The sequence below is a fragment of the Prionailurus bengalensis genome, chromosome B2 (genome assembly GCF_016509475.1).
Source record: "Prionailurus bengalensis isolate Pbe53 chromosome B2, Fcat_Pben_1.1_paternal_pri, whole genome shotgun sequence".
Taxonomy (NCBI): Eukaryota; Metazoa; Chordata; class Mammalia; order Carnivora; family Felidae; genus Prionailurus; species Prionailurus bengalensis.
The window spans coordinates 78,213,382-78,501,739 of record NC_057349.1 but is presented as its reverse complement, the minus strand read 5'-3'; the positions used below and the strand labels follow the sequence as shown (position 1 = coordinate 78,501,739).

Below are 288,358 nucleotides of genomic sequence, written 5' to 3'. Positions count from 1 at the left end.
GCCAGACTTTACTGAAGGTTCAGGAAGGTTTGACAAGATGGAGAGAGTGATAAAGGTTTACTTCACTGCAATATAAACAACTTACAATATTTAATATCCCTTTCTTAAACTCTTAGCTTTTGGACAACTTGAACTGTAGCCTCCTGCCATTTTGCTGGGCTTTTTTTTTTTTTTCTTAATATAGCATATTCCTTAAACACACTCTACAACTCTACTCCAAAACAAAAAAATATTTCCATTTTATAATGACAAGCTATTCAGATTTATCTAAACTTCTAATTTAGGGGCAGAGTGCCCAGGTAAAAATCCTAGGGCAGTAAACTCACAACCTCGGCTTTCTCATTTGTACAATGAGAATATCGACAGAACCCCCTTCATAGGCAAAGTGCTTAGCTAATCATCTGCCATATTTAATAAACATGAACTACCTTCATCCTTACTGAGAAATATTTCATCTGGGCTGTATGGAGCATGGAGAATCTGTCTGGACTTCTGGTGAGTACCTTTTTCTAGAGACTAGAACACTTCTATGAAGAAAAAGTGAAGTTTGGGGATTAAGAGTACACAGTCTGATGCTGGAATGCCCACCCTCTGTGATGTACTCAGGGCCTTGTCACACATGGGGCTCCCAAGAAGCAGACACTGAGATGGGGTTTAGGGTACAAGATGATTATTAGGAATCAACATCTGTGGAAGGAAGGGGAAGAAAACCTGATTCCTTCCTACAGTTGGGCAGGAACAACCATCTATTCTGGTTTGCCTGGCATGGAGGTTTCTTGGGACACAGAACTTTTGGTGCCAAAACCGGGACAGTCCTGGGAAAAAAAAAACTGGGATGTTTCGTCCACCTAGCTAAGGCAGAAGTTGAAATGTGATACAAGTTTCTGCCTACATCAAAGCTTCTGCCAGCCAGGCAGGGAGCTCTGTTGTGACTGTTACCCATCAGGATTGTCCATGTTGGGCCAAGATTACTGAGCCTTTATAGCTTGTCTCTCTGCCCCCCAGTGCAGGCTGCCCTGTGAATGACCTTGGGACAAAGAGCTGTGGCAGACCCTGAAGGCACTGAGAAGTGGAGGGAGCTGTGCAGACAGTCCTTTGAAAGACAGTGCCTCTCCATGTCTACCACAGGCACCATTTTGTGCCTCAGTTTCCTTCATCTGCAAAATGGGCATGACAATGGTGAATATGTGGTAGCATTGTTGTGAGAAGTGAATGAGTTAACATGTGTAAAGTGATTAGAACAGTGCCTAGCATTCAGTAAGCTCCTAAGTATTAGCTATTTAAGCTGATCAAGTGTCTTCCTAGGGTTTACTATCAGATCCTAAACGCCTTGATCTTTGGGTCTCCTTTGTCAAACCACCATACTAGTGTTCTTCATTACCTCAGTCTGGTTGTAACACACATGACCAGTCTACAGATTTCTTCATTTACTCTGTTTGGATTTGGGGGCATCAGGGTGGCTTAGTAGGTTGAATGTCCGACTCTTGATTTCGGCTCAGGTCGTGATCTCACGGCTTGTAGGATCGAGCCCTGCATAAGGCTCTGTGCTGACATTCACGGAGCTTGCTTGGGATTCTGGCTCTTCCTCTCTCTCTGCCCCCCCCCCCCCCCCCCCCCCAGAGAGAGCTCGCTGTCTCTCTCTGTCTCTCTCTCTCTCAAAATAAATAAAAATTTAAAAACTTTAATCTTTTTGGATTTGGCTATCTATTGGTTTCTTGATTACAGCCAGGAAACTGGGCCTGAGGGTCTTCCATTTCTCTTCTTATTCCCCAGTTCGGGGTTGAGTTAAGAAATCTCAACTCCTTATGCTATCCTATTTCTATTATTGGATAATGGAGAGGATTAAATGAGGAGAAAAGTGACAGAAAAGTAAAGACAGAAGGAAGAATTTTTAAGTTAAAAGTGGCTTTCACAAAAAGAGAATTTAAGCATGAGAATCTGGAAGCGAGGGAAAAAGTATAAATGGCAGAGTGACTAAAGACCATTTTTAGCCTGGGTAACTTTTGTGATCATGAGGCTGATGAAATAAATGATCCTCATCCTGACTTCCCTCTCCTCCCAAATAAGCCATGTTGTGTAATTCCATTGGGCAGCCACTGGCTTTCTGTTTCCTCCATTCTGAAGAAGCTAAAGCTACTAAAGTCATGTGGATCACTCTATGAGTAAGAGCAGGAAACAGCACTAGGTTAAAATTTGGAGTGTGACATTCTCAGTTTGAAAAGACTTCCTTCCCCCAAGAGCCGGACACAAATTACTTTTTATAGTAGCCTTTGGCTTTTCATTTGCCCAGGAAGGAGGTATGAGGTAGTAAGTTTCCACACCCTCTTTTACCTGGATGATGCCCCTCTGTGTCATCTAAACAAACGCTTCTCACAACAAGAAGGTAGGTTATTTTCTCCCTCATCTCATCCCCTGAGCAAAACAAACCAAGCAAAAGAGCAATCTTAGAGCCCATTTAAAATAAAAAACAAGAACTCTTTTGACTTATTCTTCAACTGAATTCCAAGCATTATTTGTGTAGGTTCAGTTGCCTGAACTGTTGGCATGAGAGGTGCAATTTTATCCTCAAAGCAGGGTGTTTCTCGGGCACTGAGCCAGTGCAGTTGGCTCCTCACTTCCTTCTCTGCTACATTTCTTCAGGGCCTTCTGCACGTCAGAAGCCTATTATACGATGATTCAAGAGGAGATACAGGAAGTATTGTTCCTAGTCTGACATTAGCTACTCACCTCTTTTTGGCCAAAACTGGCTTACTTCGCCAAGGAACCCACAGAGTCTCCTTCATTTGAGTTCCTTTCCCATTGTGTAATTATCACAATGTAAAGTAGAAAGAAACTCACAGTAGGAAGGATTTCCCTGACCCCTGCAAGGAAAAGTGACTGGGACTCACACTCCTGGTGAGGAGCTTGGGCTGTCATGCACTGGGGGTGGCCTGATTTCTAATACTTTTTTCTGCAGGTGACCCGGCCAAGGACACATACCTTCACATCTCCCGAGTGAAAGTGTTCACTGCAACCTTCCTCACTTGCCTGGTCCTTCTCAGGAACCACAGCACACATTTCCTCTTCCAAAATTGTGTGATTTGAGGCACCTGGCCCAGACTAGGGATGCCCACTCTGCATCTCTTTCCAGGAATCACACAGATGACCTTGATCTTGGGGCCCAGCCAACTGCACAAAGCATTCCCAGGGAACCTAAAGGTCACATTCCTTTGTGTGATAAAGTGAGGCTGAGCCGGACATGCCTGCTTTTACATCTCCACAGAGGCTCAGGGTTCTGATCCAAATGCTACTGGGGTGAGGGGGAATGGCCCTGGAAATCTGCACTCAGAATCATAGTCAAGGATCATCTGTGTGCAGAAAGGCTGCCAGAAACCAAAGAGAGGAGAAAGGGAAGCTGTAGGTTCAGCCCTCCCCTTTACATCACGCGCCTTGGAGATCCTTTTACCAACTGGAAGGGTGCCTGGCTGAGGCTTCTTACTCGACAATGCGTGAGATGAAATTTCTGGGCTGGTATTTGAGCAAATGACTCACTCACCTTTTTGTCATCAGAAAGATGCAAGAAAGTTAATCTCTCCGTAATTTTTTTTTTTACTTTAGTTTTATACTTTACTGAGAAAAATGAAAAAGAAAGCACAATATCTGGGACAATACCTTCATGTGAACCAGTCCCAAATTTTATCTTATGAACATAGACCAAAATCATATCTCAGAACTACTTGACCTTCACAATTAATACATTTTAAGGTTTCAGGTTGATCGTACATATGTTGTGACATTTAAAATTTTTTTTAATGTTTACTTATTTTTGAGAGAGAGAGAGAGAGAGACTGAGTCAGAGCATGAGTGGGGGAGGGACAGAGAGAGAGGGAGACACAAAATCCAAGACAGGCTCCAGGCTCCAGGTTCCAAGCTGTCAGCACAGAGCCCAAAGCAGGGCTCGAACTCACGAGCCATGAGATCATGACCTGAGCCGAAGTCAAACACAACTGACTGAGCCACCCAGCCAACCCGACATGACACTTTTTATATCCTACAAAAATAAATGGATACATTCAGTATCTTTTCCCCTCATTATCTCTTTGTTTTTTTACTCTACATTTTCAATATAACCACTGCTAAAATGATTTAAGAATCTATTCCATATACATAAAAACATGCTTAGTTCATGTGTGGTTAGATACTTTAAACTAGTATTTGTATATATCCCTGTGAATGTTTTGAAGAATTTATTGTCAGAAAATGTAGGAGAGGGTAGATACTACATTACAGTGGTGGAATCAGGCACTGAAGGAAAAAAAACCCTTCTCCCTGAAAGTCAGACTATCCCCAAACACATCTTGAGTCACATTTCTCCTCTACTTCTCCTGCTGTACCTTCTTATGTAGCTTGCCTTTCTTCCTGCCACATCCACAAAATATGTCTCCTTTCCCCTCTAGGATTCAACTAGACATATGAGGAATAAACTGAGATCCTGAGACACTTTCTCCATAGTCAGATCTCCCCAGAGTTCATCTTTAGCTTAAAATCAACTAGAGGATGTATACCTTCCTTGGAAGCCTTTAAAATCCTAAAAAAAAAAAAAAAAAAAAAAAAAATCCTTTGGAAGGCCTTTAAATGCTTTTGAGCCACTTTGGCCCAGATTGTTGTGAAATCTGTCCCTCAAATGTGGCTGGCTGCCCCTCCTCACGCTCACCAGTCCTCCCTTCTTTGCCCTCTGATCCATTTGGAAAACATTGTTGGAGTTCACTATACAGGAGTACACTGTGTTTCCCAAAGGAGTCATAACACAGATCAAAAAAGCAATGGAAGTCTTGTACCTATAGAATTCTGAGACATTTTTCGTAACATTTTCTAGGGGAGAGATTTTGAATGCTTTTTGCAGGACTCTATTTGTGAGCATAATATTGCTTTATAATCTTTTATGAACCATAAGCTCGAATTGTTCAAATAGCTATAGGTGGACAAATGCCAAATAGCAAAGCTGGGGTGGAAAGTAGTGGTAAGAAGGGACTTTTACTGCTCCATTTACTCACAGAAAAACCCCACCCAATAATTGCTGCAAAGCAAGACTGTAATACATTGAATCCTCTGTTGATCTCTAAAATCTTGAGCCTCTGAGTTAGGGTGAGTAAAATATCCTGATTGAAGTCATTAAAATAAGCACTGATACAAGTGCCCAGGGAAAACTGGCAGTGGTACTGCTGAGAAATCCCCTAATTGTTCCATTTTCCTGAGACTCATCGCTTGTGCTGACATTCTGAATCTACTTGCCAAAGAAGTTGCCTGCATTCTGTTAATTGACAAATACCCGAGGGTGTAGGGGAAGAAGACATCTGTAAGAAAGTATCCTGGCAAAGGCAGGCTCTGTCAGCATAAATTTCACAGGATAAATGGACTGTTTCAGGTCATATTTCTCTACTTGTTGAAAAATAGCATTATAACAACAACTGTGAAATGCTGAAAAATAAAAATAATGCCTCAAAAGCCTGCCAGTTTGGTCCTAAAGTGTTCTCACTCTGAGGACACAGAATAAGGCTTGAATGATGAACTGTAATGTTACAGCCAGTGATGTTTATTTGCAGATGTCCATTTGCATGAGCTGATTTGCATGGGCGAGTAGGGAGGAGAGCCTGTGTGTTGGAGAAAAAAATAAGGAAATGGAAAAGACAAATAGTACCCTATTTGGTCTCTCGGCTCAGTCCCAGGTACTCACATCTAAGCTTCAGAGAGAAGGGCTGTATGCAGTCACTAAAGGAAGTATTATTTTTTAATATAATTTATTGTCAAATTGGCTTCCATACAACACCCAGTCCCTCCTCAATGCCCATCACCCACTTTCCCCTCTCCCCCAACCTCCATCAACCTTCAGTTTGTTCTCTGTATTTAAGAGTCTCTTATGGTTTGCCTCCCTCCCTCTCTGTTCGTAACAATTTTTTTCCCCTTCCCTCCCCCCACAGTCTTCTGTTAGGTTTCTCAAGATCCACGTAAGAGTGAAAACATATGAGATCTGTCTTTCTCTGACTGGAGTGTATTATGCTAAGTGAAATAAGTCAATCAGAGAAGGAAGTATTTTTATAAGGGACACCTGTACAAGTGGACATAGGGGCTGTGGCACTTTTGGTCGAGAGGTGACACAGAATGAAAACATTAGAGGCAGCACACATTTGACATGGTATCAATCTTGCCATGCTTGGCCCTGACATAGGTACTGAGCCAACACCAGTAAATGGCTTCTTAGCCCATAGCCAAAAACACAAGAGGCAGTGGAGAAGAACATGAGACAACTGTTGGTGAGCACATGAGAGACAATCCTGGGGATTCTGGAAGCGATTTTGGGTGAGGCCAGGAAAACTACATTCTGCAAGTGGAATCAAGAGCCAGTAAGGTTTAAGATTTGTCGATTTATGTGACCCTATTTATATCTAGTGCCTGGTGAAGCGTGATGAATACGAAAAACAAATCACTTCTGAGTCCTTCAGCCTAATATAAAATCATGAAAATCGGTATATTAGTCAAGATTTTTAGCTGCAGATGACAGAATTCACTCTCACTAATTTAAAAATAAAAAAGAATATATCAAAGGATGTTAAATAGCGTGTAGACTTTTGGAAGGGTCAGAGAATAATGCTCTGACGCTACTTAGCAAGAAGTTATATCCAAATTACACTGCTGGATGGTGCAACCCGGACTTGTCACCGGCCCAGGCATGGTGGCTGCACTGGAACGCCCTGAAGGGGGCGCCAACACTAGGGCTGCTGCCGTTTCTGCCTCTGATGCCTTCCACAACCCTCACCGGAAAACCAATTTTGTGTGATACCTTCTTTTTCAGGGTTTTCTTTTCTGCATTGCAGTCTTGCATGCCTGCATCTGACTGCACAAACTAGGTCACATGCTTATACCCTGGTTGTAGAAAAGGCTGGTATAGTGAGTTCTAATTTTACCTTGAGAAGGCTGGATTCATAATGTATAAGTTCCCTTGATATGGGAAAGGCTTTTAAGAAATGGCACATGGCCACAAACAGAGCAAAAGTCTACTGGAGTAGGCTTGAGATAGGCAACCAAACCCTTGTAAAGCAGCAAGAAGCCAATGTTCTCTCCTTCTGCTTGTCAAGGAGTTTTGTCATGACTGGTTCAGAAAACAGCCACAGAAGAACTTTTCTATAACTAAAGAAAGTCTTTCAGGCAGTGGTTGGTCTAGAAATTTCTTTTTTCCTACCAAATGCTAGAAGAGATATAATGTCTTTCCCTTTCATCTTAGCTTTGGAAGGTATTCTCAGAAACTGTGCAGAAGTTATTAGCACACTGGAGGAAAGTCACAACTCCACCTTGTCCTAGATTTGAGAAATGGTAGATAGGAAAAAACTAATGAAAGCATCTAAATACAGATGTTGAAATCTGTGTGGTGCAAAGCAAAAAGTTTCCACACAAGACTTTAAGTAATTGTGGACAGCAAGACTGGGAATTCTCCACAATCATAGGTCATGTCAGTTGGGAGGGCTATGGACATGAACAAAAGTAGATCAGCACTGGGCACAGAATCAGACCAATATAAGAAAAAATTCAGAACCTGAACCAGGTCAGCAACTTTTTCTCTAGCCAAAATCATCTAAGACAGAAGTGCCCAGTGGACTTTATCCTACACATCAAGATCTCTGGATTAGTTGTGGATGACTCAATTACTTTGTTGAGGATTATCAAGAAAAGTGTTCTTATGTGAACCTATTTTCACATGGTTGATGCTTACAACTTTCATTCTGCTTTTTCCTTTATTCGTTGAGTCATCAATATCTTTCTATATTTTTTAAAACTGGTAGTTATCCTTTTAAAAAAAATTTTTTTAATGTTTATTTACTTTTGAGAGAGAAAGAGACAGAGTGTGAGTAGGGGAGGGGCAGAGAGAGAGGGAGACACAGAATTTGAAGCCGGCTCCAGGCTCTGAGCTGTCAGCACAGAGCCCGACATGGAGCTCGAACTCACGGACCGCAAGATCATGACCTGAGCCGAAGTCAGATACTCAACTGACTAAGCCACCCAGGCACACCTTAAGATATCTGGATAGTATTACATCAGCTAATGAACCCTAATTTACTCAATCATTTCTCCATCGTTTTATACTTATATTAGTCCCAACAATTTTCGAAAGATGAGTAGAATTTCTCAAAAGGCTCTTTTCACTATTCAAAAGAGATTAGCATGGGAATAGTACCTGAACTACTTTTTAGGGATTTGATCTCCCAGGTGGGGGTCAATGTTGGGCCAAGGAGATTCCACAGGTACACCTAAAGGAGCAGAGATTTTATAAGAAGACAGGCCCAACCAACCCTTGAAAACTCTAAATGTAAAGACTCTAGAATTCCTGACATACATACCCCAATAAGATCTCTATTTCTGGATAGAACTGTCTGGATATTTCTGGATAGAATATCTCTAGCATATTTTGGTTGAAGACCCAAAGTGGGGCTAGCTCCCATCTGAGGTTCTGGGAACTACTTACCTTGGTCTCCAGGGTTGGACAGCTAGTGAGGAAAATTCAGAAAACCACTCAACTTGCTATGGGTTTTCAGATAAGACTTCAATTCCAATAATCTTCATAAAAAAACAGAACAGTCTTTCCACCCAAAAATATATATTGGCTATAAATTGTGGAGTGTCTTAGACAAGAAGAATTTAGATGCAAATAACAGAATTCTTCTTAGCTCCAATAAAAAGAGGGTTGTTTGAAAGGGAGAATTTTTATGGGGTTACAACAAGCCAGTGAAGGAGATAAAGCCAGATATTATGGGACCAAGAAAGGGATTATGCAGACTTTTTCCCCTCTCTCTCTCTGTCTTTTTTCTACCTTTGAGGTACATGTCTCTTAATTTTTCTCTGGGCACCTGCTCCATCTTCCTGCTCCTCTGTCTGAAGACCTGCTTTTTCTGCTGACTCATGGTTTCTCAGCTTACCCTTGCATGTTAGCATGAGGCTGTGGCCTGCTGTGGCAGGCAAGGGAGGCAAGACCTTGCAGTTTGGCTCAGCACAGCTAAATGACTCAGCCTCTTTGTCCCTATTCCAAATTCTTGGGAGAGTATCCGATCAGCCTAGCTTAGGTCAGATGTCTATCCTTGGGTCAGTCACGGAGACTGGTAGAGCAGAGTCACATGGTATGTAGTGCTATCCCTCCCAGGGTTATGAGTGGGGCAGAGTCTCCAAGGTGGAATGTGGGTAGGGAGAAGGGAATGTTTGGCATCTCTGAGACAGACTGCAGTCTGAGAGAGGTAAGCTGAGTTGTAATAAAAAGAGCATCAGATTTGGAGTTAAAAAAAAAAAATCTCTGCAACTTCTTAGTCATGAAAGTAGACAACGCTCCCAAACTCTCAGAGACTCATTTCCTTATATGTAACCTGAGGGAGCTGAAAAAGATGACCTTCCAGCTTTTGCTATCTATGGTTATTATTTTCATCTTCAGAATCTCATAATATAAGGAATGACCCATTCTAATATCAATGATTTGGCAGGTTTTATGTGAACAATCATTCAAAAAGCTGTCTTTGCAATAAGTCCAGGGGTGTATTATCCCCAACTTTACCATTACTGTAAACATTTTTGGAAGGCCATTATATGCACTAGCAGTGTTGAAGTCCCTAGGTAGGCAATTCAGCAAATGCTTCTTGCTTAGAGTAGAATTCTAAAAGAAGAGGAGAAACAGACCTTGTTCTAAAAGTTTGCCTGTTAAGGTGTTAGAGGCTTGAAAAGTAATATGGTGAAATTCACTCAACTCTAATGTTGTCTAAAATGCACTGTTGGTGAACTGCCTGCTGCAAATAAAGACAAAAGACCATGTTAATTGAAATTGCTTTCTATCTACACCAGATTGATACAGCTATCCCACAATATGTGAAATTGAGGCTTTCTTATAAAGTTGCCTACACAGTAAGATTGATTTTTCCCCCATTGAAATCCATGGTAGTAGTGAAAAAAATTACAACTGGCTCTTTTAATATTTGGCACATTCCTAACAAGATAGGGAGGATCCAAACAGAAACACGTAAATAATAATAATAATAATCCCAGTGAGAATTTCAATTTCCCAACCTATTAAAAATCCACAAGCACACACTCAAACCCACAATTGGCAACAGGGAAATGTGTCTCTGGAATTGATCGAGGCCACCTCCACTTTTCCCAGTCTGGCCTCACTTTTCCTATATCCAACCCCTCACTTGGCGGGACACCTCAGCTCTCATCATTTAACTGCTTTCTCTCTTTGTATGTAAATATGTAAATACATTACCTCTAGATTTGAGCTGAAGAATTCAACTCAACTAAGTTCATTAATTCCTCTCTAGCAGAAGGGGGGTAAGTTCCTTTGGGCTGTGGGTAAGCTGAATTCTTCCTGTAGGATAGCCCTAATGCCTCTGTGGTACTGAGAGAAGCAGACTTTTCTCCTGTCCATGCTAGAAAGCTCTCTCCCAATAATCCCAAACCCTGGGTGAGGGCAGCAAAGCTGCTATGCCTGTTCGTCACGGGGAAAATGGAATTTGTTGTTTTTCTTTCATTTTAAAATGCCAAATTATCTTTTATACATAAACTCTGTACTCTCTTTTCCTCCTCAAAATGCAATGTCTTCTTTTTTTCATCTGATTATAAAAGTAATCCAGGCTTGTTCTTAAAAAGTTCAACACTATAGAAATGGAAGTGAGAACTTCCCATTTTCTATTTATTCCCAGAGTTGGCCCCCATTATTAGTTTTACATCTATCCCAACAGATGTATGTGTATGTGTGTGTGTATATAATATACACACATACTCAGGCAAATACATATAGATGTGTATATGTACATACTCCAAATATAGTATGTAAAGTATATATCATATATTGTATGTGTTTAACAAAAATGGGATCATATTATTTACTCTTTTCTGTGGTTTGCATTTTTACCTTTTTACTCTAAATATCTTGCTGTGTACATCTTACCTATGAATCTACCTCATGCTTTATAATGGCCTCCCAGTATTCCCTTGAACCATAATCTCTACCCTTCACTGAAGGGCATTTACGATGTTATAAGTTTTCCTTAAATATTAAAAATACTGCCATAAGCATCCATATACATACGCATATATGCCTGTACTTATTCTAATTATTTCCTTAGGATAAATTCCTAACACTAAAATTGCAGGCTTAATGTTTAAGCACATTTAAAATATTACAACATAATGTCCAGTAGCACACCATAAAATTCCTATCACTTCATACCCTTAACAAGTTTCCTGTAGTTACCTTTATTTTTCATTGTTGTCAATCCTGGTGGTCCAAAAAGATAAAAACGAGCACCTCACATTCTTGTGCTAATCTGCATTTCTCTGAATACTAGAGAAGCTAAGTATCTTTTCAGGTATTCCTTGGCCATTTGGTTTTCTTCTATTAACTGTTTGAACCTGTGTGTCTATACCACTGTCATTTCCTTCCTCTCCCACCCCATATATATACACTTTTGGTTGACATTAGCATGGCCAGGTATGTGACAGGAGATGTCTAACAAATTTCCTCTCCCAGGAATTTGGATTTGAGAATAGGGCACATCTAGTGTGTTGTATGTAAACCAGAATAGGATGCCAAGGAGGGCGAGGCCCACAATTTTGGGTTTTGTGCATATATAGAAGAGAAAGTAGATTTGCAGTGAGAAAAGAAAGAAGTAGGCATAGCTTGGAAGCAGAGATGAGAGTCTTTGTCCTTGAGAACTACCTGTCTTCCAGACCTGTAAGAAAACTCCATCTCCTTGAGTTCGTTTGAATGGGTTTCTGTTAAGACAAGCAATATCATCAATTCTCCACCATGGGAATATTGCAGGGGAAGAAATGATTTTCAGAAAGTAGTCTGATCTTAATTTTCCCCTTTCATGTTTTCTAAGAAGCCCAAAAGAGCCCTAAGAAATCTGATTCCCAAGTTTGAAGGGAAGGAAGCTGAAGCAGAAATGCTGCAATGGGCCAAATGCATCTTCACTCTAGTGATCTTTGGATTCGTTCTTCCAGGATTCCCTATCCAACTAGACACCCGGACCCCTGATGCCACTTAGCTCCCTCTGAGCCCTCTCTTGGCACTGAACACCTTACCATAGCAATGGCTCTGCTTATTGAGCACTTACTAGCTGCCATGTTATATTATATCTGCATATGTTATATCATTTAACTGATAAAGTAGGTACATTTCTACTCAGTTTTACAAAAGAGGAAACTATGGCTTAGAGGGTTTTAGTAAGTTGCTCAAAAACAGCTCAGCTAGAAAGTGGTGGAGCTGGATTCCAGGTTCTGCTGTCTGACCCTGCTAAACCTGTCTGACTCTGCTCCCTGGTTGGTGTCTAGAGACCAGAACTAAGGCAGCATTGATCTCTAGGGCATAATTGTGATCTCCAAGTTCATGGCTCCAGGCTCTATCTGACTGCCACCTTCAGATGCTTGTCTTTCTCAGAACAAGAGGTACATATGTCACAGCTGCTGGCAACCCTTTTCATCACATATAGAGAAGCCTTGCTGTTCATTTCCAACATGCTGGGACCCTTTGCTGAACTAGTGAGCTCTGAGGACTGTGCAGGCAACATCCTGAAGATGGGCTGGGGTCACCAAATGTGCCTGCACTCACTTCTTTACCCCAAGCTAGCCCCTCTTACACAGGTTCTCCATCCCTCCCAAACCCCCATGGTCTACCTCCTCTATAATAATGGAAGCCAACACTTATAAAGAGTTTGTCATTCATTTACTCCTTATATCAGTCCTTAGAGTTAAATAGTAATGCCCACATTCTACAGATGAGGAAATGGAGACACAGACAGGTTAAGTGACATCTTCAGGGTCACACAGCCAGCGAACAGCCTCCAGCATTCCAAGACAGGTATCAAAAACTCCTTTGCATAGTTGGCATATGCTGAAAGCTAGGACTCTCTCCTCAGAAAAATGCACAAACTCATGATTCTGTATAGTTTTTTGAGGAATCCTCCTACTATAGGTCAAGTGCTTTTTATTACAGGACTCAGATACCTCAGATGTCCTCAGGGGCAGGCAGGGAATGTTGATGCGTGAAGAGACTGAATGGGAGAGAGGACAGTGGGCCCTGGATAGCACATGGACTCCCCCCAAAGCATTCTAATGAAAACAAACAAAGCAAATCCCCTGTTCTGGACCAAAAACACTCACCTGTGGGCTGAACTCAAGGATAGTACAATCAGTTCACAAATTCTGCTAGAATGCAACACAGTCCTTTGTTTGCTTATTGGCCAGCAGGTACGCAGGGTGCTCCTAATATTGGAGGAAAAGTGTGTTGAACTGCTTTTCTAGCTCAGGGCAGATGAGCAGCTTCAACCAGACCTTCCAAATTTCGGGATCTAGAGCTGTTACCTCTTCAGCCCCACCACCCTTCCAGGGATCCAGGGCCCCAGCCCCCTTCTCTTGGGCTTCTGATGGGCCAGGGATGTTTTTAGAGTGAAGTTGTCCAGGTTGGATGAATCTGATGGTGTCACTGCTACAAAGCACCATGAGCATGGAAAGGGGAAGCGGGCTCTCAGAAACACCAGATTTAGTCAGTGGGCAGTTCTCAGCTCCCACATGGCTGCTGGACAAGGGAAGATGCTCCACTGTGGCTAAACAGTGCCTAGACTCTGTCTTTCTGCCTCTTCAGCCTGGTCCTCTCTTTTCTGTTCTCCTTTTTTTTTTTTTCCAACATATATATATATATATATATATATATATATGTTGAAAAAATATATAATTGAAAATATATATAATATATATATTTATTTTTTAATATATGTATTTATTTATTTATTTTTAGGCAATCTCTACACTCAAAGTGGGGCTCAAACTTACAACCCCAAGATCAAGAGTTGCATGTTCCACCAACTGAGCCAGTCAGGTGCCCCACTTTTCTGTTCTCCTAATCTTTCTTCTGTCTTTGTCCTTCCCCACACCAACCGTCAAAAGGTGAGACATATTTTTCTAGTCCTGGGAAAGCTGCCCTCTCTCAATACTGCTAGTGTTTTTTTCTCAGTGACACTTGCTATATTTTGATATTACTGCTTTCAAGCACCTAGCATAACTTCCTTAATGGGTTTAGGCTTTTCTGAAAGATGAAAGCTAGACACTATTTCTGCTTTCCACTTGGTAATGTCCCTCCCTTGAAGCAATGAATCACGGAGATTACCTGTTTAAATAGAGGGGGAAAGCTGTGGAGGGAGGAGGACAGGGCACAAGGAAAGGAAGGGAAGAAATATTGGGAGAAAAGTTTCCATTAATATTAAAAAATATTATTCCACATATTTTTAGTCTGAAGACACCTTTATACTCTTGACAAACCCAAAAAACTGTTTGTGTGGGTTATATTTATTGATATTTAATGCACTAGAAATTAAGATGGATAGAGGTGCCTGGGTGGCTCAGTTAAGCATCTGACTTCAGCTCAGGTCATGATCTCACAGTTAATGAGTTCAAGCCCCATGTCAGGCTCTGTGTGTGCTAACAGCTCAGAGCCTGGAGCCTGCTTTGGATTCTGTATCTCCCTCTCTCTACCCTTCCCCTGCTCATGCTCTCCTCTCTCTCTCTCTCTCTCTCTCTCTCTCTCTCTCTCTCAAGTAAATAAATAAATAAAACATTAAACAAATATTTTAAAAAAGAAATTAAGATGGATAAATATGTAAAATACTTATTCATTTAAAAATAACAATAAGCCCATTACATGTTAACACAAATCACATGTTTGTTTAAAATAACTATAATTTCCAAAACAAGCGAAAACAAACAAAAAAGATTCAATGAGAAGAATGGCATTGTTTACATTTTAGTAAATCTTTTTGATTTTTGACTTAATAGAAGGCAGCTAGGTCCTCATATCTGTTTCTGCATTCAGTGTTTTGTGCTATCACATGTCACGAGGCCTCTGGAAAACTTCCCTGTTCACTCGTGAGCAAATGATAGTGAAAGAGACAAACATCTCAGTGTTGTGATGAAAACACCTAGGGGAGGACCACACTTTGAGAACTGCCTTCCTAGATCCTGAAATACAATCAAAGAGTGCTGGAGGGCCAGTCCTGGGAGGAGCCGTGCATTAACGTCACTGAGGGAGACCAGATGTATAATGGGTAAGGACACTCACTTTGGAGGCAAGCACTTCTAAGATTGGATCCCAGCTCCTCAGCTGCCTAGAGAGTGGCCTTGGGAATGTTACTGAACTTTTCTAAACCTTAAATCTCCTATCATAAATAGAGAACAACAGTGCTTACCTTTTCCCAGCTTGTTGAACGATATTGAAATGTTTTCCAAACTTCATTGGTCACAGCTCTTGCCAGCTCCATGTAAGACCTACACTATTATCTTTAAATTTTTTTCCATAGCCCACTTTTCAAACATAAATACCTTTTTAAAAAAAGATTTTTTTAAAAGTAATCTCTACACCCATCGTAGGGCTCAAATTCAAGATTAGCACGCTCCACCGACTGACTGAGTCAGCCAGGCACCCCCAAACATAAATACATTTTTAAATTGTATATCCTTATTATAAATAAGATGCAATTGAAGGTGCAATGAAAATAAAAAAGACCTTGTTGGCAGAGACAGTGTTAAGCCTAAGGCCTGCTTTCCTTTTGTAACAAAAGGAAATTAAATCCATGTTAGGAAGTCATTAGAGACCTGCACAAAAGAGACTCTAGCAGCGTGATTAGGTGCAGAGACTTAAGAAGAAATTGCTTTCTCATTATGTGACGCAATTTGACTTCTGTCTGGCCCATGCATCTAAGTCATCTCCCCTACTACCTGAAATCATTTCCTGTAACAACTCACACTTAGGAGACTGAGCTCATGCATGTAAAGCACTCAGTTCAATGCCTGCCACATGGGAAGGATTCTGCACTGTAGCTTTTGTTATCCTTTCTAATTCTTCTTTTTCTTTTCCCACATCTCAAATGACCCACGTAAGCCCATAGCAATTTGGTTGAGAACTATGATTACAATGCCTGTCTTATGTTCCCCAGATAAGAGCACGGACTCAAACTGAGTCCTGCCACTGTAGAGCTGTGTGACCTTGAGCCAGTGACTCAACCTCTCTGTGCCTTAGTTTTCTCATCAGTAATATGGTGCTACAATGGCACCTTAATTCATAAGGTAAGAGCACATGAGTTAATGCATGTAAAGTACACAGAACATGCCTGGCAGACAGTCAACACCACATACATATTAGCTAAGAGTGTTAGTTCTTTTTTCACCAGCTGAGTCTGAGACTAGTAGTCATTTACAGGCCACTATAAAGAAGTTTTTCTCAAAGTATCAGGGTTAATGACTAGGTTTTTCTCTCACAGTGCATGTGGACAGATATTTTGTAAACAGAACAAAAATGTATTACTAGAAAAAAAGAATTAAAAAGTAAATATAAAATAGAAGACCACATTTTTTAGATTCAATAGACTTAATAAAGACGATCAGAGGGAAAAAAAACAGGAAAAAAATGTGTAATGTGTACATTGTTCACTGAAGGCCTGAATACAGGCAATTAATAGTTGTATTTCAGTACTTTGTCATTCCACATTTGTGACAAAAAGGTATTTAAAAATAGCAATTCTACATATTAAATGCTGATTTGCATACTTGAAACACACATTTTGTTTATTAGTAGACTATTTCATGTTGTAAGTGAGCTTACTTTTTGCTTGTTAATTTCTGTAACTTAGGTTGGGTAGGTAATAGTGCTATGAAGAGGGGATTATGTATCCCTAAACAGTTTCCATGTTTGTTCTAATAACATTCATAGTAGAAAAACCAGTCTCATAGAGGCAGGTGGGTGAGAGAGGGAAAAGAGGATTTAAAGCAATTTCTGCAAGCTCCAGATACTCATTTTTCACTTCTATCAAAAATGAAGCACGGGATGTTGTAGATTCAACATTTATGCTCAATCTGTCATCAATGCTCAATTATCATCAGTAGTCAGCTCCAAAACTGATCCTTTGAAGTTAAATGATCTTTGATAAATAACTGAACAAGATAAACTCTGGATTTTATACATTTTGCGGTTATAATTGACAAATTAATCTTAAAATATCACATGTGGTTCCATCGGGGATGGCTAGCACGAACCTTGTGTCACATGTAACTCACCTGTTCAGTTCAACACCCGACTGTACCCTGGGTCTTGGTTTATTCAGGCTGCTATAACAAAATACCATATGCTGGGTGGCTTAAAAACAACAAATAGTTATTTCTCATAGCTCCAGAGGCTGGGAAGTTCAAGAGGGCTCACTTGTGTTTCACAGAGAGTGCCTTCTCTCGGTCTCCTCACATGGTGGAAGGGGCAAGGGTGCTCTCTGGGGTCTCTTTCATAAGAGCACTAATCTCATGCATGAGGGCTCCTCCCTCGTGACCTAATCACCTCCCAAAGGTCCCACCTCTAAACACCATCACATTGGGGATACACAAAACTCATTATATATGAATTTGGAGGGATGCGAACATTCAATCTGTAGCACCCTATCAACAGACTGGTCCTCTGGAGGTGCCCTTGCATGTTGTGACAATGTCAAATTGCCAGAAAAGTTTCTAAGCCCTCATTGTTGATTTCTGTGCTTAGCAGGTTGTGGCTTGGAGCAAACCCACAGACCACACTTTGAGTAGCGCAATGGTGGAATGAGGCCTGCATAACTTTAGGAGAAATACTGTGAGGTGACAGATAATGCTTCAGGTTTTTACCAAGACCATTTCCACTTTTGAAGAAAATAGCTGTCTCTTGTTCATACACCTTACATCTGAGATACTGAAGAAATTCTTGAGAACACTCAGGCAGTGAAAGTAATGTTACAAAGTGAACAGCAGAAAGAAAACTGGGGTAAAATTAATCCTTTCCTCTCAAACTGCAAATCGCAGCCTTCTGTTCTTACAGACTTAGGTAGTAATTGTTAACACACACCTAGGAGCTCCATGAGGGCTGGGACCATGGAGTTCTCATCCGTAACTGGAGTATTTACCCCAGAGAGGGGTGGATAGCAATCAATCAATTTGTTAAGTGAGCGGATCCTAAGAAGTTTAGCCATGTTAGAACTCTGTTGGAATTCTTTGAGGGATAATCACTAGGGAAAGAAGGAACAGTTTGGCAGTATAGGAGATGTATGTACCCTTCTGTTTCTTCTTCCCACTTTCCCAACACAACACTTGGATGTGTTGTCTCCATTGAAAGCCATTCTAAATGCCACTCTTTCACAGAGCAGAAGGAAATTTGGATACAGGAATTCTCACTGACCCAGGTGGGCATTTTCAGATTGCCTAGACCCCTTTCATTTGTTCGACTTTCTCTCGCAGACGCCATGTCTTAGTTATCTTGCTATTGCTGTGACCTCACAGAGGGCCTGGCACACACCTGAGGACCATGACATGCTATTATTAGCACATCTGCCAGGGAGAGGCTAATAAGAGCAGAGTGTCTCAAATTAAATGTACATATGAATCACCGGGGGATCCTGTTAAAATGCAAATTTTGATTCGGTAGCCCCAGGTGTGCCTCCACATGCTCCCAGCTTTGCTCCCAGGTGATGCCAGTGCCTGTGGTCCGTGGGCCACATTTTGAGTAGCAAGCAACCAAAAGGAATAAAAGGAACTTGAAGGTCTATACTTAAGCTGCTTGTTAGCAAATAAAAGATGTAGTTAATATGATGTAGGAATGATTTCTTTTTAGTGATCTGCAGCCAGTGGTTTTGGAGACATGATGAAAGACCCTTTTCAGAAAGGAAAATAAGTCATGTGGGCCACATGTGATTCCATAATACTCCCTGGGAACTCACAATTGCCTTAGAATAGGAAGGTAATACCACAACAATCATCTTTTAAAGCTTGGTACTCAAGTATCAAGTTCCATGGGGAAACGAAACACAGCGAAGTAGTCATAGGACATGTTCTTTTACATCTTCTGGAACATATGCTGACACTGTCCTAAAAAAACTTCTTACTGACCACTTGTTACTTATCTCCATTGTGATGCTTTACGACATTTAAATTAATCCATCTCTTTCTCTCCAGTTTTCTTCACTACCCAAGTCACAATGTGGAGTATAAGAACACACCTTTGGGATCTTACAAACTTGGGTAACAGTCCCAACCTTGACCCATTTAGGACTATGTGACCTCAGGCATGAGCCACAGGTTCAACAGTAAAATTGAGATTAACACTACTCCCTTAGGTTTTCAGTAGGATAAACTAAGAAATCACCCGGGCCATGGTGGCATCCCTACAAATAATATTTCTATTCTCCCCAAATGTTGCCAGCCTAGGCTCTAACTCACCCATGTAAATGGGATTAAAGTGAGGCACACCCTATAACACAACTACACTGATTTGGAACCTAGATCTTGTCTGAGTTCCTTCCTAGCAGGGGGGTACAGAAGGGAGAAGGGAGGTTGGCCCAGAAACTGGACCCGAGCTCTTATGATTGGCCTATGGGCAAGAAGGTACTGGAAACTCTTCTACTACTTCAGGCTGGAGATTTTAGAGTTTGCTTTAGCATGATAATGGTAGCCATCACTTTTAAGGGTTTGCTATGTGTTAGATAAACTGGGGATGTGCTGGCTTTTAGTTTTCAGATTGGTGGCAACTAAGATGACTTATTTTTTCCAGAAAATTGTATTTTATTTTTCAAATAATTGTGATAAATGGTATTTTTGTAAAGGAATCTTCAGTCATATAAGCTAGAAAGTAAGCTTCTTTGAGGGCAAAAATGATGTCCTTTTCATCTTGTTCCCACAGATACGCTCCATGTCCCGCTGCTCAGAGGCAAACCCTGTCAAGATTGCAGACTGTCTCCTTTAAGATGGGGATAATTTCTTTGACTAAAATCAGACCACAACGGGTAATTGTGGGACACAAGGTGTAGATGAAATCTAGCAGTTTCTTGGATACCCAGTGAAGCTCTAGCTTTAATATAGGACCACAGGGCTTCAAGTGACCAATAATTGGTCCCAGGTTGATGCGTGTTACCAGTGGGTGGGCCTAGAAAAGCTGCTCCGAGGGGGAGTGTTGGGCCTATTTCTTCATTTCCTTTACACCAGACAACAGTGGGCTTGCAGAGGAAGCCACCAAAGTTGGTGAAGTGTAAACACTATACCATTCTCTAGAAAAGCCTCATTAGGGAAGGTTTGCGGCGGCGTCACGGAAGCCCAGGACAGCAGGTACAAGAGGGAACGGGAGTCAGACCTGGACAGCGACACCAACTCTGAGTCAGGTTTAGACTCAGGCAGGGCCACAGAACTGACAACGGCTAGGGACAAACTTCAGGGGCTTGAGGTGCCTCATCAATGGGAAGGCGGTGTGTTAAGCTTTCACTGTTCATCCAATGTTTATTAAAGGTTTATTTTATGCCTGGAACTCTGTAGTGAAGAACATGCATGGCTCAAAGTGTTTCACATAGATTAACTTTGCAGACAACTCAGAAGTTTGATTTTCTTAATCTTAAATACTATCAATGGAACATTTTCCAGTGTTCTATTAGTTACACAGTTTTTGAACGGCATACTCAACAGTTTGTGCTTTACTGATGACTTGAGGTCACCATCTTATTTAGGGCTGTCAGATAAAATACAGCACACAGTAAAATGTGTTTATCAGGTAAAAACAGGTAATATTTGGGGCGTACTTGTACTAACAAGTCATTCCTTGTTTATCTTAAATTCAAATTTAACTGGGCGTCTTATATTTTTATATGTTAAATCTGGCAACCCTCCCGTAATTATATGGTGCTCTAGTAATACAGTGATGCCTCAGGTGCAGCTGGACCAATTGTCTTGACACTTCAGTGGCTCAAGGCTTTTGTGCTTTCTTAATTTTGTAGTTATTTCTTATAGTCCCTTTCTTTGCTATACAATGATTGGCTTGCTTGTTGTAGTCGCTATGTAGCATCTTCAATTTCCTTTTCCCTCTTCTACTTGATTCTTCTAATTGGTTTGGGCTGGGAAATAAGATCCCAAACATGATTGACTTTTCTATAAAGTAAGAGTAAATGGTTCCTGAGGAAGGATAGAGGTAATTGACTGTACCTACTTGAGAAAAGCCTGCAAATTTTAAAATAATGACTTCATAAAAACTTATTTTGATTGCCCAAAGACTATGCTGTGGTTTCTTTGAAAGTCCCTCAGGATGAGTGAATCATGGCTTATTTCCTGGACTGCGTTGTTCTTCATAGAGCACTATACAATTAGAAATGAGTCTCTGATGGAGAAGAGGTTAAAGCTAACATAAGAGAATTTGCAGTTGCGTTTTAACCACAGGATTTTGGATGTTGATCCTGAAAATCTCTAGGAAGAGTGAAACAGATATTTATTTGGCTTGAGTATTTTACAGTTAATCATGCCTTGGAGCTGGGGACTAGTCTAGGTGACCTCTTGAAATCACTCACAGATATATGGTTTTGATTAATCTATGACTATCCAATCAACTCAAAATAATGACCACATCCAAAACAATGAAACCAAAGTAAAATTAGCCATATCATATCTACAATGGAAAATATGTTTTCTAATATGTATTCCAAATACGGTTCTTAGAAGAGGTTCTGGCCAGCCTGCAAAACCTTATGTGGGAGGAATTACAATGTCTATTCTTTACTACTGCGCTCATTTACACAATGATTAAACTTTTTTTTTTTTTTTTTTTTTTTTTTTTTTTTTTTTTTTGCTGTAGGCACTGCCCGTTCTGAATATAGATTCGAAGTGACTCCTAAATTAGAATTGCTATTCCTAAAGCTGAGCGTATGATTACTCAAACTCAGCATGTAAAGTCAGCAAACACCTCTCCACACCTTACATATTTGCATTTATCTTTAACAACAGAAAAATTGTTTGAAAATGATTTATGGTATAAAAAGGATCTTCAGGCTCAGGATGATGATATTTTATGTCATCCAGCTATGTCTACTTTTACTGGCTTTAGTCAAAGAATGACTCATCAGAATCAGATCCTGGAGAATATTTTGGGAGGTGCTAGAAAAGTCTAATACCAAGCAGAGACCAGCATCTTGGTAAAACACTTTTTCTTCAGAGGCTTCTGAGATTGTACAAATGTGGAAATACTTTCTAGATTGTCACAAAGCTATCCTAAAAATTTCAAGCCTTTGAAATTTGTTATAGGCCTTTTAGTCACAACAAGAGCAATTTTGGTCCTGTAGGTCACTGGAGCCATTAGCTGTACTATATATTTAGATTCATGTGACCTGATTCAATTTATTAACGTTTTAAATATAGTTTTCTTTTCCTCTTGATCAACAAAATACATATGCACTTCTAAACTATGTTAAGACTTATGGGCTTTCATGTATTGTTTTTCTTTTTAATTTTAGCCTTAAAAAGTTTTTTTCTTCAACAGCTTTTTTTTCTTCCCTGAAGGGGTTGCTATTTTAGTGAATATCTATCTTAAAAGACAAGGATAATGTGGGCTATTGGGAGGACAGGGTGATTAAAAAATGTTTATTTAAGTAACATTCAGTAATGGTGCACCTGGGTGGCTCACTGGGTTAAGGGTCCGACTTCAGCTCAGGTCATGATCTTCTGACCTGAGTTCGAGCCCCACGTTGGGTTCTGTGCTGACAGGTTGCAGCCTGGAGCTTGCTTTGGATTCTGTTGTCTCTCTCTCCACCCCTCTCTGCTCATGCTCCGTTTCTCTCCCTCTCTCTCAAAAAGAAGCAAACATTAAAAAAAAAATAGAAGCATTCAATAAGTAGCTGTTGAAGTGTGCAAGTTACTATGCTATTGGCAAGGAACTAATACAGTGGCAGGAGAAGCAGGTTCATGAACAGAGAGTTATATTGTAATGTGGTAAGAGTAATGATGAAGAGCTGCAGATGGGTATCTGTCTCTTTGTGAAGCTACAAAACTAATTCAGCCTTTAAATGTTGGGGGGGAGACTTACTATAGGAGTTAATGCCTTGGTTGAGTCTTAAAGAATAAGTAGTCAGGCAAAAAGTATGGAGCAGAGAGCCTGAGCAAAGACACAGAAGTGAGTAGGAAAGACTTCCCCTTGTTCCTCTTAGTTTCTGAACAGGCTCCTCAGTCATTGGTATTAGGGGAGGCTGCCCCAGCCTTTCACGGTTTAGTAATAACAGAGAGCCCTTTGCAGATATGCTGTGCAGTGTTGATTTCATGGGCAGCTATTAGTACTAAAATGTCAAGTTTACCAGATATCCCATATTACCTTTCCATAAAACTCTTTCCTTATTTTCCAGGCAGTGTGTGATAATGCAAATGATAACCACAACCCCCCTCTATTATAGCTCTCTTAGGGCTGTCATAACAAAGTACCACAGACTGGATGGCTTAAACAGCAGAAATGTATTATCTCAGTTCAGGAGGCTAGAATTGAGGTCAAGGTATCTGTGGTGTTGGTTCCTTCTCTGGACTGTGAGAAAGAATCTGTTACATGTCTTTCTCCTAGCTTCTGGTGATTTCCTGGCCATCTTTGGCTTTCCTTGGTTTGCAGATGCATCTTCAGGTTCACATCATGTTGCCTGTTTCCAAATTTCCCCTTTTTATTAGGGTACCTGTTATATTGCATTAAGGGCAAGCCCTACTCCAGTGTGGCCTCATCTTAATTAGTTATATCTGAAATGACCCTCTTTCCAAATAAGGACACATTGGAAGATACCTGGGGTTAAGACTTCAACATATGAATTTTGAAGAGATGTGATTTAACTCCTAACAGTCCCTTTTCAATGTAAGGTCTATAATTTAAGGTAAAATCTTAATTTCAGAAAATATTTACCAGGAATATAAATGCTTTTGCTATTTTCTTCCCATGGCTTAATCTATCCTTTTTCTACTTATTTACATAAAATATGTGTTCTGTTAATTTCATCATATCATAGGTTTTATGTTTCATGGCATTTAGAATTTAGCAAAAATTTACCTATACATTTTCAGTGTCAGAGTTAAGCTGTTGTTTCATTAAATGTGACCTTTTTCAAAAGATATTTCCCAAGCAGTGTATCTTAAAATTAGTGCAGCTTAGTTGTTGACACAATGTGATCAGGACGGCTAATCTTTAAGGTGTTGAACAATTCAATAAAACAAGAATATATTAAACTAATGTCAAAATGCTGTAAGTAATAATAGACAAATGGTACAAAATATCTTTTAGTTACTAAATGACAGTAATAAATAAGCATTGGAAGCCAGTATTTGATAGCCATGATCATTTGATAATATGGCATTTACATAAATAACTTGTTTCCTTTTGGACTGGTGATAGCTTCCCTAGGCAAAAGACTGGTGACAGTTTTTTACATTATGAATGCCCTATTTGATTCTTATTTTAGGTACCTGAATAACAGTACAACTTTTACAAAAAGTTGTTTTCTTTGCTTATGAAATGGGTTCATTATCTACTTCCTAGACATTTCATTAGGTTTTTTGATTTCTTACAGTTCACAAGTTCTAGTACAATATTCAACAGATAATACAGTTTCTGGTATCGCTTGCTTTTTATCCAAAGCGAAACAATTTGGTCTTTCAAATCTATTTATTTACAGGTAAAGCTGGTTTTGCAGAATTTAATAAATGGATATATGCAGCTACCTGGGAAGGCAAAGCATCCAGTTCAATCAAGGATCCTGTAATCTGATACTATTACTGTTGTTGTCCCTTGCTGTCCTAAATAGATTCCATAATATTATTTCCTAGCCTCTCATTATGACAGGTTTTGGTTTTGGCACTCTTACTACAGAAATTAATCTGTCTGGAAGCTGGGTTGGCTAAGTTTTCTATTTCCCGTTTGTTAAATCATTGTAGGGATGGTATCAGAACAACTATGTCCTGAACTGTAAAGATCTTTTAAGCCTGTTCCGCACCAGTTGGCTTTCCTCTCTCCTAGTCTCTCACAGTCTTTTCTTTTTTTCCTCTTTTGCTTAGTTCCTTTTACACTCAGGCTGCGTAGGGGATTTAAATTCCAACCCGGAACTCGGAATGGCGCGCCTTGACTGACGGGAGTCGTAGTTTTCGTGACTCCTCCGTAATCGCTTTTCACGCCTATTCCCTTCCACAGTGAAAAACTACAACTCCTAGAACGCACCTGCGGGGGTGTCCACCCCCTATGCGCACGCGCCCTGAGGCCGCAGAATTTGAATCGGCGGCGTTGTTATTGACGCCATATTGGGGCCGGCGGCGGGTGGAATAGTCGTACAGTGGAGGGGGAAGCGGCTGGACGTGTTTGCTGGAGCTCCTGCCGCTGCCGCCACCTCCTAATCCCTCCACATCGACTGCCGCTCTCAAGCTTCTGACTTAACTCGGGCGTATTTGTAGTCGCGTTCCAGCCTCATACCTCACCGGGCTGTTATCGACTGCTGAAGGGAGCCGGTCTCAGCGCAGGAGCGCCTCGGGCGCGGCGCAAAGCTCGAACGGACGGCGGGGGCGGCCAGAGCCTCTCCCGGGGGAGCTGCGCCTGAGGAGGCGGAAGAGCCCCCCTGACGCGGCTGTCGTGAGCGGCCGCCACCGCCCCTCCCGCTCTCGCCCGGGCCGGCCGGGCCACTGCCCCTGCCGCGGAGGCAGCGGCGGTCGCGGCTCTTATCTCCTCACCGGCGCTCCGGCACTCGTCTTTCTGCTCTTGAGCTCGTCGGCTAGGCTCTCCTCGAGTCCCGCTCTCCCCCCACTTCCCTCGCCCTCCCCTCCCGTCACCCTTCCCCGACCCCACCCGAGCCCGGCCCTCGGCTGCCCCGGCCATGGCGTGTGGAGCCACTCTGAAAAGGACTCTGGATTTCGACCCGCTGCTGAGCCCGGCGTCCCCGAAGCGGAGGCGATGTGCGCCATTGTCGGCGCCCACCTCGGCTGCTGCCTCTCCGTCGTCGGCAGCCGCGACCGCTGCCGCCTCCTTTTCGGCTGCCGCCGCCTCGCCGCAGAAGTATCTCCGAATGGAGCCGTCCCCCTTTGGCGACGTCTCTTCCCGTCTCACCACAGGTGGGACTCGGCTCCGCGGCCGCCGGGGTGGGCGAGAGAACTGGGGTCCCGGGACGCGGAACGCGGCCCCAGGGGTGGGGGTGCCGGACTGGTGCTCGTTCTTAGCAAAGTAGTAGACACCTTTCTTTTAGTTAGGTCCTCCAGCCTCGGCGACACAATAGAAATGGCCTGATGTCAAGGGGGTGGGGGAGTCGGGAGGTGGGGAGGCAAGGCCGTTCCTTGCCGGGTATTGTGGGGAAGAGGAAGATCTTTTCTTTGGGCTGAATGACTGGAATTGAGTGTTTCCGTAGTCTGGAGAGCCCCAGCGGAAATGATCAGAGAGGGCGATATTATTCATAAATTTAGGCGAGAGAGGGTCACATTTCACCCGAATCTCGATGTCTGTCTCCCTGAATCGATTGGTTGCAGCTATTAACTGTGGGACTGGGTGGTTTGAGGCGAGGAGGCAGCCCCTCCTCCAGTTCAGACATGGCTGATTTTAGTACCGAGGGGATGGGGGGTGGGGATGGATGTCACTGGGGCGAGATCTAGGCCTGTCATTAATCACCCACAAGAACGCCACTTTGGCTGAGTCAAGACCTGTTTCCCTAGCAGGGTCAACAACAAAGAAAATGCTCTTCCCGAGTACTGTAATATGATCGTACTATACGTCTAGATCCTGAGAAACTTGAACTTTTAATGAAAAGCGAATTGTATTGAAAATTGAGGCTGAGGAGTTGCTTCTAGTTGGAGGTGCTTTATTTCTGCTCAGCAAAGGATGGTGGGGGAGAACAGCCTAGGCCTTGAGAATAATAAAATCAACCCAAGATTTCAAGGGACTTGAGTGTTTTTGCTTTTCATCTTGAAACATTTCCTGAAAGTGACTATGGGGAAATGCCTTTTGGCTGCTTTATACTGCATGCGTATACTCAGTTTTTTTTCTGTACTTTAAAAATCCTTGTGTGCCCCTGGCACAGTCCTAGGATAGGCTTTTGTGGACTGGTGGTGTAATCTGTTTTCTTTGTGTGTATAGCATGCAAAGGTTTCATATTTGAGCTTTTGCTAATAATATCTGCACACAAAGCCTTTTCATAGTTTTAAGTGTTTTGTTCTTGGCTTTTAAAAAACTTGTAGGCAGTATATATACCTCTGTATTTGGTAACTTCCATTTTGAATTGTTTTGGTCAAGTCAGGTTTTTCAATATCCTTCCTCAAATGCCTAGGCTGCCATTTTTGCTATTAAATATTTGATCTAACTTAAGGATATACTATTTTAGAGTTGCAGTGAGTTTTCAGAGGCATTCTCGGATAATTTTATTTAGCAGCTATACCTAAATAGTCTTGTATGTAAAGGCATTCATTGATTAGTGTTAGGTTTTGCATTAAAAAAGAAACCATCAGTGTTAAGAATGAGCTTCTGGTGATTAACATTATTTTTAGAGTTTGTCTTTTTAATCAAATGGTATCATTGAAAATTGAAATGATACCTAGGAATCTGTACTTAACAAATAAGGCCACTTAAAAATAGCCCTGGCTAACCAGCCATAAATTTCAGTGGAGCTGGTGAATTAATACAGTGTTAGGTTTGGGAGTTAAACTGTATCTCAGTCCTGCAATAGTTCTGAGCATATGTGGTAAACTGGCCAGAACTGTATTTATTTGTCTTCACTTTAAAGGGAACTTACTCAGAAAGAATTGTGATCCTTTACAAATCTGTCATTTCATTGCATTGGTTAATGCAGTTGGTTCCACATTATCTCAAATTTCAATTGAATGGACTATAATAGTAAAATTACTGGATTTAGTGAAATTGTTTAAGCCCAATGATTCAAATACATATTTTCCAAAATATGCCTGTATTCTGTTCTTCCAGGTGTTTTTGACATCTGATCAAACAGATGGCAGTTTGATCACGTCCTGAACTCTTAAAAATCACACCCTAATTGATAACTTTGAGTCTGCTAAAAGTTGATTTAGCCTTTTCAACTTAAAAAAAGGTTGATTTCAGAAAAGCAGTTGAAATTGGTAAAGTGTTATATTGCTAAAATCTACTTTTTTTTACTGTAATTTTGGATGACATTCTGCATGTAACTTAATTTGGCTTTGTTTTTAGATGGCCACCTTTTGCGGGCTCCTGTATGGTTTTTGTAATGTTGTCATAATGGGAGCTGCAGTGTTGTGCAGGTATCAAAGAGTTTTTCAGTTTTCATGTCCCCAAACTTGCAAATAATTTTCCCAAGCACTTAAGTTTTAGATTCTTGTTTTAGCATTGGTGATTCTCAAACTTTACAAGAGTGAATATCTGTATATCCTTAGCTGAAATAAGTAGCTAGGGTTGGAAATGGAAAGTGACTTACCAAGTTGAGAGTGATTGGAACTCTGCGGAAACTTTATTTTCCTTTCATTTCTGTGAGTTCAAATATAATTTAAACAACTTGGAACTAGAGTATTGAAGTGAATTTTTTTAGAGCGTGCATATAATTCAGCGTTTTATCATCATTCTTTTCTGGATACTTATATAGTGTGTTTTGATGTGTAGTTGAAATCATGTTGTGGCTTTACTAGTAGTTTCAGGAACTTGAACATCTTGTTTTAAACCCTGGTTTATTTTAGTCACCCCAGGAAGGTGATTCCAAAGTTTGACTTGATGACTATTATTTAAATCTTTATTTTTCAAACTGTTGCAGCTTAATGCCAGGAAAAAGGAAAGGGCTGGCAAAAAAAAAAAAAAAAAGTTTTACTGGAACACAGCCATGCTTTTTTTTTCTTCTTAAAGTATGGTCCATTGCAGGCTACAACGGCAGAGCTAGTATTTGTGAAAGAGATTGTATTTTCCCAAAGCTCAAGTATTTACTGCCTGATCCTTTACAGAAGAAGTGTGTCCACTCCCTGCTCTGTTAGCAGTGGAGTTTATAATGCTCAGGATGTGAAAAAGGGAAAAGTTAATGATAGGGAAGGGGGCTGGGGGGATCGACTGGGAAAATGAAGACCTCTACTAGTTGTATCAGTACTCTCACCCTGATAAATTAGTTGAAAACAGATTTCAGAGTGTTCTGCATCTTCATTAGTTTTTGAAATATTTTAATATTATCTCTTAGTCAAAGATTGTCACAACATTCCCAAGAACAAAATTATTTTAATAAAACTGAAATATCCTGTACCATTACAAGTGACTATCAGTCAAATCAAACACATTGTGTTTCATAATTGTGTACTGAAATGAATGGTTTGGTGAAGAGATCCTTCTATGGATGTCAACTATTTGGGAATTTGCTAGACACTTTTATTATACACATTGTTTAGGTCTTGTTACCATTGCTCTAGTCTTAGGAATTGAGTTGGATGAAGAGTTAAATTCCTTTGTAAGAATTCATTGTATTTGCTGGAAACTTGCCATTAAAAATGGAAATTGCAGCTTGTGAATGGGGAAGGGTTTACAGGAACTTAGATTGTTCAGTAGACATTGATGCATGCCTACAAACGGAGACACCAGCTGGTTTAAATGAAGTATAAACGGTTCTAGGCAAACAAATGAGATGTCTGTTGCAGGAGGCAGCATTTCACTTCAGATGTCATTTGTATTGAGCCAGAAGTGTTTTTAATATTTTGTGGTTATTTAGACAGCTGTTAAGTTGCTTCTAGTTTCTCAGTGGATTTGGCAAATAGATGGTTTTTAATGGTCTTTGTACTTCAAATTTTAAATTTTACTTAGGACTGTGTATGCAGCTGCCGTTATTTCATATTTCTATGGATTATGCATTTAAGAATCTTGTTAAGTTTTTGGCCTTTAAAAGCAAGAGCATAGCAGTATTCATTACTGAGCTTTTTTTTCTTTAAATAGAAAAATAAAGCCTAACTTGAACACAGAAACAATAAGGTAAACATGGCTAGGTTGAAGAGAGGTTAGCCCTTCTTTAGGTATAGATGCTACCAGTACCATGATTGGCACAGACACATAATCCGAGAGGTAAAGGAGAATAATAAATTTCTTCAGTTTTTGAATGGCTTTATAGGGAAAAAAAGACACTGTGTATGTACTCAGGTAGATCTTTTCCTGAGTGTTTGATGGACCCAGGTGAGAGAGAGAAAGAGAAAGATAGAGCGTGTGCTGGGGAGGGGCAGACAGAAAGGGAGAGATCATTCCAAGCAGGCTCCATGCTGTCTTGGTGCTGGAACTTCATGAACCATGAGATCATGCCTGAGCCGAAATCAAGAGTCAGGCGCTTAACCGACTGAACTACCCAGGCGCCCCGAAAGTTACTTCTGTTTTGAAAGGTTGTAAATTAAGAGATTAAGTGGAAGTGCCCTGCTTTGCATATTTTTTCTATTTGAAAATAAACTTGATTCTCTTTCCACTTAAAAGAGGAATGCAGAATTATAACATGGATTAGGTTTGGAGCACCTCTTGGATAGGTGCTCATGAAACTAGATAATGGTGTTGGGGTGTTGGTCTTTTAAGTACCTATAACTAATTAACAAGCAAGTTGTGGTCCCTGCAGTCTTTGCATTAACTCTGTGCGAGTACTGTTGACTCACACATCATTCTCTAAGCACATGTGAAACCACAGTGAATTACTTACCTTTTGAAAAGACTAAAAAGTGTGAAGGGTGGAATACTTGTTTGCTTAAATGAACCAGTCTGGCCTCTGCAGATGGTGAAGAGGTCTTGAACAAATGAATTTATTAGTTCAAGAGGGTCATCTTTAATTTTATTGCTGAGTGTTGGGATTCTAGAATTCCGCTTACCAATGTTTCTCAGCTTTCTGAACACATCTGGGAAATGTGATCTATCAGCAGCAGTCTTGTAGCAAAGACTGTTAACAGTAATTGCCCCCCCTGGATTTTGAGAGGATACAGTGGGTTATAGTTTGAAAGTAATCCCAAAGGTATTATCTGCCATACCTTCCTTCTTAATGTCTTACCACAAAGTTTTAAGATATTTATCAGATTTATTTGTTGAGTTAATCCAGCCTTGGCATTTCCCAAGGTTCTTAGAGATGCTAAGTTAAAAAAAAAAAAAAAAGTAATTTCAGTTCTACCCTTCATTCTGTACCAGTTTTTCTTTTTACACTGTTTTATAACAATATAGCCACAATTGTTAAAACATGTTTTGAAAAAAGATTGTGACTCAAACAAATGAGTAGTAATAAGTATAGCAATTAGTTTAAGACTGAACAATACTTTTATTGAGGCATTTGAAGTATACTTCTCAGTATTCCCTCATTTTTCTGGACAATGATGATAAACATAGGATTTTATCATTTTCAGAGATCTCATTTGAAGAAACACATTTTTAGAGTTTGTACATTTTTAGGAGAAAATACTTTGTAATACGAAATTTCTGGTCTTTTATTTCTAAAGGAATTAAGTGATTTACATTATAACAAGTTTCTCACCTGATGAAGCTTTATTGAATAGGGAGGGAATCCTTGCAGGTAAATTAAAACTGTATGTCACATTGTCAGTTTTGGTATTTATTTTGGGCCTTTCGATTAAAATTTTGCAGTATGCCAGACTGTGTAATCTTCCTTGTGATGGTAGACTTTTTTTGGGTGGTGGTAGTGGTTTTTAACCTTCCAGCATTAGAAAAACAGCTCATAATCTGCTTATAGTTTGTCTTGGGGGTTATAACTTGCTTTCGTCCTCCCTTTAAAAGTTATAAGTCATTAGTTTTTGTTACAGATGTCATAGGTAGATCATCCTGAAATGGACTAGTGCTTTGCAACATTTTGATTGTAGTAAAATTGTCATCTTCCCATTAATACATTTTTGGGGGGTTGACTTAATTTTTAGTTTCTAGGTTCGATTCATGTATCTGGTTTTTCTCAACATTGTTAAAATCTAAATATTCACTCCAGAAGTCACTTGTTCAAGCTTTTATGTACCTCATTTGAGTTCCAGGTACTGTGCTGGTTAGGCAAAGATAAAGAGTCTCTCAAGGGAATAGAGCTACCACTGTGGGTACTTTATTAGCTAGCTAAACTTGAATAAAAACACTGTAATCTTTATACTTTCAGTATTACCATATTTTTTAAACTATTTTTTATTTTTTATTTTCGAGAGTGTGCACTTGTGAGTGCGGGGGTGGGAGGGGAGAATCCCAAGCAGGCTTTACGCTGTTCAGGCTCTACACTGTTAGCGCAGAGCCCAACATGGGGCTTGAACCGCAAATCATGAGATCATGACCTGAGCTGAAATCAAGAGTTGGATGATTAATCGACTGAGTCACCCAGGCACCCCATGTTTTATTTCTTCACACACACACACACACACACACACACACACACATATATTTACATAAATGTATATTGTTGAATTGATCTAGCAATTAAAGAATAGAATGTAGAGTGGAATTTGAAAGATTAGAGAAAGCCAGTTTTTTCATGCATTATTGTCCTTGAACTTTGCCTTTTAATTGTTATGGAGCATTGCCTTGTTCTGTTACCAAAATGTAATTCTCTGGAAGAAAAACTTCTTAGTTTTAGGTTGCTGTGACAGAACAGAGGAACTTGATGCTCACAAACAACCATCCATGGCTTAAAGTGAAATGGTACATTATCAGAGGCTGGCACTGTAATCAGTCCTTGTATGTATGACAGTGCTGACCTACCAATTTAGAATAATTCCTCCCTTATAAAACATCAGTAAAACATTCTGGTTAGATATAGAGGACTGTCCTCTATAGATTAGAGATGTAGAAGTATCCCTTATATAAATATCTAAATGTAATATGGAAGATTTATATGTATTTATATATATTTATTTATATACATTATTTATGTGTATATATTATATATATATATAATTTGTTATAACCAGTTTCAGAGCTCTGGGTAGATGAGAATTATACACTGTTTGGTTACTATCTTCCTAACAACAGAGTTTCAGGTTTCAGGGCATGATACATAGTAGTAATTCCTCTATTCTGACATCCTATTTTTTAAAAAAAAAATTAGCTTTCCTTCTTGTGATTTATTGTAACTTTAGTTACTTGTGGAATACGGGCTAGGTATTGTAGTAATACAGTACTGGGAAGGGCAGTAGATGTTGACCTTAAGCCCTGAGGTCAGGCTTGGCCCTGACTTGTTCCAGCTGTGTGACCTTTCAGAAGACATTGAAGCAAAGCCACATTTTCTTCATCTATAAAATAATGCACACGATTATAGTAATATCTGACTTCCTAGGGTGGGTTGTGAGGATTAGGAGCATTTCCTGTCCCTAAGTGCTGGAGATAGTTACAGTGGAGCAACCTCAAATGGGACTTTATTCACTGTCCAGCAGTCCTGCCATTTCGGTGAATGACCTTGCCTTCAACTTCACAGATAAAATAGAAGCCATCTAATGGCAGTTTCTTCATTTTTCCCAGTACCAACACTACCAGTAGTTGTGCTGTCTTGTTTTCCTTTGAGTATTACCAACGAAGTTTAAATGAGATAATTAAGGCACTTTACACAATGAGGGAAGGATCCACTTCTCCAAAGGAACCTTATCTTCAGGATTATTTTTCTCTTTCAACTGGACCTTTGCTTTGGCTTTAAATATTGTCAAGACTCCCATTATAAAGCAATAAATAAAACATCCTCATTTTCCTCCAGCAGTCATCCAGATTTCTTACTTCAAAACCAAATTCAGAGAGCTTTCAAATAAGTCTGTTTGCTTCTATTTCTTCACTTCTTAGGTGTGTGTACCTCAAATAGTTCTTGCCAAGTCAACAGTGATTTCCATGGCATATAATCAGTCCTCATCTTATTTGACTCTTCTTAGGGCATTTATACTGCTCTGCCACTCCTTTTTGAAACATTTTTTTCCCTTCTGTGATAACACTTCCCTTCTGGCTGTTCTTTTTGTCTTCATCCAGCTATTAAACTTAGGACTTCTTAGTTCTAGGTTCAGCTGCAGTCCTCTCTAATAGCTCCCTAAGCAGTCAGTCACATGCATAGTCCTGACTTGACTTTTCACTTACAGATGAAGCTCTAATTTAGATCTTTAGTTTAGATCATTCCTCTCAGTTCTGGTGTTGGTGAATTTGGACCTTTTATCATTAGATATTCCCCAAGAAGTCAGGATTTTTGTTGAAGTCTGTTGATTTTTAAATATTCACAGCTACTATACAAAATATAAATGGGATAAACAAAAGATGTCTGTGGACTTCCAGTCACTGTCTTCTGGTATGAAAGGTAGTCTTAATTGCTTTTTAAAACAGTGTGTAATAGAAAAGTAAATGCATTTGTTCACCTTCAGTCCCATAACATGAATTTCATATTTTAAGAATGGTGTTAGGAAAAATGAATCAGTATATGTAAACATTATGTAATGAGTCTAAGTTTAATTTGATTTACAGTCAAGTTTAAATTGGTTTACAGAATATTTTCCTGCCAGGGAAGTGCATGTCTAATACTGAATTGCAGAAGCCATGGAGGTTAGGGTGGCAAAATGAATTTAGATCACCTTAAATATTTTTGTAATTGAAGTAAGTCTGCTGTTACTGCTTTCCTTCTCCTCTCCATTTTCCAGAATGTCCAGTAATAAATAAACTAACCACTTTATTTCTTAACTGCCATAGTAGGGGAGTTATTATTTCAAGCAGGGGATAGAAACATAAATGCCCATAGTTCCAGGCAAGTAATATAAATGAGTGAAGTAAAACTTCATGGGAATTTGTGAATTCCAGCCTTGCTACTGATCTGTAGAATCACCTGGAAACACAAGAGATGTGCAGAATCTCAGGCTCCATCCCTCAGGGTCTACATTTTAACAAACTCCCCAGGTGGTAGGTGTGTCCATTAAAGTTTAGAAGCACTTGAGAATTTCTGCCCCAAAAGGTAGCAACCACTCTTAAGGTGAATTTTGCCACATAGTTTAGTTTTCCACTTAACAGTAGCCAGAAATCTGACTTTTAATTAAAGTAATGAACTTTAAATATTGGGCATAAATTCACACTTTTTAAAAAGAAACTATTCAGGGGCGCCTAGGTGGCTCAGTCGATTGAGCATCCAACTCTTGATTTCAGCTCAGGTTGTTGATCACAGGGTGGTGGAATCCAGCTAAGCCCTGTCAGGTTCCGCCCTGAGCATAGAGCCTGCATAGGATTCTCCCTGTCTCTCTCCCTCCCTCTGACCCTTTCCCTGCTCTCATGTGTGCTCCTTCTCTCTGAACATTTTTAAATTTAAAAATTTTTTAAAATAATAAACTATCTAGGCCAGGCATGTTTTGGGCTCAGTTTAGCTTGTGAATCATCAGTTTGCAATCTGTGGTTTCTAGGTAAGCTATTGCTTGGTGTGTGTGTGTGTGTGTGTGTGTGTGTGTGTGTGTGTGTGTGTGTGTGTGGTGGGTGTTTTAATAAATTGTTGTAGGAGATGGATTTGTTCTTCAGCTTGATCGTGGTGCCCTAGAGTCCTCCTCAAGGAGTCCACTCTAGATCTTACCTTGTTTTCATGTCTGTAGTTAACTGAAATAGAGGCTGACCTTTTTGCCATGGCATTAAATGTTTTTGTAGCATGTGTTTTGGATTTTGGATGGTTCAGCTTCCCCTTTCTCTTTCCTATTTACTGCTTTTTTTTGGTTTTCCTAGATTATAAACTGTTTGGGAAGATACTTGTAAAGAGCTAACCAACGACAACATAGTTATATCCTTTAGAGTCTAGTGTAATATAAGAGAAGTATGAAACTTATTGGATATCAGGGAGGAACCACCTGCTGATTGAGCGTTGTTGGACTCCTTGCATTAATGACTCCCATTGTGCAGTTAATTTGTAAAATTTATACTTAGATCTGAAGGGTTTTAACAAGTTGAGTCACTTCAAATAAGTAATCATTGGCTATTACAGTACCAGTGAAATAACATAATTTGATTTGTAGTGATTATGCCTTTTCTTCCTCTTGTAGGATATAAATGAATGTCTCTTGTACAGTAAAATATTATATATATTATAAACTTAGAATCTTAGCCAGTTGCTTTTAAAGTACTGTAGATAATACCCTAATGTTTGTATAATTGTGTGCAGCTATATTATGCTTATTAGGATTCATGTTAATCGAAATAGAAGTTAAAACTCCAGATATAATTTAACAATCTTGTGTTAAAATTTGGTTCCATGTCCCTTTGACGTAGTAATTTTAAAGTGAATTAAAAATGGCATCAACTCATTCTTTTCAGTTAGATAGCTCTTGTCTGAGTAAGAACATTGTGCTTAGAACATAAGAACTGTTTTAGTTTCTGGGCAAATATCCTGGGAAAGTAATTTATTTATTAAAATGGACCTCCATTACAACTCTTAATTGTGTATGTTTTAATTTATAAAGGAGATGGCAATGTCTAGTATGTAGTTGAGTGCTCTAGATTTGGTTTGTTATTTTATTTGGAAACAGTTCCTTATTTTTAGGTCTTATCAGCTACTGCAGGTTTTCTGTACTTAATTTGTGTTCCTGCCTAAAACTAACAAGCTTTCAAGATTTGTTTTATTTTTTTTTTATTTTTATTTTTATAATTTTTTTTTTATTAACATTTATTTATTTTTGAGACAGAGACAGAGCATGAACGGGGGAGGGGCAGAGAGAGAGGGAGACACAGAATCAGAAGCAGGCTCCAGGCTCTGAGCCATCAGCCCAGAGCCCAACGCAGGGCTCAAACTCACGGACCGCGAGATCGTGACCTGAGCTGAAGTCGGACACTTAACCGACTGAGCCACCCAGGCGCCCCAAGATTTGTTTTATTTTTAATCCCATTATTTATCTGTCTAGATGAAATTTCACTTTATTTTTTCAAAGATACTCCAAAGAGAAACTGGCATGGAAGGTGGTACAAAAAATGTCTTATACACCTAAACCTAAAACTTAATGAGACCTGTTAATGTTTGATTTAGTAATTACGTCAGTAGGAAAATGGCAAGTCTATGCGGGTCTGGAGCAAAAGTTTCACATGTCACAGATCTTTAGACATCTTATGGACTATACTCTAGAAAGACATTTGTAGTTGCTTCTAATTCTATATTCCTCCCTTTGCTCTCAGTTCCATCTTGTTGCTGTTTCTCTTATCCTTGTTAACTTATTTTTTAATCCCTACAACCACTTTCTTCTGTTTATATTGTTGACTGTATTGTGTCCAGGCTTTCTTAAGTAATCAGTGGCAACTAAGAGTAATAAAACAGTTTGGGAGCAGGCTTAATGTTGCCACAAGCCAGGCTTTTTCTTTTTAACATTTATCCAGTTGTTCTCTGTTTTCTTTTTTTTTAATATTCCTTTGGAATATTAATCATTGATAATCTCCCACCTGTTAAGGAGGAGAATTTTACTGGCAATTTTAATGTCATTTACTAGATATGGGAATGAAAATGCCATTAATCACAGAATTTGCTAATACTTTGACTTTCACTTATACATAGTGCAGTGGAAGCCTTAGTTTTTTGTGGTAAAAGAGTAATGTAGTTTTTAGGATTTTTGAAAAGGGATATAACCATTTTGTGGTGTAGTTTGTTATGAAGATAAGTGTATTTTGCTCTAGGTGATTTGCTGCAAATTCAGTCGATGCTTCCATAAGCCAGATATGAAGCCTGCATTAAAACTGGAATGTTCAGGGGCGCCTGGGTGGCGCAGTCGGTTAAGCGTCCGACTTCAGCCATGTCACAATCTCGTGGTCCGTGAGTTCGAGCCCCGCGTCAGGCTCTGGGCTGATGGCTTGGAGCCTGGAGCCTGTTTCCGATTCTGTGTCTCCCTCTCTCTCTGCCCCTCCCCCGTTCATGCTCTGTCTCTCTCTGTCCCAAAAATAAATAAAAAACGTTGAAAAAAAAATTTTTTTTAATAAAAATAAAAAAAAAACTGGAATGTTCAACTGATAATGTTAGAAGTTTCATTTCACTTTTTCTTATGTACCATAAATTGTGTTGGCAACATGATGTTAGATGTTACATGAACTTGGGATAAAATGGCACTTGCCAGTTTGATTAGAGATGGCTAGATTTAAGTAGTTTAAGTAGACCTAGGAACTTTATTGATGTGTGGAAGACCTTTATCCAACTGGTGTGGAAGCAACTTCAGTTGGCCAGGTACCTAGGTTGAGCTTAGAATGTGTTGTGGAAATTGAATCTGGGTAAATTTCTTGAGTTAACAGCTTTAAAACTGTATGCCTATCCGAACTGAGGTAAATGAGTTTGAGGCTTACAGTTAGCTGAGATCTTGGTCAAGTTAAATTGGCCATAACATTTAACACTGCCATAACATTGTTGATTACATGTTACCAGTATTAGAGCATCTATGAGCACAGTGAGGCTTAGATGACACAGTTGCATCATATTCGACATAAAAGCACTGTAGGCTTTTTTTCTTCAGTTCTTTAACTGCCAGTATCAAGTGTTGGCAAAGATGTTGGCAAAGGAACACCCTCATACATTGCTGGTGGGAGTGTAAGATGGTATTGTGGAAAATGGTTTGGCAGCTTCTTACAAAGTAAAGCCATGCACTTATCATATAATCAGGCCATCCTGTTCCTCTTCTAGGTTATTTATCCATGAGAAATGAAAGTTTTTACACCTGTAGCCTTGTACTTGAATATTTATAATAGCCTTAGTCATAATAGCCCCAAATTGGAAGCAATCTAAATATCCATTAAAAGGAGACTGGATAAGGTGTGTGTGTACAGATACACACCATGGAGTACTAATTAATAAAAAGGGCTTAATTATTTATGAATCTCAAAAGCATTTTGCTGAGAGAAGTCAGACACAAAAATCTACACTTTCTATGATTCCATTTATATGAAATTTTCAAAACGGCAAAAAAATTTCAAATAGTGAAAGTAGATGAATATTGTGGTAATGAAGGTGAAGGTGGTGAACAGTAGCATGAGAGAACTTTTTGGAGTGATAAAGTTCTTCATTATGATTGTAGTGGTTCCAAGACCTGTTTGTTTCATTTGCATATGTTAGAAGTCATCAAAGTGTACATTTAAATTGGTGAATTCATTTTGTAAATTATACCTTAAAATTCTTTAGCTTGTTCTGCTTCTTAAGTATTAGATGGTATGGAGGTTTACAAAGCTAAATTTTAAGAAGTTTTACTGTATCTTAATCCCAGGCTAGATCTATATAGCCTATGATTTGAGATTATCAAATGAACAAATTTGAGTTTGTTACTATTATTTTGATACATCTTAGTTGTGCTCTGATTTTGTGAAGAAGCAAAAGGAAGACTATGATCTTGAGAACAGTTGTGGTAATCAAAAAATAAGTCACACAAAAGATGTTGTGGACAAGTTACTCTTGTAACTTGTACATTTGAAATCTTTGGTTGTGAATAAACTTTAGGATGCTTTAAATGGCACTTTTTATCAGAATGGTGGTAGCTTTGATCAGAAAGTGATAAATGAGGGAGGCTTGATGTCCATCAGAGACCAAAACATCATTACTTTGAACACTTTTTAGAATATTGCTACTAAAGAGTTCTGTTATTAAAAAAAAAAAATAATAAAGCTATCTGTTTGTCCTGGTTGATATAGGAAGTTGCAGTAGTTTTGTTGGACCCCTCTATGAATCTTAGGAAACCCATTTCTATCAAGGTGCTTATTAACTGTTTAGTAGATAGCCATTTTATTTCACACTGGTAAATTCATTTTTAAATTACAGACTATTTCAAATAAATGGAAAAGGGCTGAAAATGACCATGTTTAATATAGACAAATGTTAAGATTCTGAAAAATGTTACAGATAAAGTACCCCTTAATACAGCCGTCCTAAAGTTAAATCATTCCAATGTGTGATTCTATACTTAAGCTGCACATTCATGTATACGTAACAGATTTGTTTACACCACAAAATTTACATAAATGGAATCTTCTTCACTGGATATGTCTTTCTGCAGCTTTTTTTTCCCCGTTAAAATAATGAAAGTGGCAGAATCTAAAATGTTTAAGGAGAAAAAATAAAATAAGCGACTGATTAATGTCCGCTCAGGGTCTTCTCTCTCAAAAGCCCTAAAAGTTCTTACTAGAGAAACAACATAACGCCAGGAAAGAGGAGAATTAAATACATACCTGAGAAAACTACCAGTATTAATTTTTTTTAAAAAGATTGCTCTCATGTAAATCTTTAGCCTTCAATCAACTTTTCAGTTCATTTTTAAATTAACACATCATTGTAGACTTGATTGCTAAAGTTACATTCTGATATATTTATAAATCATTTTAATGCCTAATTGCCATCTTTTGTTTAATTTTGTTTTGGATTGGGATTAACAAATTTAGGGTGTGGCTTTTCACATGGGTAATCTATCTAGGAGCTATGATGATTGTGAGAAAGTGTTTTGAGGGAAATGGAAACCTCAGGGAAATATTTTCTAGAGAGGCTATTTTGAATTAGAAATCTTTATAAAATGAACCATACTGGCATAAAGGATAAGCTTGATAGGATTTTACCCCTGTTTGGATGGTTGTGGTTGAAGATAATGGTACACTGGTATGGTGGTTTACTATTGAGTACCTGTTCTGTACCAATCACATTACATGGGCTTTTACCCCCAACACTTTTTGCTGTTAATATTATAATATTCTTAGGTTCTGTTGAGCTTAATATTAATGGCCATGACCATTTATGATTTTTTTTTTTTTTTTTTTTTTTTTTAGTTTTCTCCTTCATTCTATCATTTTGTCAATTCTCACTGGGGTGTGTTTGTATATACATAGTGCTCCCCACTTCTAATTATTTATGGTCTTGGAAAAGCCTGCTTAATATTAATAGTTCTATTGTGATGAATAAGGTGGCCTTTGAATTTGGGATTTTTAAGAGTCTGAGTAAACTAAAGTGAACTAAAAGTTCATAAGATGCCCTTATCTTTACATTGAATGAAAAACTTTTAAGTTATTTTTTGATAATTGGTGCTCAGAAGAAATCGTATTGTAGAATAGCTAAATTCCAGGTGGTGTGTATGTGCTGTTTCTGAATAAGTTGCCCCTATTAATGCTTAAATGAATTCCTCCAGAACATCAGTCTTCTGGATATTACTTGAAGAGAATATTTTCAGTAGATTGGTTGTACCAAGTAATTGTTGAAAACCCAAGCGTTGTTTGTTTTTTGTTTTTTTTTTAACTTCATGGTTTTTATCTGGTCATTTTTCTTCTCTAGAACAAATTCTGTACAACATAAAACAAGAGTATAAACGCATGCAGAAGAGAAGACATTTAGAAACTAGTTTTCAACAGACAGATCCATGTTGTACTTCAGAGGCACAACCACATGCATTTCTCCTCAGTGGACCAGCTTCACCAGGTAATAATAAACTTAAAGTGAAAGGAAATGTTATTTAGTATGGTGACTCAAGCTTGTCTTTTCTCGCCTTTGATTTAAAAAAAGAAATTTATACAAGTAATGTGTGATCTCTTAAAACATGGTACAAAGTAAGTACTTGCTCCCTGGATTCCCACTACCCAGAGACAACCACCTTGATATAATATCCCCTAAGTGGACTTTCCCGTAAGTGATGTGATTTGTAGCCTTTGTAAAGAAAAAATAAATAAATAACATACCATGTATCTCTGTTAAGTATAGATGTACCTTGGCCACAGTTTAATACTCCGCCATTTTATGGATTTCCCATAATTTAACCATTAATGAAGATAATTAGACTGAATTTGGTATTATAGTACTTAAAAAATTTCCATGTATATATACCCTATCAGGGTAGATTCCCAAAGGTGGAAAGTGGCTCTTAATGTTTAGTAAAGTTCTCAGCAAAATAGTTTTTCTTGTGATGGTAGTTGCCTTCCTTCTCTTCCCTACCAGCAGGGATAAGAAAACCTGGCAGAATAAAAGAAAACATTCAGGGGCTCAGTAGGTAGTGCATTCAACCCCTGACCTCAGGGTTGTAAGTTCAAGCCCCATGGGCTTGGGGGATAGTTTCCTTTAAAAAAAAAAAAAAAATCAAAGTATATAAAATAGTCAAATAAAAATAGATTAGGAAACAAAATTGTTCAAAACTAAGTTCCACAGTGCTCCTGCCAGTTGGGTGTGGAGTGCCAGTGTGTGAGTGAAATGTTGTAAGGGGAGGTTAAGGGTAGAGACTAGACTTAAATCAGCAGGAACCAAGTTCATCATCATTCATTTAGTCAATTTACCTAGAAGATCAATTAAGTGGCAGCCTCAACTAAAAACTAGGAATTTGAAAGTAAAGATAGCCCATCATGGTTACAGATTAAAGCTGGCATACTTTAATCTTGTGATAGACACAGCTCTAACAATCACAGCTCTAACGCGGATAATTAGTTAACTGGTCCCAACCATGCAGTTTACAGAAAAGCAAGTGAAACGAGGAATTGGGAGTACTAGAGACAGACATACAGAGCAGGACAAACAACTGATAGGAAATCTGTGTATTTGAGGGTGTATAAAATACTTGCAGCACTTTAATGCCTAGATGGGTAGTAGTCAAAGCCTGTGTTTTAAATAGAAGTATTTTCCAGGAATCAGTGAAGTTCCGATAAGAATTAAACATCTTTTCATATACCAAATAATTTAAGATTTGAGTGCTGTTTTCAATACTTGCAGCAGTCTCTTCACGATGGCTCTAAATCATGTGCTTTTGTTCATGTTATACATAGGGACTTCATCTGCAACGTCCTCACCATTAAAAAAAGAACAGCCCTTATTCACTCTACGGCAGGTTGGGATGATCTGTGAACGTTTGTTGAAAGAACGTGAAGAGAAAGTTCGAGAAGAGTATGAAGAAATATTGAACACAAAACTTGCAGGTATGCAATGAGCTTACTTTAGATCTCCCAGAAACTCAACTGTAAGAAATGTATTATTTCCCATGTATCCTTCACGTCAATTAACTTACCCTGTGTAGCCACTGGTTACAGTATTTTCTAAGAACCAGAGAATTTCAGTTCAGGAAAGGAAGTGAACCTTCTTGTAGCTCATGGCCTTCCTTAGTGACCTCAAGAAATAGTATTAAGTTAGCCATGTAGATCAGCAGTAGTATCAATGGGAACTAGATTTTTTTGGTTTTCCTGTGCTGAAAACTTGATTTCGGCTGTTTACCTGACTTTGGTTTTGGATTTTTAGACTACATCTTTCATGATAACTTTTCCACTATTGTGTATGGTAACTTAATCAGGATTTCCCTGATTTTTTTAAGCCACAGATTTTACTAGGTGTTGATAGTATAAGCTTTTTTATTTTGAAGTTGTTAAATCAAGGTGCTAATACAGGCAAGAAAATTTGCTTAGTTATGTGACATCTTTTTCTGTGACATCTGATTAGGTTACAGGTAGATGCTTTGGGATATATTTTGTTAAGCTTCTGTTTTCCTGTTTCCCCTCATTGCAGTAAACTGCCATTCAAAGATCACTTACTAAACTTTCAGAGCAGAGCAAGATCTTTTTATTTCAAGCCCTTAATTTTTAATAGGTTAAGAAATAAGCTTCCCAGCCTATACATAAAAGTCACTTAATTTGGACTGAAATGTAGGTTTCCTGACCAAACTCTGTATTCTTTCCATTTGATAACATTATTATTATTACTGAAGTCATGTGTCTGATTCAAAGGGCCAACTTAGAATTGTTTCACTATACATACTGGATTTTTCAGTTTATCTGGCTCTAATAGTACATCTTGCAAGTCGTGTAATTCATATGTATCTTTATTTATAGAACAATATGATGCATTTGTGAAGTTTACGCATGATCAAATAATGCGACGATATGGAGAACAGCCTGCTAGTTGTAAGTATTTCATCTTTGAACTAAAAACAAGATAATTTCTTAAGACATTTATTACAATTATCTACATTCTCAAGAAGAGAATTTAACAAAATCATGGAGCAAAAAAGGCTGGAGGAAATAGGCAAAACTTTATTAAGGCTTACTTTTTGGTTATTTAAATACGTAGAACGATGTTGGGGATGAAGATCTGGAATGTCTTTGAATTTTGACCTGGACTTTGCACTAATTTTCCTTTTCCTCCCCTTTTAGATGTTTCATGAATCACGTTTTCTGCATTTGTGGGCTGCCTTGTTCCTTGTTGAGTTGTTGCAAGAGGTCCTAATTATGACATGCAGCAATGCCAATACCCCCCTGTGAATACAGGTTATTTCAAGCTTTCGTCAGTGGCAACCACTCTTAGGCAGCAACTGGTTTCGGATATTTCCCTGATGTCAGTACCATCTGGATGTGGACCTTTGCTACCTGTATTAATGCCAGTGGCCTCATTTGCTGTATCATTACAATTTGGCTTCTTATATTAATATGTTTGAAAAGGATTAAAGCTGGTATTCTAAGAACATGCCCTTCACTGGTTGTGTAAATAAAACTGTAGAATGACACTTCAGATGAAGTTAGTGTGATTTTAATTGTGCACTACAACCAAGCTGTAACCAGTTATTAATAATCTAGAATGTAATCCCAGGACATTATTATTGAAGGAGGGAGGGCATTTCTGTATTCCAGGACTTCTTGGGGTTTCAGAATGGATTTTTCTTTTCTTAAGTTTTCTTTCTTCTTTTTTTTTTTTTTTTAATTTGGTAGTTTTTATTTATTCTATCAATTGTTTTATCAAATGTTTATTGCTGCATTTTTTTCCCCAGTGTGTCGTCGTTTTACTGCCCTTGTAGTACTGGAATTTAGTTGGAAGAATAAAACATTTACTTCTAACCTGCTTTAATGTACAGATGGGTAGTACTTGAATAAAGCCAGTGTTTTAAATGTAAGCATTTTTCAGGAATCAATGAAATTAATTTTCCAATAAGATTTAAAAATCTTTTCATATACCAAATCTCAGATTTGAGTGCTATTTTCAAAAACTGAGTTCTGATTCCAAGTTGCTTATAACTGACTGCATGCTAGAATGTTATATAATCAGTTTTAACAGCTGTAGAATTTTTACCTCCAAGATAAGAGTAGAATCCAAGTTTTTTTTTTTTAAAGGATGATAGATGAAAACATGATTCATCACATTTAACTCCCTTTCCAAACATAGCTTTGCTGTAATGAAGTGAGCAAAAAATGCTCAGTGATTTCTTTTGTTGAATTCTTTTAGCATATTTCCACTAATTAAACCAATCATAAATGTACTGGGGCATATATATTTATAATTGACCTAATTAGTCAAAGAGAAGTTTGGTTTTTTTTTTTTTCCCCTTTTTAATTTTGGTGATTATAACTCGTCAATTTTTTGTTTAAACAAGTCCAGGGCTTAAGGGCTTTCACAAGATCCTCAGATAATTCATATGCCCGTTAAATGGTTGAGAAGCATTGGTATAGCACAGGGTGGCCATAAATTATCCACCTAATTTATGGCCACCTAGTTTTAATAGCTACCTAGTTTTAATGACCTAATGAGATTGTCAAACTCAGCACTACTGACAATTTGGGCCAGATCACTCTGTTGTGGGAGTCATACATGTCACAGGATGTTTAGGCCATCTCTGGCCTCTGCCACTAGATGCCAGTAGCACACCCCCAACCCCCAACCTGAAACAACCAAAAATGTACTTCCAGATATATTGCCACATGTTGGGGACTAGGGAAAGAAACAGTCCCCAGCTGAGAACCACTGGTAGGTATGTGGGCGTTTCTAGGAGAATGTAGACAGTAAGTTGGAATACGGAGGGGGAGTGGGAGTAGAGTGGATTTTATCCCTTCTTAACCCCAGTAAAGGCAAAAGGATAAACACTCTTAACAAAGTAAGCATGTGTGAGTTTTCACAGAATTAAATTTATAAAAGCTGGTTTAACTTGGAAGGCAAGATCTACTAAAAGGAAAATCAGTACTGGCAGTCTGAATGGAGCCACAAGTAATAACAGTTTTAATTCTACATTTAAGTTGGATCAAGAATAAAATTTCTTCCACAGCCAAATTTCTGCTTATTACCTTACCAAAAAGTTCTAGCTTATGGGCTACTTACTGATTTTAAGTAATGTGTGAGGTAATGCCAGAAAATAAAAAATGTAAGCAACTTCTTGGATTTACTTATAATTAGATGGATCCAGTAGTTGATTACTCTAGTCCAAATACCAACCATACTTGATCTTAATAAGAAAGATCGTAATAGCTACCTAGGGATTCTGAATTCCCAGAGATCCCTGAAATTGCTTTTTAACAGATAGTTACAGAATTATATGTGCTAACAGCCATTCTTTTATTAAAAGGCAGTACTGGTATGTGCTGTACTTAGGTTGCTATATACAGTAATTGGTGTTAATAAGCAAATCTTCTAAAGCACCTAATAGCTTGTCCCTTGCCTGTTGCTAGACAAGGCTTTCCAATGCTCTGCTCCTGTGCTTGCCTTAGGTAAGGAGCATTAGATCCAAATACCTGTCTCACCGAAAGATGAGTCTTCTCTATTACTGCATCCATTTTCTACTAGATCATTCCCAAAAGCACACAAAATGTGCTATTAAAAAAATTGAGGGCGCCTGGGTGGCTCACTTAAGCCTCAACTCTTGGTTTCAGCTCAGATCATGATCTCATGGTTTGTGAGTTCAAACCCCACATCGGGGTCTGAGCTGACAGCTCGGAGCCTGTTTGGAATTCTTTCTCTCTCTCTTTCTGCCCCTCCCCTGCTCACGCTGGCACCAGCTCTCTCACTCTCAAAAATAAACATTAAAAGAAAAATCTTGATCCTGTGATCCTTCTTCCAGCTATTACCCTTTTTTCTGCTACCACCTTTACAGCAAAAGTCAAGAGTTTTCTAGTTTTACTCCCTTTTCACCAACTTCTATTAGGAAAATTTCATAGAAAGTGACCAACTTACTGTGAAAAATTACCTTGTCATAGTTCTTTCATATGTGTGTTTTTAACTTTCAAAGAACACATACATGATTTATCTCCTAAGAATAAGATGGTTCTTCTATACAGAACTTTAATCCCATTGTTCTACTTAAAATACTTCCCTAATTTAACACGCGGGCCATAGATTTTCCCATTAGTTCCCCAAAGATCGTTTGCAGCTTTTTTTTCTCCCTAAAGCAGGATTAAATCAAGATTGTGACTTTCTGGAACAACTAGACCTGTTGTCTTCTTGACTGTTTCTTCATAGTGTCATTTAATTTAACCTTTTGTATCACTTTGAACTGTAAACTGGACGCTAGGTCTAAAGTAATTAAAGTTTATTTAGGGAGGGGGAGGGGGAGAGGGGGCAGAGAGAGAGAGGGAACGGAATCCCAAGCAGACTCCACACTGGCTGCATGGATCCTGACGCAGAGCTTGAACCCATGAACTGTGAGATCATGACCTGAGTGAAACCATGAACTGGAAGCTTAACCAATTGAGCCACTCTGGCGTCCCTAAAGTTTTTATTTAATACAAGATGCTGCTATAGTGTTCATGTTACATCACACAATGTATGGCTGGCTTTCCCAGGACTAGTGGTAAGTTTGGACATTTTGTTAGGTCATTTGATACAGGATGCCTGTCAGACTTTTCTCCACTACTCTATTTAAACTACCAGTGATTTCCACAGTGCTAAATCTAATCAACATTTGACCTTGAAAAGTGTTTCAGTTGGTTCTACATAACTTTTTTCTTGTTACCTGCTGGCTCAGTCTTCATTTTTCTAAATGTTAAAACATACATATGCCCCAGGATTTAACCTTGGGCTCCTTGCCACCTCTGTTCATACTCAGTTTGGTGACCACATCTAATCCTAAAGACATAAGATTGTATTAACCTCTTGCATTCCTAGGTAGCCCAGACAGTTAAGCATCTCTTAGTTTTGGCTCAGGTCATGATCTCACAGTTCGTGAGTCTGAGCCCCACATCACAAGTGCAGAGCTTGCTTGGGATTCTCTCTCCCTCTCTCTCTGCCCTTCCTCTGCTCACACTCTCTCCCTCTCCCTCAAAATAAACTTTAAAGAAACTTATTTGCCTTGATAGAAGTAGGAAATTATGTTAAAAAATATTATATTCTTAGTCTATGGAGGCATTTCCACTTGGATGTTTAATAGAGGTCTCAAAACTTATGTCTAAAACCAAACTCCTTTTCCTCCAAATCATCATTCCCAGTCAGTTAATGGCATCTGTATTCTAGTTTCTCAGCCAAAAAACAGTCCATCTAGTAGTCTTGGTTCCGTCTCCAGGCTCACCATCTCTTCCTTAGTCAGTGATTGCCCAATTGTGGTCTTGTGGTTTTTGTTTTGCTTCATCTGTGTCTCCTTACCACCTCTCCCAGTCTCCTATAGCAGTCACAGTGATCATTTAAAGATCTAAATCTTTTACTTAGATGGCTTCCTACCCTAAGTAAAAGTCAAAGACTTTTACAGTGGTCTACAGGGCCCTAAATTACATGCATTCTACCCCACCTTCCTTAATTCTGGTCTCTTGCCTCCTCACCCTGCCTATCCCACATTGGCTGCCTCCTGATCCTCCCATGTAGTTTGTATACTCCTGCTGTTCTCTGCCAACAGTGCACGTCTATAAAACTTCAGGGGTAAATCTTTTACCAACTTGTTCAAAAACTCCTCTCAGACCTGCTGTGACTACTATTTAAAATTGCAGCTTGATATCCTGGTTTTGTGGTTTCCTTTTTTTTTCTGTAACACATAACTATATAATTATCTGTTCTTCTGTTAGAGGGCAGTGAGGGCAAAGATCTTTGTTCAGTGAAGTATCACAGTGCCTGGAACAGTGCCTAGAGTATGGTATGTACTCAGTAAACAGTTTTTTAATGAATTTCAAACTACTATAGGGTTTGCAGAGTAGTATTTCATTGAACAAAGATGTAAGGAATCAGAATATTCCATTTTGGTATTTTGGTTTTACTATATTAAGAAATGGACGCAGAACTGAGGTGACAATGCTCCAGAAATCCCACTAATGAGCTTCATGAGCTTTAATTTCATAGCTTTTTTGGATATTCACTATAAAAACAACAGTTTCCGTCTTGCTACTCTGACCTATTCTTTAAAGTAGGTAATAAGAAAAGTGGTTTAGTGCATGATACACATTCAGGTAGCATGAATTCAACTAAATGCCCAACAAAAGAAAAACGAAAGCAGGGCTACGACTTCTCAGGGTACCTCAGAGGTAAGCCTGTCTGTATGAGGCCAGTTCCTCTGTACCTTACAGTATAATAAGCAATTTGCTCTGAGTGTCCTTGAAATTCATAATTTCTAAACATAATTTTCTCTGGTGCTCACTGGCACCATTTGAAAGCTGGAGGAAATCACATTGTAGATATTGATGGTGTCTTCATATTAACAAGACATGGGATATTGGAAAACTTTTCCCATTGTCAACTGCCTCGCTTAAATAGGCAATAGGTGGAAAATCCTCAAAATTATCCATACATTCCCCTTCCTTAGATTTTACCAACTGTTACCAAAAATGAAACACATGGTGAAGGCACATTTGACTGGAGGGGAATGAAAAAAAAATACTGAGCTAGTTGCTGTGAAGGTAAGTCATGGAGACTTCACAGAATAGGAATTTATTCTTTGCTCTAATCATATGCATTTGACAGAGGCTCTGCCTTTATGGATTCCAAAGTGTCAAATGCCTCTGTGTCCAGTTTCTTCCTTATGGTGGTGCTGTTTGTGTCTGCATATCACAAATTCCTTAATTTCCACGTTGATAGCTCTTTGTGCACATATGTACATGTGTTTACCACTCCATGAGAAATCCTGGCATCTTTAAGATGATAAGACATTTACCTCAGAGTAATGCTACTCTGATAATTGTCTTTCTAACAGTTCTACAGGGCTAAATGTTTTCTTCTGGCATGCATTTGATTTTATTTCTGGTACCTTGGGATTTCCCTTTGTTTTAAAGCCTGGCAACATTTTGACAATTTGTTTTTGAGATCTAGTGCATCTAACATTTTTGTTTTTGGAGCAGAAAGAGGGGGAAGGGAGCAGTTACCCAATAATGTCATTTCAGCCCATCATATTGAGAGGACAAAGATACTCTATACTATATGACATGTCTTTACACACTCCAGGATTGAGGTTTAAGCTATCCATTAAATTTCTTTATATTAGGGACACCTGGGTGGCTCAGTCAGTTAAGTGTCCGACTCCTGATTTTAGCTCAGGTCATGGTCTCCTGCTTCAGGAGATGGAGCCCCACATCAGCCTTGCTGACAGCACGCAGCCTGCTTAGGATTCTCCCTCTCTGTGCCCCTCTCCCCGCTTGTGTGCAAGTGTGTGCTCTCTCTCAAATAACATTAAAAAAAAGTCTTTATGTTAAAATTTAATTACTTCTACATTAAAGTTGACTTCAGCACACACAAAAAAGGCCTATAATTACATAGTTCGTACTAAGGTTTGTGAAACAAGCGAGTTTCTACTGAATTTGATTTTTTCCCCCTTGTGGTCGTTATCTTCATGGTAATTTTGGTAAGTGAATACTCTTAAAGATATGTCCCAGAACTCTCATGGGAGTAGAACATTAAATAATGAACTCGGGGTAGCTTTGTTTCACTGTCTTGAGTTCTTGTTATGGAAGAGATCCGGATGTCATTCTATTTGGACTTTACTTTTCCTCAGTTGGATATCCTAAGATTGAGATGTGATTTGTAAAGATCTTACAGGCTCTACAACTCCATGATGGGTCATTCTAAAGTAGAATATTTACTGTATTTAAGCATAAAGCCAAAGAGCTTGGGATTTAAAATTTTTTTCAGACTAAAGGAAATGGGACAGCAGAGGCAGTTTTAGAACCTCTAGTCACTAGGAGAAATAAACCTGTAGAATATTCATTTTACTTACTACACAATTTACTAAAGGGAGGAATGCCAGTTCAAGAAACTGAGGGAGCAGTAATGAGTACTATTAAACAAACTGCAAAGAATTTATACTCCTGGATAAAGGAATTTATTACATTTATAAACTATGTGTGCTCAAGAACATTTATAATTTAGAAATGACTGAAAACTGCAGTGATAATGTGCGAGAGGTTTTAGTTAAAATGTAAGCATATTATTTGTTGGATTCTAAAGTACTCCAAAGGTATTTTGATATGTTCCTGTTTGTGGTGAGCAGTCTATTTGTGGTGAAGCATCACACAAGGATTATACATTTCTCGCCAACAGTCTCATGGTGGTTTATAAATATGACTGGTGTCCTTTTTGCTTTCTAGCAGCCTCCCCATGTTAGCCTTGCCACATGGTCAGTCTTCTGTTTGGTAGGTTTTATAAATCCTAAAAGTTCTAGTTCGGAAACAGCTCTAATAAATCGAGCACTGGAGGCTGCGGCTAAGGAAATTTGCCATATTTTTTGACAAAAAGGTTAAAATCTCAATGTTAAAACATCAGTTGTTAAACTGAAGTAAAGTTCAAATATCTATTCCTAAATTAAACCGTAACCCTTACTGGAAAACATCAAATGTAATTAGAATCCACTGTCGACAAGACATGAATGGTAAAGTGCTTAAAGCTTACCTAATTCTAATTTTTCTTAGTCTGAAAATTGCTTCCCCTTCAACTTCTAATAGTACATCATCGATCACCTTAGAAAAACATAATTACAATGACAGTTATGGGACATTTTTGCTAAATTCGGGAGTATGACCTTGATACAAGTTTGGGATTTGGTCTCATTTTAAACTTGGAATAAGTGTTTAGAAACAAGTTATTCTGGGATGGTATGGTTAATATTAACAAGAAATAATGTTGTCTGGGGCACATCTTTATAAATCTCTAAAATAAGTCTGGAGAAACTATAGGCTTATACACCATGTAAACCTGGACATTGTAGAACTGGTTTTTTAAAAAAGGATACTGGATAATTTCATTCCTTTCTTCTGAGGTTATAGAATTTGCATCCATTTTTTCAGCAGCTGTCACAACTGTTGCAAAAGCCTTTTGAGAGACAAGACAGAAGAAAATAAAAATCTCTATCACTGCCAAGTATCTTTTATTGCATTTGATGACTGTATGAAGCCAGGTCAAGTACTGCTGCTGATAGCTGGCACATTTTTAAAATATTGCACCAAATTTCAGGTTCTTAAAACTAATCTTCTTAGAAGGTGCCAATCATGCATATTTTTAAATGGTGACATCTGTTAAATAGGGCCTCTGACAGAGTTAACTTTGTAATGTTCTTCTGAGGATGGAAAGAAGTTATTTATCTTAGTAACAACAGTCGTCGGTTGCCTTGCCAAGCATTCCTTGTACTTCCTGATTGCTACATCTGTTGTATAGCTATTCCAATATTTTTTTTGTTTTATGTGATAAGGGAAACACTAGTTAATAATACACTTCTGTGGAATAACAGAACCAACCTAAACTGTTTAGCTCCTGCTTACTGTTAACTGTAGGGGTAGGTCACATACTTATTTTGACCTGGCACACTCACAAAATTCACTCGGTTGAGGTGTGGAATCAGAGTGCACGGGACTTGGAGTGGGACCGTTGAATGACCTGCTTATCTGGAGGAGATTTTGCAATATGAGGGGATTTATGCTTTCCAAACAAAAGAACAGGGCATTAAAAAAATGAAAGATGAGTTCCAAAGTACCAGAAGTATTAAAACCCCAGGAGAATGGTCACGGATGGCGAGGCAAATATACAGCTTGCTCTTTTCCCCCTGACCTACCTCTGACCAGTCCACAAGGTTGATTAGCCTGCTACACTCGAGGTGCAGTTTATATGCTATGCAGATGTCCGGGGCGACATTTGGAATGCAGCCTTCTTCACTTTTCAGTGCTTCATTCTAAAAACAACAGTAAACTAAGATGTCTGCCTTTTAGAAATGATTAGGAACACAAGCAGCCATTAATGAACCCTCAAACTAAATTCAGTAAGCCAGTATATGGAGTCTTTGGTTTCCTTTATTTAGTGAGCTGCATTTACTAACAGTTACTTAGCTCTTGTTTTGGATTAGGTCTTCATCATCATCCCCTTACCTCCTAGTCACTGGAAGAATAATCAGGATCAGAAAACAAGTGTATTTTTCATTTTAATCCAATTATTAATTTTTCAATTTTAATCATACATTATTATTTTCAGAGACCCTAATGCATTTCTATTTTCCATAAAAAGTTTATGGACTTTCTTGGGATTTTCAATAAAATGCCACTTCTAACACTTGTAATTATAGCAATAATTATTCTCTATTAATACCAACATACCACTACCAGAGTTGTAAGTTACTTCTCAAAAAGCTGTCAAACACTGCAGATCCTAACTAACTCCTACAAAACCCATCTTTTTTAACTTGTTTGAAATCTATAGTTCTTACTGAGACAATCTCTCACACATACATACACATGGAGGTTGTAATATATCCTCCCCAAAGACTCTTAAAATCATACCAGATCTCTACTGTGACCTACCACTGAAGAGAAATTTTAATTTGTGTTTTATATAGTAAAAATATTTTGTGCTTTAAATATGAAATATTCAAGCTCCCCACTACCACCATCATTGAAAACCACTGATTTCTATCTTCCTACTCAGTATTCTCTTGTAATGCTTAGCATGCTAGCTTGAGTGCCATTTTGGAATAGAAAACCAGTAAAGTGGAACATTCTTCATAGATTTTTATGGAATCATTTCTTAAATATCTTTTGGGCCAAGATTTCTAGGTGTTTAGCTGAGTTCAAAACAAATGAATGTATTAGCAAATTGCCAACAGATTATTTCATGTATACATAAACTTACTGAAATGTTTAAAATGATGGCTTCATCTGAAGTTTTTAAAACTCTGAACTGTACTGAACTCTGTTTAAAAAACAGCTTTTTTTTTTTTTTAAAGTTTCTTTTGTGAGAGAGCATGTGTTCGAGCAGGGGAGCAGCAGAGAGAGAGAGAGAATCCCAAGCAGGCTCCGTGCTGTCAGTGCAGAGCCCAACGCAGGGCTTGATCCCACAAACTGTGACATCATGATCTCAGCAGATGTCAAGAGTCAGATGCTCAACCAACTGTGCCATCCAGGTGCCCCAAGAAAAGCTTCTTGGAGCTAGCAAATATGTCTGGGTTTTAGGAGTTTCATCCCTGCCAGATTATTGGCCATCCTCTATACTCAGCTCTTGAGATACTCTCTCGGAGTAGATCTTTGATTGAAAATCCCAAACTATTTATTTCTTATATCAGAAACAATCTGGATCTTTTAAATACTGTTTGATCCATGATCTGATGTTATGTCTGTAGGAAACATTTATTTTCACAAGAGTAGTAGCATTATACTCTGGTGTCTTCGTGCCTGTGATCGGGCATTTTACCACATGAAGGGGAAGATAATTACACACAATCGAAAGTTGGCAGCATTATTCACTGGCTTAGAAAATGCCCTCTAAAGTCTAAAGAATTTTTTTACACCTAAAAGAGGTATAATCCTGCGCTACCAACTCCCCATTTATTAGGACTGCAAATTTACAATATTTTTGTGGTAAATGAAGCCTGGGGTCTGAATCAAACTTTCAGAGTAACAAACAGGCTTTTTACCTTGAGATAATAATAAGGATTGTTGAGTGCAGTGTGGAGGGCGATTCTGGGAGCAGCGTTCAGGTGCGCACGCAGGGTGTGGGCGGCACTGAAGTACATCACCTCATGCAGAGGCTGTGTCTCTGGAGGCAGAAGGTATTCTCTGAAACAGCCAAAGGGAGGTAGGTATCTGCTTTTAGATAAGCACAGGTTTATTTTCAGTGTAACATTTTGTCAGTCCTCTGGAAGACTGAGCAACTTACTTAAAAAGCAAAATCAAGAACCAAAAACAAATGAAACAAAAGCCAAATATAATAGTACAGGTTCACTCAGAATTGTACCTTTTTCATACAATATTTTTTAAAACTTTCAGACTCTAATAGAGTTTAAGAAACTGTATTTCAGTTCTGATTTAAACCTTTAGGAACAAATGTACCTAAGTTACATTTCTGCTCAAAAGCTTTATGATACCTTACAGTATTAAAGAATACTTTCTTGAAGTAATTGTTGAGAAAACCAAGATAGCTACACTCCTTACCACAGCAGACCTATAACTCCTGGCAGGGTTTATAACACGGGCCTCAGACCTGGATTTAAGAAGTTAGGAAATTCTTTTGGGAACATGGGAAATTTTTTGAAGTTTCATAGAAATGATACGTGGGAGGTTTTTATATGTTAGAATTAAATTTTACTTTCGAAGACTGAAAAGGCTAAATTTTAGCTTCAGAATATTAGAAAACAAGCCAACTGTTCATCACTAAAATTTTAATTAGAAAAACCACTGAAACTTGTGTTTTTTCTCTTATTTATGAGCTAGATGACAAACCAATTTTAATGAAATTTGAACTTAGGAAATAAAGCATTAAAAAGTTCACTTTCAATGTCTAATGAGCCTATCAGCTTGCCCTGACAGTGACATCACTCTTGAGTGGCCTGGAGGGTAGCAAATTGGAAGGGAGAAACCTTGGCAAACACAACGCAAGGGTAAGAGTAGTAAGTTACTAACTTGTTTAAAGTAGTTCATTCACATGCCTTCATAAAGATTCAGGGGACTTAGTCCTGTCCTGGGCTTTAAATATTTTAGCCACATGACAGATTTGTGTCAGTTCACCAAGTGCAGGTAGAAAAAGCAGCTGCCTCAGCCTCGCCACCAGAGAAATTACCCTCTTCTTCCCCGTGTCCTGGCTGTCTCCCCTCTTGGGACAAAATCCCTCTACACCTGCTCCACCTGTGTGGTCAGTAGCTTTAAGGAGAAGAGGACATGGAGGTATTAACCATGCACATCACCTCTCCTCATCTTAAGAAAGCTCCTGGCCCCCTGCTCATTCCACTTGTAGATGCTGCTCCTTCCCCAGAGTTCATCAGAAGAAAACCCACTGGCAAAGTCTAGGATTTTGAATTGGCGCTAAGGATCAGCATTCTGTACCTTAAGTACTGCTAACCTCTTACTCAAGGTTAAATTAGCTGTAGCCTCTGGCACAGGTTTTGTGACATCAACTGCCTCCCTAGCTGGCTGGCTACCCAGTTTGTAATCAGCTCTTCCTGCACCAACCTCAGGCTGTCTCTCCCCAATCATTATAATGACTGTCATTAAAAGACCCTGTTGGAAGTCCCTGCTATGAAGTAAGGACTGGAAATCAAACAAGGCAACCAGACAGAGTCAGTTTCAGAAAAAAACTATTATCTCACATTTTTCATTTTTACTCCTCTCCCTTTTTAACATCTTTATATTTATTTAATGTTTAGAAATTCAGGTAATTCCCAAGGCAAAAGGCCTATGTGGATACCCTCAAAGAACCTCCATCAGAGGCAAAATAAAATATATGCCTGTATTTTGTTTACACTGGGCTGCTACATTAGTTGAACAACAACAGTGACAAAACATCATCACACATTAGGATTTCTGTCCAACTGCAAATGTGGAGATTAGCATAGAAGCATACTTCTGCAGCTTATTTGCTGGGAGAAGCAGAGGTCACAAACAAAAGAGGTGGTTTTGTGGGAACTGATAGGACCACTTAGTGTCAACAAGGGCTACAAAGTTGAAGTTTGTATTCTGGTGAAAACAGTAACTTAGAAAGTAGTACTTATAATTCTCAGTAGTTTCATCAAGAGCTGCTCAAGGTAAACGGAGAACCCTGTCTCTCAAAGTCTATTGCTTATATTTATCTTTAACAAACATCTTTTCTCCAGGACTCCAAACTCTGTTCAAACATCTGTGATGTGGTCTCCTTGGAGACTGTATGGAGAAATGGAGAGGGACTTTTGATGGATGTCAGTAGACTAGGACTGTGTGACTATCCAGAAGTCCTAGCTTCACTCTGGGCTTTAGGTGCCACATGACTCCTCAGGTCCCTTTTAGTTCTAACATGCTACAATCCTAATCTCTTCCTGCCTGGGATAGTCAATTTTGATAAAGACAGTAAATCCTAGTATGGATAATTTTGTGATTTCACAACACAGCACAATTCAATCATGCTCAACTTTATTTCGGTAACCGCTCAGAAAGGTAAAAAGTCAGACATAATTAGGTCAAAGATCACAAAAGAGGAATAGCTGTTTGATTTCAAAGCCTACAATTTGGGATTTGTAGGAACTCAGAAAGGAACCTGGCACTTAGCCTACAATTATGTTAAAATACACTACATTTTTTAGCAATAACAATGGCCACAGGTTGGTAAAGGAAAGGAGCCAGAAACCTGGGGCAAAAACTACAGAACAGGAAAGCCCAGTAGCGCAAGGTTAACAGGAGGGCAAGGTTAACTAAAGTTCTAAAAGGTCAATTCCGGCCAGCAGGTCAATTCGATGTTGCATTGCATCACTTTTACATGACACATTTCTTACTTTAACCTACCTTTTGTCACACTTGGTTGATCATTTGGACCTCTTGCATGACATTAGCAATTTCTCCCTAATGATTAGCAACAATGGCTCCCACACTGTCCTGGAAAATGGAACTTTTCACTTTGAAGAAGGACAGGTCATTTATCAGAAAACTACTCTGCCTTCAGTAACTGAGCTGTTCTTTTTGGCACTTGATTATATTCAGTGCCTAGCCTGCTGTTTGAACTGCCATTAAAATACAGAATAAGCAATGATAAATAACAGCTTTTTCCTATTTTTTAACCATTAAATAATTTTAGTTTTCACACTTCTCCCCCCCCCCCCCCCCCCCCCCCCCTTATAGCATGTCCCAATTGCCTGAAAGGCGGCTTAGGTGGGAAATCCTACACAGCTACATAAAATTGGCTTTTGGGAAATCTATGAATCAGAATGATCTGGGTTTCCCAAAAAGAAATAATCTTAAAATATAGGCTAATGGACTTCTAAATTACATTTCTCAACATGAATCTAGTGCTGATAATAAGTTGCACTGGTATTCTTTAGAATTAGAAGCGCCTTACTCTGGATAAAAGAGGGCATTATGGCTAGCTGGCTGTGTCTTCTGGGCTTGGCCTAGACCCATCATACTCCCAGCACAGGCAGAGCAAGGATACAGTGCAATGCAAACATTCTGTTGTTAGGGTAAAAAACACTCAGCTTTCTATTTTCACACCCCACTCCTCCAACCCCAGCCTAATGAACTAGATAGATCAAATTTAAATCTGTGTTCTTGAACTGGCAGTAAAGGAATGAACTAGTCCTTTGATGAGACATCTTAATAAGGATGAATCAAAATTACAATTCTAAGCTAGATGAAGGGGCCTGAAAAGCATAAAGCCTAATCTAGGAGAAAGTGCCCTGGATTGGCTATGGACAGCTATCACCCCAGTGTTATTGGGAAAATAGCCTGATTTTTAGCTCTTAAGAGCAACAGACTCACCTCACCAGACTGTCAATGAAGTTGACAACTTTTTCTCTGAGTGCTTCAAACCTGGTCTGCTTCTTACTGGTTCTTCTTAATTCCTTCATTTCCAATAAGGACTATGGATGAAAGAACATATTTTTTCTGGTGATTCTACAACAGAAAACTCAGAGGGGAGCTCTAGGTCCACAGACAGAATGTGCACAGAAAGAGCAAGATCAATGCGGGTTGCATTTATTTTTTATTTTTAAGGTCTGCAAAGAATCTCTCCTCCTAAGTGTTTTGCTTCAAATATATATCAAGTTTATTTCAGGGAAAAAGAAAAAGAGCAGTTCACTTCATTGCTATTATACGGTAGAGTGCTCACAATCCACAACCCATTGGTTCGTTTAAGAAAAGGATTTATATGGGGTGAGCCTGGGTGGCTCAGTCGGTTAAGCAGCCGACTTTGGCTCCGGTCATTATCCCATGGTTTATGGGTTCGAGCTCCACATCAGGCTCTGCGCTGACAGCTCAGAGCCTGGAGCCTGCTTCAGATTCTGTGCCTCCCTCTCTCTCTGCACCCTTCCCTAGCTTGTGCATGTGCGCTCAGTCTCTCCCTCCCCCACCTAAATAAATAAATAAATAAATAAATAGATTTTAAAAAAATTTTCTTAAAAAAGAAAAGGACTTAGGGGCGCCTGGGTGGCGCAGTCGGTTAAGCATCCGACTTCAGCCAGGTCACGATCTTGCGGTCCGTGAGTTCGAGCCCCGCGTCAGGCTCTGGGCTGATGGCTCGGAGCCTGGAGCCTGTTTCCGATTCTGTGTCTCCCTCTCTCTCTGCCCCTCCCCCGTTCATGCTCTGTCTCTCTCTGTCCCAAAAATAAATAAACGTTGAAAAAAAAAAAAATAAAATAAAGAAAAAAAAAAGAAAAAAAAAAAAAGAAAAGGACTTATAAGTAGAAGGAAAAAAATCCTTACACTTTGGCCATGAGAATAAATTCAATGTGTTCTGCCTTGCTTTGATTGAAAGTTTACATTTATCATAACTTGGTATCATGATACAAAGAATGTTCTTTACTTTGACAACCAAGATCCTAAAGTTAGAATTAACTGACAAAGATTATGTTGGGTGTACTGTGGCTCAGTTCCTGCTCTCTACTGAATATGCATTAAAAAGTCAAGTCCCTAAAATTAATGGGTTAGGTTCTTATGGATTTCTGTTTGATCAAACAAAAAGTCAAATGCATCAGATAAATAATCAGATACCTTTTTGCAACAAATATTCCCATTTTTTCCTTACTGCTGGTTAATTCCTATTCTAAGCCTGAAGGAACAGTTTCCACCTATGTTGGCTAGTAAATTCCAGACTTTGTAAATAGAGAATGAGGATGGCAGTGGATCAGATAAACAGGATGTTCAATTTATAAGTGTGTTACAAAATCTGCTTTGTTCCTGATTGTGGATGAAAAATAAAAACAAAACACAGGCAGAGCTAATCTAGAGCACACACTAAAAAAAGGAGTGTTGCAAGATGCAGTTGGAAGGAAAATTTACCTTCTGAAGATGATAAAGGTCTGTCTTCTGAAGCCCCTTTGACTGTAGCCCTGAAGTATCTTCTTCTTCTTTGGCTTCTGCTTTTTAATATAAAACCAATATACAGCAACTAGGGTAAATCCATTCCAGTCAAAAGAACAAATATTTCTAGAACTCCACGGGAAATAAAGTGCACCAAAGGGAACAGAAAACTGTAGCTGGTGAAAGGTATAGTTGTGCTTCTGGAGAGCATGAGGCTCTAAAACAACCCTCTTCCTAGTGTAAGGCAGGTTTTAGGAATTTCACATTCACATGGCTTATTTGGACTAAATCTAAGACAAGAGGATGTGGCTGCAGAATCTGCACTGTTCTAAAAGAATAAATTTCTTCTTAGCTATGGATAATTCTTCATTCAAGAAAAATATAATTTGGGGCGCCTGGGTGGCACAGTCAGTTAAGCGTCCGACTTCAGCCAGGTCACAATCTCGCGGTCCGTGAGTTCGAGCCCCGCGTCGGGCTCTGGGCTGATGGCTCGGAGCCTGGAGCCTGTTTCCGATTCTGGGTCTCCCTCTCTCTCTCTGTCCCTCCCCCGTTCATGCTCTGTCTCTCTCTGTCCCAAAAAAATAAATTTAAAAACGTTGAAAAAAAAAATTAAAAAAAAAAAAAGAAAAATATAATTTAAGGTTAAATATCTAATAAATTCTTTGTGCCATTTCATTAGCACGTAGCAGAGCCTTGAAAACCTGATCTGACACTGTGACCCTACAAATGTAATTTTAAACCCAGACTATAAAACATAGTTAAGGAACCAGAGATAGCATATAGTCAAATATCTCTACTTGTCTAATGTGTGTGTGTGTTGGCGGGGGGGGGGGTGTTAATTTTACTTTATTATTAACAGAGTATCACTTCTGAGAATAGACAATACAGATATTTCTTTACAGTGGTTTTACTTCAACTTGTAAAATTCTTTATCTTCAGAATGTTAATCATCTTTATCTCCAAACTTCCCATTTCAAAAAGCTGCATTCCTTTATTATTTAGTATATCACAATTTATTTCACCAGCTTATGTTAATTGTTATAATATCAAGTTTTATTTTACAAAATAAAAACTGAGTCCAATTTTTTAAAAGATTGAAATTTACCTACTTATATATATTAAGTCTTTTACCTTATTTATGTCCTTAAGGGTGTCCCCTCACTGTCCCAATAACCACAGTTAAGGGGCATTTAAATTATGAATGAATGAACAAAAGCAATGAGCTGGCTTATGAGAGGGGAGCTGGAGCCCGGGTGCTAGCACTAGCTAGCTGTGGGATCTGGAGGAAGTACATTCTCTTCCTGGGCTTTAGTCTGTTTGTAACTGAACTCAATGATTTCTACACTAATCTCCAGTCCTTTAAAATATGATTTGAAAAATGGTTCAGCTCATGCTACAGTGCAAAAGAGCAATGCCTACACACAGCCTGAAGCGAACCCTCTTAGTACTGTACTTCCTCGTGCTGGCTGCTCATGTCACTCCAGCCAAGGAAACTTTCTCTTCATCTTCCACTGACCTAGCATGGCAGCTGTGGACAGATATGGAGGGATCTCAGCAAAAGCAGTTTCCATACCACGCTGCCTCATTCCCTCAACCTCCCAAAGTAAAATTTCCCTAAGTCGGGGAAAATAAAGGGTCCATACTCTTTTTGTTTGTTTTACCAAAAGAATACCATACTTTAGTGCTAGAACGAGAGCAAGAGAAGAGCCCATGAAAAGTTAACGATCAGTATCAATCCATGGTGCCCCTGGAAAACACAGAGAAGTCCTGCTGCATCATAACATGGCTACTTATACACAATCAGGCATCGCAGCATTCAGCAAATATAAATGACCGTGTGGCGGTCAGGCAAAATCAAGGAAATTACAACACTTCAACATGGGAATGCCAGGCTGCCTCAGTTCATTTAGGACTGAAAGATTATAGCTTTTATAAATCAGATTAAAGCAAACCTCATGCATATTTTGGTAATCAGCATACCAATGAGCCTCATTTTTGTGAAAGTGGTTCACAGCTATTAATTCTTCAGGCTTACAAATGATTTATGCAGTGTTTTTGAAATCTAAAAGAACTTGATGAAATGCTTAAGAAAAAACATCTAAAAGGAGTCCTTAATTATAATGCCCTGCTACTCTCTCCAATCTTTTTGATTTCTTTTTTTTTTTTAAGGTAAATGTAAGTCCTCTAAGCTGTCCATCTGGAAAGAATTTTTTTCCTGACCATTTGATGATCTTCATTGTTCAAACCAAATCTGGAAGAGAACCACTTGTCTTATTTGTGATTGTCAGGATATGATATTCTGAGGGTTGGTATGCTGACTGCCCATGAACTACTTTATCTCTTTATCTATCAAACATCAGAAAATGGGGTTTTCCATGTTATTTAGTTAAATTTCATAGCCAGTACAATTGGCAAGATGCTATATTCTCACCATCAAGACTCTGAAACTGGGCCAGAAACTCCTCTATCCTCTTTGCTGTGCTCCCAAGCTGCTTTTCAGAAGAGGACTTAAAAACCTTGAAACATTTCTGAAGTATGGTCATCAGTTCATCCTTTGCCAACATCCTAGAATATAATCAGTGACAGGAGACATACTGTAATGGGAAAATTAATATACTTAACACTCTGTATATTAAATGTTTCTGGTCAGAAAAAGATGGTATAAATTCTTCACTAGTAGCTACCAAATTTGGGGGGAGAGATTTTCCTCAATGTATGTGACATTTCAGAAGTATTTAGAAAAGTTCTCATAATAAAGCTCAACTCACAAATGTACAAAGCTCCAGGCTCACAGCCTGATTGCAGCACTTACTAGGTTTGTAGTACACAGCAAGTTACCAAACCACTCTGACCCTGGGTTTCCTGGTCTATAAAATGGAAATAAGAATTCACATATTTCACAGGTTAGATGGAGGCTTAAAAATTAAATGAGGAGATGCATCTGAAGACTCTAGCCCAATGCTTACCACACAGTAGGTAGGCATTTAAGGTTAGTGTCCCTTTGCTTCAGATCTGAGACAGAAATGTCTGCTGAAGATACAACACTTAAACTAAATGAAAGCTTATTTGAAAGGACCAAAAACTACCATAATCATTTCTCTAATTATTACCATCTTAGCTATATTTTAACATATTCTATGGGCTTTATAAACATCAGCCATTAAATCCACTAAATTGTTTTAAAAGGTAAGCAATTCTGTGTGTTTTATATAGCACAGGTGGAATGGTTGTATAATGCATTCAAGGCCACAGAAGAAATCTGTTAGAAATAGAGAGAACACAGATCTTCTAAAAATTAGGATCCCATTCTCAGAACCCTTACTTATAGGATCTCTCTATTAAGATCATATTCAGTAACAGAATGAAATGGAATTAGGTCAATATTAGTAATTATTAAGTGCCATGACACAAGTATAAAAATTATTTTCAGCAAATGGACCTAAAAACTGAAGACTACTATGATTAAAAGTTCTTGTATTAATCATGAAGGACTCAGACAAATCCAAAATTTAGGCTATTCTGCAAGATAACTACCTTATGTTTGACATTTTTCATAATAAAAATGTGAATGAAAGGCAGCTAGAGGTCAAAGAAAATTAAACCAACACATTTAATTCTCAATTACATTTGACATTACTTAAAATGTCTGACTTTCTATTGCCCAGATGAAGTTAAACTTAAAAGAGTTAAACTCAAAGTCAGATACATTTGAACAATCTGTTATACCTGACAAACGTTAGCCCTATTCAAATAGCCACGACCAGCATCTCCAGGGTCCGAGGAAACACTGACAATGGCTTGCTCGCGGGGCAGAAGCTGGTAACTCACATCAGCAGCACCCTGAGAAAAAGCGTACCAGGCTGCAGGCAGCCCTTCTGGGCATCTATCTGCAGCTTACAAAACTGAGTATTGAGAGAGACAAAGCCCCGCCTATTATTGGCTTTCAGGATATAAGGGGAAAAAATGTCATTATGTCATATAATTTTGAAATCAAACTTTATTAGTCATAACTTTTAACATGACATTTGTTGGAGGGGATAGATCCTTCACTTCAGATGTAAACGTCCAGGAATTCAGAGAGTTATCACTCTTTTTCTTATTAGCCAAAGGTAATGTTCTTGTTTCCAGAAGAGCAAAAGATCTTACACTTTCCCAAGTACTCTCCAGTTTAATATAAAACAAGTCTTGAAGTAGAGCTAATAATGTGACCAACCCTATAAAATCATTAAATTTTTTCAATTAAATTATATATACACAGAATCAACATATGCCTGCTATCATCACTATTATTTAATATCATTCTACAGTCCAGTCGCTACAACAAATTAAGAAAAAAGAAGTGGTGCAAAAAAAAAAAAAAAAGGAAAGAAAAAAGAAGTGGTGCAAACATTACAAAGGAAGATGAAATTTATTATTTGCATATGATGTGACTATAAGATTGGAAAATCTAAAAGAACTGCATAAGTATTAAAGAGTATGAAGGATGTGTGGATGTAAGACATGTATACACATACACCTGTGTTGACACCTTACATGTACATGTAATCCAACTTATATTAAACTATGTAATGGAAAAAAAGAACATATTCAAAATGGCAACAAAAACTATAGGAAACAAAGCAATATACTTTATAGCAAATATGTAAGACATATCAAAAAAGAAAACCCTGAATAAGTGAATAGACATTTTAAAGTTTTAGAGATACAAATTCATTCCAAATAAGTCTATACTTTTAACACTTTTTGAAACAAAAGTCCAGTGAGTATTTGTTTAAACCCCAATAAAATTATCCTAAAATTTATATGGAAAAATAACTGTTCCTTAAAAAGAGGAATAATGTGTATATACTTGACTGTGTACAGTGGGGCTATTAATATATTAAAAAGTATAAGCTACAGTGATTAAAATCAGATGGCACTTTATAGGAATGGACAGGTCAATAATGAGAATAAGTCTACAAAGAGATCAAGGAATATATAGGAGTTTGGTACATAATACAAGGTAGTACTTCTAATTACTGGGGAAGAGATGGAAATAGTTTGAGAATAATAGATCATTACCTCAATATTATTTCAGACAGAATAAAGATGTGAGTATGGCATGGGGATAGGAGAAAGAACTAGTCCATCAATTATAAAATACTAGAAGAAAATAATGATATTTAAGCCTAATAATATCCAGCATCAGCATGAGTGTGGGAAAACAAATACTGATACACTGTTGGCACAAGTGTATGTTGGACAAAGTGTTTATATTTTAGACCCCAAAAGTCTATTAAATGTGTATTTATTTTTGTGAAAATTACACAAATGTACTAGAACATTTACCCTTGGTGATTACTGTAACAGTGAAGAATTAGAAACAACCCAAATACTTATCAAACAAGGGACTGATTAAATAAAATGTTACATTTTCAAAACGAGATATTATGTAGCTGTGATAAACAATGACATAGTACTAGTGATGACAGTTAACATATATGCACATGTGTATTTGGCAGAATTTGATCTCTACTACACTATATGATGTAGTAATTATTATTGCCACATTAAGAGATGAGGAACAGAGACACAGAAAACTTAAGTAACCTGTCTAGAGTCTGGTAACTGGCAATTGCCAATTTGGTAATTTGACTGGATTAGAACCAAGTCTGGCTTGGCATCCATACTATTACCAACCATGCTGCACCACATTTCAAGACCCAGTGTCCACGGTAGGATATTAGGTACAAAACAAATAACTACCACAACAAAAATGAACCAAATTTCAAAACCAAAAAATGCAAGTTGTAGAACATCCTATCCAGTATGATTTAATACCTGTTGGTGCCTAGAAAAAAATCTAGAAGTACAAACTGTTAGCAGTAGATGACTGGCTTTCAAAGTTATAGAACACGAATGGTAATATCAAAAAGCAATGTTATGTTTTCACTTAGGTTATTATTAGAGTGACTCCACTTTGGACAAACCAAACCTAATTGAACAAAACTGAAAACTAAAAAATGAAAATTTTAGTTTATCCCTCAAAGTTTTTTATAATAACACCCAAATAGAAAATTAAGGATTCAGTCTAGCCACTAGACCAGCATGTTTCAAACTGAGTTTTCAAAATGGGTTTCAACCAATTAGTGAGTCATGAAAACATTCATTCATTCAGTGAACACTTAGGGAATGCCTACTACATACCAGCCACTGTTCTGGGCTTTTGGGATACATCTCAGTGAAACAAAAACCCCTGTATTCATGAAACTTGTATTCTAATGGGTGGGGGGTGAGGAAGTAGGGCACAGACAACAAACGCTATGTCTCATATTACTATGTGCATACTAAAACTTGACATTATTATAGAAAAATATTAAGGCGGAAGTTTGGGGAGGAGCAGATAGGTTTGAATTTCAAAATGATTATTAGGCCTCACTGAGAAGAAGATATTTGATCAACCACGTGAAGGAGGTAAGAGAGTATTTGTAAGAACTTTTCCTGGCAGAGAGAATAATGCATGCAAAGGGCCTACACTGAGTGTAGGTCTGGCATGTTCAAGAAGAACAAGAGGTCAAGATGGCTGGAGTGGAAAGAGAAATCAAGTAGTAGGAAATGAAATAAGAGATAGGCAATGCAGGGCTAGATCACAGAGGGTTGCTATATAGACTGTGGCTTTTATTCTGAGTGAAAAGGGGAGTTCATGGAATTGTTTAGAGCAAAGGAATGAAATTGTATGATATATTTTAAAAGGACTGTGCTGACTGCTGTTTTGAGAAAAACCCATAGGGGGAGCATGTATGGAAGCAAGGGAAACCAGTTTTACAATTTTCCATATGAGAGACGATAGTGACTTGGACAGGTGTTACCAGTGAGGGAAGGTGGCAAAAAGAGGTTTGATTCTTGATATATTTTGAAGCCAGAACCCAAGTTTTTGGATTTCAACAATGGGAAGGATAAAAAGACTGACTACACGAAGATTCTAAGGTTAAAGGGAAGATCAGACATTCAGTTTTAAACATGTTAACTTTGAAATGTATACTGGATATCTAAGTGGAGATGTTAATTAGGTACATGGAATAACAGTCAGGCAGTCAAAAAAAAAAAAGTGGGCTTTTGACTAAACCCTGGCACATTGTAATGTTAGGGTGTCAAGGAGAAGAGAAACCACCAAAGAAGACAGAAGGAGCATGCACTAAAGTAGGAGGAAACCCGAGAGTCGGGATCCTGAATGTCATTAAGGAAAGAGTGCTGTACTGTGCTGATGCTGATAACAGATTAACACAAATGAAGACGTAGGACTGACCATTAGGTTTAGGAACAGGGAAGTCACCAATGACCTTCTTCAAAGTAGTTTTAATAGAGAGCAAAAACCAAATCAGGTAAGACAGAATGAAAGGAGAGGAACTAGAGACAGTGAGACAGTGCTTTTGAACTCAGGGAGATCCCATTTAGCATTCAGCTTTAAAAGAAATGGCATAAAACTGAAAAGAAAATATCAGAATTATAAAGTATGAAAGCCACCACACGAGATTAAAGAGAAAGGAAAAAACACATAAGATAGGTCACATTAATGCCAAAAAAGAGCTAATTATCTTTAACCAACTTAAGGCTTATGATACTTAATGTGTTAAAAGCTTTATAGGTTGTTATAAAAGAAATGTTTCCTTAACTAAGACAGAAAGAGAATCATTTGGCAATCATTAAAAACAACCATCCTGCAGGGCAATGTAGTGTTCTGCTTCATCATGCAGAAAGCCAGTAATTCCTGGCTAAGTACTGATTATATAAAGGTCTGATTGAGAACAGGCTATAAGGAGAAACTGGTCAATCCATGGCTAATGCAAAAATCCTCTAAATAATGAGTTCTCAAGTTTTAAACAGACATTATCATAAATTAGCTTTTAAAAATACTCAAAAATTCAAACCTGCATATATGTCAATGAAAACTAGAAGAAAATAAAAAAGCTTACAAAAAACTATATTCACAGAGATTATCTACTTCAAAGACAACACAACAAAGCAATCATATATGATAACAAGTGAAACAGAAACCAAAAATATCCATAATTCTTCCCATACCTTGATATTTTATGTTAGATGCCACTTCCTTTGTGAAACTGCTCGATCTGCTCAATGGAGGTTAGCACTCTAGACCTCCTCACCTGTCATACATCACAGACTTATTCCCCTGTATTGTAATTGCCTACCTGTCCACCTTCATCTCTCAGCCAAAATTCAGTGTAGATAAGAACTAGGGTTATCTTTGTAATCAGATCGGTGGCTCCACATATCAAGCATCAAAAAAAAAAAAAAAAAAAAAAACCCAACATTTTTTGAAAGGATGAACAAGGCAATGGCCCTGCACTGACAGTTTCATGACCTCAGGTCTTAGTAAACAGTAGTGTCTTTATTTACAAATTGGTTCATGTAGGGGAGCACTTGGAAGTTACAGTGCCTTTTGTGGAACACCATGCTCTTTTCTGTGTCAAAATGGGTAAATTAAATTATATCATATAGTTAGAAACAACTTGAGTAAACTAAAATATATATATATTTTAAAGATGTATTATATACTTCAACATTTTTATATATCATCTATATTTTATAAATTTATACTTCTTTTTCAAAAGAAAAACAGTTGTCAAACTAAGATTAGCTATTTCTGAATGTTTAACAGTTTTAACATTTCTTAGCTACCAGCTCGTTTTCTAACAAAAAATAGCAGGCACTAAAAGTTTGGTGAAGAAAAAATGAAATACAAATTCAGATCTTTTCTGTCCACTGAGATGAAAAAACAAACAAACAAACACTATTCACTATTAGCAGTAGAATATCTTGTTCCAGTTTTGGAACCAATCTGAGATTGACTGCCTCAAGCCATCCAGCTTCTCCACCAATAAAGCCTTTTCTTTTCTTTCAATGGCTTCATTTTTTTCCTCAAAATTTTGTACCTTCTTCTTACTTCCCTTTATTTTCTAGAACAGTGTTTCTCAAAGTGTGGTCCCTTGGCCCATCTGTCCAAATGCGGTGGAGTGTTTATTAAATGCAGATTCCTTCTGTCCATCACACCCCAGTTCTAAAGGATTCAGAATCATTGGGGAGAGGGCAAAAGTATACATGTTTAATACACCTCAGCTGATTGTTATGTACACTAAAGCCTGAAAATCATTACTTTAAAAACAGCAACTATCAACATCTTTTGCTATTGAATGAGCTTCAACAATTCAGCTCTTTGATTTCACCACAAGTGTACAGATGACTATGGAGGACCTGGCATGATGCAGATTCAGGACTGGCAATCCTTGTTCTAAGAAAGAAACTACATTTTAACTGTACAGTCTCATATACCTTCTGCACAGACAAATCTAGATCATCAAAAGCTAAATTATGCTATTTAGGAAGCATCACATGGACTGTGGAGCTGTGCTATTTTTCATTAACTAGATCTTTAAATCTCATCTAAAGTTGATCTGCAAATTCAGGAAACAATGTATTATTTAGATTCCAAATCTCTAGTCTCTTTCAACTAACCTAAAGTGATCAAATGTTAATATTATTACTTGGGTCATGTTTTTTTTTAACTCAGTGAAAGCTGAGCTGACCTATTAATATATTACTGTTTAACTCAAAAGCCTTACTCAGAAATTAGAATAATTTCTTTCAGCCTAAATTCCTTTAGCTATCAATCAACTTCAATTTATAAATCTGTTTGTCCAGCAAACTCATAAGGTTATACTTCGGATAAGCAGACCAGACACTGTGGTTCTTTCATTTACATGTCTATACTCTGCGCCAAGATGCCTAGTGTCAGGATGGGAAGGGGGTTTTGAGGCCACAGAAGCTTGTTTGGCTGGTTTGTTTTAACATTTGAGGTGTGCTCTGAACATGGACTGCTGGCCACAAACCCACAGAAATTACCTTTTATACTACCTCCCAAATAATTGGAATAGGGCTGAAAAACAGACTTAACTTTGAAGATTCAAATTTAAATTCCAGCTGTGTCAACTGCATAAAAGTCACTCAGTGTTTCCAGCTTTGGTTTCCTTATTTGGAAGAAAATGAGATAATCCTAGATAAGTAATTCTCAATTGATGGGGCAAGGGGCAGAATAAATTCCCCTAAGAAGACAGACACATTTCTCATTACTCTCAATCCAAGAATCATTGCATAGCACTCCATGGCTACTGATGTGAAATCACAGTACTTTACAGGTCTAGCTGATCCATCATGTTCCTGTAAGTTAAAATTCTAAGGGTATTTTATCAATACCCTTAAAACCTTACTATTGAAGCAAGGTTTTTTGAATTTCAAAAGTCTGAAAAATGCTTGGTCAAGTGTTTGACTTCTAGATGGCTGTTTAGAAATTCTAATAGAAAGGTAAATTTTTCCTCTTAAGGTCTTTCAGAGCTGACCACAAGAAGCCCAGTGTACTCACGTAGCTCACTGCTGGGTTAGCACCATTTTTACTACTTCTGGTTCCCAAATGGTGTCTTAAGTTAAATATATCATTATATAATAATACATGCTTGGTAAAAAATTAACCACCTCATATCCTGCATAGGGATGTGGTCTTCATGCTCCAAGAGTTGACTGAAAGAAGAAAGGCTATGGAAGACATGCAGAACCACTGCACTCATGTCAAATTATGGCCTTTTATAAAGGCATAACTGCATGCTCCCCACGTGTACATCAATGTCTGCTGCGTACATTTTAAAAATAACTGTGACATACAATTCTGTAAGTCTTTTTCCACTCATGAATATATGATATTTTCAACATTACAAATACCACGTAAATACACTTTAAAACTGAGATAATTAGCAAATGACATATTAGTTTCATGTGTACATGATTTGGTATGTGTATATACTGTGAAATGATCACTGTAAGAAGTCTAGTTAACATACACCACTGCACATAATTATAAATTTTCTTTCTTGTGATGAGAACTTTTAAGATTTACTCTATCAGGAAACTTTCAAATATGCAATACTACATATCACCATACTATAAATTACATCCCCAGGGCTTCTTTATTTTATAACTGGAATTTGTACTCTTTGACCACCTTCAGTCATTTTGCCCACCCCCCCACCACTGGCAACTACCAATCTGTTCTCGGTATCTGAGTTCAGTGTTATAGAGGGACTTCCTAATTCTTATGGCTGAATAATATTCCACTGTGTGTGTATATGTGCATTTTTCTTTATCCATTCTTTGATTGATGGGCACTTGGCTTGTTTCCATGTCTTGTCTATTGTGAATAGCTGCAATAAACATGGGAACACTGGTATCCTGAGTTGGCATTTTCATTTCCTTCAGATAAACACCCAGAAATTGAATTGCTAGGTCAAATGGTAGTTCTATTTTTAATTTTTTGAAGAATCTCTACAGTGTTTTCCATAACGACTGCACCAATTTATATCTCCACCAATAGGGCACAAGTATTCCTCACCACCACTTGTTATTTCTTGACTTTTTGATAAGAGCCTCCTAACAGGTGTGAGGACATATCTCATTAAGGTTTTGATTTGCATTTCTCTGATGACTAGTCATGTTAAGCATCTTTTCATGCACTTATTGGCCATCTGTATGTCTTCTTTGGGAAAATGTCTGTTTAGCTCCTCTGCCCATTTTTTAATCAATTGTTTGTTTTTTCTATTGAGTTGTAGGAGTTCTTTATATATTTTGGATATTAAACCCTTATCAGATGTATGATTTCCTAATATTTTCTCCCATTTAATAGGTTGCCTTTTCATTTTATTGATGGTTTCTCCTTTACTGTTTAGAAGCTTTTTGGCTTGATGTAGTCCCACCTGTTTATTTTTGCTTTTGGTATCAAAGCCAAAATATCATTGCCAAGACCAATGTCAAGGAGGTTCACTTATGTTTTCTTCTACTTTTGTGGTTTCAAGTCTATTTTCAAATCTTTAATCCATTTTGAGTTGATTTTTGTGACTGGTGTTAAGAAAGTGGTCCAGTTTTCCCAGCACCATTTATTAAAGAGACTGTCCTTTCTCTGTTATCTGTTCTTGCCTCCTCTGTCATAAATTGTCTATATATGTAAGAATTTATGTCTGGGCTCTCTATTCTGTTTCATTCATCTATGTGTCTTTTTTTATGTCAACACCATACTGTTTTGATTACTGATTTTAGCTTTGTAATATAGCTTGAAATCAAGAAGAACGATGCCTCCCACCTGTGTTCTTTCTCAAGATTATTTTAGCTATTCTTTTGTGGTTCCATACAAATATCAGGAATTAAATACTTTTCAATGATCACAAAATATTTCATCAAGTTGATTTATGATTATTTAAGCATGTCAGTTTCCATATAAAAGGGATTTTTCAAGAGAAATACTGCCTTTAAGGAACTTAACAAAAAAAGTCAAACTGGAAATGTTTCTAGACTATGTTTCTACAGTACCTCAGTTTTTTTTCCCAAGTGACATTCAGTGATCATTTTAATCTTATTTTCTCTCATGATGTGAATTGTTTGAAGACAGGTGATGGGAATATCTGGTTTCCTAAATTCAGATGATTCCTACTTAGAATGCCTAAACTGACAAGTGTCCTTGACTTCTTTTCCACATCTAATCTGCACAAAAGGAAAAGAAATCCATTCTGGACATTCCCAGATTCTTGGTAGTGCCCAGACTCTAACCTGTCTTTGCTGTACCTGACATATTTTATCCTTAATGCTTTTTATATTCCTATGTGTCTGACCTCAGTTTAGCAAAATGACTGAAACTTCACTTTCTATTTATTGCTTCTGCTTTACTCATATCCCCAAGCCCATACTTTAGATCTTAGCAAGAATAGTGGAAGGTACAACAGCTGTAAAATCAGATCTGGATTAGAATTCTGGTTCCATCAACAGCTAAGAGATTTCAGGCAAATTCTAATTCCTATATATGCTTCAGTATTCTGAGTTGTAAAGTGTGGATAATAGTATCTGCCACAAAGGTGTACTTGTGTATTAGACAGGAAAGTTTACTGAAAGTGCCTACCTAACACAGTGCCTGACACACTGCAAGCTTTTATAAACAGGGTTACGACTGTCACCATTACTATTATTGCTCATGTTTCCTTAACCTAGTTTGGAATTGGCATTCTTGACCCTTGACTTGTACCTCAAGATTACCGATGCCAAAAAGATGTAGAAAGAAAAAAGCAAGCCCCTCTCTGACAAAGGAATCTATGAATTTAAGACTATTCAACTGGAAAAGGAAGACAATCACTAATCACAAAAATTAAAGAGGAAACTCAGCAAGAATCAACTAGGTGTTGAGGCAGGAATGTTGACTTGAATAGAAAGCAAATGAAGTCTCTGTTGACATATAGAAGTACACAGAAATCTCTTACTGGCATTTAAAAAACTGAAATAAAACAGAGCTTTTCAGTGGCAATCTAGTTTCCATGGGGAGTTATTTTTCCAGATAGCATAAAATTAGTTTCCTATCTTAAGCTGCACCTGCTAGATCACTGACATTTGTATTATTAAGTCTCTGGACCTAAAGTGCTTTCAATGTGAATTTTCCTCCTACTGTGCCCATCTGTTCTTTTCTTGTGGGCCCAGAGGAAGCCAAGACTTAATAAATATTCAATTCTCAGACTTCTTTATGATATTTTCATATAAGCATTTATATTCACTGAGGAAAATTATAAGTGTGCGTGCAGAAACTTAACTCACACTTGATTTTCCTTTCCTCATTTTCCAAGTGGTCATTATTTTTATGGAAGACTAAAAAATCAACGTATGTATGAGTGAAGCCAAGAAAAACAAATGATTATAACTTTAAAAGGTAAATCTGTCAGGGTGGTTAAGTGATCTCTGATATGTGACAACACCAAGATGTCTTATTTATATAATATTAGATAAATTTATGATCTCCCGTGCTAATGAGAGCAAGGCCAGCTCAGATGGGGATAAGGCATCAAGGCCACTGCCTCCTCATCGCTGGTCCTCAAGTTCAGCAGTGACCTCTTTCACAGGACACATTTCACCAAGTGATGCTGCAACTCCACCCATCCTGGTTGGGGCCATGGTGAGATCACTTTCCATGATTACTTTCCCTGCCATGCCATCAAGCTGGCAAGATTAAAATTATCCATACCTAAGCCCTCTTCAGGTAGTGTCAATATTTGACTAAATGCTCATTTTACTTTAAAAAGCACAAGTTCGGGGGGCGCCTGGGTGGCGCAGTCGGTTAAGCGTCCGACTTCAGCCAGGTCACGATCTCGCGGTCCGTGAGTTCGAGCCCCGCGTCAGGCTCTGGGCTGATGGCTCGGAGCCTGGAGCCTGTTTCCGATTCTGTGTCTCCCTCTCTCTCTGCCCATCCCCCGTTCATGCTCTGTCTCTCTCTGTCCCAAAAATAAATAAACGTTGAAAAAAAAAAAAATTTTAAAAAGCACAAGTTCGGGACACCTGGGTAGTTCTGTCAGTTGAAGTACTGACTCTTGATTTCAGCTCAGTCATGATCCCAGGGTTGTGGGATCGAAACCCGTGTCAGGCTTCAGGCTGAGCATTGAGCCTATTCGAGATTCTCTCTCTCCCTCTGCCCCTCTCCCCCACTCACAATCTCTCTCTAGGAAAAAAAAAAAAAAATCAAGTTCAAAAACAAGGTAAAACCAGCAAAGAAATGGATGGTTGCTACATTAAAACCACCACAAACCACAAACAAGTTCAAGGTATTTACAAATATTAGACACAGCATGGCTACTTAAAAACCCCTTGGCAGGCAACATTCTGGAGGAAAGGGTTATTTATTGACAGGCTTACATCAGACAAAACAGAAAAAAAAACAAAACTACCTCAGCAGCTGCAAAGCTGATGCATACTCCTCTGAATCCCATATGTTCTTTTCTAAACAAGTGCAGTACAGCTCTCTGATCTGTAAGTAAAAAGCACACTTGTAAGGAACCAAAAGTGATGTACTAAGTTACACACTGCTCATTTGACAAAATCATAAATGGTCAAGACAAAAAAATAAATATTATTAAAAACAATCATTTTCTTTAGAGGACAACAGACTGGGCACACATCACATAGGTCAGACTATATAAGAATACCATTTACAGGGGCGCCTGGTGGCGCAGTCGGTTAAGCGTCCGACTTCAGCCAGGTCACGATCTCGCGGTCCGGGAGTTCGAGCCCCGCGTCAGGCTCTGGGCTGATGGCTCAGAGCCTGGAGCCTGTTTCCGATTCTGTGTCTCCCTCTCTCTCTGCCCCTCCCCCGTTCATGCTCTGTCTCTCTCTGTCCCAAAAATAAATAAACGTTGAAAAAAAAAAATTTTTTTTTTAAATAAAAAAAAAAAGAATACCATTTACATAAAAGCAACATGAGACTACATTGGGACTGGCTGATAATACTGATCACACTGCAATAAGAAAATAATAAAATAAAAGCAATATGTGATTATTAAAAAGAAAGCTTAATGGCAGAAATCCTTTCATAAACAAATCATTCCTATGTATTTAGATTTGTTCTCTAAACCTTTATTTATTTACTTATTAGAGAGAGAGAGAGAACATGAACATGGGGGAGAGGAGCGGCGGAGGGGAGAGAATTCCAAGCAGGCTCTACACTCAGCCTGGACCCCAACACCCCAACACGGGGCTCGATCCCACAACTCTGGGATCATGACCTGAGCCGAAATCAAGAGTGGGACGCTTAACCCACTGACCCACGCGGTACCACTGTTCTCTAACCGGTACCCCGGTTCCCCTTTGAGGCAGGATGCAAATATTTAGGAATACAGAATTATTCCACTAACATCCACTCCCTAGCTGGTTCACAGGTTTAGAGTATAACACAAAGGCCAGTGGGGCATAATTTTGCAAGGGCAGAAATGCTGTTTCCCTTTTAGTTCTTGGTGGAATGCAAGGTTAACCATTAAGCATTCTCAAACAGATTCTTTTTGCTATTTTGATAAAGTGGGGGGATCAACTCTCTCAGTATATATGACAAAGAAGTGTGAAAGAAAAAGGTTAAAATGCCTTAGGACAAATACACTGGGGGGCGGGGGAGGAGGGGGGAAGCAACACCACTGGGATTCATGTGGTTGTTTCTAGCCGTGGCCATCAGAACAAAATATACTGCTTCAATTACCAGTAATGTGTACAGCTGGAATGGATTTAGATTGTGCACTCAGTGCCTGATTTGGATCCATTTCAAATTCTGATGCCTGAATGCTGCTGAAATCAAAGCAAGAAACTACTGATATTCCTACTGCAGACATTCCAAATGAAGAAGTTCTGGTTACCTGTCGACCCAATGGGTACTTGGGAAGAGAAGAGGTGAACTGATGAAGACATCTCAAAACCAGGAAGTAATTTGTATGGTAAACATGTAAGTTTTCTAGTAATGATTGTATTTCCTCCTAAAAATCACAGAATACATTACAAATATGTAAGTCAGTAATTAAAAGAATAATAAAATCTACCTATATATATATAAAATTCCTGGAAAACTGATGAGAAAAGATGCAGAATTACAAATTAATTTCCTTAATTTTGAGAATTAGTAACGCACACAAAATCTAGGATAAAGGCTGGGTATTTCTGATTTAGTATCAGGTCTGGTGATATTTTACACACACCAAAATTAGTCCTGTAGTTTCCTTCTATCTATAGCACTGCCATTATAACTTGGCTCCCCACAAGTGTGCAAAAAAGCACCCTGCTGGATGCCTGCTTGTGTCAGAGACCCAGTATGTGCCACAGCGAGGTAGGCCTACCACCCTCTACCTTGCTGGCATCAGAAGGGTGAGAAGATCACTACCGAGCCCAATACCAACATCATTAACAGTTGCTGAGGTTACACTTAAGGCCTATGCTTCTCTTAAAGTACAATTAGAACTGTGTTTCAAAGAAAGACTATAGAAGAAACACCACGGGTGATTCTGATAAATGCCTGCTTTTTGTTGAGAATTTCTAACACTGGTTTTATTCACTTTACTAATTAAAAAAAAAATGAAAAGAGAAATCTAAAGCCATCAAGCTTTAGAATTTAGACTCCAACAAGTATACTATGGGAGATAGTGTCTTAAGAAACTTGTGGGATGACTAATCCCACAAATCAGTTTCAAAAGGGCTTTTTTGCGGGGGGGAATGGGAGGGGTATTATGTTTTCTAGAACCTTCTGAAACAGTTTAGAAATGATTTTAACACACTACATTCTATCAACATCCAAGTATTTTTCAGACCTCAAATACTTTTATAACTGCTTCATCCTGTAACATTCTCTTAAAAGGATTATGATCTGTGGCATGGTCTTCACATTTTTTTCTTCTCTGTAAGTCAAAAAAGGACTTTAACTGCCGGGCTGGGGTTTTTTTCCACCAGTAATATCTTGCAGATACCCATTATTTTTAGCAGTCAAGCCTGCAGAAAATAACACCTCAGATACGAATAAATTCAAGCAAACCTAACCTATAAAAAGCAACAAATCTGATATATTTTCCTAAACTCTAATGCACTTAGAAATCAATTCCTTCATCAGCAATCTACAGATTATTACCTGAAAGCACAGGGCAAATGAAAAAGCTTTCAGAATCAAAATGTTTTTCCTCCCAGTATTTGAGTTAGTTGGTAATTTCAAAAATCTAGGTCTCCTATCCTAACAAAGGGTACTTTAACCACCACTGGGAGAGTACATTCAGCTCTAATTTTACTATATGCTGTAACATGGAGAGTGCATAAAGCCACTAATTATTTGCCTTAATGTATGCCTGAAGAGCTTTTAAACAAAGAAAAGTATTCTGGAGGGAAAGGAATCTATTACTGATTAATAACCATACTTCATGCTTCTTGCACTACCTATTCCTTTTGCTTAGTGGAGTACATGCTTTTGTGCATGTACAAATAATGGGTGATGCAGAACTGAATTTACTCAGAGGGGGAGGAAACTGAAATACTTTACACCTTGTGGGCAATGTTGCACACTCGAGGGACTATGCCTTGGGTAGGGGTGGAAGGAGGATTATGCACATGCTCTTCTCCCAGATGATCTCAGTCCCTTCCTACCTCTGTGTGATTACATCCCTGTTCCCAGTGGAATTCTAGCATTTAAAACATGTTTTGTTTTGTTCACATAACACAGCATACTATTTCATCCAATGCCCAACTGAGGAAATGGAGTTCTGGTTCCAACACTGGAAGTAAAACTAGCTATGCTGGACTTCATGAGAAATCTGCTATACCCTTCTAAGGGATTTTCAAGAGTTAAGTTATTTTGACCATCCCACACTTTTGCCTTATGTATTGACTCTGGAACTACTCTCTACATAAGATTCCATTGTTATTTACATCTGTGTTCTCATCAGCTGCAGCAGAAAACATCCAAATGATTAACTTTCTACATGATACTATTCTCTAAATCCTTTGTCTTACTGAGATTCGTATCTGCAAATGCTTCTCTCCAGGTCAATTCTTAATGCACTTTATGAACACCTTTTTATAGGTTTTGATGCTGAGAAAATTCTCCACTTAATGCTTACAGCAGCATCACACTATGCACATGTGAAAACAAAGCCTGTTCAAATAGTAATCTTGTTTTCCAGTCGTTAAATTTTTCCTCTGGAATCACAGCCATACACTGATCATGGCTGCCACTGTTTTATTTCATAACTGTGGTTAGGATGATTCTTTTTAACAGAGATACACTTTGCCTAGTAATATTCATTATTTCCCAAAGAGATATGCTTTCTTCTTTTCTTGACACATGAAGACCTCGTGGTCTTTTCTGATCTTTGATATAAAGAGACGCAAACAAAGATATTTCTCTGATATCAAATACAAAAGAGCAGCCTCCTTGCTCCTCTTCAAACATCAAGACAGGCTCCAACCTCAGGTCCTTTCCACTTGCTGTCTCGCTGCTGTTTGGAATTCCCTTCTGCCAGATTCCTGCATGGCAAGCTCTGTAACTTCCTTTAGTCTTTATTCAAAATTCACCTTCTCAGTAAGGTCCTTATTTAAAATGTCAATCCAACTCCCCATGCACACCAAACTTCACATTCTGCTTTTTTCCTTCATTGTTTTTCCTTAGCAACACAGATATTTTACCTACTTCTTTTGATAGCATGTAAGCCCCATGAAGGCAGAGGTTTTTGTCAGTTTTGTTCATTCCTATATTCTCAGAACCTAGATTAACACCTGGCACACAGTGGACCCTCACAAACTTTGTTGAATGAGGAAGTACATTAATGAACGGAGGCCAACATGCACTCAGTCTCCCTTCTAAATAAGAGCAACCACTTGTTGTCTTGCTGGATGTGGGCCAGATTTACTAATTTTTCAACAAAAGATGGAAGTCTGAATTTGTAATGTAAAATGTCTCAATTTGTAAATGTTGACTCAGGGTAAAAAAAACAAAGAAACCACTACGGACCTAAAAAGCCACATTTATATTAGGCTGTGGGTGGCCAGTAAATGTATAGTATACCCTTTTAAATCAGCCATCTCCAATCACATCAATCTTGTCTGTCATTCAGTCAAAATCATTCATGTATTCTTGTTTACTTACATGACAAGGCCCCTATTTTTACTGAGCTGGTTACTTTCTTTGGAAAGGAAACCAATACCTATGTAAAATTTAAATATATATAGGTAAAGAAAATATGATCAGACAGAATTATATTTGCCATGATGCTTAGTTTTTGCAATTCTCTTCTACTTTCCATAGTATTTATTACTTTTGTGTCCAGAATGTTATGTATGGGGTGAAGAGTGACACCAGGAAGATTTAAAGTAAGTTATGTAAAAATGGCTGTAAATTTTTATAATATGTTCCTTTCAATCAATTCACTGATAACAAAAGCTGGTGAAACAGACACTAGGTTTTAGGAATAAGAGGTATCTGCTGTCTAAGAACACAGCATTTATTCTTAGTTATCATCTTGCTAGAGCGAAGCATGATTTTTCTCATTATGGAGAAATTTTGACCAACAGTGTTTGATTCTCAGTGTCTCATCACATGACAGCCAGCTCCTGGAGTGCCAAAGCATGGCTTTCTCCCAGCACTAGTGTGGCCTGTGTGCTTCTCCTCTCATCTGCCTCAGCCTTTTGTTCTCTGTGTTCCCACTGGGCACTTCAGACCAGCAGCACTTGATGAAGGGTTTGCACTGAAGCTGCCCGTTCCTGCTGCACTATTGTGCTAAAGCCTCACTTGTTTGATCACATGTAGTAGTTTGTTTCCAGTCATTTTCTTCCTTTCCTCTCTTTTCTTTTAATTATTTCTCCTAATGGATTTCCCCCCTCCTCCTGCCCTGTCTGTCAAAAGAAATAGAAAGAAGAGGTGGAGGCAAAGGTAGGTGAAAGGCAGGTTACCACCAAACTCATGAAGTAATTCTGTGCCTTTTGTTCACGAATCACCATGAAAAGCATACTAAATGGTGAAAAGAAATCTACCACTAACTTGCTCTACGACCTTAGATATTTCACTTCCTCTCTCTTGGCTACATTTCTTCATTTGTAAAATGAGTATATTCAATCAGGTTATCTTTCTAATACTAACAAATTACAATTCTAACAAGTCCAAGACTTACTTCCTACTCTCAACCGATTTAAAATCTTGCTGGGTACAGAGGGAATAGAGACATAAAATATTAACAAGTCAGAATAAAAAACTTCACCTGTCACCCGCAAGAGATTGAATCTAAGTTGAAAGGGGTTGAAACCAAGCCAAATAGCTTTAAGGAAGATTTGAATAAAAATATATAAACAGATTTTCTTATGTGAAGTACATGGAATTAGTCATTTATTAAATATACTAAGTATAATGTAACTTCTTGACAAGACAGATCAACATGAACAGCCATTACCAGTAATAGAGACGGTGTGGTTGGTGTAGTCAGCACAGGATTAAAATGGGCCTAATCTTAGATATGGTGTTGAGACTTGCTTTTCTTACAAGGTATTTTGAAAATAAAGTGTGTACATTTGTGTGTGAATGTTTCCTTTTCTAATTTGAGCAGCAGCATGTAGTGCTCCATGACACCTGGCCAAAGCTACCTAATACCAAGTAGTTTTCTAAGCCTCCTACAAATTATCTTCACTGTTAACTTGCCACAGTATTTGGAAAGCTCATTTCTGATTTCTCAAACACTAATACAGAACCTTAGGCACCTTCTCATCACCCTATACTAATTCTTCAATGAAGCATCACAGAAAATGTATGAGCTATGATGTCAGATCTGGGTATTAATGCCAGATGTACCATTTGCTAATTGTGACACTTTAGATAGGCAAAGTTATTTAATCATTTTGTGACTCTCCTCATCTATACAAAGGGATAAAAACATCTGTCGTATGTGGTGGCTGTGACTCAAAATGAGACAATGCATAAAAACTATCTACTAATTGGGAAAAGCTGTTAATATTCCATTCCTCCGAAACATTTGCTCATGGAAAGAAAAAGAATTTCTCACTATTCAAAAATTCCTTCCAGTATATTAAGGCCTAGTGTTTTTTATTATCAGATAATAATTATGCAAATACGAGGCAACAATCTTTTTCAAAGCTCTCCTTAATATTGGACTTGAAACAAAATTTCAGGGACAAGCAATAATAAAAATCATCTTTGCAATTATGAAGAATTTGAAAGTTCTATATAAGGCACTTTGACAGCTTCTCATGAAATAATGTTTCATGAATTAAAGGGTTAAGTTAAAAAAAACCAGAAACCTTGATTACTAAAGCAATGGTATGAGGCAAAACATGGTAAAAATATAAACAGTAACAGCTCTTGCTATTTCACCTAAAACCCACAGTAATAATTTACCTATCTCCAATTAAACAGATTTGCTAAAATAAAATTTTAATGAGGAATCTAAATAAATTAACTAGTCAGCAAAAAAAAAAAAAAAAAAAAAAAATTACCAATCTGTTTAATGAACAAGTAAATAAAATCACAGCATTTTAGAGCCAAAAGAAACTTTAAAGATTATCTGGATAGGAGCACCTGGGTGGCTCAGTTAGATAAGTGTCTGACTTCAGCTCAGGTCATGATATTGCCATTCACGGGTTCAAGCCCTGTGTCAGGCTCTTTGCTGTCAGCATGGAGCCTGCTTTGGATCCTCTGTCCCCCTCCCTGTATGTCCCTCCCCTGCTCAATCTCTCTCTCAAAAATAAACAACATTAACAAAAAAGAAAAAAGATTATCTGGTTACACTTCTCTACCACAGGATTTGAAAGCTCTTGAGTCATCAGAAGTTTGCATTAATGGGAGCTTGTGCAGGCCTATTCTGCTTAAGCATAGGAAGACTAGATTGTTAACTGTCAGAGTGCACTTTTTGGCCTCTGTACTCTGCTGCACAATACATTCGCAGGACAGACTACTCAGAAATGAAAGAATGCACATAATCTTTAATCTTTTATCAGCTCTATGTCATGCCTTAGCTTGAACTTCCCAGTGAAACTTCTACACATGTATATGGTTTAGTCAGCTGAATTTTTAAATTTGAAAGTATACTTTCAAAAAACCCATGTAGTTTATGAAATACAAAGCTGACATATAGTTTTAAAGCTGTATCTGTGAAACTGAGGGTCCATAATTCTAAAGGAGTTGAAGGTTTTTTTAACATCTTGAGTCCAGTCTGGGGATGATTCATATAAATCCTTCATTTAAGTTAGAATTTAGATTAATTCTAAATTTAAGAGAACATGGCAAGGGAAACAATAAACATTTCCTTCTAGGCAACCAGTCCAGTTCAAGTGGTTCCCAAAAATGGTCTTCAGACCAAAGGCATCAGCATTACCAGGGACCTTGCTAGAAATGCAAATTCTCGGGACCTACATTTGAGCTACAAAAGCAGAAATTCTGGGGATGGAGGCCATTAATCAGTGTTTTAACAAGCCCTCCCCATGATTCTGATACATACTAAAGTTTAAGAACTACTGGGTTTAGTTAATCAGGGTAGGGAGCAAAGTAGATATTCAGGGACGAAAGAATCTAGATATAAAGAGTATAAATTTCTCTCGAGTATACTTTGAGGTCTATGTCTTCAAAATCTGAGTGTGATAAATTCTAACAGTACACATATCTACATAACTACATAATCTATACAACCATGTAATGCAAGAATATTACATTTAGTATGCATAATACAGAATATGTAATATATGAAACTACACATTCACATTGATCTTAATTTTTAATCATAGAGAAAAGTAATAACAATATTCATGATTCACATTTATAAAAGTTTTACTGTATATTTGTTCATAAATCACTCTCATTTGCTGAATGGACTTTGATTATCACTAACCATATGAGGAAATCACACTAGGAATTATTGTCCCATTTTATAAATAAGGAAATTGAAGCTTAAATAGGGTGAGTGATTTTTCTAAGGTATACCTGGCTAACAAGTATCTGGAGTTGAAATGCAAGTTGAAATTTGCTGAGGTCATAATCAGGATCTTCCCCTGTATCACGAAATACCATACTTTTAATTATCATGTGGGGTTTTTTCCAATTTTTAATCATGGTAAAATACATATAAAAATTGATTATGTGTTTAAAAAAACCATAAAAGGAGAAAAAGAATAATAAATGCTTAAATAAATGAATAAAATATACAAAGATACTTTTACTCTAAACTACAAAAATCCACAGACATGTTGATTAATCTTTTTCATAGACCTTGTTTGTTTTTTTTTAGAGAGAGCACATGTGCAAGAAGAGCAAAGGGAGAGGGAGAGAATCTTAAGCAGGCTCCATGCTCAGCACAGAGCCCAATGTGGGGCCTGAACTCACAGCCCACCATGAATCATGACCTGAGTCGAAATCAGGAGTCAGACACTTGACCAACTGAGCCACCCGGGTGCCCCTCACAGACCTCTTTTGGTCTTTGAATTTAGCAGGTGACCTGCACATGACTTTTTTAGGGTAAGCTACAAATCCTTGTGTACTTTCCTATTTCTCACTATGTAAGTCTCAAGAAAATAAGCCTTTAAATAATAAAATATGCAATCCTAAAATGAATACAGCAGATAATAACAAATGGGGCTGATAAGTGCAATAAGAACAAGAACAGATAAATAAATGCTTAGAAAATACATGAAATGTTACTGAGAAGCAGAGATAAATGTCAGACTATTTCTACAACAGATGAGCCTAGAGATTCTCTCCCTTTGTCATTTCAATGGTTAAAAGTACTCTTTAAAAATCTATTCCTGGCTTCTGAAAATATGCTCTAGCAGGAAATGCACTTGGCAACTAGCTGACTCAGCAGAGCTAATCCATCTAATCTTAAAACTCGGTAAACATGCACACATCCCTTTCCACTAGTTCTTAAAGTTCCCTCTACCAAAACAACCTGCATTAGGACGTGAAAACTTCTTATACTGCTCTAAAAAGGTTACAGAGATGATTAAAGTGATTATTAAACCCAGTCTAGAAGTGATTTTATATTATGGCCCAGTGTGGATTCTGCATTAGAAATAATGCCCAACAAAAAGCCACTGTCCACTGTTATACTGTATGTCAATTATATCTCAATTATAAAAAAGCCATTCTCTTTTTAGCATTTATGAATAGAAGGTAAATTAGTATTCAGAGCTATACAGAACACACACCCTCTAGGAACTAACATTCTTTCACTCAAAATTTGAAAACAGTCTGGGCCAGCAAAACCTTTACACTAGTAATAGGGCTACTTCAATCTCATCTTAATTTTATTACAATTTTCTGACAACTTTTTCCTTAAAAAAGGCATAACAAGTATGAAAACAAATGTGACACTATGCATTTCTAGTTGTCCATCATTAAGGGACTTACTATGTAAAATGAAGGTACATTCATCCCAAAAGTACTATACCACACTCAGTATTGATATGAAATGATTTTCAACATTAAGTGCAAAATAAAACAGGTGCAGAACAGCATATATAATATACTCATTTATATTCTATAAAAGAAAGAAGGAAACTCCTAAAATACGTAAAATTCCTTGTATATGTGAAAAATCTTTCTAGGAAAACACATAAGGAACTAGTAACACTAACTGTATCTAGGAAAAGAAAGTAGGTAGTTGGAGGGTAAAGGTGTGAGGGAGTGTTTTCACTGTATATTATCTTCGCCTTTTGAATTATGTACCATGTCTGAGTATCATTTACTCAAGAAAGAACCAAAAAAATCTTCCTTTTGATATTCCCTGTGTTGTATTGTTCACTCAATTTTCTAAGCTCATTACTTCTTCCCTGGCATTGTATCAATATAGAATGATATCTTTTTCAAATCAAATCAATACCCACTTAGCAGTGGGTCCCTAAACTGCATGGCTTCTATGTGCCTTTATTTATGACAGCCTTTAAAAAAAACATTAAAATGACATTGCCTGCAGATTCCAAAATGGAATATGGAAATAAAGTTGAGATCTCAAAAGTATTTTCGAAATACACCATACGATAAACCTGTAGTTAATATTTTGTCTCAATAAAAAAGGTCATCTTTTAGAGAATTAAAGTTTTGTGTCATCTTCAATAGTCATACTCCTATATGATCATCAAGACCCACTAATTCACTGTGAAAAGCATATTAGGACAGACAGGTATGTTTTATAAATTCAATGAATAAATTTTATGTGCACATTGTTTTTCATGAAGAAAAAAAAAGTAAAACTGAAACAAATACATCCACATTCCTACCTTCAAAAATCTCTCATTGGTCAATAGTGCAACTTGCTTTTCTGAAGCTTGCTTTTCCACGTGCCTAAAATTTTCACCATCCCGTACACAAAGAGAGAAAATTAAACATTCTAAAGATATGACTATCACATGGGGGAAAAGAACTACCTAGATTGGTGGCCACATTCTTTTATTTCTTCTCAAAAATAAATTCAAGATAATAGTCATGGTTTAATAGTAATTTCTAACTCCACAAAGCAGCTATACTTCAGAATCTAGGGATCTAATCATAAACAAAAGCCATAAACTCCAGAATCAGAAAATGTTCTTTATAAAAGTAACTCTGGAGAAACTGCAAATTATATCCCTTTGTAAAAATATTTTTCGTTATGGTATGTTTTCAAATCCAACAAAGAAATCTCACGAGTGAAAACAGAAAGGTTTTACTGTGCTCTATATAAAATGGTTATTTTTTTCTTTCCCCACTTCAAAAATAGCTAGATCTGAGATACTTTTTTTTACTCGAAATTCTATTATGTGTTAAATATACACTTCTCTTTTTACCTCCTAAATGATGGAAGACGTCGGATGTTTTCACATTGATTTTCTGATAAAAAATTTATTCTTCTCTTGGCTTCCGAGAGATTACAGCATAGGACACTGAGGGGCTGAGAGTAGAAATGTTCTAATAGAGAAAGCTGAAAGAAATGTGAAGATTATATAATGTCATTCTAATTCCACAGAGTAACTTCATGTCAACAAACCTTTTTGTTGCTTCATAAATAAATCCCTCTGGTATTAGCACTGTAATATAGACCTGGCCAAGATATGTTTAAGATCTAGGTTTCCAGAGCAGTCAAATTAAGTAAACAGTCCCCCCTGCAGATTCTTTTATATAAACTGGTTTCTTATTTATTTTAAAGAGTTTTTGTTTTGTTTTTATTTACTTTTTAATTTATACCCGTTAGTTAGCATACAGTGCTATAATGATTTCAGAAGTAGATTCCAATGATTCATCCTCTATATATAACACCCAGTGCTCATCCCAGCAAGTGTCTTCCTTAATGCCCCTTACCCATTTAGCCCATCCCCCCACCCACAACCCCTCCAGCAACCCTAGTTTGTTCTCTGCATTTAAGAGTCTCTTATGTTTTGGGGTGCCTGGGTGGCTCCGTCAGTTGAGTGTCTGACTTTGGCTCAGGTCATGATCTCACGGTTTGTGAGTTCGAGCCCCGTGTCAGGCTCTGTGCTGACAGCTCAGAGCCTGGAGCCTGCTTCGGATTCTGTGTCCCCCTCTCTCTGCCCCTCCCCCCACTTGTGCTCTGTCTCTGTCTCTCAAAAATAAATAAATAAATGTAAAAAATAAAATTACAAAAAAGAGTCTTTTATGATTTGTCCCCCTCCTTGTTTTTTTTTTTTTTTTTCAACGTTTATTTATTTTTGGGACAGAGAGAGACAGAGCATGAACGGGGGAGGGGCAGAGAGAGAGGGAGACACAGAATCGGAAACAGGCTCCAGGCTCCGAGCCATCAGCCCAGAGCCCGACGCGGGGCTCGAACTCACAGACCGCGAGATCGTGACCTGGCTGAAGTCGGACACTTAACCGACTGAGCCACCCAGGCGCCCCTCCCCCTCGTTTTTACATTATTTTTGCTTCCCTTCCCTTATGTTTATCTGCTTTGTATCTTAAATTCCTCATATGAGTGAAGTCACATATTTATCTTTCTCTGACTTATTTCACTTAGCATAATACCCTCTAGTTCCATCCACATAGTTGCAAATGGCAAGATTTCATTCTTTTTGATTGCCGAGTAATACTCCATTGTGTGTGTGTGTGTGTGTGTGTGTATGTATGTATATATGTATGTGTGTGTATATATATATATATACACATATATATATACATGTGTGTATGTATGTATATGTATATATGTATGTGTGTGTGTGTGTATATGTATATATATATATATATATATATATACATATACACACACACACACATACCACATCTTCTTTATCCATTCAACTGTTGATGGACATTTGGGCTCTTTCCATACTTTGGTTATTACTGATAGCACTGTTATAAACATTGGGGTGCATGTGGCCTTTTGAAACAGCACACTAAGGTTTTTTTTAAACAGCAAAAGTATGGCACTAATATATTTAATGTCACAATAACACTACAAACAATGCATAAATCATTCTGTATCTTTAATATTTTAAGACTCTGATTTTGTGGACAAGCTCAGAAAATTGTAATCTCTGAAGTATGTATTAGAAGAAACTAATATGAATGGATAGATCAACTCTCTGCAGAACCAACTCACAGCAACAGTAAATATGGTGGGGATAGGACTGGGGTGTGACCTCAGAGTTTAATAGATGTCCAAATACTCACAAGAAAATATTCATCTATAAAATCAGTGAAAAAATTTGGTCTGCTGAATAAAAATGTTACAATGGTAGAAACTTTCCCTTCTGATAAAAAAAATAATGAAAAATGAGAAATAGCTAAAGAAAAGATATCTTTTTAAATTCAGTTTTATTTCATGAAGAAAAACATGGTACAATATCTGGTAAATTTAAATGTTAAGAGTGCTGTTGTCCCCATAGTATAAGGGGGAATGATTTTCCAGAACCTACCATAACTTGTAAGATGTATCTTACAAGACTATTCAAATGTTAAAAACTTGACCCTAAGCAACCTTTTTATGGCCAATTTGGTTTTTCCAGACACCTTGATACTAGACAGTTTCCCTAGAGAGTGGACAAAACACAGTCTTGTCACTAGAAAATAGAATTTCCCATCACAAATTAATAAATTAACATGATAGCTTATATATTGGTATTAAGGTATTTGAGCTTGATCCTTACTGGGTAAACTGATAATGAATCTCTGAGCCTATAGAGCTGAAGACCAGATACCCAAGGGTAGAGGAAATCCTCCAAAATAGTTCATTCTGGAGGAAGGATGAGGCTGTAAGAAAAGAGCCAGCCTTACTTAGAAACAAATACCAAACAGAAAGTAACTGTTCATGCCAAGTGCTAAATTATTTTCACACATATTAACAAAATCTTGTTTCTTACTTGCATTTTTCAATTATATTGTGATAGTATTTATTCCAATGTTAACATCACTTTTTAAATATGAGAAAAGTAAAAAACAAACATATAAGGGACTTGCTGGGGAGGAGAGATGGGAGGAAGTCACATGACTTACAGTAGAGTTATAAATAAGAACCCAGTATCACCTACTTTGTCTAAGTATGTTCTCAAAATCTGGGTCAACAAGTTGGTCAACATAGCCAACTAATGAAGGAAAACCTTAAACATATACAGAATGATTATATACCCTACTGCACCCTCTATGGAAAATAGGACTTAACGCATTACTTCCCACTGATGGTTAGGAAAAGTAGACAAATGGGGTCTAACGGCTCTACCACTTAAAAGCTGTGTGACCTTGGCCAAGCTACTTAACCTAACCCTCTGTTTCCTCACCTGCAAAACTGAGGATAATAGTACCCATTAATGAAACAATGTAAATACTTAGTACGAGCTAGCACAAAGGAGGTGCTTAGTAACTTATGAGGAACCGATAAAATCATCTAATCTGATTCCCTATTTTACAGATGAGAAAACTGAGACCCCAAGAGATTACATAATTCTATGAATACCCTTTTCTTTGCTTGCTTTCTCAATGGTATTTGAGAAATGATATTACCTAAAACTCATTCTTCTCTTGACTTCAATGTTACTCTACTTTCTATTGGTTTTCCTTATTGTTTTTAGTCTCCTTTTCTATTACTCTTGTCAGCTTACAATCAGATTCTAATCTTAGTCCTTTCCTCACTCCTCTGGATGATGCCTCATCCTCACTATGTGACTTCAACCACCACCTTTTAATGATAAATCCTAAATATTTCTATTTACTTCCAGATCTTTCTCCTGAGTGCCAAATCTTTATTACCCAACATACCTGAAAAAACCATATACAAAAAGAAACTCACCTTTTTCTAAGTGGCTCTTCACTTTATATTAACACATATACTTAATAAATGGTACCACCTCCAATCCATTTGCCAAGATAGAACTTATGGTTCTCTTATGCATCCTATCATCCACTTAGTCACCAGGGTCTGTCGATTCTATCTCATCCCCAAATCTGATTCCTCCTCTCTAGTTCCACTATCACAACCTTAGTGTAGCCCTTGTTATATCTTGTCTAGATCAGTGCAGTAGTCCTCCAACAGTTCTCTCTCCCTCTACTGTTGTCTTTACCTGGAATGCGCTTCCCATTTTAATCTGGTGAGCCTCTATTCCTTAGGATATACTTTCGTTTTCTTATGGAATCCTCACACGTTTCTTTCATAGCACTGACTATTGAGAACTGTAATTTCCCATTCTGCCTCCTTCACTAAACAAAAGAGCAATCTGAAGGCAGAGATTTCCTTGTCCTCTGTATCTCTAGGGCTCAGCATAATTCTTGGCTTACAGTCAGCTCTTGATAAATACTTTTCAGTAAACAAATGAGTGAAGTAAAATGTATGAGAGAAGCAAATTAGAAATGTATTAGATCTTGGGGTGCCTGGGTGGCTCAGTCGGTTGAGCATCTGACTTTGGCTCAGGTTATGGTCTCATGGTTTGTGAGTTCAAGCCCTGCGTCGGGCTCTGTGCTCAGAACTTAGAGCCTGCTTTGGATTCTGTCTGTCTGTCTGTCTCTCTCTCTTTCTCTGCCCCTTCCCCACTAGTGCTCTGTCTCTCAAAAATAAATAAATGTAAAAAAAAATTAAGAAATGTATTATACCTCAATATCATTTAATTTCGCATATTGCTAAGGTAATTTTGTTGCTTTGAAATATTTTTTTTTAAAGTCAGGTTGGAAAAAAAGACATATGTTAGCCATAAGAGAGCACTACAGTGTTTTACATGGAGAAAAAATACATAACAGAAATAATTTGTAAACTTCAAGTTACTACACAAATGTGAGGTATTATAATATTGCACTTTTGTACTGAAGGTTACTAATATATTGGTTTTAGTAACATGTATTTACAATGGCATGTATTTATAATGACTACACTTTGCTAAGGTATTTTAAGGTAGATGCCAAGAGAAGAAGATAACATTAACTTCCAAATAACTGGAGAATGGGCTCCTTTTGTAGTTTAGAACAGATAGTATGAAGCTGAGTTCATGAATTTTCTTCTGGCAATTCATGAAACCTTAGTAAAACTGCTCTCCCAATATGCAAGAATAAATACAAATGAATACATATACATATATGTGCAAGGGACAACAAACTATGGCCCATAGACTATTTTTACATGGCCCAGGAACTACAAATGTTTTTTATATCTTTAACTGGTTATTTAAAAAGAAGAAAAAGAATAGGCAACAGAGATGTAGCATTCACAGCCAAAAATATTTAATATCTGATCCTTTACAGAAAATTTGCTGATCCCTCATATATAGTATTTTTTAGGAAGAAATCAAGAATCTCACAACAAACAAACAAAAAAAGTCCCTAGGGGCACCTGGGTGGCTCAGTTGGTTAAACCTGGCTCAAGTCATGATCTCATAGTTCCTGAGATTGAGCTCAGTGTCAATGGGCTCTGCCTTGACAGTGTGGAGCCTACTCTGGATTCTCTCTCTCCCTCTCTTTCTCTGTCCCTCCCTGCTCATGCTCTCTCTCCCTCAAAATAAATATATTAAAAAAATAAATAAATAAGAGTCCCTTCCTCCCTACCCCTAAATAGTTAAGAATCATTGGAGTGCAGGGGGTGTGTGGGATGTCTTTATCCATTTTTGACATCTGCATTAATATATTCTCTATGTTTTGCTGCAGGTAACTAAGAAATGGTAGAGCCTAGAATAACATAACTTGAATTTACTTATTTAAAATTTTTTTTTCTTTAACATTTATTTATTATTGAGAGACAGAGAGACACAGAGCGTGAGCAGGGGAGGTGTAAAGAGATGGGGAGACACAGAATCTGAAGCAGGCTCCAGACTCTGAGCTGTCAGCACAGAGCCCGATGCGGGGCTCAAACTCACAAACTGTGAGATCATGAGCTGAGCCGAAGTCGGTTACTTAACTGACTGAACCACCCAGGTGACACTTGAATTTACTTATTTTAGAGTTTGCCATTTAAAATGTCTTATCACACTAAATAGTTTCAAATAATATGCAAATTACTTAGAATCAGCTTATGAACTTTCACACCCATTAGCGTCTTCTTACCTGAAGTCCTTTTATAAAGTTTTGAATTGAGAAATCATGATACAAAAAGATGTTGGTCAAAATCTGTAGCACTTTTTCACTTAGTTTAAAGGGAAACTGAGTTGTAAGAAGTAGCTGAAAGACATAAAAGGGGAATAGGACACACTCCTTATTAGTCTTTACTCTTCATAAATATCAAGTATAAATCATGAGGCAAAGAATGATACTATGACACAGTAACCATGAAAGCTATAAAAGTAGCTAGGTTATTTTTAGGTCAAATATCAACTAAAACTTTAAATTAATTTACGTAAGAATCATAACCAAAAGAAGCTATTCATACTACATCTTCAGAATCAAAGATGTCCACCATCTTCCATTCAATTACTAATTAAAAAAAATACCATCTATTAACTATACAATCCGTCTTCTCCCGCCAGAAGCCACTGAAAAAGCTATAGGCTTTGGTAATTCTTATTATAAGATTTCTTTTTCATCCCTAACTTACACACATTTATGAGGAATAACACATTATGTACTGTTGAACGAAAAACCCCAAATTAACAGATGTTATCTGTTACAAAATAGCTGCATTTGTATTACTCAGCTAATTTTCAATGGCCTAAAGTGAAGATTTTATACCTGAAAATGAAAAGTCACACTAGGCTTTTAAAACTGAAATGTAGTTATAAAAGGCCACGTGCATTTGACCACAATCGAGCAATTTTAAATACAGCAGCTATAAAAATTTTCCTCAAAGTATCCATAAACAAACGGATACCAGCTTCATGGGGAAAAAATGTATAAGTGGTCAGTAAATAAATGGAAGTTTTTCATAATTTACCTTACACAAGCAATATAAAGCACACCTTGAAAGAGTTGAGTCTGGCAACACTTTGTGGAAGGTCAATAATAATTTAGGTAGAAACAGAACTAAAACTAATTGAAACATAGAGCTAAGGTCTGAGGAAATGTCAGTATTTATCTTCTGCCAAGAGCAGCAATGACAGGAAAGGGTCCACTAAAAATATCAAATTATTTTATTTTATTTTTTTTACTGTTTACCTTTAAGAGAGACAGACAGACACCCAGAGCTTGAGCAATGGAGGGGCAGAGAGAGAGGGAGACACAGAATCCAAAGCAGGCTCCAGGTTCTGAGAGGTCAGCACAGAGGCTAGCATGGGGCTCAAACTCATAGAGTGCGATATCATGACCTGAGCCGAAGTAGTATGCTTAACGGACTGAGCCACCCAGACGCCCCTCAAATTACTTTAAATAAAATGTAGGAGTAAAAACATGGTTGCTGTTTTTAGGAAATGACTAAATTTTATTAAAATTTATTAAAAACCTAAAATTTTCCACTGAGTAATGACTGATTGATAGGTAGGTAGGTAGGTAGGTAGATACAGAAAAATAGAATCATTCTTTCTACAAAGCTTTTATTTTATCTGAAGAGGCAATATTGTGCCCTATAAAAATCATTAAATATAAAAAAATGTGAAGAAATATGTTCAATATCATACTCTGAGAGATTCAGAAATTTATCACTAATGTTTACATTTATCATCTATTCTTGGCTGTCTTCTTTTCATCCTATTTCACTGATACAATTTTTTCTTTTTACCTTATCAAGTACCGTAGTCAGGTGCTCCTTGCAGGACAGAGACTGGAAAAGTTCTATGCACAACAGAGATGATACTGCATGAGGAAGCAACCGATGGATGATAATAGGAGACGTGGCAATTCCAAAAATGAGTATTAGTGGAAATTCATGTAGATGTTGACTGGTTTTCAAAGGAAAATACAAAATTGGGATTTTTCTTTTTTTAGCAAATATATTTCAATACATCAAATTTCAAATTAAGACCATCTTTATCTGAATGTCTACTGTATAAGACACTGATGAAGAGTATCATTCTAAATACTAAAATTTTCTAGGTCACTTATTTTCCCATTAAAGTAATACAGATGGTTTTTTCCCAGACATTCTAGCTCTGAAATCAATCTACTAAAAGATCCTCTCATTTTATAAATAAGAATACAGAGGTCCAGAGAGATCAAGTGCCTCTCTCTAAGGTTATACAATCTCAAGTGTTAGAAGAGTTAGATATTCAATTGAACCTCTCATCCAAAGTTTGAGCTCTGTAGTCTTCCTAACAGTTAGACATCCAGTCTATGCTTTAAGAGTTCAGTGACGTGAAGCTCACATTTTTCAAGGTAACTTATTCTATTTATGCACATTTCTAACAAACACTATGCCACCCAGCTATACATAATAGCTAAGAAACAGGAAACTTTCCTTACACATATGTAAGACATATTTTTAATGGACACCATTTACAAATGTTACATACTTTCCTTGCATTAACTCAAACTTATTGGACATGATTTATTCCTAGTATTACTAGTATGAACACAAATGACTCCCACAGAGTAAAACAGCACTATCTTTGAGAGCTACTGTGGGTCTGAACACTTTGTACCATGGCTGATGATTTTGTTTGCTCCCTCCTAATGGCTATTGCTTGTCAGTATTCTAGCTATGCAGTTCTACCTTCATAGGAGTGGAGTGCCCTGGCTCTGTTACTGCTCTAAGTTCTTCCTCACTTTAGATGGCAACAGGAGTCACAAGTCTAAGCTCCAAAAAAGTACAGCTTTTTTGTCAATATTCTTAGTGTGCAACTTTCAAGCATGTTAAGCAGTTCAGTTTTAGCATTAAGAAAATTCTTAGAATCTAGAAATCTTAGTTTCTATGGGGGAAAAAAAGACACTATCAAAATAGTAATTATAAGACAATATATAGCTTTAGGTAAATTTAGCCACACCTATTAAGTTAACATACAGAAAAAGCCAAAATAAATTATATCCTAAAAATGCACCACGGCAAATACATGTCACTGGATTTTAAATAGGGTTAGTTAGTTCAATTCTGAATTTCACAGGAATGCCCTGAAAATCCAATGAGATCATGAAAATAGTTTCTCATTATAAAAATTATATAAGATAATATTATTTAGAAAACATACTTGCTCAGAAGAGCTATATGTAACTCAGAGCTTCTAATGGTGGATAGGTATCAGAAAATAAGACCTGACAAACATCTCAAGCTGGAGTAATTTATCGATTTAATGGGCAAGAGACAGACGACCTTGGTGAGAGAAACTACATTTTATATTGCCTTTTCATACTAATTAAAAGGTGGCTAACTTTAGTCTTTTGATCTCATTCTTGGATCAAAAGGCAAATGAAAATCTGATAGGAGGTCTTTGAACATTTAATTATAAGGAATTTGAAATCATTCTGGTTTCTATCCAGTTGGTATTAAAATGAAGATTAAACTGCCATTCATTTTCTCTGGAAAAGGTTGCTCTTCAAGTTAAAAGTTACATGTTTCCTTAAGAAAAAGAATTTTATGTAAAAGCCAGGTGATATATCATCTACCTGCTGATAATTATGAAGTCCTGGAGTACTTTTGTGGTGAAGCTTTCCAAATCCTTTAAGATAAGCACAACAGGAGGAGACTGCCATTGGCTAGACGAAGTCCTCTTTTTCCTTGGCAGTTTTGGATCTGTCTTCTTTAAAGTCACGTAAAAAGGAGTTAAAAGTAAGCCTTACCATTCAAACAATGCTACAACACTACAATGATATATCTCCCTTTACATTTTACAGTAATGCTTTTTCTTTTATTTCTCCCACATAATAAAGAGAAACTCATTCCAACAGTTATTAGCAGAATCTTTTTGTGTCTGACATGGGAATAATAACCAAGAAAAAGGTTCAGTAAAATCTATAACTCATATGAAATATTTATATTTTTTTGCTATCTGAGAAAATGACAAAAAAGCATGGGGAGAACATTTTCTATAAATTATTTTTTCTGTTAATAGAATGTTATATGTTGCTTTGCTTTAAGGTGAGAACTAGTATTTTTAATTGAAAAGCACAATAAACAACACTACTTGCTGGTCTGCTACTGTTAAATTTCAAGTTGAAAAGCACCTTTAATATCATCTGGTCCAATCCCAATCTTTTAAAGATATCTGACATAAACTGCATGTAGCATCTGATTTCTAGAAAATTTAAAATTGTGGATCAAATTAAGATATCATGATACGCATGAGACCCAACTTAATTCCTATATAAAGCAAAATGAAACTTCACTTGTGGTCGACTTCAGCAAATATGTTTTATCAGAAAATGTTACCACAGTATTTTTTCCCATAGTATCTGGCTACACGGCATCATAAACCAAAGCTGTGGTTTATGGTACAGTTATCCATGAATCACCTAGGTTGTTCATTCTCACCAGAGACTGTGATGGCAGAATGGAACTTCTTTTTAGTTAACTGTTTACTGTTGAATGTACTTTACTTATAGACCATTTATTCCCCAAGAATTGTAAATGTGGAACAAATTAGATTTTTTTAAAAAATGACTATTTCTCATTGGACTAAGTTGACACTGGGAACTGGCAGCATGGTTCAACCACACAAAAGCAAATATTGAGGAACCTAAGAGATAATATATTAAAGTCATAGCCATTGTCACAGAGATAGAATCTGCCACAGAACCAATTCCTGATGCTGTTTTTGTCACTAGATGACATTCTCCCACAAATAAAATGGCCTTGTAAAATGAGAACCTAAATACTTACCAGAAATTAGACTGCATACTGATAAAAGAATACTTTAAAATTCTAATAGCCTTAGGAAAAGTAAGTAGCTACCATTACTTAACAGCCAGGGTGCATAAGCATATTCTTATTAGAACAGTATTACGTTTAATGCAATTCTAAGCCTCTTCAATCAGATGCAAATCCCCCCCCCAAAAATTGTCAGTTTACATGTACCTGTGTGACACTCATATACCAGCTGGAAAGAGAATCCATTGAACAAAATGTCTTTTTCTGGGTGACCTGAATACTTTCCTCTTTGGATTCCTCATCTACACAGCAGTTCATCAACTTTGAGACCAGCTTTTGCAAAAAATGTTTCATATCTGCAGAATATAAAAGGTAAGAAAGCTTATCTCCCTTTAAAACAAATATGAAACAACTGAAACTTCTTAATCAGTATATTACATTTGGGCAGAATGTATTCTTTTACACTTAACATTAATGTAACATTTAACATTTTAACTATTAATGTTCATTAGTATCTTCTCTTTAATATTGAAATTTCATTAATTCAGACTAACACTAAGCCAAAGTTTATGTATACTATCTATACTAAAAATGTTACCTAAGTAAATGTATAAACACAAAAACTATAAATCTTATGAGGACACTATATATTTAAGTTACACTAGACAGCAAAAAATTTTTAAGGCCTCTAAAAACAATCAAAAGTGTTACTTACATAAGTTATTTTACTGATTACAAATCTTCCTTATAGTCATTTTAAAAGATGTCCTAAGGGCTTTGACTTAATCAGTTCCAATCAGTTTATGATTATGAAAGTAATATAAGCACATAGAGCCCTTATGTCAATTCAAATCTCATTCCATTTTACTCTATTAGTGTCCATATCCTTTACGATTTAATGGTTTCATATAGATTAGCTCTGGCAATGGACATTTTTTACCATGCTAATCTTTCAGAGCAGGACAATAAGATGATTGGAGGCTGAAATATGAGCCTACACAGTCTATTCTCTGTTGGAATAAATAAGAGCTCCCCAATCCTTAATTCTAGCTCCCTGTCCCAAACCTTCCAACTTATTAGACTTTTACCAGGTTAGGGAACACATCTCATAAAATATCTAAACTATTACTGGCAGTGAAGCTGATACGGGGGGGGGGGGGGGGGCTGGAATAAAGGAAGCAAAAGGTGGCAATGAGTCCTGCAACAGTCAACATTACCATGATAGGCAATAAACCTCACCCTGCCCAAATGTTGTGCCATGCTCTTCCCACAAATAAAAAGGGATCAACAAAGCTAGGGCGGAGGGGCGGGGGGGTAGAAAGAAGGTCAGAAGAGATCTGTAACATTTCACCAAGGTTATTAGGGCATTAATACTGTACCTGGACAATCTTTAGCTTGCAATGAGACTACATATGGAGTGACATTATTCTGAAGGGCTTCTGTTAGACTTCTGAATGTTAAATCATGATCAGTTACATTCACACCTATGGGATAATACATCAGTATTACACCATCATTTGTACTATAAATAATTTAACAACAAAGCTACTTAACATGTCTAGTGAATTACTGAATAAAAATATTTTTAAAAATATGAGTAACAAGGGGCGCCTGGGTGGCGCAGTCGGTTGAGCGTCCGACTTCAGCCAGGTCACAATCTCGCGGTCCGTGAGTTCGAGCCCCGCGTCAGGCTCTGGGCTGATGGCTGGGAGCCTGGAGCCTGTTTCCGATTCTGTGTCTCCCTCTCTCTGCCCCTCCCCCGTTCATGCTCTGTCTCTCTCTGTCCCAAAAATAAAAAATAAAAACGTTGAAAAAAAAAAAATATGAGTAACAAAAAAAACCCCATGATTAATAACAGAAACCAAGAAAATATCCTGCATAAATGAAGAGATCTCCATTAACAATAGATATCTGGAAGCACACAAAATACTTGTCAGAAAGGGTATTTAGCATAATCTCTCTTTAAAAAACATTACTGAGAATGTGTAGTTAACCCATGAAAACATCTTAGGAGTAATTTTATTACTTTGTCAAATTCATAAAGTACTCTTTAAAATACTCATTCAAAAATAAGGGCTACAGATTCCGGGTTTACTGTGATCCTGACTTAACAAGTGAGGAGAATCCAATCACTAATCCTATTAATGACTGTTGTAGTAAATACAATAGTAAAATACACACTAAGCTGATTTCTGAGGAAAGAGGCTAAAAACAAAACTTCAGGTACTTTAGGTATTTACTAAGCCTCTCATTCTCATTTCCACAAGTCAGAGTTTAGTGCTGTGCATGCAGTTATCAGAGTTGAGTGGAATTTCCCTATCACATTGGAAAAAATTCTACTGACTGACACTTTCCTTTACGTCACAATCTGAGATTTCTAGAAAGTGCTTTGGCACTTAGGCAGGTGGCAACAGCAGCTATCTTGAAACTGCTTGATAATTGCTACTATAAAACTTCAACTGGCTAGAAGAAAAACAAAAGGTTCAGAATCTAGGCCACCAATAAACAAAAAAATTTTTTCTAGGCAAGCCAATAAATAAAAATGTTGGCAGGCTATGTTTTTTTCTTTATTTATGGGAAGACTGGGTGGCTCAGTCAGTTAAGCATCCAACTCTTGGTTTCGACTCAGGTCATGATGTCATGATTCATGATTCAAGCCCCAAGTAGGGCTCTACAGTGACAGCACTGAGCCTTTCTGGGATTCTCTCTCTGACCCTGCTTTGTGCACTTGCATGAGCTCTCTCAGTCTCTCAAAATAAACGAATAAAATTTTTTTAAAGGCTTATTTATTTTGAGAGAGATAGAGAGATCGGGGGAGAGGCAGAAAGAGAGAGAGGGAGAGAGAGAGAATCTCAAGCAGGCTCCATGCTCCCCACAGAGCCTGACGCAGGGCTCAATCTCATGAACCACGAGATCATAACCTGAGCCAAAATCAAGAGTCGAACACTTAACCAACTAAGCCGCACAAGTGCCCTGGCAGGCTACTTTTAAACAGACATATATCTTTTTGAAAATAGAAAATGTGCAACTGTGCCTAAACATTCTTTGACTACATATTTTTTTTACAGTATCAAAATGATATTCCTTGCATTATGGTCTATGATTGTGATACTGTATCTCTGAACAAATTTAGGAGTTTAGCAAAACACCAGTTTATCTTGTCTTTCACTGATTGACTTTATAAGCTATTTAACATTATGTTGCTTACAACAATGGACTGTGTATCGGAAACAAGAAAATCAACAATGTCTTTAACTGAAAAAATGTTCTCAGACTACTGACTTTGAAATACAAGATTTCCATTAGCTTCTTTTCTCCTTTTGGCAGTAGGCAGAGAAGGGATTTAAACAGTGCTCTCTCAACAATCTATCAAGCCATCCCTCTTGATTACATTTTCCCCACTCCACTTCCAATTGTTGTAACCTAGTAGTAGAGAAACAAAGCACCAAACAGTATAATCAGGCCATCACTGGGTCTCAGTTTCTCATCCATGAATGAAAAGGGTTTTGAAATTAAGTGCAGGCTGCACTGAAAAGCTGTTCACAGTATTATAAAAATCATTCCCTGTGTTGTTACTCAGAGTGGTTCTGGGATCAGCAGTATGGGCATCAGCAGGAGGTCTGTTACAAATGTAGAGTTTTAGGCCCTGCCTCAGACCTATTAATGAAAGCCTGCATTTATTAAGATCCCTTGGAGGTTATTTGTAAGTACATTAAATTTTGCTAAGTATTGCCCTGAACATCAGGAATGAGATTTAGATAATGAACAGGATTAAAGGCAGTATTAGGGCACCTGGGTGGCTCAGTCGGTTGAGCATCCAACTCTTGATTTCAGCTCAGGTCAGGATCTCAGTTTGTGGGGTCAAGCCCCGAGCTGGGCTGAGCACAGACAGCTCAGCTTGGAGCCTGCTTGAGATTCTCTCTCTCCCTCTCTCTCTCTCTGCCCCTCCTCCACCCATTCATTCTCTCTCTAATGATTTTTTTTTTAAAAATCAGTATTAAATAATACAACTAAGTTATTATCTCAGTGCCCACTAGTTTAACAAACCTTGAATAAATAACAAATTGCAAGTGCAATGAAGAGTACATTTGAAATCCAAATAAACCCACTTTCTTTCCAAAAGAAATAAGGAAATTTGCTAGTATTCCAAAGAAATTTTCCATTATCCTGCAGCCAGATATTTGGTTAAAATGGGATATTAATGATGGATATTTAAGTACCTAAGAAATTTACAATCTGCAGCTTAAAAGCAATTTATATATAATTCATCCAAGCCCCCTTATAAACTTTATGCAGTATTATGAAATAATCTAAGATTGATAAACTAAGCACAGGGAACTAAAATTAGGGTCACAGATAATTCCACTGAAGATAACGATTTAAAAAAAAGCACACAAATCTAATCTACTAACCCACTGGTGGTTTCTTTATTACCGAATTCAAATCTCATCTATTCTCATAAAATAACTAAGGAAGAGTAACACAAATATATTTCTCCTTCATTTTTCTGACAGAAAGTTGAGGAGGGTACTAGCTAATCCCGGATCAATTTCTTTTAATTTAAAGTTGTATAATCACTATAAGGAACTTTTATTGGTTTTGAAAGTATGTAGAACAGTATAATTAGTTTAATTCTATAAATGAAAGAGACAAAACAGGTTGATCAAGAGAAGTTAGTCTCTACTATTCTCAACAAAACCACTAACTAAAAAAACAAACCTACACCCATACATACCTAGAATAAGAGCAGCAGTTGGAATTTCTCTGAGTTTTATTTGACAGCCCCAGTCTCTTGAATTCTTATGGAATCCAGAATAAGACTGTTGCAGAAATTCAATTAGACTACTGAATAGGTTCTTATTTAATTCTTCTTGTAGTTGCTACAAAGAAAACACAAAACTTTATGAATTATCATCAGTAGTAATGTGATGCATCTTTCCAAGTCTGGGAAAGAAAATCATCATGAATGCCAAAGATTATGTATAAAATTATTAGATGGATGAAATAAAAAATATTTTTTCCTTAAATCTCCATTCATTAGTATTTTGGATTCCCTCATTAAAGAATCAAATTTATTCATTCAACAAACATTTACTAACCACCTTACAAAGGAAAGGTAGTCTTTATCCTAAAACAGTGAAAAAAATTAAGAACACTTACAATTTAAAAACATTGTGTAAAGTGCTATGATAATACAGAATAAAGAGTAGGACCATCCAACTTAAGCTGAGGATGTGAGCCAAAGCATTAAAGCAGGTGATGGGGGAGGCAACTATAGGGAGAAGAAAATCAGAACGAATGGGGAGTAGAGGGAGCAGGGAAGCAAGCAAGTACCAAGTATCCAGGGAACCACACACACAGCTAAGCATCAAGAACATGAGAAGTGGTAGGGAATGAGCCTGGACAAATAAACAAGGGGCTAGACCAATAAAATTACATTTGATGTTAAAAGATTTGGGTTTTATCCCCTGGGGAGAACCACTGAAGGGACATGAAGCAGAGATGTGATTAAATCAAGGTTGAAAGGGTTAATCTGACAGCACTGTGAACAGATGGGAGAAGCTGTACTGGCAGTGAGGCTGGAAAACCCCTGCAGCCTGGCACTGTATCTGCCTGAAGGCAGGACTTTCCTAATTTGGCCAATGGTGCTACAGGGACTAATGACAGACCTGAGGGGTCTGACATCAGAGGCAGAGACATCAGTTAGGAGGATCATCACAATTCAGGTTAAGAAATGAAGGCCTACACTAGAAACCACAAACTCAAATTCCTTCAAGGGTCTTTCAAGGGAATACATGAATGAGCAAAGCCCTAGGTGAAAGCAATAAAGAGTGGTAGGAAGCAGTAATAAACAGAGTGCATAACCCTCCCACTTAAAACAAACAAACAAAAACACTGGGTTGCTCAAATAAAACAAGTCCGTTCAAGATGTTGGCCCTAGAACTACAAATCTGCTAAAGTACAGACATTTTTTAGGGCTAGACTATAAAGAACACAGAAGAAATTGGATATGGGGAATGAGGGAATAAAGTATTTTAAAAATAGCTTGATTCCTTAATTCTATAACTGAATGGATTAATTTAAAGAGTGCCACCATTTAAAAGCTGTGAGCATATGTAGAGCCCCTTGCCTTGGCAGCTATCATTATAAATGTATGTTCCAGGAGTGCCTGGGTGGCTCAGTTGGTTGGGTGACCGACGTCGGCTCGGGTCATGATCTCGCAGTTTGTGAGTTCGAGCCCAGCGTAGGGCTCTGTGCTGACAGCTCAGAGCCTGGAACCTGCTTGGGATTCTGTATCTCCCTCTCTGTCTGCCCCTCCCCTGCTCACATTCTGTGTCTCTCTGTCACTCAATAATAAATAAATGTTAAAAAAAAAAAATTTAAATGTATGTTCCAGTACCTGAAGCCATGCTTAATACTTGGAACAGGAGTTTTTGTAGAATATACAGCTTATGCTAAACTAATATTACCTACGTTTCATCAATACTCTTGAAAATTGGTGGAAAGGAAGATGGGAAGCAACAAATACGAGATTTACGGTAATAGAGAAATATAAGTTATTAAAAAAAGTATTCACCTCAGTTTCAGATTTCATCTGCTGCCATATCAACTGATAAGTTTCGAATCGAAGCTTACTGTCCTCAGACTCATTTTTCCCTTTATTAAAATAGTCCTCTAAAAACACAGAAAGAAATAGGTCAGTTTCTTTTTTATATGATAAAATTTAGAAAATCTGTGTGCAGGGGTACCTAGCATCTGACTCTTGATTTAGGCTCAGGTCATGATCTCATGGTTCGTGGGGTTGAATCCCACATCAGGCTCTGTGTTGAAGGTATGGAGTCTGCTTGAGATTCTCTCTCTCTCCCTCTATCTCTGACCCTCCCCTGCTCTCTCTCTCAAAAATAAACATTTAAAGAAGAAAGTCACACAGTAGGGGATGGGGCTGAATTTTTTAATCTGTATCAAAAATATATGTATTTGGAGATAGGTGACATCCAATATCCTTTATACTTAATTTTATTCATCTCACATTTTTACTATAGTAAGTGTATCTATAAGATTAAAAATATATTTTACTTTTTATTTTACTTTATTTTATTTTATTTAAAATATATTTTACTAAATATATATTCAGATTGTATTTCTATCACCTTTGAATTGCTAACAGTATTTAATGGATTTGGTTTGATTTAATATTTTTTTTACTATTTTCTCTTATTCTACAACCTTGTATGCTTTGCTTCGTATATTTGCCTTGAACTCTCCTTTGTAAAATGACTCTTAATACTATGATTCTTGTTCTTTTATTCAATTGACATAGTTTAGCCCAGCCTTTTATTTAGTCTGTCTGTATTACTTTATATGCTTTTTGAACGTTTTCCTCCAAATGGTTAGCCATTTATCAAAACACCATTTATCAAAATACCAGTGCTTTTCAAACTTTTTAAACTATGATCCACATTAAGGAATACATTTTATCATATGACTGTTGGCCATCTGGATGTCTTCTTTAGAGAAGTGTCTATTCATGTTTTCTGCCCATTTCTTCACTGGGTTATTTGTTTTTAGGGTGTGGAGTTTGGTGAGTTCTTTATAGATTTTGGATACTAGCCCTTTGTCCGATATGTCATTTGCAAATATCTTTTCCCATTCCGTTGGTTGCCTTTTAGTTTTGTTGGTTGTTTCCTTTGCAGTGCAGAAGCTTTTTATCTTCATGAGGTCCCAAGAGTTCATTTTTGCTTTTAATTCCCTTGCCTTTGGAGATGTGGCAAATAAGAAATTGCTGCGGCTGAGGTCAGGGAGGTTTTTTCCTGCTTTCTCCTCTAGGGTTTTGATGGTTTCCTGTCTCACATTCAGGTCCTTTATCCATTTTGAGTTTATTTTTGTGAATGGTGTAAGAAAGTCTAATTTCATTCTTCTACATGTTGCTGTCCAGTTCTCCCAGCACCATTTGTTAAAGAGACTGTCTTTTTTCCATTGGATATTCTTTCCTGCTTTGTCCAAGATTAGTTGGCCATACTTTTGTGGGTCCAATTCTGGAGTTCTCTATTCTATTCCACTGGTCTATGTGTCTGTTTTTGTGCCAATACCATGCTGTCTTGATGATTACAGCTTTGTAGTAGAGGCTAAATGGAATGTTTTTCCATTTCTTTATATCTTCTTCAATTTCCTTCACAATGAAAAGATGCTCAACGTCGCTCCTCATCAGGGAAATACAAATCAAAACCACTCAGATACCACCTCACGCCAGTCAGAGTGGCTAAAATGAACAAATCAGGAGACTATAGATGCTGGCAAGGATGTGGAGAAATGGGAACTCTGTTGCACTGTTGGTGGGAATGCAAACTGGTGCAGCGGCTCTGGAAAACAGTGTGGATATTCCTCAAAAATTAAAAATAGATCTACCCTATGACCCAGCAATAGCACTGCTAGGAATTTACCCAAGGGATACAGGAATGCTAATGCATAGGGGCACTTGTACCCCAATGTTTACAGCAGCACTTTCAACAATAGACAAATTATGGAAAGAGCCTAAATATCCATCAACTGATGAATGGATAAAGAAATCGTGGTTTATATACACAATGGAATACTACGTGGCAATGAGAAAGAATGAAATGTGGCCTTTTGTAGCAACATGGATGGAACTGGAGAGTGTTATGGTAAGTGAAGTAAGTCATACAGAGAAAGACAGATACCATATGTTCTCACTCTTCTGTGGATCCTGAGAAACTTAACAGAAGACCATGGGAGAGGGGAAGGAAAAAAAAAATTTAGAGAGGGAGGGAGCCAAACCATAAGACTCTTAAAAACTGAGAACAATCTGAGGGTTGATGGGGGGTAGGAGGGAGGGGAGGGTGGGTGATGGGTATTGAGGAGGGCACCTGTTGGGATGAGCACTGGGTGTTATATGAAACCAATTTGACAGTAAATTTCATAATAAATAAACAAATTTTATATCATAATCCAACACACATTTAACAGAAATAAAAACAAAAGACCCACAAAACAATTCTTGTCATGTGACAGTGAATGTTTTCTTTTCTATTCTATTTTTTAAAACCATTATGACTCACTAAGTTGATTTCATGACTCGCACTTGGATTTTAACCTTCAGTTTGAAAATGTTCATTTATTAAATAATCTATCCTTTTTCCCACTAACTTGAGATGCCTTTACTATCTAAATACTTACAAATGCACTTGTAACTATATTTTAACTTTTTCTTTTGTTCTACTGAATCCACGTTTATTCCCACAGCTGTACTGAACTGTTTTAATGACTGGAGCTTTGCAGCACGCTCACATATGGAGTATTACTCCATGGAGTATTACTCCAGGTCTTCCTCCTACCACCACCAAACATTATCATTCTTCTTCAAAATATTTTAACCCATTCTTTCAAATAAACTTTGCTATTGCTCAAAAATAACTAAAATGGCATTGTGATTTGATTAAATAAAATCTGGAGATTGATTTGGGAAGAAATGATATGAAGTTGTTAAAAAATTCACATCCAAACGCTACAGATCTCCTCCTTTAAACAAATTATTTTACATTCTTTGTAGTTTTCTACTTTCCTTCATATTTCTTGTTGTTTACTGTTAGTACTTTATTATAACAACTAGAACTTTTATAGTATTCAATAATAATGTGAAAATACATATTTTGTTCCTGACTTTACTGAGATGCCACTAGCATTCTACCATCAAGTTCTGGTAGTTTGGAATAGAGATTCTCTTTTATGTTAAGGAATTTTCCTTCTGTTCATAGCTCACTCAGAGTTCTTAGCAAATATTTTTTGAATTTATCAAAAGTCTTTAGAATATACTGAAGTCATTACATGGTAAAATGAGAGACAAGGTTATAGTATAAAAATGCAAACAAGAAAAGGCAAGGAAATACACTATTACTAAGAGACAAAGCAGAACAACAGGGTAGCTTTAGAACAGAAGTCATTTTACTTTGATAATGAGTAAATCCATATGAAATGTTAAAGTGGCAAATCAAGACAATAATTTTTAATGTGCTGAATAACATGGCATCGAAATACTTACAAAAACAGTTAGAAATTGGGAAACAGCAGCAGCAGGACAATTTAACCTGTTATTTCTCTCAGTCATTTATAGAACAGGAAGGTAAAAAATAAATCAGCATTGAGAAGACCTAAAGAATGTAAACTATTACTGTTGACAGGTTCCCACCTGCTCCTACGCACAATGCTCTACTTCAGTGTGAACTTCCAGTGTCAGTGTCAGTGCCCTCACAGGTTTCAGTCCCTCTCTCTCCCTTTCTCTCTCCTTGCCCTGTCGTTTTCTAGAATACACAGTCATCCACAGAATACAGAGGAGAGGAAGAGTTACCAGTCCTCTCTTAGGTACACATCCAAGTGTCTTCAAGTCAGTGGACAGATGGGGGACAAAATGTAGGGCATCTTCCTACTTCTTCAGGCAATCTGTTTCAAGAATTGAAGCCAGCGAAGGCAAGTGCTAAAATCTAGATATGTTTTCCTCATTCCTGCACCATCTGTCTTATAATCAGGGTCAATTCCTTTAAGATTCTCATATCGAAATACTATCTATTGGTTTCAGATCAGTAGAATGAAAAAAAAAAAAAAAAACTAAGCAAAGTTTAATTATACAATTATATATATTAGGTTTACTAATACTAAAAACTTTAAATCTTAATTATAGCTGAAATTCAACAGAAAAAGTTCTAAGCAAAAATTCACTTCATATGAGAGGCAGTACCAAGCAATGGTTAGACCAGGGGCTCTGGAATCAGACAGCTTAGGTTCAAATCTCAGCTCTGCCATTTATTAGCACTATCACTGAGAAAGTTCTTTCTATGTCTAAGTATCCTCATATATTTTCATGGAGATAATCATAGTACATTTCTCATAGTTTGCTGAGAGAATTGAAAGTAACACATATAGGGCCTAGAAAAATCTAGCATATAATAAAAACTCAATAAATGCTAGCAATTTTGTTAGTTATAATGACATTGCTGATGTTATCAGATGTCATTTTATCTTCTATTTTCTTCATAGATAATGGGAAACGACTTGAATTTTCTCTGAAAATGAACTATTTCGAGTTTAGCAATCTCCAATATTAAGGAAATGTGTTCATTAAGTCAACCACTTACGAATTAAAAAAAATTATAATGTAGCTTTTGTTTGTTCACTATTTCCAAGTCTATCACTGTCACTTTTTATTTTGGGGGTGGAACAAGGAATACAGCAGTTTCATGTTCTTTTGACACTAAGTTTAAGAGGGTATAGAACTTGAGATCACTGTTTATTCTGTTAATGAGAAACTAGGTTCTTATTATAAGTCATACCTACCCTCTGTCCCCGTCAATATGGACGATTATTTTATTATTTGCTCCTTGAGCACAGGTAAGAGTACCTAGCTTGTCTCAAACTAAAGGAGTAACTAACACCCTAAGGTTTGCATCATGTGATGACTTAGAAAAATCCTTTTCAATAAATATAAGTTATTTATTTTCTTAGTCAAACAGTGGTACAGTTGTTTTTTCTTTTTTAATTCAAAACAAGTACACAAATATGCTTAATTACACATAATTTTTCCATCAGAATTAATCTTTACAGTACTGAAGACTGAGTGTAAATAATTAGCCTGTGAGGAGCTTTAAAATATATATATATATCAATACCTAGGTAACATTCCCAGAGATTCTGATTCAATTGGTCTGAGATGGGGTCTGGGCATTAGTATCTTTAAAAAGTTTCCCAAGTTGAAATCTAAGTAAAGTCAATGGATTATACCAATGTTAAGTTTCCTGGTTATGATATTTTACCAGTTACCCAAAATGTTACCACTGGAGATTTACTGGGTAAAGGGCACAAGGAAATTCTCTATACTTTCTTGCAACTGCACAGGAATCTACAATTATATCCAAAAAAACCTTGAAACAATTTTTTTTTTTAAGTTCCCTGGGTGATTCCAACCTGCAGCCACAATTGAAAACCAGTACGATAAACACTTTCTGACATTAATATCATGATTTGTTTGAAAAAGTCAATTCTTCCTAACATGATCACCACACAGATACCTGGAGATAAATTAAGAAAGATAGTATTTTTTTAATCTGAATTTTATTGAGGAATAATTTACAATAATAAAACATGCCCATTTTAACAGTCTAGTATGTCCTAATAAAAGTATACACTCATATAACTGCTCCCTCAATCTAGAAAACATTTCCATCAGTCCAAAAAGTATTTCTGGCTCTTTTGCATTCAATTTCCTCTAACGTACCCCAGGAAATCACTGAGATTTTTAAGACAATCTCTCTTTTTTTTTTTAAATCCATCTGAGTTAGTCTCTTTTATTTTATTTTATAATTATATATAGATAAATAGATAGGTAACTTTTTTTTTTTTTTAAGTAAGCTCTATGCCCAATGTGGGATTTGAACTCACTACTCAGAGATCAAGAGTTGCATGCTCTATTGTCTGAGTCAGCCAGGCTCCCCTAAGACAATCTCTTTTGAAGAATGGGGACATATCCTTTGAAGGAAATTTACTTTCCAATTTGCCTTTGAAGGTCTATTGGAGTCCCTTTTAGATTGAAACCCTGGGAGGTACCTTATCCCTTTGACTATAACTGCTACATCAGGAAGGTAAGTAAAGTCCAACTTAAGACAAGAAAACTACTAAATTCAATTAGGGTTAGGATAGTTCAAAACTTAGGGGAGGAAAACTAGCCAATTCAATATTAAGACATCTTACCTACTGGCACAGAGATCTTTCTCTTCTTGAAGTTTGGCTTAAACACAAAACAACCCTATTAAAAAAAAAAGTAAAAAGGAAAAAAAGTATAAAGTCAAAGCAGCCAAGGAGCAGATAAATCTGATTAACCAAGTATTTTGTGGATAAGCAGAATTTTAAAAAAGTATTTCTTTAAAGTACTAAGAAATCATCTCTCTTCTATCTGAATTAGAACAGGAAAATTCTTGAACAACAAAGGGACTATCCATTTCTTTCTCCTCCTTCCCATGGGATGCTCATCTTTGATTTTGCTCTTAGAAACCTGATCTAAGAGACAAAATAAAAGCTGATGAAATTTAAACCCAAAAAGTTTCCATTTTTATAAAACTTAGAGAACATTAATAGCATACATTAAAATTAAGGTAAAAAACAGTGACGCTGTCTCATTTCAGAAGAAACATTTATTATTTAATTAAACTTCAAGGATCCATAACCTTGACAGGAAATAGATAATTTTGGCTATTGTTTCACCTTATACATCTTTCTTCATCTGATAAAACTCTTATTCATCTGGTCTGGGAAAACTTCCCTAGTTCTCTAGTTAGAATTATTCCTTTCCCTAAGAGCTCAGAATACTTGAATGCCTTTATTTTGCTTTGTTTTAAATCCCTTTCACTGTGTATCATATTTATGGTTCTGTCTCACCAAGGAGTTTATTGAATGCCTTCAGAGCACAGACTGCATTTAACTCCTAATTGTTTCCTCAGTATCTAGGGTAGTGTTAGCATATACATTAGGCAATCAATATATGGAATGAATGCTGGCCAAGTAATTTTCCTTGTAATTTCCTAGTTACATTTAGTATCATGTTATTACTTGACTAGTGATATACAGCCCCCAAGCTACTGGTTCTGCGTTTATTCTACCAATCTTAAAGCCACGCACCATGTAAGAGCTTCTTGAAGACTGCCATTTTTGTGGCGCCTGAGTGGCTTAGTTGGTTGAGCATTCTGCTCCTGATTTTGACTAGGTCATGATCTCATGGTTCCTGGGATCTAGCTTGGAATTCTTTCTCTTCCTGCCCACCCCCCACTCATACTCGCACTCTCTCAAACAAAATAAACTTAAGAAAAAAAAGACTGCCATTTTTATGGAAAATGAAAGACAAGATTAAAAAAATACACCTAGAAAAAATCCTCTCAGGATAGTGCTAAAGAGAGCTGTGCAAATATAAAGTGGCCATTTGGGTTACAGGATCCAAAATAAGAACAGTGCCTTTTTTTATTCTATTAAAAAAAAATTTTTTTTAATGTGTATTTATTTTTGAGAGAAACAGAGTGTGAGCAGGGGAGGTGCACAGAGAGAGGGAGACACAGAATCCAAAGCAGGCTCCAGGCTCTGAGCTGTCAGCACATAGACCGATGTGGGGTTCGATTCGAACTGTGAGATCATGACCTGAGCCTAAGTCGGACCACTTAACCGACTGGGGCACCCAGGTGCTCCAAGAACTGTGCTTAACACTCTTATATCTGCAACTACTGAAATACACATATTTATAAAAATCATGTAGTACCACAACAACCTTGTCATTGCCTCCTTTCTACATCCAACTGCAATTCAATAAAAGAAAAAGAACTATGAAGGAGTGAGATATGACAAGTGCCTGGAATGGATCCTAATGTATGGCAGCGGTAGTAATATGGTTAACGGCTTTGAACTGCTGAACAAGTAAGTGATGGTATTTGAGACACAAGTCATCTAGGAGGAGAGCTAACAGGTAGAAAATGTAACAAGGAAAGAGAAGTTTACATAGGTTTAAAAAAAAAAAAAAGCTAGCAGTTACACGAGCTCCTAAAATAGTCCCTAAGATTCTTATTTATGCAAAGTCCCTTTCATAATCATCTCAATACAAGCATTTCTGTAATAATGCAGTAAATGCTTTCCTGAAAAAGAAAAAAAACCTCGCAATTCTGCAAGATATACAAAAATAAGAGGTTTATGCAATGTAAAGGATTAGGGTGCAAACCATGCAAAACCTATGGAAATATATAACCAGGGCATAACAAAAACAGTACCAATCCTAATAAAAAATACTAGTGTAAGAGAACTTCAAATACCTCCATTTTGACCTCAAACATTCTAATTGATTAAGTGCTTCTTTCCAGCTCATCTCTTAACTCCGGCAAAACATCCTGTGGGCACAACATCCCTTAATGGGAACCAAAACTAACACCTTAAGCAGTAAGGACTGGCCTGAGCCAGCAACACTCCATCCATGATTGATTCCAAGACATCTATCAATCTGATCTTTACTGCCCACCTGTGCGAACCCACTGACCTTTGTCCCACATTTTCCTTATATAAACCTGGAAGCATTTTTAGCACTTTGGACACAGTCTTTGAGACTCTAGTCTGTCTTCTCACTGTTGGCTTCACTGAGATAAATTTCCTTGTTTCACTCCCACTCGTTTCTCTGACTTTGGTTTTGTCAGCAGCGAGTGCCAGAACGTGGTCTGTTTGAGACCCCTAGAGCCAGCTGGTCTTGCACTCCAGCACCCTGACTACACTAGTACAGTTAAAGCTCTACTGGCATTTGCACCAGGCATCACAGTCAATCTTCTGTAAACTTAAACTCTGAAGTTAAGGGCTTAAAGTTCCCCTTTGATATAGTCTCAAAAGGCACTCCTTCTCATAATTCTAGCTTCATTTTAATCAAAATTAAAAATAAGACCCATGGTAAAGCCTTCTAATCTACTGTTTTAACATAGGGAGAAATGTATTTGCAGTGTTTGCACCTACATTCTCGACTTTATCACAGCTTAACTTCAGGGGCTTCTGGGTGAACTCATTACTAAAGGTCTTATTTACTTGGGTATAGAACAGTGCTGTACAACAGGATTTTTAGTAATGAAGGAGAAATATCATGTCTCTGCACTAAAATGGGAGTCACCACCACATGTGGTTACTGAACACTTGAAATGTGGCTAGTGAGACTGAAGAAATGTATTTCTAATTTTATTTAATTTTACTTTATTCTAATTAAAACTGAAATAGCCACTGGCTATTGTGGCTACTGGCTATTACATTAGACAACAGAACTCTAGGGTTTATCTTCTTACCAACCACATTATCATGTCTTCTTGCAATCCCTGACCATTGAGGCAGCCCATTCGAGGTCTATATGATCTCCTCTGACACACATACACACCTACACTACTTTTTTATTCTCATTTTTCATAACGCTACCTCCTGATTATACTGATTTTTCCATTCCTTAAATAGATCACTTTATTTCTATCTTCTGGGCCAAAGAACATGTCATTCTCTTTGCTGTTAAGTCTCCCTGCCCCCAATCCTTTGCCTAACTTCTACTTATTTTTCAGGGCTCAGCTAAAATGTCACTTTCTCCAAAAGGCCTTCTCTGACCCTGGGCAATTTGCTAACTTATCACAATTTGTTATCATCAGTTTATCTGTGTTTAATATTTTTCCTGAGTGAAGGCATTGAGTCTATTTTGTTTACACTCTATCTCGGTACCTAACGGAGTGCTTGGCGCGTAACAAATATTTCTGAGAAAGAAAAAAAGTAAAGAAGACTGGGGCACATCCTCGGGGAATTCGACCTCCACAAACCAAAGCTTACAAAATCCTCCCAGCCACAATACTAAGGCAGATCGGTGTTTTCGCTGCCCAAGCAAAGTTGACCTCAACTGCACTTGGAGCAGGGACGCCTCAGCTCAGCCTGCCACTCCCTCCGCTCCAGCCGGTACATCGAAGTCTACGTAACCTCTGCTATATGCCTTCTTCAAATGGGAATGCAGCGACCGCTGTGTCTAGTGGGCGTCCGCCCCCCCCCCCCGTACCTTGGACACCGAAGAAGTGGCCATGGTCCCACCGGCCCGCGGGATTCCAGCAGCACTCGGGATTTCCCGCGCTCCCTCGCGGCGGCAGGGCAGAGGTTAGTGGCCGGCCACGCGGCTTCTTGATTGGCTGGCAGAATCCTCCAGGGCGGGCTTCCGGCGCGCGTAGGCGGGGCGTGCAGAGAAGGGAGGGGCGAGGATCCGGGCCAGGCAGCTGGGGCGTGCTTCTTGGAGGTGGCCATGGCGTGTGGCTTCCGCAGGTCCATCGCCCGTCAGGTACGGACCCGAATATTGGTAGAAGGAGGGCCCTAGCGGAACCCCCACCCCGCAGCCCCTTCACCGCTGCGGGTCATCCCTCAGAGAGAGGGTGGATTCCACGGATACCCAGTTTCTGCCGTCTTCTCTTTCCTCTCTGGAACTGCTCGAGCTGCGGAGGCCAACCCGGTTCAGGGTCGGCCATGCAGCCCAAATAGGTTTCTCAGGGTGAAAAGTAAACCTTGGAAAGCACAAATTGCTTCCCTCACTCCATTCTACCCCACAGCCTTGTATGCTTTACCCGAGTGGAAAGTCACTGGGCCGTGATTAGACCTTTTAGAAATTAGTGTTGCTTACACTTAGTGAAATGGATAATGCATCTGAATTTTTATTCGAAAGGATCTAATTTAAAAACTGATCATTTGTCTTGCAGCCACTTTGGCCGCTTGTCCTAGCGTTACTTTTGGTAACTCCAAAGATAACGTGAGATGCTGTTTTTGATTCGGAGTCCTATATGTGAACACCTCTGTAATAAGGAATAAAACACTTATTAAATTTCACCAAAAATAATTTTTAAAACTCATCGTCCCGTTTTGGAATTTTGCAGCGCAACTTCCTATTGTCTTGACAAATCCATTTCCTTTTTATTCATGGACGTAATAGTGGACGTATTTTGCCTGATACGTAATTTCCCTTAGTTCATTTTTATAGTATTTCTGGACTTTTGTGGGAAAATTCCTTTGCCTTGCCTTCATACTTGTAAATGTACTGCCCTGTCCAATGCTGGTTTCTCAGACACCACCTATCCTTCTGATAGGACAAATCTGGGTTTATGACTTACTGACTGGGATAAGAAAGAACACCTCAGCAGAGTTTTTGTTAGTGCCTGGGAAGGAAAGCAGCATCAGATTTTTCTTGAGAATTTGAAGTATGGTTTAAGGCTGGTCTTTCAGTGGCAGAGGGTGAGAGGGCGAAGGAGTGGAGGAGATAGATGCTTGATTAGGATTGGACACTGATTTAACAATTTTAAGATTGATAGAAGGAAAGGAGTTCAAGGAGTCTTAGGGCATAAACTATTGGTGCTTTCTCCTGAAGAATTGATCGTTTTTTTTTTTCAAGAAGTTCCTGTAATTAATAACCAAGCTATTTGGGCAAGAGTCTCCTAGAATAGTAAAAAGTTATGCTAATGAAGACAAAGAAATAATAAAGTCATTCTAATGTAGACAGTAGCCTATATTCAGGGTAGGTAGTTTTGGACCTCAGTGGCCAAGTTGTGTTTGGGGGTGGGTGGAGAGGGGGTGGGGCTATAAGATGATTTCCGTTCTCAGTGGTCAAAGTAGTGCCATGACCAGAAACCTTTTGTGTTTAGTTTTGCAAAGGCTGTATTCTTCCTTGTAAAGAAGGTAAGTTGGAGAAGCAGAAATTGATACGTATTGAATGTGTATTTGTGCTAATTACTTTGTGTTCACATTCAAGCCCCATGATGACCCTATGACATAGGGGTATTAACCATATACAGTTGAGCAAACAGATACAGAGAGATTAAAAACCTACCCATAGCCAGTCCACATAGTTAATAAATTGAAGAGTTGGTTTTTGAACAGAGATCTAATTTCAAAATCAGCCCTTTACTATATATACTGTGATAGTTCTTTTATGAAGGCAAGAAGCACAATCTGATCATTAAACAGAATCTCATAGATTCGTATGGCAGCATAAACTAAGCAAATACATATTTCTTCAAATATGGAGTCATTGAAGGATGATCTGAAGGATTAAATAAAAATATGTGCAATACATATCTTTATGAATGAGGGTCCTTTGACAGTTTAGGAATGAAGGAATGTATTACAGGAAATGGCACGTTCATTCAGCAAATTTTGATTAATGAATCTACATTTTTCTAAGCACTATCATCATTCCCAAGGCTGAAAGTGCATAGAATATGATTTCTGCCCTGGCATGGCTCCAGACTAATTTGGTGAAACACATGTATAACAGCTAATTGTAGTCTGTAACCAGTGTATTAAAAGCATGTGTGAAGTGCTAAGGGAATATGGAGAAGACAGCTTCCAAATGTCTGGGAATGCTTTGTGGAAAAGTAATGTTGGGGCTCAGTCCTGAAAGGAGGATGGGTAGGAGTGTACCAAGTCAATAGGGTGAGAACTTGGAGAGTGGTAGGAAATTCCAAGAAGATCATGTGTGTAGACAACAGACACATGGAGAGCATGGTATATTCTTGGAACTACAAGATTTGCATATGACTGAAATTTAGAGTATGCCTCTTACGGCCTCACTTCAGCAAGTCCTTTGGACTCTGCCTTCAAAATAATATCTTGAATCCACCCACTCTTATATCCCTATTGCCCTTCCCTTCCCAAATCAAGCTACTTACAACAACATTCTGATAGGTCTGTTTCCACACTTGCTGTCCCTCAAATCCATCCTCCTTATACCAAGAAAAGTGACTTCTCAAATGTAAATAAAATCACATCACTTACCTAATTAAAACTGTGTTGCTTAAACTCTACCGGAATCATAACATCTTTCTTTCCAACCTCAGTTCATACCACTCTATTCTTCCTTTCTATAGGATTCTATCCACACAGTTTGTTTTTCTAACGAAGCAAGGCCTTTCCATTACCATTACGTAGATTATTCCCTGTGCCTAAAGGAAATGATTTTATTGTGCAAGATCAGAGTTTCACAAAACCATACTTACCTTATAAAGTGTATGCATTCTTTTCTATACTGCATTTTTCAGAAAGTCCTGCTTGGGATTGATTCCCAACCGACAACCTATAGTTTGAAAAGTGTGTCCTCCAGTTGCTCTCTGTCTCAGACCCTTGTTTGCTTCCATCATAACACTTGCAAGAGTTAATAATTACTTCATTAGCTAATTAATTATTCTTAGGGAATTAGTCGTTTTACTTGTTTTGGTGTATGCTTTCTCTATAAGCTTCATGAAGACAGCATGTTTGATTCACTATTTCCCCTAGCACCAACAAAGTGCCTAAAACAGAAGATGTTTAATAAATATTTAAAGAGTAAGTAGCTGTTGGTGATGTAATATAAGGTTTGCAGCTTCACCAAATGAGTTCATAATTTCAAAGCTGTGAGATAACATGGTAAAACTGGAAAGGATTAAAATTGTAGTCCTTCCATTTGTGTGACTGACTTACTCTTGGCAGGTTAATTAACCTATAAAATGATGGTATTCCAAGTTTACAGGATTGTTGCAAAGATTAATGATGATGAAGACAATAATAACTGCCATTTGTGAAATATCTCACATGTACCATGCAGTGTTTTTGCTGAACTTTATGGGGCTGTTGATACCATCTAAGGACATAAATGTTAACGGAAGGTGTATAGTGTCAAGAACTGTGAAGGGTTTGGGATTTTACCCTATTTTACCACAGTTCATTGATGGTGGCAGAAAACATGAGATCCCTTGGTGAAAAAAGGATTTTATTACTCACAGCAATAGTAGTGGTCAGAGTATCAACATTTGCTTGTATCGGTTCCCCAGACACCTCTTCTTCCACAGAGCAATGTGAGGAAGGTCAGATGATACCTGCACAGGTAGTGTGCCGTGTTACATAGGAGAGGAGCCCCGAGACTTTTAGAATGGGCAGTAGGCATGTTCCCCTTTGCTCTGCAGTGGGGCACTCTGTGTTACAGATCTGTTTGCTGTACATGCATCTTTGAAAAGATTTTATGCCATGTTTACAAGACACACAGAAACTTAGAAGTCCTATAGAGATTTTGTCTCCCATCACTTAGGACTGTGGTATTCACACAAAGTGTACAGTACTTGATATTGTGATATTTTAATCTTTTCAATCATCCTATTTGTATCATCTCCATTTTATAGAGGAGGACACTGAAACTCTGGAAGATAAAAGAATAAAGTTACAGAGCAGTGAAATTGTAGAGTTGAACTACAAACCCAGCTTTTTGACTGAAAGCTCTGATTCTTTATATTCTATAAAATAGCCTGTGTAAAATTGTCAGTACTATATCTGTCTCAGAAACATAATGGCAGAGTATAGATTTGTTTCCCTTTCTCTTTTCACTTAGGTTTTGACGTTAAGTTTAGAATAAATCCAGCTGGTTCATTTTAATTTTTTTTTTTTTACTTTTAATTCTGAATGTCAAAATTAAAGAAAAGTTATGATAATAGTGCAAAAAACTCCATATACTCTTTATCCAGATTCACCAGTTATTAACATTTTGCTGAATGACTGAATTGTCTAGATGTGTATTTCTCTCCTAACACGTACTTCTAACGGGCCTGCCAGCGTTCCATTCTGCTTAAAACTACAAGTTATTCAAGAGCTGTGCTAAATTTCTTTCATTATAGATAGTCGGTAATAACTTGCCTTCCCAATCTTTTGGGAAGTTCTCTTCTGTACCCTGAAGTTTCAGTTGTTACCAGGTTTGCTGCCAGTTTGAGTCAGTTAATCCAGACCTGTACCTGAAGAAAGTCTACAAATATGGGCATGCTTGTGCATTGGCTCTTGCTGGCAAATGTACATACCTGGCCTGGTTATATTTGAGAGTCAGAAGTAAGGAATAACCAGGGGTAATTGAAACAGTTTAAGTAATTTAAGATCTGGAAGAGTGATTGATAACATTTTAAGAATTTTGAGACTCGTGGCCTATAGACTATTACATGGATAAAAATGCAGAGCTAATTTTCCTAAATATCAGTTCTGCTACCTGTATGACTGCTAAAGCATAAGGATCTCTTTTTCATTAGCAAAATTGGAGTTTTTATGAAATTATCAGAGATTTCAATCTTGAATCTGGTAAGTTTAATTTCTAATTGAATTTAGAATCTGTCTAGAACCAGAATGATAGGAATTTTTTTTTTTTTTTTTTTTTTTTTTTGGCTTTGTGTTCAGTACTTGGGTACTGGGGGTAGGAATCGTGTGTGTCTGAGGGAAAAGGAATGGTTGAGAACCGCCCACAAGCTCCTTAATTAATGTGCTTTCTCATACTGGATACCCTTGTAGTCAAAGATTATATTAAAATCTCTGATGCTATATTGCCAAATCAAAGACTTAGAATTGTACCTGGTACATTGTTGGCACTCGATACATATTGGCCATTATTATATTACACGTTAGAATCTGATCTTAAGTTCCCAAGCCAGATCTGGCATATGTGGATTTTCACTTTTGTACTCTCTTAAATGTTCCCTGCTTTCAACCTCAGGTTTTCTCCTTATTCATTTGGGTTATTTAGTTTACTTCTCAAGGAATGTGTTTAATATTTTGTGGATTTTATTTCTCTGTTAAAATTTTGAGCTTTATTGTTGTGGTCTTATTATCCTCCTTGAGTAATTTTTAGTATATTTTATTCTGTAGAAGTTTTTTCTTTCATCATCCTGAGGTCTCAAGTAGGTAATTATCAATAGGCCCTTGTTTTACCTACGGTAGTCCTAGGTGAAGCCCAATGCCAGGAAAACACCTTTATCTGAAGGGGAAAGAAGAAAGGAAATGTGTAAGGAAAGCCATAGGCAACATTCTCATGAGAGAAAGCATTAAACCCAAGTTCAGAGACAGTTAAAGAAAATCTTATGATTTCCTGAATAATTGTAGACCTATGGGAATGTAGGTGAATTAAAAACCATGCTCTCTGACATTTGACCACTTGACAGTGCTTCTTAATTTTTCTTTCTTTCTTTTTATTTTTGTGCCCCACCCATTTGAAAGATGTTCCTCATTAAAAACACTAGCCTTGGCACTGATTGGTAATGTGAGGAGAGACTGCTGGTACCTTCCTAAGCAGCAGTTCTCAAGCCTAGTTTATAGACTGGAATCACCTGAGAAGCATTATAAATTACTTAAGCCCAAGGGCACTTGGGTGGCTCAGTAGGTTGAGCATCGACTGCGGCTTAAGTCATGATCTCACAGTTCTTGGGTTTGAGCCCTGCAGCAGGCTCTCTGCTGTCAGTGCCAAGCCTGCTTCACTTCCTCTGTCCTCTCTCTCTCTCTCTCTCTCTCTCTCTCTCTCTCTCTCTCTCTCTCTCTCTCTCTCTCTCTCTCAAATTTAAATTTAAATTTAAATTTAAATATTTTTTTAAAAAAATACTTAAGCCCAGGCCCATTGGTCTGGGGTTAGGTGGGGGACAAAGTTCTAAAAATCATCAGGTGATTCTGATGTTCCTCCAGGCTTGATAACTACCAACTCGGAAAGACCAGGAAACCTAAAGGTATAGTGCGGTGTGGTTGCCACACTTTACTGCATATTAGAATAGACCAGAGAACTTTTTACATCCTGTTCCCCAGGTCATACCAGCATATTTGGCTGTGGGAGCCAGGGATCAGTGTGTTCTAAAGATTTGTGAGTCATTCCAATGTGGACTGTGCAACAAAATGTGGGAACCATAGTTATAATGATTAAGAACATTGACCATGGAAGACATGGGTTTAAATCTACCCTCTCCTTTGACAGGTATGTAAGTTCTCTGCCCCTTCTGTAAAATCTGGAAAATTATTTACTTTATAGTCTTGTCATTAGGATTCAGTGAATTCAGACAGTGTTTAGTATTGTACATAGTGTTTAGATTATGTTTGGTACATTGTATACATTCAATAAATGTTTATCATTATTAAATTCTGTCCTCAGAATTCTGAGGTTAGGGTGTTTTGAATCCCTCCTCACACCACTACAATCCCAGAGCCTTTATAAAGGGGAACTAATTTTGGGGCGTCTGTGTGGCTCAGTCGCTTAAGCGTCCGACTTCGGCTCGGGTCATGATCTCACGGTTCGTGGGTTCGACCCTGCATCGGGCTCTGTGCTGACAGCTCAGAGTCTGTAGCCTGCTTCTTATTCTGTGTGTGTGTGTCTCTCTCTCTCCCTCTCCGTCTCTCTCTGCCCCTCCCTTGCTCACGCTCTGTCTCTCAAAAATAAATAGTCAAAAAAAAATTAAAAAATAAAGGGGAACTAATTTTATCCATTATTCTAGGTGAATGTTTTAGCCCCACATGAAGTTAGATAACCAGAAAGCTACATATCTGAACCATATGGCTTCATTTCTAAAAGGAATCTTTTTAACAGTACTTTTATATAAAGTTGTGATTTGGTAAAGAAAAAAAATCTCATTTTTGCAAAAATAATGTGTGGTCATTGTAAAGAATTAAGCAATACAAAAAGGTGCAAACGATTAAAAGGAAAACCTCCTCCATAAGTAATCAGTATCAACATTGGTTGAACTTTATTTTAGATACATTTCTTGGAGGATATACACACAGAAAAAAAGGAAGACTATATATGCTTTTTTACAAAAATTGGGCTGTATTGTAATGGGCTTTTGAGGGTTTTTTTAAATTTTGTGATAGAAAATGTCCAACTGCAAAATGCATAATAGTATTATGATTCCCTGTAACCAAAATGCTGTTTTTAAGTTGAAAATACTAAACAGTTTTGCTTGTGCTTAAAGAAAAAGAAACCAAAATGTAACTCAAAGAATTATTGCTGTATTTCCTAAGTGAGTCCTCTACTTTATGAAAAGAGATTTTGAAAAACATTACAATTTGGAGTCTCTTTAAAAATTTTTGATGCTTCAAATTTAGACAGTATCAACCCTTGCCATTAAGAAATAAGGACATTAGCACTTTTCTGGTTGGTATAACTTTCCTCTACCTTTCCTAATTTGTTTGGGTAACTTTCTCAAAGTGTGTAGCACTTACTGTCTATTAGCCATATCTGCACAACTTGCTTCCTATTCATTTTACATTGAATTGGATAAGATGCTTCCTTCCAATCCTCTTCCCGAGGTATGGCTTAATTGGCTGGATTTTTTTGTAAGCAGATCTTCCAGAAGGGTTCGTGGTGCCTTTTTTTTTTTTTTTAATTTGTTGTTTTAAAGAAATTTTGACTTCTCAAATAAAATAACCCTAGAAATATATAGAGGAGGTTTATATCATTAGAAAATTAGCATGTTTAGAAATAAGATCAAAAATCTTCATTTTAGAAATAAAGCAATAACATCAGATTTGTTAGTTCTGATTTTGAATTTAATCCAATGTTATTTTAAAACATGAATTTTCATATGTTGGCAATTATACAGATTAAAAAAACAACTGAGCAGGTGAAACAAACATATCGGTTTACAACTTCTCTTGTGGGTGAATCTAGTTGTATATAATATCATTACTAAATTATTTACTTTAACCAAGATCATGGTCTTTGTGGTTAGATAATATGACTACAAAGTACAGTACATTTATTTCATCCCTGGAGTTTTCTTGATTGGGTGCTTTATTTTTGAAATTTTGTAACTTAAGCAGAATGTGTTTTCAGTGTTGAATTTTCCCTATTATGCTTTCCTGACCTAGTAATTTATATTGATCTATAGATCAGTTTTTCTTTTTTTCCCTCTTTTTTTTTAATTTTTTTTTCAACGTTTATTTATTTTTGGAACAGAGAGAGACAGAGCATGAATGGGGGAGGGGCAGAGAGAGAGGGAGACACAGAATCGGAAACAGGCTCCACGCTCTGAGCCATCAGCCCAGAGCCTGACGCGGGGCTCGAACTCACGGACCGCGAGATCGTGACCTGGCTGAAGTCGGACGCTTAACCGACTGCGCCACCCAGGCGCCCAGTTTTTCTTTTTTTAATAAAATATTTCATCATGGAGAAAAATATAGTTGATATGTACCCATCACTCAACTTAAAAAATAAACTATTACAAATACTATTTGTACTTCTGGGTACCTATCCCTGGCCAAAAACTCTTTCCTCACATGTAAGATTTTGTGTTTTATTATATCTGTGCATGTCACTTTCTACCTATGGATGTATCCCTAAATAGTATATTTTTGCAAGTTATTACATTTAATGTAAGTGGTAATTGTGAGAATTACATGAGATGATTCATTTTCAGAAACACCAAATAAAATTGTTCTGTCTAGTTAACAATAGGTTTACAACCTACTGGAAATATGTACCAGCACCCCCCCCCCCCCCCCGCCACACCCAGTGGAGTCCCAAACCCATGGACACTTCACTTCCTGGTTGTTCTTAACCCTCTCCATTTCGTGGGCTTATTTTTCATGGGCTTTGCAATGAGCATGCACCAAAGAACTGGCGTCTCTGCATCACCTCAAGAAATGTACATTTATTCCAATCAGACTCCTTTTTCCCTTACATGGGCATAGGCGACTTCCAGGTAAAGCTGTAACCTCTGTAGTACTCAACCAAAGAGGAACCAGGGTAGAAGATAAATTGTCTGCTGTAACTGCCCCAAGTGTGCCTGTCCATCAGACACTGCTCTTGCAAGAAAATTGATTACAAGCCTCACTTTACTGTGCTCCAAGTCTCCCCATCCCTCCTTTGATTGGGTCAGTGGGCTCATTTCTCACAGTAATCAAACTGTAATCATCCTTCTGCAACTTGGGTTTTTTGTTTCTTAGCCTCAATTTCTTAAAAAAGATATATCTGTAATAATGCATGGAGAGGTCTAGTTCTTCCATTTTACTGCTCGGTGTCATTGTAGTAATATACCACAATTTAGATTTAGCTCCTCATTTCAGGGAAATTTTCCATTTTATTGAGTATTCTGCCTTATCTCCTATCACTTTGGTCACACCTTGCTTGGCTCCAGCTGCCACTTATGTGACTGGTTTCACATCTGCCTCCAATCACTTATTTCTAACAGCACCTCATCTAGTCTAATAGCCTGCTGGTTCAAGCCTATGCCCAGCTCAAGTGTGGCAGAGTTAACACCCTCAAAGACAGCCCTCACGGGAGCCTGGGTGGCTCAGTCAGTTAAGTGTCTGACTTCGGCACAGGTCACAATCTCATGTGGTTTGTGAGTTCGAGTCCCCCACATTGGGTTCTCTGCTGTCAGCACAGAGCCTGCTTCAGATCCTCTGTTTCCCTCTGCCTCTCGCCCACTTGTGCACGCTTGCACTTTGTCTCTCTCCTAAAAATAAATATACATTAAGAAAAAAAAAAAGCAGCCCTCAATCAATGGGGAATGGAAACTCCTGCTTCCTATTTTTGGATAGCCAATTTTGGTAGATACTGTGTGTGCTTTTTGGGAGGTGCTATGGAAATTCAGCCCTTATTGCCTGTAGCAGTGACCTTGACAGCAGTCTTTTAACTTTTTCTCCTTCCTTCTCACTCTTGTCAGTCTGTCACTTATGCCCTCAGGAGTCACCTCCCAAATAAACTACCTGCACATAGTTCTTTTCTCAGGCCTTGCTTTTGTGAGAGTCAAGATATATATCTATGAATATTTCTTATTTTTCATGGGTTTTGTTGATTTCATCTCTATAGTTTCTGATAAGAGAAACCCAAGTTAGGAACCCTGCTACACAAGACTGCTCCATTCTGCTTCAGACTCTTGCATCTTTCCTTAGCTATCAGTTTTTGAAGAGTGTGACTTTGGGTTTTATTTCTCTATTCTTATGTTGCTGGAGTGCTAGAGAACCATTGTACTTATTTTCCTGTCTTTGCTGCTCTTTTGTGTTTTTGGGACACCAATTATCCTAAGGTTGGATTATCTTATACAAATTTTATTTATTGTCCTCTAATTGCTTTCATTTGTGTTTTTTAAAATCTGTATTCTCTATTGGCCTTCTGTGTCTTTCTTTTAATTATGACTGTTCCTTTGTGTTTCTTAATTATATAATAAAAATGATTTTCAATTTGTATTTGATTTTTAGATTCCCTTTTTATCTTTGTCTTAAAAATCCTATGTTCACAAATCTTGAAGACTTTGGATGAATGTTTTTGTATTCACTCGGTTATTTTTTAATTTTTTTTAATTTTTTAATTTTTGAGAGAGGGAGAGCATGGACGGGGAGGGAGACAGAGACAGAGACAGACAATCTGAAGCAGGCTCCAGGCTCCCAAGCTGTCTGCACAGAGCCTGATGCAGGGCTCAGACTCACAAATCATGAGATCAGGATCTGAGCCAAAGTCAGACTTTTAACCGACTGAGTGACCCAGGTGCCCCTAAACAAGAGTTCTTTGACCATCTGGCCTTCTGTCTCCTCCCTCCCCACCTCTTTGAGTTTGCCTGTTTGTTTTACCTACTTTTCATCTTGATCATGCTTGACAGCTCTGCCCACACTTTGTTCCTGCATTGTATGGGTGACTTCATTTTCCATGTGAGATTTTTTTCTTGGCTCACCTTGCTTGTATGATTACAAAAAAATATAAACTCTAGGGATTTCCATTCTGTCTCTCTGGTAGGTAGGTCATGGTGACTTGTATACATTACTCATGAACTCTGACTTGGCATATTAAATTTTTGCTGGCTTGCTCTAATATTTTTTTCATCTTCCTATAAAAGTTCCTCCTCTGATTCTTACTGCCCATACAAAACCATATTAGGATCTGCTCAGGGCACATGGGTGGCTCAGTTGGTTAAGCGTCCGACTCTTGATTTCAGCTCAGGTCATGATCTCACTGTGGCACGGAGCCTGCTTGAGATTCTCCTTTTCTCCCTTTGCCACCCCACCTGCTAACACTTGCATGCTTACACACGTTCTCTCCCTCCCTCCTTCCCTCTCTCTCTCTCTCTCTCTCTCTCTCTCTGTGTGTCTGTCTGTCTGTCTCAAGAAAAAAAGAATCTGCTCCATTTAATTGGGGAATATATTGTTTCCATTGGGAGAAAACTTTAGTGTGCTGCTCTAGAATCTTCACTTCTGAAAAGTACTGGAATTCACTTCTCTGTTTTACTCATTCTCTCCCACAGCTCTGTAGCATCTTCCTCTGGTCATATAAATAATATGTCAAATAAAATAATGAATTTATTTTTTTTCTCTCCAGATTGAGGTATTAATGAGAATTGTTAATTCAAGTTAGGAGCCTTGCCAAACAAGGCTGCTTCATTCCTCTTCAAAATCTGCTGTTTCTTTTCTTGGCTGTCACTTTCGAAGTTTCTAACTTTGGGCAGTGCCTATCCTGTATATTTGTTGCTGGAGAACCAACAATCTACCCTTTTTATTAGCTACCATCCTTTCTTTCTCCTCTCCATTCATCCATCCTTTTCATTTTATTTTGATAATGGGTGGGACGTGGGAGATTATGTAAAGAAGGCTTCCTTCCACTACTTCATCCCAGGGTCTTTCTTTAGGTTTTTTATTATGGGAAAATCTATACAATATAAAATTTACCATTTTAAGTATTTTTAAATGTGCAGTCCAGTGGCATTAAGTACATTCACACCGTTGTGCAACCATAACCATCAACCTTTTCCAGAACTCTTCATTTGTAAAACTGAAACTCTGTGCCCATTGTAAACAGTGATTCCCCATATTTCTCCTTTTCCCTCAATCTCTTTATTTTGGCTTTTTAATTTACATCCTATAATAATGTTTTTGTGCCTCTGTACAACTGCTATTGAAGGTATTTTTCTATTTCGGTATTTATATCTTCATGTGACTATAACTTGGTCTTAGAATTTACTTTTAGGAAAAGTTTGTTGCCAGGTAGTACTGTACTGTGTAGTTAGATTCTTTTTTACTGGAAACAAAGTTTTTTGTGTTTTTCATTTAAATGTAAACATTGTATTACCTAAGTTCACAACTTATTTGTCAGATGAAATCCTTTAAAATTCACCTTTGTAACTAAGTTTTTTGTTTTTTGTTTAGCCAGCAGACTTTAGTTGTACTTAAGATAGAAAATCTAGGGGCACCTGGGTGGCTCAGTTGGTTAAGCATCTGACTTCAGCTCAGGTCATGATCTCACGGTTTGTGGGTTCGAGCCCCACATCAGGTGCTAAGCTGACATCTCAGAGCCTGGAGCCTGCTTCAGATTCTCTGTCTCCCTCTTTCTCTGCTTGTCCCTGCTCGGTCTTTCTCTCAAAAGTAAACAAACATTAAAAAAATAAATAATAAAATACCATTTATTTATTATTTTTAAAAAGTTTAATAATTTTTGTGAGAGAGGAAATGCAGGAAGGGCAGAGAGAGGAGGACAGAGGATCTGAAGCAGACTCTGTGCTGATAATGATGAAGTTTGGGATGATGGTGGGGAGCCTGGAGCTGATGGCCAAGAAAGAATTCTTGAAGATGTCTTTGGTGCAAAAAGGTGATTTTATTAAAGCGTAGGGACAGGACCCATGGGCAGGAAGAGCTGCACTGGGGTTGTGAGGGGTAACTCATTATATACCTTCAGGTCGGGAGGGGGTCAGGGATAGAGTAAGTCTCTAAGGTATTTTGGAAGCAAGGTTTCCGGGACCTTCAGGGAGTAGCGGTTGCTAGGGAAACACCATTTTTTACTGTTTAATAAAACCTCAGTCATGAGACTCTCGAGATGCATATCAGGGGGCCATAAACTGGACTGTGATTGCCAGCATATATCTTGGGGCAGTTGAGATAAAGGAAGCTGACTTAACAGGATTCTGGAGGTTGGGATAATGTTAAGCTAAGGTTCTGTTTTGCCCCTAGCAAAGGGTCATCATCGAGGCAGCTGAGCTCCTAGAGGGAGGTCACTCTGCCAGTTTCAATGACTTCTCAGTGGGTTGTATGCAGTAAGGGAATATAATGTTTCATTTGCCTTAGTTTCCCACATTACCATGGCAAGCACTTAAACCTCTTTCCTTAGTTCTTGGGTAGCCAGGAGTGTCCGAGGAATATCACACATATTCCACCTGGGGGAGGAGGGGTCTGCCAGCCTGTATTTTGCCCTCAGCTTGCCCCATGCTCCTCCATCAATAGCAGTGAGCCCGATGTGGGACTCAAATTCACAAACCGCAAGATCATGACTTGAGCCAAAGTCGGACACTTAACCAACTGAGCTATCCAGGTACACCAATACCATTTATTTTTAAATTTACAAATACAGAATTTATCCTTTTTGGTGAACAGTTTCTTTTGCTACTTTAAACCTCAACCCCTGGCAACCACTGATCTATCCGTTCATCATTCTTACAGTTTTGGATTTTCCAGAATGTCAAGTAAGTAAATCATACACCATCTAGCCTTTTAAGTCTGGTTTTTGTCACTTAGCATAGTGCATTTGAGACTCATTTAAGTTGTCAAGTATCTGAATATTCTTTTTATTGATAAGCAGTATTCCACGGAATATGGTACAAATCTAATAACCATCTTTCTCTGTTCTTTTTGTTTTTGTTTTTGTCTTTAACATTAGCTTTCCAGACTTTTGGATCTTCCACCAGAAAACTTGATCAAGTCAATATCTGCAGTTCCAATTTCCAGAAAAGAGTTAAGTATATTTTTAACAATTTAAAATGTTGCTGACTTTGTCAATATACAAAAAAAAAGTTATTCTTCAATTTATAGAATGGACCTTGAAGTTAACCATGGAATATGATGTAACCTATTATTCCATTGATTTAAATAATAAAATCTGTATTGTACCTACTCTGATGTGGTATATTAAATTAGAAGTCTCATGTTGTTTGATGTTTATGCTGTTAACTACAATTATGTCAAAATATTTAAGAAAAATTAGGAACAAGGTCAAAATTTAATTCTGTGACAGCAAATAAAAGAACTAAGATTGTGGTTAGAATTTCAGGGTTTTGGGACGCCTGGGTGGCTCAGTTGGTTGAGTGTCCAACTTTGGCTCAGGTCATGATTTCACGGTTCGTGGGTTCAAGCCCCGTGTCATGCTCTGGGCTGATGGCTCAGAGCCTGGAGCCTGCTTCAGATTCTGTGTCTCCCTCTCTCTCTGCCCCTCCCTTCTTGTGCTCTGTCTTCCTCTGCTTCTCAAAAATAAAGAAACGTAATAATAAAAATTAAAAAAAAAAGAATTTCAGGGTTTTTGAAGGTATTTTTGAGATTATATACCTAGATGCTTGAATACTGTTGTACTATGTTTACCTGCTAGGTTTTTTGTGGGTTTTGGGTTTTTTTGTTCGTTTCCATTTGAGGACTCTCAGTGATAGAGAACTATTGGTTACATATAACCAACCTGTAGTTGCTTTCTTGGATACAGGAAGGTATCTATCTCTTTGTGAGTTTGGTTCTTCTAAATGATATTTATTTACCATTTGGCTACAAAATCTAGCCAAAATACCCTTTTGGTCAATTAATAATGATAAGAAATTAGCTACATAGTAAGCATTTAAGCCCTAAGCTTTGGAAAGATGTAAAGATAGAATTATCAGTATCATTATGTCCTAATATTTTGTCCACTTAACTTTGTCAAGATTTTAAGATAGGGTAGGATAAATATTATTGTTCTCAGAATAGGACAAAGAGATAAATGGAAGAGGAAGAGAAAGGCTACATGTGGCCTTGTTGAAAGAATCTTCAAAGTGGCCTGCTGCAACTTGCTTTATATTAAGTTCTAAGAACAAAGGCAAGGACTGACAAGGAGATCTCATAATTACACATCAATTAATATAATATTCCAAGCCAGTTACCTATTTCATAAAATCTGTAAATGGCATTTTGCATAATAAAAATATCTGTTTTTATTTTATGTTTCAAAGACCTTTAATAAGATGAGCAATCTTGGCCCATCTTTTGAATACGATTTTCTTTACCTGCCTGAAGCTCCTTTAGGTAGCTCTACTTTAATGATGCTATACTTACTATATCTTTGGTTTATACAAAATCAATATTAGGGGGGATTTCAAAATTTTTTTAGGCTACAAGTCTAAAATTCTGCATATTAAATTTATTTTAAATAAAAAGAATCTCTACTGCTTTGCCATCACAAACTTAAGTAGCCTTTACAGTACTAAAATGCTGTTAAGTGTCAGGAGGCTTAAGTCCTTTTTGTTGTTGTTATCAGTATGGTTTACTTAATACCTTATGAATCAATTTCTTTAGGTCTCCTAATTCTCTCAATTATATATTCAACTGTGGTGGAATTTCTGTTTAATACTGATCGTAATACACAGGATTAATGACTTTGTTACCAGCCAGTAACACTCAAGCCAGTGAATTGCACTCTAATACCATAACAGCAATTCCTCAGAAGTAGTGGAAAGGTAGCTATTTCTTTTTAAAACCTTTTTTTTTAAATTATAAACAATATAAAAGTAGGGGAATAGTTTCTAGAACCCCTCTGTGCCATCACCACCGTCATTGGCACATAGCCAGTTGTGTTTCCTCTGTACCTGTACCCACTTTCCTTCTTCACAATGGATTATTTTGATAGCTACATTAATTTTTCTATCACAAAACCAAAAGAGATAATCTTAAGGAAATTCAGAAAAATACAGAAGAATAAGAAGGAAAAACCCCCAATATGTCAACAAGTTGATGTAGTTTTCATATTTCTCTTTGAATGTGTCTTACAACTTTTATTTTTATTATTTTTTTTAATGTTTATTTTTGAGAGAGAGAGTGTGAACAAGGTGGGAAAGAGAGAGAGGGATACACAGAATATGAAGCAGGCTTCAGGCTCTGGACTGTCAGCGCAGACCCCAATGCAGGGCTCAAGCTCACGAATGGTGAGATCATGACCTGAGTCGAAGTTGGATGCTTAACCGACTGAACCACCTAAGTACCCTGTGTCTTACAACTTTTGAAAAAACATAGCTATAAAACTTCTGTATGTATGATTTTTGAACCCTTTTTCCTTGACATCATTCTTTTTTGGTAAATGTCACTTTCAACAGTGGCTACATAATACTCTAATGCTCCCCTGTTGATGGACATTTAGATTGCTTTCGGTTCTGACTTTTTACATAATTCACATTCAATACGTACCTCTTTAAATAGACGTACCTCTTTAAATAGACAAAGGAAACCTTCCTTGTAGATATATAACTAAAAGCTCCCTAAAAGGAAAACAGGGAAGTAAGTCAATTCTGGTTGATCCACTCACCATACCCCACACATACACACCGCTGAAGCATTTATTTCTCTTTTGGGCCTTCCTTGCTGGCAAATAGCCCTTCATATAATTTCAGAAGTCATGTTTGAAATATTCCTAGTGTGAATTATTGTTAATAGACTAAAATGATGATTTTCTTTGTCCCTCTACCACTGAACAAATGGGAAATATTTGTGTTTCTATTGAGATAATAAAAATATTTTCTCAGTTAATATAAATTTATATATTTATTTACTTACTTATTTAGTCAATAGTTAGTTACCATATACTGCAACAGTAATTTCAGGAGTAGTAGATTCCTTAATGGCCCTTACCCATTTAGCCCCCTTCTGTAACCCCTCCAGCAACCCTTTGTTCTCTATATTTAAGAGTCTCATGTCCCCCTCCCTGTTTTTATATTATTTTTGCTTCCCTTCCCTTATGTTCATGTGTTTTGTATCTTATAGTCCTTATATGAGTGAAGTCATATGATATCTGTCTTTCTCTGACTAATTTCACTTAGCATAATACCCTCATAATACCCTTATATTACTCTACATCCACGTAGTTGCAAATGGCAAGATCTCATTCTTTTTGATCGTCATCCATTGTGTGTGTCATCCATTATATGTATGTATATGCATATATATATATACACACACACACACCACATCTTCTTTATCCATTCATCCATCAGTGGACACATGGACTCTTTCCATACTTTGGCTGTTGTTGATAGTGCTGCTATAAACATTGGGGTTCATGTACCCTTTCAAAACAGCACACCTGTATCCCATGGATAAATGCCTAGTAGTGCAATTGCTGGGTCATAGGGTAGTTCTATTTTTAGTTTTTTGAGGAACCTCCATACTATTTTCCAGAGTGGCTGCACCAGCTTGCATTCCCACCAGCAGTGCAAAAGAGATCCTCTCTCTCCACATCCTTGCCAACATCTGTTGTTCCCTGAGTTGTTAATGTCAGCCATTCTGACAGGTGTAAGGTGATATCTCATTGTGGTTTTGACTTGTATTTCCCTGATGATGAGTGATGTTGAGCATTTTTTTCATGTGTCGGTTGGCCATCTGGATGTCTTCTTTTGAGAAGTGTCTATTCATGTCTTTTGCCCATTATTTGTCTTTGGGGTGAGTTTGATGAGTTCTTTATAGATTTTGGATACCAACCCTTTACCTGATATGTCATTTGCAAATATCTTCTCTCATTCTGTCAGTTGCCTTTTAGTTTTGTTGATTGTTTCCTTCACTGTGCAGAAGTTTTTTATTTTGATGAGGTCCCAATAGTTCATTTTTCCTGTTGTTTTGCTTGCCTCCAGAAACATGGTAAGTAAGAAGTTGGTGTGGCCAAGGTCAAAGAGGTTTTTCCCTGATTTCTCCTTGATGATTTTGATGGCTTCCTGTCTTACATTGAGGTCTTTAATCCATTTTGAGTTTATTTTTGTGTATGGTGTAAGAAAGTGGTCCAGGTTCATTCTTCTGCATGTCACTGTCCAGTTTTCCCAGCACCACTTGCTGAAGAGACTGTCTTTATTTCATTGGATATACTTTCCTGCTTTGTCAAAAATTAGTTGGCCATACCTTTGTGGGTCCATTTTTTCTGTTCCATTGATCTGAGGGTATATTTTTTGTGCCATACTGTCTTAATGATTACAGCTTTGTAATACACTTTGAAGTCTGAAATTGTGATTCCTTCAGCTTTGGTTTTCTTTTTCAAGATTGCTTTGGCTATTTGGGTCTTTTCTGGCTCCATACAAATTTTAGGATTATTTGTTCTAGCTCTGTGAAGAATGCTGGTGTTATTTTGACAAGGATTGCATTGAATATGTAGATTGCTTTGGATAGTATTGACATTTTAACAATATTTGTTCTTCCTATCCAGGAGCATGGAAATGTTTCCATTTTTGTGTGTCTGCTACAATTTCTTTCATAAGCTTTCTGTAGTTTTCAGTGTATACATTTTTCACCTCTTTGGTTAGGTTTATGTCTAGGTATTTTATAATTTTTGGTGCAATTGTAAATGGGATCAATTCCTTGATTTCCCTCTCTGTTGTTTCATTGTGGGTGTATAAGAATGGAACTGATTTCTGTGCATTGATTTTTATATCCTGAGACTGCTGAATTCATGGATCAGTTCTAGCAGTTTTTTGGTGGAACTTTTGGGTTTTCCATATAGAGGATCATGTCATCTGCGAAGACTGAAAGTTTGACGACCTCCTCACCTATTTGGATGCCTCTTATTATTTTATGTTGTCTGATTGCTGAGGCTAAGACTTTCAATACCATGTTGAATAACAGTGGTGAGAGTGGACGTCCTTGTCTTGTTCCTGACCTTAGGGGGAAGTTCTCAGTTTTTCCCCATTGAGGATGACATTAGTGTTGGGTCTTTCATATATGGCTTTTATGATCTCGAGGTATGATTCTTTTATCCCTACTTTCTTAAGGGTTTTTATCAAGAAAGGATATTGTATTTTGTCAAATGCTTTCTCTGCATCTATTGAGAGGATCATGTGGTTCTTGTCCTTTCTTTTATTGATGTGATATCTCACATTGATTGTTTTGTGGATATTGAACCAGCCCTGCATCCCAGGTATAAATCTTACTGGGTCGTGATGAATAATTTTTTTAATGTGTTGTTGGATCCGGTTGGCTAGTATCTTGTTCAGGATTTTTGCATCCATGTTCATCAGGGAAATTGGTCTGTAGTTCTCCTTTTTTTTTTTTTTTTTTTTTTTAATATTTTTTTTCAACGTTTATTTATTTTTGGGACAGAGAGAGACAGAGCATGAATGGGGGAGGGGCAGAGAGAGAGGGAGACACAGAATCAGAAACAGGCTCCAGGCTCTGAGCCATCAGGCCAGAGCCCGACACGGGGCTCGAACTCACGGACCGTGAGATCGTGACCTGGCTGAAGTCGGACGCTTAACCGACTGCGCCACCCAGGCGCCCCTGTAGTTCTCCTTTTTAATGGGGTCTTTGGTTTGGGGATCAAGGTAATGCTGGCCTCATCGAATGAGTTTGGAAGTTTTCCTTCCATTTCTATTTTTTGAAACAGCTTCAAGAGAGTAGGTGTTAACTCTTCTTTAAATGTTTAGTAGAATTCCCGTGGAAAGCCATCTGGCCCAGGACTGTTGTTTTGGGGGAGATTTTTGATTACTATTTCGATTTCCTTACTGGTTATGGGCCTGTTCAAATTTTCTATTTCTTCCTGTTTCAGTTTTGGTACTGTATATGTTTCTAGGAATTTATCCATTTCTTCCAGATTGCCCATTTTATTGGCATATAATTGCTCGTAATATTTTCTTATTGTTTGCGTTTCTGCTATGTTGTGATCTCTACTCTTTTATTCTGATTTTATTTATTTGGGTCCTTTCCTTTTTCTTTTTGATCAAACTGGCTAGGGGTTTATCAATTTTTTTAATTCTTTCAAAGAACCAGCTTCTGGTTTCATTGATCTGTTCTGCTTTTTGGTTTCAATAGCATTGATTTCTGTTCTAATCTTTATTATTTCCTTTCTTCTGCTGGTTTGGGTTTTATTTGCTGTTCTTTTTCCAGCTCCTTAAGGTGTATGGTTAGGTTGTGTATCTGAGGCCTTTCTTCCTTTTTGGGGAAGGCCTGGATTGCTATATACTTCCCTCTCATGACAACCTTTGCTGCGTCCCAGAGGTTTGGGACTGTGGTTATCATTTTCATGGGCTTCCATGTACTTTTTAATTTCCTCTTTAACTTCTTGTTTGCCCCATTCATTCTTTAGTAAGATGGTCTTTACTCTCCAAGTTTTGTTATCTTTCCACATTTTATCTTGTGGTTGATTTCAAGTTTCATAGTGTTGTGGTCTGAAAATATGCACGGTATAACCTCGATCTTTTTGTACTTGTTGAGGGCTGATTTGTGTCCCGGTATGTGGTCTATTCTGGAGAGTGTTCCATGTGAACTGAAGAAGAATGTGTATTCTGCTGCTTTAGGATGAAATGTTCTGAATATATCTGTTAAGTCTATCAGGTCCAGTGTGTCATTCAAAGCTATTGTTTCCTTGTTGATTTTTCTGTTTAGATGAGCTATCCATTGTTGTAAGTGGGATGTTGAAGTCCCTTATTATGATATTGTTATCAATGAGTTTCTTTATGTTTGTGATTAATTTATTTATATATTTGGGTGTTGTCACTTTTGGAGCATAAATATTTGCAATTGTTAGTTCTTGGTGGATAGACCCCTTAATTATGATATAATGCCCTTCATCTCTTGTTACAGTCTTTATTTTAAAATCTAGATTATCTGATATAAGTATGGCTACTTTGGCTTTCTTTTGTTGACGATTAGCATGATAAATGGTTCTCCATCTTCTTACTTTCAATCTGAAGATGTCTTTAGGTCTAAAGTGGGTCTCTTGTAAACAGCATATAAATGGATCTTGTTTTCTTGTCCATTCTGTTACCCTTTGTCTTTTGATTGGAACATTTAGTCCATTCACATTTAGAGTGAGTACTGAAAGATATGAATTTATTGCCATTATGTTGCTTGTAGAGTTGGAGTTTCTGATGGTGGTCTCTGGTCCTTTCTAGTCTTTGTTGCTTTTGGTCTTTTTTTTTCTTCCCCTCGTCTTTTCTCCCCTCAGAGAGTCCCCCTTAAAATTTCATGCAGGGCTGGTTTAATGGTCACAAACTCCTTTGGTTTTTGTTTGTCTGAGAAGCTTTTTATCTCTCCTTATTTTGAATGACAGCCTTGCTGGATAAAGAATTATTGGCTGCATATTTTTCTGATTCCGTACATTGCATACATCCTTCCACTCCTTTCTGGCCTGCCAAGTTTCTGTGGATAGGTCTGCTGCAAACCTGATCTGTCTTCCTTTGTAGGTTAAGGACTTTTTTCCCCTTGCTGCCTTCATGATTTCTTTCCTTGCCTGAGTATTTTGTGAATTTGACTATGATATGCCTTGTTGATGGTCAGTTTTTGTTGAATCTATTGGGAGTCTTCTGTGCTTCCTGGATTTTGATGTCTGTGTCTTTCCCCAGGTTAGGAAAGCTTTCTGGTATGATTTGCTCACATAACCCTTCTACCCCTTTTTCTCTCTCTTCATCTTCCAGGACGCCTATGATTCTGATGTTGTTTCTTTTTAATGAGTCACATGATTTCTCTAATTCTTAAATCGTGCCCTTTTCCCTTAGTCTCCCTCTTTTGTACTGCTTCATTCTTCTCCATAAGTTTGTCCTCTATATCGCTGATTCGCTGCTCTGGTTCATCCATCCTTGCCGCTGTGACATCTATTCAAGATTGTGGCTCAGTTATAACATTTTTTATTTCATCCTGACTAGCTTTTACTTCTTTTATCTCTGCAGAAAGGGATTCTAATCTGTTTTCAACCCCAGCTAGCATTCTTATTATTGGGATTCTAAAGTCTTGTTGAGACACGTTGCTTATATCTGTGTTAATTAAGTCCCTGGCTGTCCTTTCTTCCTTCATTGGGGTGAATTTTAGAGTGAATTCCTTCATTTTGTCATTTTGAAGGAAATAAAGGAATTAGTAAGGTAAAAAAATAATTAAAATTAAAAAATTGGAAACAACACACAGAAGAATCAAATAAATGATGTTAGATCCTAGGTGTGTTTTGGTCTGGTTGTTGAAAGGAGCTTGATATGTTAGAGAAAAAAGGAACAGAAAAGAAAAAAAGGAAAACGTTTGAAAACTTGAAAAAAATGAATACAATGAAACAAAATAAAATGATGGAAGTAAAGTAGAATTTGGAAAATTTACAAGAAAAATAAAAAATATAGTAGAAAAAAATTAAAAATATTTTTAATAAAAATGGAAAATAAAAATAGATATTCTCTTTCTGTATTCAAGAATAAAAAAAGAGGGGTGTCTGGGTGGCTCAGTCGGTTGGGCATCTGACTTCGGCTCAGGTCATGATCTCGTGGTTTATGGGTTCGAGCCCTGCGTCGGGTTCTGTGCTGAGAGCTCGGAGCCTGGAGCCTGCTTCGGATTCTGTGTCTCCCTCTCTCTCTGCCCCTCCCCTGCTCATGCTCTGTCTCTCTCTGTCTCAAAAATAAATAAAACATTTTAAAAAATTTTTAAAAGAAAGAAAAAAATGGAAATGATAGACCAGCAAACAGACTGAAATATGATTGAAATTACATCAGTTTCCCCTAGAAGTCAAACTATGAAGCATTTTATAGTCCATACACTAAGCAAGCAGAGAGTCTTCTAGTGTTCCTTAAGAGCGAGGTTGGCCCAGTTTGGGGGGGGGGGGGGGCTTAGTGTAACGGCTCCATCCTCCACTAGATGGCACAGTTTAGCCTACTGGGGTGGATTTTTGCGGCACATGTAGGTGTGTATGCTCATGTGTGGGAGGAGTGAAAATGGCGTCACCCAGGTACCCAGTCTCTAGTAATGGAATTCTGTTCTCCCCAACCAGCAGTCAGGCACTCCTCCTTTGTCTCCTGCTTCCATCCACTCCCTGCTTTTACACTGTCCGTGACCAAGCCGTCAGGTTGCCAGCCAGCACCTCCCTCCTGAGTTTTGTCTCAGATGCGGCTGTGTTTGCCAGCCCCTCACTTCTGAGGGACTGCAGATTGACCCTTTATGACTCTCTGGAGAAGAGTCTCACTGAGCAGTGGCGTGGTGCCCGCCCACCCCAAGGAGTGTTCATGGGACCATGCTGCTGCTGATGCTCACAGACTGTGGCTGGGTGCCGGTCTGCCCCAGAAGAAGTTCCCATGATTGTGTAGTAGCAGTGTTTCAGGGGTTATGGTAGATCACAGCACACATCTGGTACCAGGCTTCCCACGTAATGTCGTTCCAGCACCAGCAAATGTTGTTCTCCAGGGTCCGCTGGGACCTTTGTTGGATGGCCTCACCCTTTCTCCCAAATATCCTCCCAGCAGGGGAACCGCCTCTTCCCGTGTGTCCTGAAGACCCCTTGCACCTTTCTGCTCCCAGGGATTCGCCCTTCCCACCAGACCACCACCAGGTATCAAGCTGCAGAGTTTCAGACTCTGCACTCCCCCTGTTTATAGAGTTTTAATGGAATTTAAACCCTCTCTTTTCTCCTTTCTCCCTTTTTTTGTTCAGTCCTTTGCATACTCTTTCTTTTTTCTCCAGCTGTTTTCGGGGTGTGGGGGGGTGAGATGCTTTCCCATACTCTCTGCACATCTCCATCCTCTCTCCGCAAGCAAGAACAGCTCCTGGCCCTCCACGGCTTCTCTCCCCTAGTTCACCTCTCCGCACTGCGTACCTGCCAAGTTCTGTGGTTCAGGTTGTGCAGATTATTGTGTTAATCCTCAAATCAGTTTTCTAGGTGTGCAGGATGGTTTAGTGTTGATCTTGGCTGTAATTCAGGGAGGAGAGATGCAAAATAAAATTTCTAGTTTATTCCTCCATCTTGGCCCCTCTAAGATAATAAAATTTTTTAATTAAATTTAATTATTTTATCACTCATGTCTAGATAAAATTATAGATGCTTCTTATTCATAATTTTTTTAAACCTCAGAAGATCACATGACCTCTTTGTGTTTCCTGGATGTTTGAGAGCGATTCTACCTATATAGTCCTATTACACCTCATGTAAAGTATCCTACCTATATGTCAAAATTTTAATCTCTGGTATATTCACATCTGTATAATTTCACTTAATATCGTAATTGTTCTTACTACTTTCTATTTAACCTTTTAAAAAATCTTTGCGTGTTCATGTATTATTCCCATCTTTTTAAACTAATTTCTTCAATTTCCCACATTATTGGTGCAAATATGTGGTAAACTATCAAAGTCCTTTGGTAAGAATAAATACATTCAAACCTTATGTAAATTTCCCCAATTAAAGTTAGTCTTTAAGAAATTGAATTGTCATGTCCTCAGGGCTCAGGACTCAGGACTGTTTAACATTTTTATTTAACATCAGAACTAAGATTAGTATTATTTATTCAGGACTTAATTTCTCAGCACAATGTGAAATAGGTACCATTATCATCACCATTTTACTAGGGTACAAGAGAAGTTAAGCAAAGTGCTTAAGATCACACAGAGACTGATTAATAGATGAACTTGGGTCTGCAGTTATAGCTGAAATGTTTAATGGATGAGTTTGGGTTGGTAAGTATAATCCGTACTAGGTTGCTGGATAATGTATTAAGGCTCAAGAAAACTCTTCTAGTTTTTTTGTTTTTTTTGTTTCCTGGGGTTTTGGGTGAGGGGGAAGAATGAGAATATGAGTTGGGGAGGGACCAAAGGAGAAGAAGAGAGAATCTTAAGCAGGCTCCATGCCCAGCACAGAAATGGCTCAAGAAAATTCTTTTTGTTGTTGTTGTTGTTGATTTTAGGAGAGAATGTGCATGCGGACACATAACTGGGGGAAAAGGCAGAGAGAGAGGAGAGAGAATCCCAAGCAGCCTCCATGCTGTCAGCGCAAACCCAAAGTGGGGCTCAATCCCACAAACCAGGCTTGAGAAAATTCTTAGTGGTTTTTGTTGACCAGTTGTTTAATGTAATGTGAAACAGATACCACACAGGGTTTTTTAGGCATGTCCCTGAGTTTCAAGAATGGTAACAAAGTTCATTTATGCCCCTCTAAAATACATTCTTTTGTCTCGATGACAATGGACTAGACAGTAGTTTTATCCACTTATTCTGCCCATAGAGTTTCATTCTCTAGTTCCTTATTAAATATCAGATGTTCCAGCATGGGTAAATATGTAGATGTTTGTATATCAATTAAAATTTCATTATACTTTGAGCTACCTATCTCAGATTGTAAAACTACGATTAGGTAATAGAAGAGGAATTTTAGAAGATAAAGTTCTAAATAAATATAAGGTGATATTTCTGATTTCTTTGCTTTATATTTTGAAAGCATAATCCTTTCATAAAATTGTATCAATGTGGAGAACCCATAGTGGCTGGTCTTTTTTGTTGTTGTTATATTAGTAATGTTTTTAAGATATAATAGCTTTTTCCTTTTTCAATTTCTGTCTTTAGAGAAGTAGCTGATTTTCAGCTTTCTGTGGATTCTCTATTGGGAAACAACAATGACCATTCAAGACCAGATGTTCAAGTTCAAGCCACGAGACTGGCAGAGAAGGTACTTTAGCACTATTATCTTTTTTTGACATTACAATCTTATTATTTTTTTAAAGAAGAAAAAACTCTGCAAGCTATTTCAGCCATAATAATGATTTAATACGTTTTTTTTTGTTCAAAGCACTTGAAAAATACAATTTAAATTCATTTTAGCTGTATACAGTAAGGTTAAGATGATTTTTCAAATTAGTTAAAAAGCATTCCTCTTGAGCTGACATTGTTCAATTTTTTGATTAACTACTTACAGGAGGAGTGAAGTGTTAATTAAATTTACAGATTGAAGCTGGACAGACTTCTGAATTTAAGAGAACACGCTTGATAAATTAGAGCAGTGGGTTGTAATTTTTAAAATTATTTTCTGAGAAGATGAGCATTAAAATATGAGAAGAAATGATTAGATGTAAATAGAATCATGATTGCAGAGAAGAAGTGGCTAGATGATTTAATAAACGTCTTTCATTTCTAATTTCTCTGATGGGTTTGGTATCTAAAAGAGGAGTTGAAAGGATTGTAGAGAATGACCAAATCTTTTTAGTGTAATACCATCAAAAACAGGGTTTTTTAAATAGAGTTATTACATGTGAGACAGAGGCATCTGGGCACACTGAATGATTGGAACAATGAAAGTCACCATCATAGAAAAAGATGCATAAAGATTGAGTATAATCAAAGAGCTTTGGTAGCTGAGCAAGTATTTAATCAGAAAATCAACCCAGATTTTTATCAGGAAGTACACCAGGAGTAGAATTGTACTAATTACAATACTTAGTCTCTTCCCCCATCAACTGTGAGTTCTTAAAACTAAAGACTAGTGCCTCTTCAGTGATAACAGGTATCTCCTCAAGGTTCATGGGTATTATCAGGTGCTTTTAAATCTAGTAGGTTAAAATCCTAAGGTATATTCAATGAGGACAAAAGGTTTAAATGATTTCTATTTCATGTGTTGATACAAGTGCTTCAGCGTAGGGCCTGACAGAATGGCATGTTCTGTGGCTCTCGTGCAAGGTAGGAGAGAAAAATTTTTAGATTTTTTTTTTTTTTTTGAAGTAATCTCTACACAGGGTAGGGGAGATAAAGAGTTCACTACATGTCAAGGCACATAAGGTGGGCATAGAGTGATGCTGGGAGAATTTGAGGTGAGGGAATGGGAAAGAGGAAGAGATTCTGAATAAAGAATAGTGGTCTAGTCCAGAAACAAAGAAAATGTTGTTTACCCAAATAGAGTGATAAAAGTAAACAGATTGGCTAACGCCCAGGTCCAGATACAATGACTGGGAGATATGATGCACTTGGCTGCCTTTGGACTCCAATTTGATAGTATTAAAACTACAAATCTCAGGGTGCTTGGGTGACTCAGTTGTTGAATATCCAACTCTTGATCTTAGCTCCGGGGGTTGTGAGTTCAAGTCCCTTGTTGGGCTCCACATTGGGCATGAAGCCTACTTAAAAATAAATAAATAAATAAATAAATAAATAAATAAATAAATAAATAAATAAATATTTAAAAATAAAAATTACAAATTTCAATATGTATATTTTATAACATACCTAGTTTACTTGATTTTTATCTTTTCAGCTAAAATGTGATACAGTGGTAAGTGAAATCAGCACTGGTCAAGGGACTGTAAATTTCAAAATAAACAGAGAACTATTAACAAAGGTAAGAATGGGTTCTATTCCAGCTATGCACCTTTAGTCTCTGATTTAGCTATGTGATTTTCCTTCAGTTCTTAAACTTCGTCTCCTCTTGCCTCAAACTTTGCACATTCTGATAACCCTCCCTGGAGTGCCACCCCAAGTTAACTCCTGCTTATCCTTCAGCTCTTGGTATTTCCTGGGTTGGGCCTTTCTGTCTTCTTCATATATGTACTAGCACTGGATAGCTCTCCTTTATAGAAGTTGTCCTAGTTGCTGGTTTATATTCTTTTTATTTGATTAATGCCTCTTGCCCTTTAAACTCTAATTTCCATCAGGGCTTATAGCATCTGTTTTTCTCACTATTGGATCCCCAGTTCCTAGCAAAATGCCTTGCATGCAGTATGTGTGAGATAACTATTGTTGAATGAGTTAATGGACTCTGTATGGAATACACGAAAAGTACTGCTGATTTTGGCTCTCTGGTAGCCTGTAATCTGTTGGACGCGTAAGATTTATATAGAAGAAACCATGAGACAGCTTATTCTTTTAATAAAACAAATACTAAAACAAAAAAGTAGAGGTGACTGGGTGGCTCAGTCAGTTAAGCTCTGACTCTTGACTTAGGTTCAGGTCATGATCTCAAAGTGGGTCGCTGGGCGTGGAGCCTGCTTAGGATTCTCTTTCTCCCTCTGCCCCTCCCCACCTCTAAAAAACAAAACAAAAGAGCAACAAACGAGGTGGATTGATACAATAAGCCTAAGAAGGATCAGAATACTCAGGTTGGCCTGGAGGAGTTGGGGAAATGACATAAAGGAATTGGGTCTCATGTATGCTTATGGAGGATAAGTAATCCTGGATAGGCACGGTATGAGATTTTTTGTGTAGAGTTTCGTCTCAATTTAACTTTAAAGTTTATCATAATGCATGCTTTGGTCTGTTGTTTTAAAAAATATGTACTCTGGTATTGAGTTGGTCAGACTTAGTCAATGCTGCAGTCCTGAATTGAAAATAATTATAAAACCAAAATTTCTAATAGTATAATTTCTCACCAAGGTTATATAGTTTATTGGCATTTGCCCATCAGCCCTGTAATCCTTCTGAAGGAGAGTTAGTGTTTCATGCTTGTTTCTAGATCTTTGAACTTTTTTATTTTATCTTTTTTTCACTCCTACTTCAAGGTAAATTAGTTAACCAAAATCATTCACAAGGACAGGAGAAATTTTGAGCTTGTTAAAATGTGTCTACAATCTGTTGGTCTCTTGATAACATTTGATGTCAATTTAGTAACCATTGAGTCTAATTTACCATTTCTAAATAAGTAACTCTTTCTTCCAGTTGCAGTCTCAATTTTTTAAAATTTATTTTATTTATTTTTTGATAGAGCAAGCGGAGGAGGGGCAGAGAGAGCGAGAGAGAAAGAGAGGGGGACAGAGGATCTGAAGCAGGCTCTGTGCTGACAGCCAAGCCTGATGTGGGACTTGAACTCACGAACCACAAAATCATGACCTGGGCCGAAGTCAGATGCTTAACCAACTGAGCTACCCAGGTGCCCCATCAGTCTCAGTTTTTATGGAAACAGTGCAGTTCGCCAAAATGCCCATCAGACTTCAGACTGCTTCATAGGCAGCAGTTATCTTACCTCTTTTGTTTTCCCTCAGATGGGAAACTGTGCTGTTAGATGGAGTTTGCCTTTGCAACCAGCTTAACTGAAAGAGATATGGTTTATATATCAGGCAAGGCATATATTAATAATTTAACATTTCAAAGGCCATGAATTTTCATACTTTATTATATTATAATGAATAAGCTATTAGTTTTTCTGTGATTTAAGGATGCACGCTAGCTTGCTTATTCCCAAATCCTTCTCAGTTGACAACAGAAGGATAATATCCAGGGCTTTGAGATCCAGCTTTTTCACCTGGAAATCCTCCCAACATTATAGCCTTGAGGATCTGGATCGTAGAGTGATTTTTGTTAAGGAACAAGCAGACTGCTTACAGTTGCCCTGCTTGGTGTTACAGTAACCATACTTCCTAAACTAGTAAGAAAAAGGGGTACTGAATGTGCCTGTGTTACGTTACAGTTTTTTTTTAATGATATTTCTTGTTTGTTCAAAGCCTAATTTCTTCTACATCTGGCTCCATTATTTTCAGGCCTTAAACAATAGTCATTTGCATATGTAATGAATTTTTCAGATCACATCAAGAAAAAAATTCAACCCTTTGGGACCATTATTAATACATTTTTTTGCATATTAATGTTATCAAGATTGACATGTAGCCAATGACCTGTGTCCAAAACTTACTTCTCAAGCAGAGAATTACGAATTTGTCATTGCTTACACATGTACAAGCTTAGCCTTGCATAAAAACGTATCTGTTCATGCAGTACAATTGAATTATTAACACTGGCAGCACCAGGAATGATTAAATGTTAGCTTACGTTTGGATCACTAACAGTGGCAATATAATGTCTTCATATAAATCATCCTCAAAGGGAGGAGACTAAAATGTGAAATTCAAGGCAGTAGGAAGTACCAAATCATGGGGACTAGATGATAAATTTTTCAAAGCTATAAGATGATTTGACCAATACATACGTTGTGAAGAGCTGTCACTTTGGTACCAAGCTTCCACCTGTCAGTAGCTTACATATGACTTTCAAGAGTAATTTATGAAGAGTAATTTAGAATAATAGTTTAGGGGGAGAAAAAAAGAAAATATGAGTTTAACTAAATGGGAAAAAGGCAAACAAAGTCTTGTTTTTTGGGTGTGCCTTAAAAGTACACAATGGAGGGGCGCCTGGGTGGCGCAGTCGGTTAAGCGTCCGACTTCAGCCAGGTCACGATCTCGCGGTCCGTGAGTTCGAGCCCCGCGTCAGGCTCTGGGCTGATGGCTCAGAGACTGGAGCCTGTTTCTGATTCTGTGTCTCCCTCTCTCTCTGCCCCTCCCCCGTTCATGCTCTGTCTCTCTCTGTCCCAAAAATAAATAAACGTTGAAAAAAAAAATTAAAAAAAAAAAAGTACACAATGGATAACATCATTTTTGGTTCACATGTACACATGTATTTTTTATTTGCCAAATTCAACTTTGCATGCTCTACTAAAACTTAAGAAAAAAAGACAGAAAAAAAGATACTAATTAAGTGGCTCTAATTCTGCTTATTATTTTACTAATTGAGCTTATGCCAAAAAGCAGTAGATGCATTCAAATCACGTGTAGTATCAATAGGCTGAACACATGGGAGGAATGATTAAGCACTTTCCAACTATTGACCAAAGAATTAACTAGACAAATAGTAGTAGCTTCCTTAGAAATCATTCTAAGAGCATCTTACATTTTAACATTTGACATTTTAATGTACCCATTGATGAATAGATGGGCCTCTAGTTTATTCATCTATTGGAATATCATGAAACTTTACTAGCTCACTGACATTCTGTAGTTAAAAACTTTGAGTTCCCACTAGTTTAATAAACTTTCTGCTTATTATTTGCGAGGTCCCGAGGGTCCTGCCCTCAAAGAGTTTATGATCTAAAAGAAAAGCATAAAAAAATAGTGTTACGGTGTAATGTGTAGTGGGTATGATAATGTGATGAATAATATAATGGAGGCATGTATAAGTTGCAGTCCAGTGTAAAGAAAGGTACACATAAGTCTGTCTTTCATTAATTTTTTTTGATGTTTATTTTTGAGAGAGACACAGGTGTGTGCAGGGGGAGGGGCAGAGGGAGAGGGAGACGCAGAATCCAAAGCAGGAGCTTTGGAGCTGTCAGTGTAGAACCCAACGTGAGGTTCAAACTCATGAGCCATGAGATCATGACCTGAGCTGAAATTTGACACTTAACCTGACTGATCCACCTAGGTGCCCACATAAGACTGTCTTGAGAGAAGAAGCAATCTTAAATTGGGATAAAGATGAAACTGTATCCGGGACTCCTGGCTGGCTCATTTGGTAGAGGATGCAACTCTTAATCTCAAGGATTTGAGCCCCACACTGGGTGTAAAGATTACTTAAAACAAACAAAAAAACAAGACTGTATCTGGGAGATGCAAGGGCAGGCCTTCCAGGCCGAAGAGATAGTCTGGGCCAGAGTACAGACAGTCGAGAACATGGTATTGTCTGGCACTGTCACTCACTGGAGTGATAGCATATGGTTTGCACATAGGATGGCACGGGGGAGGATAGGAAATTATACAATGTGGAGGGCCTTATATGCCCAGCAGAAGAGTTTCAGCTTTTTCCTATGTCATTATTTTCCATGGTGTGTTATATGTATCACAGGTGGTACATTTGATAATTTTCGGTATTATACTAATAAGAGTTAGTTTATTTTGATATTATATACTTCTTGCAAAAATTATAAAAGCCTAACATTTCTAGGGGCACCTGGGTGGCTCAAATGGTTACGCGTCTGACTCTTGATATCAGCTCAGATCTTGATCTCAGGGTTATGAGGTCAAGCCCCATGTTGAGCTCCATGCTAGGGGTGAAGCCTACTTAATAAAAAAAATTTTTTTTTTAGGAACAATTCTAACTTGTGACTTTTACGGATATTATAACATTCCTTTTAACAAATCAGGTTTCTCAAAATTTTTTAAAAAAGTAAAGGTAATATGCACATAAAGTAAAAGTCAAACCAGAAATTGATAAAATATTTTAAATGTTAGGGAATTATTGCAAGATTTAAATAGAACATACACTTAATTAAATATGTATGTTATATAGGGATGTAGTTGTGTATTACTGTTTTGGTTGTTTTTGTAGTGGTATAGCTGACGGATGATGAAGATATAAACCAGGCCACAGGGGATAACTGTAATGATACTTAGGAGATAGCATGTACAAGGTTTGGTAGTTAATAGATGATTGATTATGAAGGTTGTGGGAAAAGGGTAAACTTTAGGAACTCCTACACCTCTGACTTGGTTAGCTGAGTGAGGGGGTATAGTTCATAGAAGTGGAGAAGGCAGAAGGAGGAGGAGTATATTCCATTTGAAGTGCCTTAGATGTCCATTCTTGGAGTTGGACATACCAGTCTGTGGCACAGGAGAGATTTTATTATTAGGTAAGTAGTGGTTGAAGTCTTAGGACTTTATACCTAGGAGAAGTATAAAGTAGGGAGCTAGAAGCAAGAAAGGAGCACAGGCTGGGGAGCGGAGGGAGCAGTGTAAGGGGAGCCTGCAAAGGAAACTGGGAAGCAAAAGTCAGTAGAAAGTAATGTTACAACCAAGGACAGAGGATGGTTGCGAGGAGAAGAGTAGTCATTAGCTAAGGTGATGTTTGAAAAGTGGTCACCTTGGGGAAGGTGGTGGGTTAGGCCAGATGATCAAAAGGGACTCTAGACTTTTGCCTTATCTTGTTTAATTTTTCAGTTTATAAAAAGTGTGCTCATAAAGGTAATACATTAGAGAATTTAAGCATTCAATTAGGTTTGGCATTTCAAATTTTGATTTTGAGAGCACTTGGAATAAAACAGTTGAGAAGGAAGCTGTAGGTAGCACATTGATCAGATTGTCAGTGGAAGGTTTGGAAGTGGGGCAGGTAAGATAGTCCTTTACTAAAGCTGCTTTTTTGTTTGTGCCAGAGATGTTAATGAACTGAGGGTCATTTGTTAAAGGAGAGTTTAACTTACTGTGATTGCCTTTTGTGGAGTCTGCCATCCATTATACATAGAGGGATGGAAAGTGAAATGAATGGGTAGATGTTAACTTTAGAATAATCTGACTATGAATTCCTCCCCTCACTAGTATTGACCTCCCCCACTTGCAGTTTTGGCAGCCATAGTCTTAGAGTAATTAACATATAATGGGCCCCTAGTGTATGACACACACTATTCTCCTTAATGTCTCTGTATATTCATCCTTACTCTCTGTGTCCTATATTTTGTGAGTGAAAGGAATAATATTTTCTCTCTGTCCTTGTGCAAATACATACTGTTTCTGAACCTTAGTTTTTCATCTACTAAATGGGAAATGTTGCCCATTTTATGGTTTTGTGAGGCTAAGGATAGCATAAAAGCATCTGGACTTAAACCTAGCACTTTGTAGATGCTTCTTAAAAGTATTGTTTTGCTGCCTCCTGCTACTTTCTTTGCCTTTTCCATTAAGTGACCATTTTAACCAACTCTTAATGATAGTAAAATTCTTCACATCATAAACTACATATTTAGCACTCAGAATACAGTTCATGAAGCAAAACCAATGTAAGAGTAAAGAGAAACCTATCATAGAAAATTCAAACCCCTAGACTAAAAAATGAACGCATAAATAAATGCATCACGCCATTAGCAAAAAAGGAAGTGTGAATTTTGTGAACTGTATAATCTTTCTGTGTTCATTTCTAAAAATGGAATATGTTTTGGTTGTTTCTGTGAGATGTCCTTGTTTTTTACTTATGTAGCCAGTAGGCATTTGAATTACAGGTTTGTGTTTTCTACTGTTCATGTGATCGTTAGTATTACAAGAGTAGCAGCAGCATGCAGTAGTTAATACATTAGCTCTGGAGTGAAAAAGGTTTTGCTACATGACTTAATAGCAGTATGACCTTGGGAAGGTTCTCTGTGCTTCTCTTTCCTTATTTATAAAAATAATACTTCTCTCTTAGGGTTGTTGTAAGGATTAAATGAGTTAATGCATAGAAAATGCTTAGAACAGTGTATGCACATAGTATGCATTCAGTAAATATTAGATGCTCCTGGTTTTGCTGTTACTATCTGCTGTGGGACTTTTGGCAGTTACTTAACCTCTCTAAACTTCAGTTTCTTTATCTGTAAGATATCTATATCATTGGTTCATGTAAGAATAAATAGATGTGATGTATAAAAGGGCACAGAGCCCCCATAGATGTTAATTCTTATTATTACCGTTCTGACTGGCATTAGCAACCGGAGGAGGGGCTGACAATGCTGTAAAATGCTCAGTTCCGTAAATTAGAATGAGCAAATAAGCAATGTTTACTTCATTACCAGTAAGCAAAGTAATTAAGTAATTTTTAAAAACTGCAGTTTTTTTCTGTCATTAAATCTCATACCTTTTACTTTTCAGACAGTACTACAACAAGTAATCAAAGATGGCTCAAAATATGGGTTAAACAGTGAGCTATTCTCTGGTCTTCCCCAGAAGAAGATCGTGGTTGAATTCAGGTGCGTGCCAACTCATCTTAAGTGTTGGTTATCACAGTGGCTGGGCAGTTATGTGGTTTACCATTATCATCTTGGGCTTCAGGAAATTACACAAGAAAAATAGAAAACCAGTGAGATTTGTTTTCTTAACAGTACAGTGAATTGATCACTGTACCATGAATAAAAATTTTGGACTCCAATAAAAAGTCTAGTGATTATGGTGGTTTTTTTTTTTTAATTATTTAATAGTTACTTTTTTTTGGAAGAACTGGTTTTTCCATTTTAGTAAACTCTTAAAGGTAATGGTTACTGCCACATTAAGAATTTTAAAGTAATGTGATTACTGGAGAGCAAAGCCTTGTAGCATTTGTAATGTATATTTTTAAAATTATCGGAAAAATAGGTTGAAATTTTAATATGCCTCTAAATAATCCTCTTAATAACTTTCTGATATGCTGTCAGTACAGCCATCTAATATTTTTTTTTTTTATTTTTATTTTTTTCAACGTTTATTTATTTTTGGGACAGAGAGAGACAGAGCATGAATGGGGGAGGGGCAGAGAGAGAGGGAGACACAGAATCGGAAACTGGCTCCAGGCTCCGAGCCATCAGCCCAGAGCCTGACGCGGGGCTCGAACTCACGGACCGCGAGATCGTGACCTGGCTGAAGTCGGACGCTTAACCGACTGCGCCACCCAGGCGCCCCAGCCATCTAATATTTGAACTATTTGTAGGTAGCCAGAACAGAAAAGGGAACACTTTCAGAGTGCAGCTTGACCAGTTGGCAGCTCATGGAAATGATTAGAGATGCTGTGTGTGCCTTCCTAAAAGCTGAAGAGTCTTGATGAACTGTTTTCCTACTTGGAAAATTAGAACTTGCTATACTATAGCCTTTTGTTTTCTTAAGTATATATTTCTGTAGAGGATCTTTAAAAATTATAGAATATTTTAGGTTTCCTGACTATTATAATTTATTATAAAAACTTAGTTATAATTAGCACCTGCATAACCCATGATGAGAGTAGGTTTTATGGATTCCACATTTGTACTGTCTATGCCACTCATTTGTGTTCTTAAAAAAGGCAGATTCTCTAAAATTCAGTAAACGTGTTTATGGTAAGGATTGGTTGCTGAGTAAACTCCTGCTCCTGTGGAGTAGACACATATTATGAATAAATCTTACACTTGCAGTGAACCCCAATCATATTTAAGGTTGAGTTTAAACATTTGTTGCATCTCAGAGAGGAGATGGACTAGATGAGGTCATCTTCACACCAGAGAGGAACTACACTAAGGCCATCCCTCAAAGAAAGTTGCCTTCCATTTCTGTTATCTTTTCTTGTGTAACAGGCTATGCTAAAATTCAATATAGGAGGGCACCTGGGTGGCTCAGTTGTAAAGCGTCCGGACTCTTGATTCCGGCTCAGGTCCTGTCTCACTGTTTATGAGTTCAAGCCCTGCATCAGACTCCATGCTGACAGTGCAGAGCCTGCTTGGGATTCTCTTTCTACCTCTCCCCGCCCCCCCCCCTGTCTCTCTGTGCCACTCCCCCACTTGCTCTCTCTTTCTCTCTCTCAAAATAAATAAACTTAAGCATTTTTAATAAAATTTAAAATAAATAAAGTTTAATGGAGCACAGGCTTGCACTTTCATTTACATTTTGTCTATAGTGGCTGCTTTTATACTGCCATGGCAGTTGAGCAGAATTGAATTGAATAGTTGAGGTAGAGACCAGGTGGCCTGCAGGCCTGAAATATTTACTATCTGATTCTTTAAGGAAACGTGTGTCAATTCCTGATTAGTGTCTTGAAACAACCATTTTAATGTTTATGACACTATAGATCAGGAAATCAGGGATGGCTTAGCTCAGTGGTTCTTTGGCCTGTTATCATATGTAGCTCTAGTCATATAGAGACTATACTGGGGGTCAAAATTCAGGTGGCCCATTTACTTGTTTGGCAGCTTACCTGAAGGATGGCTGGCCAGTCATCTCTCTCTCTCCACAGTGTCTCTTAAGCAGAGTTAACCAGACTCCTTTACAGAGGTTCTCAGGGCTCCAAGATGGTAAAAGCATCTCATCTTGAAACAGGCATAGCCTCATTTCTGTCACATTCTGCTGGTTTCAAAGCAAGTCACAAGATCAGCCCCGAATCAGGGGGAGGGAAAACAAATTAACTACGTTTCTTAATGGCGAGAGTGGCAAGCTTGTGGTTGTCTAATTCTTTTCATTCATGTCTTTAAATTGATGCAGGACTTCACCTCCTCTGGGAGGCGCCTACTTCAGTACCATATTCCTCTTCTACTTCTTGCTGTTACCTAACCAGCAGTAAAGGAAAATCAGTAGAGAAGTGGTATAGTATCTGTTACCATGCATTCATCCTTGAAATAATGCTATTGTAAGTTTCTTGAAACTTGAAAAGTTGCCACCAGCGTTCACTTTTAACACGTTCTTTCTTATTGTCACTTGACCTTCATCATCCCTTCTTCCCAACCAAACTTGAAATACCAACACCTCAGTCTTCCTTATTCATTGATTCTCTTGCTTTTCTCCTGTTTTTGTTTCCCATGTAATAATACTCTTTTGTTTACACTTATAAGAAATGTCTAAAAGTAGCCTGTTCTATTTGAGTTGTATTCTGTAAGCTATTTGTATGGCTTTTTCTTTGTAGGCTTTTTTATTTGCTTATGGATTTGCTCCTCTTGTGCTTTTTCTAAAGGATTTAATAAGGAAGTCTGGAATTTAAATGAGCATTTGAATGCTGATGAAGGCAGAGTCCATGTCCCAGCAGCCATCTTTGCTCTCTGTTATATTCCATCTGGCATTGCTTTGTCCATAGCTGCTCTTTCCCTTAGAAGTTTTCCATATGCTATGATGCTTACCATTGTTGTTTCAAAGTAGAGACAAACAAGTGAGGGACAGGGTCAAAGTTGATAGGAAACATCATTCTTGAATTTCTTCTGAAAATGAGAGAGGTGGGAGAACAGAGCTTTTTAAATATATAGTATCTTAAATAGGGTAACTTTACCCCCCAAAAACAAGAGATAAGTGTTCAAGAAACTTGCCCTCTAAGTTGAGGTGTTGATGGTAATAATTGGTTAAGTAACTTGCTCAGGGCCATAGACTAACTCTGACTCTGAAGCCTGTATACTTTACCTTTACTGCCTTTCTGACATACAGTATTGTCATATATTTTGTCAGATCTAGGAGTATCATGATAAAATGCCAGAGTAGAGGACTGTCCATCATATATGAGCTCTAGCTGAGTAGGTGGTATAAGACTTGAAGCTAACTGCTGTTGCCTCCCTCCTCTCTGCAGAGTCAGCCTTTCCTATTTTGTACAGATCAAACTTTCAGGAACAGTCAGCAGTGGTGTACTTTCCTCTTCTTTCTCAGCTCAGTCTTCCCCATCCCCTGCTATTCCCCAGTGTGAAGTGTTCTCGCAAAACAGATTGAGGACCTCTAGGAAATTGAGAATCTAGGAAATTGAGAGATTGGGTTACCAGTTGTGACTATTAGTAACTGACTCGACAGTCTTGGATAGGACAGTTTATTTTCCTGGTTTCTTATCTGGAAAATAAGAGCAATAATATTTGTCTTTTCTTAAAGATTGAGGAAATTACATACTTTTTTTTTTTACAAGATTCAGTAAGGTATCCAAATTATAAGTCATTCACCAGGGCTACTTTTGTTGCCAAGGGACTCGAACTTGTACTTTCTGTTTCATTGTATTTGTTCTGAGTAGGAAAATGGTACCAAAGAATAGCATATTGATGGTTCAAAAGGGACATTTTGTCAAGGCTGAAAACCTAGGTAGATGCAGTTCTTCCAGTCCTAGAGAAAACAATACAAAAACTCTGCGAAAACTTAAAAAAAAAAGATAATCTAAATAACTAGCTTGATCAAATTCAAAGATTATAAAAGAATATTCGGTGAAAAGGAATATTCTTCCCCATTCCCATTTCTTAGTTCTTGCCTTATGGGCATTCATCAATACTAGTTTCCTGTTTACCTACCTAGAGATAGCCTGTTTTTACACATTGTTCTGCTGCTTACTTTTTTCACTAAATAATGTCTTGTATTCCTTTAATATTTGAAGTATATCCAGGGCTGGTTTATTATTTTTATTGTTTCATACTATTCTGTTGTCATTTTTTAAAATCAGCTTTATTGGAATATAATCATGCACAATATAATATAGTTTAACATTTCAGCATATAATTTGATGAATTTTGGCAAAGGTGTACAGGTCATGTAACTACCACTGCAATTAGGGTGTAGAATATTTTCTTTTTTTTCTCTATTTTATTGACTTTGCTTTTATCTATATTTTATTTTGCTTACTTTGGTCTTCCTTTTCTAGTTTCTTAAAGGAGAAAATTAGATGTCTTATTGGTTTGGAGGCTTTCTTTTGTAATATAAATATTCCATGCCATAGATTTTTCTGCTTTAGCTCACACATTTGCTCAAGGTCACTTTACTTCTCATTCTCTCAGGGATCATAGCCCTTCAATGTCTGGTTTCATAAAACCAGTGTTTCATACATTTTTCTGGTTTTCTAGTTGTTTAAGGCAGAAGGGTAAATCCAATCCTTGTTACTCTGTCTTGGTGGGAAATGGAAGATTCCCTATTTTTTAATTTCTAGAAGGACATTTACTTTATAAGTAATTAAATGAACATTCTTGTTGTTTTCTAATTTTACAACTGCATGCATATTTATGTAGAATCAGTTTTTTAAATTGTAATACTCTTGGTATACGGCTTTGAAGACAGACCAAAATTAAGCCCTCATTTTACCATGTTTAACCAAGTGGGTTCAGGTTATTTTTTTTTTTCAATATTGAAAAACTTGTGCAATTTTCAAACATACACAAAACTCAGCAGTACAGTTAAATCCATATGCTTATCACCCACATTCAAGAGGCATCAGGTTGTTACCACATTTGCTTCATTATCTTTTTTCCTTGTTGTCTCAGTTTCCTCATCTGTATAATAAGCAATGAGAGTACCTTACCTCACAACTTCAATGAATATTAAAGGATTAATACATATAAAGTGCATGAAATTGTGCCTGTCAGGTAGTTAGTGCTCTAGAAGCAATTTGCTATTGTTAAATTATTGATTACAACTTCTCGAGCATACAGAGAAGTGATAAATGTGTTGACTGAGAATTTGGAGTGGTGAACCACATTTCCAATTATTCTGGGAAGTTTTATGCATAAATATTTTTATATTTTTCAATTTTAGGTGTTTTTTTTTTTAATTTTTTTTTTCAACGTTTTATTTATTTTGGGGACAGAGAGAGACAGAGCATGAACGGGGGAGGGGCAGAGAGAGAGGGAGACACAGAATCAGAAACAGGCTCCAGGCTCTGAGCCATCAGCCCAGAGCCCGACGCGGGGCTCGAACTCACGGACCGTGAGATCGTGACCTGGCTGAAGTCGGACGCTCAACCGACTGCGCCACCCAGGCGCCCCTCAATTTTAAGTTTTGATGCAGTAAATGTTGATAGATATTACCAATATAAACAAAATTTCTATGGAGTCAGTAATTTTTAAGAGGATAAAGGATTTGTAACTGGTATACTAAACTTAATTCCCAATAATCTGCTTTGTTTTTATGTCAAAACAATGTCTCTGAATTTCTTCATCTTTTTATCAATCCTTAAATGTATCTGCTTCCTAAGTGTGCCATTTCTATGTATGATACTACCTTGTGAGTCACAGGATCAATTTCAATAATTCTTTCTGAATTCTAATTTATCTTTGCTCTAAATTTCTAATTTTTCACTTAACTTTGAGCTGAATTACCAAAGGCCTTAGTCCCCAATTATGTTAAACTGTAGAAGCATGACCTAGTTCATTTTAGAACTCCTGTTCATAGAACAGAAATATAACTTGTGCAATTATTTTCAGTTCACCTAATGTTGCCAAAAAATTTCACGTTGGACATTTGCGTTCTACCATCATAGGTGAGTGCCGTTCCTTTCACAGAAAATACTAAACATGACTTTGAGGCAATATTTTGATCATGCATGCTAATGGTTTAATGCTTAAGTAACCAGAAGACGAAAAACAAAGTTCAAACTTATATGAGCCCAATGCTAATATATGAAATGGGAAAAATTGGTTTAGAAGTAGAAAAAAAATTTGTTTGAAAACCAAAAGATTGACTCAGAAACTAATTTTAACTGTTAGGTTTGTTGAGGATTTTAAGTTTTTTAAAGTATGTATGCATATGAAGAAGATCTGAAAGATGCAAAAATGAAAATAGTTAATGTGTGGATGATGGTAATCTTGTCAGGTTTTTTGTTCTATATATTTTGTTTTAAAAAAGAAACTGTTATAATACCAATTATATCTCAATTAGAAAAAAGAAACTCAATCTCCATCACTTGAGTGCTAACTGGAGCATTCAAAACTGGAAATTGAAACAAGAGTATTCTAAGAAAGATTGCTATTGTACTTCATAGCTGTAATGCTTCAGTGTATATGCTAAGATCTTCATTTATTTAAAACATGACATGATGCAGTAGCCCAATTTAAAAACTGCAATTAGAATTGAAGAGACTTTGAAGTGTATCTCATCTGATCTGTCTTCTGGTGTGGAAATCTGTCTATTGCATGCCTTAGGGATCATTTAACCTGTCGTTTGAATATTTTTAAGAATCAGAGCAATCGGTACTTTGTAGCATAGATCATTATTAAACTGGAATCACCTCTTGTTGTGGGAGAGATCTCCTGGAGCATTTTAAGAGAGGAAATGATAGGGTTTGATTTTTGAAAGAGTATAAAAAATATACTGTGTAAGAAAAGCTACATGAGTAGGTCAAAATTGTAGGAATGGGCCAGGAAGAGATAATACTTCCTGAGAATTTATTTACCGTGTTATTTACCGTGATATGTGGAAACTCAGATACCAAAAGTAACTTTTCCAAAAATCACCTAGCGAGTAAGTATCATAGCCAGGATTTGAAATTAGTCTAATTCCAGAAGCTTAGGTTTGTGTTATTTAGTTGATTTGTAAGATAATAAGATGCTAATTAAAAATAAGAATACAATCTGAGTAGCAGCGGAAGAAGTTTGCTGTTAGGACTGTATAGACTGGGAAAAGTCTAGAAGTAAGGAAGCTGGAAAAGGAGTAGCTGCAGTAATTTGAGTCAGATATACATATTGGTGAAGGATTATTTGCAGAAAACTAAATCTACTGTAGTAAAAGCAGGCAAGAATTTATTACAGGATATTGAATAGTTTACAAAGTTGTTGGAAGTGGTGAAGAAGCTTTGGGTGAAGTGACATAAATGATTTCCAGAATTATACCGTAGAGCGTGTTCATCAAGGGAGCTTCTGCCTTTTCTGCAGTCACTTCCAGTAGCAGCCATGCTACTGCTGCCACTAGTCCTGCCATATCTCCTAGTATTCATATAAGCAAAACAGGCAGCCCCATACCCTTTCAGTTCCCTTGGAAGTCACATGACAGGACACTGGGCTATTAGTGATGCCACCAAAAAGAAAAAGCCTCCACAGCTGTGCTTGTCAGAAAAAATAGAAGTAGCTCCCCTCTCACTCACCTCATGTTCACCTTCGAAGTCTCATGCAAAGTGTATCTGATTGCCCAAATATAAGTGACTTCTGAAACTCTAACTGCAGAAGTTTCTGAGAAATGTAATTTTTAGGTTTCCAGCCTCTGCAGCATATGAGTGCACACGAGGAGAGTGAAGCAGGTGTTGGATATCAAACCAGTGTCAGCAGTAGAAGAAGATGAAGTTCTTGAACTACCATGTGCTCTTAGGGAGCAGGCATGAGGAGGTGGATTTCAGTGATTGAAAGAAGGTAGAGTGAGCTGTTGAGAAAAAAACACCAGTGTGGTTTAGGCTCTATAGGGATTAGCAAAATTATCTCTTGTTACTTATTGAGATTCTCTTATTTTCTTTGGAATTCAGTTATTCTAACATATGTTCCCAGCTCCCACTAATGTTGCTGAAAATTATGTTCTTATGAAAATTGTGAGGTTCTTTGGAATAACTGCCCCCCAAATAATTCTCTACTCCTGCTCCATAACATAGATGAAAACACAATAGTGAATATTTTACTAAAAAAAATTGAATTGGTAAATTTTATCAAAAAAATTTTTGTTATGCTTTGATAATAGAGAAACACGTGGTTCTTATGCCAAAATGGATAACAAGAATGAGAAACTGTATATTTTATTGATTACTAGGAAATTTTATAGCAAATCTCAAAGAAGCTTTAGGACATCAAGTCACCAGAATAAATTACCTTGGAGATTGGGGCATGCAGTTTGGTAAGTGAGTTTGAAATTTTCTCTTTTATCTCACTGTTAAGTTTAATTTCTTTTAATTATGTCACCTGATCATGCAGAATATAGGCAGAACCCATTGGGTAGAGTAGTGCCTCCTACCTTTTTTTTTTTTCCCCCCTCTAATGGCTCTTTTGCATAAGTCTTGTATTCTATTTATTAGAACAATTCTCACCACACAAATCTGTTTTGGGGGAGGAAACCTCACACATTCAAGGCAATAAATACAGGCTTTTATGGTTTTATTAAGAAAAAGTAGCTTACATGTGTCAAATGTAGGAGTGAATGTACCAGGGAAGAAGTCAGTCTAGCTATATAATCCCTTCCAACTACAGCTCTGCCATTTTTCAAACAAATGGGGTCCAGCCTCCCTGCATTATACATGGAGGGTGATCTGTTGTTCTACCCTGAGCCAGTGGCCTAGAAGAAAAACAAAGTGGGATACTTTGGCTCCTTCTTAAATTGTGCAGTGACAGGGGGTCAAAAAAAAAAAGAGAGGAAGAGAGAAGTGAGAACCAAACAGTTGAATGCCACAAATTATCTCTAATGTTGTGAGTTTACTCAGAACCATTCCTACCTCATAGTATACCTGTAATCAAAGAAGGGCAAGATAAATGAAGTTGCTAAGGTAGTGAAGTTCTGGTAGCATGTGGAATGCAAACTTTTAAAAATCTCTGGCAACTGTTGGGGCGCCTGGGTGGCTCAGTTGGCTGAGTGTCCGACTTTGGCTCAGGTCTTGATCTCACAGCTCCTGAGTTCAAGCCCCGTGTCGGGCTCTGTGCTGACAGCTCAGAGCCTGGAACCTGCTTCAGATTCTGTGTCTCCCTCTCTCTCTGCCCCTTCCCCAGTTGTGCCATGTCTCTGTCTCTCAAAAATAAAAATAAAACATTAAAAAAAAAGTTAAAAATTTCTGGCAACTGTTATGTGTGTTTTAAAATCCGGCCTCCTTTCATGAAGATGGCCCCGAAGGCAAAGAAGGAAGCCCCTGCCCCTCCCAAAGCTGAAGCCAAAGCAAAGGCTTTGAAGGCCAAGAAATCAGTGCTGAAAGGTGTCCACAGTCATTAAAAAAAGAAGATCCGCACGTCACCTACATTCCGACGGCCCAAGACACTGCGTTTCCAAGGACAGCCCAAATATCCTTGAAAGAGAGCCCCCAGGAGAAACAAACTTGGTCACTATGCCATCATCAAGTTCCCCCTGACTACCGAGTCAGCCATGAAGAAAATAGAAGACAACAACACTCTTGTGTTCATTGTGGACGTCAAGGCCAACAAGCACCAGATCAAACAGGCCGTGAAGAAGCTCTATGACATTGATGTGGCCAAGGTCAACACTCTGATCAGACCCGATGGAGAAAAGAAAGCATATGTTCGACTGGCTCCTGACTATGATGCTTTGGATGTTGCCAACAAAATTGGGATCATCTAAACTGAGTCCAGCTGGCTAAATCTAAATATAAATTTTTTCAACAATAGAATAGAATAGAATAGAATGAAATAAAATATAATATAATATAATATAATTAATATAATATAATTAATATAATATAATTAATATAATATAATATAAAATCCGGCCTTAGTATCACCTCTTAAGGCATTCTCTGACACAGGCCCTTGCCTACATCTCGCATCACCAAGTTCCTAGTATCCAGCTCTCCTCAAATAGGCTTGCCTTACTCTTTTCTTACTTGTGTGCTTCTCTCCCCTGCTAGATGACATGTTCCTTGAAGGCATGTATTGTGTCTTAATTATCTTTGTGTCCATAGGACTTGAAACATAAGAAGCACTAAGACTGATGAATGAATTTGTGGAAGTATTTTACAGTACCAATCCAAAAGAAATGCTAGATAATATTTTAAAGCTTCCATAAAGTGTAGTGTGCACTACCAGTTCTAAAGTTTACTGATACTATTCTGTTCTGTCATAGCTAGTGAAATGAAATCAAAGTTTCTAAAAGACAGATTTATCATGACCTTCTCTTTCATTTCAATAAAAATCTCATTTAGTCTCTAAAAACAGTAGAACTTGAACCAATTAATAGTACCATTACTATTCACTGTGGAGGAATCTGAAAACATGCCCTGCATTTTAAAAATCCACCTGCATTTCACAATAGCTGGTAGTCAGAGATTTGGGCCCTAGGCTCAACAATCAGATTTAATAGGTGATATCCACTTTACATTAGTTTAACCGATTTATGCATTTCACAGGCATTAGCAAATAGGTGATTATGGTATTCAGTTTTAGCTACAGGATTTTATTATCGCAATGTTTCTCTAAAGGACTACGATGGTTAATGATCTGTCACCATTTCCATTATAACCATAATGGTTGAAGAGTTTTAATTTTGGGTGTTTCAGCTATCTCCTATTAAAAGTTGGCAAATAGTTTCTAACCACAAAATTAGTTTTTGAAAATAGGTTGAATATTAAATGGGCATTGGCCTTTACTTTTCCTGTTTCCATTTTTTAGAACAGTCTGGGGCATCTTTCCACACCCTGCTCCTAAGACACTGACATTTGCTTTTTGTTAAAAGTGAATAGGGCTGGTACATTTTTAAGTCATCCTTCTAGTTCTTGTCTAAAACTCCAAAATATTTTACATCTTTGAGTTCAGTAGCATCCCACTTTCTGGTGAGCCTCCATAGAAAAATGTATGTCAGCAAGGCCCACTGGCAATAGCTCCTTTAGATCGGAAGCTTAGTAATTGATAAGAGTTATAGAAACAGATTGGTTTTTAAAATAATTCAACCACCTTTTATTGCTCTTGGTCCCAGTCTGCATATATCCTTCTTTTTTTTTTTAAAGACATGGAGGAACTTTATATTTTTTTAATGTTCATTTATTTTTGAGAGAGTGGGCGAGGGGCAGAGAGAGAGAGGAAGACACAGAATGTGAAGCAGGCTTCAGGCTCCGAGCTGTCAGCACAGAGCCCAACACAGGGCTCATACTCACGGACTATGAGATCGTGAGATCATGACGTGAGCCTAAGTCAGATGCTTAACCTACTGAGCCACCCAGGCGCCCTTGCATATATCCTTTTAAACTGAAATTGTGATCATCTTTCTTAAGAATATAAGTACTTACAGTCTATTACCTCAATTATTATTAAAAAAAAAAAATAAGGCTCAAACTAATACTATCCCTGAATGCAGAACTTATCATCAAAGACAAAAAAAAAAAAAATCATTGACAAATAAAAGACAAATATATGGCCAGATAAAAGATATTTGTTGCTTGGTCACCTTGAATGGGAGAGATAACCAGGTATGTTTTGAGTTTTGTCTTTTATTGTTTTCCTCCAGTTATTTTTTTAAGGGTTAATATTATAACACCAAGCCAACTTCTACCTTTGTTTTATTTTAACATCTACAAGTTTAAAAAGAAAGTTTTGAAATCACCTCCCATAAGTTTGTTTTCGCAGAATTTAAGCATCCAGCATGTAGCATCATGATATCCTTCCTCAGGGTAGCTAGTCAATAAATGCTTGTTTTATTAATGTCTGCTACGTTGGTGGTGGGCACTGTTAATACAAAGACAAGTTAGTCCTAGACCCTGCTTTTGATGAGTTCATAGTCCATTGGTGTCTTTGAAGTTAATTTCAGTGATCTATTCAACATATTGAATTTGTGATAAAGTATGTTGAGTTTATGGGGTAGCAGAAGATGATAACATGTGTTTGTAGTGCTCTCAGGACACATAATTACAAGGGCTTGATATTTTGATATAGCTATACCTGTTCCCTGCCATGACTGTTCTCTACTGTTCCATTTTATAATTTTTTTCATTTATGTATTACTGTGCTAGGTCTTCTGGGAACTGGCTTCCAACTGTTTGGCTATGAAGAAAAACTTCAGTCCAATCCTTTACAGCACCTCTTTGAAGTAAGTTGTCAAGAAACAATAGTAGCAAATGCTTCAATTTATTTTTTTCAGAGTACTTTGCAGCTTGGATTAATTTTTAATCCCAGAGGTTTTTAAAAATGTTCATAAAAACAAGGAATTATAGCAATGTGGCTTTTATTTTACTAGGGAGTTCGTTTCATTTTCTTGTCCAAGTGTTTATTTAGGTTTTAGTTGATTTGGGACAGTATTTTTCTAGTATAGAGTCATCTTAGAATAAACACATGGGATAACAGATTCAACGCAAATTTCTTAATTTTTTGTCAGTTGCTTTATAACTGCAGCTTTCTTCATGGCAATAACTATAATTCATTTAGAATCGAAAAACATGAGTATATACTTTTTTAATCTTATTCTAGTGTGGGGGAAGATACCTGTGTTTCTCTGAATTTGTGTGTGCTTTTTTTAAATTTCTGTCTTTTAGCTCCTTTTCCTGGCTTTTGCCCAGCGTGAACTCCTTCCTATTCTGCTTCATATAGTCCCTTGGGTACTTTGATTCACTGTCCTCAGTTTTTCTTAGAGTTCATTAATAAAGCTCTTCCTGCCCAATTAATCTCCAGGAGATGTGTTTCCTTTTCATTGTCCTAATTGTTCTCTTTTCTGTTTCTGGGCCTCACAAGAATAAACACCAATGACAGCAGCCGTGTTGGTGACGTACTGGGGATCAGACTAAAGATGTTATTATACCTGTGCATAAGAAAGAGCATTTACCAAAATAATGCTTTACTTCCCTAGCAAAAGCCACTGAGAATGCTTCATAATTTTCCTTTCTGTTAAATAATTTTTCTCCTGCAGCTTTGTAGTTAAATTTAACAAAAATTACATTGTAATTCTTGAAGAGTTTTAATGGTTTGTAATTTTCTCCTGAGTCCCTGCATGCACTGCACTTTAAATGCCTACATTTTTATTTATAATATTAAACAAAAGATTTTTTTCTGTTTTCCATTGAGTTTTATTGATAGGCAAGAGTTTAAAAATTAATGATTCTTTATGGTCGTCTGTAAATAAAGCATGCCACCTTAGTGCCTAGAATTTTTATTGTATTATTTTTTAAAACTTTGAGTAATGGCAAGTATTTTTTTACCACAGGCTTAGTGAACCTTTCATCAGATCCAGGCCCACAGAGACAACCCATTGCACAGAAAATAAAAATACTTGCTTGAAGACCTTGTGTCTGTCATTGAGAGAACATTTTTAAGGATGTAGAGTACAACTTCATATGAGAGTTACTATTCTCACCTTTCTCCCACCCCACCTCAAACGTTTTATTTAACCCTGAAAATAGTTAAGTCTTTGTCATTCATAGTATTTTAAATATTTTTAGTAAAGTCTGTTCTCAAACCTGATAGAAACTTAAATGTATGTTTCTTTCTATGCAGTTTATCACAAATTTCCAGGCTTTTGAGACTCATAAAAAGTTGGAGATTATACACCTATATTAGAGGTTGTTGATTGATGCATGCACATAAAGAAGGAACAAGGGCAGGAGGTACTTCTGTGAATAACTAAAAACTCAAGGAACAGTGGTGTTACTTTCATTAAGTGTTCTTTTGCCTAAAAGCTTCGTAGGGAAGCAGCATTTATAGACAAAAGAGCAAGTCAAATACACCCACGTTGCTGTTTGTAATAAAAGAAATCCATTAGGGTACTAACTGGCTCTTTCTTCCTTTGCAGGACAGAAAAAAAATGCAGAGCCTAAAGTGGCAGCCTCCAGGTTCTTTTATCTTTGGGCTAATTTTTGCTAGCCCAATTTCATTTTAAAATTATAGCCATCATTGCAGATTATTTTCAACAAAAACTTTGAGCATAAGTGAGGAATTTTTTCCTTTTTTTTTGAGCTTTAGGCAAATATTAATAAATGATTTTATACTGTTCCTAAAAGAAAACCTGGACTTTGGCTGGACCCCCTGGTTTTTTTCCTTGTCAGATATAGTTGTAACCACTTTCAGAAGGACCATGTCTTCTCAATCTTTTATCGCCAGCCCCAAGCACCATGCCTGCAGTTACATTTTGTATGAATTTGATCTTGTAGGGGTTTTTTTTGGTCCCTTTCTTCCATTTAAGTTGGAGAATATCAGACCTATTATATAGTTCCAAGGAAGAGCTATTATAGGATACACTCGTACCATTTCTCAAAATTGACTTCATCATGCAGTTACTGATGCAAAACCCGAGGGCCAGATGCAGGGCTCCAGCACAGGCAGTCTGACTCCCAGGTGCTCATGCACTGCCCTGTGCTCCACTGGCATGACAGAATGCCCTTCTGGCCATTCACTTCCATCGGTTGTAATTACTTACATACCATTTTCCTTTCTTTCATCCTCAAATTGCTGTACCAGGAACACAATTAGTAGTTTAGTTTTCTCAGTTTCAACCTTCCAGCATATCTGTTTTGAATTTGGCTTCAGCCATCCAGTGGCAGTTTGTGGCCTGCCTCCTGCTTAATGGCGTCATGATCAGTATCCCCCAGTTTCAGTTTCTCAGTTTTTGTGTATAGAAATTATAGGATAGTTTTAGCATTTCTTTTCTGTGATGAAAATATTTATCATTTACAATCAGTTCTCTCTTGCGTTCCCATTTTTGTGCTTTGCTTCGTTACTTGTTTTTCTGTGTACCTGTAGTCCTTCTTTTCCCATGATGTCTGGCTGTTGTGTGTGGACATGGGACTTTTGTTGATCATCATTTAAAACCATTTATTAGTTGTTCTGATTTGTCATGAAACGGGGAACTGGTTTTGTAATAGTTCATACCTCCCCCTAAATTAGCTAATGAGTTAAATAACTAATATATTTGCTATTTAGAATTCACATTATTGGTTCAAAGAAAACATTTAAATTAAGTTTTGTGACATGTATAAAAAAGCCTTTCTGCTTCTATCAAAAAGTAATTCATTATGGTAAAAAGTGTTAAATCTAAATCATGAGTGTATGGGTGTCTCATTTACTTTTACCTGTTATAATCTGTTTTTTAATGTTTATTTATTTAGAGAGAGCACAAGCAGGGGAGGGGCAGAAAGAGCAAGAGAGAGAGAGAGAGAGAGAGAGAGAAAGAATCCCAAGCAGCCCCCACGCTGCAGCGCAGAGCCTAATGCGGAGCCTGAACCCACTAACTGTGAGATCGTGACCTAAGCTGAAATCAAGCACCTAAGTCAGGTGCTTAACCAACTCAGCCACCCAGGCGCCCCTACTTTTACCTATTTTAGTGATAGTTTTTAAAAGTAATTTCAGGATTTCTCCTAGTTTAAACTACTTGAATGGACCTTGAGAACATCTAACACTGTTTTAGGAATGTATAACCAGCATTTTTTTTTTTTTTTTTTTTTTTGGCTACAAGTTTTAGAACTTGACTCATTGCATATTGCTTATTAATATCAATTTTTAAATTTTTTTAATGCTTATTTAATGTTGAGAGAGAGAGAGAGAGACAGAGCATGAGCAGGGGAAGGGCAGAGAGAGAGAGGGAGACACAGAATCTGAAGCAGGCTCCAGGCTCCAAGCTGTTGGCACAGAGCCCGACACGGAGCCCAAACCCACGAACTGCGAGATCATGACCTGAGCCGAAGTTGGCCGCCTAACCGACTGAGCCACCCAGGTGCCCCTAATATGAATTTTGATTACCATAGAAATGCCTCTGAAATATGAGCAGCCTCTCCTAAGAGATAAATATTATGACAATAATGTATCAATTAGCCCTGTACCCTAACAGTAGCATTTATAAAGGGAACGTGATATATTAACATATTAAGTTCATAATTGCCCCAAAAGTATTCATTATTTTTCCCTTACCCTTTCTAAAATGCTTTTAGGTAATTACAGTGATGGGCATTTAATAAAAAAAGACCTGGAAAGTTAGAGGATAATGTATTAGTAGGAAATAGTATATTAGAGGTTTGACCCTGAGTTTCCCTATATTAATAACAAAAAAAAGTAGAATATAGGGCAAGAGCAAAGCACCAAATTAACGAATGATACTATTTACTTGCTCTCATTTTTTTTTTTAATGTGGAAGAAGTATCTATTCCTCAAGAGACCATGGGGCTTTTTTTGATTGTTGGGTTTTTTTTCTTGTTTGTTTGTTTTGGCTTTAGAGTCTCCAAAAAAGATTTCTTCAACTTAAAAAAGTAATTCAAGTTAAATCAATTCTAGACATAATGACATATTTGTGCACTTAGAAATGTTTACTTTATAAAGACTTGAATTCAAGAGTTCTTTATTGGTTAGATCACATTACTATTTTCAGAGAAAGTGACTATTATGGTTAATGTGAATTTTACTCATTATAATACTTACATGGAAGAAATAACTCTTAAATTGTAAGCCTAATTAAATCTGAACCCAGTCATATTTTTGAGAGTGGTAAGAGTCATCTCTAGTCATTGTTAAGGGTTTCTCATCTTCCAAATCACAAAGTCCTCCACATTCTTATGTACATCTCAGGATGGGCATGGAGGCCTCTTCTTAGCTTTAATCCACATTGGTCTTGACTGATGTGCCCAGTATCCCAGCCTACATAAATGCCCTGGGGGCACACAGCTCTGCTTGTATGATAAACATAGGAGATCCTAGCTGTGGCCCAGTTCCATAGGTCTAGATATCAGCCTCCCTGTGTGGGGACACCACAAATCATTTCCCTCAGAGGGCCTGTTGCCACCCCAGAGGCTGCCCAGCTTTTGCTATTCCTGGGAGTGTTTCTCCATCCCCATTCCCTCTTCAATCTAGACAATTGTCATTTCTTCTCTCCTGGCAGCTTTTCTGTTTTACCATACTCTTGACCATCTTCCCCAAAGCCACTAGCCTTTCTTCCCAATGCCTACTCTTCTGGGGGTTACTACAGTGCCTCATTTTCCTCTGAGTGTTCTTAGAACAAGGATGGGAATACTAAGCAAGACCAGAGTACATATTAATAGCTCAGTGATTATCCCTCCCACCCCATCAAAATGAGCAAAAAACTTTTTCAGCATGAGAAATGTATATCACCATGTGTCTAATATATATAAGAAGTGAATCTTTATCATCCTTGAATAAAGGTATATCATGGACATTATTATTAACAAAGACCAAAAATAGGCGATTCTAAATACTGAAAGAAGATGAATGGATGAAAAAATGCTATTTATATGCTGCTAATGATATACTAATGAGAAACTTGATAATTACTAAGTTTTTATTTTATTATTAACTGATATATTGATCTTTTAAATTATAATTCTATTGTTTGAGTTTCTTTAATATTACATTTAACATTAGAAATCTATCTCAGGGCACCTGGGTGGCTCAGTAGGTAAGCATCCGACTTTGACTCAGGTCATGATCTCATGGTTTGTGGGTTTGAGCCCCGCGTTGGGCTCTGTGCTGACCGCTCAAAGTCTGGAACCCGCTTCAGATTCTGTGTCTCCTTCTCTTTCTGCCCACCGCCTGCTCATGCTCTGTCTTCTCAAAAATAAATAAACCTTAAAAAAAAAAACAAAAGAAAACAAAAGAAATCTATCTCAACCAGCAGTTCTGTAAGGAATTTCTGATCAAGACATGAAACAACATTAAAAATTACCTTCTTTGTTTAAGTTGTAATCATGAATTCATTACATGTTTTTTCTAAAAAAAATAGAACAAAATGCATTTTAAGATAGAAGACAAATTGTGTAGTTAAAAGGGTCTTTAGTATCTAAGTTATGCTGACCGTTCTTAGTAGTTACTCTCTGTTTTAAGACAGAAATAACCAGGGTTGGGGTTAGAGCCCTGTAAGCAAAGAATTAAACTGTGTCTATGTTGCCAGTGGTATTCTAGAATCAAATTTAAGAGAGTAAGAGAGCATTATGTACTTTATTTCTCGTTCTTATTTCTTTATATTGGGACAGATCATCTTGAGCTGACTGTAATTATCTGAATCAGTTAAATTAGAAATAAAATATCCTATGCTTCTTTGGGAATATTAGCACCTAGAAATAGTGAAAAGGTTAATATTCCTTTAAGGAAGTCTTAAATGTTTAGTTTATTTCCTCATGGAAATATACCTCATTTTCGTATTTTGGTAACTAAAAGAAAAATTATTTCCATTCTCAAGAACATCCTAAGCCACATTCTTATTATCAAATCCAAGTTTAAAACTTCCTTTTTATTCCTTTTGTGTCTACATCTAACCTCAAAAGGAGGCTGTCTTCAAAATGCATACTTTCTAAACATAAAAAGTTTGTGGTGACTAAATTAAAAATTGTCTGTAATTTCAGAAGTACATAGTATTAAGGTTATTCTGTGAAGGAAAATGCATTTCTTTTCTAAAACGGTGATGAATGTTAATAATTACAGTTTTTTCTTGTTCATTTACAGGCAGATTAAGTGCTAATTAAGGCTCTTCTATGGTTCTGTTTGATAGTGTCAGTTGATTTTCAGTAATGTTTGGTTTATAATTACAAATTGCTGAAATGCCAAGATTCTTCAAGTGTTAGGGTTTGGTTTTGTTTATTTTGCTTTAATTATTTCTATTTTAAATTTTAAGAAAGGGAAAAGATTCTGGTAAAGTTTTTTCTAAAAATATTCTTACCAGTAGTTCACATGCATATTAGATTTTTTAAATGTTGTCTATTTGAGTTCAGAGTCCTAGATTTAAAAAAATTTTTTTTTGAAAATAAGAATATTTTGTATATGTTTGATTATAAATTACATGTGAATGTGCATGTAGTGTGTGTATAAGAGAGATATTTTCAATCACAATCGTAGAAATATGTATGCCTCAGTTACTATAGGCTGGACAACAGTTTAATTGTCCATGGATATGTCATTCAAAAGTCAAGAAGTTTGGGGCACCTGGCTGGCTCAGTTGGTTAAGCATCATCCAACTTTGGCTCAGGTCATGATCTCACAGTTCATGGGTTTGAGGCCCATGTCAGGTTCTGTGCTGACAACTCAGAACGTGGAGCCTGCTTTGGATTCTGTCCCCCTCTCTCTCTGCTCTTCCCCAGCTCACACTCTGTTTTTCTCTCTCTCTCTCTCAAAATAAATAAACACTTAAAAAAATGTCAAAAAGTCTGCAGTTTACTATCTCACCGTGACTCTCTCTGTTTTCCTACACCTTACCAAAATTTTCTTTCTCTGTTTCTGACTTATTCTGGACTTATTTCATAGGAGCACATGGAAATTAATATTTTATGGTATGTGTGTTCAATCTCCCCAAGACCACCGCCAGGTTTAATAACACATTAGAAGGACTCACAAGACTCCATGTATAATTGTGCTAACAGCTATGATTTACTATAGCAAAAGGTTGCAAAACAAAATCAAAGGGAAAGGAATATGCAGTGAAGTCTGTTAGAAACCAGGGCTAAGCTTCCAAGAGTCTTTTCCTGGTGGTGTCACACAGGATACACTTAGTTCCTCCTGCAACAAACTGGGGCAACATACATGAAATGTTATCTACCAGGGAAGCTTATTAGATGCTCCATGCCCAAAGTTTCTATTGGAGTTTGATCATGTAGGCACCCTCTGCTTAGCATGTACTAAAATGCCAAACTCCCAGAAGGAAAGCAAGTAGTTAGCATAAACCATATTGTTTTCATAGTTTAAGCACAGTGAGCTACTCTTATCAGTTAGGCTGGTGGGAACATTTCCCAAATCTGAAGTACCCACATGGCCAGCCAAGTTCCCAGATGCCAGCCAAGGGGTAAGCTTGCAAACCGGACATTTTAAGGATAGCACCTCAGGCCTGCTATATTCTTTTCTGTGCAATGTGCGTTAAAAAGGAAAAAGAAATTAGGTAGTTTTAACCTCTCTTTGGAATATTTATTCATTACATTCTGCCTTTCCAGTAGTTAACAGAAGCCATCTATGAAAGATGAGACGTTTTTACCTTGATAGATGTTTAATGCCCTGTCCCTTTTGTTGGTAGATCTAGTGGGTCTAAGCCACATTCCAGTTGTCCCAGTGTGTACTCCAGCAATAAAACCACTTTATCTGCGACTGATATTTTGATGATATTACTGTAACAGATGCCTCCTATTTCTTTGGTAATTTGCCAATTTTTACTACTTTATGCTACTTTAATAGGTTTCTGAAAGAAATACGAGGAGAGTAAATGTATCATCCATGTTTCATCCTGGAAGTGAGTTACAACTTAGAAGTAAAATCTTTATATTCTATATGGGTAACTTCAGTACTACTTGAGGTGCAGAGTTGATATTTTTATTGTCATTTATTAACCTTGCATTTTGGAGACCAGAAAATTATTAAACTGTGATCACAGGATCATAGAAATGGGAGGCCATCCAATAAGCCATCCAATTCCACTCCTGTCATTGGGTGGGGGCAGAAGTAAACCAGCCAAGACAGGTGGTGCAAAAACATTCCAGAAGTGAGTGGTCCACACAGTTCTCAGGAGCCCAGGTTCGAGTGTAAGTAAACTAACTGTCCAGAGGTCTTCCTAGATAAGCTATGTTATGGGTCTTTTGCAGGTTTAGAGAACTATTTTAAAAGTCTTTCTTAAAACAACTGCTGAATCATCCTTTGGTTTTTTCTTAGCCAGATTGAACCATTCTACCTCCTTTGACCTTTTCTCAGAAAAGTTGCGACCATAATAATTTGCCCTTTTATTAAAAAAAAGAGGGAATGCTAGCTTAATCCAACCCAGGCACTCTTTTTTTTTTTTTTTTAATTTTTTTAATGTTTGTTTATTTTTGAGAGAGAGTCAGTATGAGCAGGGAAGGGGCAGGGAGAGAGGGAGACACACAATCTGAAGAAGGCTCCAGGCCCCGAGCTATCAGCACAGAGCCTGAAGTGGGGCTCAAACTCACAAACTTGTTAGATCATGACCTGAGCCAAAGTTGGACGTTCAGCCAACTGAGCCACCCAGGCGCCCCCTAACCCAGGCACTCTTAACCCAAGAGTCTGTGAACTTGGAAGGGAGGGGAAAATTACACATTTTATTTTCCCTAACCTCTATCAAATTTAGTATTCCATTACTACATCACAACCTTAAAAAATGATTGGATAACTTTCAATGTAATTATTTCCTTTATGAGCATATGTGTTTTACTTTATGCATTTAGAAACATTTTGAGAAGGGATTTATAGGGTGCACTAAGGGCCCATGGCAAAAAAAAAAAAAAGAAAAAGATTACACTCTCATGAGGGCAGTTGGCTAACATTTAAATGAAAGTTCTCAGGATTGTGTTTTGTTCCATTGAAGGTAACAGTGACTAATGTACTTCATTTAATATACTGTTATGTTTTTAGGTTTATGTACAAGTTAATAAAGAAGCAGCAGATAATAAAAATGTAGCAAAATCAGCGCATGAGTTCTTTCAGCGATTAGAACTGGGTGACATGCAAGCACTTGAACTGTGGCAGAAATTTCGAGACCTGAGCATAGAAGAATACGTGCGGATTTACAAGGTGCCCACCTACTCTCCTGTGATGGGGTGCTCTTGACTGGGACTACTGAGGAATGAAGTAGCTTCCTCAGCTCATGTTTTAAGACTAGATTTGTCATTCCATTGAAAATTAGGACCCACATATTATTATTTATGCTGAAAGTTGGAGCTTTGAAACAATCCTGTGAAATTCACAAACCAAATATCAGGTGGCACTCTAGTACTCTGTGTCAGTCTGGCTTCTCTTTTCTGTCTTCTGTTCATTCCTTCATTTTATCTTAATCGTTTTTTTCCCCTTTCATTTCTGTAGGCCTGTGTGTGATGCATATAAATTTGTTCATTTAATAAACATTTTAGGGGGTGGGAGAAATACAACAGTGAGTAAAGGAAATAGAAGTATTTCTGTCTGGACTTCACATGCCAGCATGGAGATGGAGAGCAAATTAAAGACAACGGGGATTAAACAAGGACATACACAGTCTGTTAGGTGGTGATGATGCTGTGGAGAACAATGAAGCAGGGGAGGGGAGACGGAGTCTGTGAGTACGTGGAATGAAGAGAGTTTCATTAAACCCATGTGGCTGGAGTAGGGAAGCAGGATGAAGAGCTGCAGGAGAGGAGGTGGAAGAGGTTGTAGGATGGGGCATGAAGTAGGACATTCTCCAGAGCTGCCCAACCTTGCTTCTTGCTGTGATGGAGATGTTCCATGATGTGCTGCCCAGCAGCATAGCCATTAGCCACCGGTGGCTATCCAGCACTTGAAGCATGAGGAGTGTTCCTGAGAAAGTCAAGTTTTTTATTTTATGTAATTTGAATAGCCGTGTGGGCCCAGTAACTACCATATCAGCACAGTACTATTGTGAGGACTTGCCTGGTTTGGGAAGAGGTAGAAAGTTTGGTAGAGCAGAGGAGTGACTTCATCTAATTCTTACTTTCCCAATCTGGGTGACAGACTGTAGAGCATCCTGTTTTGTCTTAGGATAAGATAATAGGACATTTAAGTAACTTCCTTTCTTTTGTTTCTGAATCCTTTTAGCGTCTAGGAGTACACTTTGATGAATATTCAGGAGAATCATTTTATCGTGAAAAATCTCAAGAAGTCTTAAAATTGCTGGACAGTAAAGGACTCCTGCAGAAAACAATGTATGGTCAGGTTACTGTTCTTTAGTAAAGTTATTTCTTTGGGAAAAAATGATATAGTCTCTCAGAACAACAGAATGTGGTGTGCAACCTTCCTGGCATTTTTTTAGTAGTGCTTTTTGCTGTTCAAAGTACTTTTCCACATACGGTCTTCTTGCTGCCATGACAAAATCCTGGTCAGGTTGGAAGAAAAGTTGTTAATCTGCTTTTTACGTGTGAAGAAACTGAAGCACGGAAAGTACAAATGACTGGCCTAATGTCAGACAGGTTGATGTAACTGGAAAAAGGAAATAAAACTTACATCTTACTTAGCCCTGCCTTTTTAAAAAACCACATCCTGTTCAAAATGGATTTAAGGCATATTATGTAAATAGGTATAATACAAGCTTTTGAAAGAGTAAAATGAGGAAATCAGGAAGCGAGGGCAGAAAAAAATAATACAGAATCAGGGATGATAATGGTATATCATCTAACACACTGCCTTACTTACGGTAGATTTCTAATTTAGCTTTGAGCTTCCTGTCAGCCAGACAAACACTACCAGTCATAGGAGCCCAGGCATCTGTAATACAGAAGCAAACCAGTTGCTTAGAAGCACCAGTTGTCATAGTACCAAAGAGCTTCTCTTGTCATCTTTATGAGGAAGACCTGGAGAACATCAGTAACGTGCATAAGGCAGATTTTTGCATCTCCATCTGCAGATTCTAATTTTTGACAAGGCAGGAAAGACAGTAACAAAATTCCATGGTTTATTATTCAAGGGTATTTTCTGGCGTGTTAAAAATTAGCACAATATTAAATGCTATAATTTGAATTAGAAGAATATGATGTTTCACAGTTAAACAGCTGAAATCTCATTTTTCAACTGGATATGCTAAAGACTTTCTAAGTACCTTATCCAGAGCTACAGAGTTTAAAAAGATAGGACAACTAAATATTAATTATAGCATACCCATTCTTAATAAATTCATGGTCCCATTCCTTGTTTTTCTTCATTTGGTTATACTGCTTATTGCTACGTAAGGAATAAAAAATAGCTTCCAGTTTGCCAAAGATAATGTTATAGATATTATACTTTTAAAGGGTCTTACTCTATTTCTTAAGAGTTACCTGTTTGCATTTCTAGAAAAGGAACAGCTATAGTGGATCTTTCTGGAAATGGTGACCCCTCCTCAATTTGTACTGTAATGCGAAGCGATGGGACTTCTCTCTACGCAACCAGGTTTGTATGTAACGGGGGGGGGGGGGGGGGGTCAGCATCAGAATGTATGTGACTTCATGTGCTTTGTTGTAGGATCAGTGCTAAAACAGTCATTTTATCCTCAAAGCTGTTACCAAATCCTAGTTTCTAAATCACTTGTTCTCATCACTTCAAGATGTATTTATTGGGCGTCTATCTATTGCCAGTTATAGTTCCTGGAAAGGTATAACATCATCAGAAAAGTGACTGAAAAAGATTATTTACAGTAAGTTAAACATCATAGGATTTCCACAGCCAATAAATACATTGTTCTACAAACTGAAAACTGAGGTACCTCAACTATAAATATTTTCCTGTTGTACATTGATAGGAAGTATATACTAGAAGGTGGTCATATTGGCTCAGTGGCATCCTCTGTAAAAATTCATCTACCATGCACATGAGTAGCAGTCCTCATGTAAAACAGGGTAAGGGAGAAGTAGGCCATGTTGCCTTTTTTTTTCTTTTCCCCTTCCAACTGTCTGCATGACTAACTCCTGTGGAAAGGAACAGTCTAGTCTCTGTTAATCAGTAAGAACTGGAACTTACATCTTATCAAGCACATTTATATCTGGGACAAAGCCAATAGGAAGGAGAAGATAGGACCATAAAAAAGGCACACAAGCAAACATGGCCATACTGAAACACTTTTGGCAAAAGGCTCTAGTGTCTTCCAGGCTAGAGTTTTATATTGGATCATAAACCCACTTTTATAGTATAATTAAAGTATTGATATTTATTGTTGTTGTTAACTACCGTCATTTGTTCCAAACAGCTTTAAACAACCATCTGATTCTCTTACTCTCCATTAGAAAATTGATCTCTTTACTTTCTATTACTTTTTGGCATTTCCCTTTATCATTTCCATGTAATTATAGTTAGGAGGTGAGAAGAACCTGTGTATCTAAGAGGTACATTTCTTTTTCTAGATTAAAAACAATAATAGAAAAAATATTTTGTGTCCGCCAATAATTGCTGGACAGATTAAATAAAGAAACCTTGAGCAGGGGCGCCTGGGTGGCTCAGTCGGTTAAGCGTCCAACTTCAGCTCAGGTTATGATCTCACGGTTCGAGGGTTTGAGCCCCGAGTCAGGCTCTGTGCTGACAGTTCAGGGCCGGGAGCCTGCTTCAGATTCTATGACTCCCTTTCTCTCTGCCCCTCCCTCATTTGCACTCCGTCTCTCTCTCAAAAATAGATAAAACATTTTTTAAAAAAGTGTCCGCCCAGAATAGAGGTTCCATGTCATTTTAGTGGTCCTGATTTGGTTATTTTTCTTGGGCTGTCATTCATTAGGTCTAGATTTTTCTGTATATTTACCTTAATACCTATATGTTTCTCTTTGAGACGATAATTGTGTTTTTTGCCATTTGCCAAAATGTTTAGTGTTTTACCTTGCTCGAACTTTGTTTCTGCCCTTTCAGTGGGTTCTTATAGAATACATCAATACATGTGGATGTGAATTAGAAGAGTAGTTATAACAGACAGAAGTGCGGGAGAATACTGGCAAGAGCACAGGGTGAGGCTGGGCACCTTCTTTGGGCTGGGTCCCTACTTTGAAATGAGAGGCCTGAACTAAATGATCTGGCATTCTTCCTGCTTTCAAATTCAGGTTTCACAAACTCAGCCTAGAGCTTTTCTTTATATTCTTCTCTTTTATTATTTCATTGGATCAAAAGGCTTCTCTTTGTTTTGTCCTTGTGTCAAACCAAAAATATAGTGGGGGTATATATTTGTGACTTCATCTGGGGGATAATCTTCTATACTCGTGTTTCACAACCTTTGTTTTTTTGTTTTTGTTTTTCCATTATAATCCCTCTCAGGAGCCTTTTTAGCCTGTTTTTCCTGCTTGCCCACCTCAGGAAATGTTTGATATCACAGATCTCCTGTGCATCTGTATGTGTTGTGTGCATATATGTGCTTTATACATAAAAAGAATAAGATTCTGTTGTCCCTCAGGAGCCAGTTTTTGCCTCCATTGTGAATGCATGCTCTATGTTCTATTAGGATTAGGAGATGGGCACTAATGATGTTTTGATGCTTTCCATCATTTCAAAAGATCTAGGACCTTTTAAAATCTTCCCAGTGTCCTATATTGTTAACCACAAATAGCTTTGATTTTCCATTTCAATATTTTCATAATTTTGACTTGAAATTTCACTGTTAATGGTTTGGTTTTCATTATTTCATACTAGATGCAAACCGAGTTTTTTATACTTACAGAAAGGAGAGTTGAGTTTTTGTCAAAGGACTTTCTGGTCTTGTACAGTGTTTTAGAAGGTATTGCTTATCACTGATTCAAAACTTTTGAAAGTCCTTGTAATAGGAGAGTAGCTAAAAGATATCTGTTAAGTTACCACATCACCTGTGTTTTAAATATGTTCTTTAAGAAGGTATACTGCCGAAAAGTGACACTCAGGTGATTGTTCCCAGTACAGGCTTGATGAACAAATCATAAAACATTTACCTACAGACACTTTGCCTGGAGCTGCTTTAGTACTACTGCTTTTCCCAGAGCTTATATTTACTTATTTTGTTGTTGTTTTTTTAATCTTTCCACTGTACTTTTATTATTGTTGCTTTTCCCAAAGCTATTTTTGTTATTATTACTTTATATGAAAGTATGGTACTGGGATTATATAATCATAAGCAGTATACCCTAGACTGTGGAGTAATAGGAGTTCTTAATTAGAAAAACCTCATTACTATTAAATACGTAAAGCAAATTTTTACCCAGATCTGCCTAGTAACTCTTAATTTATGGCCATATTTTTCAGAGATCTTGCAGCTGCTATCGATCGAATGGACAAGTATAATTTTGATACAATGATTTATGTGGTAAGTAATCACAATAAAGAACAAAAGATTATGATCTTTACCTCATGAAAACTGCAAAGAAAGAAGTTAATTGCCATGTTGAAAAACTATGGAAAAATAATCTTGTCAAAATATAGAAGAAATTCAATGTTAGGTTTATTTAAAAAAAAATTTTTATGTTTATTCATTTTTAAGAGACAGAGACAGAGCACAAGCAGGGGTGGGGCAGAGAGAGAGGGGGACACAGAATCTGAAGCAGGCTCCAGGCTCTGAGCTGTCAGCACAGAGCCCGACGTGGGGTTCCAACTCATGAACTGCGAGATCATCGTAAAAAAAAAAAAAAAAAAATACCCAATTCAGGAAAATAGTTATGTGAAATGAGTATGTGCAGGTTACCATAATGTACTTTTTAAAAAATAACTATTTTAGGGGTGCCTGGGTGGCTTGGTCGGTTAAGCGTCCGACTTCGGCTCAGGTCATGATCTCATGGTGCGTGAGTTCGAGCCCCGCGTCGGGCTCTGTGCTGACAGCTCAGAGTCTGGAGCTTGTTTCGGATTCTGTGTCTCCCTTTCTCCCTGCCCCTCCCCTGTTCATGCTCTGTCTCTCTCTGTCTCAAAAATAATTAAAACGTTACAAAAAAAAATTTTTTTTTAATAAATAAAATAAAAATAACTATTTTAATAATTTAAGACAAGTTTTAAAATAGTACAGTTTCCATGGACCCTTCACCCAGCCTTCCCCAAAGAAAATATCTTAATATAACCATGGTATTTTATCTATACCAGGAAACTGACATGGTAAAGACCTTAGTTAAAACATGTACTTGCGTGTGGGCCTAAATATATTGGGGGGAGGGGAGAGATCACATAACCATCACAACATTCAGAATAAAGAACTGTTCCATCATGAAGCAAACTCCATCTTGGGAACCACTTAATAACCCTCCCTTCCCCCTAACCCTAGCCCTTGGCAATCATTGCTCTGTTCTCTATCACTACAGTTTTGTCACTTTGAAAAGGTTATATAAGTGGAATCACAGTAGGTAACCTTTTGAGATTGGCTTTTTTCACTCAGCAATAATGAATGCCCTTGAGATCCACCCAAACTGTTGTGTGCATCCAATAGTTTGTTCCTCTTATTTCTGAGGGTTATTCTGGTCTTTTCTTCCCTTTCCTTCCTCTCCATGTGCAACCTCCCTTTCCCCTAAGAAAAAAAAGTTGCAATTATATACCTTATTAGAACTTAGCTTTGTCCTTCTTGGAGATAAAGGTTATGATAGCTGAAAGAGAAGGAATTTAAATAGAATATTCAAGAGATTAAAGTTCGTATTTCCTCCTGACTCGTGGAGTGCTACAGCTCTTACTATCTTGTAGAACACTCAGCTTAGACGTTCTTCTACTGGCATCCTCTCTGTGTGCTTATTTAAAATACATCAATTGACAATGACTCTGGTCTGTCAAAACTCAAATATTTTGATTTATGTCCAACCTGTTTTTGTAGGTTAACTTATCACTGTTGTTTTAAATACTTTTTTTTCCCCCAAGACAGATAAAGGGCAAAAAAAGCATTTTCAGCAAGTGTTCCAAATGCTGCAGATCATGGGATATGACTGGGCAGAAAGGTAATGTCAACACAGTTCTTAACTGCCTGCTTAGGATCATTAAAGGTTTGTTAGGTCAGCCAAGTCCCAAAATATACCAGGTTGTTGAAAATTGTTATTCAAACTTCATTTCTTTGTTGCAACATATTTGCAAAGCAGATTTGTTTTTTACATTAATTTAATGTCCTTATTTCTAACTTACAAACATTTAATATATGTGTCTTTAGTAGACATCTGTTCTCAGTGGCTTGATGTCCAAAATTCGTAATCCCTCCTTTTATTTCACAAAGGCAACTAGTAATTTAATCACATGCTAGTGATTATCTGTACAATGAAGCTGTGTGTTTAACATCTTTTGTGGCATATAACAAATCACATCACATTTTAATTTGTTAATTTTGAAAAGCCCCTCTGTGAAAGTTAAAGTTCAGACTACTCTCTGAAAGGGTATTGTTACACACTTTGATCATCAGTTCTTTTCTCCTTCATTTCAGGTGCCAGCACGTGCCCTTTGGAGTGGTGCAGGGAATGAAGACTCGAAGAGGAGAGGTTACCTTTCTGGAAGATGTTCTAAATGAGATTCGATCAAGGATGCTACAGAACATGGCTTCTATTAAGAGTGAATTCACTTTATTGTTACAGTCACAACTTACATGCCACTTTTATGTTCTTTGGACTTCTGTGCAGTGTGATTTGTTATGACTGTCCCTCTCTTAATTTTCATTAACCTTGTCAAAAATAGCTTGCACTAATTAGAGGTGCCAGAGGTTTTAGACTTGCTGCTTGGTGTCATTCAGTTCAGTAATCTGCACTGATACAACACTAGGCCTCTTTCATGGACAGCTTCAGCATTGTCATTCCACTGTTGGAGTGCTTATGTGAAATTCCTATGTATGTAATAGGAAACAGGTCACAAGTCCTGGTGGCTTTGTTTAGCCTTGGAAAAGTAAGTACCAGCTTTATCTAATGTCTCACAAGGGATATTCATGAGAAAAACGAATTCATGTTTCTTTCCCTTTAATGTAGGCAGGGGAACATCTTTATCCAAGGTCAATTAGCCCAAATTAGGGAAGTAAACTGCCCACTCTGAACCTGTTTGTTCTTGCTGGCAGCGTATGTTTTTGGCAGATTTTATCTCCTTCAATCCCTGATTCTGAATGGTTTCATGTAGGTTAAAGATAGCTGCCTTTGTCTGTTTCAGCTACCAAAGAAGTGGAGAACCCACAGGAGACTGCAGAGAGGGTCGGGCTTGCAGCACTCATTATTCAGGTCTGATAAGACTGCATTCTGTGAGACCCTTTTGTTTGGTACCAGAACAAATCCCAGCACTAAAGGTTTACTCTTGTCATTTTAGGACTTCAAAGGTGTGCTCTTGTCTGACTATCAGTTCAGCTGGGATCGTATTTTCCAGAGTCGTGGGGACACAGGCGTCTTCCTGCAGTACACGCATGCTCGCCTCCACAGGTGAGGGGACTCTGCAGGGATGCATGAGCCACTCTGTCCTTCCCAGGGTGAGGCTTGGTTGATGTGCTCCTAAGATCAAAGTCATATTTGCTGGGCTTCTCAGACATCTGTTCAAAACTAGTTAGAAGTACAGTGGACCACCTGTTAGGTTTGCTTTTTTTGGGGGGCGTGGTGGTTAAAATATTTATTGAGCACCTATAAAGAAGTGCTTTTGTATGTTACCTTATTCTGTACTCAGAATAACCCTGCCAAAGAATATACTCCCTTTTTCCGAGGGAAGTAACAGATTTAGGAAAGATTAAAGCATCATGATAAACTTCAATTAGGTGTCCTTGGATGACTTGTTTAATCCGTTGTTTTTAAACTTTTGATAACAGTTTGGAAGAGACTTTTGGATGTGGTTATCTAAATGATTTCAACACTGCTTGTTTACAAGAACCACAGTCTGTTTCCATTCTTCAGCATCTTCTCAGGTATGGGTTTTCTAGTATTTATCTAGTCTTCATCTGCCTAGTGAAATGACTGTTGGGGGTTTGCTGACCACTGGAGTGAATAAGCCAGTAACTAGCTCTTACCCCGTCCCCCTGCCACCAGACAGCAAGCGCTTTTCCTGGAGGTATGACCAAAAAGCAATTTATCTGCCCTTTGAGGGCAGACAGAGGACATAGTCAAGGTCAATCCTTGGGACTTAAAAATATTATCACTGCTGAATCGGCACAGGTGCCTAACATCTTCTGGGTCATGGTATGAGAATAGAAAGCCTAGTAAAGCATAAATTTTTAGTTTTGGAAAAGCTCATCTTCTCCTCACCCTCTTCAATAAGTGACGGGGAATCTCTGCCTTTGTACAGCTTCCATGAGACCATAATCCTTCATTTGCTACATGGTTTTAATTCACAGTCTCAGATGAATATCTACTTGATGCCCCTACACTGGGCAAGAGACCATACCGCTGAGCTCTTTCAAGCTTTGTTGGTAAAGCCAGACTTGTCAGGAGATACTAGTCTCTGGAAAGGGATGTGGGTAGTTAACAAGGCAGTTTTCTCTAATTGCCACACAGTGGTCAATGACTCTTTCCTGGGATCAGGAGTCAGTTTTCTCACATTTGGCTAATCTGGTAGGAAAAATAAGCCAACCTGGTTTCCTTGGCATTGAGGGTAGACTCTGTTTGTTAGTTCCTAGATTATGTTCCTAAACATGGCTGGAGGCTTTTTACATTCACTTTAACAGCCATGATTTGAGTCCTTGTTCTGGGCTAGGCCTAAGGGATATCAAGATGATTTAGAAAGTACCTGCCATCAAGGAATTCGTAAGAAAGAAAACTGCGCCTTTACCTTCAAATGCACCCAAGGTCCTTTTTCATATATACCTTCTACTCTTAATGATTTCAAGTCAGCCTTACATCCAAGATCTTAACAGCTTAGTGTAATACGTGCACAGTCTTCCTCTGCCAACTGCTGCTGTCATGTTTCTTTTAGGTTCGACGAAGTGCTTTATAGATCATCTCAGGACCTTCAACCCAGGCACATTGTCAATTACCTTCTAACTCTAAGGTACCTATAACCTTGCTGTTTTCAGGTATTAAAGACCTCTGAGACCTGATCTGAAAAAGGACCTTTCTTCTAAAGTCTTCCTATAAACAAACCCCCGGCCTAAAAAATGAGGTACTTTAAGTTATAGGAATTCTTGCTTCATTTTTGCAAATCAGCAATTAATATTCATTTATTCATTCAGTGATATAAGGTACAGTCATTGAGTCTTTTTAACAGGAACTAACAGCTTTGTCACGGGTGGTTACATAACAGTACGTGTGTGTTAAGATAGAGCGAACATAAGAGACCATGTTAGGGCACTCAGCCCAGCCTTGATGGATCAGAGAGGGCTTTTTGGAGGAGAGGAGTTGATATTAATCAGGAGAAACAAAGTCGCAGAAAAGGAAGAAAAAGCCCAGAGTTGAACAAGAAGATGATACTGAAGGAACTACAAGCATAGTCCTGCGAGGGGTGAGAAATGAGTGTGTACACACCTTTTTTGCATATATTAGGGCATTTCAGCTTATTTTCAGGGCAGTGGAGTCCATAAAAAGATTTTAAGCATAGAAAAATTAGCCAGCCAGAGAATAGAGAATGAACTGGAAGGCAGATCAGTAACACTTGAATAGAAATTTCATAGTAGCTGTTTCAGAATTCTGAATAGAAGTTGAGTATCTTCTAGAGCAACAGCTGTTATCTTTCTATAAATCTATTTAAGAAAGGAAATACTTGCTTTTACTCAAGATTTACTGAAATCAGATTTATTGGGGTTTTCTTGATTATCCTTTCTACCTGCCTTCCCCAGATTTAAATAAAAAAATTTTCCCCTTTAAATTCTACATAGTCATAGAGAAATAAAGAAGCCAGAAAGTCTTATTAAATGTCAGTTAAGAGGCACCCGGGTGGCTCAGTCAATTGATCGTCCACCTTCAGCTCAGGTCTTGATCTCGTGGTTCAGTTCATGAGTTCGAGACCCACATTGGGCTCTCTGCTGTTAGGCTGTCAGCATAGAGCCCACTTTGGATCCTCTGTCGCCCTCTCTCTGCCCCTCCCCTGCTTGCACTCTCCCCAAAATAAATAAATATATATATTTTTTTAAGTCAGTTCATCATTGAAACAATGTCATAAGCATCATTTTCTGGCACATTGTTGTATTTGCTGCTATACCTGAACAGAAAAGATGCTTTAAAGAGTGGCCCATGTTTGTGCGGTGTTTGTATTTGATAGCTAGTCTCTACCCCACCTCCTCACCATACAGAGGGGGAAGTCCAGGCCACATTATACCTTTCATCCTAAAGATGCCTAAATGAGAAAAAACTAATTATTAGAAAGGAATCCCCTATCTTTATAAAACACTGAAATCACCACCTTAAGAACTTAAGGTATTAGGACCAAAATCTAAAGCTTTAGTTTAATGTGTTTTACTTTTCTTATTACAGAAATGCAGTGATTCGAGTCTCAGCTTTCCAATGTTGGATACATCTTTTAATGGAGCTAGGCTTTGATTTCTTTAAGTTGAGGCAATAAAATACCAAGCTTGCATGTTACAACAGGAAATGACTTCTGGTCTTCATTTCTCTCTTCCCGTTTCAGTCATCTTGCAGGTATGGCACACAAGACACTGCATATAAAAGACAGTCCTCCTGAAGTGGCTGGGGTACGTTAAGTGTTTTCTGTGTTATCTTTAGCATCCTCAGGTTACTATTACTTTCTTGTAAATGTTTCTAAAATAGCATCTCGTTTAACTGCAGTAGTATACTTATAGACTCAGGTGGTACTTAGAATTGGGCTATAACAATCAGTGTTTTCAGATTTTCCAACACACTGGACTTTGAAACACATTTTCCTAAGAGTGAGGAGTTCCCCATATCTGAAGCTGGGCTGTATAATGATAGTGTCACTCCCACTCCCCAACTCTTGGGGTACCAGTCATACTATAAATTACAGGATGCTAAATTTGTTTTTCCTTACTGACAGCAAATCTTAGGGCACCCTGAGATACTGTTCCTACTTTAAATTAGAAGAAAATTAAAATTACTCTTAAAGATACTCTTCTTTACTCATGTATTGTTAGCCTGTTGTTGAACATTAATCATCCTTTGTTTTATTTTATAGGCCAGACTTCATCTTTTCAGAGCTGTGCGTTCTGTGCTAGCCAATGGAATGAAACTTCTTGGAATAACACCTGTATGTAGGATGTAATTTCTAATTAAAATAGCAGCTTTTTAATTAATGAATTCTAGTTCTCTATTCTTATATGCTTTGTTTAGAATTTAAACTATTCTGTATCAGAATCTATATTTTATTAAGCCTAAGTGATTCATCAACTTATTAAATCTTTATCTTAAAAAATCATCTGAGTTCCCTCATGGTCCATAAGTACTAAACAGAGTTTTGTAAAACTAACTCAAATCTTCTAAAATTCACTGCGGTCTAATGGGGATAAATGATTAAACTCCAGCTTGAGGTTTTTTACAGTGTCATTCTTCCAGAAACTGTTCTCATAACTGAGATTACCTAATGTTCACATCAGATAAAACTGATGAAAACATTTCAATTTTCTTATAATAATGGCTAGTTCTGAATCAACTTAGGGACACCAAAATTAAGCTTTTTTGCTAATACAGATGAGAACCACTCCCAGAGAACAGATCTTGTGCTTATCTTTCGTTAATCTGTACGGGTAGGTAACTCTTATTATGTGAATTTGGGAACTGAACAGATTTAAATAACAAGGAATTACTTACAGGTATGGTACCAGGATCTTTTTGTAAAAATTAGTCCATTAGTTAAACCATAATTTGAAATGGAGTTTCTTCAACTTTTTTTTTTTTGTTTATTTTTGAGAGAGAGAGAGAGACGAAGTGTGAGTGGGAGAGGGGCAGAGAGAGAGGGAGACAGAATCCTAAGCAGGCTCCAGGCTCTGAACTGCCAGCACAGAGCCAGACCTGGGGCTCAAACCCACGGACTGTGAGATCATGACCTGAGCTGAAGTCGGATGCTTAATTAACCGACTGAGCCACCCAAGTGCCCCTGAAATGGAGTTTCTTACACCATTTCTTTCATGTACCTGCATAACAACCAAGGATATTTTGCATGATTTGTTTAGGTAACGTGGGATGTGCTCTGTTTGATCAGTACAGCTATCCTCATCTGTCAGTATTTCCATTCAGGTCTATAATTTATCCTAAATGTTGCTACTAAAAATCTCCTGAATGCGAATGACAATCATCTACTTTTACAATAGAGAAGCAATTTAGCATGAACCAAAACTTCTCTAATTGAATGAACACAGTTTTATATTGGCAAGTATGGTATACTTTCTTAGTCCTAGAAAAGACTTATCCATGCAGTCTCAATTTTAAATAAAGGTAGCTTTCACATTACTTTTTTAACCTGTATTTTTGAGAAAGCACAAGTGGGGGAGGGGCAGAGAGAGGGGGGCAGAGGATCTGAAGTGGGCTGTGTGCTGACAGGCTAACAGCAGTGAGCCTGATGTGGGGTTTAAAGTCATGAACAATGAGATCATAACCTGAGCCGAAGTCGGATGCTCAACCGACTGAGCCACCCAGGTCCCCCAATTACTAATTTTTACTTAATCATTAATATTTCCTTAGCACAAACTAGCCATGGGATAAAAATGTGTAACTGGAACATGTTTTTCATGTCCTATATCCTTCTCCACTTGTTTGGAGAAACGTTCCCCCTTCCCAGATCTGTGGTAGCCACCTCAGTATTTGAACTTTGAGTGAAATGACACAGGGACAGTGATGGTTAGAGGCCAGTGTTTCCAAAAGCAGCTCCCTGAAGACTGTTGTTTATGATCTCCTATAGCTTAGAGCCCTAGTTCTGATTGTAGTCTTTCTTATAAACTATTTTTTTTTTGCTTCAGGTTTGCCAAGAGTTGGTTTATATGTCATCAGAGAACCCTAACTGATACAGTTCCAACATAGAAAAAATGAAAAATTTAATGTTTTTGGTGTTTGTTTTTTTTTTTACATTTTGCATTTTAATGGTCATAATCATGATACAAAAAGTGATCACAGATTGCATATAAATAAAGTTTATTGCTGAATTTCCCCATTAACATTATAGAAAATTTTTTAAAAACACTAAAATTTCACAAATTATTGACAGCCCAATAGTTTTAAACATACTTTATAAAAAAAAGTACAAAAGTGACATTAGAAATATTTTTTGAAGAAAAGTAGATCATCTAACAGCAAAGAAATACGAATCCAGACAATGAATGGCACAAATACAGCACTTAACAGGAGTACTCTGTCACCACCCAGAAGTCATTGCCTGCATTATGAAATAGATTCAGTTTGAGAAGTTAAACATTCAGTTTGTTTCTGAACTAGCCTGGCTTGGTTATGCCTCTCTTTTGTAAGAAAAGAGCTAGCTGGGTCTTAACTGCTGCTGGGATGAAATACTGTACATGAATTGGAGAACAAGGAGGGGTCATCCTTCTCCCCTGGTTCCTGAACAAGAAAACAGTTCGTACAGAAATGGCTTTGGCACTTTAACCCTTAACCTTGTCCCAAACCTTGTTACTTGAATATTGTATCCTCACATGATTTTTTTGTAATATCATACCCTCTCCATACTTTTCTATATACATTATATATACAATAAAAATCTTTCATTCTGAAACAAAACAGGTTGACCCAAAACAGGTCACATTAAATCTTTGTAGCAGTTCATTCAGATAGCTTTCTTCTTAATTCTTATGACACAGTTAACATGTTTTTGTTTAAGCTACCTTCTCGGATTGACTTAAGGCTCTAGTTTAATGCAAACAGTTTTTTGTCTTGGTAAGAGTCTTTTGAGGCTGAAATCACACACCACTAACTCTCTCTTTTGAAGTTGTTTCTCCCTGTTGGATGGATGTAGTGTCTTGTCTGGGTAATCCATAGAGATATATAGAAACACATACAAGAAGAGTACCCAGAGCAAAGGTGGGTGCTGAAAAGAAAAAAAAATTAATCTGTATCTGTGTCCTTAAAACTATATAACAATAATCCATTTTAAATTTTGAAATCTTTCAATTATAGGTTTATACCATTAGATCATATGGAAAATACATCTATCAGTGTTCTATTTTTATAGATGGTAAGGTTTACAGAGAGAATCAATTCTGGCTCTCCACCCCCAAAAAAGGTACAAAGAGACTGTATGCTTTGTGAGAATACGAGTATGCCTGTCCCAGACCACTGACAAAGAACATACTTAACTTCCCTATATGCTAAATTTTTAAAGATTATTTTTTTTTTTTTTAAGAGAAGCTTAAGGAGATTCCATGCTGAGCCCAACATGGGGCTCAATCCCATAACCCTGGGATCATGACCGGAGTCCAAATCAAGACTCGACACTCAACCAACTGAGCCACCCAGGCCCCACCACCCCGTACCATATGCTGTAATTTAAAAAAGAGCAGTGGAATGTGGCTTTTCCATGGTACTAGAAACCTGTAAAAATTTAGAGTAAAAGGTAGTTGAGCACAAAATTTCGAGTTAACCAATGACTCAAAATGAAGATTTCTGAAAAGGAGATGAAATGATAGTACAATTTCATTTTCTGCTAGCCTTGTCTTTTTTCTTTGTTTTGGTCTTAATCCCGAAAATCAGGACATAAATTACAACTTGCCCAAACCTGACAAGTAAGCATTTCATACATAAGTGTTTATGTCAAAATCTATGTCAAAACTGTATATTGTTCCAAACTGAACCAAATTCTGTATGGAGTACAACAGCACAATCTTATTAGTTTTAAAAATGGCTTGCAGAGAAATGACATCAAGCTATGATTTTATTAGTTCACTCCTAACAAGAGAAGTCTAGCTTTCCCGTCAAAAAAAAAAGGGGGGAGGTAAGTTAAATCTAAATAGAAAACTGGAAGATTGGTAAGGTGTTCTAATTGAAAAGCATTTTTTTTTTTTACTGCCCCCAAGTATTCCTTAGGAGAAAAGGCATAAGGATTTGTTGAGCATAAGGATCAGAAGTACAATTAAAAGTTCACCAAAATCAGGTAAGAAATGTATCTAAAGGAGGGCCTATAAGTAGTGATACTGAAATGGTAAGTGGTTGGCCTTCTACAGAATACTTACTGGGTGCCAGGCACTAATCACTTTACCTAAAACAACCCTAGGAGACTATCCGTCCCACTTTACAGATGAAGAAACTGAGACACAGGTTAAGTAACTTCCCCAAAGTTGCACAACTAATAAATTTTTTTAAAGATTTCTACAAGCTTGATGTTCCTCTATTTGCATTTATAACAATAGTCAATTTTAAAATCAAACATAAATACAGGCCAAGTCTGTTTCTTTTACTTATTGCCGATATTTCACAGATTGTGGTATAATTGATCAGTAAGGAAAATGATTATTACAGCACCCTGAAATGTTAAATAATTCAGGATCCAACTTAATGCTGGGTGTAGGCTAAGGAAGTCTATATTAGAAGGACTAGTACAGTGATGGTGCCAGAATGCCAGCTATCATAATGAATTTTGTACTAATTACATATTATAAGAAACAAAAATACCTTTATACCTACGTCCAAAAGTTAGGAAGGTACAAACTAAGGGGGACATGAAAGAATTTTCTGTTCTTTCCCCCTCATAAAAAGCCTTGTTTACTGTAACTGCACTGCTGAAAATAATCATTCCCTAAAGTCCTTGTATTTCCTTGCAAACCTAATCATACTATATTCACCAAGAAGTATTCAGGTTGTCTTGTATCTAAAACCAGGGAAACAGGGAGGTCCTGACTACAGAAAGGCTCTTTGTAGTAACTCAGTAGCCCTGTCACTTTCAGTAGAACCAGTACCCCTCAGCTAAGCTCTAAGACCATGGAAACAACCTCAGTACTGCTGACCCACATCCCATAAGATAATGAACTTCTGCATTTGTAGAATAAACTATAACAAAACAAGGAATTTATGACCAACTGCCATATTTAATGAGTCAAGGAAGTGAGAAGCTCTTTTAAAAACTTAAAAATACTGGGGTGCCTGGGTGGCGCAGTCGGTTAAGCGTCCGACTTCAGCCAGGTCACGATCTCGCGGTCCGTGAGTTCGAGCCCCGCGTCGGGCTCTGTGCTGGCAGCTCAGAGCCTGGAGCCTGTTTCTGATTCTGTGTCTCCCTCTCTCTCTGCCCCTCCCCCGTTCATGCTCTGTCTCTCTCTGTCCCAAAAATAAATAAACGTTGAAAAAAAAATTAAAAAAAAAAAAAAACTTAAAAATACAAACTAAGACATACTTATCTGCAACCCAAATAGCATCACTGAAGCGATGGTAGAAAGGACAATGGCTGCTGCTGCAGAAAAGCCCTTCATGATGTTGTCTGTGTACTTGACCACAACAGAAGTGTAGAGGCCTCCAACACTTGCAAGAACTTGTATACAGAAAGAAAGAAAATCTTAACACTCAAAAAATGAAACATTCTATGATGGTGAAGCAGTTTTCACCCCCAGAGATGCCATACTAATTTACCTAGGAAAATACGATTTTCCTTAGAAGCAGCCATCTGAGAGAGTTTGTACTAAAATCGAGTAATAGTTCCTATAAAACAACATTGTTTTTCACATGCCCAGAGGGCTATGTGCTCTACTACTAAATTGTACACATTTATTGCTAACACATTAGATACTACTGATCGTGAAGGCAAAATTGCTTTGGGAGAGTTACGCCACAAAGTCAGTCAATAAAACCAAAATTACATTTTCAAACGTGTTCACAGTAGCAGAGGAACAATTTCAAAATGCTATCAAAGGCTTAAAACAGACTTTTTTTTTTTTTAAAGGATCTACCCAGAACTTGTTAATTCCTGGATACTTACAGATGACAAACCAGACATAATATGTGTAACCATAGAAAAATCCTTTTTCTTTAATTTCAGCTCCATCTGACAAGTAGACGCCAACTAATGTCACAACAATCCCTGATAGATACATTTGAATGTTTCTCACCCAGAGGGAAGTGTCTGAACTCTTTAAAACTTTTTCAAAGTACACTCCTGGAAAAAAATTAGATATGCAAATATGAAAGATATTAAAAATTAATTTAAAATTCCCTTCATTTAGAACAATAACCCAGACTTATGACAATGTAAAAGTATATGATTCAGGGAACAAACACATTTTACATCAAGTGCACATTTATTATGCTGGTTGTGACACATGGCATTTTGACATTAGCAACATGTATTTTTATAGAGCATATAAAATTAGTAACTAAGAGGGAATTTTCTAACCCACATACAACAGGAAACTCATAAATTATTAAGAACAATTTCTCCCATTACTGTAGCAGTAAGATCACAGAAGCTTTCTGTTAATGCCAATAATAGACTTCTTTTGGTCAGCAGGAAAACTATACTATTAGAGTCAATTATCTTAATCATATCCCTCTAATATCTGCCTAGTAATGAAAACTCCCAGCTTTACAAAATAACCTATATAATAACTGCTTGGGATTTTTTTCAGAGTAACACAACCAAAATAAAATTTAAATAGAAATTGCTGAGTGAAGCCATTTTCCTTTAAAGCAGGGTTCCACAAACCAAGTTCTTAAACAATGTCAGAAAAACCATGAACTCACTCACTAGATAATACATTTTGTATGTATGTGCATTTTCTTGGGGTTGAGGGTCCATAGTTTTTCCAGATACTCCAGAAAAGCAAATGACTCCTCATCATACACACGCAAAATCACATACCACTAAGTTTTATACTTAAAGTGAACACATGGAGACATTCAAGGATATTAAAGATTTTCATTATAAACACATTAATTACAGACTTAGAAACTGCCAAATACTAATCAACTAAAAATTATAATGGAAAAAAAGGCTGTTTTTGGTGAATGTGTGCTAGAGCCAGAGAATGGAAAGAAACATGTAATGGTTATTCCTATTCCCATTTTTAAAAGTCTAATAGCATATTTCTTGGGTAACTCAATTTTTATTTCTAATTTGCTAGTTCCTAAGGATAAAAATTTAGCATGATGCTATCATTAAATATATGTCTCAATTTAGATCTTCCCCTTTTATCAAAGATCTTTTTCACAAGCAATATTTCACTTCCACATCCAGCCTACTTTCCTAGTCAAAAATAAAAAGAATCCTAACTCTTGAAATAGCACAAATAAAGATAAATAATAAAAACATAGCTATGACTAATATACTCTTTACTAAAAAAAAATTCAGGTTCTTCTCTATTGGAACTATTTCTAAAACATATGTTGCACTTAACATTCACACCTTGTCTCTTCTTGATTAAGTGGAGGATTGTTCCTACACATATGACTCTAGACTTCCATGTTTATTTTATGTTAATGATTTCGGTTCTCATCCCTCCCTTTTTGGCTGTTACTTTTATGTATTAACTTTTCGGTGAGGTACTCTCCACCCCACCCCCTTTTCTCCCTACTCCATAATTCCTAATCTATTAGAGGAAGAACTTGAGGGTAACAGGAAAAAACAGATACTGAGCTGGCGACTTCATATCCCACAGCAAGAGGATATTGCCTGAAGATAGTGCCACTTCCAGGAAATGGAAAGAGGTACTGGAGCTTTCTAACTGCTAACTTGTCCATTGTTAGAAGTCTTTGTTCACTTTTGGGTTCTTATCTGGACTGAAGATGGTCAACATGACCTAAATATGTTCTTAGATTACTGCAAGTATGAGTAATGTCTTAGGTCTGAACCGAATTAAACACTACCACACATTTGCTGAAAAAACAGCTGACACAAAACTATAAGTAGTAAGATAAGCCTTATTGGGAATAAAATGGTTACAATAAAATAATATAAACTAGATCCCTATTAATGTTTTTTTAGAAAATTTAACAGAATAAAGCAATGCATTTATGATTTACCTGCAAATCCTGAGCACAATACAGCAATAGCTATAGCGCCAAACCCTAACAATGGGTTCTGTTCCACCTGCAATAATGTTTCAAAAGTTATTAGTGACTCATAAATAGAATTCATCCAAGAGATCAAATGACTACAAAAATTTGTTATGGTTCTATTGAAAGTATGTGCCACATCAGACACAGCTCGTCTACAGACTAAGATAGAAACAAACAAAAGGCCATCCCAGAGATTAACCAAAGCACTTAAATTAAAAAGCTGTCCCTCAAATTGCAGCCATGCTTACCGAACATGTGTGCCTATTCCTAATAACAGGCAGGCAGTCATCCTAGCACAGAATTTTGCATTGTCAGCCTGCCTCTTAATTTTAACTTCTGCCACCACCTTAACTCAAGCCCTAATAGCCTCAATCACAGAAATGGTAACAGTTTAACTCTTGTATTTCCTATCACCTGCAAAATGAAGTAACGACTTTAAGATTTCCTACTTTACTAAATTTCTATCAAATATTAATAGTATCCTTCTATGTACCAGATATACTGTCTTATGTACTAAATGAATAAAAATAAAAGATGATACACAGCTGTGGTTCTTAAACAGTTCATGGATGAGAGAGATTGACAAATGTATATAATCATAATTCTGTGCTAAAAGATGCATGTATATGTGCCCTAACCTATTTCAACTTTATTTTCTCTTTCTTCCCTAAACTAACCCTTAAGGAACTTTCATCAGTCTTTCCTCAGAGATAAATACTATCTCAGTAGTAACACTGAAACTAAAGAGTAGAGACACATGACTATACTATGACAAGCACATACCTTATTCAAAATAAACAGCCTGATATAGGTGAGTATTGCTTTATGTTAAATGTCTGAGAGAGAAAGCTTGGTCTAAGTGATTGCAACTGTTATTGTTATTAATGACTTACTAGCAAAACGCATGAACAGATGACATAAAAAGTTTAATGGTCATCACTAGAAAATAATATGGCTTCCCTAAGAATGAGACATACCAAATTTCCTTATGAAGGGATTCCTAGTTAGTATGATGAGGGGAATTCTATAGAGACAGTATATTTAAAAAAAAAAAAAAAAAGACAAATCTACATAATATTTTTGTGAACAAGACAGAAATGTATTGAGAATAGTAGTACAATTCTATCCATAGCTGAGTGAATTCTCATACAGCAAAGTGCTAATGGAATAAAATCAAGCTACACCAACAACCAATACCAGTTTGCTAGGCATATGAATGAGCCACTTTAGAAACATCCCCTAGGCCCAGTCAGGCCTTCAGTTGACTGCTGCCATAGCCAATATCTTGATTGCAACTTTCAAGAGACCTCAAGCCAGAACTACCTAGCTAACGCACTCTCAAATTCCTGGCAGACCTATAAAAACTATGAGAGAAGAGAAGGATTATTGAGCAAAAGGGGGAAAAGTCCAGCTAAAGAGAGATCTAAAAGCACAGCCACAGAACTCTGGTCCTCTCCTGTCTAAATTTTCAGGGAAGACCCAAAGACATATTTGTCGAATCTGTAGAACACTAACACTCAAAAACCTAATAATGGATAATAAGATCTGGAAGGACCTCAAATGCCTGAATGATGAACCAAAGCTAACAAGATACTAAAATAAATACATCCTGCATTTTGGTTAGAAGAAGCAGCCCACTGCACATGACACATTTGAAATAAACTATGTTGTGTGAAACTGTGTGTATAATCAGTTATTGAATGGCTATCTTCCCTCCACCTCCCCCCAGAAACTTATAGGCTAATTTAACAAATCTCTAGTATTCAGAACAAAAGAGGTAATTCACAAGTTACACTTCATCTGCTCAGTCAAAGGCTAGAGACAGTGTGAGGTTTTAAGACTACTGAGGAACAATAATGAATGCATCTAGAAGAGAAATACAAGGAAGTATTGGGGCAAGAGGAAGGGAATCAAGAAATCTCTAGAAAATACAGAAAGAAACAACAAGGTTGTCTCAATGGGGAGGAAAAAAAAAGACCTGGAGGGTGGTGATGTGACACTCCTCAAATATCCAAAGGATTATCCTATAGAGTTGGTAGGGAATTGAGTTATTCTGACAAGAACAAAAAACAGAGGCAGTTACAAGAAGCTGCACTTTGCTTAAAATATGAAAGAACTTTTTGTAGTGGTCCAAAAGTAGGAAAACTGCCCAATAATCTGCTTTAGCTTACTAAGCTTTTCACATACATTACCTATGTGCGGTGGACCTAACATCTTTCCTAATGGTGTGAAGTGTTAAAGTTCATATTTAACTTTTGTTTGCCTTATTTCCCAATAAATTTCTTTCTCTGCAAGGTCTCAACTAAATTAAATGTGCAGTGTATATTTGACCAGTGTTTTGAAATGCCACCAGGATATAAGCATGTTTAAATATCATGTAAAACCATAAACATTCATTGTAACCTCATTTTCCGGGGGGGGGGGGGATCCTCCATGTAGTTTTAGGCTAGAAACTACGTAAAAAATAACTGACTTCCTACTTGCACACGCCCTCTATACATCTCCAGCTGCCTCATACCTCTAGGAGAACCATAGTCTTTTATTTGCTAAAAGGTGAAGAAAGTATTCGATTGTAAAGGAAAACTCCTGAAGATCATTCACTAGAGTCCCACTTCCTAATTCTCTTTGGGAAAATAACCGATAAAGTATACAACATATTTTTGAAAATCAGGTAGGTACCATTTAAGTCTTAAATTGAAAATTAGAAAGGCACTTTTGGCCCTGTTTTAGTTATATCAGTAAAAACACTACTCCCCCTGTAATCCCTATCACTGACAGTGGGAATGTGTGCAAAAAGATTACAAGAAAAACTTTCTGAGTTCAGAGAAAGGATGAAAATTAGATGAAGAAAACTTCCCTTGGTGTTGGTGTTCTTGAGAAAAATGCCTAAAAGAGGCCTGTAAGTTCTGAACATACAAACTGTATGAAATTGGCACAATTTTAGTAACAGGTTAGCTATTAACTGTAACTTTAAACAAGTCACTTCTTGAGACTTCAATTTTGTGGAGTCTGAATGGCTCAGTCAGTTAAACAACTGACTTAATTTTGGCTCAGATTGTGATCATAGGATCGAGCCCCATATCGGGCTCCACGCTGAGCGTGGGGCCTGCTTGGGATTCTCTCTGCCCTTCCCCAACTCGCGCACACATGAGCTCTCTCTCTCTCTCACAATAGATGAATAAACTTTTTTTTTTTAATGTTCTGGGATTTGTCTAAAAAAAGACTTCAATTTTGTCATCCATAAAATGAAGGGGATTGATTACATTAAGGTACCTTCCATGTCTAACATTTTATGCATATTCTCCTCCAGAAAAATAGAGGAAGGGGGACAATTAAGTTATATTATTAATAATAACATTATGATAAGGGAGTAAAAAAAGCCTATCTGTAGGGCAAAGATTATTTTCAAAGAAATGTACTACATTCATCAATGTGATGGTCTAAAGTGTTATAAGATTAAGGAAGTGTTCTCTTTTATTCTGGTGAACGTTTTGTTTCTTACCACAACTTTTGTAGCTTGAGCTGGTTTCCACTGTACAAGTATGACTCCACCACATAGCATAAAAACTGAAATCCACTGCAATTTGCTGAGTGTCCTGTTTAACATTAAAACAGTACATAAAGCAGTGCAGGGAATCTTCAACTGATAGGTCACCTACAAACAAAACAATAAATTAATGAACTCATAACATTATTGTCTGACACAAATATTTGATATTAATAGAATTATGGAGAAAAAAATGTGATAAAGGGCTAATAAGTCTTTTCACCATAAAAACTTTTTTTTTGTTTTTTAACTTGAGATTTTACTTTTCACTTTTCATTGTCATCTACCTCCACTTACCTGGTATACTGCTGCATCCAGATTGCTAAGAGCTAGGAAAGCCATATTGTTCTGAACAGCATACACTAATGATGGCACACTTAACTTCATCAGTTCCTTGGGGCTCCCCAAGACATTTTCTCTTAAAGACGCCTTGAATCTACCCAGACTACCAGTTTCTCTTTGAAAACAAAAGGGTGAGAAAGGGGTGAGAAAGAAAATTAAAGAGCTTTTTTTTTTTAAGATTTTAAGTAGTCTCTACACCCAACTCACAACCCCAAGATCAAGAGTTGCATGCTCTATCAACTGAGCCACCCAGACACCCCGAGAGCATCCTTTTGATAAGAATCCTTCACACAGAATAGCCGTATTGTGTTAGGTACACTGATGTAACTTAGCAAACTTGTTTTTATAATTGTCAACTAATTTTAGATTAAAAGAAACATAACTGCATAAAAGAAAAACAATTACAAGTTCTATTTGGGAAAATAAGACAATTAGGTTTACCATCATCAACCTCTGGTCAAAGCTCCAGCAATTTTTAAGTATATTTATAAATAATGACATAACAGGAAAACGGAATTGCTAATACTACCTATAAAATTTTAATGTAATCCCTCCCACCTTAACTGCCATTACATCAAATTCACCCTCATTATTTTAATTAATTAGGTTGTGTATCTATTTTTAAAGGTTTTTGTTTTGTTTTGTTTTTAATTACAAAGAGTCATTGGTAGTTATGGAAGTTACTTGGGATAGGGATTGAGCAATTTCAAGTCAATATTCTCTGTAAATCCGTTAAGTGCTTATGAAGTATAGATAATACATTTAAGCATATTCTCATAAAACTGAAGTACATATCTATAATTTTTCAGGAAATAATAATTTACTAATATCAACAAAACTATTTGTAGTGTATATAAGTTTGCTACTTGATGTATATGCAAGCTCTTAACTATTCTTATTTTTTCCTCAGGAGGAGCTAAGCTAATATGGTTCATATTTCCCCTGTTGAAAATTTCCTGAAAATAAAAATAAAACAATGTTTTACAATAAGAACCAACACCAAAAAAAGGGCTTTATCAAAAGGGTCCTAACTGCAATTCATAATATCCTAAGGGGGCAAGACCATATTTCTGCAGGGAGATCTGTTTTAACTCAAAATTAATGACAGTCACAATGAGCCTTTTACATGTTTGGTCAACAAAATCAATGGTAACTGAATTTTCTCATATTTAAAGACTGCAAAAATAATTCCCCATGTTCTGAAGTGGGGGGCAAAAAGTCCAGTGTCGAACTGATCACCTGTGCCTATGCAAGAAAATGCTTAAGTATGACAGGAAATGTGGCCTAGGTCATAAAAACAAGACACCCTTCTTAGTTACAGGTCTTCCTCTGCTGCCAAATTCAACATGCTCCACACCACAATGGTAAATCTATCTGCTGAAAAGTAATGCACACAGCCTGATGGGAGACTACAAACTCTATCCCGAAGAAGGAAAGAATACCAAAAAGATCACTACTGAGAAATTCTACATAGTGGAGTTCTCCAGGTATCTGAAGACTGGCTCTTCAAACATTTGACAGTTTTTTGTTTTTTGTTTTTTTAATGTTTATTTTTGAGAGAGAGGGAGACACAGAATCCAAAGCAGGATCCAGGCTCTGAACTGTCAGGAGAGCCCAATGTGGGGCTTGAACCCATGAACCATGAGATCATGACCTGAGCAGAAGCTGGATACTTCACCAACTGAGCCACCCAGATGCCCCCCACCCTTTTTTTTAATGTGACATTCTTCTTTAAATTACTTTTTAATGCAAATCTAAGATGTCCTATATACTTTCTCAATACCTTAAACCCTATTTTTTTCACAGAATGTTTTCCCTCAATTATAGAATTGAATAACAAAATTAAAGAGAAACATTAAAATAAAAGGAACCACAGGAGTACAATTCAAAGAGCCATCTTAACAAGATGATGTATTAGAAAACATAACATTTTCTTTAATGTCCTACTTCTCACTAGTAAGCACAAAATAGCAAAGATATAAATCTTACAGACTATGAAGTACAGGATACTGCTTTTGTACTTTTACTTTTAATGCCTTCCAAAATACTGACATATATTGCTATATCTTCAGAGTGGTTCTCACGGAGAAATACCCATTTGTCCCCATCTCCCACATTCCACCACCATGTCCACCGATCTACGCTGGATTCCCCAAGCTCCAGTATAGTGGCTAGTTCTTTCCCTAATCCCTTGCTATGGGCAATGCCATTTTACTTCCACCCCTTAGAGATACTCTAAGCCTTCAATGGTATCAGATGAATTATTGCCTATCCAGAAAAGAGGTGGCCATTTTATCACTGGCTCTCTATGCCCTATTTGGAATATGGACTACATAAGTATCTAATTACTGTTTCTAATAACCACCATGCCTGCACCAATAATCAAAGTTGCTGTGGTCCCTTTTCTCCCTGACACTTTTGTCCTTTGTTACCTTGTCCATCACACTTTCAGCTTTCACATAAAAAGAATGACCTATGAGAGGCACCTGGGTGGTTCAGTCAGTTAAGTGTCAAACTCTTGATTTCGGCTCAGGTCAAGATCTCATGGTTGTGAGATCATGCCCAGCATCAGGCTCCACACTAAGCAAGCAAAGAACCTGTTTAAGATTGTCTCCCTCTCCCCCTACCCTCTCTCTCTCTCTCAAAAAATAAAAAAGCAGGGCCTGTGCGACATCACCAGCCAATCTGAGTACTCCTTCATTGTGACAAACCAGTAAAGTACACTGGGTCCGGACTGACTTCAGGTCTTTGGCTCTTCTGGCTCTCTCATTTGTGTTGGGTGCTTAGGAGCTACTATTTATTCACTGCCAGGAAGGCTTTAATATATTTTTCCGGTTCCTTCTCTAATACAGATATTAGAGAAACCAAGCTATTTCAGAATGCTAACTACTGGAAACTTCAAATTTCACTGTAGTGCCTTACAATTATAGCAATATTATATAATTATAAGATATTTCAAAGTTAGTTATAAAAATAGCAGAGAATGCTAAAAGAACTTATAAAAGAAAACAAAAGCTCTACAATAATAGAAACATCAAGGGTTCCTAGGTGGCTCGGTCCATGATCTCACGATTCGTGGGTTTGAGCCCTGCATCGAACTGTCAGCACAGAGCCCGCTCCAGACCCTCTGTCTCCCTTTTTCTCTGCTCCTCTCCCACATGCACACACTCAAAAATAAACATTTTTTTAAATGTTAAAAAAATATATATCAGGAAGAATAAAGAGGTTTAGGAGGCATAAGAATATTGATCAGAATAAATCCTGTTTAATTTAACAACAGTATTAAGAGTATAGCTCTTAAAAAAAAAGTATAGCTCTTAAAGCTTGCATTTAACTTTACTCACTAAAGTTAAAAAAAAAATACATAACTGCAATATATCTTCCAAAAAACACTAGTAGTCCTATATTATTTTACTATTAAGCAAAAATACTCAATTCTAAATATATTACAGCCTTGAATATAGTATAAAAAGGAACACATAAAAACAAAAGGCCATTTTTTCTTCCATTTTCCTGCCCTGTTATTTTCTTAGAAATCAAATCCTTTATTAAGGACCTTTTGTTAAAAACAAATTGTATTACATTCTATAAATGACATTGCTAAATAAGAAAAAAAAGCATGTATAATAAAACATACAATTTTTTTTTAAAGAGATCATCTTTCCCATTAAATTTCTTATTTAAAACAGTTTTTGATTTTTATCACTGGAATAGAATCTGTGTGCAACCTTTTGTTACCTGAAAAATTTCTGAAGCTCCACATTGATTGCAGAGATTCCGCTGCTGCCTCCCCCCCTAAAATTTCCCATCAACCGGCTGAAACCAATTCTTTTTGACCTATGTTTGGTCAAAAGTAGGCCTCATTCTTCCAGTTCCTGATCTGATGAGAACTACTAGGAGGCATAAAATCCTTGGCTAGTTACCAAGGCACTGTGCAAAATGAAACACAAGTTACTTATGAGCTTAAGAAAGTTAAATCTTGTTTATAAATTTATTATCTGCAAAGTTAAGTATGATTAACTCACATAAAAGACTTTGAGAACTAGATATAAAAACCAATAATGAGGTCACTTGAGGACAAAAATACCTATCATAAGGTACATGACTTTTACATCCTCCCTATGACCCTAAACCCATTACAACATGGGTATAAAGAGGCAGTCAAAAATGTAAACCCCACAGGAGAAACCGAATAGGGCTATATAATCTGTAAGTATTTGACAGCTACATTATTCTAGATAACACTACAAAATAATTAAAATTATAATTTTAAGTAAAACAATTTTCTCCAGTCTTATATAATGTATTTCATTTATTACTAAAAACACCCAAAATATATGTATATTTACACATCCTGCTAGATTTATTGAGTCTTTATAGACTGTGGTGAAAAACAAACAATACAAAGTTGACTTTGGTCTAAGACAATGCGAAAGTGTTTGCACTTCCATTTCTTCATACCACAAATGACAGGTTTAAATCAAAACTGTCAGTTTTAATAGCTGTGACAACATTTAGTAAAGAATACAGCTAATCAGTAATTTTCCTGTGACCTGTAGTAGTAACTAGTTTGAAATACCAAAATATTTTAAACGCTATACTGTTTTATGTTTCAGACTATAACTTAGAAATTGGTAATTTATAACTCAAAGATTCTTAAAAACCAACTTAATCACATATAGAGCTTTTGCAACATCAAACTGCTCACCTGTCCCCTCCCCAAAAAATAGGATTTAGTAATTTCCTTTTCGATTTAAAAGTGATCTGACTGTAATCATACATGTGCACAGCAGTGTAGTAAGAAAACAGTTAACTATACCTTTGTATAGACTGCAAACAAACCAAATGCCCATCCATAGAGAATAGAATATATAGTATATCCATATAATGGAACACAACTCAGCTCTTAAAACGAATGAGATAGATTTATATGTACTGACATGGAACAAACTCTAAGATAAAACATTTAAGTGGAAAAAAAAAGTACAGTGGAACACAGTGTATATAGCATGTATACACACATATTACATATAATTGAAACTCACCAATTAGTCCATGTAAACTTTAAACATTTATCAAAGTAGCCATCTATTATTTCTTCCCCATACTCCCTTTTTTTCTACAGTTCTAATTTATTAAAATAAGTATAATTTCATATTCCAAAAATTACTGTAAATTATAAACAAAATCAACAAGGATGAAAAACTTAAAATTGATTACAAACAAAAAAAGGGTCAGTTTTTTAAATGAATAACAAAATTACACTGAAGAGGAAAAAGAGAACTAACCTAAGTATTCTAAAAAACACAGTCTTTTTACTATATGCTCTAAAACTAAAGGTAAAACACCTACATACAAATACTGAACTTTAGTTAGGTTTTTTCACAGCTGTCTGTTAGAAATTCTGAATCTATTTATGTACTCTAAAGCAAATAAGTAAATATCTTAAGAAAATGGAAGCCAGACTCATCACCATTAGAAAAGGGAACAAATATGGTAAGGGAAGGTTAAAATGAACTGTGATCTTAGATGGTAATTATAGGTATCAAACATTATATAACTTATGGTTATACACACAGACATACATACACATAAACAGATAGGTGTGTATGTATACACATACATGTATTTCCTACCTCTGCTGAAAGGGCCTAGAAGCAATGACACCCCAGAAGATTATGGGGTAGATTATGGTTTCTAAATACCACTCTCAAAAAATTAAAAAAAAAAAAAAGGAACAAGTTTTCTTGAAGAAACATATGATTTAAGGTTAGGACAGGTACCTTGCTATGCTAAACAAGTTGCTCAGAGATTGATAAAAATATGAAAGAGAGAAAGAGAGAGAGAGAGAGAGAGAGAAGCTTCAAGAAAATCCCACTGCCCAAATCTGGGACAATTTGAGCATCAAAATATATATTAATGGATCCTAACCCCTAAAATGAATTCATGAATCTATGTTGTGTGTGAGAGAGACAGAGACAAAAAAGGAAAGCTTCTCAGAGTAGAATGCTAAGTAATAAATGTACAAGAAATTATGGAATTAAGAAATTACCATTTGGCCATAACACTAGTGAGTGAAGGTGTTATAAGAAACAGTATTTACTTCGTCACAAAGTATCTCTCCACAAGATCTTTATAATTTACAAAGAGAAAATGGGTAACTGTGGAGAAACCCAGCAGGCACTACCTTAAACAATCAAAATTAAATTACCAGTGATGGAGCAAATAGATATTGCGTGCCTCATGATACAATGCCCTGAGAAGACATCATTTCTGTGATATTTCTGACCAAAACAAAAAACAAACAAATTTAATCATATGAACACCTTCACTAAACATAAACTGAGGGACATTCTGTTAAATAAAGGGACTATGCTCTTTAACTATGTCAAAGATATGAAAAAAAGAAAGATGGGGGAACTGTCCCAAATTAAAGGAAGCTAGAGATAGAACAGTTAAATATTATTTTACTATTAAAGTCATTAGGGTCGCCAGGTGGCTCAGTCAGTTAAGCGTCTGACTTCAGCTCAGGTCATGATCTCACAGTTCATGGGTTCTAGCCCTGCATTGGGCTCTGTGCTGGCAGTGCAGAGCCTGCTTGGGATTCTCTGCCTCCCTCTCTCTGCCCCTACCCCACTGCGCTCTCTCAAAAATAAGTAAACTTTTAAAAAAGGACGTTAGTGGGCAAGTGGCAAAATTATCTAAGGTTTGTCAAATAACAGTACTGTGTCAATACTGATGTCTCAACTTTGATATTTTATGATTAGGTAACAGAATGTCATTGTTTCAAGCAATATGCACTAAAGAATCTAGGTAACAAAGGGACACCTTGTATAAAACTTCCTCTCACATAATTCAGAAAAAAAACGCACAAACACATACAGAGAAAGACTATAAAGTATACATGGTAGGGGCACCTCAGTGGCTTAGTCGGTCAAGTGTCAGACCCTTGATTTTGGCTCAGGTCATGATCTCATAGTTCTTGAGATTGAACCCCATGTTGGGCTCTGCACTGACAGCATGGAGCCTGCTTGGGATTCTCTCTTTCCACCCCACTCTCACGTGTGTGCTCTCGCTCTCTCTCTCTCTCGCTCTCTCTCTCTCTCTCAAAAATAAATATGTAAGCTTTTTTTAAAAAAAGCATACTTGGTAAAACGTTAGATTTAGAAATAAAAAATGAGAAAAACAAAAAACAAAATTGAAGACTACTGAAATGTCTAACAATGCTACTATATTCTTATCTTTGTCCTTGCTAATCAAAAACTGCTCAATTATTTCACTATTCTAAAAGACTCATAATTTGAAAATTAAAGATCAGGCAACATGTCTTCTAATCCTATCACTGCAAATCACTTTCTACGTATCTTTGGCAAATAAATCTTCCCTCAGCCTAAGATTTCTCATAATAGAAGATGAAATAATAGCTACAACTAAAATAAAGGTACACGAATGAAATGAAAATTAGCTGTATGTACCTGTATGTTTCCCTCACTGTTTGAGGGGAGACAGAAAAGAATGTTTCCTTAACACGATCACTCGGGCAGCCTGCCACTCTAAATACCATCAATCCTGAATGTCTGCAACAAATTTAGTTGCTGCAATCTTATAAGGTGTTTGGCACTTCACATAACACATATTGACAGTGATTAACAGATTATATTCCAGAGTGTAGTTAGTTGCTTTCTAAAGGAAAGAAGTTAGATGCCTGCTCATTAGGTTTTCAAAATTCATTTTTGACAATGGTGACAAAAAGAAACATCATTCTTTGGTTTTTCTAAGGCAGTTTTAACTTACAACATTATATATTATAGCAGTAAGTATTTTCCTCATTTAATGCTCAGTTTTCTTGGAGACCACACCAAAGTATGCATTTCTCTGCCTTCTGTTCTCTTACCACAACCTGAAAGATGTGTGTTTACTTTGTTTCTGAAGAGATGGTTTTTGTTGCCCCCAATATGTATCACACTCCTCACTAAAGCAAATCTATGTTTCCTTGAAAAAGTTAAATATCCTAGGGGCGCCTGGGTGGCGCAGTCGGTTAAGCGTCCGACTTCAGCCAGGTCACGATCTCGCGGTCCGGGAGTTCGAGCCCCGCGTCAGGCTCTGGGCTGATGGCTCAGAGCCTGGAGCCTGTTTCCGATTCTGTGTCTCCCTCTCTCTCTGCCCCTCCCCCGTTCATGCTCTGTCTCTCTCTGTCCCAAAAATAAATAAACATTGAAAAAAAAAAATTAAAAAAAAAAAATTAAATATCCTAAATACATCAGAGATAAAAATTTCAAGTGAATTTCATTTAGAATTTGTGTGTGCATATATGTGTGTGTGTTTGCGTGTATATGTATATATATATGTGTGTACATATATACATATGTACATATGTGTGCACACATGTGTACACATATATGTGTGTGCACATATGTGTACACACTTGTACGTGTATGTGTACACACATACACATATATTAGCGTATGTGTGTATATGTGTATAGGTAATGTACACATGTATATGTGCATATGTGTGCACATATGTGTGCGTGTGTGTAAGCATATATACACGTGTATATGTGTACATGTGTGTATATATACACGTATACACACACACACACACACATGACAAAGAAAAGATTTGAGATTAAAATTAAGCTATTGTCTTCCAATGTTTCAGCAAGCCAGCCAGCCTACAAAGTTTTTTTCCATACTAATAATACCCATGTTTCAGGGGATGCGATCCCACTACTTCTACACCAAGGAAGGGAAAAAGGAAGAGAAAGATCCAAAGAGAATGGATTCTCCACCATTTGACCTGGATTGCCAACATGAATTCTTTCCAAATAGAATTCCCTAGGTAGAGAAACTCCCTACCACCTCAACTCCTGAGAGACTGGCCATTCATTTAAAACATGAGTCTGGAACCTTGCTGATCCATTTGGTCTGGTCAAATTTATTAGACAGAGATCATATTAATTGGCCCCTTTCAAGTCTCAAAGTTCTGACTCAAGAGACGAGTGACTCGACTTCAGATTTCCAAGCTCGCCAGAATCCCTGGAGCTACAACAGCCTCTACTCAAAATCCTAGGACCTAAATATTCTAATTTGTCTAATTCGGGCACTTGACTGAAGTTATGCTTACCCTACTCTGCTTAATTTAACTCTTACAAAATTCTAGGACACTGCTTCACACTAGACTGACTCTTGTTATTTTTTAAACAAGCTGACCTCCATTTGTCTAAACATACTGCATCTATTATTGTGTGTTCTTTATGTAGGTTCTGTGGTTTCTAGTTGTATATTGTCCAGAAAAAAGTAATCTTTAAGGTATATGGAGTCAACAGGCATTGAAAATGAAAATAGTTTTATGAGATTGCTCTCTTCTGACAATTTCTTCTAATCCCATGAGATTAAATACTTCATGTGATAAGGATGTCCGTGTTTACTTCTCTAGCCCAGACCTCTTTTCTGTGTTCCAGACTTACCAGTGCAACTGCTTATTCTCCATAGCTCACTTGGATGTCTCAGAGACACTAAAAACTAATTATACCTACCCAAAATTAAATTCTTGATATCCCCTTCCCTCAAATCTGCTTTTTTCCTGTCTCAGAAAAAAATAACTCTACCCAGCTTTTTATATTAAGAAACACAGATATGATTAACACCTCCCTTCCCTCACCTTGTAGCTGATCCTCATTATTCATGGGTTCTGTATGTACAAATCTACCTATTTGCTAAAGTGTATTTGTAACCTCAAAATCAATACTCTCAGCACTTTTACAATCATAGGCAGACATATACAGAGCTGCCAAAATTTTGAGTTGCCTAATACACACATTCCCAGTTGAGCTCAAAAAAAACAATGCTCTGCCTTCTTGTTTCAGTTCTTCTACTGTAAACAAATGTAGTCTATTGAATGCCACATTTTCCACATGCTTGGGCTTTTTGGTGGTGATTTTGCTATTTAAAATGGCCTCCAAGCATATTGTTCAATTCCAACACAGCTGTAATGTGCCTTAAAGGAGAAAACAGATGTTAGATAAGATTTCTTTAGGCATGAGTTACAGTGCTATTGGCTGTTGAGTTCAGTGCTAACAAATCAACATATATTAAGTAAGGTGTCTTTAAAACAGAAACACATATAAAACAAGGTTATATATTGATCAGTTGATGAAAATATTGTAACCAGAGGCTCACAGGAACCTAACAGTTTTTCCTCTAGGAGCACTGGTTCAGTATTAACTAATTCAGTGTCCATGGTGACTTCAAAGAACTAATATGAATAAAAATCAACCGTAGGGGTGCCTGGGTGGCTCAGTCAGTTAAGTATCCAACTTTGGCTCATGTCATAATCTCATGGTTCATGAGTTCGAACCCCACATCGGGCTCTCTGCTGTCAGCACAGAGCCTGCTTCAGACTCTCTCCCTCTCTCTCTGCCCCTCCCCCACTCATGTTCTCTCTCCCTCTCTCAAAAATAAACATAAAAAAGTAAAAAAAAAAGAATCACCTGTGTACAAAAACCCATCACCAAGTCCTATAGATATTCCTTACAGAACATAACTCAGATCCATTAACTTCTCTTTAACCTGTGTTGTCACAGTAGGCCATTATCTCTGGCCTGTAATAAACTTCCTTACTTCCAACTCTTGCACCCTTCAAATCCATTCTCCTCAAAGATCAGTGACTCTTAAAACAAAATGGGTCGCCACTGGTTGGTCCCTGATTTAAACCATTCAATTATTGCCTAATGCACATCAGATAAAATCTAAAATTCCTCACAGGCCCACAGACTTAGTCTTGATATCCTGCAGACCTCTCGGGCTTCATCTTAGCACCACTCCCCTTCTCACAACACTCCAGACATAGTGATTTGCTGCTGTTGTTCCTTAAAAATCAAGAATTTTTCTGCCTCAGGTACTTCAAACACACTGTTATGTCTGCCTTCCCTCAGCTCTTTCCCTACACAACTTCTACTCAATCTTCAGGTCTAGTTTTAAATGTAACTTTCTCAGAGAGAAAGCCTTCCTACCCAAATGCAGACCCTCTATTATACTTATTTACAGCATCCTCTATTTACATTACACCCATTCATTTACATTTACATTCCACCAATGTATTAGTTATTTGCTTAATATCTGGTTCTCTACTAGGCTATAAGCTCCATGAGGACAGACCTATACCTTTGCAGTTTGCGACTATCCTTCTTACATCTGAAAGTGTTGAGCACATAACTTGATAAATGAATGAATAAATGAAGGAGTATGACTATATGTTTAAAATATTTGGAGGAAGTGAAACATTAGTTGCATGTGGCAGTCATATATTTCTCTGTAAGCGAACCTTAATTATAAAAGACACTAAAAATTTCAAGAAATTTCTTGAGTCTCTGCCCCCATCTCTACATACTATAAAATGATATGTACTTCTTCAACAATTAGCCAAGACTAAACATATTCTGAGCAAAGAGTGTTACTGTAGAAGGGCCAACGTGGTGAAGTAGGGGGATCCATACTTCTGCGTCTCTCAAAGAAGTGCGGAAGCCAGAGGACTTTGAACCCCAGAGTCTGGGAATAAAAGAGACTGAATCTAACAGGAATAAAATGGGACAACTTGAGAAAAGATAGGTGGGTAATTGCAAACTGGGGGAGATAAAACAGGCTGCGTAGGCACAGACGGTAGGGATCCCCTTCGGCAGAGACAAAAAGGGAAGAGGAAGCAGTTAGGAAAGTGTAGGACCGTATCTGGACAGCAGAAAAGACCCCGAACTGGGAATGAGAGGGATCCCATCTCTAACTGCAGGGCTTTCTTCAGACTGGGGCTGGCTCCCTGTTTGTGCACCTGGGAAGGAGGGGAGCCAGCCCTGGGTTCGGTGGTAGTCTAGGGACGCAGTCGCAGTGGGAGAAAGCAGTCCCCTCCCTGGAGGGCTGCGTGACAGTACAAAGCCTGCCTGTGTTCTCCACCCCCAGGCTCAGTGGCTAGGTGGAGGGCGCTGTCCACAGTGGGAGAAAGCAGCCCTCTCCCTGGAGTGTGGTGGGACAGAACAAAGCCTGCCTGCGTCCGCCACCCCAGGGGCTCAGGGGTGAGGTCAGTGGCACAGTCTGCAGCAGGAGAAAGCGGCCCCCTCCCTGGAGTGCTGTGGGAAAAGACAAAGCCTGCCTGCGTCTGCCTTAGTCTGCCACCACCCTCCCCCCCAACCTGTGGGCTTGGCGGCGCAGTCCATGGTAGGAGAAGGTGGTCCTCCCTGAAGTGTGGTGGCACAGACAAAGCCAGCCAGGACCACATATCAGGCTGCACTGAGAGGTGCTTCCCCAGTGCCAGAGTGCATGGAGCAGGACTTTGAATCCTGGCCAAGCGCAGGGTCAGGGAAGTTGGCGGACCAAGAAGGGATGCCCCATATGCACCCACAGCACAATGAGAATGACTCAAACAGAGTCCACCAGGTCCAGGTCCGTGGAGAAGAGGCTACAGGATCACCGTTTCCCGCCCCCCCCCCCCCCACCAAGGTGGGGCCTGAGGGATGAGTCCTGGGGCCCATAGTGGAGGTGGGTCCAGACTACACCAAATCACGCCCCTTCACACCAGATAACTGTGTATCTACTGGAACTGGACAGGCCCTGCGGACAGCTTCTCCAGACCAGCGCTGCAGCACTCCCTGGATTAACTCTAGGTCAATTCTGAATATATACATATACTCTCCACCCCCCCACCCCCCCACCCCCGCATTTCTCCTCCTTATCCTTGCCCTCCTCTAGGCTGGTTACTCTGGTTATTGGTTTGTCTAAACAGACATATTTAATCCTTCCTCTTGATACCTCCTTCTTTACATTCCTTTCTCTCTTTCTGGAATAATCAAACCATATAGTGTCTCTGTTGGGTAACTTTATCTTCGTTTTGTTTTCCCCACCTCTGTCTTTATTTTCCTTTCTCTCTCTCTGGATTAAGCCTTTTAGTCTCTCTGCCTAAACAACGTTTATTCCCTCCCCCCCCCCCCACCCCCGGCATTTCTCTCTTTGTATGTGCTCTTCCATCAGCACTGCCTCCACCCTCTTCTTTACTTATAGTCTGTGTTTTTGGTTTTTTGTTTTCAGTTTTTTGTGTTTGTTTGTTTTATTTCTTTGTGTGTTTGTATCTCCTGTTTGTCTGTTTGTATTCCTTCATAGGGCTACTCCAAGTAACAAATCAAAGCACATCTGGTGGAGGGTCCAATATATCACTATGAGCAGGGTAATAAAAAAACCAAAGTCACAACAACAGAGAGCAAGTAACAATCTCCAAAAACAAAAAACAAAAAACACCTCCTGAAGGGCCAGGCCCTGGAAAGTATATGACCCCCCTTTGATATAGCAGGGCTCGCAATGCAGAGCACACAACAAGCTGTTGTGCATAAGGGACAGAAAACTAGCCAAAATGATGACATAGAAGAATTCTCCTCAAAAGAGATTCCAGGAAGTAGCGACAGCTAACATATTGATCAAAACCAATTTACGCAATATAACTGAACAAGAATTTAGAATAATAGTTATAAACTTAATTGCTGGGCTTGAAAAAAGCATAGAGGACAGCAGAGAATCTATTGCTGCAGAGATCAAGGGACTAAAATATAGTCATGATGAGTTAAAAAATGCTATAAATTAGGTGCAAAACAAAATAGAGGCAGGCACAGCGAGGAATGAAGAGGCAGAGGAGAGAATAGGTGAATTAGAAGGTATAAATATAGAAAAAGAGGAAGCTGAGAAAAAGAGAGATAAAAAAATCTAGGAGTACGAGGGGAGAATTAGAGAACAAGGTGATGCAATTAAAACAGAACAACATCCGTATCATAGGAATTCCAGAAGAAAGAGAGAGAGAGAAAGGGGCTGAAGGTATACTTGAACAAATCATAGCTGAGAACTTCCCCAATCTTGGGAAGGAAACGGGCACTGAAATCCAAGAGGCACAGAGAACTCCTTTCAGACATAACTTGAATCGATCTTCTGTACGACATATCATAGTGAAACTGGCAAAATACAAGGATAAAGAGAGAATTCTGAAACCAGCTAGGGGTAAACAGGACTTAACATACAAAGGTAGACACATAAGGGTAGTAGCAGACCCATCTACTGAAACTTGGCATGCCAGAAAGGAATGGCAGGAAATCTTCACCGTGATGAACCGGAAAAATACGCAGCCGAGAATCCTTTATCCAGTAACCCTGTCACTGAGAATAGAAGGAGAGATAAAGATTTTCCAAAACAAACAAAAACTGAAGGAATTCATCACCACTAAACCAGTCCTACAAGAGATCCTAAGGGGGATTCTGTGAGTAAAATGTTGCAAGGACCACAAAGTACCAGAGACATCACTACAAGCATGAAATCTACAGATAATACAATGACTCTAAACCCATATCTTTTAATAACAACACTGAATGTAAATGGACTAAGTGCTCCAATCAAAAGACATAGGGTATCAGAATGGATAAAAAGAACCAAGACCCATCTATTTGCTGTCTAAAGAGACTCATTTTAGACCCGAGGACACCTTCAGATTGAAAGTGAGGGGATGGAGAACTGCCTATCATGCAACTGGAAGTCAAAAGAAAGCTGGAGGAGCCATACTTACATCACACAAACTAGACTTTAAATTAAAGGCCATAACAAGAGATGAAGAAGGGCATTATATAATAATTACAGGGTCTATCCATCAGGAAGAGCTAACAATTATAAATGCCTATGCACCAAATTCAAGAGCACCCGACTGTATAAAACAATTAATCACAAACATAAGCAACCTTATTGATAAGAATGTGGTAATTGCAGGGGACTTTAATACTCCACTGACAACAATGGATAGTAGACAGAGAATCAGTAAAGAAACAATGGCCCTGAATGATCCACTGGACCAGATGGACTTGACAGATATATTTAGAACTCTGCATCCCAAAGCTATACTTTCTTCTTGAGTGCACATGGAACATCCTCCAAGATAGATCACATGCTGGGTCACAAAACAGCCCTCAATAGATATAAAAGAATTGAGATCATACCATGCACACTTTCAGATCTCAATGCTATGAAACTTGAAATTAACCACAGGAATAAGTCTAGAAAACTTCCAAAAGCATGGAGGTTAAAGAACACCCTACTAAAAAATGAATGGGTCAACCAGGCCATTACATAAGAAATTTAAAAATATATGGAAACAAATGAAAATGAAAATACAACAATCCAAACGCTTTGGGATGCAGCAAAGGCAGTCCTAAGAGGAAAATACATTGCAATCCAGGCCTATCTCAAAAACAAGAAAAATCCCCAATACGAAATCTAATAGCACACCTAAAGGAACTCAAAGCAGAACAGGAAAGACACCCCAAACTCAGAAGAAGAAGAGAAATAATAAAGACCAGAGCAGAAAGAAACAATATAGAATCAAAAAAACCCAACAACAACAGTAGAACAGATCAATGAAACCAACAGTTGGTTTTTGAAAAAATAAACAAATCGATAAACCTCTAGCCAGGCTTCTCAAAAAGAAAAGAGAGAGGACACAAATAGATAAAAGCACAAATGAAAATGGATTTATTACAACCAATCCCTCAGAAATATAAGCAATTAGCAGGGAATACTATGAAAAATTATTAACACCCACACACTACCAAAACTCAAAAGGGAAGAAACAAAAAATTTGAACAGACCCATAACTAAATAGTGAAGAAATCAAATCAGGTATCAAAAATCTCCCAGCAAATAAGAGTCTGGACCAGATGGCTTCCCTGAGGAATTCTAGCAGACATTTAAAGCAGAGTTAATACCTATCCTTCTCAAGCTACTCCAAAAAAACAGAACGGGAAGGAAAACTTCCAGACTCATCTATGAAGCCAGCATTACTTTGATTCCCAAACCAGACAGAGATTCACCAAAAAAAGAGAACTACAGGCCAATATCCCTGATGAATATAGACGCAAAAATTCTCAACCAGATACTAGCAAATCTATTTCAACAGCATATAAAAAATAATTATTCACCATGATCAAGTGGGATTCTTTCCTGAGCTGCAGGGCTGGTTCAATATTTGCAAATCAATCAGTGTGATACATCACATTCATAAAAGAAAAAATAACAACCATATGAATCCTGTCAATAGATGCAGAAAAAGCATTTGACAAAATATAGCATCCTTTCTTAATAAAAGCCCTCAAGAAAGTCGGGAGAGAAGGAACATACTTAAACATCATAAAAGCCATTTATGAAAAGCCCACAGCTAATATCATCCTCAATGAGGAAAAACTGAGAGCTTTCCCCCTGAGATCAGGAACACGACAGGGATGTCCTCTCTCACCACTGTTGTTTAACATAGTGTTGGAAGTCCTAGCATCAGCAATCAGACAACAAAATGAAATAACAGGCATCAAAATTGGCAAAGATGAGGTCAAACTTTCACTTTTCACAAACGACATGACACTCTACATGGAAAACCTGACAGACTCCACCAAACGTCTGCGAGAACTGATACATGAATTCAGCAAAGCCGCAGGATACAAAATTAATGTACAGAAATCGGTTGCATTTTTATACACCAATAATGAAGCAACAGAAAGACAAATAAAGAAATTGATCCCATTCACATGTGCACCAAGAACCATAAAATACCTAGGAATAAACCTAACCAAAATATAAAAGATCTGTATGCCAAATACTCTAGAAAGCTTATGAAGGAAACTGAAGAAGACACAAAGAAATGGAAAAACAGTCCAGGCTCATGGATTGGAAGAATAAATATTGTTAAAATGTCACTACTACACAAAGCAATCTACACATTCGGTGCAATCCCAATCAAAATTGCACCAGCATTCTTCCCAAAGCTAGAACAAGCAATCCTAAAATTTGTATGGAACTACAAAAGATCCTGAATAGTCAAAGTAATACTGAAGAAGAAAACCAAAGCGGGAGGCATCACAATCCCAGACTTCAGCCTGTACTACAAAGCTGTAATCACCAAGACAGTACGGTATAGGCACAAAAACCGGCACATAGACCAATGGAATAGAACAGAGACCCCAGAATTGGACCCACAAATGTATGGCCAACTAATCTTTGGCAAAGCAGGAAAGAGTATACAGTAGAAAAAAGACAGCCTCTTTAACAAATGGTGCTGGGAGAACTGGACAGCAACATCAGAAGAATGAAACTAGACCACTTTCTTACACCATTCACAAAAATAAACTCAAAATGGATGAAGGACCTGAATGTCAGACAGGAAACCATCAAAACCCTACAGGAGAAAGCAGGAAAAACCTCTTTGACCTCAGCCACAGCAATTTCTTACCTGACACATCTTCAAAGGCAAGGGAATTAAAAACTATTGGGACCTCATCAAGACAAAAAGCTTCTGCATTGCAAAGGAAACAATCAACAAAACTAAAAGGCAACCGACAGAATGGGAAAAGAGACTTGCAAATGACATATCAGACAAAGGGCTAGTATCCAAAATCTATAAAGAACTCACCAAACTCCACACCTGAAAAACAAATAATCAGTGAAGAAATGGGCAGAAGACATGAATAAACACTTCTCTAAAGAAGACATCCAGATGGCCAATAGGCACATGAAAAGATGCTCAATGTCACTCCTCGTCAGGGAAATACAAATCAAAACCACACTGAGATACCACCTTACACTGGTCAGAGTGGCTACAATGAACAAATCAGGAGTTACAGATGCTGGAGAACATGTGGAGAAACAAAAACCCTCTTGCACTGTTGGTGGGAATGCAAACTGGTGCAGCCGCTCTGGAAAACAGTGTGGAGGTTCCTCAAAAAATTAAAAATAGATCTACCCTATGACCCAGGAATAGCACTGCTAGGAATTTACCCAAGGGATACAGGAGTGCTGATGCATAGGGGCACTTGTACCCCAATGTTCATAGCAGCACTTTCAACAGTAGCAAAATTATGGGAAGAACCTAAATGTCCATCAACTGACAAATGGATAAAGAAGCTGTGGTTTATGTATACAATGGAATACTACTTGGCAATGAGAAAGAATGGAATCTGGCCATTTGCAGCAATGTGGATGAAACTGGAGGATATTATGCTAAGTGAAATAAGTCAGTCAGAGAGAGATCCATATATTTTCACTCATATGTGGATCCTGAGAAACTTAACAGAAGACCACAGGGGAGAGGAAGGGGGGAAAAAAGTTAGAGAGAGGGAAGGAGGGACAAACCATAAGAGATTTTTAAATACTGAGGACAAACTGAGGGTTGATGGGGGGTGGGGGAGAGGGGAAAGTGGGTGATGGGCATTGAGTAGGGCATTTGTTGGGATGAGCACTGGGTGTTGTATGGAAACCAATTTGACAATAAATTATATTTAATATAAAAAAAAAGCATTACTGTAGAGACAATACTAAATGAACAGCCAAACTTGTCTGTAAAGTTCAGACCAAATTGAAGTTTTGAAGTATTTATATAAACTCTATAAAGTTATTGCATTTTATCATAGGGTAAAGACTGGGAAAGAGGAAGAAGCTTTTACTTCTTTTAATACTTTTTTACATTTAAACAGTAGTTCCAGGTTTCTTTCCTTTTCCTGTCATTCTCCCAAATTTTCAAGTCAGAATTTGTAACATGTTGTCTAATTTTTACATTAACTTTATTTTCATAATATGAGAGAAATTTTATCAGGATTTAATTTTTTCTCACTTTTTCTTCTCTGAAGATTCTTCAAGTTACAAACTTTTAATTATTTCTAATATAGTTCTTTCACATTCTCCCAATGTCCTGAAGTTTTTATCCTTTCTCCCAAATGACAAAATATTGCTTCTACTTTGGAAACAAAACCTAATCTCTTCCCACAAATATTTTCTGATATTCTAAGTTTCTCCATCACAGTAAAATAAAACACTAATATCCAACTTGTGTTTTTTGACAAACTACATAACATCCTATTTGCCTTTGATCTACCTTTTTTTTAAGTTATCAATTTTAATATATATACAAATAAATGACAGCGTGAAGAGTATCCAGAAAATCTTTTACTTCTTTGCAAATTTCACATCATTCAATCAAAAAGACAAATATAAAGTTATTGGGTTTTTCATTTGCTGCAACTCTTAACACTTCAATTCATTCTTAGTGACCTGGAGTCTGTATTTTATTCATCTTTTTCATATTCCAAACTGTTTCAGGTGAATTGATAAAAGCTAGTTGTCCTTTCAAGATCTAGAACCAACTTTCAACATTTTCACTGGATATGTTTTCCCAAATAGCTATGTTTTAGTTTCATTATCAAGTGTCTAACCACATATTGCTGAACAAGCTAAAGAAGCAATCACAGTGCCTTTCATTTCACTTTGGAATTATCAGTCTGTGACTTCCTCAGTTGAAATAATTCTTCTTTATCTTTCACTTTTTTACCATTCTAAGAAATTAACATTTTTACAGATGCTCTCTTAAAAGTAATTTCTTTGTTCCAAGAAATAAAATATTTTCTTGTTATGAATAGCAGGTATTTCATTTCTTTCAATGTGTTCTGAATAAGCACATGAAAATTTGCAAACATATTTCTCCACAAAAATTACATTCACTTAAAAACCCAGTAATTTCAAATGGATTTAGTTTCACATTCTATATATTTTTTTGCCAGTGCTTTTCCACTTAGAAACTGTGTGCTTTAAATGATTCTCTTTCACTGCCAAATTCTTGTTATCCATATAATGTCAAATGCCAACTACCAAAACTATGCATGTCATAATTCTTTTTCTTGGTTATCCCTGGTCTTGAATACTCTGCAAGTATAGGTTCATAAAAGAGCCTCTCTTGTGAGACTTTACATTATGCTAGTGATAGACACAGCAACTAATTATTGATGACGATGTTGAGCAAGTACAGAATTTGGTTTTCCAAACTGTTGTTATTTCAACACCATTATTTGACTTGTCTGGTGAATTCTTAGAAATTTTTGTACTTTGGGGTGCCTGAGTGACTCAGTCAGTTAAGTGTCTGACCTCAGCTCGGGTCATGATCTCACGATGGACTCTGTTCTGACAGGTCGGAGCCTGGAGCCTGCTTCAGATTCTGTCTCTCTCTCTTCTCTCTCTCTCTCTGTCCCTTCCCCGTTTTCTTGCTCACTCTCTCTCTCTCTCTAAAATAAATAAACATTTTTTTAAAAATGTTTAAGAAATTTTTGTGCTGTTATGTAATTTCAAAAAAAAAAAAAAAAAAGCTTCCACAAAACAAACTACAACTGACCATACCCATAACATTGAAGAGCTGAAGAATAAGAAAATACTACACACCAAGCAATACAAAGCTGGAAAAGCATCAAAATAAAACAAAGTCTATACAGGTGGGTTAGCACAAAAAATAGCTCAGTGGCTGAGTTACACCAAACCCTCACTGCTTTTTTTGCACATTGGTTTTTAAAAATTCCTAACAGTTACAAAACAACTGAATCATGATTTGACCTTATAGTTCAAAATGGCTGATGTCATGCTTGACAGTCCTATTTCATTCTTGAGCCACAATTGATTCTCCCCATGGAATTTGGGGAATAAAAAGAAGAGATGGGTTGCCTTATAACTTCTTCTTTCAATACCCCTACATTTATCTTGAAAGAAGACAAGCCTTAAGATTTTATTAAACTCTTGGGTTGCTGTGTATAAGTTGCTGAGGAGTTTTAGACACAGGTTTTTGCATTTGGAACATTGCCTTTTAAAGGTACAACCAGGCCTCTTATTTATCTGACATTTTCCAGAATGAAGAATCCCCTAAACGAAGCCAAATCTCCATAAAAATAAATCTTGTTAAGTACAAAACTGTGAAAGTTCTGAGATTTTACCCTACTCACAACCTAACAAGTTAAGCTCCCACAGTATCTCAGCCCACAAAATAGATCTTAAACTCAAATATATTAAAGCTTGCCACCATGTGGCCTCAAGTTAATTTTCTGTTCTTTTCTCCCTCCCCAAATCATATTTAGAGTATTTTTTTTCACATGATTATTTGTAATCATGTGTGTGTTTACTGGTTTATTTTCTCTCTCTTCCACTAAGCCTAAGCTCCAAGCAAGGAGAAACCATATCTATTTCATTTATACTTGTATATCCAACACTTTTTATAAAACCATAACACAGAAATCAATAAATATCTGTTAAGTGAAATTTAAAAGTATTTATATGAAATTTGTTTCTACCTAAAAGCTTACACACATGCTATTCCTCACTGGTGCCCCACTCTCACCAACTCACACCTTGAAACCTGTATGAATTCTCACCTGCCACATGACCCAAAAGGGCCACATCTCATAAATCTTTCCCCAATGCAATTTCCTACCAGATTTTACTTAATTCTCACAACCCTGTATTATTTTCTGCAATTAAAAAATAAAGAAACTAAAACTTAGAGAGGTTAAGAGATGTATGCAAAGTCATAATGCCAGTGAGTCTAGGTTTAAAGTTATGTGTCACTCCAAAGCCCCTATTCCTAACCCTCTCTTATGCTGCATCCTTAGCTAAAAACGATTCTCATACGATGATACTGATTCAAATCAAAGCCCAGTGCTGCCACATATTAACAGTGTAATATTGAGGAACCTCAGATGCTATGTAGGTAAAATAGGGGTACAGTACTTACCTAAAAAATGTATACAGATTAGATGATTTATATGAAGAGCACTTAACACAGGAAACACAAGAAACATTAACTATTACTATCATTATATGCCTCTAAAACAGACGACAGTAATTTTTTCTGTGAAGGCCAAGTGGTAAATAGTTTAGGCTTTGCGAGCCACAGTCTCTGCTACAACAAAGAGGCAGCAAACTAGATTTGGCCCAAGGATCAAAATTTGCCAACCCCTGGTTTAGAGCAGGGTCTTTCGACATGCACTGCTGATATTTGGGGCTGGACGATACTGTTGTGGAGGGCTGTGCTACGCATTGTAGGAGGTCTAGCAGCATCCTTGACCCCCACCCAGCAGATGCCAGTAGCATCACCCAAGTGGGCCCAACCAAAAAAAGATCTCCTGCAGAGCAAAACTGCCCCAGGTTGAGAAACACTACTCGTGAAAATTAATAATTTAACACACTAAAAAGTATTTATACTCACTTAGCTAAAATTCCCACACTTAGCAATAACTTTATAACTTCTGTGATACACACGGCTGTGGTTGAAAAGTAGAGTTCTCTGTCTGATGTCCTTGTGTATCTTAAAGCTATCGTATAAGCTGCAGCCACCAGGGTCATCACTGCCAAGCAGTATAACTTGAATAATAAACTGACATTTTCTGGAAAATACGTACAACAAAGATATTATTTAGTAGACAATATTATGTTTATAAAAGTCAATGTTATAACTCAAAATGCTTTCCAATTTCAAGCACAAAATACTTTTTAAAACCCATGACATTTGAACATTTATTTCAAAACAATACATTTCAATTACATGAACACAAACATACATACATACACAAAACACAGATGACTTTAAATATTAACCACTTAAGCAAGGATTTTGTTCCTGCAAGATTATGCAGCACACTGACACAGTTTCGGATATCCTAAATTAAATATTTAATATAGCAATATAATGTTAGTGTTCTACATTTTTAGTGGGCATATAAGACTTATGCCTAAGACACAACAAATATTTATTGGCAATAAGCCTAAATCTGTACATTGTTGGAACTATTTCAGATGATTTGAGTTCTGTAATTGTGAAGTTTTGCTCATCATTAATCTTGCTGTCCCTATTCTATGTCATCAGAACAATTTTACTTTTTCCCCTTATTTCCTGTGTTACTACAAAAAGACTCTTAAGGTTGGACTTATTTGAAAAGGGAGAATACATATAAGAGAATGATATGCACTTACAGACAATGCCCTGGGCAGGGCTTGAATGATAAACGTGGGTTCCCCAACCAGGAAAATAATTTAGCACCCATGCAGAAAGATATGCTTTAAGTATTTGTTTAACATTTACTCAGAGGTGAAGCCAAATGCTCTTTGGGAGAAGGGTGGACTAGGAATCTGGGAGTCACCCAACCTGTCCTAGCTACTGCTCTGAGGTCCAGAAATTCAACTCTGCTCCTAACGTACACATCCCACTCAGCAAAACAAAGTGCTTCGGGGTTAATCAGAATCACTCATGAAATGGCAATTAGTCATCAAACATTATTACCCTAATTGCCATCCCTGAGGGAAAAGCGGTGGGGCTCACCCTCCACCCCAAATTATCAAGTGTTCCTTCTAACCACACACAACATTCTCCAGGGAAGGAACTCTTAACTACTGCTTTCTCCATCTCGTTACGTTTCAGCGCTGTTCTAATGCCCCAGTGATGTTTTCAGTGGCTGTCACATGGACCAGCCGCAGCTTGGGCTCCGCGCCGGAGCATGCCCTTAAGCCTCTGAGCATCCGTAGGGCAGAAGGCGCAGAAGAGACCGCAGCCGCGACGACCCCACCGGAACGGAGCACAGTCCTGCCTCCCACAGGGTGACGCGGGTCCAGCCCGGGACCTGCGTTCCGGCCCCTCTCCGGGTCCGCCGCAGCCCGGGCCTGTCCGAATTCGGTTCCCACCCACTGCAAGCTCGTCGAAGCAGGCACGGTCTCCGGCCGCCGAACGGCCCCGCGCGGAATCCGCCTCTGGGAAGGCAGCCGCAGTAGGAGGCTGGCTGCCCGGCGCTGCCCTGACAGGCGGCGGCGCGAGCTCGCGCCAGGGAGCGGCTCCAAACAAACTCCGGACGCCCGACGCCTCAGCCTTGCCCCGAAGCCCCGCGGGCGCGGACAGAAGCTGACACTCCCGCGCCACCGCCCCCGCAGGTTCCCCAGTTCCAGCGGCCCCCGGCCTCACCTCTTGGGGCAGCCATGGTTCCCCGACAGCCCCGCGCGGAACTGACGCACGCCCCCTCCAAGCGCCCTCCTCGGGACACCGGAGACCGCCTCCTGTGGTCATAGAGACGAAAACCGCTCGGCCTAGAGCGCCTCGTCAGCCGACCATCCGCCAACTTCCTGCCCAGCCTGGAGCCAAGATTAGGCTCCGCAATCGGAGCTACCTCCGAAAATGGAAAGACCCGGATGGAAAGAGGCCTTTACGGCTGAGTCCTTGCTGACAAGTGCGTAAAACTCGAGTCGAAGACGTCGTCCTGTAAACTACACCTCCCGGCCGGCTAAGGAAGCGGAGTCAAGGGAGCAGAGCGTTGCGTTCTGGGAATTGTAGTCCTCACCAAGGTGATTTGGTAGCAAATGAAGACGGGGTCAGACTTAATGATTCGTGCCTGTCAAAAGCTGTTGTAGAAACCCTCAAAACCTGTAAAGTAACAGAAACTACTTTCCATAACTTTTGTAACTTCCACCTCGCTCATTACCTTGCATTGTTACCTCTTCATGTGACTTATGTATTTTTCAGAAGTCTTGTGCCTGTGTCCTTATTGTCAGCGTTGTCATTGATTATATTTACTTGACCGGACATTCTAACTACATGATCTTCTCACAACAAAAGGGCCTCAAAAATATTAGACGTGTCAACAGGCATTTACTTCAGCCACTATAATCTTCACTTTCACTAGAGGATATTTATTAGCATAAACTATGTTAGAAAAATTCATTGGCAAAATGAAAGGCTTTCCAGATAACGTGGATTGGTTAAAAATACTATGAAGGCACCTCAGCCCTTACAGGAATAGCGGTACAAGAATCTGTGATGCCCAGCCGCCTACATCTCCCGTAGCACCATCTTTCCCTAAAATGACTTTTTAGAGATTTGAGTGATTGTTCTATGTGTTACCATTAGATAGACATTTACATAGATATAGAGAGAGAGATATATAGAGATATATAGATATATAGATATATATAGTCTATTAAACAGTATTGGGAAATTTTGCATGCCTTATTAGCATCACGTTACTATCTGAAGGAGCTTTGTAGAGTCAGACATTTGATTAATCTCATTTTCGAACACAGTTGGACCTTCCCTTTACCGGTTGTATGTGTGCTCACTGGTGCTAATCACCTCTTCCTGTAATTGGTAACGGTCCCCTAGTGTATGTTCTTAACATGCTCAAAAAAAAACCCTCATATGTGGACTTAAAATTAATTTTAAAAACATGATACATTCCTAATTTTTTTTACAACTATGGATTTGTACAGTTTATCTCTTCCCATTTTGGATATCATTATAGTCTCAATTCTATTAACTATAATTATCCTCCTTTTGATGCTCAAATTACCCCAGTGTGGCCCCTGTGAGCCTACTCCTTTCTTTACACCTGCACAAGATTTTTGAAGCATTCTTTATTTCTGGCAACAAGGGTTTCCAGCCAATCTTGATTTTTTTTCCTGTCATAGGCAATGCAATCAACTACACTTCAAGGAACCGTGGTTCCTTCTGGTAGAGAATAGTATCTCACACACACACAGAGACATACACACAGGCAAACGCCCACACACACATGCACACTACTTAAAATGCTGTTGGACTGTTTTTGTGGCATTTCTGGTTCACATAACTTATGCTGCTGAACCCTACTTTTCTTAATAAATTTTAATTGCCCGAAAGACTTCCTACTCCATTGGAATGAACCTTGACTAGACTTTGATGCCTCTTGTCCTAACCTGTCCAGCCCAAGACCAGCAGGGACAAACCTGTATTCAGACAGAGCAGGATTATTGATCCATTCCAGTGAGGGAAACTGCACAACAGAGGAATTGTGTGGGATGTCTCTGGAAATACAGAAAGAGTTATAAAATCTGGGACAAGGATGTGGACTTAAATGAAATTTAAAGGAAGTAGTGTTTTGATACATTCAAAGCAGGGCTGTTTATAAAGAAGTTCACATCAGGGGCGCCTGGGTGGCGCAGTCGGTTAAGCATCCGACTTCAGCCAGGTCAAGATCTTGCGGTCCGTGAGTTCGAGCCCCGCGTCGGGCTCTGGGCTGATGGCTCAGAGCCTGGAACCTGTTTCCGATTCTGTGTCTCCCTCTCTCTCTGCCCTTCCCCCGTTCATGCTCTGTCTCTCTCTGTTCCAAAAATAAATAAACGTTGAAAAAAAAAATTAAAAAAAAAAGAAGTTCACATCAGATATGGACTAAAGAATAGTCTCAGGATCCTGTTTCTTGAAAACAGCAAAGTTACTGGATGTGGACTGTTGTATTCAGGAGCCTCTAAAATGAAGACTTTCCTCTTAGGTTGGAAATTGAAGCTGCTTCTTTGTGTCAAAGTGACTTAAATCCTTCAAGCAAACGCAGGCTGTTTAATTCTTACTGATAAAATGTCAACAGCAAGGTTCTAACAGTATATGATCTTAGAGAACAAAATTTTTCACTGAGTTAGAGAGTAGACACGCAAAACAGGGGATGGTTATTATATTCTACTGCAGCATGCCCTTCAGAAAAAATATTATTTCCCATTAACTTTCTAGCTTGAGTTTCTGTTCATTATCTCAGCCCAATGAATGGCCAAGCAGATATTTACATTCTTTACATCTGAGCTAAATTTTACTTTCTCATTTTGAATTATCCTAAGTCTTAGAGGAAAACCTGCTGACTTAATGTGCTTCTTTTATGTATACTAGTGTCCTATACAACCCTGATTAGTGCAAGAAGCAGTGATCTTCAACATGTGAACCACAGAGTCATTTGCCTGATAATATGCTAACCTGTGTCTCAAACAGCTATTGGCTATTACCAGTTGAAACCATAATGATATTCCTGATTGTCACTATCAAGCTGCAGTATTGCCTTGAAATCCTGCTCACTTCTATCTCAGCTCAGGCATGAGAGTGACCCTAGTCTCAATGAATTATATAAAAGGAAGCCCATTACTATATCCATTGGTAATAAAGTAAAAGTGTAAGCTGTGCAGTAAGCAATACCAAAAGGCTTAAGGAAGTTACAGTTAAATTCAAGTATGTAGCTACACAATAGGTTATTAAAAGTGGTGAAGTTTCAAGTATAGTAAATCATTAACTATAAAGAACAGTTAGACAAATGCAGATATCTAAACATAATTGCTTCCATGACAATTTAAGCAAACTGTTCATTCTGCTATTAAGAAAATTAGAAGCACCTAGGTGGCTCAGTTGGTTAAGCCTCTGACTCCCAGTTTCAGCTCAGGTCATGATCTCAAGGTTGTAAGATCAAGCGTGGTACTGGGCCCTGGAGGTGAAGCCTGCTTGGGATTCCCTCTCTCTCTGCCCCTCTACTGCGAGCTCCCTCTATCTCTCTCTCTCTTTCAAAATAAATAAATAAACATTTAAAAATAAAGAAAATTATATTTGCTAGGTAATTATTTTAAAACAATTCTTTTCTATGGTGTAATATTACTAAAGACAAGTTAAAAGAATTGTTGCATTTTATAATTGAGGAAAATAATGAAAATACAAGGAGACAATGAAAAATTCAGTGTCTGGACTTGTGTAATAATCATCAATATCTAAACATTTATTTGAGCTTAACTCTTCCTTGCCTCTGCTTCCTTTTTTAGTTACCATAATCTCATTTTTCTTTTCATGCCAAACAGTACTGATTTGTAGTCTGTACTTATTTCTACGATTTTCTGCTTGCTGCAGTCCTGTTTCTACACAAGCCAACTCTATTAAAACAGAGCTTAGCAGATGCCGACTCCATTGACCTTTTCTCATTTCTCATCCTCTTCTGTTTATTCATCAGACATTGAGTGAAAGCCATAATGCGCCAAGCATTATTCTGGGCACTAACTGAGAGCTTGAAAATAGAAAGTGGACAAAATAAGGGCGGGAGTGCAGTAGAATGAGACACTAGAGATTCTTTCCTCTCATGGCTAACATTAACAAATCGCTTATCATGTGAATGCTTTGCATGGGTTAACTCCTTTAATCCTCTTAACAACCCAGTGAATTAGAAGCTATTATTACCCCAATTTTTATGATGAAGAAACTGCAGCAGAGAAATATTAAGTAACACAGCTAGTAAGTAGTGGACCTTCACTTTACTTCCTTGACCACAGAGACTCCTTTCTTTTTCTACTCCTCTGACTGCTCCTTGGCCTCATGTTGTCTCTTCCTCCTCATTCCATCCCCACTCCCTTGGGGATGACCTCCCAAATTACCTTTGTCCAGTTCAAATTCCAGTCATCTCTGCTTTATTATTTTTGTCATCCTTTAAACACAGATTTTCTGGTACTGAACATGCTCTCATTTTTGATCAACCAGTTCCTCTTCCCAACTGTCCTCAGCCTCCTAGGGTAGACACCCTGAGGTCATACTGTGATATTTCCTTCCCTTTCCTGAGATGTTATATCCTGTTCATCAAATCTCACATTTGCCCCTTCATGTCATCCATTACCACATGCCTGAATTCTTTCAACAGCTTCCTAGCCATCTCCTTAACTGTAGCGTCTCTCTCCCACAATCTTCTGCTCAAGAACCTACAATGGCTTTCTAATTGTACTACATAAAGTCCTAATCTGACTGCATAAAGGCAACCTATTCCTCTGCCTGGCTTTCAGCCTTCTCCAAAAGCTGTACCAACCTGGCGTATCCTTATTTCCTACTACTTCTCAAAAAATAATCTTTTTCCTCTGTTCCTCTCTCTCTTCTTTTCCAATGACTATTTGGCTACTGATCTCTTTATCAGTTCCCACCTTGGCTATTAAAATAATCATTTGACCAATATCCTGCCTCCAGTTTGTTCTTTCATTTATTCCTTTTTTTCTGCCTTAGTTCACCCAACAAAATTCTATACAAATGCCAGGGATATAAAAATGACTAGCACACAGTTCAAATCTCAAAAATCTAACAGGGAGATTACAGATGACCACATATGTACTTATTTGAGTACTACAGTAAGAGTATAAATAAAATGTAGTGAAAACTCAAAGGAAGAAGCAATTAATTCTCCTAAAGGTGATAGGGGAAATATTCACTGAAAAGGTAAAGCTGACCAGGCTGTTTGAGGACAGTGTAATTTCATGAGGGTGTCTGTGGAGTACATTCCAAGTGACAGGGAAAAGCGAGAGTAGAGAGTGGTGGTATTAGACACACTTGAAGAGGTTGAGTTCAATTTGCCTAATATGTATAGTGTTTGGAGACAGCATGAGAGGAGCAGAAGATGAAACTGGAAGGTAGATGGATATATTTTGAAAAGTCTTACATCATGTATGAAAGAGTTTTTTCCATCATATCCTAGGTAATAAAAGAGTTTTGGTAGGTGTTTAAGCAACGGAAGTGAAAGTTGGGGGAAGGGGGGAGGGTGACACTATCAGATTTGTATGCTAGAAAAATTATGCCAATGAATCTGGTAATAGGACTAAGTCCTAAAATATAGCGGTCATGGTGAAAACAGAAAGACAGATTCCAAAGACAATTCAAGACAAATCAGCAGGGTTTGATGACTTTTTAAATATAGGGGCTATGAGAGAAAGGCAATCAAGAAGTTTTTTTTACCTTATGCTACTGACTAGATGGTGATGGCCTCTAAGCACAGAAAGAAATACAGAGGGAGAAACAAGTCTGTCAGAGAAAATGAGTTTGGCCTGTAACCTGCTGAAATGGGGGTGCCTGACACAGTGTCCAGCATGAGGTTGGAAATCTTTAGAGAACATTGGGGCTTGGGGAGATGGTCAAGATCCTAGGAAAAGATGAGGCTATCATTTGATCTAGCTCCCTTTATCCTGATTCTGTTGCACTTTCTGATATTAAATTTAGTTTTTCAAATTGGGTTTGATATTTTTATTCACTTGGCAATTTTACTTTCAGCCTTAACTTGATAACCCCAAATTATGTCTTATCTTATGGCTTATGGCTTATGGCCATTCTTTTCTGTGTTTAGAAATATTGCAGAACCGAATGAGGTTTGACAGAACAGATAAAAATCAAATACCTGATGCTGTAAAAATCAGTGTTAGCTCTAACCTCCCACCTTCTTCAAGGACAGAACCCTGCCCCCCACTCCTAGCCCCAGGCCTTGCCCCAACAGCCAGTCTTATCTTTAACATCATTTTTATTTTTCAATGTTTACTATTTATTTTTAGAGAGAGAGCAATGGAGGGGCAGAGAGAGAGGGAGAGAGAGAGAATCCTAAGCAGGCCCTGAGCTATCAGCACTGAGCCCCATGCAGGGCTTGATCCCACGAACCAGGACATCATAACCTGAGCCAAAATCAAGAGTCCAACGCTTAACTGACTGAACCACCCAGGATACTCTAACACCATTTTTAAACTTCAGGTATGAAAATTATGAACACTTAGAAGTAGGTCAGGGGGCGCCTGGGTGGCTCAATTAAGCATTGTACTTCAGCTCAGGTCATGATCTCACAGTTCATGGGTTGGGGCCCTGCGTTATCCTCTGCACTGACACCATAGAGTCTGCTTGGGATTCTCTCTCTTTCCCTCTCCCTCTGTCCCTACCCCACCCCCCCCCCACGCTCTCTCAAAAGAAATAAGTAACTTTAAAGAATGTTTTTAAAAGAAAGTCTATTTAAAGTTTACCTTTATGATATCTGTGCAAAGTGCATTTTGAAACATATTCACATTATAGATAACACTATACATATACAGAAAGCAAATTATATAAACACCTTAAAAGTCACCAAGGCAGAAAAAATACATTAAATATAAATTATCCCCTGGCTATTAAAGCATGTTTAACAGTGCCTCCACCAGGGAGTCTTTATTATCTAGGACTGGTATTAGAAATATGTAAGAAAGTAATAAAATAAAGAAATAAACTTAAAATATATATATTGGGCACGTGGGTGGTTCAGTCAGTTAAATGCCGGGCGCTTGGTTTCAGCTCAGGTCATGATCTCACCATTCGTGGGTTCGACCCCCAAGTCTCATTCTGTGCTGAAGCATGGAGCCTGCTTAGGATTCTCTCTCTCCCTCTCTCTGCCCCTCCCCCACTCCCATGAGTACATGCTGTGTGTCTCTCTCCCTCTTAAAAATAAACTTAAAAAAAAAAAGTTTGTAAGACAGTAATAAAACTACAGCTCTAAAATTCAGCTATTAGTAATTCACATGGGCCCTATGTACAACTGCCTATAGGGCCAGGCAAATAAGGCACAGGAGTAATGCGGGAGACCAAAAAGACAGCAGGGGCTGGGACTAGAAGTGTTTGGCCTATGAAAGGGCACAGCTACTACTCACAGGAATACTAGCCAAGTATTGGCAAATATTCTGACTTTTTTTTCCCAAGGGACTAGAAATCCAGATTTTATGTAAAATTTCCAGATTTTAAAAATTCATGTGGACCTCTGCTCTAATTGTTCCAAATTAGTGAGGTTTATTATACATCAATTTAATCCCGTTAACATTTAATACTTTAATGAGGCTAAAATATTGCCTAGGTTTTAAAGTTTTAATGTTTACCATTAAAAATTATTTTAGAAATAAATAAGCTATCTTAGTCATAATCTTATAAATATATTAATATCTAAATACATCATAATTTCAGCCTTTAATGCTGCCAAACTTTTTCTAACAAATAGAAGCTGAGTGGGCAGAGTTTTATTTTTCAATTTTAATAGAATGAAAAATGTGCTCCAGAGAACAACTTTTAGTTTTTTGTAGCAGTTTGACAGAATCCAGAAAACATTCACACAACGAATGAATGTGCCAGACTCACAAAATTTAGTAATTTCCATTGATGCAAAGATATTTGTCAATATTTGCCACTGTTCATAACTTGGTGATATCTACTTAAAAAATACAGTCTTTAACTAGGTCTCATCAACAGCTCTAGTTAAGTTCACCTTGACCCCATATGTGATTTTACCCTGTCCCCCACGAAGACCAGCTATGTAAATCTGGGGCCTGGGCACTCGGGTGCTGCTTTCTCTCATAGACTGTGTGCTGGCATCCTTTGGTGGGTACACCTGTGAACAATTTTCTCTTCTCATGTGACTAAGGTCAGTTTGTACTGAGTGAGTAACCTTCCGACGCAAATTGGCCTAAGAAGAAAGAGAATACACAGGAATTAACCTATCTCTAAAGAACAAATAATTTGGCCGAATCTTTTTTCTCAGTCCACAAAGAAATTAGCCCTACAACACAGCATATTTCTACAAAACATTAAAACATTAGAAAAACTAGAACATAATAAATATCCTTTGCCAAGAAGTGAGAAAATACATAAAATGTTGAAAACGGACCCAAAGAAAGAACATACAGATCACACTTAACAGTGAGCCCAATTATTTGTTAATATAATCTTTTAATTCCTTCATTATTATATTTTGAGATTTATACAACTTGGATTTTTCCACCATACTGGGTTTATTTTTTTAAAAGACAAAAATTTAAGATTTCGTTTCTTTTTTAAATGGGCTTCACCCAAGACTTTTAATATAAAAAGTTCTGATGTCTTCAGGTTATATTTTACATTAGTCTACATCTTGCTCTTTTTATGGATTACTAATAAACATGAAGTTAAACAGATTACTCAGGCTGGGAAGCAAAGAGGAGTTTTATTGAAAGGAGACAAGGAGTGGGGTGCCTGGGTTGCTCAGACATGAGCATCCGACTCTTGATTCTGGCTCAGGTTGCGATATCATAGTCCCTGAGATTGAGCCCCATATCGGGTTCTGCGTGAGTGTGGAGCCTGCTTGGGATTCTCTCCCTCTCTCTCTCTGCCCCTGCCCCACTCATTCTTTCTCTGTCAAAATAAATAAACTTTAAAAAACAAGCAAATAAAAAAGGAGACTAGGAGTTACTGAAGTAACAAAGAAGTCCAAGAAAAGAACTCAGAAGCATAAAAGCCTGTGACTTAAAAAGGTAGAGACCGGCGTAGCATAAATGGGGCCAACATGGCAGAGAAGTAGAGGGATCTGTACCTCTCGCATCTCTCAAACAAAGAAGGGCTGAAGCCAAAGGACTTTGAACCTCAAGAATCTTGGAGAAAAAGAGACTGAGTCTACCGTGGAGAAACAGGGACAAACTGAAGGGCCATGGGTGGGTGATTGCAAATGGGGGGGGGGGGAGATAAAACAGGCCGCATAGGCACGGAGGGGAGGGATCCCCTTATGCAGAGAGCCAAAAGGAAGAGAAAGAGTGGCTAGGGAAGCATAGGACTATATCTGGACAAGAGAAAACCCTCGGACCAGGATGGAGAAGGATCCCATCTCTAACTGCGGGGCTTTCTTCATGCACCTGGGGAGGCGGGGAGCCATCTCTGGGTTCAGTGGTAGATTAGGGCACAGTCCACAGCAGGAGAAACCGGTCCTCTCCCCTGAAGTGCTTCCGCACAGGACAAAACCAGCCGGGACCACATATGGGGCCTGGATAGAGAGGTGCTTCCCCAGTACCAGGTCACACGGAGCAGGGATTTAAATCCCAGCCAAGAGCCTGGCACGGGAGTCAGTGGAGCCAGACAGACAGCCTCATTTGCCGCTGCGGCCAGTGAGGATGGCTCCAAAGGAGTGATTTGGGACACCGGGTTGTGGAGAAGAGACTGGGGGGGGGGGTCGCCATCTTTCTCCCCACCACCACCAAGGTGAGGCCTCAGAGATCCCACCATGGAAACCACAGTGGAGGCGGGAACAGCCTACACCAAACCAGGCGTATCTACTGGGTAACTGTGTATCTACTGGAGAGGGATAGACGCTTTGGAGGCAGTCTGCCCCCTCCTCCAGACTAGCACTGCTGCATTGCCTGGATTAATCCTAGGATAATTCTTGTTATTTAGATATAGTCTCCCTTCCATTTCTCCTTCTTATCTTTTCCCTCCTCCAGGCTGGCTATTCCGGTTATTGGTTTGTTTAAACAGACATATTTAATCCATTCTCTAGATACATGTTCTACACCTCATTTACTTTCCTTTCTCTCTCTCTGGAAAAATCATGTCTTCTAGTTTCTCTGTCTGGGTAATATTATCTTTGCTTCTTTTTCCTCACATCCCTCCTTATTTTCCTCTCTCTCTCTCTCTCTGGATTAAGCCTTTTAGTCTCTCTGCCTGGTCAATGTTTATTTTTCCTCCCCCCCAATGCCCACCCCTGTCATTTCTCTCTTTGTATGTGTTCTTCAATCAGTACCGCCTCCACCCTGTTCTTTATTTGTAGCTGGTGTTCCTGGTATTTTATTTTTGGATTGTTTTTAGTTTTTTGTTTCTGTTTGTTTTATTTGTGTGTTTGCGTATTTTTGTTTCCTGTTTGTTTGTTTGTCTTCCTTTCCAGGGCTACTTCAAGGAACAAATCGAAGCACACCTGATGGAGAGTCCAAAACATCATTACGAATAGGGAAATAAAATAACCAAAGTCACAACAGAGAACAAGTAACACACTCCAAAAAACATCTCCTGAAGAGCCAGGCCCTGGACAGTGTATGACCACCCTTTAATATAGCAGTGCTCACAATGCAGAGCATATAACAAGCTTTTAAAATTCATAAGGGACAAAAAAACTAGCCAAAATGATGATACGGAAGAATTCTCCTCAAAAGAAATTCCAGGAAGAAGTGACACTAAAAAATGGATCAAAACAGATAAAAGCAACATAACTGAACAAGAATTTAGAATAATAGTCATAAAATTAATCATTGGGCTTGGAAAAAGCATAGAAGACAGCAGAGAATCTACTGCTGCAGATCAAGGAACTAAAAATAGTCATGATGAGTTAAAAAATGCTATAAATTAGGTGCAAAACAAAATGGAGGCAGTCACAGTGCGGATTGAAGAGGCAGAGGAGAGAATAGGTGAATTAGAAGATATAATTATGGGAAAAGAAGAAGCTGAGAAAAAAGAGATAAAAAAAAATCAGGATCACGTGGGGGAATTAGTGAACTATATGATTCAATCAAAGGGAACAATATCCGTATCAAAGGAATCCAGAACAAAGAGAGAGAGAGAAAGGGGCTGAAGGTATACTTGAACAAATCATAGCTGAGAACTTCCCCAATCTTGGGAAGGAAACGGGCACTGAAATCCAAGAGGCACAGAGAACTCCTTTCAGACATAACTTGAATCGATCTTCTGTACGACATATCATAGTGAAACTGGCAAAATACAAGGATAAAGAGAATTCTGAAACCAGCTAGGGATAAACAGGACCTAACATACAAAGGTAGACACATAAGGGTAGTAGCAGACCTATCTACTGAAACTTGGCATGCCAGAAAGGAATGGCAGGAAATCTTCAACGTGATGAACAGGAAAAATACGCAGCCGAGAATCCTTTACCCAACAAGCCTGGCACTGAGAATAGGAGAGATAAAGGTTTTCCAAAACAAACAAAAACTGAAGGAATTCATCACCACTAAACCAGCCCTACAAGAGATCCTAAGGGGGATTCTGTGAGTAAAATGTTGCAAGGACCACAAAGTACCAGAGACATCACTACAAGCATGAAATCTACAGATAATACAATGACTCTAAACCCATATCTTTTAATAACAACACTGAATGTAAATGGACTAAGTGCTCCAATCAAAAGACATAGGGTATCAGAATGGATAAAAAAAACCAAGACCCATCTATTTGCTGTCTAAAGAGACTCATTTTAGACCCGAGGACATCTTCAGATTGAAAGTGAGGGGATGGAGAACTACCTATCATGCAACTGGAAGTCAAAAGAAAGCTGGAGGAGCCATACTTACATTACACAAACTAGACTTTAAATTAAAGGCCATAACAAGAGATGAAGAAGGGCATTATATAATAATTACAGGGTCTATCCATCAGGAAGAGCTAACAATTATAAATGCCTATGCACCAAATTCAAGAGCACCCGACTGTATAAAACAATTAATCACAAACATAAGCAACCTTATTGATAAGAATGTGGTAATTGCAGGGGACTTTAATACTCCACTGACAACAATGGATAGTAGACAGAGAATCAGTAAAGAAACAATGGCCCTGAATGATCCACTGGACCAGATGGACTTGACAGATATATTTAGAACTCTGCATCCCAAAGCAACAGAATATACTTTCTTCTCGAGTGCACATGGAACATTCTCCAAGATAGATCACATGCTGGGTCACAAAACAGCCCTCAATAGATATAAAAGAATTGAGATCTCAATGCTATGAAACTTGAAATTAACCACAGGAATAAGTCTAGAAAACTTCCAAAAGCATGGAGGTTAAAGAACACCCTACTAAAAAATGAATGGGTCAACCAGGCCATTACATAAGAAATTTAAAAATATATGGAAACAAATGAAAATGAAAATACAACAATCCAAACGCTTTGGGATGCAGCAAAGGCAGTCCTAAGAGGAAAATACATTGCAATCCAGGCCTATCTCAAAAACAAGAAAAATCCCCAATACGAAATCTAATAGCACACCTAAAGGAACTCAAAGCAGAACAGGAAAGACACCCCAAACCCAGAAGAAGAAGAGAAATAATAAAGACCAGAGCAGAAAGAAACAATATAGAATCAAAAAAACCCAACAACAACAGTAGAACAGATCAATGAAACCAACAGTTGGTTTTTTGAAAAAATAAACAAATCGATAAACCTCTAGCCAGGCTTCTCAAAAAGAAAAGAGAGAGGACACAAATAGATAAAAGCACAAATGAAAATGGATTTATTACAACCAATCCCTCAGAAATACAAGCAATTAGCAGGGAATACTATGAAAAATTATTAACACCCACACACTACCAAAACTCAAAAGGGAAGAAACAAAACATTTGAACAGACCCATAACTAAATAGTGAAGAAATCAAATCAGGTATCAAAAATCTCCCAGCAAATAAGAGTCTGGACCAGATGGCTTCCCTGAGGAATTCTAGCAGACATTTAAAGCAGAGTTAATACCTATCCTTCTCAAGCTACTCCAGAAAAACAGAACGGGAAGGAAAACTCCAGACTCATCTATGAAGCCAGCATTACTTTGATTCCCAAACCAGACAGAGACTCAGCAAAAAAAGGCAACTATCCCAGGCCAATATCCCTGATGAATATAGACGCAAAAATTCTCAACCAGATACTAGCAAATCTATTTCAACAGCATATAAAAAATAATTATTCACCATGATCAAGTGGGATTCTTTCCTGAGCTGCAGGGCTGGTTCAATATTTGCAAATCAATCAGTGTGATACATCACATTCATAAAAGAAAAAATAACAACCATATGATCCTGTCAATAGATGCAGAAAAAGCATTTGACAAAGTATAGCATCCTTTCTTAATAAAAGCCCTCAAGAAAGTCGGGAGAGAAGGAACATACTTTAACATCATAAAAGCCATTTATGAAAAGCCCACAGCTAATATCATCCTCAATGAGGAAAAACTGAGAGCTTTCCCCCTGAGATCAGGAACACGACAGGGATGTCCTCTCTCACCACTGTTGTTTAACATAGTGTTGGAAGTCCTAGCATCAGCAATCAGACAACAAAATGAAATAAAAGGCATCAAAATTGGCAAAGATGAAGTCAAACTTTCACTTTTCACAAACGACATGACACTCTACATGGAAAACCTGACAGACTCCACCAAACGTCTGCGAGAACTGATACATGAATTCAGCAAAGCCGCAGGATACAAAATTAATGTACAGAAATCGGTTGCATTTTTATACACCAATAATGAAGCAACAGAAAGACAAATAAAGAAATTGATCCCATTCACATGTGCACCAAGAACCATAAAATACCTAGGAATAAACCTAACCAAAATATAAAAGATCTGTATGCCAAATACTCTAGAAAGCTTATGAAGGAAACTGAAGAAGACACAAAGAAATGGAAAAACAGTCCAGGCTCATGGATTGGAAGAATAAATATTGTTAAAATGTCACTACTACCCAAAGCAATCTACACATTTAGTGCAATCCCAATCAAAATTGCACCAGCATTCTTCCCAAAGCTAGAACAAGCAATCCTAAAATTTGTATGGAACCACAAAAGATCCTGAATAGTCAAAGTAATACTGAAGAAGAAAACCAAAGCGGAGGCATCACAATCCTAGACTTTAGCCTGTACTGCAAAGCTGTAATCACCAAGACAGTACGGTATAGGCACAAAAACCGGCACATAGACCAATGGAATAGAACAGAGACCCCAGATTTGGACCCACAAACTCAAAATGGATGAAGGACCTGAATGTCAGACAGGAAACCATCAAAACCCTACAGGAGAAAGCAGGAAAAACCTCTTTGACCTCAGCCACAGCAATTTCTTACCTGACACATCTCCAAAGGCAAGGGAATTAAAAACTATTGGGACCTCATCAAGATAAAAAGCTTTTGCACTGCAAAGGAAACAATCAAGAAAACTAAAAGGCAACCGATAGAATGGGAAAAGAGACTTGGGAAATGACATATCAGACAAAGGGCTAGTATCCAAAATCTATAAAGAATTCACCAAACTCCACACCTGAAAAACAAATAATCCAGTGAAGACATGGGCAGAAGACATGAATAAACACTTCTCTAAAGAAGACATCCAGATGGCCAATAGTCACATGAAAAGATGCTCAACGTCACTCCTCATCATGGAAGTACAAATCAAAACCACACTGAGATACCACCTTACACTGGTCAGAATGGCTACAGTGAACAAATAAGTAGACTACAGATGCTGGAGAACATGTGGAGAAACGGGAACCCTCTTGCACTGTTGGTGGGAATGCAAACTGGTGCAGCCGCTCTGGAAAACAGTGTGGAGGTTCCTCAAAAAATTAAAAATAGATCTACCCTATGACCCAGCAATAGTACTGCTAGGAGTTTACCCAAGGGATACAGGAGTGCTGATGCATAGGGGCACTTGTACCCCAATGTTCATAGTAGCACTTTCAACAGTAGCAAAATTATGGGAAGAACCTAAATGTCCATCAACTGACAAATGGATAAAGAAGATGTGGTTTATATATACAATGGAATACTACTTGGCAATGAGAAAGAATGAAATCTGGCCATTTGCAGCAACGTGGATGAAACTGGAGGGTATTATGCTAAGTGAAATAAGTCAGTCAGAGAAAGACAGATACCATATGTTTTCACTCATGTGGATCTCGAGAAACTTAACAGAAGACCATGGGGGAGGGGAAGGGGAAGAAAAAGTTACAGAGAGGGAGGGAGGCAAACCATAAGAGACTCTTAAATAGGAGAACAAATTGAGGGTTGATGGGGGTGTGGGGGGAGAGGGGAAAGTGGGTGATAGGAATTGAGGAGGGCACCTGGGCACTGGGTGTTGTATGGAAACCAATTTGACAATATATTATATTATAAATAAATAAATAAAAGTAAAAATAAAATAAAATAAAATAAAATAAAATAAAATAAAATAAAATAAAATAAAATAAAATAAAATAAAAATGTAGAGACTTGGAAGGTGAGGAAATATTCCAGATTTTGAGACACTGTGGATGACTGAGAACCAAAACTACTTCCTCCACACTGAGTTTATTGTCTACATTAGTATGACTTTTCTATTTGGACATCTTCATTAGCATAATTTGATCATTCCAAGGGACTCTTACCAAAGCAAATAACTTGATTGTTCACTACAGAACATCCCAAAAGACACACGTTCAGTAGTAAGTACCAACACACAGATTCTAACATTCTCTGCACCCTACCCCATAAATCTTCACTTTCTATTCCCATCAGTGCTGGGCTGCTTTTTCATGATCTTTACCTAATCTAATTCAAGCCCTCATCCCATCCCCTGACCTACTCTTGGCTTTGAAAGACCTACCTTCCACCAAACTTCACATTCTCAATACATTCTGACCTTGCTCTTCCCCCTCAAGACACTGCCTAGGCTCTGCTGAGGTGCTGATTCCTCCTATAGCTTTAAGCAATACACTCAGTTTTGTCTTACCAGCACATTGTACTGGTCATATATGGGGAGCCAGCATTTGACGTGATGTGATTCCAGAGGAGAATTAGGTCTAAGATGAGCCTCAGAATTAAGTGGAGGTTGAAGAATGAGAAGAAGAGTTCAGTCGGTATGCAGTGCAGCCCCACGGGATACGCCATTCTTTTAACATTTCCAATCCAGAGCTATGCTGGTACCTCTACCTCTCATATCCATCCAACCATCATTCCCCTCTTCTCCTTTGCCTATTTATACCTCAGAACAACTTAAAATGTCACCAGGATTCATTTTTTATTTCACTTCTATTCTACCACTTACCAAGAGGTATTGAGATATTTTTAGTGTATCAGTGTCACTTGCTAGACAATTAGTTTCTGAAGAACAAATGTGTAATATCTGTGTTACCCATATATATCTGATGGGCTCAAGTGAGTTTAGTAGATAACACAAAAGAACATTGGGGATGGAGCTTCATGTACTACAGAAGAGTAACTGATAGGAATGCTAACGGAACGAGGATCTGGAAGACATACCAGGAAGCTGATCCTTCCTCATCCCAGGAAATTAAGGGACTGAAAAGCTGCCACCACAAAGGGTGGCAAGAGAAATGCCATGATTGGTGAAAAGCCTATGAGACACTGAATATACAAACTGCCAAAAGCTAGACCTTATATGACAATAGAACTCAGATCCACAACCTCTATAGCTGTAGCTATGAGCCCGGAACAGACAGGACTTGGCCAGCTTCCCTATTTTTTTGCTACCCACGCCCCCACCTTCCAACTAAGGACCAACCAGAGAAAGCCAACTATGCCCACCAAACCATTCACATAAGAGCACCAACTTTGAGTTAGCCTGCTTCCATTTTCCCCATGTCAACAATCTCCAGTCAGAGCATGCTTGAAGCCTTCCCCTTTTTTTCACTATAAGGCTTTCCCACTTTCCCTGCCTGCTTTGGAGTTTCTGCCAATGGCCAGTGATGATGGTTGACTCCCTTGCTATAGAAAACTTTGAATAAATAGCCTCTGTTCTGATTTGGGTAGTCTTCATTTACTCCCATACCTGATTTCAGTTAAAGAGATGGATAAAATATACTAAGAAAAGGCTATAGATATAAAAGTTTATTTCCTTTGTACTCTAAATACTTATTGTCTAAAATGACAAGGTACTGTAAAAGGGTGAGAGGGAAGAATTCCACTGAGTCACACAGGGATGAGATTTTCAAAGCCAAGCTTTGAGGGCAGGCACCTCTTATGATTAAGGTGACTGAGAATTAGAAGGACAAGAGAGCTCAGTGCCTGTAGAGAACATGCTGACGTAAGAGGGGACACAAGAGAGGTTAACATTCTGCTCCTCAAAAAAAAAAAAGACTACAAAAGACAAAGATATACTTTAAATGATTAGAGGAAGCTGAAAGTGCTTTAAATCTCATAGATTAGCACAATAGATGGATATAGAAAGAAAGAGAGAGCAACTACCATTGTTCTAGTCACTGGATGGTATAATCTGAGAATAGTTTCATGCTTCCGTATGTGCTTAAAATTAGAAGACAATCTTACAATGTAAAGCTGGCAAATTATATGCAAAGAACTCTGTATACATCCCACTAGTTTATATAAGTAATTTAAATTACCCACTCTATGACTAACAACACATTAAAGTTCCCTAACCTATAGCTCTCAGCTTTAGCACCATCTTCCTGGAAACTCCCACACCATGAGAGCCAAGTGGAGGGAGAAGCAAATACACAGGCTGAAGCAAGAAAGAAGAAAGATGAGGCAGAGTTCCAAGTAAATGGCCATTGTATACATCCATAGAAGCCACAGGAGCAGAAACAAGGAAAGCTAGAGGCCAGGGACGCTGGTAGAAATTGTTGGACAGCATGCCTATTTTCTAGAAATTGATTCAATGAATCTAGAACATTGCCATCTTATCACAACAACTACCCTTGAGAGACCCACCCTGCTCGTACCAAAACAATCCCTTTTGGTCCTGTGCCCTGGACCTGTAACTTTTGGGACTAATTCTGCTTTAATTTATGGCTGAATGTAACACATGTACAAAATATCATCTCTTCTGCTGTCTTAGCTGAAGAAAAACAAATTCCCCAACCTATAAATAATTTTAGAAAATATTGTTACAAACCAATTTTATAGCTTTTCTTCTCAATTCCCATTCATTCCACTCATATGATCTCACAATCGTTGGTGGCAATATGTGCGTATCTGTTTGTGTGCTACTTTCACACTTTGTAATTGGTTTTATATGATGTTTGTCAACATCTTTCATCTAAAGAAATGAAGTTCTGTAATTAGTATTTATTAAAAAGCAGCATTATTTAGAGATAACTAAAAATAAACTGACAAAAAGATTAGAAAAATGAGAATTTTTCAACACGGAATATACTCATAAAGACAGCAGAGAAAATAAGCTAATAGTAGTGAACTAAATGTGATAATTTTCCTGGGCATTATGGCTTTCTTTGTACCTGACTTTGTGAACTTAATATGGGAGGTATATTTTGGGAGGGGAAAACCTAACATTCATTCAAGTCAAATGCCCCTCTCCAATTTTCACAATCAGTAGCATACATGAATACTTTGTTGAAAACTGACTGAAGTTTAAAATAGCCATTAAATGTTAAATATGAATCACATTTGTTTAAAGTATCAAAACATCTTTAGGATATATCTAAACCCCAAACTATGCATACACTTGATTTTGTTTTAGTTGGATATTTTGATTTTCTGCTGGGATACCCACAAGCTCACTATTAAAATATTAAATATTAATTCCAGGCTAAATAAGATATGATTGTGCTATATATGAAGTTGCTGGAGAGGGTGGTAGAGGTTTGAGGAACTCAGATCATAGTGCACAGGAGGGACAGATTAACTTTTTTTTTAATTCCAGTGTAACTAACACGGTGTTATATTCGTTTCAGGTGTATAATATAGTGATTCAACAATTCTGTACATTACTCTGTACTCATCACGATAAGTGGACTCTTAATTCCCTTCACCTATTTCACCCATCTCCTCACCTACCTCTCCTCTAACAACCACAAGTTTGTTCTCTGTATTTAACAGTCTGGTTTTTTTGTCTCTTTATCTCTTTGCCCATTTGCTTTTGTTTCTTAAACTCCACATACGAATGAAATCATATGGTACTTGTCTTTCTCTGACTGCTTTATTTCACTTGGCATTACATCCTCTTGATCCATCCATGTTGTTACAAATGGCAAGGTTTCATTCTTTGTTATGCCTGAGTAATATTCAATTATATGTATGTGTACATATATGTATATGTGTATATATATACACATATATGTGTATATGTGTGTGTATATATATGTATATACATATACATACACACATATATATTCCATGTAAGATTACATATACATATGTACATATGTACATATACATATACACACACATATATATATATGCCATGTAAGATTAACTTCTTACTCAAATCAAACAGCAGATAATTACTGATTGCCTACCACCTAACATAAGATATAATTTTTTTTGCCTTCAGAACGATGTTGTGATATAGTTGGGTAGATAAAAACATGTTGCAAGATGATTAGCAATATTACACAGTACAAGTAAATGGCAAGTAAATAATTATAAGAACTACAGCTTTGAAATATGAAGGGAGAAAACTCACTTCCATAGGTACTTAAGGTCACTGAAGAAGAGCTGGGAATTAAATACACAGAAAGAAAGGAAAAAACAAGACCCAAAATATAGGGAAAAATTGTTTAATGGAAAACTATGCATTATCTACATATAGCATACATTTCTGATGATCTGATTCTAACCTTTCACTGTCTTTGAAGTATCTTACAACTCTGTAAATTATAAGTAAGTGGTGGCATGGTCAAATAATTCTTGTCTATAGACATGCAAATTCATAATTCCTTCAAGGTTTTTTATGGAACCTGACAATATAAATTCTCAAATTTATATGGAAAGTAAAGACTCAAGTATAGCCAAGATCCTTTAGAGAGGAAAGGGTGGGAGAACTTACTCTACTAGGTATCAAAACTTACTATAAAGCCATAGTAAGATATAGATACAGGAATTTTTTAAAAATTGAACTGAATAGAATAGAGAGATTAAAAATTAAGCCTGTGCATATAAGACACTATAGATATGGAGAAAGGAAAGAGTACTGAACAAATGGTCTGGGAAAATTCATTACTCAAATAGAAACAAAATTAAAATTGGATCTTCACCTCCCAATAGACACAAAAATCAAATCCAAGTCAATTAAAGAGTCAGGTGTGGGGGCGCCTGGGTGGCACAGTCGGTTAAGCGTCCGACTTCAGCCAGGTCACGATCTCGCGGTCCGTGAGTTCGAGCCCCGCGTCAGGCTCTGGGCTGATGGCTCAGAGCCTGGAGCCTGTTTCCGATTCTGTGTCTCCCTCTCTCTCTGCCCCTCCCCCGTTCATGCTCTGTCTCTCTCTGTCCCAAAAATAAATAAACGTTGAAAAAAAAAAAGAAAGAAAAAAAAAAGAGTCAGGTGTGAAAGGCAAATCCAAAATCCATATTTTTTTACAAAACAATATAGGAGAATATTTTTATGATCTAAGATACATGAAGATTTCTTAAACAAGACAAAATTTGACACGTGAAGAAAAGATTAATAAATGACATATTAAAATGAAAAACTTTCATTCATGAGAAGACATCACAAAAAGAATGAAAAACAGAGGGTGCCTGGGTGGCTCAGTCGGTTGAGCATCTAACTCCTGGTTTTGGCTCAGGTCAAAGTATTCACATAGGCTACCAATTGTGAAAATTGGAGAGGGGCATTTGACTTAGGAATGAGTGATGTTAGGTTTTCCCCTCCCAAAATACACCTCCCATATTAAGTTCATCGGTTCAAACCCCATATATGGGGTTCTGCACCAGCAGTGTGGAGCCTGCTTGGGATTCTTTCTCCCTCTCCCTCTTTCTCTGCCCCTTTCCCTGCCTGTGCTCCCTCTCTCTCTTTCTCAAAATAAATAAATAAGCTTTAAAAAAAACAGAATGAAATACAAAACTGGGAGAGCACAAGCCAGTGGAACACAATTAAAAGCCTAGAAACAAACCCATTCCATATGAGAATTGTTAATTCAATGGAGGGGTCATCATACTGAGTGGGAAAACCATGTATTAATATTAGTATCACCAGTCACTGCTGGGATCACATACAGTTTTAGAAGTGGGCACAGTAGAAAATAGAACTAAAACCATTAAGCTTTATTAAGATATAATTAATGAAACTAGTAATTATTAAAAAAAAACTAAATGGTACTATGAATGGGACAACCTAATATAATAAACATAAAAATTCTTTTATTATTTTAATTCAATTCCAGTTAAAATCTCAGTAAGATTTTGGGGGAAACTTAGCAAATTTATTAAGAAAACTACCATGCATGACTAAGACAATTTTGAAAAAAATATAAGGCAAAGGAAAGAGCTTGCCCTATCAGGTAATAAAATATATCAGAAAGTATTATCTTACAACTCTAAGTTATCACCTGTGTTATCTGTGCTAAGTTCTTTAATTTTAGATAAGGAAATCCTACAGACTCAGTTATTTATCTAAACGTAGTCTTTCTCTTCCAGATTTTTCCAGTCTAATTTATCAATTTGATTCCTTATCTTGTTTTCATTATTCTTTGTGGATTTCATTAGTTTCCTTCTTCGGGGTGAATCTCTTTCCAATAGCATTAAAGGCCCTCTTCTGATCCAGTCTCTGTTTGAACTTTGGAACTATTCTACAACAAGGTATAACTTTCTAATTAACTATACTTTTAAATGTCATAAATTCTTAAAATACTGACTCTGCTTACCTGAGAATATGGAATGAGGGTTTCGAACTGTTGATGAAGTTCCAGTAGCTGAATTAATTCTGCATTTTTTTTTGCTTTTTCCTTAATTAAATCAATATAATTTTCAGGACTTTCTGCAAATAAATATGCAGCATCTCTGGTATTAAAAGTGTAATACTTTTCTTTATATTTCAAAATTCCAATTGCTGGATTTCCTGAAAATTAAGAAAAGGAAATGAATGAGATATAAAATAGTAAGTGATTCTATGTTTGTAATACATCCATAGAATCATCCCCTACATACTGCATATTTAACATATGACTTATGCATATTTAACATGTTTTCATTTTGTTAAAATGCTACAATTAGCAATTTTAAATTATACATTTTGTTAAATTCTATTTTATGTGAAATTCATATTAAATTAATTTTAACGAATGGTTTTATGTAAAAATTATTTTACTATACAGATCTAAAATGTTTGAAAATCCTTTATGAGAAGGCACGTAGTCATCTCGTGGTTTCAAATCTCCTTTAACTAAACTACTACAAGCATTGTTTTAAAAATAATTTTATAAAAACTACAAAAATGGGACAACTTACCCAAAATACGTTTCCTTTTTTTTTTTTAAGATTTTTACTTTTAAGTAATCTCTACACCCAACATGGGGCTCAAACTCATGACCCCAAGATCAAGAGCTGCATGCTCCACCGACCAAGCCAACCAGGCATCCCCAAAATACAAGTCTCTATGTTAGAAAGTATTTACCACTGTGAACAGATACTACAAAAATAAGGGTTATTAAATATCCACATAGTTGGTGGGAATTATATATGAAACAATAGTACTGCCTTATTTATTTTTTCATTTGTTCAACAAAATTTATTGGCCCTATTCCTGGCACTAAGGAAATAAAAACAAAATTGCTGCTCTCAACAAATCAACAAATATACCATAGGCCAGAGAGTACTGCAAAAAAAGGTTAAAAATAAAGCCAAGGGGCACCTGGCCAGTTAAGTGTCCGATTCTTGATTTCAGCTCAAGTCACGATCTCAGGTCATGAGATTGAGTCCCGCATTGGGTTCCTCACTGGGTGTGGAGCCTGCTTAAGATTCATTCCCCGCCCCCCTCAAAAAAAATAAATAAGCTTGTTAAGCACATAATAAAAGGAAGAAGGGTGTGGTTGATATTTTAAATTGGGTGATCTAGGAATGCTAAATAAAATGAAGGAGGAAGGTATGTAGCTATCTGAGGGATAGACAGAGTTTTCCAAGTAGAGGGAATAAATAGCAAGCATAAAGGCTCTGAGGTGAAAATGGGCTTGAGATGTTCAAGAACAACAAGAAAGCCAGTGAGGCTTGAGTAGGCAAGGGAAAGTGACTGGCAATAAAACCAGTGTAGTCATTGAAAAGGATCCTAACTAGTTAGTAAGCCTTGGGATTTAAGTCACGTGGTCTGTAGTCCTGAATGGAAGGAGAAAAGTCCTACAGAATTCCTCTGAGTTAGTGCAGTTTGCTGCTGCCCAGAAAATAATGTAGCAAACAGAAATAATGTAGTGAACAAAGTAGTCAGGGCTAGCTTATTCAGAGAGGATTCTGAAACCCATAGCCCCACAAGCTCTTCTACTTTCCTATTTCTCTTTATTAGAATCCCAGATAGTGGAAGCTTGAAGGGGCCAAACAGACCTCCTAGACTAGAAGCCAGGCTCTCCTGAACCTTAGCCCATAGCTTTTTCAATTATATCATGCTACCTCTGTCATCACCCTACAGCTATGGTTCTTTGCGTTTGTGTCTCTTGTGACTCCCTTCCTTTCTTATTTGTGATGGAAAGATGGATGGATGATGCATGGATGGATGCATGGATGGATGGAAGGAAGGAAGGAAGGGAAGAAGGAAGGAAGAAGGAAAGAAGGAAGGAAGGGGAAAGAAAAGGAAAAGAGAAGAGAAGGAAAGAAAGAAACCATCTATATTCCATCACTTCTTATTTCTTCACGGCTTTTGATTGTTACCCCCCCACCCCCACCAGTATCACTGACCCTCATGGGGCCTCAGAATACTATTCTCTCAGCTCCCTATGGTAAACCTCTTACTTCCATTATGAAAAATCTAATACCATAAAAAACGAGTCAGGGGCATCTTGGTGGCTCAGTCAGTTGAAGAGTCCAATTCTTGGTTTTGGCTCAGGTCATGATCTCACAGCTCATGAGTTCGAGCCCTGCATTGGGCTCTGTGCTGACAATACAAGAGCCTGTTTAGAATTCTCTCTCTCACCTTCTCTCTCTGCCCCTCCCCTCACATGCACTCTCTTTCTCTCTCTCAAAAATAAACTTAAAAAAAAGTCAGTATGCATGTTCTCTAGCCTGTATGTAGTTCCTATAATTCTTTCTAATAAAAAAAGTAATATCCAACTACGAAATATAACAAAAGAAATGACAAAGAAAGAAGAAAAGGAAAAAAGAGGTTAATGGTGTAAGGTAAATCAGAAATAATTTTGTCCAACTGTTTTCATTCTAGCCCTAGCTGACTTTTTATTTCCAATTCACACAGCACTTTTTGGATAATAATTTATTTCACCTCAATTTCTGACTTACTCTTTGTTAGGGGAGAAGCTCTAGTAATATATACAAAGAGATTTTATTTGACAAAATATTGGCCATTTCCTTAGGTGGATCTGACTTATACAGAAATCCTGATCTATGTTAATAGAACACAACCATAAAGCAACAGAGTATTTTTTTAATCAACATAATCAGCCAAATTAGTGTTGCTCTTTCAACTAATTACTTTGGAAGATGATCTATTTTAGTAATGCCATGGGAATTTCTAGAGTCCCTCATTGGCCATATGAGTCATCCCTCTTTTATGATAATGTAGCATCCAGATTTCATTATATACACATTCTATCACTTATTTGTTTTCGTTTCTAAATGTGGAAGCTTCATGAATTTGCATGTCATCCTTGCGCAGGGGCCATGCTGATCTTCTCTGTATTGCTCCGATTTTAGTATATATGCTGCCGAAGCGAGCACCTCACTTATCATTTGTGTGTAATTCTTGCTTATGTCAGTCCACCAGATTATTCTGTGAGCACTTCAAAGATGAAGATTTTGGTCTGGATCATCTTTGTGGCTCCTTTCCTAGTTCACCGTCAGATCCCATAAAGTTTTAAAAAATGATAAGTGAAAAAAAAAATGAATAAGTAAGTGACAAGGACGGCTTTATTTAAAGAAAAAATGGGAAGTCAAAGCAATATCATTTCCCACAATATACCTGGAAGAAGAAGACCATCTGTTGTAGCAAATGTATAAGCACAAAATCCTCGATACTGAATTAACAATTTATCAAAATTGGCCGTTGTTTCTGGGAAAAGCCATTCTTGTTTTCTGAAATCCACCGGACGTACTCTATCTTCTAAAATAAAAGAGGAGGACAAGAAAAACTTCAGTCAAGGAGAAGAGTAAACAACCCAAGAAAATAAGCAGAAAAGACTGGCTGTTGTGTGACTAAAATAGAGAGAGATCAACTTCATTCAAGACTGTATGGCTCTTCATAATACACTAGGTGGGCAAATTCTTTAAATGTGATGCTCCTATACTAGGACTATTGTTTCCTGAAACAGCTGAGAATGTTCTGAGCAGAAAGCTTCAAGGAAATCTCTCTTAGTAATTTAATTTTGATAACAAGGTGCACAATCTTTGTTCTTTACACTTTTAAAAATCCTTCCTAATGGTGGCTGGCTTACTTATTTACATGTGATAAACAAATAGTCCACATTTTCTACACAAACAAAAACACATATCTGTAAAACATTGATCCCAAAGGTTCTTAGCTTTGGCAATCCTACTATACTTCTGGGTCTGGCTCTACATCAAAACAGCAATACCACAAATGCCCTTGTGACTACAACTAGAAGTAAATGCATACTTTGGGGAAAATAAACCTACCTTCTTTTTTCCTGATATGCCTGAAAGTCTCAAAACAGAGAGGAGATGTGGCAAGTGTTAATTAAATTCTTTTAGAAGAACATTCAGTCTCCCAATTCACTGGAGCAGTAACGTGATAAATAGTGTTCTGGTGAATAAAAAGTTGTGACATATAGTGGAAAGTGACATGTTTAACTCCAAGAAGTAAACTGTCTTGCCAATAATGGTGAGTTTAATATCTACTGTTGAGGTAGTTTAATATTTACTGCTGAAGTGACTTTAACCTTTTTTTAAATTTTTTTTTAACATTTATTTATTTTTGAGAGAGATGAGAGCACGAGCCGGGAAGGGGCAGAGGGAGAGGGAGTTACAGAATTCGAAGCAGGCTCCAAGCTCTGAGTTGTCAGCACAGAGCCAGATGCGGGGCCCAAACCCACGAACTGTGAGACCATTACCTGAGCCGAAGTCAGACACTTAAACAACTGAGCCACCCAGGCGCCCCTAAGTGACTTTAACTTTTTAATTTCACTTGGTATTTGTGTAGATATGCTGTTTTAATAAAATAAAATAAGTAGGAAAAACTTTAACTGGAAGGATGCTTTTCAGTCTTTCTAATTTAGTTTTCAAATTTATTTTTTAAGTCCAGTAGTTGAAGAATGGAAATTACAACTTCATTTTTATTCTCCACTTATACAAAATTTGAATTTGTAAAAGAAATTTAGAGAGTAAATTATCAAATCTCATTTTCTGGAAAAAACTTTCTTTTTAGGCAACAATGCCCAGACCCTATTTTGGCATTTCTCAAGAACTTCACATTGTCTTTAAGACAAAAGATACCAAAAAAGTAAAAAGCAGTTTATTGATAAAGACAGCCTTCTTATAAGAATCAGTGCATCTCTTAAAGGGTCTAAAATAAGCTCAATTTTACAGGGATAAATTTCATTGATTTATAAATTTCAGCCTGAATCTGAGGTAGATATATGGCAAATGACATGCTAAAGAAATAGAGCTCTAAATATGGCAAACATTAATATCTTCTCCTACTATAAATCAATAATAAGATCACTAAGACTACAACAGAAACACATAGGCAAGGAAAATCATTGTTAACCAAAACCCTGACAATAACATTAAGAATGCTTATTAATGGGGGCACCTGGGTGGCTCAGTAGGTTAAGCAGCCGATTCTTGATTTCGGCTCAGATCATGACCTTGGCTCAGATCACGATCTCATGGTCTGTGAGATCAAGTCCTGCATTGGGCTCTGCACTTATAGTGTGGAACCTGCTTGGGATTCTCTCTCTTCCCCTCCCCACTTGCTCTCTGTCTCAAAATAAATAAATAAACATTATTTTTTTTTTTTTACAAAAGAATGCTTATTACTGGATAGTAAGGTACTTAGCTTACATATTTTCTGTTTCCTGCACTTTTCATAATGAACATTAGTACTCTTTTAATCAAGAAAGATGTTTAATACCTTATCAAAAGGATAGAGCATGAAAATTTTACTTTTTTTAAAAACAAACTTTATGCTCAACATGGGGCTCTAACTCATGACCCCAAGATCAAGCGTTGGATGCTCCACTGACTGACCCAGCCAGATGCCCCAAGCGTGAAAATTTTAAAAGAGTGCCTTTATTCTAGAGGCACTTTTAAGAGGAAGAGGAAGTCAAGGATGGTTTCTATTACCCATGTGTTCCTTCATCCTACACACATCAGTCTTCACAGTCAGCCCATCAAGAAGATTCTGCATTACTTTCTCAGGAAAGAGGAGTTCATGAGCACCCAAGAATGGCTCAAGGTGAGTTGTCAAATTACTGAGGACACTAATCAAAACAGTTTCATCCTGGAAGCTAGTCCACAGATTGGAAAGTGCAATGAAGATGGGCTGAAAAAAAGAATTTTTAAAATGTAACTGTTTAATAAAATTACAAATCACTGTGCTCTTAAAAACAAAAACAAATTTGTGTTAGTAAAGAAATTCTTCCTGAAGACAAGTCAAAGTCTTGTGAAGTTAAACAATAAAATCTACATAGCAATAGGATTCATAAATTATGAGAAAAAAAACTTGTTACCCCCCCCCCCAAAAAGCCAAACACATCGATCACCTAAGAAAGATTTATGGATGCTTGACCCCAAAAAGCCAAGAGGAAAATATCTTCTTTTTGTAAAAAAGCTAAATATGACTCATTACTATTAGATTTATCTGGTTCAATCATGATTAAAAGAACCTGAAAGTCTACAGATATATCTTGAGGCATATCTTGTGAGCTGCAAGTTAAAGATTTTAGATCAGTGAGATAAAAACTTTTTTTTAATGTTTATATTATTTATTTTGGGGAGAGGCTGAGAGAGAGAGAGAGGGAGGGAGGGAGGGAGACTCGGGGAGGGGCAGAGAGAGAGGGAGAGAGAGAGAATCCCAAGCAGGCTCTGCATTGTCAGCACAGAGCCCGACACGGGGCTCAAACCCATGAACCATGAGATCATGGCCTGAGCAGAAATCAAGAGTCAGGTAATCTAACCTACTGAGCCACCCAGGTGCCATGAGATAAAACGTTTTTTATTCATACTAAAGGTCACTGACTTATTGAACAAACATACACAGAAACTAATTAGGCCCTACTAAAAAGTAAAACAACTTAGCCTTTTGTTTCTTGGCTTTTAAAACCTAACATTGGGAATGGTTACACAAAATTGTCAAGGCCTCAAAATGCTCTATAAAATACTGCATGTGCACCCTACACCTCCTTTGGGCTACCAGATTTGCCCCTAAGATGGTACAGATAATCAGAAAGTCAGTGTAAGTGCAGGCCTGGTAAACACAGGGATTATCCTTTGTCTCTTCATAGAGGACACAAGTCACATCACCCCTTGGCTGAAGGCAATCTCTAACCAGCCACTGTGAACGTGTTCTCAACACTGCATTACAGATTCGTTTTGTTGCCACAGCCCGTGCTGGTATTATGGCTACCATAATATATACCTGCATTTCCTTTAGTAGCAACTGTCTGCAGAGGGAAGTCCCGCATCCAACTTACACGGTTATTACAAAACAACCATAAAGAACAGGATCAACTTGTTCAAAAACCAGTATCATATTTTTAGTGATTAACTATAATTATGATTACTTATGATTCGATTGTATAGGACTCAAAGGTATATTCACTCTTAAGCAAGGTCAAAGTTGATGGCAAATACTTACAAAGACTTGTGATGTTGGGACAGCAGTCTTTGATTTTACAGTCATTTTTAATTGTTCCAGTTGGGCTCCTAACTGCTTTATCATCATTTCTACTTCTTGAGCACAGGTAATTATATCTGACTGTGAAGACAACATAATTTGCATTAATATTTTTATAACGTCACTAAAAAATTCATGTGTTTTAAGCCGTACCTGCTCCTTACATCCCCTGAAGTTAAGCACAACGGGAGCTGAAATTCTATTCTCCATGGTATCTGCAAACCAAGAACAGTGTTGGTGTGCCAACGGCACTCCAGAAATATTTGTTGGATAGGTGAATCTTTTGAAATACAATAGCTATAATTTTTTCCCAAAGGTATTCTTTTTCTCAAGGTATTCTTTGACAGGCAGTATAACTGCATTCCTGAGAAGAGGATCCTACGACACAACTTTGTTCAGCTGTTATTTTCCCACTCCTTAATGATAAAATTAATGAGGTGTTCCTCTGAAAACAATTTTGATACCAAGATTTTTTAAAATTACATCCAAGAATGCAGAACATCTTAAAAATCACGTCACTGAAAGAAAAACAATGTATTTCTGATATGACAATAGTAATCTGAAAATAAGGTATTAAATGCTGAATCTGAAATAATTACTAACATTTATTCCACGTGCTAAGCATCATAGTAAATACTTATAAGTACAAAAAGGAAGTAAGTATAAATAAGAAAACTAAGATGTAGACAGGTAAGTAAAGTGCCCAAGGATACACAGCCAATAAAGGGTGGAATCATGGTTCTATCCCAGACCAATGGAGCCCAGAACCCAGCTCTTAACCATTATATTGTACTGCCTAAGATGTGACCAGAAATAGTGGTGGTATGGGTTTATCAGTACATTGTAAAAGAGTGACAGTTACTTGAAGAGAAAAAAAAATGTATTTGAGTCTTCAAATATGAGCCTAAGCATATGCTTTACTAGACTATTTTTTTAAAGTTTATTTATTTTGAGAGAGAGACAGAGAGAGAAGGGAGTGCATTGTGCACCCACGAGCAAAGGAGGGGCAGAGAGAGGGAGGAAGAGAGAGAATCCCAAGCCAGCTCCATGCTGTCAGCACAGAGCGAGAAGTGGGGTTCGATCTCACTGAATGTGAGATCATGAGCAGAGCAGAAATCAAGAGTCAGACCACCAGAATGAGCCACCCAGGAACCCCTACTAGACTATTTTTAATTGACAAAAATATTACTTCATTTAAAATATCAAATATTATTGTATTTCAACTAATGAAATATTTTATTCACAGATATTAACATGCATCCTGTTTTAATTTTACCTATACTTTTCTTTAAGCATCTCCTTCCCCTTGCTACATGCTCTACGTAATCCTATCTATCCCATCTAATAGGTCCCTTGCCTACCTCATAGAGTTTTCCCCCTTGTTTGTTCGTTTTGTTTTAGAAATCAAATATGAAGGGTGTCTGGGTGGCTCACTCAGTTAAGTGTCTGACTCTCAGTTTCGTCTCAGGTCATGATCTCACAGTTTCATGAGTTCGAGCCCCACGTCAGGTTCTACGCTGACAGCATGGAGCCTACTTGAGATTCTCATTCTCTCTCTCCCCCTCACTGTCTGACCCTCCCCACTCATGCAGTCTCTGTCTCTCTCAAAATAAATAAACTTAAAAATAAAAATAAAATATGAAAATGGGGTCCTTAAAGTCTCTTCAGATTTGTGCAACAGCAACAAGAAACAGAAATAATATGCTCTCCAAAGTAAAAGTTACATTCAATACATAACTTCATTAAATCTATAATTGAAAATACTCTAGACTTCCTCCCCAGAGCTATGTTTTCAGAGGACACCGACAGAGTAGGCATACAGAAATACTTGATTTTTCCTGATTATGACCTAAAACAATCACTCTGTTAACATTTTATCAAAAAGAACTTGTTCATAACTATGTGGAAGTTTTTGTGTAAAGTGGTCCTCACAAAGAAGTAGAAAGATAGTCTGTGTTCATGGACGGGAAGAGTTAATATTGTTAAAATGTCCATACTACCCAAATCCATTTATAGATTCAGTGCAATTCCTATCAAAATTCCAGTGGCATTTTTCAAAGAAATAGAAAAACAATCCTCTAACTTGTATGGAGCCATAAAAGACCCCCATGTACCCAAGCAAGCTTGAGAAAGAAGAACAAAGCTGGAGGCATCATGCTTCCTAATTTCAAACTATACTGCAAAGCTATAGTAATCAAAACAGTATGTTAGTGGCATAGAAACAGACACATAGATCAACAGAATACAGAGCCCAGAAATAAACCCATCATATACGGTCAACTCATTTATGACAAAGAAAGCAATAATATACAATGTGGAAAGGACCATCTCTTGAATAAATGGTGCTGGGAAAACTGGACAGCAACGTGCAAAAGGATGAAACATACAGAAAATCAAGTCATATTGGATTAAAGACATGAATCTAAGACCTGAAACCCTGAAATTTCTAGAAGAAAACATGGAGCAGTAAGCCTCTTGACATCAGTCTTGGTGATGATTTTTTTGATTTGACACCAGAAGCAAAAGAAACAAGAGCAAAAGTAAACAAGTGAGTCTATAACAAACCAAAAAGCTTCTATACAGCAAAGGAAACCATCAACAAAATGGAAAGGCAACTTGCTGAATGGGATAAAATATTTGCAAGTCATATATCTGATAAGAGGTTAACATCCAAAGTATACAAAGAACTCCTATAAATAAACAGCAAAAACAGCAGCAGCAACAACAAGAAAAACAAAACCCGAAAAATCCAATTAACAAATGGCCAGAGGATCCAAATAACATTTTTCCAAAGAAGACATACAAATAGCCAACAGGTACATGGAAAAATGCTTGACATCACTTACCATCAGGAAAAGGAAAATTAAAACCACAGTGAGGTATCACCTCACACCTATCAGTATCAAAAGACAAGTGGTAACAAGTTTCAGCAAAGATGTGGAGAAAAGCAAACCCTCATGCACTGTTGGTGGGGAAAATAAATTGGTGCAGCCACTATGAAAAATGGTATGAAGATTCTTCAAAAAATTGAAAATAGAACTACCACTGTAACCCCTATCAAAAAAAAAAAAATACCAGCATTCTTCACAGAGCTAGAACAAATAATCCTAAAATTTGCATGGAACCAGAAAAGACCCTGAATAGCCAAAGCAATCTTGAAAAAGAAAACCAAAGCAAGAGGCATCACAATCCCAGACCTCTAACTGTATTATAAAGTTGTAATCATCAAGACAGTATGGTACTGGCACAAGAACAGACACTCAGATCAGTGGAACAGAATAGAGAACCCAGAAATGGACCCACAAACATATGGCCAACTAATCTTTGACAAAGCAGAAAAGAATATCCAATGGAATAAAGACACTCTCTTGAGCAAGTGGTGCTGGGATAACTGGACAGCGACATGCAGAAGAATGAACCTGGACCACTTTCTTCACCATACACAAAAATAAACTCAAAATAAGACCTAAATGTAAGACAGGAAGCCATCAAAATCCTCAAGGAGAAAGCAGGCAAAAACCTTTTTGATCTTGGCTGCAGCAACTTCTTACTCAACATGTCTCCGGAGGCAAGGGAAACAAAAGCAAAAATCAACTACTGGGACCTCAATAAAATAAAACGCTTCTGCACAGCAAAGGAAACAATCAGCAGAACTAAAAGGCAATCAATGGGATGGGAGAAGATATTTGCAAATGACATATCATATAAAAGGTTTGTATCCAAAATCTATAAAGAACTCATCAAACTCAACACCCAAAAAACAAATAATCCAGCAAAGAAATGGGCAAAAGACATGAATAGACACTTCTCCAAAGAAGACATCCAGATGGCCAACCGACACATGAAAAAATGCTCAACATCACTCATCATCAGGGAAATACAAATCAAAACCACAGTGAGATAACCCCTCACACCTGTCAGAATGGCTAACATTAACAACTAAGGCAACAACAGATGTTGGCGAGGATGCGGAGAAAGAAGATCTCTTTTGCACTGCTGGTGGATCTGTTGATTTTATCTTACTAGGAAGTTAACAGTTTAGTCTGCCTTAGTTTCATAAATGGTGTTAGGGTTGGTAGGAATGCAAACTGGTGCCACCACTCTGGAAAACAGTATAGAGGTTCCTCAAAAAATTAAAAATAGAACTGCCCTACAACCTAGCAATTTCAGTACTAGGTATTTATTCAAGAGATACAGGTGTGCTGTTTCGAAGGGGCACATGCACCCCAATGTTTATAGCAGCACTATCGACAATAGCCAAAGTATGGAAAGAGCCCAAATGTCCATCAATGGATGAATGGATAAAGAAGATGTGGTATATATGTACAGTGGAGTATTATTCAGCAATCAAAAAGCCATTTGCAACTATTTGGACAGACTGGAGGGTATTATGCTAAGTGAAATTAGTCAGGGGCGCCTGGGTGGCGCAGTCGGTTAAGCGTCCGACTTCAGCCAGGTCACGATCTCGCGGTTCGTGAGTTCGAGCCCCGCGTCAGGCTCTGGGCTGATGGCTCAGAGCCTGGAGCCTGTTTCCGATTCTGTGTCTCCCTCTCTCTCTGCCCTTCCCCCGTTCATGCTCTGTCTCTCTCTGTCCCAAGGATAAATAAACGTTGAAAAAAAAAGAAATTAGTCAGTCAGAGAAAGACAAATATATGACTTCACTCATATGAGGACTTTAAGATACAAAACGTTCAAAACAATGAACATAATGGAAGTAAAATTAATATAAAAACAGAGAGGGGGACCAAACCTAACAGACTCTTAAATATAGAAAACAAACAGAGGGTTGCTAGAGGGGTTTTGGGAGGGGGGATGGGCTAAATAGGTAAGGGACATTAAGGAATTTACTCCTGAAATCATGCTAACTAACTTGGGTGTAAATTAAAAAATAAATTAATTTAAAAATAAATAAATAAACTTAAAAAATGCAAAAAAAAAAAAAATTAAACTACCATATGATCGATCTAGCAATTCCACTTCTCGGTATATGTCCAAAGGACATAGGCACCCCCATGTTCATTGCAGCATTATTTACAATAGTCAAGACATGGAAGCAACCTAAGTGACCATTGATGGATGAACAGATAAAGAAAATATGGCATATACATATGGGTGTGTGTACACACACAGACCCAGACACACACACACACACGCGCACACACACACACACACGCACACGCGCACACACACTGGAATATTATTCAGTCACAAAAAAAAAAAAAAAAGAGGGAAACCCTGCCTGTTGTGACAACATTGAGGGCATTATGGGCATTATGCTAAGTGATATAAGTCAGAGAGAGAAAGACAAATATTGTATGATCTTATAGGTGGGATCTACAAAAATAAAAATAAAAAGCAATTTTTTAAATACAGAGAACAGACTAGTAGTTACCATAGGCAGGGGGTGGGCCGTGGGTGAAATGGGTGAAGGAGATCAGAAAGTACAAACTTATTTGTAAGATAAGTCCTGGGGATATAATGTAACAATATGGTGACTATAGCTAATAATACTGTATCGTATGTTTGAAAGTTGCAGAGAGTAAATCTTAAAACTTCTCATCACAAGAAAAAGGTTTTTGTAACTACGTGCGGTGAAGGATGTTACTTATTGTGGTAGTCAATTTGCAATATACACATACACTATGTGTATGTTGTAAATCACTATGTTGTAAAACTGAAACCAATATATGTTATGTGTCAATTATATTTCAATTTAAAAAGCCAGTTTCACTTAAGAATATCTTTGACAATGCACAGGGCACCTGGCTGTCTCAGTTGGTTAAGTGACCAACTTTGCCTCAGGTCATGATCTCATGGCAGCTCATAAAGTTCAAGCCCAGCCTTGGGCTCTCTGCTGAGAGCTCAGAGCCTGGAGCCTGCTTCTGATTCTAGATCTTCCTCTCTCTCTGCCCCTCCCCCACTCTTGCTCGCACATGCACTCTCTCTCAAAAACAAACATTTAAAGAAGTTTTTAAAAAGAATATCTTTGATGATGCAGTAAAAAGTATTAATTTTACTAAATCTTGATCCATAAGTACAAGCAAGCTTTTTAACAGTCAGTGAGATGGGATGGAAAGTACATATAAAACACATCTGCTGGATATTAAAATGCATAGTTCTCTCAAGGAAAACATTTACTGATTGAATGTTAAGCTGAACTACCATCTTTGCTCCCCACAGAACATGATTTTTACTTGAAGAGCAATTGACTGACAAACTATGACTTTTGAGCCTTAGCTATTTGGCAGATATTTTCCTGAAATAAATGAAATGGGTCTGTCACTTCAGGAAAACAAGAGCTCTGGTTGCCAAAGATAAATTTTGCATTGTGAAACACTTGTATCTGACACCATGAAGTTGACAGCATCCTAACACTTAAACATATTTCTCATGAGACTGTTGGTGAAAAAAAAAAATAATAAAATTTATCCTCTAGGAATGCTATCTCTTTTTAAAAATTTTTTGTTCAGGGGCACCTGGGTGACTCGGTTGGTTAAGCGTCCGACTTCAGCTCAGGTCATGATCTCACGGTCCAGGAGTTCAAGCCCCACATTGGGCTCTGTGCTGACAGCTCAGAGCCTGGAGCCTGTTTCACATTCTGTGTCTCCCTCTCTCTCTGCCCCTCCCCTGTTCATGCTCTGTCTCAAAAATAAATAAATGTTAAAAAAAATTTTTTTTTTTTAATTTTTGTTCATAATGAGTCAAAAAACTGCTTTGGAAAAGCATATGATGCCAGCATGCTTCTTCCCCACTCTTTTTTTTTTTTTTTTTTTTTTTTTTTTTTATAAGAGACAGCATCTCAAGTGGACAGCATCCACTCTCGAGCAGAGAAGGGGCACAGGGATAGAGAGAGAAAATCTCAAGCAGGCTCCACGCTCAATGTGGAGCCAGACATGCTGCTAAATCCCACAACCCTGGAATCATGACCTGAGCTGAAATCAAGAGTTGTACGCTCAACTGACTGAGCCACCCAGATAGCCCTTCCTTTTAAAAGCCACCCAGTCCCTTTTAATTTTTAACGCCTTCCTTTAAAAGCCACCCAGTCCCTTTTAATTAATAAATTCCTCATAATTTGTTCCTTTTAATTAATAAATTCCTCATAATTTGTTCCATGGACATTTTCAACAAGTCTAAAACAAACATAAATTCCACCTACCTGATTTTTTTTTTTTAATGGCATTATCAGGAAAAAATCAAGAAGTCTAATGTTGTCTACTCTGTGAATAGGCCCTGTGAACATAGCTTAGGGAGAAGAAATCTACTAAAGTCTTGACTTACACATTTTACGAATGTTACGTGTGAAATGCAGCATTTACTTGCACCATAACAATGAGTGGCTTTCTCTGGTGACTGCCTTGCACTTCAGAGCCCCACAGAGGATAGAATTCTGTTCCCTCAGCTAAGACAGCCAACAAGACTGTGATCACCCCTCCCTCGTCTCTTTCAGAATATCTGAATTTGTTGCGGGGCCTGGGTGGCTCAGTCAGTTAAGTGTCTGACTTCAGCTCCGGTCATGATCTCGCCGCCATGAGTTCAAGCCTTGCAACAGGCTCTGTGCTGACAGCTCGAAGCCTGGAACCTGCTTCTGCTTCAGACCCTGTGTCTCCCTCTCTCTCTGCCCCTCTCCAACTCACACTGTCTCTCTCTCTGTCTCTCAAAAATGAATAAACGTTAAAGAAATGTAAAAAAGAAGAATATCTGAATTTGTTTCCTGAAGTAGATAAAATCCTAATAGAAAATAAAATAACTCACTACCTTACCCAGACTATAATTAAATTTTTAAAATGAATGTTTACATAAACTTTATGTAATATTGGCAAAAAAAAGTTTAAAATCAAATTCAAACCTTCAAAAAGTTATATTAATACATCCTTTCAAATAATGTGACTTTAGAAAAGAATATTCACAGATTTCATAGATAGGAAAAATTCTCAGCTCAACATAAACTGACATATTTTATAACCCAGAGATAATACCGATTAAACCTATATCCATTCTATAACAAGCAACCTTAACTGTAACTCAGGTAGATTGATGGGAGAAGATTGGATATTTAAAAACAAAACAACAAAAACACCAATTAAGCCAAAAAGAGTCAGATGATTAAGAGAACTCATTCTGACCCTGACTAAAGTTAGCATAAAACAGTCACAAAGAGTGGGGAGACCAGAAAGTTAACTTTCTCAATAGAGTAAGCAGCAAAGGGCTTAGACCTGAGATACTGTCTAGAAAAATAAGAGCTCTTCAGTTTGCTCTCCTCCAGAAATAAAATAGAGCCATTCTGCTTAAGTCCTAACAACAATGATGGTGGCAATAATAAACATTATCTGGGGCCCCTGGGTAGCTAGGTTGGTTAAGCGACCGACTTTGGCTCAGGTTATGATCTCACAGTTCATGGGTTCAAGCCCCATGTCGGGCTCTGTGCTGACAGTTCAGAGCCTGGAGCTGCTTCGGATTCTATGTCTCCCTCTCTCTCTGCCCCTCCCCTGCTTGTGCTCTTTCTCTCTCTCTCAAAAATAAATAAACATTAAAAAATTTTAAAAATAATAATAAACATTAGCAGCAACAGCAATTTGTTGAGCGCATAACTATGTGCCGGGCACTGTTCTACCTTACTTGTATACTGAAGACTATCAATAATCCCACTTTACAGATGTGGAAACCAAGACAGAGAAGTTAAGCAATTTCCTCAAAGACACGGATTGAGTAAGTGGCAAAGTCAGGATTAGAACACAAGCATTCTAGTTGCAGAGCCCACACATTGCTTATATACTCTACTCACTGTCCCTCTAGCTCTGAGGATGAAAACAACGAGACTTTCAGACTGGAAATTAGCTGAGCATGATCCACAAATGAAAGCTCTGAGAAAATGCTACATAATGGATGACATTCTCGACAACATCCTTACATTATGTGTGACAGTTTCTGAAGGTTCTTTCTTATGGTGTCCCTTCCAAACACAGATGATGAAGTCAATGTGAGATTCTTAATCCTACCATCTACGTGTACTTCAAGATAAACTGATTATAAAATCCTCTCAGTATCTGACTAGTTAGATAAGGCTGATAGCCACAAGTCAATGTTAGAGGAACATCCACCTAAAGAATAATTTGGTTTAGGGGCGCCTGGGTGACTCAGTCGAGCATTCAACTTCAGCTCAGGTCATGGTCCCATGGTTCATGGGTTCGAGCCCCTCATCAGGCTCTCTGCTGTAAGGAGCCTGCTTCAAATCTTCTATCCACCCCTCTCTCTGCCCCTTCCTCTCTTTCTCTCTCTCTCTCAAAAATAAACATTAAAAAATGATTCTAAACCATTAGAATAGCTGATTTACAATCCTCATCTCTGAAGGCAATTAGATAGTTGGCCAGTTGTGAGGACCACAACCTAGTTTCTTGCCATGAAGTCATGTCATCTGGATGTCTTTCTTTCTATTCCCTACAGTGAAGGTAAGGAGAGAAGATAGATCAAGTGCATCCAGAAGGAGTATCAAGTCATCAACATACGAATTAAAAACACAACCTGTTCTGTCCTTCAAGACACTGGTATTCACTCATATGAAAGACAGTTCACTGACCCTGAGTCTCACAGTTATTGGAAAGTAGACATTGTGTAAAGGTAAACAGTAACCAGTGGGATGAATGTGTTAATTAACGCAATGGAAGAAACACTTTCACAATGTATACATACATCAAATCATCACATTGTACATTTTTAATATCTTACAGTGTTGTCAATTATGTCTCAATAAAGCTAAAAACAAAAACAAACAAACAAACAAAAAACATCGACTGGTAGGAACACAGCTCACTGTCAAGATGCAGTTAACAAACTGTGTCCCCTAGAACCCTAGGGTGGAATGGGGATGTTCCTTGGTGAAAAGGTCCCTCAATCCTTTCACCTAGATACCTGTTTTATACTTTTAGGGTTCTGAGTAAAATTATATCTGAGTGTGCTCTGCCACTTTTTAAAAAAAGTTTAAAATTACCACTTTACCGTATTTTCCAACTATGTGGGGTTACTGTCTGGCTTGTTCAATAGATCTAAAAATACTAGAAATAGGGATGCCTGGGTGGCTCAGTTAGGCATCCAACTTCAGCTCAGGTCATGATCTCATAGTTTGTGAGTTCGAGCCCTGCATCAGGCTTTCTGCTGTCAGCACAGAGCCTGCTTTGGATCCTCTGTCTGTCTGTCTGTCTGTCTGTCTCCCTCTGCCCCTCCCCTGCTCACTCGTGTGTGTGTGTGTGTGTGTGTGTGTGTGTGTGTGCATGTGTGTGCGCATGCGCGCATGCACATGTGCGCTCTCAAAAATAAACATGAAAAAATACTTTAAAAATAAAAATATTAGCAATAAAAATCTTTTCAACCAATTTTTGCAAGAACAATTACATAAAAATTATTTGGCCAACTACCTGCCAAAATGTACATTAGATACTTGCTTTGCATGAAAACAATACAGTATTACTTACATACACACACACACACCTCTGCTTAACTACAGCATGCTAACAATCATTCCACTGAGCACCAGAGACAATCAACAACTACACAAATCAATTCCTATCAATATTTTCATTAAAATAAAAATCCAGCTTCCCCATTTCTATTTTAGTTCTCAGCCCAACATATGCAATATAAACCGAGCAGTTATTAAGACTGTCTCCTGTATCAGTAACCTGATTCTACCTTTTGTTTAATATATATTAAACAATACATATAAATATTTTTAATATTTATGCCCATAATACATAAAGTAGTTGCATTCTATGGAAAAGGCCAGATCTTACGACATTAACTCACCAAAATGATCTGAAGGAAGGTCTCATATTGCCGCATATTATACAGTGCTTCTTTTAACATATATGGCTGAAGTTCCATACTCAAGAGTGGGTTCTTTGCTACTGTCTCAAGGATGGCTGTGTAGCGGTATGCCTGGTCCTGGGCAATCTGAAGTTGGGAATCGATGTGTTGAGTGGTGGCTGGGATTGCTTCCTGTAGAATAGCTGGCACTGTTTTTAAAAGTATATTGAGAGACATGAAAGAATCTACAAAGAAGAAGAAGCCTACGAAGTGGTCGCATTTTGAGCATTAAATTTAGTAGTTTTTTTTCTTAACCAAATTAATAATAAGAAGGTATATATTTCATATATTTCTCCCTACACCATGAAATAAAGAACTGGGCGGGGGGTGTGTGGGGGGGGGTGAAATCTGTCCAAACAAAAGACATTGTAGAGCAGATCAGCTTTTGCCACTAAAATATAGAAGAATCTAAAGAATAGATGGGCTTTGGTATTATGTGCTACCGATCATGTACCTCTAGAAAAAGCGTATTTTGTTAAAAAAAAAAGAAAGGGTGGGGGGGAAGTATGTGACTTAAGAGACTCATCAGGATATTGGGGCACTGGGTGGCTTAGTCAGTTAAGCATATGACTTCAGCTCGTGGGTTCAAGCCCCACGTCATGTTCTGTGCTGACAAATCAGAGCCTAGAGCCTGCTTCAAATTCTGTGTCTCTCTTTCTCTCTGCCTCTCCCCCACTCACACTCTGTCTCTCTCTCTCTCAAAAATAAACAAACATTAAAAAAAAAAAGGAAACTCATCAGGATACCGAAAAAAACAGAACAGTCTAGCAAAATAAGGAACTTTATAAAGAATGGGAACTTGACTTTCTAGAACAGTTTTTAAAACAGAAAAACTAACCCTGTTATACTAGATAAGTGATCTGGTAAAAAGATACTAACATCTTCTCAGTGGGCCTACATGTATACCAAATTCATAAGGAAGTTCCTTCTACTGAGTCCCTAATCAAGTATTTCATGAGTGCTTTCAAACTTACAGATGGTGAATGCATTAAGTATGTAACAGCACAGTAAATGCTCCTGGATTTGCAGATTTGCAAATATCCCCTCTTATACCTTTGCATTCTGTTAACTGCATCAGCCACTGTTTTCAGGGTGATTTTTATTTTTTTAATTGGTTATTTGACTTGGAATAAAGCACACAGAGCCCATTGAATTAAGGAGACTGGCCTCGAGGCAGGCTCCTCATTCCTTCTACTGATTCACTCTCCCCCACTAGCTTCGTGGTTTATAATACTACAATTCTTGCCCCAGAAAAACTAAAAATTACCATCCATTATGAAAGTAGTTGTGCCTAAGGTAGAGTCAAAACTGCACACCTTACATCTAAGAATGCCAGCGGAGTACTGTACGTTATTTTCCTCACTGTGCAAGTTAGATTTTAAACCTGCATCACTTGTAGACTTAACCTAAGGATATACCTACAGTCATCAATGCCTTCTCCTCCTTTTCCACAGTCTCGGTTAAATAAACGAATCCCGGTAACAACCATGGTAAGTTCTTTCAGTTGGCGTTCTTTGTCCTTCTTAGAAAGTGTTAGAAACGTCCCAAGCTCAGCCTGAGGGAAAATACTCTGTAGGGCAGCTAAAACAAACCACAAAAAGGACAACAAAATGGTAGAATAAAGATATCAGATCCTAAACTATAGCGTTCTTTCAGCAGAAAGTTGAGAGGCCTGTCCTTACAGAGCTACTTATATGATTCTTTGCATTTCTGATACCTGGTTACAGAATATATAACAACATTTATCACATGTCAAAGCTGGGCTCCTGAAAATAATGCCATTGCCTTGTGTCCATTTTCAATAATTAAGCACCCATCAGTAATTTTTGACAATGGGCATTAAAACAAGCTTTTTAATTAGAATTCTGAATAGAAGAATCACTGCTTTAAAATAATTGTGGAAGAAAGCCAAAAAGGACTAGAAATCTTGTGTCTTCCTTACCTTAAATTATCAAAGTGGGCAAATACTTCCTGAGGCTAAAACAGCGTCCTTTTCCATCATCCATTTTAGGTGACAAATGCAACGCCTTTAATCAATATGAAATCTCCCTTTCCAACAGTCCCCATTACCTGATCAGCCTGGCACTGTTAATTACGCTGCCAGTGTTTCTCTCATGAGGAATGATGGATCCCTGGACATGTGCAGCTCCAAGAAAATTAACAATATGCACTTTCCAGAGGTGCTACTTGGGTTTTAGAGTTAATAAACACTGTAAAAGGAATCTGGCTAAGTTTTAACCTCTTATTTGTGCTGATTTTTTTTTCCAGATAAAAAGGGAAATTCAGTCTTCAATACTTTTAATTTAACAGCTTTTACGAGATATACAATGTTCATATCTTTTCACATATGGAATGGGAATCATACAGATTTTTTACCTGTTGCCTCTCTGACAACCTTGATATCTGTAGGGGATCCCAGCCCAGAACGTAGTAACACATAGCTGACAATCTTTCGGTAGAGGCTTTCCAATTCTTCTCTAGTGCATGCTCTGTTATCTGTAATTTCTCTGATAACAGAGCCTAATCTAGACTCCAGGATTCGGTGATGTTCTTCAAGAAATTCCTCTAAAATTGGCAAAGGACAATGTTCCACATATTTGACTTAGAATTCTCATCACAGAAGAAAGTAGGACAAGAGGAAAAAAATAGCTTGGGTATGGCAATTCTATTGCACAAAAAGAAGTGTTTTCTTAAGATGTAATAATCACAATAAAAAATAAACAGTGGTCAGTAAGTAACCTCAAGGCAAAAATCTAGTAGGAAAGATTATTACAGGGCTTTAAATGGCATGTTTTTTCAAAATACATAAGACTTTCAACAGACAACCCAACAGTAATATCTAAGAGGGCTAAAACCTCCTAATTAAGCAGGAAAAGCATAAGAGACAATTTATAATATATATATTATAAACACACATACTAGAAACATATATATACATACACACACACACACACACACACACATATTTACACTACATGTAAGCCCAGGTAGTGTACTATATGCAAGCATGTATAGTATAAATATACATATATGTAAATATTCCTGTTCGATTATTTTAGGTCTAGATAAATTTACTTTGAATAGCATTACTGATAATCTGATGTTGCATTGAGAATTATATCCCTCTCCCCTCTTCCTGTGATATGGTGAGGTCTAGGCCTAATTGTGGCAGAAACCACAATTCACGTAGGACAATTCTTGCAACTAACTCAGTAAGACATCCCATTTTACTATTACAAGGGCAAAAATTAACATACCAACCATGTACAGTATATATCTATACCCTTACCACAAAAACAACTGAGAACTTTATGAAATTTAAAAATCTAAATTACAATTTCATCAATTCCATTATCACTTTAAAATTTCATTATTATGAAGCAAAAAAGCAAGATATGTAATTTATATACGTAGCATAACTGCAAGTTCAATACACTTCACCAAATGGTTAATAATAATGGTATTGCAGTGGGGCAGAGGGAGTCTAGTCTATAGAGGAATTTATTTTCCTTTTTCTCTTGTTTCCAGTGTACCTTTGATGTATATATTAAACTACTTACATAAGGAAATAAGTTCTAAACTTCAATTTCCCATCATTCATTTCATTTTGGGATAGTTACCTAATTTAGGTAAGCACTATAAGATAATATAAAGCAAAAACAAAAAAATCAGCAAATTAGAAACTCTAACTTCAGTGGGCTGATTGTTTTAATTTCTAATTATAGTGTTAGCGATAAAATGGTTAAAGCACAATGGACTTGGAAACATAACTATCATAGGCATAATAATTAGACTTTACTTTTAACACTCACAAAGGCCATTAATGTTTTTCTCATTGAGCATATCCACCTTCATTACATTCTTCAAAGTTGGAAAATTTTTCAAAAGATAGACTAAAAAATTAAATTAATCACTGTCAACCAAATGAAGCCCTTATTACTTGAAATACAATATGAATCCTTTAAAAAGGGTATCAAAATAGGTAGATATGTTACCTCGACTTGTATAATTCATATCAAAGTAGACTTGCATCTTAATGGTGTCCAGGGATGGATTTTTACTATCCAATAGCCGAGATACACAAAGCTAGAAAAGAATATCCCATGTTTCTGGTTATATTTTCTGACATGTAAGTATTTCCTACAGGTATTTTCAAAAATTAAGAGAAACATCAAAGCAATGGTTTCTGATATTTATCCACCAATAGCCCCTTTTATTATTTTGCTCTTTGAGGACTTCATGCTTCACAGTTTACCCCACCACAACGTTTAAGAAGTAATAAGTTATTTCCCTGAGATCAGCAATATCACCATATGCAGGTGGCTAATAGTCTAGTCAAAGGCGAGAAATCTGACCCTTTGGTTTGTCTATCCAGTCTGGATATGAGTAAATGCTCCACGAAGCTTAGGCTCCTGTCCAGAGCTCATCTAGAGCCCCTCATTACTATTTATTTGAGCCTCTTAAGCAACACTCCTTCTTTGCTGATTTTGGGGGTTACTTTTATTTTATAAAAGGCTGTTCCTCTCTCACAAAATCTCTTTGGCTCTGGTTTCTATTTCAAAATTTCCTCCCCTGGTCTGTTTTCTCCCATTTTCCTCCCACATAGATGGCCCATTCTACTTCTCTGCTTTGCCCCTTTAGATTAGATGATCAACCTGAATTCTTTCTCTCTTTCCTATCTCACCCCTTAGGCTTTATATATGCAGTCAGCAGACATAGCAGCGGCAACACCCTCCTTGCACCTTCCTGAGCACCAACCCTGCTTTCCTGGGAGGACGGAGACTGAATATAAGACCAAGGCCTGGGGACGCCTGGGTGGCGCAGTCGGTTAAGCGTCCGACTTCAGCCAGGTCACGATCTCGCAGTCCGTGAGTTCGAGCCCCGCGTCAGGCTCTGGGCTGATGGCTCAGAGCCTGGAGCCTGCTTCTGATTCTGTGTCTCCCTCTCTCTCTGCCCCTCCCCCGTTCATGCTCTGTCTCTCTCTGTCCCAAAAATAAATAAAAACGTTGAAAAAAAAAAATTAAAAAAAAAGAGACCAAGGCCTGGACCCTGTGCTTTTATGGAGCCTGTGCACCTAGATCCCTCCAGGTGGAAAAGTACTGTTCTAAAAACAAACTTCCTTCACAAACACAAAAATTAACTCATCCACATGATTTTTTTTTTAAATTTTTTTTTCAACGTTTTTTATTTATTTTTGGGACAGAGACAGAGCATGAACGGGGGAGGGGCAGAGAGAGAGGGAGACACAGAATCGGAAACAGGCTCCAGGCTCTGAGCTGTCAGCACAGACCCCGACGCGGGGCTCGAACTCACCGACCGCAAGATCGTGACCTGGCTGAAGTCGGACGCTTAACCGACTGCGCCACCCAGGCGCCCCTCATCCACATGATTTTTAATTGAGAAAAAAAGGAAACAATCTTTGTCCTCTGAAGCAAGATGTACATTGATAATTTATGTACCTGTCACATTAAAAGTAAATTGAGTTTGATTCTTTCTAAATTAGGTGAGTTAGAGGAAAAAAGAAAACTCTTCCTGAGCCCTGAAAAAGAGAAAAATTTATTTTCTGTCTCTCCTTGATTTTTCTCCAGATCTTTCCAATAAAATTTCTGACCGACCATCATGGCCATTTCCCCTATTGCTAAGAACAGGTTTCATACCACATTTAAAATCAGCACAGAGGGCTCCTGGTTGTTCAGTCAGTTAAGTGACCTACTCTTGATCTTGGCTTAGGTCATGAGCTCACAGTTCGTGAGGTCAAGCCCCAAGTCAGAGTCTGCACTGACAGCGCTGAGCCTGCTTGGGATTCTCTGTCTCCCTCTCTGCCCCTCCTCCACTCACGTTCTCTGTCTCTCAAAATACAGACAGACAGACAGACAGACAATCATCACAGAAAGACCCAGCTCTAGGCTGCCCTGCGTAATCATGGCATCTCTACTGCAGAATCATCCTAACATATTCCCCAGCTCCAGGCTTCCAAAGCTCTTCCTGATCCCTCTGGAAGCTGCATATAGACCTGTGCTCCACTGTGTGAATTGCTGGCTATGAGAGACAATGGGTGATGGGGTGATGAAAATTTTCTCTGCCATTTGCTTGAGCCCAGGAAATATCCACACACCAGCCTGGGAAACCTTGTTTATAAAGTCCTTTGTGTGAAGGAGGGAATTAAAATTAAAATCATTAAGCCTGGGAGAAAAAAATTATGTTCAATTTTTAGGAAATACATTTAGGAATATTTAGAAAATAAATATGTAAGCACCTATATCCAGTGAGTCAAACTTCAAACACGTGAAAAAACTAATGATGTCTAAAATTTCTACCTTCTTTGGTTCCTACAACTAGTTTTCAGGCAAATATACTTTATTTCTAACTATGAATTATTTGCTAGAGCTTCAATTTTTCCTTCAGAGTTGAAAAGCACAAATTACACTGAATCAATAATTATATGAATCTTAATTTAGTACTATGTAATTTTATACTGTATGACAAGTCAGTTAATAATATTCTCGATGTGGGGCGCCTGGGTAGCTCAGTCAGTTAAGCGTCCCAACTTTGGCTCAGATCATGATCTCATAGTTTGTGGGTTCGAGCCCCTCGTCGGGCTCTGTGCTGACAGCTCAGAGCCTGGAGCCTGCTTTGGATTCTGTGTCTCCCTCTCCTTCTGCCCTGCTCGCACTCTGTCTCTCTGTCTCTCAAAAATAAATAAACACTAAAAGAACTTAAAAAATAATAATGTTTTCAATGTAACATTAGATTAATAATAAAAGGTCTCTAAAATACTGTGAAGATACCGCTGCCTGCCAATATCCATACCCGTCCTTCCTAATAGCCCCAATCTGGACTGGGACAAAGATTTGTTCTGTTGAAAAAAAGAAAAAGAAATCAATGTCCCAGGCTCACTTGCATTATCATTCTGGTCAATAAATGTAAGCACATGAGAAAAGTTCTGAGAAAGCTATTACTTTCTTAATAGAAAGTGACAGACCCAATTGGCACACACAGTTTGCCCTTTGCCCTCTTCCCTCACACCTACCTAGAGATGGAGTAGCTATCTTGTAACCATTGCATGAAAGCCTATACAGGATGGTGGCCCAGGAAGCCAGGAAAAACAGCCTGTATATCTCTAGACTTTATGAGAAACAATACATCTCACACTTGTTTCTACCACTAGTTGGTAGGGTCTTATTTCATGAAGCACAGCACTAATGGCTAACACAAATATTGTATTCAGAATTGCAAATAAGTAATTTAAAATTTGAGAACTGTTGTATAACCACCTTAACAAGTTTCTGTACGTCACTTTTCATGAGGGTTCTATCCATGTTAAAGCCATTACTTGGGTCCAAGACAACAGCTTTCACCTGTGAATAGGAAAGAATCTATTAAATCATTTTATCTCATATAATTATGAAACTATTTTGTTTCCATTTTTTAAACAGCTGCCTCCTGATTACTCAGGGGTCGATTATTCAGCTGATTTTATTATCATCCAATTCATCAGCACCTTCATTACAGGTCAAAGAAAGGAAGCAATAAACATCAAATTTGAATATGGTGTTCAAAAAATTATATGGAGAAATAACTTGAAAGCAGTGAGTAGACTCTAGATAGGGAAACTATTTGAATATTTTATCACATTTTTATTGTGTATCATTAAAACAAAAGCAAGAACAAAGAGACCAAGGCAATGAGTAATTTTTACAAAGGTGAACAAAAATACACGTTAAAACTCTGACATATGACATAATTGATGTTTCCAAAACCAATCAAGATCTTCTAAATCAGTTTCTATATATCTAGAACTGACATGCTTCATTGAAAAACATTTTTTTGCTAACTTGTTCAATGGTCTCAATGTTTTCAACTGAATAACATTTAGGAAAGCTTCACAGAATTTTAAGAGAGAAATGGGTGCTACTTAAGGCTATTTTTTAATAAAGCAGTAATTCAAAAAAATATTCATTCTTACCATAAAAGCTGCCAGAGTTTCAGAAACAGTCTCTCCATGGGCTGCACATTCTTGTCCTATTTCTCGAATGATATTCTTTATAACACTTTCTGCCTGAGTGGGAGGCATTCTAGCTAAATAAAACAATGTTTTTTTTTAAGAATTGTATTTGAAATGACTCTATTCAAAAACCCCACCCCCACCCCCAGCCAAGCTTACAGACAAAGTTCATAGGTGGCTGCACTTGGCCCTGACTCTTTGTTTTCCTAGGTCACAGGGCCCTCCCTACTATAGATCCCAACTATAAAACATATTCTTCTCTAGCCTGACCACAACCCTCATCTCAGACAAGCCCCAGACAGAGCCCCAGGAGAAACCTGCTGCCTCCTGCTCTACCTGGACAAGAATTGACCCCCTCCCCACCTCCCCACACCCACCATGGGTACAGGTGCAACCCTCTCACATCCTTAAAGAAGAAAAACAAACAAACAAAACCCTTAAAAGGCTTAGGCCAGGGGCGCCTGGGTGGCTCAGTAGGTTAAGCCTCTGATTCTTGGTTTCGGCTCAGGTCATGATCTCACAGTTTGTGAGTTCGAATCTTGTGTTGGGCTCCATGCTGGTGGTTTGGAGCCTGGTTGGGATTCTCTCTCTCCCCCTTCCCTCTCTCTCTGCCCTTACCCTGCTTGCTCTGTCTCTCAAAATAAATAAACAAACTTTAAAAAAAAATTGTTTTTAAAAGGCCCAACCCAAAAGAAGTCCCGGCAACATCTCTCTGGATATCTGGCCCCTCTCCTCCCCTGGAGAGTAAATAAACTCTGTCCTGCCTCTTGCTCTACTCTTCGTGCAATTCTTTGCCACCCTAACAGTATTTATATATGATTTTTTCCTCTTTAGATTTCTTACTATATTTGTAAAGAGTCATACAATTATTTATCTCAACTTATTAGCATCTATAAAGATAAAAAACTTCTATATTTACAAAAATGAGGGATTTTGTTGATGACAGAAAGAGCAATCAGGACGTCAAATTGGGACTGAAATATTTCCAATTTTGTGAAAATGACATAAGTAGAGACATTTTTAAAATAGAGCAGGAGCAGCCATTTCAGGGGAACTGCCTCACACGTCCCCTTCTCTGAATCTTTGAACTAAGCCAAACTGCCAACATTCCAAGTCAGCAAGAACAAGAAAATCCTGTTTGAAAAGCATGATGATAAATATGAACTTTTGACTAGTGACTACTTCACCTGACCAATGAATGAAGTATAAATCTAGCCCTGCCTGTCAGCACCAATGAGCTCTTTTTTAAAAACTTACCTAAACTTTTTTTTTCCATAAAAACCCTGAGGCCACCTCCTTTAATCAGTACACTATTTGGGTTTCTACCTAAATCTGTACACCCCTAACCCCAATCATTTTATCCCAAACAACCGCCTTATCCCTTGAACTGGTTCGTTTTTAGGTTGACAATTTAAATGATAGTCACCAAAAGCATATTTATATTTTTTTAATTGGATAACTAAACATTATTGGGGAGGTAGATATAATGAGAAACATCAGGCCTATGGGCAGATGGCAGATTACAGTTTGAAAGAGGAAACGCTTATGCCACCACATTCACTAAATGATCTTTAATAATTATATGAGACTCTTGGAAAACAATTCTTGCTTGGATCATCTAAATTCTCTTTCCTACACATCCAAGTTGGAGTTTGGACTTTTGATTAAAAACATAAAAGAAAAAAATCAAAATCTATTATGTGAAATATCAAACAACTTTTAAATGAACTTCTAGTATTAAGTATTAATTCCATTTACTACAAACCAGTAAAGGGTGGTAGGTTTTAATGATTATTGAGTTTTCCGATCTTCCTAAGCATCCATCAGTAACTGAGCACAGGATTTCTTTGCATGTAGAGAATAACAAAGACAATTCGGGTAGATAAAGCTAACTCTCAGCATTATTTGTGTTCAGATAAGGTAGCACTTGGCATTTTGTCCAGCAGAACCAGACTGCCTGGGATCCACGGTGACTTGTTCATTTTCTTTTCTTTTTTTTTTTATTTTGAAATTGCATTTCCTTGGTTATTTTTTTTTCAATATATGAAATTTATTGTCAAATTGGTTTCCATACAACACCCAGTGCTCATCCCAAAAGGTGCCCTCCTCAATACCCATCACCCACCCTCCCCTCCCTCCCACCCCCCATCAACCCTCAGTTTGTTCTCAGTTTTTAACAGTCTCTTATGCTTTGGCTCTCTCCCACTCTAACCTCTTTTTTTTTTCTTTCCCCTCCTCCGTGGGTTTCTGTTGGGTTTCTCAAGGATCCACGTAAGAGTGAAAACATATGGTATCTGTCTTTCTCTGTATGGCTTATTTCACTTAGCATCACACTCTCCAGTTCCATCCACGTTGCTACAAAGGGCCATATTTCGTTCTTTCTCATTGCCATGTACCTGAGACTCTGGACATTTGCTTCCCCTCTCTGTAACCCGGCTTCCTCCTCTAAAAAATTTGATGAGACTACTACCCTCTCCCCAGAGTTGTCCCAAGACCTAAGTAAGTTCTATACACTTAGTGTTTAAAACAGCACGTGGCATAACGCAAGCGCTTAATACAACGTGTAACTAGTATTCAAAAAGTGTTAGTTGCTCGTGTGCGCGTGTCCGTCTGTGCGTGCGCCCATGTCTGTGCGCGTTCCCGAGTGCCGTGGGCCCCGCGCCGGGGGTCACTACTGACTCCCCTCAGTACCCTCCTCCTCCCCACCTGAAGCTCTATATCTCCCGACATCTGGCCTTTAGGGGTGAGAGTAGCACCCCGGAGAGACCCGAACCTCTGATGCCGGCTCAGAGCGAGTTAGAGGTCTGACCTGCGGGCCTGGGCGACTCCGGCCGGAAGCAACCTGTTTCCGCTCGGCCTGGGCGCAAGGAAAGGAGTTCTGACCGACAGTTAGGTCTCAACCGAGGCTGCACAGAGAGTCTCCAGCTTCAGGGGCTATACCCGCTGCCCGTGCTCCCTCCTCGCGCCTGAAGGGCGCAGAGCCCCGGGTGGGGTCACCATGGCTTGGAGAGCCGGCGGCCAGTCTATACGATGGTTTCCCTCTTCCCCCGCTTTGCGGGACTTCAGGGTACTCCACGAGGGCCCGGTAACCAGGCGGCCGGCAAGCTGCTGGGTACTCCCAGAGGGCCCGGTAACCATGGAGATGGAACGCTGGGCCAGCATGGGCGGGGCCGGCATGGGTGGGACCAACGTAGGGAGGCGTGGCTGGGCCCAAGCTGCAGATTTTCCCGGGAAGGATGGGCAAGAGATTTTAAAAACAGAAACAGAATATGGAAGGTCCTAAACCCGAGGTAGACTACAGGTTCACTACACCTCAGTGGTTAATTGTATCAAAACACAAGATTTCCTAAAAAAGAGTATTTACTTTTGTGAAAAATTAATAAAAGGAAACCTCACTAAAAGCGCAGTTGAGAGACTAGAAGGGGAGCCTGTAGGGGGAGCCTCTACCTCTTCACCATTAAATTATAGGAAGAATTGTCAGTTACACACTTCAACAAAAGAACCCTCAAAAGGAAAGAATCATCAATTACAGGCCCCAACAGAGAAAGATGTATATTGTAGCCTATAAGAAATTGACTACCCCTGCAACTCAGCCAGTGAGAAACCTTCATCCCCCTAAACTCTTGCTTTTCTCCAATGGACTTTTATTCAAAACAACCCCTCCCAACTTCCTCCTTCTCAATTAAATAATGTTCCTTTGCTTTGTTTGTTGTTTTTGCCTACCGCTCTTATCCCAAGTTGCAGTCATCTGTTATTCCTGAATAAACCTATTTTGCTAGTGAACTAACTGAAGCTTTATTTTTCTTAAAGTCAGCACAGAGCCAAATGCAGGACTCCAACTCACAGATGGTGAGATCATGACCTGAGCCCAAATCAAAAGTCCGTCACTTAACCAAGTCAGTGCCACCTTTAAAAGGGAGCCAGGGGAGGCAGGATCCAGTGTGGAGAGGATAAGAAAATGGAGGGGCTGTATTGTTGGAGTTTATAGAAAAGTACATGTTTTTTTTTTTTTTTTTAAATAAAAAGGATCACAGTTTGACTTAATGCCCTGTTTAAAGGAAGTCTGTAATAGGATGGTGTAAGATGTCAGAAGAGAAAACCACACATTCAAGGAAGCACATTATAAGGACACACCCACGACTAAAGTTGGGATAATGAGGTTTTATTCCTTAACAGTAATGTTCATTAGGCCTGCCTACTGACGTGGAAGTACAAAATGGGATTAAACCGATACTAGAAACCAGTATCAACAAAGTTTTATTTTTAAACAGGCTACTGACAATTTTTCTGAAACAGCAAAGACAGTTGACCCTTGAACATCTTTGGGTGCTCTGACACCCACCTCCTCCCTCAAAAATCGAAAGTTTTTGACTCTGCAAAAACTTAATTACTAATAGCCTACTGTTAACCAGAAACTTACCCATAACACAGTTGATTAACATGTATTTTGCATGTTGTATGTATTATATTACTGTGTCCTTACAATAAAGCTAGAGGAAAAAATGTTACGGGGTGAAGTAGGTAAAGGGAATTAAGAGGTACAAACTTCCAGTTATAAAACAAGTAAGTCACAAGTATGCAGGTATGCAAAGCATAACCTAGGGAAAAAAATCAATAATACTGTAATAATGTTGTATGGTGACAAATCATGGCAGATGATAACTACACTTATCATGGTAAGTATTTCATGAGGTATTAAGTATTTATTCATTATGTTGTACACCTGAAACTAATGTTGCATGTCAACCATACTTTAAATTAATTAATTAATTAATTAAATTTTAAAAATTATTTTTAAAAATCTACTTTTCTTTATGATTGCAAACTATCTTTAAAGGCAATAAATGATAAGGGGCACCTGGGTGGTTCAGTCGGTTGAGTTTACAACTTCGGCTCAGGTCATGATCACATGGTTCATGGGTTCGAGCCCCATGTCAGGCTCTGCACTGAGAGCTTGGTGCCTGCTTAGGATTCTCTCTCTCCCTCTCTCTCTGCCCTTCCCTGCTGTGCTCTCTCTCTCAAAAATAAATAAATAAACATTTTTTTAAAGGTAACAAATGATGAGTGAAAGCATTAATTCTTTGTTTCCTATCTTTTTGTCTATCACATGAGTCAACCAGTAGACAAACAACAAGCCTTAGGATCAGATTTTCACAAATCAGGGGGAAATTGAAACTTTTACTGCAGATAACCGAGCATGGGGTCCTGCTCTTTCATGTATTATGGATGAATCAAAATTATAAAAACACAAAATGAAACAAATTAAACCCGTGAATTCTATTATCATGAAATTGAAACCTCTAAAAAAAAGTGAAGGCAGTAGTGGTTCTTTCTTAAAATTATTTTTCCCTTATAATCCTCATCAGGAAAACAAGATCCAAGCACAACAACCTTTGCTATTATAGGCTCTGTGGCCAAGATTCTCAAGTCTAAGTCTGGAGATGGGTAGCATTCCTTGGAAGTCCCCCGTGATGAACTCTGATATGCCCTACTTATCCATTTTGTGTATGTGGACAATATTACTGTGAGTGTCTTCCTGTCTTTACCCACCCACTCCCACACCCATTTCCCCAATCTTTAACTTATAACCAAGTCTTCATTAATGTCTGTCAAATCCATTCAGTTCTCTCCATTCCCACTTCTCTTGAATTAACTGAAGCAATTATCTTTTCTTGTCTGGATTGCTGCAGCAGCCAGCTAACTGAGCTCCCTGACTTCGGTGTTATACCCTCCAAATCTTTGCCTATACTAAAATGATATTTTAAAAATATAAATCTTATTGTGTCATTCTCCTGCTTAAAATCTCATGAAGGCTTCTGAGTGGCTTTGGGGTGAAGTCCAACCTCCTAGGCATGGCATGTAAGGGCCTTCATGATGTGATCTCAGCTCCACCCATCCAACCTCAGCTCTTGCAACTGCCTCCCTCCTCCTCACAGAACACTCTTTCCATTTTCCGACCATGTTGGATTACTCACTGGCCTCCCTTGCATATAGGTTACTCCCTCTAGATGATGTCCCTTTTCCCTCTTCACCTGGCTAATTTCTCCGTGTTTCCAGAAGTCATGTCTATTTTGAAGCTTTCTGTGGCCTGACAATATTAGGTTTAGGGTCCTAAACCTTAACATCTATCTAATTCCAAAACATTTTCACCACTCCCCAAAGAAAGTTCCATACCCATTAAGCAATCACTCCCCATTCCCCTTCCCCACAGTACTTACATTTGACAGAGCTGTCAGTACTCTAGGGAAGGCTATTTTCTTGTCTGTCTCTTCTACTAGACCATAGGCTCCTTGAAGGCAGGGAACATGTTTTGTGGACCTAAGAACAGAGCCTGGTATGAAATAGTCACACCAGATTATTTGGATAAAGAAGGTGAGTATAGGTGTGGGCGAATGAAAAAAAGAGAAATTTTGGAAGTCTTTAACGTCTTTACTGGAGGGTTGGATAAATTTCAGAAGGAAATAACAATTTTAGAGGGAAAGGAGAAAGCATTTATAGGTCTCCAGAAGAACTTCTGACTCTACCTTGGCTCTCCTGATTCAGGATGCCCTACTTATCCCCAAGCACCCCTTTACACAGCCCCAAGAAGAGACTGCCCTCAGTCTTCTCCCCTTCCTTCCATGCTTCAAACTAGAGCTGAACAGTTTCTAGTGGTACCTGGGCTTCAGAAGGTGGGGGCTGAGTTAACTAACCCCTAGGCTTACAAGACTTCTTAGGAGACCAGGTGTTGGAGGTAGGCATGGGGGGTGGGGGTGGGGATTTGGTTCCAGATTGAATTTCATCTTTGTTATTTCTTCCCACAATGGGGAGAACTATGGCATGACTCCCAAAGGTGAACTTTAATTTGGTACAGTCTAAACCTTTATTAAAGGAAGAATATTTTCTCAGTTATCAAGGAGCTCACCTTGCTCTGTAGCCCATAAGTCCTCATTTTTGTGAGGAGGGATTTTTTTTGGCTCCCATTCCAGGTTTGCTGAAATTATAAAAGAGCTACATTCCACTTTCAGCAGCTGTCTTCTTATGACCAAATAAAGGCCAAAGACCCATCAAATTATTTCCTTTCAATTGTCCCTCTGATGGGGTAGGCTGGATTGCCAGGTCCTCCTGACACACTGCAAGGGATAATGTATCGCCTGGATTTCTCACTCCACTCCAAGCTCATTATCTCTAACACCAATCTTCTCTCCAAACCAGTCCCACTCTCTTCATTCTTTATTGGGATGAATTGCCTTTAATTTATTAACAGGCCCAGTAATTTAAGCAGCCCCAAACCTGCTTTGGGTAACCCTGCTTCTCTCCCTCCCTAATCTTTCACACTCAGATCCATCACTAAGCCTATATATCCTACCTTTTTAGCGTGTCTCATAGCCATTCCCTTCCCTAACTACCATGTTCTGAGGTCCATTACTGGAATCTATTACATGTTTCCTTTGCTTCCAGCCTGCTCCACTCCCAAAGGCAAAGGCAAAGGAATCGTATAATTCCCTATGTACAGCCGTTTGGAGACTTCTCATTACCTACAGGAGAAAATCCAGTTCCCCTTGCATGGGATGCAAGTTCCTTCTTGATCTGGCCTCTTCATCATTAGACCTGCACTGTCCAGAATGGTAGCCACCAGCCATATGATCTGTTTACATTTAAATTAGTTAAAATTAGATGAAATTTAAAATTCAATTCCTCAGTTTCCCTACCACATGTGGCTAGTGGCTACTGCATTTGACCATGAAGATATAAAACAGTTCCCTCCTGCACTGTTGGTGGGAATACAAACTGGTACAGCCACTCTGAAGAACAGTATGGAGGTTCCTTAAGAAACTAAAAATAGAACCACCCTATGAACCAGCAATTGCACTATTATGTATTTACCCAAAGGACACAAAAATACAGATGTGAAGGGGTACGTGCATCCCAATGTTGATGGCAGCATTATCAACAATAACAAAACTATAGAAAGAGCCGAAATGTCCATTGACTGATGAATAAAGAATATGTGGTATATATACATAGTGGAATATTATTCAGCCATCAAAAAGAATGAAATCTTGCCATTTGCCATGAATGGATGGAGCTAGAATTAACTCAAAAGGGATTACTTACACTAAGTGAAATAAGTCAGAGAAAGACTACCATATAATTTCACTTATATGTGGAATTTAAGAAACAAAAGAGATGAACATATGCGAAGTGGGGGGGAAAAGACTGAGAGGGAAATAAATCATAAAAGACTCAAAGACAGAAAACAAACTGAGGGTTGATGGAGAGAAGTGGTTGGGGAATGGGCTAGATGGGTGATGGGCATTAAGGAGGGCACTTGTTCTGATGAGCACTGGGTATTTTATTTAAGTGAGGAATCACTGAATTCTACTCCTGAAACCAATATTGCATTGTATGTTAACTAACTAGAATTTAACTAAAAATTTGAAAAAAAAAAAAAAAAAAGAATTTCCACTCCTTTAGGTAAATACTAAAGAGTGAAATTACGGACTCATAAGACTATGTTTAATTTTCAAAAAAACACCTGCCATACTATCTTCCAAGGTTGCTGTACCATTTTGCATTCTCACCAGCAATGAATGAGAGTTCCATGTGCTCCACATTTTCACATGCACTTGATATTGTCAATATGTTGGATGTTCCCCATTCTAAAATGTGTGTAATAGTATCTCACTGCTTTAGTTTTGCAACTCCTTAATGACTATATGTTAAACATCTTTTCAAATGTTGTTTGTTATCTGGATATCTGTTTTTGTGAGGTGTCTATTCATATTTTGTGTCCATTTAAAAAATTGAGTTGTTTGGGACACCTGGGTGGCTCAGTTAAGCATCTGACTCTTGGTTTTGCCTCAAGTCATGATCTCTCAGTCCGTGAGATCAAGCCCCAAGTTGGGCTCTGCACTGACAGCTTGGAGCCTGCTTGGGATTCTCTTTTTCCCTCCCTCTCTCTGCCCCTCTCCCTCTCATGCACGCTCTCTATCAAAAATAAATAAATTTTAAATAAAAATCAAGTTGTTTGTTTTCTTGCTGTTGAGTTTCAAGAACTCTTTGTATATTTTGAGAAATAGTTGTTGTTGTTTTTTATCAGATATGTGTTTTGCAAAGCCTGTCCCAGTCTATGGTTGTCTTTTCATGCTCTTAATCAGCTCTTTTGCAGAATAGAGTTCTTAATTTTAATTAAGTCCAACTTACCAATTTTTTCTTTCATGGATTGTGCTTTTGATTTTTTATTTAGAAAGTGATTGCCAAACCCAAGGGCGCGCAGATTGTTTTTTTTTTTTTTTTCCTATGTTATCCTCAAGGAGGTCTTACAGTTTTGTACAGTTAGGTCTATGATCCATTTTGAGTTAATTTTTGTGACAGGTTTAAAGTTTGTATTTGTTGGCTTGTTTTTATGTTTCTGGATGTCCAGTCATTCCAGCACATTTGTGGAAAAGATTATCCTTTCTCCTTTGAATTGTACTTGCTCCTTTGGTCAAAGATCAGCTGACTACATTTGTACGGATCAATATTGCTGGTATCTCTATTCTATTCCATTGATCTGTCTATTCTTTGACCAATACCACACTGTCTTGTTTACTATAGGCTTGTAGTAAGTCTGAAAGTAAGGTACCATCAGTTATTCCATTACTTTCTTGTCGTTTCATCTTTTACTATTCTAATTTGGCCTTTTGGTTAGATGTTGAAGTGTAGTATTGGTAATACTGAGCTCCATCATTCTCCATCAGAGAAATGCTTCTATTATCACATTAATTATAGTATTTGCTAAAAATAAATACCCCCCCGCCTTTTTTTTTTTTTTGGTTAAGGAAGCTCCCTGCTATTCATGGTATGGGAATTTGCATTTTGACAAACACTCCAGGCTATTCTAGTTCAAGTGGTCCAGAGACACACACTTTGAAAAAGTAACTAATAGAAAAATACCATATCCAGCAAGGAATTCCCCATCTTTTTAGCATTATATACAAATTCTGTCTTTGATTCTAATGGAGAACGATACACTTGTGTATTAGACACTTTAAAAAAATAGATCAGCTATGTTGTTGACGGAGTAATAAACATGACTTAAAATACCAAAAATGTCATAATTTATTGACACTTATAATTTTTTAACCAATATTAGAATTGCTGAAGACTTCTGGTACAATAAATTGCATGTAACCAGGTAACCATAAGCACAATCAAGATAATGAACATATCACCAGCCCCTCTGCCCAAAGTTCCCTCCTGTCTCAGTGTAATCTCCCTTTCATTCCTCCCTTATGCTTCAATCCCAGGCAACCATTTATCTGCTTTCTGTCTCAATAGATTAGTTTGCATTTTCTAGATGTTTATATAAATGGAATCATACAATATGTATTTTTTGCTTTTCTATTTTTTTTCAGATAGCATAATTGTTTTGAGATTCATCCATGTCATTGTGTACATCAATAGTTCATTCCCACTTCTTACTAATATTTCATTGTATGGATATACCACAATTTTCTTGTCACTAGGAAATCCAAATTTTTAATGTGGTAATAACAAAGTTATTTGGCTCAGAAGAACAGATTAGAAACTCTTTAACATTACAGAAATTCCCCAAACAAGGACATGAAGAATAAATTATGAGAAAAGGTAGGATCAAGGTAGGATCTTTGTGATGAGAACAAAGTCTGAAAGAGAGAAGGCAGAGGAGGGTGAGGAATTTGGAAAATAAAAATAGAATATGAACTGAAAAATCTATCATAAGAAGTTGGTAGCAGGTACAATAGTCAATTTCAAAACATTTAAGTTTAATGAGGTTAATTTATCAATCTTTTTCTCTACAGTTAGTACATTTTATGTTCTATTTAAGAAAAGCTTACCGGGGAGCCTGGGTGGTTCAGTCGGTTAAGCGTCCAACTTCAGCTCAGGTCACGATCTTGCGGTGCGTGAGTTCGAGCCCCGCGTCGGGCTCTGGACTGATGGCTCAGAGCCTGGAGCCTGCTTCCGATTCTGTGTCTCCCTCTCTCTCTGACCCTCCCCGTTCATGCTCTGTCTCTCTCTGTCTCAAAAATAAATAAAAGTTAAAAAAAAATTAAAAAAAAAAAAAGCTTACCTACCACCAAAGTTGTGAAGATATTCTAAGTTGCGTTTTAGAAGCTTTACTCTTTTGCCTTTCTCATTTAGATCTCTGCTATACTGTGAACTGATTTTGGTCAATGGTGTAAAGTAGAAGCAAATATTCTTCCCTACCCCCACCCCCACCCCATATGGATACCCAGTTGGTCTTACACCATTTATTTAAAAAGATCATTCCTCTTCATCATATTGCAGTGTCTCCTTTACCACAAGTCAGTAGGTGTAAATGTGCTGTTATGGACCTGTATTCTAGTCTTTTATCCATCCTTGCCACAATACCATATTGTATTAATTATTGTAGCTCTGTAATAAATATTGCTAAGAACAAAATAACCATTGTTCTTCTTTAAGATTATATTGGTTATTTTTAGCTCTTTGCCCTTCCATATAAAACTTAGTGTAATTTTGTTAATTTTCACAAAAATACTGGTTAGATATTTTTTGGTTTCCATAGATCAACTAGAATCTATAAATTAATCTTTAACTTCTTTATAATATTGGGTCTTTCAATGCATGAGCATGGTATATTTTTCTATGTACTTAGTTCTTTAATTTTTCTCAATAATATTTTATAGTTTCCTGTGCATATGTTTTGCATATCTTTTATTAATTTGAGGGCCATTGGAAAAGTACTGATGTTCAAGCCCCACTCCCAAAGATTCTGAATCAACTGGTCTGTTATAGGTTCCACTGGTATTTCTCCAAGATGCCCAAGTGGTTATAGTGTGTAGCCACAGTTGAGAAACACTGCTCTGGAAACCTCTCTCAAGGCTGAAATTAATCTATTATGTGTGTTCTTGAGGTGCTGTCATTCACCCAGTTAAAAACTGTTTACATATATTATCATCCAGTCTTGGCCTTTTAGCCCTGGAACCTATCAATGTTATCTTATTTGGAAAAAGAGTCTTTGCAGATGTAATTAAGTTAAGGACCCTGAGTGAGGAGTGAGTGAGGAGATTCTCCTGGATTATCCAGGTGGGCCCTAAACACCATTCCAAGTATCCTTATAAGAGAGAGGCAAAGAGGGGTGCCTGGGTGGCGCAGTCGGTTAAGCGTCCGACTTCAGCCAGGTCACGACCTCGCGGTCCGGGAGTTCGAGCCCCGCGTCAGGCTCTGGGCTGATGGCTCAGAGCCTGGAGCCTGTTTCCGATTCTGTGTCTCCCTCTCTCTCTGCCCCTCCCCCGTTCATGCTCTGTCTCTCTCTGTCCCAAAAATAAATAAACGTTGAAAAAAAAAAAAAAAGAGAGAGGCAAAGGAAGAGAACACAGACACAATGAGGAGAAAGCAATGTGAAGAGGGAGCACAGAGAGATGTAGCTACAAGCCAAGGGATGCCAGCAATCTCCAGAAGATGGAACAGGCAAGGAACAGGTTTTCTCCTAAAGCTTCCAGAGGTAGTGGGGCCTGATGATACCTTTACTTTAGACTTCTGAGCTCTAAAAGCTGTGACAGAATAAATTTCTGTTGTTTTAAGTTACTCAGTTCATGTGAATTTATTACCGCAGCCCTAGGAAATTAATACATGGACTTTTTGGATAGCATCTGCTCATTTAAACCTACAAGCTGAATATGCTAGAAAAGAAACACATAAATAGAGTGGAGTGATTAAGGCTTTGGACATGAACTTGGAAAAGTTACTTGAACTCTGTGGGTCTTACTTTTCTAATCTGTACAACAGTGCCTACTGACCAAATGGTCTTTGTGATCATCCGGTTATTTAAGATACAGAAAGCCCTTGGAAGATCCTGTGCTAACAATTATCGTAAGAAAAGAAAGCATCAGGGGCGCCTGGGTGGCTCAGTCGGTTGAGTGTCCGACTTCAGCTCAGGTCATGGTCTCACGGTTCGTGAGTTCGAGCTGCGTCTGGCCCTGTGCTGAGAGTTGGGGGCCTGGATCCTGCTTCGGATTCTGTGTCTCGCTCTCTCTCTGCCCCTCCCCTGCTCATGCTCTGTCTCTCTCTCTGTCTCAAAAATAAATAAAACATTAAAAAAAATGTTAAAAAAAAAAAAGAAAAGAAAACATCATAAAGAAAGAATGTGATACAGCAGGTAGAATGGTTAGGTGTTTTTGCTTGTTTTTGTTTGTTTTTATTTTTTTTTAAATGTTTATTTATTTTTGACAGAGAGAGAGAGACAGAGCATGAGCGGGGGAGGGGCAGAGAGAGAGGGAGACAACAGAATCTGAAACAGGCTCCAGGCTCTGAGCTGTCAGCACAGAGCCCGACGCGGGGCTCAAACTCACAGACCGTGAGATCATGACCTGAGCCAAAGTCGGATGCTTAACCGACTGAGCCCCCCAGGTGCCCCATTTTGGTTTTTTGTTTTTTTGTTTGTTTGTTTTTGTTTCTGAAGGAAAAAAATATCTCTTTTTCTAAGACAGAGTTTTAATCAGAGGTGCATAGGGAACTTCTAAGGCTGTATGGACCTGATACTATATTCAAACTGCTGTGTACGTGGGCATTTTTTTTTGGAGAGAGGGGTCATGGTTTTATCAGATCCTCAAAGAGTTTTATGATTCAGTAAAGGTTAAGGGTTGAAAAGACTGAGAGGGTGAGAACAGAGAGTGCCGTGGTGAGGAAATACTCTGCTCCACAACACTCCAGCCTCATATTCTCCATCCCTCATTGAAACAAACTTGACAATTACCATGTTGGGCAGGGAGGCCAAGGAGCACAGTACAGTAGTGGAAACAAGGGGTGGCTTAGAGACAAGAGCGTTAGATTCATCTTACTTCCTTAATAAACACATCTAAGTAGAAAGAGGAGTGTGCTATGTGAATATAGCTTCTAGACAAGTCCTCAGCTCCTTCCAGTATGTTGCTGCCCCAGTCTATCCTATATAAAACATTCTGGGTGCAGCTCATGGAATAAATAAGAGAGTCGATAGGGTATGTGCAGGGAAGGAAGACCTAAGACTGGCCTGCGGAGGCAAAGGTGGAAATGATGGACCAGGTAACCTTTCTTGTTTCCTCATTTTAGAAAGCCACAAAAAAGGGGAGCCCTAAGTAAGCTCCCAACACTGTAATCCTGTTATTTTAAATCTGCAATGACCCAGATTTGCTCCATTTGTGTACTTCCCCCAGCAGTACGCCAAGCAAAAGACACTAGCAAAGGTCAAACTGACGTGGAGAAATAGTATGGGAAAATGTGCCAAGCTGACCAGATGGGGCTGAGTTTACCAAGTGTGTTTACCAAGACCCACGTGGTGGAAAGAGAGAGTAGTGCTATTACTTCTGATACTGAGTGAGACGAAGCTGAGGTTTGTGGAGTCTAAATGTCGAGAAAGGGTGAAATGAAAATTTCCTGGTGTGTGATCAGTGTTATCACTAAAACACGTTGGAATGGCTGGAAGACCAAATTTGTGCTGTCTACAGCATGTATAAGTGAGGTACTATGGAGGCTGAACAACAACCTCTATGAGAGAATTAAGGGAATAAGTATTGCCAAGTGTGTGACTCTTCATTCCCAGAAAGAATAATAATCAGGTTGTTATCCTCAGAGGTAAGCAGAGCTCCTAAGAAGGAAGCTCCTCCTGCTGCTTTAATATCATCTTTCATACAAAAAAAAAAAACACTGAGAAGGATTACTTCCAAATTCAGCCTCAATGATATACAATAAGTGATAACCACACATATGATGGAAAGGATTCCTATGTAGACCATCATGCCACTTTTCTTACCTATATGTAAGGGAGCCATCTGCTGTCAAAACAGGATCCTACAGCTACAAATTCTTCCACTTCTCCCCACAACTACATAACTGCATAAGCTAGTTCCAGACCAACAATTCTATAGAATTCTGTAGAATCCGAGAAATTGAAATAAATCACTTTTAGAGAGAAGTAACTCAGAGTACCCAATCTGTTTTGCAAGTCAGAAGATATTCATTTCTTCTGAATATTCATTTTGCAAGTCATAAGATATTCACTTAAATACATTTATTACATACTGCAATTCTCAAAGAGGGTTCTGTCATGCAGGAATTAATACGGCAGTCTGTAATCACAAACGTCCCTGTCAATTTCCTTCTTCGTGTTTTTGGTAATATTATTCCTTCCTCAACTTGTCTTTGCCTGTCCCAGTCCCACCCAACCCACATCCTCAGTTCAAGCCTTATTGCATTCATGAAGACTCTGTCATTGCTCTAGCATACAACGACCTCTCCTTGGACCTCTGCTGTACCAGTTGGCACATCATCGTCCACGCACCGCTTCATGGTAACATATGCTGACAGCCAGCATCTACCACACATCCGCACTGTTGTATGCACTTCACTTGTATTAACCTGTTCAGTTCTCGTAACAACCCTATGAGGTAGTTACTATTATAATCCCCATTTTGCAGAAGAGGAAATTGAGCCCGAGCGAGGCTAAAAAGACCCCTGTCCGACACCATCAAGGCTATCACACCATGTGGCCACCATTAAACTCACACATCAGCCTTTCCCATTTGCTTATAAGCACCCAGAGAACAAGAACCGTGTTGTAAAATTCTTCAGGAGTTTTCACGGTGCCTGGCCTGGCCCTAGGATCTTAGGGGCTGATGTCCACAGCTTTACCACAGTTTACTAATTTTACAGTAAGTCAGAAGACTGAGAGAAGAAGATCATTTTGTCCCATTTAATCAGGCAGATAAAAAAAGAGATACTACAGTAATACCAGGAAACTTGTACTGAGGATGTACTATGAGCCAGGCACCGTGGTAGGTATGTTTATATACTAACTTATTGAATCCTTTGAATAAGTCATTTCAGAAAGGTATGCTTATACATATTTGGCCATTGAGGAAACTGAAGCACAGAGAGGTAGAATAACTTGCTTGAGGTCACACAGACTCCAGCCTATGCCTCATCTACATGCTATCATCTCATACTTACTACATAAGAATGCTTCTCTACAAAAGAGTTTAGAAATTTTGAAGGCTATAAAATGAAGATGACCTTCCCCATCTTATACCAATTCCCAATCTTGCAGGAGTGGTACAAGAGGGTGAGTCTCCACAGATGCATTGCACAGTCCCTTGGGGACCTCACTGGTTACTGCTGCCACCATGAGCTGGCCTCAGGGGGGCACTGCTCCCCTTTTAACACCTTGGCTTTGACACGTTTGCTTTTAAAACTCACAGCAATCTGGGGGCGCCTGGGTGGCGCAGTCGGTTAAGCCTCCGACTTCAGCCAGGTCACGATCTCGCGGTCCGGGAGTTCGAGCCCCGCGTCAGGCTCTGGGCTGATGGCTCAGAGCCTGGAGCCTGTTTCCGATTCTGTGTCTCCCTCTCTCTCTGCCCTTCCCCCGTTCATGCTCTGTCTCTCTCTGTTCCAAAAATAAATAAACGTTGAAAAAAAATTTAAAACTCACAGCAGTCTTAAAGTCTGGAACATTCAGAATTTGCCAAAGTCCAGGGTAATAAAACAAATAAAGAAAGAGCCTAACAAAGAGTACCATAATCTGCTTATAAGATGTGCCCTGCTGAGGGCGCCTTCGTGGCTCAGTCAGTTGAGCATCCAACTTCAGCTGAGGTAACAATCTCATGTTTGTGAGTTCAAGCCCCTCTCTGCTGTGGGCAAAGAGCCTGCTTTGGATCCTTGGTCCCCTCTCTCTCTGCCACTCCCCAGCTCATCCTCACTCTCTCTCTCTCTCTCTCTCTCTCTCTCTCAAAATAAATAAATAAACTTAAAAAAATAAAAAAGATGTGGCCTGCTTGAACAAAATGTACGCTTGACCTTCCTTCCTGCTGAGGCTCCATTCTTGTGTTTACCCCACAAGAGCACTCACCTGGCACCCTTCCTCTTCAAAGTCATGAGGCCGTTAGAGGGCTTGGTCCAGGAAAAATAAGACCCTTCTGTGGGATGAGACAGAATTCAGATTCCTGTTTCCTGCTTCTTCCACAGATGACAGACCCTGGCATTGAACGCTTTCTTGGGGAGATACCTTCCCGTTAGCCACTCCCTCCAGGAATGAGACCTGTTTTTAAGGCTAATAGGACATCCTAAATCTCATGCCTTTATAATATATTTACAGGTACAGTAGTAGATGGCCACAAACCAATGCCGTTGGCCAGGGTATCAAAAGATGAAAAGAATTCTCATACCAGAATGCCCAAGAGATTAATGAAGCCAATACAATGAATGAACTCCAGCCAAGAGCTCATCTCCCAAAACATGTGCATGTGCACAGGAGCCTGCATGGGCATGGATTAGAGGGTGCTGATGGGCATTTTTGTTTCCAGATACTGTAATCTGAGGTGCTAATGACTGGGAGATCATCAAGGAGACTATGTATGGAGATAAAGTCATTGAGGACAGTATATTCACGATCACTTCTACTGACACTGCCTCCAAACCTGTTTGTCTGCTGCTGCCAGGAGCCTGACTACCTTGAGGAGAATGAGACTCATAATTAGAGATGCTCAAAAAGCTATCCATTAATTTAATTAAATGCCTGTTTAATGCTTTTATTTTAAAAAAAACCAACTCTTTCTGAATTTAGCAACAATGCTTTCTTTACCTAGAAGCCTTTTTCTGGGGCTTGTTTTGGGATCAATTTGGTCTTAGCTTCTAGTGAATCCACCCCATCAATCCCAGGATATATAGGCTCTTATGTGTTCCAGCAATTCTTTCTTTAAAAAAAAATTATTTATTTAATTTGAGAGAGAGTATATGTGCACATGCGAGGGGCAGAGAGAAAGAGAGGGAGAAAGAGAGAATCCCAAGCAGGCTCCAAGCTGTCAGTGCAGAGCCTACCTTGGGACTTGATCTCTCAAGTGGTGAGATCATGACCTGAGTCTAAACCAAGAGTCAGCCGCTTAACCGACCGAGCCACTCAGGCGCCCCTCCAGCAATGCCTTCTAACATGGCACATATCACAAGTATAAGGCACTGCAGAGGCAGTGGTTATTGTTAAGAATAGATGAAATAGTTTCTTCTACTCGAAAAATATTTCCTTCCTGATCGTTTAGAAATAATGTTATCAATCATGTCGGTTTTGTAGATGCAACTGTTTTCTAGGAAAACTTTTCTGTGCACGTAGATATCTGTGACATCTTTGCACAAAGTGAAGTTCTGTAAATCTGGCCTGCAGGCCAAATTAATCACCTTGCCTGTTTGTGTATGGCTTGTAAACTAAGAATAATTGTTATATTGTTAACTACTTGAAAAAAACAAAGAACAGTAATACTTTGTGACATGTGACAGTTACACCAAATTCAGATGTCAGGGTCCATAATAAACTTGGATTGGAACCCAGCCATCCTTGTCCTGGGTGTTGTCATGACAGCTTCTGCTCCACATCAGCAGAGCTGAGGAGTTGTGACAGAGCTGGTATGGCCTGAAAAGCTGGAAATGTTTCGTATCTGGTTCTTTACAGAAAAAGTTTAGCAACCCCTGACATTGTGTATCAGACTGTCTTCCTTTGATGAACAAACTATATCTTCATTCTTTTTCAAGTCGTCTTAGAAATTACAAATGTAATTTGTAAGGAAATAAGAGACCCAAAGAGGTTATAAATAGTTTGAGTGATATAGAACCTGAGCTAAAACACTTGGCAAAATTACTTAAGTTCCCTACACCTTAGCTCTATTACTTACCAAAAAACAGTGCTGACCTCATACAGTTGCAGTAGAGGGGAATGGAAATAACACATAAGGGGTTTAGCACAGTGTCTGGCATAAACGTTTACTAAATGTAGCTATTTTTATTAGCTAATAATATCATTATTACTATTAAAATTCAGATCTTTTGACTTATCCTAATACCCTTTACACTATATAAACTGTACTTTCCCCCAAAGAAAAAACAGGGATAGGTTATATAATCATTGATTTTAAAATGTTATTGCTTTTTATCAAGACTTGAGATAGTTTCTACTCACTCTCCAGACATCTGATCCTCTCATATCCTCGTTTCTACCAGTGTGACATCATAATGGCCACAGATGGTCTTTTGGTAAATGGATATCACTTACTCAGGAAGACCTTACAACCATTTCTCCTCTTCTATCTGCACAGTGAGAGTAAGAATGCTTGTTCTACATAACTGGAAGCTCAAAGGAGATGGTAGATATGAAGGTGCTTCGAGAAGTGAAATGTCTTTGCAGTAAAATTATACATGTATGGAGCCTTTTGAAAAGTAGGCAATTCCTAAGATTGCTATCTGTTCATAGGCTGTTGAGAGTCTTATCATGTGAACTATGACCTAAATATAACCCCTAGGTTCTCCTGATTTGGAGAAGAGCGAGAAATGCCCAGCTCAGAACCTTGGAGACAGGGCCAGCGATGGAAGAAGAGAAGTTGTCGGGAGAAAGTGAACAAATGAGGGATGTTCTGAAGTTCTTGCCTGCTGTGTGCCTAAGCACTACCCACCCCGTGTCTCTCTCTGTGGACCTGGTCTACTTGTATCCATGTGCCTTCCTTTCTTCCCCATCTTCCTTTTTGCTCCTGTCTTCCCTGTTCCCTTCCTCCATCTCCCTCCCTGCGCACCGTCCTTTCTCCTCCTCTCTTACTTTATCCTCAAGAGTATTATTAGTTTTTATGCAATAAAATACTTCTCTTCCATATCCTTAATGTTATATTATTCTTCCACTCATGTAAATGATTGTTTCATGTTACTTGAGATGAAAGAAATAAATAGGACTCTATTACACTTATCATGATGAGCACTGAGTAATGTATAGAATTTTTGAGTCACTATATTGTACACCTAAAACTAATATAACACTAGATGTTGACAATACTGGAATTTAACTGGTAAATAAATAAATAAAAGACTTTATTGTTTGCAAAGCTCTTTTCCATGATTTAATTTGTTAATCCTTAGGTCTTCTCACCCCATTAGAAAGCAATGTTCCAAATTACAAAAACAAATAATGACAGCAAAGAGCTTTTACCTATTTTTTACTTCCTAAATAGAAAAGTTCCTCTTAACTGAAGAGCTTCCTGAGTCATGAATCTGGAGTATCACCTGGTTGATTTAGCTCCTTATTTCCTGATCTTACTGTGGATATCTTTCTCTGATCCATTTTGAAGATGTTCATGATCATGTGTTGACTTAACTAGCAAATTCCTAATTCTGTAGCATGGTATTGGAGGGCCTCCATGATTACTTGTGACCTCTCTTTCCAGCTTCATTCCTCTTGACCCCTCTTTATGTACCATTTTGTTTACATTTCCCTGACTGTGCCTTTCCTCATAAATTTCTCTCTGCTTAGATTACCCTAACTTCTTTTTACCAAATCTGCCAATTGAGATTCAACTAGTCCTTCAAGGCCCTGATCACGACTAAACCATTATATTTCTCACAACTCCTACATCCCGTTGTTGATGCTTTCCCTGGAGCACTCTGGCATTGTGTTGTTATTATTATTATTTATAAACCCATCATCTCCCACTACTGTCTGATATATCTCTAATTCCTGCAAATTTAGCACAATGATTGCACATAATAGGTTTTCCACAAACGCTTAATGAATGACCAAACCTACCATCTCCAGCCTAAATTCTCTATACAAGATATGAAAACAATTCAATTTTTAAGGGTTTTCATTACATTTTGGAGTCAAATCACCTTCCTTATCGAGTACCAGATTTTACCTTAGCATTTTTGACATGATGTTTGATATGCCACTGCTAGGTGTTTTTCTACCTAAAATCATAGTTCTGGGAAAAATGAAAAACATCTGCCATAGGCACTTATTCAAACACTACAATCACATAAGGACTAGGCAAACATGACTCTGAATCTGATGCTAACCTTTAGGACGGCTTTAGGTTTTACAAAACGATAACATGACCTCAAGGCTGGCTTTACTTTTAGATTCCAGTAATCCAGAAAACACTCCATTTTATTTATTTTTCTGCGATGGGTCATAAAGTGTGACATTGACATGGTGGAAAAAATTACATCTGAATCCATTTGTAATTGAAAGAGAATATGTTTGATGATATATTTTGGAAGTGCCCCCTCTGCAAAGAAAGTAGGAATCCGTTATGTAATCATTTATTTTAAAATGTTAATGGTGTTTTACTAAGACTCAAGACATCTGATCCACTAATGTCCTTAAGTTTCTGCCAAGGTGACATCATAATGACCACAGATGGTCCTTTGGGAGATGGATATCACTTACTCAGGAAGAGAATGCAGTATATTTTCAGCTCAGATTTCTTAGCAACATAAGGAATTAATTTGGGTAAAATCAAAAGCCATTTCCTCTAAAAGCTACTGTTTTTTACCCTTTTCAAGTTCAGCAATTTCCCCCCACACCCAGATTTTTTGTTTTAACTTTATTTTCACCCAGACTTTTTCATGTTTCCTTCTAAAGGTTTATATAACCTATTCTTAAATAAATTAAATTAAATTAATTAATTAAAAAAATTTTTTTTTGAGAGAGAGACAGAGTGTGAGGGAGGGAGGGGCAGAGAGAGAGGGGACACAGAATCCTAAGCAGGCTCCAGGCTCTGAGCTGTCAGCACAGAGCCCCACATGGGGCTCAAACTCAGGAGCCATGAGATCATGATCTGAGCCGAGGTCAGACGCTTAGACTGAACCAGCCAGGTGCCCCTCCTCATGACTTTTTATAAACAATCCCTTTTTTTCTGTCATAAAGCTTTTTATGTTTATGGTGTTTTTTGTTTGTTTGTTTTGTTTTGTTTTTTTAAGTAAGCTCTATACCCAACATGTGGCTTGAACTCACTACCCTGAGATCAAGCGTTGTATGCTCTACTGACTGAGCCAGCCAGGAGCCCCAGGGCTTTTTTGTTTAAATAGAAATAAATGAAATACAAAATTGAGTGTAGGTAAAATAGGGACCAGAGAGGTGCAAGGGAGGTGGCTTGGCCCTGGGATTATGGGGGTGGGGGGAGGAATATGTACAGATGTGTCCATGATGGAGGAGAATAGCATTGTCACTTTTTCTGTCTTCTCAATCACCTTCTCCCTCTGCAGAAACCTGTGTCCCCAATGGCACTCCTAGTGACCCTCAAATGGACCCTAATGCCATCCTTTGAGATGAAAGAGGGGTAAGTATTCATACTATTCCACAAGTTGAGTTCGAGGTCTCCCTGAAGGGATGAATCATAGGTTAACTCTTTAGAAACACAGTTTGTGAATAAGAGCTGATGGATTGGTTATTGATTAAAAGCCATGCCAGAGATCTTTTTTCTCCTCTTCATTTGCAGACTCCCAAAAACTGACCCTCTCTCAACTCTTGCCTAGCTCCTGGCACAAGTAAATAGCTAAGTGCATGTTTATGTTTTATCACAGAGTGAGGGGCATTTGGGGCGAAAACCATATATTTGAAGCAATTCAGAAACTCATCTTAGGCAATTTGCCAGAGAGTTAAAACATTAAACGATTCCTTCTAGGTGCTCCATATCATCACTTACTGTTTTAGCAATGAAGTCGATGGAGGATTGCAAGGCTCCCTCTGCTCCTATCCCCCACTTGCTCATTCTCTCTTTCAAAATAAATGAAATAAACTTTTAAAAAATTGCTATGATTTTACCTCTCTCTAGATAATAAAATGGTGACACGTATCAACATGGATAGATCTCAAAAACATAATGTGAGGTGAAAAAGGCAAGCGTCAGAATAATGTATTCAAAATAAGAGCATCTATTTAAAGTTTATCTCTTATTTCTGAGTACAAAAGTATAGTAAAATGAAGACTGGGAGGGTGTGCACTCAGGAGAGTGACCATCTCTAAGGAGGGAAGAAAATGGAACTGAAAAGAGAACAGAAGACCTACATTTTATCTGTGCTATTTTATGTGTGTTATTAGAATATATAAAGTAAACATGACCATGCTATGGACTGAATGTGTTTCTCCAAATTCATATGTTGAGATTCTAATCCCCAGTGAGGTGATGTTAGGGGCTGGGGCCTTTGGCAGGTAGTGGGGTCATGAGGATGGAGCCCTTGTGGATGCAACTGGTGCCCTTATTAAACACACACACAGACTTGACTTTGCTTTCTCCCTCTGCTCCCTGCTGTGTGAGGACACAATGAACCAGACTGTCATCTGCAAGACTGTCATCACTCTGGATCTGCTGGTGCCTTGATTCTGGATTTCCCGGCTTCATGACTGTGAGAAATAAATGTTTGTTGTTTAAGTTACCAGTCTGTGGCATTTTGTTATAGCACCTTGAGCTGATTAAGACAATGACCAAATGTTGACATTTGTTCATTCTGAGTAGTGGACTATATAGGTGCTTCTTATATGATTCTCTGTACTTTTCTGTATTAAAATAAAACAAAACAAACACACAGGAACCAGAAAGTATTGAGCAAGAATTAGAAGAATGAATCAGGTATATATATATTTTTCTATGTCTGATCACTTTAATCTCCAGCTATTTCATTTAGTTTTAGATCATAAAATAATTCTGAATTTTTTCCAAGAGTCAGAATAGCCTTACGATAGATAACTACTTACTCTATTGTATTCAAAAAGCACAGAAGCTGGGCTTTATAAAATTAGCTGCTTGTTAATCCTAATAAGGTGTAACTTTTGCTACTAATTAGTTTCAGAAGACAGATTTGCATTCAAATTTAACACATTATTGTGTTAAAGAAGAGACCACATCTTGATAATTTTTTTTAATTTTAGTATCTTATATATAGTAGATGTTCAATAAATATCTTTGAAATCCATGAAACTAATTTTTTTAAGTTTATTTATTTATTTTGAGAGAAACAGAGAGAGTGCGAGTAGGGGAGGGGCAGACAGAGAGGGAGAGAGGGAGAATCCCAAGCAGGCTCCGCACTGTTAGCACAGAGCCCAACTTGGGACTCAATCTTGTGAACTGTGAGATCATGACTGGAGCCAAAATCAAGAGTTGGACCCTCAACAGACTGAGCCACCCAGGCGCCCTCCATGAAACTAATTTATCCTTTTCTCAGCATTAAAAAAATTAGCAACAAGAGGGGCGCCTGGGTGGCTCAGTCTGTTGAGCGTCCGACTTCGGCTCAGGTCATGATCTCGCGG

The 288,358-nt window shown here is 37.8% G+C and overlaps 5 protein-coding genes, 2 long non-coding RNA genes, 1 other non-coding gene and 1 pseudogene across 20 annotated transcripts; 5 read left to right on the top strand and 4 right to left on the bottom strand.

Annotated features, from left to right (window-relative positions):
* The first annotated feature begins 25,101 nt into the window (after nucleotides 1-25,101).
* AKIRIN2 (akirin 2) lies at nucleotides 25,102-44,604 on the top strand. The gene is made up of 5 exons (XM_043591914.1): nucleotides 25,102-25,935; nucleotides 41,025-41,168; nucleotides 42,497-42,646; nucleotides 43,550-43,621; nucleotides 43,871-44,604. Exons 1-5 carry the CDS (start codon nucleotides 25,701-25,703, stop codon nucleotides 43,879-43,881), a joined length of 612 nt encoding a protein of 203 aa, XP_043447849.1. The 5' UTR covers nucleotides 25,102-25,700; the 3' UTR covers nucleotides 43,882-44,604.
* A 6,079-nt stretch (nucleotides 44,605-50,683) lies between these two features.
* Nucleotides 50,684-112,803, bottom strand: ORC3 (origin recognition complex subunit 3). 4 transcript variants are annotated; one of them, XM_043591910.1, is made up of 20 exons: nucleotides 112,691-112,803; nucleotides 108,850-108,904; nucleotides 102,671-102,768; nucleotides 100,829-100,973; nucleotides 97,473-97,577; nucleotides 96,301-96,449; nucleotides 94,893-95,026; nucleotides 93,076-93,235; nucleotides 91,473-91,586; nucleotides 85,793-85,926; nucleotides 85,250-85,313; nucleotides 75,865-75,981; nucleotides 74,413-74,492; nucleotides 62,049-62,182; nucleotides 59,597-59,676; nucleotides 58,079-58,179; nucleotides 54,277-54,418; nucleotides 52,429-52,545; nucleotides 51,613-51,692; nucleotides 50,684-51,073 (listed from the first exon to the last, which is right to left on the bottom strand). In XM_043591910.1, the coding sequence occupies exons 1-20, from the start codon at nucleotides 112,712-112,714 to the stop codon at nucleotides 50,968-50,970; spliced, it is 2,139 nt and encodes a 712-aa protein (XP_043447845.1). In that variant the 5' UTR covers nucleotides 112,715-112,803; the 3' UTR covers nucleotides 50,684-50,967. The 4 variants fall into 4 exon arrangements, with proteins under 4 accessions (XP_043447845.1, XP_043447846.1, XP_043447848.1 ...); XM_043591911.1 differs by having other exon boundaries at nucleotides 59,597-59,673; XM_043591913.1 differs by having other exon boundaries at nucleotides 50,684-51,080; nucleotides 59,597-59,673; nucleotides 112,691-112,775.
* A 71-nt stretch (nucleotides 112,804-112,874) lies between these two features.
* Nucleotides 112,875-194,321, top strand: RARS2 (arginyl-tRNA synthetase 2, mitochondrial). Of its 7 annotated transcripts, none has more exons than XM_043591908.1 (22): nucleotides 112,878-112,963; nucleotides 127,064-127,137; nucleotides 136,599-136,684; nucleotides 138,688-138,790; nucleotides 140,366-140,449; nucleotides 147,474-147,571; nucleotides 153,464-153,519; nucleotides 155,769-155,852; nucleotides 159,676-159,752; nucleotides 168,992-169,150; nucleotides 170,165-170,271; nucleotides 171,395-171,490; nucleotides 174,284-174,344; nucleotides 175,868-175,944; nucleotides 176,418-176,542; nucleotides 177,125-177,192; nucleotides 177,278-177,387; nucleotides 177,765-177,860; nucleotides 178,865-178,939; nucleotides 180,512-180,575; nucleotides 181,034-181,105; nucleotides 194,040-194,316. In XM_043591908.1, the coding sequence occupies exons 8-22, from the start codon at nucleotides 155,843-155,845 to the stop codon at nucleotides 194,103-194,105; spliced, it is 1,263 nt and encodes a 420-aa protein (XP_043447843.1). In that variant the 5' UTR covers nucleotides 112,878-112,963; nucleotides 127,064-127,137; nucleotides 136,599-136,684; nucleotides 138,688-138,790; nucleotides 140,366-140,449; nucleotides 147,474-147,571; nucleotides 153,464-153,519; nucleotides 155,769-155,842; the 3' UTR covers nucleotides 194,106-194,316. The 7 variants fall into 7 exon arrangements, with proteins under 7 accessions (XP_043447837.1, XP_043447843.1, XP_043447841.1 ...); XM_043591906.1 differs by having other exon boundaries at nucleotides 136,596-136,684; XM_043591901.1 differs by lacking the exon at nucleotides 136,599-136,684 and having other exon boundaries at nucleotides 194,040-194,317.
* On the top strand, nucleotides 156,754-157,338 carry LOC122489743 (annotated as a pseudogene).
* SLC35A1 (solute carrier family 35 member A1) lies at nucleotides 182,966-216,739 on the bottom strand. Its single transcript, XM_043591909.1, has 8 exons — nucleotides 216,539-216,739; nucleotides 214,796-214,973; nucleotides 192,680-192,839; nucleotides 192,338-192,490; nucleotides 188,800-188,866; nucleotides 186,761-186,937; nucleotides 186,182-186,316; nucleotides 182,966-183,886 (listed from the first exon to the last, which is right to left on the bottom strand). The coding sequence occupies exons 1-8, from the start codon at nucleotides 216,552-216,554 to the stop codon at nucleotides 183,759-183,761; spliced, it is 1,014 nt and encodes a 337-aa protein (XP_043447844.1). The 5' UTR covers nucleotides 216,555-216,739; the 3' UTR covers nucleotides 182,966-183,758.
* Nucleotides 216,740-224,154: 7,415 nt separating this feature from the next.
* CFAP206 (cilia and flagella associated protein 206) lies at nucleotides 224,155-267,417 on the bottom strand. 4 transcript variants are annotated; one of them, XM_043591898.1, is made up of 13 exons: nucleotides 267,101-267,415; nucleotides 264,253-264,365; nucleotides 263,561-263,644; nucleotides 260,282-260,372; nucleotides 258,663-258,851; nucleotides 257,709-257,867; nucleotides 256,227-256,435; nucleotides 245,391-245,510; nucleotides 243,878-244,076; nucleotides 241,536-241,676; nucleotides 238,285-238,478; nucleotides 234,576-234,719; nucleotides 224,155-224,612 (listed from the first exon to the last, which is right to left on the bottom strand). In XM_043591898.1, exons 2-13 carry the CDS (start codon nucleotides 264,358-264,360, stop codon nucleotides 224,382-224,384), a joined length of 1,869 nt encoding a protein of 622 aa, XP_043447833.1. In that variant the 5' UTR covers nucleotides 264,361-264,365; nucleotides 267,101-267,415; the 3' UTR covers nucleotides 224,155-224,381. The 4 variants fall into 4 exon arrangements, with proteins under 4 accessions (XP_043447833.1, XP_043447832.1, XP_043447834.1 ...); XM_043591897.1 differs by having other exon boundaries at nucleotides 264,253-264,361; XM_043591899.1 differs by lacking the exon at nucleotides 234,576-234,719 and having other exon boundaries at nucleotides 264,253-264,361; nucleotides 267,101-267,417.
* Nucleotides 241,188-241,294, bottom strand: LOC122490634. The gene has a single exon (XR_006299179.1). It is a non-coding gene; the product is annotated as a U6 spliceosomal RNA (small nuclear RNA).
* Nucleotides 267,418-283,328: 15,911 nt separating the features above from the next.
* LOC122489739 lies at nucleotides 283,329-284,023 on the top strand. The gene is made up of 2 exons (XR_006298987.1): nucleotides 283,329-283,506; nucleotides 283,590-284,023. It is a non-coding gene; the product is annotated as an uncharacterized LOC122489739 (long non-coding RNA).
* A 2,246-nt stretch (nucleotides 284,024-286,269) lies between these two features.
* LOC122489738 lies at nucleotides 286,270-286,863 on the top strand. Its single transcript, XR_006298986.1, has 2 exons — nucleotides 286,270-286,391; nucleotides 286,551-286,863. It is a non-coding gene; the product is annotated as an uncharacterized LOC122489738 (long non-coding RNA).
* The last annotated feature ends 1,495 nt before the right edge of the window (nucleotides 286,864-288,358 follow it).

Coding starts and splice junctions, on each gene's coding strand:
- AKIRIN2 (XM_043591914.1), top strand. CDS start 25,701: ATGGCGTGTGGAGCCACTCTGAAAAGGACTCTGGATTTCGACCCGCTG. Junction 41,169..42,496: donor CAGTGGACCAGCTTCACCAG/GTAATAATAAAC, acceptor TGTTATACATAG/GGACTTCATCTGCAACGTCC. Junction 42,647..43,549: donor ATTGAACACAAAACTTGCAG/GTATGCAATGAG, acceptor CTTTATTTATAG/AACAATATGATGCATTTGTG.
- ORC3 (XM_043591910.1), bottom strand. CDS start 112,714: ATGGCCACTTCTTCGGTGTCCAAG. Junction 108,905..112,690: donor CCACTTCTTCGGTGTCCAAG/GTACGGGGGGGG, acceptor TTTTTTTAATAG/GGTTGTTTTGTGTTTAAGCC. Junction 100,974..102,670: donor AGATGAAATCTGAAACTGAG/GTGAATACTTTT, acceptor TTTTCTTTGTAG/CAACTACAAGAAGAATTAAA.
- RARS2 (XM_043591901.1), top strand. CDS start 112,928: ATGGCGTGTGGCTTCCGCAGGTCCATCGCCCGTCAG. Junction 140,450..147,473: donor ACAGAGAACTATTAACAAAG/GTAAGAATGGGT, acceptor TTTACTTTTCAG/ACAGTACTACAACAAGTAAT. Junction 178,940..180,511: donor AATTACCTTCTAACTCTAAG/GTACCTATAACC, acceptor TTCCCGTTTCAG/TCATCTTGCAGGTATGGCAC.
- SLC35A1 (XM_043591909.1), bottom strand. Junction 188,867..192,337: donor CTCAAGCTACAAAAGTTGTG/GTAAGAAACAAA, acceptor ACATTATTGCAG/GTGGAACAGAACCCATTGTT. Junction 186,938..188,799: donor ATTGTGCTCAGGATTTGCAG/GTAAATCATAAA, acceptor ATTTTTTTCCAG/GAGTGTACTTTGAAAAAGTT.
- CFAP206 (XM_043591898.1), bottom strand. CDS start 264,360: ATGCCTCCCACTCAGGCAGAAAGTGTTATAAAGAATATCATTCGAGAA. Junction 263,645..264,252: donor AAACTCTGGCAGCTTTTATG/GTAAGAATGAAT, acceptor TCCTATTCACAG/GTGAAAGCTGTTGTCTTGGA. Junction 238,479..241,535: donor AGATGGTCTTCTTCTTCCAG/GTATATTGTGGG, acceptor CTTAATTTTCAG/GAAATCCAGCAATTGGAATT.